General features: G+C 43.8%; 3 protein-coding genes, 3 long non-coding RNA genes and 3 pseudogenes across 29 annotated transcripts; 4 read left to right on the top strand and 5 right to left on the bottom strand.

Annotated features, from left to right (window-relative positions):
* Window positions 1-16857: 16857 nt before the first annotated feature.
* LOC112912510 (aldo-keto reductase family 1 member D1) lies at window positions 16858-76368 on the bottom strand. Of its 2 annotated transcripts, XM_072762785.1 has the most exons (10): window positions 76134-76368; window positions 62484-62659; window positions 50833-51000; window positions 48829-48945; window positions 41661-41738; window positions 36992-37114; window positions 30731-30840; window positions 29849-30014; window positions 20795-20877; window positions 16858-18864 (listed from the first exon to the last, which is right to left on the bottom strand). In XM_072762785.1, exons 2-10 carry the CDS (start codon window positions 62574-62576, stop codon window positions 18822-18824), a joined length of 981 nt encoding a protein of 326 aa, XP_072618886.1. In that variant the 5' UTR covers window positions 62577-62659; window positions 76134-76368; the 3' UTR covers window positions 16858-18821. The 2 variants fall into 2 exon arrangements, with proteins under 2 accessions (XP_072618886.1, XP_072618887.1); XM_072762786.1 differs by lacking the exon at window positions 76134-76368 and having other exon boundaries at window positions 62484-62673.
* Window positions 54341-56846, bottom strand: LOC112907015 (synaptotagmin-17 pseudogene; annotated as a pseudogene).
* LOC112912506 (protein FAM32A-like) lies at window positions 71520-76138 on the bottom strand. Its single transcript, XM_072764939.1, has 2 exons — window positions 76134-76138; window positions 71520-72009 (listed from the first exon to the last, which is right to left on the bottom strand). Exons 1-2 carry the CDS (start codon window positions 76136-76138, stop codon window positions 71613-71615), a joined length of 402 nt encoding a protein of 133 aa, XP_072621040.1. The 3' UTR covers window positions 71520-71612.
* A 33688-nt stretch (window positions 76369-110056) lies between the features above and the next one.
* On the top strand, window positions 110057-112798 carry LOC112912507 (sal-like protein 4 pseudogene; annotated as a pseudogene).
* Window positions 112799-132165: 19367 nt separating this feature from the next.
* LOC140599768 (ubiquitin carboxyl-terminal hydrolase 17-like protein 6) lies at window positions 132166-133754 on the top strand (annotated as a pseudogene).
* Window positions 133755-156026: 22272 nt separating this feature from the next.
* LOC140599591 (uncharacterized) lies at window positions 156027-272930 on the bottom strand. Of its 5 annotated transcripts, XR_012002420.1 has the most exons (6): window positions 271730-272930; window positions 263754-263799; window positions 160503-160675; window positions 160206-160340; window positions 158143-158355; window positions 156257-157952 (listed from the first exon to the last, which is right to left on the bottom strand). It is a non-coding gene; the product is annotated as an uncharacterized lncRNA (long non-coding RNA). The 5 variants fall into 5 exon arrangements; XR_012002417.1 differs by lacking the exons at window positions 158143-158355; window positions 160206-160340 and adding an exon at window positions 156027-156250 and having other exon boundaries at window positions 157382-157952; XR_012002419.1 differs by lacking the exon at window positions 158143-158355.
* On the bottom strand, window positions 181365-187438 carry LOC140599592 (uncharacterized). The gene is made up of 2 exons (XR_012002421.1): window positions 186895-187438; window positions 181365-183112 (listed from the first exon to the last, which is right to left on the bottom strand). It is a non-coding gene; the product is annotated as an uncharacterized lncRNA (long non-coding RNA).
* On the top strand, window positions 190375-234672 carry LOC140599590 (uncharacterized). Of its 19 annotated transcripts, XM_072762783.1 has the most exons (7): window positions 190375-191062; window positions 209987-210192; window positions 228564-228736; window positions 231331-231390; window positions 233042-233141; window positions 233274-233377; window positions 234260-234672. In XM_072762783.1, exons 2-7 carry the CDS (start codon window positions 210143-210145, stop codon window positions 234274-234276), a joined length of 504 nt encoding a protein of 167 aa, XP_072618884.1. In that variant the 5' UTR covers window positions 190375-191062; window positions 209987-210142; the 3' UTR covers window positions 234277-234672. The 19 variants fall into 19 exon arrangements, 1 of the variants encoding a protein (XP_072618884.1); XR_012002412.1 differs by lacking the exon at window positions 209987-210192 and adding an exon at window positions 197307-197352 and having other exon boundaries at window positions 231331-233141; XR_012002409.1 differs by lacking the exon at window positions 209987-210192 and having other exon boundaries at window positions 190380-191062; window positions 214465-228736.
* A 205-nt stretch (window positions 272931-273135) lies between the features above and the next one.
* LOC112912930 (uncharacterized) lies at window positions 273136-281370 on the top strand. Its single transcript, XR_003233603.2, has 2 exons — window positions 273136-280622; window positions 280868-281370. It is a non-coding gene; the product is annotated as an uncharacterized lncRNA (long non-coding RNA).
* Window positions 281371-288358: the final 6988 nt, after the last annotated feature.

Below are 288358 nucleotides of genomic sequence, written 5' to 3'. Positions count from 1 at the left end.
ACTCTTCAGAGTGTAGGGATAGAGGGAACGTTCCTCGACATCTTAAAAGTCGTCTACGAAAAGCCCACAGCAAATATCATTCTCACTGGGGAAGCACTGGGAGCCTTTCCCCTAAGATGAGGAACAAGACAGGGATGTCCACTCTCACCACTGCTATTCAACATAGTACTGGAAGTCCTAGCCTCAGCAATCAGACAACAAAAAGACATTAAAGGCATTCAAATTGGCAAAGAAGAAGTCAAACTCTCCCTCTTCGCAGATGACATGATACTCTACATAGAAAACCCAAAAGCCTCCACCCCAAGATTGCTAGAACTCATACAGCAATTTGGCAGCATGGCAGGATACAAAATCAATGCCCAGAAATCAATGGCATTTCTATACACTAACAATGAGACTGAAGAAAGAGAAATTAAGGAGTCAATCCCATTTACAATTGTACCCAAAAGCATAAGATACCTAGGAATAAACCTAACCAAAGAGGTGAAGGATCTATACCCTAAAAACTATAGAACACTTCTGGAAGAAATTGAGGAAGACACAAAGAGATGGAAAAATATTCCATGCTCATGGATTGGCAGAATTAATATTGTGAAAATGTCAATGTTACCTAGGGCAATGTACATGTTTAATGCAATCCCTATCAAAATACCATGGACTTTCTTCAGAGAGTTGGAACAAATTATTTTAAGATTTGTGTGGAATCAGAAAAGACCCCGAATAGCCAGGGGAGTTTTAAAAAAGAAAACCATAGCTGGGGGCATCACAATGCCAGATTTCAGGTTGTGCTACAAAGCTGTGGTCATCAAGACAGTGTGGTACTGGCACAAAAACAGACACATAGATCAATGGAACAGAATAGAGAACCCAGAAGTGGTTCTCATCAAAATCCTAGAGGAGAACACAGGCAACACCCTTTTTGAATGTGGCCACAGTAACTTCTTGCAAGATACATCCACGAAGCAAAAGAAACAAAAGCAAAAATGAACTATTGGGACTTCATCAAGATAAGAAGCGTTTGCACAGCAAACGATACAGTCAACAGAACTAACAGACAACCTACAGAATGGGAGAAGATATTTGCAAATGACGTATCAGATAAAGGGCTCGGTTCCCAGATCTGTAAAGAACTTATTAAACTCAACAGCAAAGAAACAAACAATCCAATCATGAAATGGGCAAAAGACATGAAGAGAAATCTCACAGAGGAAGACATGGACATGGCCAACATGCACATGAGAAAATGCTCCGCATCACTTGCCACCAGGGAAATACAAATCAAAACCACAATGAGATCCCACCTCACACCAGTGAGAATGGGGAACATTAACAAGGCAGGAAACCACAAATGTTGGAGAGGATGTGGAGAAAGGGGAACCCTCTTGCACTGTTGGTGGGAATGTGAACTGGTGCAGCCACTCTGGAAAACTGTGTGGAGGTTCCTCAAAGAGTTAAAAATAGACCTGCCCTACGACCCAGCAAGTGCACTGCTGGGGATTTACCCCAAAGATTCAGATGCAGTGAAACACTGGGACACCTGCACCCCGATGTTTCTAGCAGCAATGTCCACAATAGCCAAACTGTGGAAGGGGCCTCGGTGTCCATCGAAAGATGATGGATAAAGAAGATGTGGTCTATGTATACAATGGAATATTCCTCAGCAATTAGAAACGACAAATACCCACCATTTGCTTCAACGTGGATGGAACCGGAGGGTATTATGCTGAGTGAAATGAGTCCAATCGGAGAAGGACAAACAGTGTATGTTCTCATTCATTTGGGGAATATAAATAATAGTGAAAGGGAATAGAAGGGAAGGGAGAAGAAATGTGTGGGAAATATCAGAAAGGGAGACAGAACATAAAGACTCCTAACTCTGGGAAATGAACTAGGGATGATGGGAGGGGAGGAGGGCGGGGATGGGGTGAATGGGTGACGGGCACTGAGGAGGGCACTTGACGGGATGAACACTGGGTGTTATTCTGTATGTTGGTAAATTGAACAGCAATAAAAAATAAATTTATTATTAAAAACAGAAAAACAAACAAACAAACAAAAAAAAACAACAAAAACCAAAGTCCAAATTAAAAAAAAAAAAAAAAAAAAGAAAAGAAAGACAACAGGACTCAGAATTGCCCTCGGCAGAGAATCCCATATCACAAAGACAACAGAGCCCAAGACCATGGTAGAAAATCCCGGAGACCAGCCTAATTCTTCCATCCCTTCTGGAAATCCCCTAGACCAGCCTATAAAAAACCTAGCTGTAACTCACTTCGGGATCCAAGTCCCTGCTCCGCTGTGTCAGGTACACTTGGACCCAAGCTTGAGCTTGTGAATAAACCCTCGTGTGTTTGCATCCGTGTTGGCTCCTTGGTGGTTTCTCGGATTCGCAATCTTGGGCACAACAATTTTCAGAAGGGGTGGAGGAATTTCTCAAGTTCTGTTTACATTCTGATATGGGGCTTTCAAGGGCATTGAGCTCTGTTCTCATTCTAATATGGGACTTTCTGCCACTGGTTGGGCTCTGTTCTCATTCTGATATGGGATTCCCTGCCGAGGACATTCTGCAGTTTTTCCCTTTCAAGTTCAGCTCTTATTCACAGGGGCCTACGATGGCTGTACTTGTGCTAATGCTAAACTTGAGGTGGGATGGCCTTGATTTTTCTCGGCCTCCATACTCTCCTCCTTCTTCTTCTCCTTCTTCTTCTTTTTAATGATTATCCCTGGCAGGTCAATATCATTTAGCCAACTCCTTTCATTTACACTGTGCTGCCAACCCAGCATTTCAGATTTCACCAAGCTTATTAAATATAACTGTAACTTATACCTATTATTATTGTCAGTCTAAGGAAATCAAAGCTAATACTTTCTGATTTCTGCAGACCTCTGTCATTATCTGGTGTTTCCTGAAGCCTACAGCTCTTCTTTTATAATATATCTGATGGTTGCATGTGAGGGAAACAGGAGAGTTTTCAGGTAAAGTTGGCTCTGTTATTAGGTGCTAGATGAAGGGGCTAAGGAACCTCATAAATTCTTCAGTAGAAAGCTGCAGGCTGAGTCCCTGCTGCCTTTGGAATTTAAAACTATTCCCAAGGTATGTGTGAGCATTGGTCTCTGTTCACAACCCCTCCCCCATAACATGGTGATCTCTCCAATCCATTATCTATTTGCTTTTGATAGAATGGTTGTGTGTGTGTGTGTGTGTGTGTGTGTGTGTGCACGCGCGCGTGTGTGTGTTATTACTTTGATTTTGCTTCTGCTCTATTTGTTCTGATTTCGTTGGTAACTGCCTGCTTTTCTTTCACCTTTATCAATTCTTTATTTTACATTTTTATTTCAGCTCCTGTGTGTTTTGTTATATTATTTCTCTCACGAAAGTCTATTCTGGCTTAGTAAAGGAAGGTATTGCTTTCCTTTACCTCACTGAGAATAAACTGCATCTATTTTATTAAGAAATCTTGTGCTGTATGAAGGAACTCTGTTGGAGGTGGAATTGCATGAGATTTTCACTCAGCCTTTGTTATCTTGCTCTTCTATTACTTGTACTACTGTGCTAATTTTGTAATATTAGATTAATTTGTTTTTCATCCTATGCTTTTATTTGTTTATTTTTATTGAAATTATCTGGATTCTTTTTCCAGGGAAGAGGGAGTGCTGGTTTAAGGCTGGTAACTTAAGGTTTGTTTGACGTAGAGTCATCCAGAGACAATATTAGAAAAAATTTGGCATTGAAAATTTTGCTTTAGGGTTTCCATTCAGTTTTGAGCTCTCTTCGTTCTAAAGAGATGAGATTATCATAAAGAGCACCTCCTCAGCGTCTTGATAGGACTAGTAGCCATTCAGTATTTCTTAGTTCCCTTTGTAGATGCAAATTATCAGTTCAAATCATCTAAGCAAAGAAAAAAGACCTCTTCAAGTTTCATCTGAGAAGAAAATCTCCTTGGGAGTGAAGTCCCAGTTCAAAGAACAAAGGAAGAATAGACCAGAGGCTTATTTACCTTTCACTGCTTCAGGGATTCCGAGGCCAGCAAGCATACGGATGCAAAAGAAAGTTTAGGGCTAGACTTTCTTTTTCGACTCTTTTTTTCTTTTGTGAGATGCAATAGGCAGACCTGCCCAGAGGCAAGGGAGCTAAGGAGTTTCTAAACCTGGGTTGAGGGCAATGTGATTGTAGTACTGCAAAGGCCTTTGTTATTAAGGTCAAGGGGATGATAAAATATAGAATGCAGAGAGTAATCCCATGGATGTGTAGTCTAAGAGGGTGGAGCTTGGGAAAATGATAACAGTTTCCCCTCCTGGGGTGATTACCAGGATTGAGAGATCTTTTCTTTAGGATTTCAGACAAACCAAACTTGGCAGGGATCCTTACCCAATATCCTACCTCCTTTTGAGAATCGTGGACTATATTGAGAAGAGGGTGTTGTTTATAAGACAAAAAAGGACTTGGACTCCCTATTGATCCCCAGCCCTTAAATAGATGTCCTTCTTAAAGGCAGGTGATGTGTCTCATCTTCTGAAGTGACCCAAAATATTTGTGTTGCTTTAAGTCAGACTGGAAAATATAAAACGAATGAGAGAAAAATGAGCATTTGTGATTAGATTATCTTTACATTTAAAGAAAGGGCTGAAGGGGTTCAGGATGGGTCTTCCCAGAATATGCCATTTTGGCAAAGGTTATTTTGAGTTAAAAACAAAAATCCAACAGGTTGAGTGGAAACTTTACCTCTCCCTTAGCTGCCTAAATTTACACTGAAAACAGGGTCTGTACCACGATGAGAGCTATTACCAGAGCTTCCTTTATACCTAAGAAACTTCTCTGTGTAACAGTGCAGTCTTCAGCATCTCCTCTCCTTCCTAGGAATGGTCTTCCTTCCCTTTGGATCCCTGACCTCTACACCTCTTCGTAAATTTCACTTTGCCTCTCTCTGGAATCTTTCATGTTTCTGTGGATTAGCCATAGTATGTAATTAAGCTTTTGTTTGGGTTTCTCCTTTTAACTTTTCACATGTCAATTTAATTTTTAAAACAGCCAGAAGAACCTAAAAGGGTAACAGGAAAATTTTTCCTTCCCAACACTAGTATGATGCGTCTCATTCAGTTTTATTCTCTTCTTAGGAATGGTTACTTGATGTTTGAAGATTCCTAATTGGGATAACACATTGCGGGCACTGCAGGTTAGTATTTGAAATTTTTATTTCAGAAGCCGCATTCCAAAGGGGTTATGTTATGGCTTCAGCCATCTTTATCTTATATCTATCCCAAGGGCTTTGGCAATTAGCATAATGAGATTAGAAAGGATTTCTCATTGGTGAAATGAGTTTTAATTTATGTGGATTGGAAAAAAAAATGTTTTACAGATACTCTTGTATAATGGAGGTAAAGAAAAATTGAGCCAGACTAACAGTTTATACACTTTGGAGGGGATCCCTGGGTGGCGCAGTGGTTTGGCGCCTGCCTTTGGCCCAGGGCGCGATCCTGGAGACCCGGGATTGAATCCCACATTGGGCTCCCGGTGCATGGAGCCTGCTTCTCCCTCTGCCTGTCTCTCTCTCTCTCTCTCTCTCTCTCTGTGACTATCATAAGTAAATAAAAATTTAAAAAAAATTATACACTTTGGATTATCTCTCTATGCTTGAAATGCTATAATGTATCTAAGGCTGTAATGAGAGGATTTTTTATTCTGACTTGAAAATTAGCTCACTCCTGCCCCAAAGCTGGAACATTGTTCTTCCTCCCTCTAATGCCTTTAGGGTACAGTTGGGGCATCTTAAAGCCGAAAAGCCAAGACTTCGTCAAACTTACTAAACCATTTGATTGTTTGGGGGCCTGATTATTAAATATTTATACATGTGTCAGAGTGAGATTTGAAACTGCTTTCATTATAATATACTATCTGAAAGTGAGGACCCTGTATTTGTCACCTGCCTTTAATTATTGGAAGCCATGGACACCTATCAAAAGGCACCTGATCGCTGTGCATGACCAAACTGGCTTGAGTGCTTTGAAACAGCACCGCGGCTCCTTCATTATATAGTTTATGGTGTTTGGCCACAAATGCATGCAGATAACTAGATTAATATCTACAATATTTGCATTTGTTTTAAAGGTAATTTCTTCTTTCTCGTATTATTCCTTCATGGCATCAACTAGAATTTAAATGTATGTATCTAGGCAGCCCTGGTGGCGCAGCGGTTTAGTGGCGCCTGCAGCCCAGGACGGGCGTGATCCTGGAGACCCGGATCGAGTCCTGCATCGGGCTCCCTGCATGGTGCCTGCTTCTCCCTCTGCCTGTGTCTCTGCCTCTCTCCCTCTAGCTGTGTCTCTATGAATAAATAAATAAAATCTTTTAAAATAAATAAATAAATATATGTATCTGATTCATGGAATCTGATAGAATTAGAGAAAGATCAAAATCCAGAGAAGGACTAATACAATAATAATTATTATTATAATGATGGCATAGGGGATTGACATAAAACAGATTACCAGGAGAAAAATAAATCTAATTACATATGTATGTATAAAAGCCATACAAAGATAAGAAACTACAAAAGTGGCCAGAGGATTTTTATACCTTCCTTAGCCAAGTAAGGAAAGGGATAAGAGTTGGAGGCTGGAGGGAGTGTAAAATTCATGGAAGGGTGAGAGGAGGGAATATATGGTAAACAAAGGTTACCCTGTCATGCATTTCAGCCTCCCAGGTGAAAAAAAGGTATTTCTGATGGTAGCTCTTTTTCTGGTACAGGTTCTTTTTCAAATGGAAGTTTTCTTTATTAATGTAGATTTCCTCTACAAATGGGAAATATTTTTAGGCAATTAAAGGGTAGGTAAGAGCTTCTTTTGTCATGCTGCTTCTTGATTGCTTTTAGCTCAAAATAATTCACTTGCCAAAGTTGCATATTTTGGGGTGGCATGTTCTGTACCTCTTCATCAGTAATAATAGCTTTTTCCTTATTGCAAAATTAACTCTACTTCTTAGCATATACAAAAATACATTCTCCATGTATTGAAGGAATAGACATAAATAATTTAAAAAGTTGTAAAGGAAACTAGTAGTATTTTAATAATCTTGGGGGCAGGAAAGCCTTCTGAAATATGACATAAAACCCAGGATAAAAAAAACAAAACAAAACAGAAGATTGGGACGCCTGGGTGGCTCAGGGGTTGAGTGTTTGCCTTTGGCTCAGGGCATGATCCTGGAGTCCCGGGATCGAGTCCCACATCGGGCTCCCTGCATGGAGCCTGCTTCTCCCCCTGCCTGTGTCTCTGCCCCTCTCTCTCTGTGTGTCTCTCATGAATAAATAAATAAAATCTTAAAAAAAAAAAAGACAGAAGATTGAGAGACTTGATTAGATAAAAGCAAAACACTGAGGTATGACAAAAGGTATTAGGAAAAATGTTAAAAAGCAACAATCTGGCAGAAAATATTTGCAACATGTAAAAAAAATCAGAAAATAATTAATTACTTGCAATTGTACTAATTAAATGATGACAGATGATGGTTATTAATCACTTGGAGGGTGGGTCTCTCTGTCATCTATTTCAATATTGTAATTTTTCCTCACTTAATGACATAATTTGAATATATTTCCATATTATTAAGTATGCTTCTAGAACATAATTGTTAACAGCCCATCAGAATTCCACTGTTCTGTGTGTGGTATAGAATTTGCAGCTACTGCAATAGCACTGCTCTAAGAGGAGACTAAGTTGAGCTGTCATCAAAGACCCTCCTCCATCCTTCTCCCAGTCAGAGATACACACAGGCTTCTTTAGATAAATGCTAGACAAATATTGAGGCTGCATGGTGTGCCTGTGTCTCATGAGCTAGTATTGCCTACTTCCCATGGTTCAGATTCAATAAATCCTTTCTTCTTTTTTTCCTTTTAAGCAGAAGGTGAAAAAATATGAAATAGCGTGAAACCAGTAAATGTGTGAAAACTCCATGATAAATTTTCTCAAATTATAACCAGCTTTCTCAATAAATGCAGATATCATCCTTCTTGTCAATAGATATTTCTGTAAAATAACAAGAAACTGAGTTTTACATACAAATATAATAACTCCTTTCTCCTGATACCCTTAAATAATCCTTTAATTCAGAGAGATCTCAGATAAGACTCATTTTAAGAATAGTTTTATTGATAGATTTTTGTAAACATTCTTTTTCTTTTAGAGCAAACATAATTTATAATTTATAATAATTTAATTAAAATGAATTAAAATTTTATTTGGGAAATTCAAATGATTTTTCAAATAATTTTTTTCAAAATGTTAAAAGCTTTGCATTTGACATGTTATATTCACGTAACAAGTGAAATAAAGCAGTGAGATTGCTTTACCGAAATTAAAATGCATTCTAAAATACAGAATTTTAATGTTTTTATAAATTGATGACATAGTAATGAATTCTCCCGATTAAAGTAAATTCTCCTGATTAAAAGGCAAAAAAGCATAAATGTGGAAAAGAGGGAAAAATCCATTCAAAATCTCACAACTGGTAATATTTATTCCATTTCTTTTCATTTTCTAAGCAGAGGTCCTTCTCCTTTATCCTCCATGAATATTATTACGTTACTTGTACAATGTGAATTCTTCATTTTTCATGTGATATACATTTTTAACAGAACTTTAGTTCTATGAAAAGGATCTTTTATCCAAATAGTGCACATTTGAGATACGACCCTTCTATCTAACAGCCAGAAAGAACACCATGCTAAAATAGATGTGTCCATAAGTGAGTCTCTGTTCTGTCCAGAACCTTTTTGGAATTTACGGAAGATACTTGGATAACATCACTCATTTCAGCTTTCTTCCCAATGGCAAAGAGAATGGATTTTGGCAGCTCAGCTTGTGATATGCTGCCAATCACCAGAGGCAATGCCTGACAATTAACTTAGAGAATCTTATTGCTTTTGACTGATAGAAAAGGAAAGGGATGGTTTCCAATTTATAAATATTTGGTTTATTATTGCATGGCAAACACAAAACACATTTTGTAAAAAGATACTGTGTGTGTCAAATATATTCTCCCAATAGGTTGGCAGACAGACATCTTCCATCTACAGGTCAGTGATAGTTATAGCAGACATCCCTTAGGCACAGGCAGCTCTGAGGGTCATTGTACCTACTACTGTCTCCAGGATTGAGCTGGAATTTACATTTGTTCTTAACCTTGGTCCAGTGAGGGGACACTCACTCCATTATGCATTTCCCTCCAATGAAGTCTAGCCTTCCTAGAGAAAGCCTGCTGTGGAAGGCGTGGTCTTCTCAAATATCACTTACATAGACTGTTTTATGTAGAGGAAATAAATAATGCGCAGAAAATAAAATTAATGCAACTGCCCCGAGGTATTTTATCTATCTCTGACACCGGAATTCCCATCTTAGAAGTGGAAACCCTGACTGTATGAAGAATGAAAAGCACACAGTACAACTATTTCAAAGCAAAACCCCCAGTGTGCACAAAACACTGCTTTGGATAAAAGATGGCAGCTGCAGAGCTGGAATGGTAGCTGATTGCCATGGTTACCAAGCCACCATATTCCACCTGGTGTTCTTAGCCTGAAAAAGCAGGTCTGTGGTGTCCTTGATTGGAGATGGAGCTAGGATGGCCATAGTTCTTGAGAGAAACAGCACTGGCCTTGTGTTTGTGTTATTTTACTCATCGACAGGAGATTTGGGGGCTTAAGAATTATCATTTAAGGCAGGGGTTCAGTTGGGGAAAACACAAACACATGCCCTTTAAGAGGAATTATTCTCACATGGAAACACATGTGAGAATGTGAATTCTCACATTCTCACATGTACATTCATTCTCAAAGATTAATCTTTGTCCCTTTTCAGAGCAAATTTTCTACCCAAATCTGCTAGGTCATATAATATTGCAATAGCAACAAACTCAAAATGTTGGGTACAATGATTGCCAAATATTAGAGTATACCAATTCTCAGGCATCCAGAATCTTTAGTACTCTTATCTCCTTCTAGAAGTACTGTATGGCAAAGAATAGCTCTTTGGCTTTATTTTAAGTTGAATTGTGTCCCAATTTTATTTATATAAAATATAGAATTTTATATAGTTATTTCATATAACATATTTTAACATTTAAATATAAATTATACATAAATTGTATTTATATAGGATATATTTATATATAAATTTAAAATTTATATATATTTAAGTATAGAATATTTTATATATTTATATATAAACTTTTATATTGTTTCACAATGGAAGATAGAGATTTTGGGCACTTGTCTTGGGATTCCTTGAGAATGTTCACAGTCAGGTTGTTGTTATGCAACAGTAAGGATAACATTTAGTATCCTTTTAAATTTTGGTGTTTATCAAAACAGCCACATTGTTTTAATTAATTGTCTTTATTATAATAAGTTTTGAATTTATAATATTTATAAATTTGAATTTGTAAACTGCATTATGCCAATTGAAAATAGGTTTTATTTCTCTTATATATTGGAGTCCCAAAATACAATTTTTTTTCCAAAATGGAATACTGTTAAAAAGAAGTCTGAAAATCACTAGAATTGACCTAAGGACCATAAATTACCTTTTTTGAGGCAATTTGACCCAGTCTCAGTAGACAAACCATTTGAGGGAATTTCAGAGAATTTTTTTTTATTTTTTTATTTTTTTAAAGATTTTATTTATTTATTCATGATAGACACAGAGAGAGAGAGAGAGGCAGAGACACAGGCAGAGGGAGAAGCAGGCTCCATGCCAGGAGCCGACGTGGGACTCGATCCCAGGATCCCAGGATTGCGCCCTGGGCCAAAGGCAGGCGCTAAACCGCTGAGCCACCCAGGGATCCCCAATTTCAGAGAATTTTGCTTCTACTCTGGTCCAGATAGAAGTAGGAGTCATTTTAATCACCCCTAAAAGAAACTCTGTTAGTGGCCACTCCTTTTTTCCCTCCTAAATCTCCCAACTCTAGGCAACCACTAATCTACTTTATGTTTTTATGGATTTGCCTACTTGGAACTTTTCATATAAATGGAATTATATATGATTTTTGGTACCTAGATTATTAGTTTTTAAATTTTATTTATTTATTTTTAATTATTTTTTTTAAAAAGATTTATTTATTTCTAAGAGAGAGAGAGAGGACATGTGAGTTGGGGGGGAGGGGCAAAGGAACAGAGAGAGAATCTCAAGGAGACTTCCTGCTGAGCATGGAGCCTGTCATACTCTTGATCTTACAACCTTGAGCCAAAACCAAGAGTCGGGTGCTCAACCAACTGAGCCAACCCAGGTACTCCAATGCCTAGATTATTAAATACCATTTTCCATGTTATAGCATGAATCAATACTTCATTCGTTCTCATGGCCACATAATATTCCATTGATATATTTATCAATTCATCTGTTGATGGATAGTCAGGTTGTGTGATGGTCAGTTGTGTGGGGTTTCTCTGAGGAAGAAGTTCTTCTGGTTTTCCAATGCTAGCTTCTGCCTGAGAGTTTCTAGCCTGTCCTTCCTCACAGCCTCCCCAGTGACTTTGTACTTTCCCAGCCAGCCCCACTATTGAGTAAGCCAGTTCCTTGCTATAAATCTTTTCATAAACATACATGTATACATACTAGTTGTTTCTCTAGTGGAATTCTGACCTACACAGATTTCTCTTTTTTGGCTTTTGTAATGGTTGTTATGAACATTCATGTATGAGTTTTCCTGTAGATACTTGTTTTCATTTGTCTTATCTAAATAGTTAGGAATATAAATAAATAAAAATTAAAAAAAAACAAAATAACATTTAAAAAAAATTCTCCCTCTGCCTCTCTCTCTCTCTCTTTCTCTCTCTCTGTGACTATGATAAATAAATAAAAATTAAAAAAAAAACAAAATAACATTAAAAAAAAAAAAAAAGGGATCCCTGGGTGGCGCAGCGGTTTAGTGCCTGCCTTTGGCCCAGGGCGCGATCCTGGAGACCCGGGATCGAATTCCACGTCGGGCTCCTGGTGCATGGAGCCTGCTTCTCCCTCTGCCTCTCTCTCTCTCTCTTTCTCTCTCTCTGTGACTATGATAAATAAATAAAAATTAAAAAAAAAACCAAAATAACATTTAAAAAAAAAATAGGAATAGAATTGCTGGGTCCTATAGTAAGTCTGTTTGACATTTTGAGGAACTGCTAAACTGTTTCCAAAATAATTACATTTTAATTCTCATTAGCAGTGTATGAGGGGTCTATTTTCTTCATATCTTTGTCAACAATTATTATTTTCTATCTTTTGGAGAAAGCCATTTTGGTGGGTATGAAGTGGTATCTTGTAGTTTTGATTTGCATTTCCCTGATCACTATTGACGTTGAGAATCTTTTCATGAACTTCTTGGCAATTTGTATATCTTTTTGGGGGGATTGTTTGTTCAGATGATTCACCCATTAAAAATCGGATTATTTGTCTTTTTTTCATTGGCTTATAATAGTTTTCTACATTCGAGATACAAGTCCCTTATTGGATGTGATGGGCAAAGGCTTTTCCCCATTTCTGTAACTTTTCACTTTCTTGATGATGTCTTTTGAAGCAAAATAATTGTGAATTTTGATGATGTCCAAATGATTAATCTTTTATTGCTTATGCCTTAGGTTTCATGTCAAAAAACTATTGCCTTTTCTGACTTCCTGCTGTATGGATTTTGGACTTGTATAGCCAACCAATCCCCATAATCCAAGCCAACCCCTGAACACAAGATAATGAAGATTTATGCCTGTGTTTTCTTCCATGTGTTTAATAGATTTTGCCCTTTCATTTAATCTTTGATCCATTTTGAGTTAATTTTTGTGGCTAATATGGAGTAGGGTCCAGATTCATTCTTTTGCATGTGGATTTTTAGTTGTCTTATCACTGTGTTGAAAATGTTCCTCTTCCATTTAATTGACTTGACATTTTGTTGAAGATCAACTGGCCATAAATGTATAGGTTTCCTTCTCAACTCTCAATTCTATCCCACTGATCTGCTTGTCAGTCTTTTTCTTTTTCTTTTTTTTTTTTTTTTTTAAGATTTTATTTATTTATTCACGAGAGATACAGAGAGAGAGAAAAAGCCAGAGACACAGGCAGAGGGAGAAGCAGGCTCCATGCAGGAAGCCTGACGGGGTGCTCCATCCTGGGTCTTCAGGATCATGCCCTGGGCCGAAGGTGGCGCTAAACCGCTGAGCCACCCAGGCTGCCCTGCTTGTCAGTCTTTAGGCCAGTACCACACACATGATTATTGTAGCTTTGCAGTAAGTCTTGAAATCAGGAATTATAAGCCCTCCAACTTTGTTCTTTTTTGATTGTTTTGGCTACTCTGAGTCCTTTGTATTTCCATATGAATTTTAAAATCAGCTTGTCAATTTCTTCAAAGAAATTATAATAAGATTTTTTAAAAGATTTTATTTATTTATTCACAAGAGACACACACAGAGAGAGGCAGAGACACAGGCAGAGGGAGAACCAGGCTCCATACAGGGAGCCCGATGTGGGACTCAAACCCAGGACTCCAAGATCATGCCCTGGGCCTAAGGCAGGCCCTAAACCTCTGAGCCACCCAAGGATCCCCTACAATAAGATTTTTTAAAAAAGATTTATTTATTTATGATAGACATAGAGAGAGAGAGAGAGAGAGAGAGAGAGAGAGGCAGAGACACAGGAGGAGGGAGAAGCAGGGTCCATACAGGGAGCCCGATGTGGGACTCGATCTTGGGACTCCAGGACTGTGCCCTGGGCCAAAGGCAGATGCCAAACTGCTGAGCCACCCAGGGATCCCCTGCAATAAGATTTTTAAGCAGATTTACTGAGGCTCCATGGATTTGAACTTCCCTGAGTCTGTTTAACACTCTGGGAATGTACTTTGATAGAAAAACATGAATGGATATAGGTATCCTGGCTGTCTTTTCTTTGTTTGGTTCTGAAATGTACAAATTTCATTTACTACAGGTTAGCTAGCACCAGCACCCAACAACATGGCCCAAATTTCAGGTAATACAATAAACCGTGAATGATTGCATAAAGTATAAACTTCACTGCTAGTTCTTCAGTCCACAAATCATTACACTGATAGCAGATGTGTATCATAATCAATAATTATTATCAGCCAGTGATGGGTTGTATTCTTGAGAGACAGAGAGAGAGAAAGAAGCAGAGACACAGGCAGAGGGAGAAGCAGGCTCCATGCAGGGATCCCGATGTGGGACTCGATCCAGGTCTCCAGGATCCCACTCTGGGCCGAAGGCAGGTGCCAAACCACTGAGCCACTTGGGTTGCCCTTTGTTGAGGGTTTTTATCAAAAATGGATGCTGTACTTTGTCAAATGCTTTTTCTGCATCTATTGAGAGAATCATATGGTTCTTATCCTTTCTCTTATTAATGAAGTGTGTCATGTGATTGATTTATGAATATTGAACTACCTTGCAGCCCAGGAATAAATCCCACTCAGTTATGGTGAATTATTCTTTTAATGTACTATTGGATTTGATTTGCTAATATATTTTTTAGTATTTTGTTTATTTGAGAGAGAGGATGAGCAAGAGTAAGCGAGAGCAGAAGCCTCCCTGCTGAGCAGGGAGTGTGACATGGCTCTGGATCCTGGGGCTCTGGGATTATGACCCAAGCCAAAGGCAGACGCTTAACTGACTGAGCCACCCAGGCACCCCATCAATTTGCTAATACTTCACTGAGAATTTTTGCATCCACGTTCATTAGAGATATTGGCTTGTAGTTCTCTTTTTTAGTGGAGTCTTTGTCTGGTTTTGGAATCAGGATAATGCTGGCCACATAGAAGAGTTTGGAAGTTTTCCTTACATTTCTATTTTTTTGGAATGGTTTGAAGAGAATAGGTATTAACTCTTTAAATGTTTAGTAGAATCCTCCTGTGAAGCCATCTGGTCCTGGACTTTTTTTGGGAGATGTTTGATTACTGATTCAGTTTCTTTGCTGGTTATCAGTCTGTTCAAGTTTTCTATTTGCTCCTGTTTCAGTTTTGGTAGTTTATATGTTTCTAGGAATTTACCCATTTTTTTCCAGGTTGTCTAATTTGTTAGCAGATAGTTTTCATAATATTTTCTTGTTATTGTTTGTACTTCTGTGGTGTTGGTTGTTACTTCTCCTTTGTCATTTGTGATTTTATTTATTTAGGTCCTTTCTCTTTTCTTATTGATTAGTCTGGCTAGGAGTTTACAAATTTTACTAATTTTTTCAAAGAACCAGCTCTTGATTTCATTGATCTGTTCTACTTTTGTTTGTTTCTATATCATTTATTTATGCTCAAAACTTTATTATTTCCCTTCTGCTGGTTGGTTGTTCTTTTTCTAGATCCTTTAGGTGTGTAAAGTTAGGTTGTTTATCTGAGGTTTTTCTTGCTTCCTGAAGTAGGCCTGTATTGCTATGCACTTCCCTCTTAGGACATCTTTTGCTGCATCCCAAAGTTTTTGGACCATGATGTTCCCGTTTTTGTTTGCTTCCATGTATTTTTTTTTTAATTTCTTCTTTAATTTCCCAGTTGATGCATTCATTCTTTAGTAGGATGTTCTTTAACCTCCATATATTTGTGGTCTTTACAGATTTTTTCTGTGATTGACTTCAAGTTTGATAGTGTTGTGGTCAGAAAATATGCATGGTATGATGATCTCAATCTTTGTACTTGTTGAGACCTGATTTGTGGCCTAGTATGTGATCTATTCTGGAGAATGTCCTATGTGCACTTTGAAAGTATGTGTATTTTGCTGCTTTAGGACGGGATGCTCTCAACATATCTGTTAAGTCCATCTGGTCCAGTATGTCATTCAAAGCCCTTGTTTCCTTGTTGATCGTCTGCTTAGATGATCTGTCCATTGATGTAGGTTGATTGTCTGCTTAGATGATCTGTTCAATAATGCACGTATAGATCTAGTATCATTGTATTATTATCAAAGAGTTCCTTTCTGTTTGTTATTGTTTTATATAAGGAACAAATAATTTATTTATATTTTTAAAATATTTTATTTATTTATTCATCAAACACACATACATACACACATACATAGGCAGAGACATAGGCAGAGAGAGAAGCAGGTTCCCTGCAGGAAGCCCAATGTGAGACTTGATCCCAGGACATCGGGATCATGACCTGAGCCAAAGGCAGATGCTCAACTAGTAAGCCACACAGGTACCCCAGGAACAAATAATTTAAAGCATCACTCTGATCTCTGTCTTGTTATGTACATGGTGTTCTCCCTGTATGTTATCTGTGTCCAAATTTCCCCTCTATAAGGTACCAGTTTTATTGCATCAGGGGTCACCCTTTTCCATTATGGCCTCATCTTAACGAATTACATATGCAATGACCATATTTCCAAATAAGGTCACATTTTGAGGTGCTAGGGGCTAGGACTCTAAGTTTTGAATTTGGGGAGGCGGGAACACAATGTATCCCAAAATAGATGGGAAGCTTGCGAGGGGTGAGAGTGGTGGGAGAGGTGACATGCAGAAGCTCATATCAGATTGTCACTATTTCCTGACCTTCCCGTTTTCTGTCTTCAACCCTTTCTCCTCATCTCTGTGTAACTAAGGTAGAGTTCCCCTCCTCTAACTTTCGGAAATATTTTTCCCCCTGTGAAGTGGTAAAACTCTTTCCCAATACTTGTCTTTTAAATGTGGTTTCAACAATATGAACTCTCCTTCACACCAGCCTCCCCCCAAATATTTTGAAGACATTTGATAACAGGGAACAGGGCTTAAGTTTCTGTCCTTGCACTATGATACTCTTTTTTTCCTCCCATTTCCCAGTGCTAAATGTAGAGTAAGAACTTCAAAGTCTTTCAATTGAATTGAATTCAGATGATTTCTCCCCTCCCTCTGTCATTAGCAACAAAGTGGAGATTTGTGTGGTTCAATAAATCATCACATTTTATTATTTGTTGTAAGGAAAATACTTTCCAGAGAACAGCATTACATTAGAATCAGTAGATACAGAGAATAGAGATCAAATTTTCTTCAAGTGCTGATTTTTCAGAAGTGTGTTTTCAGGTCACTGAAGATCATCTGTAAGCAATTGGTCTTGAAAAAAACATAATTTTTGAAAAACTCTCTTACCCTATGAGAGTGACTTAATATGAATGAAAAAATACAATGCTCTAGTTGAATTGAAAATTGGTACAGCTCTATTACAGAATTCTAATAATCTTCATACTCAAAAATTAAAAATTTACATGCAGTAAAATTACCAGTGTTTGGGCAGCCCCCGTGGCGCAGCGGTTTAGCGCCACCTGCAGCCTAGGGCGTGATCCTGGAGACCCTGGATCGAGTCCCACGTCAGGCTCCCTGCATGGAGCCTGCTTCTCCCTCTGCCTGTGTCTCTGTCTCTCTCTCTCTCTCTCTGTCTCTATGAATGAATAAATAAATGATCTTTAAAAAAATTACCAATGTTCTTTTGAGAACTTGCTACTTCTTGAAATTCACATAGTTATTCTAATAATACTTTCAAAGTCCTAAGTATAATATCTTTTTTTTTTTAAGATTTATTTATTTATTCATGAGAGACGCTGAGAGAGAGAGAGAGAGAGAGAGTTGTGGAGATATAGACAGAGGGAGAAGCAGGCTCTTCACAGGGAGCCCGATGTGGGACTTGATCCCAGGACTCCAGGATCACGCCCTGGGCCGAAGGCAGTGGCCCAACTGCTGAGCCACCCAGGCATCCCCTAAGTATAATATCTTATGAAGCCTCCTTTTTATTTTTATTTTATTTTTTTTAAAAGATGTTATTTTTAAGTAATCTATGTATCCAGCATGGGGCTTGAACTCACAACCCTGAGATTAAAAGTCACATGCTCCACCAAGTGAGCCAGCCAGGCACCCCTAATGCCTCCTTTTAAAATTCCTTTAAAATAGTTATCTTTGGGGGCACCTGGGTGCCTCAGTCAGTTAAATGTCTGACTCTTGATGTCAGCTCAGGTCTTGACCTTAGAGTTGTGAGTTCAAGCCCTGTATTGGGCTCCACACTGACCATGGAGCCTACTTAAAAAAATAGTCATCTTTGGATTATTTTATGATTCAGAGTTTTATTTGTGTATGTTGATTGTCTCAAGCTACTTCATATAATAGTGGTTGTATGATGAGTAAGGCAAGAGTGATAGGCAGTGTAAGTATGGATCACCAGTTATGTTTATGCTCAGGCCCTTGAAAGCATGCAAGAGAGAGCCAGCCATTAACCTTCCCTTAGAATGGATAGAAGCTAAATGAACACACATGGGATGGAAACAAACAACAACCAAGTCATTATGTCCTTGCTGACCACTGTGATTGTTGAATTAGCTCTATTTTAAGACTTTTCTATGCTTAGCTCTTTCTCATTACACAATGTCCTTGTTAATAATGCAAGTGTGGATCTTATCTTGGCTGTGTCTGTGTTACAGTCAATGGTCCGAATCATCAAGGTCACTGCTAGCACAGGCATGCACTACTTCACCACCCTCTTTGTTGCCCAGTTTACTGCTTAAAGTAAGGAACTCAGACTACCAATGGCAGTGCTCACATTCAAGAGTTATTTATCGTCACACATTGCCTCTAAAGTCTTTTCTAAAGCCTAATATTTTTCTATCTGGAACCCAGAAGGCCTTGATCCAAGCTTATAGTTTCCAAATAATTATTTCAACAGATTTAAACATATCTTTTTCTTCACATACGTAAGCCAAAGTCATTTACATGGCACAAAACTTAAGCATGTTAACGTCATCATTTTATCTAAAGAGAGTAAAACTTTTTAAATTTCTCCATCTGGAGGAACCACCCAACCCAAGGTTCTGGCATGCATGGGAGGGAAAAATCAATTCAGGAGCGTTCTGAAGTCAGTATTCATCATGAAATGGGTACTCAGGATGATCACACCACCTGTCAAAACAAATTCCCGAAAGGGAAACAGTTCACTTGCAAACATGGCACAGCTGTGTGCGTGACCAGCCCCTTTGACAATTTCACTGGCCCTTCCCTTTCTCCCCTGGTCCTCCCTCTCTGTTTCTCACCCAGTCTCCTCTGTTTTCCCACAAGCCAACGTGTTTTACTGAAACTCTGGACAGTAGTGTAAGTACTTGAGTAAGTGTGTGTGTGTGATGGAAGGCTGGCTGCCTCCACATCAACATTTTGCTCAGAACAAAAGCACAGGAAGTGAGAAATGACTGCCCAGGGTTGTTTGTGCCCCTTCTCAATTCCTTCCTTCCCTCTGCTGTTTTGACACAGGCTGCCTTCCATGCCAATGATCCACATGTGTGTTTCTCTTCAACATTCTATTACCCATCAGTATCACTTTCTTTCCAGAGTTTTTACCTGTCCTTCTCACTGGACCTCTTCAGAATTGAAAGTTTGAAATCTAGAAATGTGAATTTAAGTTTCCATGATAATGATGATGATCATGAACCTATCAAATAAGTGATGGAATAGTCAATAAAAAAGGACGAGTGTGTGTTGTGCCTTCCATGGACCATGTTTAAAATTCAGTTCTCTGCAAGTACTATGAGCTTTAATTAAAATAGAAAACAAATTAAGGTTCTTCAGTGTTAGAGATCAACTGGATGAAAAACAGAGAAGAATCATAGCCTAACATCCCTAAGTGGTACATTTTCTTTGATCAATGAGGCCTAATGTTTGTTTCTCCTTGCTGATTTATCTAGTTATTTCTTATGAGTTATTTTCCCATTGTTGTGGGAATTAGGTATTAAATATGTCAAATGTCAAACTGAATAATTCACCAATTAACCATAAAAAAATCAGTACATTGGTAGCTTGTCTCTTACTATCTCTTTTGAATTTAATGATATTTATTCAATTGAAATAATTTATCTTCAAGAGCTATTAATTAACCATTAAGTGTTGGTGTGTTTGTGTTTGTGTTTACCTTTCAGTTCCCGAGGCTTAGTGGTACGTTTTAATGTTGAATAATGTTTTACTCTAGAAAATTAACATTAGGCAGCTGTTGTATTAATTCAGAAATTTGGTATTAGCATTGTCAGTGTGCTTTCTGACTCATGAGAAATAGTGGGACCAATAAGGTAAGTGTTCAAGCTGTATGAATTAACCTAATGAGCATTTTCCAAATGCTCCCTTAAAGAGGAGATTACAAACAGATTACTGTCCAGGTGATTTCAAAAACTGGATATACTAATGAATAAAGAGAAAGAAAAGTGTATACACCAATATATGTATGTATGTATGTATCTATATATATTTATGAGAACCGTATTATTTTAAAGGCCCTATACTATTTAGAGAATAAAGGGCTAATTCAGTTGATTAGCTGAATTTACAACATTTTGAAGGAGCGTAAGGAATTTTGCTTGTGGGAAGTCAGCTAATAGGTGGAATTAGAAGCTCCACATCTTACAGGCAGGCATTTGCCTAAAACCCTAGGTTCTTCACTTCTAATGTGGCACTCTTTCTACTCTACTCCCATGTCTCTTTCATTTTTGTTGATAACTTTGCTCTAAATTGTGCATCACTTTGATTTTTAGGAAAAAATAAATAGGTTCGAGTATTCGTGTTGCTGTTATATTAAAATATATACACTATGACTTAATTCTCATCAAGGTACCTGCCATGCCTTAACCTAAGTCAAGGGATGTCATGAATACCAGAAATCTTTTTTTTTTTTAATACCAGAAATCTTTTAAATAAAACTGTGGCATGTAGGAAATTCCTAGAGTAAAAGTAATTTACCCAGACCTGTTTAATATTCAAAACATGCTGCCCACTGGCTTTACCCTTGTGATTTCTATGGGCCTATCCAGTACCACTGGGTAGTATTTGATGAATGGTCCCCTGAACTCACATGAGCATCTCCACAAAGCGAACATTTTTATTCAAGGCCTCAATGTCCTTCATTTCTTCTTCAGTGAGAGAAAAGTCAAAGATCTGAAATAACAGAAATAAGACATTTTTGAAGGTAGGAAATGGGTCAAGCTTGGGATCAGGGAATGAGGCCAGTAGTAAGATCCCCTCAAAAATTTATGAGCATCTTTTTTTTTCTTATGAACATGTTTAAGATAATTATTCACCATGACCAAGTGGGGATTTATTCTTAGGCTACAAGAGTAATTCAATATTTACAAGTCAATCGATGTGATACACCACATTGATAAAAGAAAGGATAAGAACCTTATGAACTTCTCAATAGATGCAGAAAAAGCATTTGACAAAGTACAGCATCCATTCAGGATAAAAACCCTCAACAAAGTAGAGATTGAGAGAACATACATCGATATCATAAAGGCCATAAACGAAAACCCACAGCTAATATCATCCTCAATGGGAAAAACTGAGAGCTTTCCCTCTATAGTCAGGAACAAAACCTATGTCCACTCTCACTATTGTTATTTAACATAGTAGTGGAAGTTTTAGCTTCAGCCATCAGTCAATAAAAAGAAATAGAAGGCATCGAAACTGGCAAGGAAGATGTTAAACTTTCACTGTTTGCAGACAACATTATACTCTGTAGAAAAACCAAAAGACTCCACTAAAAAATTGTTAGAATTGATACATGAAAAAAGTGGGAGGAGCAGAGGAAGAGAGACAAGCAAACTCTGCATTGGGCGAGGAGCCCAATGCAGGGCTCAGTCTCAGAACCCTCAGGTCACAACCTGAGCTAAAACCAAGAATTAGACACTTAACCAATTGAGCCATCCAGGTGCCCCAGAAATCTGTTGCATTTCTATACACCAATAATGAAGCAGTAGAAAGAGAAATAAAGGAACCAATCCCATTTACAATTGCACCAAAAACTGTCAAATACCTAGGAATAAACCTAACCAAAGTGAGGGACAATCTGTATTCTGAGAACCAGAGAACACTTAGGAAAGAAATTAAAGATGACACAAAGAAATGGGAAAACATTCCATGCTCATAGATTGGAAGAAAAGTATTGTCAAAATGTTTAATACACCCAAAGCAATCTATATATTCAATGTAATCCCTATCAGCAAAAGATTTTCCACAGAGCTAGAACAAATAATCCTTAAATTTGTATGGAAGCACAAAAGACCCCAAATTAAAAGAAAGACCCTGAGTAACCAAAGCAATCTTGAAAAAGCAAAGCAGAGCTGGGGGCATCATAATTCCAGACTTCAAGCTATATTACAAAGCTGTACTCATCAAGACAATATGGTACTGGCACAAAAACAAGCACATAGATCAATGGAACAGAAGAGAAAAACCCAGAAATAAACCCAAAACTATACGGTCAATTATTCTTCAACAAAGCAGGAAAGAATATCCAATGGAAAAAAATTTGTCTCTTCAACAAATGGTATTTTGTTGAACTACTTTCTTACACCATACATAAAAATAAATTCAAAATGGGGGAAAGACCTGGGGCACCTGGGTAGCTCAGTGGTTAAGCATCCACCTTTGGCTCAAGTTGTGATCCTGGGGTCCTGGGATCAAGTCCTGCATCAGGCTCCCTGTGCCTATGTCTCTGCCTCTTTCTATGTGTCTCTCATGAATAAATAAATAAAATCTTTATAAAAAATGGATGAAAGACCTAAGTGTGAGACAGGAAACCATCAAAACCATAGAACACAGGCAGTAACCTTTCTGATATTGGCCATAGCAACTTCTTACTAGACACATTGCCAGAGGCAAGGGAAACAAAAGCAAAAGATGAGCTATTGCGACTTTATCAAGATAAAAAGCTTCTGCACATCAAAGGAAACAATCACTAAAACTAAAAGGCAGCCTATGAAATGGGAGAAGGTATTTTCAAATGACGTGTCTGGTAAAGGGTTAGTATCTAAAATATATAAAGAGCTTGTAAGACCTGATACCTAAAAAAGAAAAAAAAAATCCAGTTAAAAAGTGGGCAGAAGACATGAGTAGACATTTATCCAAAGAAGACACACAGATGGCCAACAGACACATGAAAAAATGCTCAACATCACTTATCATCAGGGAAATACAAATCAAAACCACGATGAGATACTACTTCATACCTGTCAGAATGGCTAAAATTAACGACACAGGAAACAACAGGTGTAGGTGAAAATGTGGAGAAGAAGGAACCTTGTTACATTGTTGGTGGGATTGCAAACTGGTGCAGCCACTCAACCCAGCCACTGGAAGGCAGTATGGAGGTTCCTCACAAAGTTAAAAATAGAATTACCCTATGATCCAGCATTGCTGGATATTTACCCAAAGGATAAAAACATACTGACTTGAAGGGATACGTGCACTTTGATATTTACTGCAGCATTATCAACAATAGCCAAATTATGGAAAGTGCCCAAATGCTCCTAAGTGACGAATGGAAAAAGAAGATGTGGTATCTGTATATTGGAATATTACCCAACCATAAAAAGAATAAAATCTCTCCATTTGCAATAATGTGGATAGAGCTAGAGTGCATTATGCTAAGTGAAACAAGTCAGTCAGAGAAATACAAAGACCATACGACATTCCACTCATATGTGGAATTTAAAAAACAAAATGAACAAGGGCATGGAAAAGAAAAAGAGGGAGACAGTGAACCATAAGAGACTCTTAACCAGGGCAGCCCGGGTGGCTCAGTGGTTTAGTGCCGCCTTCAGCCCAGGGCATGATCCTGGAGACACGGGATCGAGTCCCACGTTGGGCTCCCTGCCCGGAGGCTGCTTCTTTCTCTACCTGTCTCTGCCTCTCTCTCTGTGTGTGTCTCTCATGAATAAAATATAAATAAAATCTTAAAAAAAAAAGAGAGACTCTTAATGATAGAGGACAAACTGAGGGTTGCTGGAGGGGAGGTGGGTGGAAGATGGGCTAAATGGGTGATGGGCACTAAGGAGGGCACCTGTTGTAATGAACACTGGGTGTTATATGAATCACTAAATTCTACTCTTGAAACCAAAATTATACTATGTGTTAATTAACTGGAATGTAAATAAAATTGATACAAAAATAATTGTTAATATCTTTGTTTCAGTTCTGTCAGGTATTTCCTTTTAGTCCTTCATATATGTTGAAGCTCTGTTATTAGTGACATACACATAAAAGATTACTTCAAATTTATGTCAAAAATTTACATCAAAAATTTATGAATATCTGCAAATGTGAAAGAAGTTGGGCTGGTGCTGGGGGGCCACATCCTCATGCAGAGCTGGGGATGGTCTTTGTCTTTGAGACACTTCTGCTGGGGCCATCTTGCAGGACATTCCAAATACTCTGCAATAACATATATTCAGGACATCTAAAATTTCAAGAGTGAAGAACTTTTTATTGTTTCTGGATGAGATGCTGAACTTCTGATTCTGGACTATGGCTTTTGTGCACTTGTTTTTAAAAAATATTCCCTAGTCTCTAAATTTGCTTATGTATTTTTAACTTTTAATTTGCTTTATCTTTTTAAAAAATATTTTATTTATTTATTTATGATAGACATAGAAAGAGAGAGAGGGGGGCAGAGACACAGGCAGAAGGAGAAGCAGGCTCCATGCCGGGAGCCCGACGCGGAACTCGATCCCGGGGCTCCAGGATCACACCCTGGGCCAAAGGCAGGCGCTAAACTGCTGAGCCACCCAGGGATCCCCCTTGCTTTATCTTCTTAATCATTTTCCCTATCATTTTTAATAGGTCTTCTACTTTTTAAATCTATTACATTTTCATTGATTTATTTTTTCTTAGCTTGTAAATTTTATACTCTTGTTCTTTATTAACATTTTAATATTTTATTTTAGCTTATTTATGTTTTTAATATTTGCTTTGTTAATAATTATCTCCTCTTTATTGCCTTATCTTGTTATCCTTTCATTTTTATTTTAGTAATTTATATTGATAAATTTTAATTATATAAGTAATACATAAATACATGCCTTTTTAATGAGAAATTACTACAGAAGTATATTGGCATGCATGGAATAATAAATGAAATGTCCTCTTGTTACCCACCAACCCTAGTCCTATTCTTCCTAAAAATTCCTTCCAAACATTCAACATACAAGTAATATGCAATAATTTATTCCGCTTTTTTTCATGCATGTAATGTGACCTTTTCTGTCAAAATAGACTGATTTAAATTTAATTACTGCATCCTAACACAATTTACCTAATCATTCCCCCATGGATTGCTTCCAAGTGCTCTTTTCAGGGAATGATTTTCTTTGATTATTATCCAAATATTGAGTTTATGAGATTATATAGGGAATCAAAAGTTTGCATTACATAGAAACAGTCATGAATGAACTAATCACTTATAAAATAAATCCTTACTCAAACCTTCTTTTTCAGTGTTGGTGAGTCATTTTCTGATTTCAATGAATATATAATGTAGAATGAAATTGAAAATCTTGCCAAAGATGCAAGATTTCATGAAGTCAATGAAAGTGATCTTGGTTTAGGGATGCCTGGGTGGCTCAGCGGTTGAGCATCTGTCTTTGGCTGAGGGTGTGATCCGAGGGTCCAGTATCCAGTCCTGCAACAGGCTCCCTGTGAAGAACCTGCTTTTCCCTCCGCCTATGTCTCTGCCTCTCTCTGTCTCTCATGAATAAATATAGAAAATCTTAAAAAAAAAAAGATCTTGGTTTGCTTTAATTACAGGTAAAATATTTTCAAATAGGAATCTGATGCAGTTAAAATCTACTTTAGTAGATGTATCAGAAGAGTGTGATTTGAAAAAAAAAAATCAAAGGATTTACAATATTCAGATGAAGCCCTGTGAAATTTTACCAGAATTATTCTTTTTATGATCACTTAGCAAAAACCTTTGTGAAATAGAGAACATCACATTGTTATTATGTAATTTCATCTAGCATGTTTTTAAGAATGAATACTGATTCATTCAGGTTCTTTTAAGATTTAAGACACATATACAATTGTAACCTAAATTTTGTTGAATCTAAAATAAAATGATTTCATGATTTTCAATTCTAATTTTTTTTAAGTAGGCTCTACACCCAGCATAGAGCCCAATGTGGGGCTTAAAATCCTTGCCCTGAGATCAAGACCTGAGCTGAGATCAAGAGTTGGACGCTCAAGTTACAAGCCAATCAGGCACCCTTTAATTTTAATTTTAAGGTAAACTTCCAAATTCTTCCTCTCCATTCTTTCTATGCAATGTTTTTCTTTATTTTATATGAATTTTCTTTAAAAAAATATTTTATTTACTTATTCATGAGAGACACAGAGAGAGGCAGAGACACAGGTAGAAGGAGAAGCAGGCTCCATGCAGGGAGCCCGATGTGGGACTCGATCCCAGGATCCTGGGATCACACCCTGAGCCAAAAGCAGATGCTCAACTGCTGAGCCACCCAGGTGTCATTTTATTTTATATGAATTCATTTTATATGAATTTTCATTTTTTTAATGACACAAATTATCCTAAATTATTCACTTATTTAAGATTATATATAACTGAATACCTGATATTCTTTCACGACCCCAATCTACTTCTCTTATAGTAAAGATTTCTAGAAACAAAAAGTATTAACTATATTAAATGCTGTTGAAAAATCTACCAGGACAAGGACAGAGAAGTGATTATTGGATCTAGCAAGGTGGAGGCCATTGGTGACCTCGACAAGAGCTGTGTCAGGTTTCAATGGGTTTAACAAAAAGTAGGGGAAAGGGACTTGGAGACAGTGAGAATAGAATTCTCTTTTTAAGGGGTTTGCCATAAACAGAAAGAAATGGATAATAGCTGGGGGGGGGGCAGGAAAGAGTCTATATTGGATTCTACCTTTTAAGACTGGAGGTCACAACATGTTTGTATGTTGATAGGAGTTATGCAGTAGAGAGATAATGCAGGAGAGAGGGGGATTTTTGAGGGGTGTGGAGGAGTTATTAGGTAATAGTAAGGGAAGTTTCAAAGGAATAACAGTGGGAATTAGTGGCTGAAATATATAGGATAAGATCATTGTGGGGGAGGAGGTTAAAGAACTATTAGGCCAGGTTATTGGAAGGATCATCCATATTTATGTTGAATTTACTAAGAATTGTGACAGGAGTAGTTTTGGAGAGAAGGAAAGTGAGTCAAGAGATAAAACCTTCGGGGATCCCTGGGTGGCTCAGCAGTTTAACGCTGCCTTTGGCCCAGGATGTTATCCTGGAGTCCCAGGATCGAGTCCCGGGATTGAGTCCCACATCGGGCTCCCTGTGTGGAGCCTGCTTCTCCCTCTGCCTGTCTCTGCCCCCTCTCTATCATGAATGGGTAAATAAAATCTTTTTTTTTTTTTTTTTTTTTTTTAAAGAGAGATTAAACCTTCAAGGAATGGGGGTCAGTGGATGATGGCAACAAGGCAGATAGTGGGTGTTAAAATTTGATTTTTTGTTATTTTAATGTTAACAATATACCATTTTTAAATTTTCTTCATTCTTTTAATTTAATATAGTTTTTTGTTTTTAACTTTTTATTATATAATTTTTATTTGTATGACTTTTTCTTCTCATTGTAAACATATTTAATTTTCTCTTTATCCTTTACATTTTGTGGTTATTTCCCATTATTTTATTTCATTTATTTTATTTTTAAATTTCTCATTATTTTAAAATATTTTTAAAGGTTTACCTCAGTTCTAAAAGAGAATAAATTTCTATTTTGTCAATTTTGGGTTTTAATAACCATCAAAATCTGTGGTTACAGGACAAGTATAAACCCTATAGAGTGGCATTGGCTGTCATTTCCACTGTCATTTTCCTTGTAGATTGGTATCTCCTTCATAGTTTTTTGTGGTATGTGAACCTCTGGACTCAATTTCCATATTATCAGGGCTATGGAAATATATGGAATAGAACAAATAGTTGCAAAAAATTTTTAAGGAGAATGATAGTATCTCTAGTACAAAATTGTGATTCACTAAATGACATAAAGTGCAAAGGCTTTAGACTTCCATTGCACAGACCACTAGTAACCACTCTCATTTTATTGATTGATTGATTGATTATTTTATTTATTTATTCATGAGAGACACAGAGAAAGAGAGAGGCAGAGACACAGGCAGAGGGAGAAGCAGACTCCATGCAGGGAGCCTGATGTGGGACTCGATCCCGGTACTCCAGGATCATGCCCTGCGCCAAAAGCAGATGCTCAACCACTGAGCCACCCAGGCATCCCACCACTCTCAGTTTCTGAACAGTAAAATTTTGAGTCCATGAAAACATTTGTTGCAGGTACATTAAACTTGTTTGTTTTAATTTTTGATGAACTAACACATTAGCCATCTAGATAGCTTATTTTTTTAAGATGACTGAAAACAGTGTCAACTACCTTTAGCAAGAAGGATTTTGTTAAGTGTTAAAATACTGTCAGTAGTGGCATAACTGTTTATCATTCTTTCCTCTTTTTGCTAATAACAGTATCCCCTTTTTCCTTTTATGAATTTCTTCTCCACCACCTAGTAGGGCTATTTGTCATGAATTCATTTCCAGCACAGGAATAGAGGTGTAGCCCAGGGGGCCAATCAAAGTATCTTATTCACTGGATATAGTCATTAATATGGGAGTGGTCCATGACCCAGAAAAGGACAATCAGGGGTTGATAGAGATCCTCACAGAAGCCTTTATCTGTGATCATCTTCACTGAGTATGAGTCATAGATTAGCCTGGAGCTGTCAGGGACTGTTGGTGCCATCATGTAGATACAGAGAAGGTTGGGAGAGGCGTGGAGAGTGTGGAGGGAGGAAAAGAGCTCAGTCCTTTTATAAATCATTTGAATACCTGTGCCTGGTCATGCCCAATTTATCCATGGACTTTCCAGTTATGTGACCCAATAAATCATGTCTCTCTCTTTGGTAAGTTTGAGTTGCTTTCTGTCATACAGTAGCAAAAAAGCTCTGAAGATAAATTGTCTAATATCATGAATATCTTCCCATGACAGTACTTATGTTTTCACTCTATTATTTAAAAAAAAGGGTATATAATATTTCATTGTATAATTATAATTTGTTTTATAAGGTTCTACTGAAGATTGTTTTCAGTTTTTTAAAGTGATAAATCATGCTGTAGTAAACATCCATATATGTGTGGTTAAATATAGGACCAAGATTGTTTGGGTCAAATAGATATGTGGGTTGGAAAGGTGACATCCTGCTCCTTCAAATCTTATATAAGTTAATGTTTCTAACAGGAGTATATGAAGGTGCCTGTTTTCCTACATATTCAACATTCTGATTATTTTCCTAACTGTGTGGATAAATCTGGTCTTATTTTTATCAACTTACTTTTTGAGATTATTAAACTTATTAAACTACTTATTTTATTTAGTAAAAACTTATTAAACTACTGAGATTATTAAATTTATAAACTACTTATTGAAACAAAAACAACTTAGCTTTTGAGATTATTAACTGATCAGTCATTAATTAATTTTGCATGATATTTTTCTATGGCTGTATTTACCTAGCAGTTTAGTCTTGAGTAGTAGTAAACTAATCATGCCTTTGTCTAGCGGCCTCTTCTCACCTGTAAGTTATGAGGCTGATTCCAAATTATTTATAGAGGAGATAAAGGCAATTAGCATTCATGAAGTCTAATGATCCTCTTCAGTAATGTCCAAATTTGTCCCCAGCAAATAAAAAAAGAAGATAGAAAGTTTCCTATTACGAATTTCAAATTTTATACCTTCTATTTCTGCTGTGCTGGTGAAGTGAGTAGGTAGTGCCAAGAGTCAATAGGTTAAGGAAACGGAAGAAAATAAGGGAGCTAGGTAAAGTACAAGCAGTAAAGCAATCCCCGAAGTGCTGGGAACTGTCTCAAATTCACCTAAGGTTAAATTCAGATATAAAGAATGTGGGTTGGAGAGCAGGTATACAATAAAATATGAAGGCATTACAAGTTTCTTATTAATCTGAACAGAAAATTCTCCAAAAAATAAACAAACAAAACAAAACAACTCTACTTTCTACATTTCCAGAAGCAGTTCTCTTACTTGAAAGTTTTCCTTGATCCTTTCAGGGTTAAAGCTTTTAGGAATAACAACCACTCCTCTCTGGATGTTGAAACGCAAAACGATTTGAGCTGCTGTCTTCTTGTACTTTTTTCCCAGTGCGTTAAGAAATTCATCCTTTAGCAAAGGTGGGGAAGATATGTTCACCCTTAAAAAAAAAAAATCAAAACCTGCATCATATTTAGCTCAAGCAATGAGAACAGATGGTTAGTCAATCACCTCCCTCCTCTGGCTCCCTATCCCCCTGGCCACCTACCACTTCAGGTCACCTGTAACCAATTTCTCAGAGAGCAGAGCACTCAGTGAAGAGTTGCTTTTAACATGAAAAGATCAAGAGAGGCAAATTTATAGAGCTGCCTCTTTCGGAGGGTAAATGGTATTTCTTTGATGGGTCTTACAGAGAGAACTGGGTTGGAAGTAGGCATATGGGGAAAGCAGGAAGACCAAAGTGGAAGAAATAGAGGCACAACTATTAGAGTCATCTTCACGTAGAAAAATTTCTACTTAAGCCTATGGAACACATCACAGCAGAAGTGCTATACTGGAATACAGAAATCAAAAAATTCTAAAATTTCAGGATATGGTCATGGAGACTGTCAGATAATACCTAAACATTTGTGGGGGTATATCCCATGTTTCAGGCATTGTTAGGTAATTTCATACATACAGTGTAATAAATTCTTATACCACCTTTGTGAGGAAGGTTTTATTAGCTCCAATTTGTGTATATAGCGAATGACTCAAAGACTTTGTTACTTTCTTAAAATCACAGACCCATATAATCTTGCCAACCAAGTAATTCACATCAGTTTCATACTCTACACCAAAGGAAACACTGCTGAAGAGATATACAGCATCGCTTACCAGGTTGGATTCCTAGAAGTCCCCAAAGGGCTGTATGCAATAATGACAATGTCATGCTGTTGGCAAAATTTCAAGAGTTTTGGCTGGGTGAAATATGGATGGCACTCAACCTACATGGTTGCATTAGAGAGCAGAGCACAGAATTAAAGCCTTGGAGTGAATGCAGTTTTACACAGTTTTTAAAAATTTCTTCAATAAAACCCATTTAAAAGTATTATGGATAATGAGGCAAATGCTAAATATTATTCCTAACAAGGAAGTTGGCATTGTTTATTGGTGAGATTAATTAAAACATGGTTAGTGAGGTCACCATCTGTAGAATAATCCTAAAATCAGTGGGGAGCAAATTCAGTTTTGTCAAGTTAGCATAGTTTAAAACTTTGAAGGAACAGACCTAACTATCTAGTCACCATTCTAGCAAATACATTTTTTTTTTCAAATACAATTTTCTGTAACAAAAAAGCCATCTCAAGGTTCAGATTACAGCCTGGTAAGTAGAAGTGACATGTTGCAAAAGCCCTCTCTCTGTAGCTATCAGGCATCTAAGAATATTTTCACAAGGGGTAGAACATGTATAAAATGAAATTTAAAGATGAATTTTGTCGTCTTGGCCAAGAGTTCTTTACACTCTCCAGTGCAGGCCTGCATTCATCTTCAGTATCTTACTGGCAAGATTCCTGCATTAAAAAGTGCTTGTGTCATAAAGTTCTTCTCAACATGTCTTCTTAACCACTATGGTAACATTTGACCTATGCTTTTCTTTCCTTTTTGGTTTAAAATCAACCAATGCTGAATTAAAATAATTGAAGTATATACTTATCTTGATTGTCTGGAATAGTATTTGGTGAGTTTTATTTCTAGAAGGCACAAGGAGATGCTACTGATGAAGTGGCAAAGGTAAACTGGGCCTCTTTGTAGTGGGTCGTCTTTCTTCTTTCTGTTCTCTAATTTGATACACTTTTTTTTTTTTCTGACATAATCTTGTTCCTTTATCCTAAGAGACACTTGTGGGCTTTCCACCCCTTGGAACATTTCTTAAATAATTCTAGAAAGTAACACAAACTAAAAAAAGGCAGGAATCACACTCTTTAGTGTTTCCTTCCTTTATCTCTCTGACTTCCAACATCGCTCTCTACTTTTTCATTTCCAATCTTGTCTATTATTGGTAGACCAGTCTCTCCAAGACATGTGTTTTTATCACATCACTCCACTGCTTAGAAATTAAGTATGAATTCCTTAATTTAATGCCCACCTGCTCATTCCAAATACAAAATTTAAAGACTCCTTTCTAATCAGACTGGTGTGCTGTTGCATGTCTCTGGCCTTAGTAAATATGTAGAAGTATGTAGGTATACATCCATATGTATATGTGCATGTGTGTGTTCATAAACACATTGAACATTTTATAACCTACTCTTTGAAAAAGGACTTCATATGGCTTATGCCAACATGTGTGCATGATAAGGCTATCACAATTAGAAATAGAACAAATAGATAAGTGCATATCGAATCTATGACTGAAAAATCTGTGAACTGCAATCTGGGAGATTAGAGAGAGTTGCATTGGGCAACATACTAGAAACATCCGCTCAATGGGAACTTTTGAGTTAACATATAAACTCAAATAACAGCATAACAATATAATATAAATCTTTGCATAGAGAGTTGTTAGGTAAAAATCCTAGGGCATATCACTAAAGAGACACCCAGTGAGGGAAATTCTGGGGGTGGGAGTAGATAAGTTAATAAGATCCAAGTGCATACGAACTCACAGAGAACCATATTCCTTTTTTTCAGAGGATTTATCTAAGTTTCTAATTACCAATAACTTTTGTGATTGATTCATATCTGCTCCCCACTAGGCGGCTAGTGCCCTAAGAGGAAGGGCTGTATCTGTCGTTGGTCTCTTATGCATGCCTAAAGCATAGCAAAGTGCCTGGCATAAGGCAGGTGCTCAATGACTGTTGAATGGAAACAGTAACAATACAGAGAGGACCAAGTCAGCATCTTAGGAAGGGGCTTCCTCAGGGCTGCAGCTTGGTGGGTCATTTCAGGCCAGTGGATGATCCTTGTTTGGTATGCTGGCACTGGATGCTCAGTTTCAGGTAGAGGGTAGTGATAGTTTCTGTTGTCACTTGATGTCATCATTGCCCTGAACTAGCTCATTTCCAAGGTGAAGCATATCTAAGCACACTTGCTTCCGTCTTTCTTAGGGGCTGGTTATAGCCCTTTGTCGATGGGCTAGTGGAGATTCAGTCTTTACTTTTTCATGTTTATTCTGTAAAATTGAGGTCACTTGTCAGTGTGTTGACATGTCTGGGGCTTTTACAACACTCTTTGATAGTGCAGAACTTCAGATATCAAGAATCTCACAAGGTGAAGTTAAGCTGGCTCTTACGACAGATGAGTTCTTTGACTTGACTTTTTTTTTTTTTTTACTTGACTTTCTTAAAGATGGTGGTGCCAGAAAGTGGACTATTAATTTGCATTACTATTTTCCCCTTTATAGCTTACTTTCTGAAAATTGGAACTGCTGATAATGAATGATGGTTATGACCTGTTCCTCCTACCCTTCTCTCTTAGACAGACTCTGTGAAGGAAGACAGTAACCTCATTCTGTGTCTTTCTTAGAAGAAGTGTGTCGAATTTTCATTTAAGTTACTAAAAAATATATATATAGATTCCGAAGTCAGGACACCTGTGATTTAGGCATAGTGAATAGGGTTAGGAAAAACTGAAGATTTTGGAGATCTTGCCTTTCTCCCCACCTCTCTCCCTTTATTTGTTACTGGAGTTAGGTATTTGAGATTAAATGGCCTGAGGTAGAGCCACAGTCTCCGTTGAATTAGGCTGGGAAAACACTGCATGACAAATGACCCCTAGGAAGGCTTTCAGAGAGATTAAGTGAGGGATGGAGCCTGGAGACACCTTTGTGTAGACAGGCAGCAGAGGTAGTCCTAAGGAATGCTCAGGCTCTGAGAATGAGTACAGAGTGAGATAATATTCTATGTGCCCTTGTTCATAAAATATAAAGTCTTTGAAGAAATATAAACATTGGGATCCCTGGGTGGCGCAGCGGTTTGGCTCCTGCCTTTGGCCCAGGGCGCAATCCTGGAGACCCGGGATCAAATCCCACGTTGGGCTCCCGGTGCATGGAGCCTGCTTCTCCCTCTGCCTGTGTCTCTGCCTCTCTCTCTCTCTCTCTCTCTCTCTGTGACTATCATAAATAAATAAAAAATTAAAAAAAAAAGAAATATAAACATTTTGCAAATTATGCTTTTGATTTATTCTAATGGGAAAATTAGTTTTTAAATATGTGAATTATGAATTACACAAGGTCTTCAGGTATGTATCCCTTATATATAAGTTGTGACCACCCTGTATTATGCCCACAATATGTCATCATGTTTCTGGGCTGAAAGCTGTTTGAACTAAATGTGTGTTTCTGGAGTGTAGGTGGTCATACCCCAGGCATAGGGTAATGGCAGGTGGCCACTACACCTGCACTTTGATCTGTACCATCTCAAGAGTATTGATATACTCTGCTGTCCATATCATGAAGCAAACGAACAAGCCTGGGATATGATCTTCCCACATGTCTTGTTTCCTTTGCAGGGTACATTTGTGAAGCTGTTCATGATTCTTGTGCCAACATATCAGGGTATTTCTTCCTTGGCATGAGAAGACACACTGTCAAATTCTTACTCCATTTTTCCTTCTGAGGTCAAAAAGCATCATCTTTCTTTGTACATTTGTAAGAAAAAGTGTGTCATTTTAGCCTTTTATAACAAAATATTGTCCTTGGGGGTGCAGGAGGGAGATGAGCTGGTGCGAGTTAGGGTAGGAATAAAGAGAGAGATTGAGATCAATTAGGAAGTCAAGCGTTGTTGCTCTCTGCTCCTTAGAGCATATGGTATAGTGTTGGCTTAGGTGTCAATTAGGAAGTGATCCTTCTAAATATAGCAACACTTCTATTTTAGCTGTGGGCTGTCATGATAGGTAATAATTCATTCTTTCTGTTATGAACTCAAACAAGACTGTTTTGAGTTACTAAATATGATGAATCAAGCAAACAAGTCAACCATAACTCCAGTACATGAATCTTTACCCTAAGGGCATTTTTAAATGTAGCCTCTTAGTGTTTTATGAAGTAGAGTGAAGAGAGTATCATTATCCCCATTTAACAATATTTTGTTGTGATTATAGAAATAACATATGCTCCTTACAGAAAATTTGGAAAATATAGAAAAGCATAAAGAAGAAAACAGAATTCACTTGTAAAATTCACAGGCAGAGTTAACCACAGTTAGTATTTTGATATATTTCTTTCCAATATTTTTCCTATGGATGTTTTTATTTTATCTTTATTTATTTTTATTTTTTTAAGATTTATTTATTTATTCAGAGAGAGAGAGAGAGAGACAGAAACACAGGCAGAAGGAGAAGCAGGCTCCATGCAGGGCTCCCGACGTGGGACTCGATCCTGGGTCTCCAGGATCACGCCCGGGGCTGCAGGCAGCGCTAAACCGCTGCACCACCGGGGCTGTCCCCTATGCATGTTTTTAAATAATGTATTCACATCAATACTCTATTACATTTTGTATCCTGGTTTTTCCCTTTAATATTATGGCCACTGCTCTTTTGCTCAAAAATGATTCAAGAACTTCTTTTATTAAGATTTTATATTATATGAGAGTTATAATTTATTTAAATATCCCCCCAATTTTTCATATTTGTGTTTCCTTTTTTTTCCCTCTTGGCCTTTATAAACAGTGCTGTGACAAACACACTTGAAAGCTTTCAGATTTTTTTCACAAGGATAAATTCTTTTCTTTTTTAAAAGATTTGTTTATTTATTTATTTATTCATGAGAGACACACAGAGAGAGGCAGAGACACAGGAAGACAGAGAAGCAGACCCCCCACAGGGATCCCCACCCTCCCCACCAGGGATCACGTCCTGAGCCTAATGCAGAGGCTCAAACGCTGAGCTACCCACGCATTACCACAAGGATAAATTCTTAGGAATATAAGACTGTGAACAATTTTTAAGGTTCTTGACACTTATTGCCAAATTACTTCCCAGTAAGGCTGAACAAATTTGCTCTCGCTAGCAATTCATCACTTGCTTATATGGAACGTTATGTTAAAAAACAAAACAAAAGCCTAGCTGTTTTGACGCAATATAAAATAATACTTTAAATTTCTGTAATTATCAGTGCAGTTGAACATTTTTCATATGTTTACTAGTCTTGCAATTTGTCTTGAATTTCTGTTCATAGTCTTTTACTCACTTTTCTGTTGAGCTTTAGTGTTTTATCTTTGATTTTTTTTCATTAATTTTTATTAGGCTCTTAATTCATAAGGATATGATCCCCTTTTCTATTGTATTCAAAAATATAATTTTCCATTTTACTTGCTTTTTGTTTCTTATTTATTTATTTATTTATTTATTTATTTATTTATTTATTTATTTGAGAGGGAGCAAGCAAGAGCAGGGGGGAGGTAGAAGCAGACCCCCTGCTGAGCAGAGCCTAGTCCCCCACCCCCTACCCCATCTGGGCTCTATCTCAGGATCCTGGGATCATGATCTGAGCCCAAGGCAGATGCTTATCTAACTGAGCCACTCGGGTGCCCCTGTTTCTAATATTTTTAGAGTTTGATGTTTTTATACTATAAATATGTCAATTTCTTTTATAATTTTCCCATGGCTTCATTTTCTATCTATAGATCTATAAAACTAAAATTGTTTTGTAGCACTCACAAATGATTTCCTCTTTCTCCTTTAACTTCTGATCAAAGAGATACTAGGAGTAGGACATGAGGCAAAGATCTGTATTGGCTTCTACATAACTAACCATTTCCTCCACACTATTTACTGAAAAATCACCTCTTTTCCACTCGTTTGTGTTATTGTCTCTATATTAAGTTTTTATCATACTTGGGCCTGTTTCTAAGATATTTCTTATTTTCTATTAATTTAAACTCTGTATATCCTAATGTCTGGCAGATCTAGTTCCTCCTCATGATTTTTCTTCAAAAAAATTCTTTGGATTATTTTTGCCTGGATTTGAACTTGCAAATCTTTTTGTAAGAGACATAAATTGAGAGAAGTCAAAAGACTTGCTCTCATGGTCCTATGATGAGATATGTGTAATGACCACAAGACTCCTACTCCAGCATTCTCCTGTTAAGTAAATATTGGAATCTCCCTCTACTCCTCACATTCCCCTCTCCCCTCCCACCTCCTGTCAAACTGTACCTGGTTGCTGACTGGCTTATGTTTGAGTCCTGGTTTGTTCAAGATGAGCTCCAGCTGCCTGCGGTTAAAATTGGAAACTCCAAGGGATTTCACCAAGCCAGCATCTTTGCAAGCTTCCAAAGCCTGTTGAGTAAAGGCCAAAGGGTTAAGACAAAAGCCTCAAAACAAATGAGAATGTTTACGGGGGTGACAATGAATTCTTTAAAAGGAAAGTCCCTGGGTATGTTAACAGACATTCTGTGAAGATTTTAAAAAAGTGGGAGAGATAGGCAGGAATTCTGTATTTGAATTAGTTTGGGAAACATTGTACAGCATATCTTCCCCTTGCATTTTCACAATATATACCAGTACATTAAAAATGATCTTATTTCTTGAAATCTGTTGAGGTTTGCTTTATAGCATGGCATCTGATCCATTTTTATAAATGTCTGGTGTGTGTGAAAAGGTATATTCTCCTTTTATTAGATACAAATTTCTCTCTCCTCTTGCTCTGTGTCTCATACACACACACACACATTATATACAAAGCTGGGTCTAGCTTTTCCTGGCTTCTCAATAATTTAAAGGAATATGTTAGAAATTTCCCACTATATTAGAAGAATTTATCAGTGTCTTCTTATAGTTTATTGACTTTTGCTTTATATATATTTGAAGATATTTTATATGGTATGCATGTGTTTAAAATTGGTATATTTTCTTGGTAAATTGACTCTTTTATCATTATGCTATTTGCACTTCCCTATAAATTTTTTTAAAGATTTATTTATTTATTCATGAGAGACAGAGAGAGAGAGAGAGAGAGAGAGAGAAAGAGAGAGAGAAAGAGGCAGAGGGAGAAGCAGGATCCATGCAGGGAACCTGATGTGGGACTTGATCCTGGGTTTCTGAGATCACAACCTCAGCCAAAGGCAGAAGCTCAACAGTTAAGCCACCCAGGCATCCCCCCTATAAATTTTAGAATCAGCTTTTCAATTTCTTTTGGTATTTTGACTGGGATTGCATTGAATCTATCAGTTTGTGGAAAATTAACATCTTAATATATTCGGTCTTTCTATCAAAGAACATGATGTATCTCTCACCTTAGAGTTTTAAAAATTGCTCTCAATAGTGGTACATGGCTGGCTGAATTGGTAGAGCATGTAACTCTTCATCTTGAGGTTGTGAGTTCAAGCCCACATTGGGCATAGTAGATTACTTAAAAATAAATTGCTCTTAGTAATATATTTTAGTTTTTACTGTTTAACTCTTGCACTGATTTTGTTGGATTTATCTCTAAAACTTAATATCATTTTAAAAGATTTAATTTCCAATTATGTGTTGCTAACATATACATTATGTATAAATACAGATCTTATTTCTTGTCCTATGGGTTATTTACATGTATGTTTTCAGTTTCCAAATATCCGATGGTTTTTCAGATATATTGTTGTTCATGACTTTGCATAAAGAATATAATTAAATGTGTTGAGATTTGTTTCATGTCTCAGTGGACTATTTTGTTAAATGTTCTATGTGTACTTGAAAAATAGCATTTTGCCATATTTTGGTGAAATATTCAATAAATGTCAATTAGGTTAAGCTAGTCGATAATGTTTATTTTTAATTTTTTTAAAGATTTATTTATTTATTTATTCATGATAGAGAGAGGCAGAGACACAGGCAGAGGGAGAAGCAGGCTCCATGCAGGGAGCCCAACGTGGGACTCGATTCTGGGACTCCAGGATCACGCCCTGGGCCAAAGGCCGGCGTCAAACCGCTGAACCACCCAGGGATCCCCGGTTGATAATGTTTAAATCTCTTTTATAGATTTTATGTCTACTTATTATCTCAATTATTGAGATAGAGGTTTTGAAATCTTTGACTATAATTGTAGATTATTTTCCTCTTCAGTTCTCTTCATTTAAGATTCATGTATTTTGGAGTTCTGTTACGAGGTTCTGTTATTAGGATAAACACACTTCTTTATCGTTGGTAATACTTTTTGTTCTGAAACCTTTGCTAACATTAAAATAGCTACTCCAACTTTCTTTTGAAGGAAATAAAAAGCCTAGTATATCTTTTTCTATCCTTTTACTTTTTTTCTTAATCTTTTACTTCTAACCTATTTGTGTCTTTTTATTTAAAACAGGTTTCTTCGACAAATACCCACCATTTGCTTCAACGTGGATGGAACTGGAGGGTATTATGCTGAGTGAAGTAAGTCAATCAGAGAAGGACAAACATTATATGGTCTCATTCATTTGGGGAATATAAATGATAGTGAAAGGGAATATAAGGGAAGGGAGAAGAAATGTGTGGGAAATATCAGAAAGGGAGACAGAACATAAAGACTCCTAACTCTGGGAAAGGAACTAAGGGTGGTGGAAGGGGAGGAGGGTGGGGGGGGTGGGGGTGAATGGGTGACGGGTACTGAGGGGGGCACTTGATGGGATGAGCACAGGGTGTTATTCTGTATGTTGGTAAATTGAACACCAATAAAAAATAAATTTTTATAAAAGATAAAACGGGTTTCTTATAAATAATATATACAGTGGGGTTTTGCTTTCTATCTATTCTGATAACCTCTGCCTTTTAACTGAGTTGTTTAGACCATTTACATATACTGTGATTATTAATATAAGTGAGTTTATTTTATTTATTTTTTTATAAGTGAGTTTAAATCTCTCATCTTGCTCTTTGCTTTCTATTTTTACCATCTATTCATTTTTCCCCTTCTTTTCCTGTCTTCTTGATTTATTATTGTTTCTTCCATTTTTTTTCTTTATTGGCTTGTTTGCTATACTTGGGAAGTTTTATCATTTTCTCTGTATATTTGATATTCTGAAATTTCACTGTAATGTACTTAGGTAAGGTTTTTCTTCCCTTTTCTCTTTGGTGATCCACACCTTATCGTTTTTTTTCCTTCAAATATTACCTCCTTTTCTTTTTTTCTTTCTTTTTTCCTGAGACTCCTATTGTATGGATGCTAGAAATTCTAATTTTATCCTTTACAACTCTTAGCCTTTCTTTCATACTTAAAACATTTTCTTGTCCTTTCCTTCTTCACGTTTGGGGGGAGGATAGTTTCCTCATTCTGATCTTTCAATCTCATAATTTTTTCTTTGTTTATATCCATTCTATTTTTAATCCCATTTATTGCATTGTTTTACACTTTACTAAGTATTATTTTCACTTTTTTTAAAAAAAGTATATTCTTGTTCTTGTTTCATATTGCTAGCATCTTTTCTTATCTCCTTTGTTATATTAATTGGCTAAAAAAGCTAAAAGTTCTTGGTCATCTGTTTATGTTTGGATCTCTAATTGAGATGTGTGGTTTCTTTATAAAATAAATGCCTTGTAATTGGGAGTTTTAACACATTTTTTTCCTGAGGATACTGGCTATGGTATCAGGCAGTCCTTTGGAAGGGAACACGTGACTCCAAACCTAGCCGTCTACAATGAGGTCAGGAATGAGTGTACGGTCTCTTGGGTGGAGATCCCCAGGCATCAGAAAACCCAATCAATGGCTTCTCACCCCTCAAAATAACTCTGCAATTCAGATAATCATCTATTACCTACGGAGGGTGGAGGGGAAGTCCATTAGAAAGAGGTACATGTTAGGGGCGCCTGGGTGGCACAGTCAGTTGAACTTCTGCCTTTGGCTCGGGTCATGATCCCAGGGTCCTGGGATCAAGCCCCATGTTGGGCTCCCAGCTCACTGGGGAGCCTGCTTCTCCCTCCCCCCCCGCCGTTTGTGCTGGTGTGCTCTCCTTGCTCTCTCTGTCTCTCTCAAATAAATAAATAAAATCTTAAAAAAAAAAAAAAAAAGAAAGAAAAAGGTACTTGTTAGAGTGTAATTTCCCAGCCTTTGGAGTTTTGAATGGGAGAAGGAGGGAAATGATGGCCAGAGGTCAGATAGTAACTTATGTTTTTCTCAGCCTCTCACAAGTGCGGGATTTCAGTGCTATTCTTATTGATTCCTGAAGACATCTGAACATGAGTCTTAAGTTTCTATAGGTGTGGAGCAGATAATATTTGTTCCAAGGCTACAGCAGGAGAGAAGGAAGAGCAAAAAGAACTCTAAGGTCCTTTCCTATGTTATCCTCTTGCAGCTTGTTGGGCTGCCTTCTACTCTAGGTAAAAGCTGCCATATTACCTCATAAACAAACCAGTTGAAAGATCTGCACCCCTCACCCCCAACATGTATCCATATAGGTTTCCTTAATTACTTTCCCCAGTTTTCCTACTCTTATGATTTTGGGGAAGGAGCCATCAACTTGTTCAGAACTGGAACCAGAATTATTTCTCAGTTTTTCATGTATCACTTTACGTTTGTTTCTTTTAAACATCATATTATTGATTTTCATAAATTCAATTTGAGAAATTTCAAAAATTTGTGATTTTATCTCATTGATATAGTCTTATTTATGGTTACATTAGAACTTTACTTTCTTTTTCCTTCTACACTTCTCTCTTCTTTGGCATTCTTCTTTTCCATCAAAACAAAATCAAGAGTTTTTCAGTGTGCAGAAATGGGGATTTTACACATCTTTGCTTATGATTAGAAATACCTGTTCCAATTATTACTATACATTAGGAGTAAAGGCTGCATCTCTCTATAAATTGAACAGAAATAATCAGATCAGTTTAAAAATGTAGTCTTCAAGAAAAGAGGCCCATTTGAACTTACCTCCCAAGTGGCACACAGATTTGACTTGTGATATAACCATTTGCCATTCTCATCTTTAGGGTAGATTTCATCTCCAGGCTATAAAAAGAATGAGTATAACTTATTTCATTTATATCTGGGAATTAAAATTATGGCATTTGAGTTGTCATTATACCATATACCCTGGGCCTGGGAAAGCAATTCAATTTTAATTATTTATGTATAATAAATATGACATATTAGTCTCATCTCACTCTGGCATTCATTTTCCTTTATTTATTGCCAGATTATTATTGTTCTTTATTTTTTTTTAAAGATTTTATTTATTTATTCATGAGAGAGAGAGAGAGGCAGGAACACAGGCAGAGGGAGAAGCAGGCTCCATGCAGGGAGCCAAGCGTGGGACTCTTTCCCGGGTCTCCAGGATCACACCCTGGGCTGAAGGTGGCGCTAAACCACTGAGCCACCTGGGCTGCCCCCTTATTATTGTTCTTAAACCATGAAGTTCTCTCATAATGAAAGGAATCTGTTCAACTACCCCCTCCCACCTCACCCCAATGACACAGACAAAACTAACAGGTGTCTGCATTTGGCCCTAACTCTGTTTTTTTTTTTTTTTTTTCCTAACTCTGTTTTTCTAGGGCATGGTGCCCTACATTCTTGAGAAATAAACTTCAACCACAAAATATATTCTTCTCTAGCCTGACCACGATCCACGTCTCAGACAACTCCTGGACAGAGCCAGTATACCTGCCATTTCTTGCTCTACCTGGCTAAGAGTTGATCCCCTCTCTACACACCAATTCCCCCATGGGTACAGCTACAATCCTCTCACATCCTTCAAAACTCCTTTAAAGGCCCAGCTTGACATAAACTTGGGGCCAACACTTTTCTAGATGTCTGGTTCCTCTCCTCCCTTGGAGAGTGAATAAACTCTCCTCTTTATTGCTCCACTCTTTGTGCAATTCTTTGCCACCCTCATTACCAGCCACTCTAACACTTAATAACAAAATTACTCATAAATAAAGAGTAGAAGTTGAGAATTAGGATATTTAGGCTCAGCGTTTTGATTTAACCCTAAGCCCAAAGTTGAGAACAGCAAATTCTTTTTAAAGATTTTATTTATTCATGAGAGACACACAGAGAGAGGCAGAGACATAGGCAGAGGGAGAAGCAGCTCCTTGGAGGGAGCCTGATACTGGACTCGATCCCCAGACTGAGGATCATGCCCTGAGCCAAAGGCAGAAACTCAACCACTGAGCCACCCACGCATCCTGAGAACAGCAAATTTTTCACTCTAATAAGAAAACAAGGATCATCCTTAAGGGTGAAAAGAAGTTTTTCAGCTAAGAAAAGTGTAGCTAATGAATGGAACACTCCCTAATCATACGGAAAAACTTAGCACATTCCTTCTTGGTTCTGAATAATCTGCCCAGTGGCTCTTTCTTTCCCTTTCCGGGACCTCCAGGAGTTTAGCATCTGTTTTCTACTTCACAAATTATCTCAGTATCAAACCTAGGTTTTTGGTGATCCTTTTCCAACTAAGACTGACTGTTGGCTTTCAGATTTTTCCTCTTTCACTATATCTAAAAATGGAAACCATCTCTTATGGGCTTGGAAATAGGGTAGAGAGAAATAAAAGATGATTTCTAGGCTGCTCGGTTGGCTAGTGGTGATCATTCCCTGAGTTTAGGCTAGCAATCAAGAGTTTTATTTTGGATATTTTGAGTTGGAAATGGCAATTTCCACATTCAGTGGGTATTTGAGGAGGTAATTGAACAGAGAAGTCTGAGAGAGGCTCAGAGAGAAGTGTTGGCTGCAGACAAATTTGGGAGGGATCAGCACATAAAGTGGTATTCAATCCATGGGATCACCTGTAGAGAAAGTGTGGCTCAGTAAGGCAATATTGAGGAGAGAGTACTGGGCATAATGGCGTTTGGACGTTGGCAGGGAAGATGCAGTCAAAGCACCTGGAGAGGGTGATACAATAGAACCATAAGCTGAAAATGTTTAAAGAAAAAGGTAGTAGTCATCTGTATTGAAACAGATCAAATAACATGGGACAAAGTGTCTTTCAGATGTGGATGATAGCATGGAAGTCTGTAGACCATGATAATTTTTTTTTGTTGAAAATCAAGCATTTGGACAAAGTCAATTATATTCTTAAATATTTAAAAAATTTTCCTTCTGCCATTTCACCTGAATGAAACTTCCCCCTGGTGATAACATTTTCTTCATTGTCCTCTTTAGTGAAAATAATTTCTTCTCAATTCTGCCTGTCTCAATGAGTGAGAGCGGGAAAAGGGTTCCTCTCCCCTTGATGTCCCATAATCACTCATGTTAATTGCCCTTTCTATCTCTGATTTCTAAGCTTTTTAACCTCTCAACACTTATGACCCACATTTTCACTCCAGTCTTTCTCCATATTTCTTGCCTTTTGCATATCCTAGTTTTACCTCTGTTCAGAAATGGCTTTATGCCTCAATTCTGAACTCTGCTAAATAATTTTTACCTCTCCAGATTTTAATTAAGTCCTTATCAAGCCTGCACCCATATTAAATATTTCCATGATGCCTCCCTTAGGCTTCTGCTGTGTCTACTTTACTAGTCCATTCATCCTGCTAAAACCATTGTCTTTGTCCTCTGTTCTTGCTCTTTAGTGTAGGCCATTGCTGGAATAATCCAACCCTCTAAAAACTCATGATATTGACTCTCATTCCTGCTCAGCAGGATGAACTTCATTCATCTTTCAAAAATGTTTTATTGTGGGGTGCCTGGGTGGTGGAATCAGTCAAGCGTCATGCTCATTTTCAGCTCAGGTTATGATCATAGGATTCTGGAACGGAGGCCTGCGTCTGTCTCTGTGCTCAGCATGGAGTCTGCTTGAAATTTTCTTTCCTTCTCCCTCTGCCCCCCAACGCTTGTGCTTTCTTCTCTAAAATAAAATCTTTAAAAAAAAATCCTTAAAAATGTCTTGTGATTTTCTGGTATTTTGTTGTTCTGAAATTGTGTCTGCTTGTTAAATTGACATTCAAAAAATAATAAAGTGCTAAAATGTTTTAGCAAGAAAGGTTTCTTGTTAAAAAAAAAATCAGGAGAGGGCAGCCTGGGTGGCTCAGCAGTTGAGTGCCACCTTCAGGCCAGGTTGTGATCCTGAAGACCCCAGGTTGAGTCCCACGTCGGGCTCCCTGCATGGAGCCTGCTTCTCCCTCTGCCTGTGTCTCTGTCTCTCTCTTTCTGTGTATCTCTCATGAATAAATAAATAAAATATTTTAAAAAAAGCATGTGATATTTTGGCTTTGAAGATTGATTTCTCAATTATAGGAATTACAGGTTCATTTGGGAAGTAATGTCATTATACTGTGTCATTTTTCACTGTTAAAAATTTTACCTTCTCTCTGTATCCTTGAGCCTTGACCCCATCTAAGAATAGGAGTGGAAATTTTCTGTTTACCTTTCCCGAAAAGATTTTACACATCATCGGTCAGCCACAGGAAAGTAAATTTCATTTTCTCACTTTTAGACATAGGCTTTTTCCAAATCTTTAAGAGTTAAGTGTAGAAATCTACTCTTTGAATATGAGTGAAGTTAGTTGTGTGAGGATGAGGTCTGAGGTTATAACTCCCAAGAACGTGAAATTAAAAAATCACTGTAGTCCACAGGGTATTGGGATTGCTAGGTTCATGAGGACAAAACAGAGGGGCAGTGTTATGGGGTTGGCATCAGGGAGCCCACCTTGTGGTCCTGTTCTAATGGACTAAACCTGAGTGAGTTACTTCCTTGTTTGGGGCCTCAACTTTCTCTTCTGTGAAATTAGGTTGTTGGGATATCTTATACTAAGGTTCCCTTCTACCTAAACATTTCAGAATATTATCTATAAAATGTCAGATATTGTGCCTGTAATTTCACATATATAATCTTAATGACTCCTCGCAACATTTGTCAAGTTAGTTGCCATTGTCTCCGTTTTACTGATAATGAAATTGAAGTTCAGAAAGAACCAAAAAAAAAAAAAAAAGAAAAAGAAAGATCAAAGTGATTATTGCTAGTAAGTAGTAAAGCTGAAAATAAGTCCCTCATCTGTGTGACTCCAAAGCCCATACAGACTTTGTCCACTCTACTATGTTAAGACTATATGGAAAAGATCAGATAACCAAGTCATCTGGCTTGTACGTGACAGAGCTGGGATTCAAACTAGGCAGCCTGCTTCTGGAACCCATGATCTTTTTTTTTTTTAAGAAATTTATTTTTTTTTAATTTATTTTATTTATGATAGTCACACACAGAGAGAGAGGCAGAGACACAGGCAGAGGGAGAAGCAGGCTCCATGCACCGGGAGCCCGACGTGGGATTCGATCCCAGGTCTCCAGGATCGCGCCCTGGGCCAAAGGCAGGCGCCAAACCGCTGCGCCACCCAGGGATCCCCCTGGAACCCATGATCTTTATCACTATGCTAAGTGGCCTCTAATTAATTACAGTAGAAATCTGTTATTTTGTTTTCTATCATACTTGTGCTGTCTCCTCTGGAGGAGCCCTTTCCATGTTTTTTGGATGGGTTGACCCAGCTCTTATTCTCGGTCAAAGATGTCAGTCAGTCCCCAATTTGGCCTTTTGCAAAGGTTAGTCGGTAACAGATACATGACCTAAGGAAGGCTAGTCAGTATTTCTCTGTGAGGTTTAATGTGTGGTCTCTCTTTCTCTGAATTGTCATGTTGTGTTGACAATGTAGGCTTGGCATGTAAATGGCCATTTTGTCATCAAGCAGAAAAGGATTTTTGAGGACGAAGCCAACCAAACCAGAGATAAAGGGCCAGATACATAGTTTGAATTTCTGGATCCAGCTGTGCCTGAATTAGATATCCCTTGGAATTCCTGGCTCCCTTTTTAGCTAACATCAACTTGAGTTGGATTTCTGCCATTTATAAAAACAAGTTCTGACTAATTCAAAGATTTTGGGGTATGGCAAGTAATGAGAAGTTGGTTAGGTCAACATGGCATAGTGGACAGTGAGAAGTATCCCCCCTCCAGCTAAGAATTGGCAATCCTTGCTCTGTAAGAGCATAGAATCTGTTAAATTGTTGTCTTGAGTCTCAGACAAATAGGCCTACTAATGGTGGAGCTTTAGGGGACGTAGTAGAAAACCACTAGGTATTAGAATTTTCTGGCCATTTTGTAGTCTTCAGGCATGTGTTGAAAGAGGTTTGTTGCTACTGGGCTTGTAAGACAAGAGGTAAGATGACATTTTATTTTATTTTATTTATTTTTTTTAAAGATTTTATTTATTTATTCACGAGAGACAGAGAGAGAGAGAGAGGCAGAGACACAGGCAGAAGGAGAAGCAGGCTCCATGCGGGAGTCCGACGTGGGACTCGATCCCGGGTCTCCAGGATCACACCCTGGGCTGCAGGTGGTGCTTAATCACTGCGCCACCGGGGCTGCCCATGACATTTTATTAAAATGGGTACTTCGTACTTCTGGATGTCATCCAAAATGACAGAAGTTCATATCTGAGCCTTCCGGAGATAGATAAATTAGTGACAGCCAAGAAAGGAAGGTAAGAATCCTAGAGGGAAGTAGTATTGGACTTTGTGAGAATGCTGGTTGTCTTTGAAGATAAGATCTCAGGCCACAGATGCCCTACTAGACAAAGGGGCATCCAGTGAATTGCAGACTGGGTATAAGGAACACATTAACTGTGCCTGCCTGTTTTATAGTATTTCTTTCTTTTCTTTTCTTTCTTTCTTTCCTTCCTTCCTTCCTTTTTCTTTCTCTTTTCTTTCTTTCTTCTTCTTCTTCTTCTTTTTCTTTCTTTCTTTCTTTCTTTCTTCTTTCTTTTTCTTAAGATTTTATTTATGTATTTGACAAAGAGAGAAAGAGAACAAGCAGGGGGAGTTGTAGGCAGAGGGAGAGGAAGGAGCAAACTCCTTGCTGAGCAGAGAGCCCAATGTGGGGCTCGATACCAGGACACTGGGATCATGACCTGAGCCAAAGGCAGATGCTTAACCGACTGAGCTACCAGGTGCCCCCGTTTTATAGTATTTCCAATCAGATGGAGGTCAGTAAGCTAAACGTGAGGCAGATGAATAAAACAAGAAGCTTCTTTACTAAGAGACAGAAACCATAGGCCACGGATTAGATATAAGAAATGTGACCCTATTAGATTTTTAGTTTTAATTACTCATTCATGGACCTGACTGAATGTAAATTTACTGAAAGGTTATTACATTTTAAGGGATATTGCCTTGTCCATTAAATCTCAACCTGACCAGTAAAAGCCTATGATTACCAAGGCCATTGTGAAGTCTCCAAACTTCTATCTTCATAAAGTAGGATGCAAAAGGGCAATCTTTCCCAAAGCCCATCTTGGATGTGACTACAGAGGAAAGCCAACAAGGAAAGTATTTCCAGAGAAAAGAATAGGGGCAGCCAGGTTGGTCACATAAAGGAATTCTGGCCACTGTAATGGCAGAGTCTTTGTTCTTTCTGACTAGCAGCAGAATCTGATTTACCTTGTGAACAAGTAGCCAATTTCATTGTTCAATTTCTCCTGCCCTCAATGAAATTTTAAAGCAGTGACTGCTCTTTAGCAGTGTATATATACATATAGGTGTGTTGTTTGTTGCTGGTTAAATAAACAAGTCCATAGATTGAAAAAGTTCAAAGAAGTAGTGAATTTGAACTAGAGGAATAGATATTACATAGATACCCTGCCCTTGGATCTAGCTCCAAGAACCTGACTATTCTTTGGGTTATTTCTTTTTTGGAGGGGGTGGAGGATGAGTAAGTTTTCGGTTGCATATATTATGTTGCATTATGTACTGCAGGGACATTTTCATGACTTTGTAAACAGGAAGAAGGATGTGTCTGAATGCCAGGTAACTAAAATGTAGAGTATAGTTGGGGGACTACACGTTGGTTTGGTGGGGAGAGTTTAAACTATAGTTAAAGACAAGATATAATAGCAAGTACATTGGATTATGAATCAAAAACTAGGGCTCCAGGTCTGAGCCTGTTATATATAATCTCTATAGGCATTTGTTGGAATTGGCCAGTACTATCTGATTTATAATGACAGAACACCTTAACACTCTATGGTGATAAATAATGAACTAGCTTCATAGCTTCACACACAGCTGCTGGCTCATGGTTGCCTAAGAGCAGAGACCTATCTTTAGGCATCTGAGCTCACCTTGAAAGCCATGGGTATTTCAATGATGTAAAGATCCACATAATCTAGCTGGAGGACGCTAAGTGTCTTCTCCAGGGTTGGGCGGACCATCTCTGGGTCATGCTTTGTAGCCCACAGCTGAAAGAATAAAAGGTGATAGTTAACTAACATCTGCACTTTTTTTTTTTACAGTAATACAACCCTTAACAAAGCACTCATATACATTATTAATTCATTTCATTTTACAAAAATATGCTTATGCTGCAGTATCATCTGAGTATAGGATGAGCTCATACAACTCCTGACACCCAGAGTATACTTTATCCAAATATAGTACCAGAGACTGGAAGATCCATCTGAAGTATAGAGTACCTAGTTTGGTGACAGAGTCTTGCCCTGCTCCCTGCTAATTTCTGAATTGACCCTCAGCACTTTCACTTTTCCTTATTGTGTAGGTGGGAACATTATCTGACTAGCTGGCTTCAGCATTGTGTTTTCAGGACAGTCTGATAAAAGGTGTGCTTTAGCGGGACAAGAAATATGGTTAGGTGAGTGACTTCACTGGATCCTTCACCTTGTGACAGGTGGTGCAGAAGCTGGTAAAACTTTAATTATTGCAAATGTTTAGATTTCCTTTTTTTGCTGCTTTGTTCTCATTTGGTCCTACTGAGACCCCAGGGAAACTGTGCCAATTCCTACTAAGAAATTACTGGCTCTCTGGCTAAACTGATAATGTCACCAAAATGGTGGTGTGGGAGACTCCAGCCTCATCTTCCAATAAAGGTCAATAATTAGCTATCCACAGATGAAAATGGGGAGATATTGGTCAAACAGTACCAATTTCCAGTTATAAGGTGAATAAATTCTGGGGATCTAATATGAAGCATAGTGATTATAATTAATCCTATTGTATTATATACTTGAAAGTTGCTGAGGGAATAGATCTTAAATGTCCTCACCACCAAAAGGAAATGGCAATTTTGTGATATGATAGAGATGTTAGCTAATACTATGGTGGTAATCATTTTGCAATACATTAGTGTATCAAGTCAACATGGTGTACACCTTAAGCTTGCAAAATATCATATGTTGATGATATCTCAATAAAGCTGGAAAAAATAAAAGAAATTTAGTTTAATGAAAAAAAATGAAATTAGTCAATCTCTAAAGTGTTAGGTAATGAAAGATTAAGGTTTACATTGTCAAACTGAAGCACGTGTACCCTTGAAGTCTATTAAGCACAGGGTACTGAGGGATCCTCAGAGCCTTGGGATAAAGTAATACAATTCCTTGGAGCATCAAATTTATTCAAAGTGTTTTTGGGAACAAATCTTGAATTTCTGAACCCTTTTTGTCACAAGTTAGGGCAAGTAAAATTGATAAAATTTGATTTTTCTGTACATTGGACAATAATTTTTTCTTGCCTTCAATGCATAAAAAGAGAAAACACAGTGAAAAGAGTAGTGGAAAAATATGTTTTTATCATTACTGTAGGCCCCCTTGGTGAGTTATTGCTGCCATCCCATCTAGCTGAAAATTGTTTTACACATTTTAATTTATTTTTATTCAACAAACACATATCGTCCTAGCTCTGTGCCAGGTACTACGTTTAAGTGCTTTGTAAATGTTAACTCATAGCAACTTTATGAACTAGATGACTTAATTTGGTTCAAATTTTCCAACATGATAGATATCGCAATAGCTTCAACTGTTTACCAGAGTAGATGAGAAGAAAAGGTTTTTGACTCGATCCCGGATCTCCAGGATCACGCCCTGGGCGGAAGGTGGGGCTAAACCACTGAGCCACCTGGGCTGCCCCCCATATTGTTTTAAATCAATACCCATGTATGAAGAAGGAGATTTGCCGTAACCTTCAATGGGCTAATTAATCAATCCCTAAATTCTGGGCAAGAATGAGAAATTTGGGAGTTGAGAACTCACCCTTTTTTGGAGTTCTTTTTGGAGAAAAGTGACACCAGATCCACTATTAATATAAGGAATTGGAGATTGAAGGGAAGATCTTACCTTTCCACAGTAGAAAATATCCTCCCTCCGCACCTTTCCTTCGGCTATCTTCTCCCTGATGGCCTCCCCGACTTCATGCTCATTTTGGTAGATGTAGGCCCCATCAATGTGCCGGTATCCTGTGTCAATGGCAATCTTCACTGACTTTGCACAGGTCCCCTTAGGAGTCTGAAATGGCAAGGGGGTTATGGTGGGGAAGAAGAGAAATGGATCTTTCTTTTCATGATTCTTCATCAGGATACTCAGCACACAGACATTTTTTTTTTACAACAAAAATGACAAATTCCCAATTACATGTTGTGATTGAAAGATGGTGTCTGGAGGCTAAGGACACTGACCTCACAGGAAACTCCCTTCCCACCCCCCATCCCTCTATCTTTCCCAAGTCTGCCCTAGCTTTGTGGCCTCAGAGACGGAATTTGATCAGTTTTACCAGGGACGAGAGATTTCACAACAGCCAAGTTATAAGAGGGCACAAGTTCATTGAAGAAGTCTCCATTATAAATTAAAGTTTGGGATAAACAAACTGAGATATATCCACAGAAGGGAATATCATTCAGTAATAAAAAGGAGTGAAATACTGATAATAGCAACATGAGTGAATATGAAGATAATTATACAAAGTGAAAGAAGCCAGACGAAAAATAAATAATGATTCCATTTGTGTAAAATACCAGAAAATGAAAACTAATGTATAGTTCAGACGCAGATCAGTGATTATCTTGGGGTGGGAGACAAGGGGTGAATCCCACCATGGTTGGCAGGGAGGAATTACGAAAGAACACAAGGAAACTGGGGATCCCTGGGTGGCTCAGTGGTTTGGCACCTGCCTTTGGCCCAGGGCGCGATCCTGGAGTCCCGGGATCGAGTCCCGCTTCGGGCTCCCGGCATGGAGCCTGCTTCTCTCTCCTCCTGTGTCTCTGCCTCTCTCTCTCTCTCTCTCTCTCTCTCTGTGTCTATCATAAATAAATAAATAAATCTTTTAAAAAAAAAGAACAGAAGGAAACTTTTACAGTGCTGGATATGTTTACCATCTGGATTATAGTGATGGCTTCGTGGGTGTACATAGGAGTCAAACGCATCAAATTGAATACTTCAAATATGTATAGTTTATTGTATGTCAATTCTTCCTCAATAAAACTGGGAAAGAAGAGTGTTGGGGGGTGTTAGATTTTTCAAATTTGGTATCCAAATCTTTGTTCATTTTATTAACCTGCATGAAGCATAAGAATATTCTAACCCCTGAACATTGAGAGAACCTAAAGACCTGACAAACTTTTGACACTGGAAACATAAGTTATCCATTCTTCAGATTGCACATAAATTGCTGTTCTTTAGGTCTGGTGACATTTTAAATATACATGAGTATGTCTCATTTTAGTTACATTTTTTCTTAAGGAGAAATGGAAGCCGTGATGGATATTTTCATCAAAGATAAGCATCTAGTCTTGCTGAATAAAATATTCAAATCATCTTTTAGGTTGTGTGTGGAGGAGAGGGTTAATCCTATTTATAGATTTTTAATGACCTCATATTCAGATGGTGATCATTCCAATCTTGTTCACAAATACTGAGAACTCCTTGTGCTTGCTTCTATATCTTCAGTGTTCTGACCAAATTCTTGACAAATCTCAACAGACCTGTGAATTCTGGCCCACAGGAGTTGATTCATTGAGAATGAGTGAGAAAAGAAATCTCTTGCATTTCTAGTGACTTTGTAGTCCTGGCCTGGAAATAAAAAGCACTGGAAGCATAAATTGTATCTTCTTTCCTTACTTCAGTTGAAAGTCATCACTACTGAGAAGATAAGAGGATATGAAAAATGAAAAAATTGGCTACACAGATGGTATTAGGAAATAGGATACATAGTCGCAAATAGCTGGGAAAAGAGACACACTTTCCAGGAATGTCAGAAATATCTCTTTGGTTTATTAATTGACAACATGATTAATAGAGCTTGAATAGAAATTGAGGCAACACCCCCTCCCCCCAAACACCCTGGAAAATGAGATGTTATGGATGACAGCAAGCGTGATAACAAAACACACTGGAAGAGGAGACTTGGGGTAGATTCCAAAAATTCAACGGTCAAAATAAAAATACTACTTCCATTATCGGGTATATACATAGTATTAATGAAAAGAATAAAGCTTCATATGAGATGGTAAATACATCTCAGAAATAGCACTGAGATTTTGTGGCTGGAATTGATAAATGGAAGTACAGAACTCAAAACAGATTTAATACAAGGGGAAAACCCTCTAACAATGCATATTAAAGTATATGCTTATTTTTTCAAAGATCAACCCAAGACAAGAGGCACAGGGGAGAGCATTTAGGATAAAGAAAACAAGAAAGACAAAGGCTAAGTTAGGAGTGTGGTACTGAAGCAATATACAAACGATGCTTTACTTCACGAGGGCACAGAAGCAAGTTATAGTAGTTAGAGTCTTCCATTATTCAGCTACCATTAAAGAGCCTTTTCTAAAAGCTGAATATCTGGTACAGTCTTTGCTTGCTAAAAATATTTTCCTTCAGATGGCAGAAGCAGCAATGAGGTGAATTACTATTTTGGACTTAATTTTAATCAATATGGAAGAACTAGTTGGAAATGTGGATGTGAGAAAAATGCTTCTTTTTAATTCTTAAGTGTAGCATAAGAGAACTTGTATGTAGATTCTGACAGATTCTTTAAGAAAATTCACTTTAAGGAAAACTCAGAAAGATCAAATAGAATACTATATTTGGAGACTCAAATAAATGACACGACAGTAGAATCTTAAATGCAAAATTTTGACTCCACGCATTAAGGATGGTATCAGTGAAATAAAGATTTCAGTTTCCTAAAATGGTCAACAGCACCTTCCTTCACGCAAGAAAGGGGAGAGTCCTATAAGGATGCAGTGCCACCGTCCAGGCGGGAACATATATCCTGGGTCAACATCCATTATATAGTCCTGTGTCTCCATTAAGTGGAATACACAGATCTGAAAATGCAGCAGGAGTGGTTCAGCTTCGCATTATTCCCTTTGACTCACTTAGCAAATGTGTGCTTCTCGTCCCTGAATTTGAGGCTCTGTGGATTCTAGGTCCTAGTTCCCAGGGGAACCCAGGGTGCTTATTTCAAGAGTTCAGTATTTGAGGAAAGATGTTGCCATACCGGCAGGGGTAAGTGACCTTCTCACAGGAGGAGATAGGGCTTCTCCGCTGTTACATGATGAGCCAAGGAGGAAAATGTTGGGTACGTAGGGCATCCAGTGACACACCCCTTCCCAATTCTGATAGTTAACAGCTAAGAGCAGCACCATAATCTGAGAAGGACTGGTTGACCAGGGACTCTTACAACTCAGAGATGAGCATCTAGCTTCATAAGCCACCTAGACCAGAAGAGATGTTGGATAAGGATGCAAGAAACCTAGAATGGGTAGTTCAGGAAGGAGATTAAGTTGTAACTTGAAGACAGCTTTCGTGGCAGGAGTTATTCCCTCCCCGCCCTTTTTTTTTTTTTTTTTTTTGCATGGCACAAATAAATCATCTTTAATTTCAATAAATAGCTCCCCATTCCACCAGACAATAGGCTGTGGGAACGATACAGATGCATCCAACAGGGAAAGATCATTCTAATTACACTAATTCCTTAGCACGAGAAAAATGACTTTGGGTCACACACAAACACAGAGAGATGCTCAGAGTATGACAAAGGAAGGAGTCATCTTGGATGGGAGTGTGGTGGCCATTCTAATCCATGCAGCTGTCCTTTGCAGGCCTTCTGGGTGCCACAATCACCACGAATCAGTCAAATAAGGTTACTTTTGCTCCGTCATATTCTGTTTACTTGATATACGCACAGGCTGTTCCTGAAGGTGGGGTCTTGACAGACAGGAGGACACTGGGTGAGATTTCACTGGGAGAGGCAGAGAGGAGGGAGGGCTGAGGACTGAGGTCCCGCCGAGCGCCTTGCTCACCAGGAGGACACACAGGGACACACGCGTGTTCACCTGCGAGGGCACACACCTGAGAACGTTCACATACCACCCACAGGGGGTCCTTAGGAGTAGGCTAACATGAGGACAAGTTCAGTTAAGCCAGGGGAGTTTCTTACACCGGCATAGTTTTGGATGCCACTTGCTTTCTCCAGAGTCTAATCTACCACGTCTACTAAAGAGAAGACAAAGTGCTTACATTTTGGGAGAAAGGTATCAGGTTTGAAGAACCCCAGGGAACAGGAGGCTGTTCAGAAGCCACGCAGTCAGCAGCTGTGCATTCTGGGTGTGGGGGTCGGGCCTCCCGCACACTGGCCAAGCCCTTAGAGAATTTCATCTCAGTGGAGGCTGGCACCCTTGGGGAGGCCCTTTCTCTGGCCTGAGGGTTGAAAGTGCATTTGGGGTATCAACAGGAGCAAGCACTGCCAGTAAGTCTCACAGCAGAGCCCACTCCGCTCGGGACATACAGATGGGGTTTCCAGAAAGTTCTCAGGCTTTGCTCATTGAGGGCAACCATTTGTGTTCAATAGTCAGCCTCCTCTCAGTTCTGGGAGGATCTGTGTACGTGTGTTTGCGTTGTGGATATAACAGGCCCGTGACACATTTTTTTCTGTCTTTAATTTTCTTCCTTTTTTTTTTTTTCCTCCAGCAAATGAAAGCTGCTTTCCCTGCAGCCCTCAGGTCACCTCCAGCGAGGCGGGAGACACACGGTCACACTCAGCCGGGGACCTCGGGCTGTGCCACTGCTCCAGGGTGGTGCGGTGAGTGTTGAGCACCCGCTGCCAGTGGTTGGATTCAGAGGGGCCCGAGGGGTACTGGCCCATGACAATTCTTCCGACGAAGTCATTGCTGCTTGGCACGTTGTGGCCAAACACTGTAAACACTGAGCTGGCATTTTCAAGTTCTTCTTGGGGAACTTTGAAGCTGAAGGATTCATTGTAAAAAGGATCCAGTGTGCCTCTTAAGGAGGATGTCTTCTTTGATTCCACAAGCCTGAGTCCATGTACCCCCTGGATTGTCACAAAGGTCTGAACCTTGGGTCACATCGGTTTGAAGAAGCTGCTTGGCTCGAATGACATCCACACTCAGGGTCCCAGCACCGGGGAGATGATCCAGTGCCAGAGCAGCTCCCCCAGCTCCACTTCATTCTGAGAGCTGGGCCCAGCGCCTTCCACCACTGCCCGCCTTGCATCAGGTCAGCCTGGCACAGAGGCACGACACCTTCCCAGTGACACAGTGGCGGGAAAACTTCTCAAAACCCCCCGCGGCCGGCAGCAGGGTCCTCCTCTGAGCTTGGGGGGGGATCTCGAAGGTGTAAGGCTCCTCACAGGCTTCTGGGTCTTGCGTTTGACCCCGTGTGCCCAGAGCTCCTCCGGCCTGGCAGGGGACGGGTCTGGGCACAGGGGCTCGGCGGGCCATGTCCTGGCGCGAGCGTCCGGGGATGGGCGGGGGCGGGTCCCTGGCCTCCGTGGCCGTCAGGGCGCTGCGGCAGGTCCTACCGGAGCTGTCCTGGGCCGGGACCTCCTGGCCTGTCCCCGGCCGCCTGGAGTGGGGGGAGTGAGCTGGGGCTGAGCGTGCGGAGGTCGTCGGGGGCCTGGGCCGCCTGAGCACCGGGGCTGGACGGGCTCCTTTTTGGCACTGAGAACAGCAGACTCGGTGGGTTCATACCAGTAAGTGGGGAGCCGGGTCGTCCGGATTGGAGACTCGGAGTCCTCCGGGTCAGGCTGTGTAGACGGAGATGTGTCTGAGCACGAGCATCTGCGTGCGATCTGGCAGCTGGTCCGAGGGGTCCGAGGGGCTTTCCCGGCTGTGTGGACGGGGTCCCCGTCCCTGCCCCGCCCCGGGCTGGCCTCCTGGAGGTCCGCCCGCCACCGCTCGCGCTCACTCCGCCCGCAGGGGCCGGGCCGGGGAGCCCAGGGGGAAGGATGCACGAGGCAGCCGGGCGGCCCCAGACGGGAGCGGCGTGGCTCGGAGCGGCGCCCGCCCCTCCGCCGCCCCGGGTCCGGGCCCTTCCCCGCGCTCCGGCTCCCAGGTTCGGGGCTCGGAGCCCCCGGAGCGCGGGGCTGGAGGCGGCGGGGGCGGGGCCGGAGGGGCGGGGGCGGGGCCACGGGCGGGGCCACGGGCGGGGCTGGAGGCGGCGGGGCGGGGCCGGAAGGGGCGGGGGCGGGGCCATGGGCGGGGCTGGAGGCGGCGGGGGCGGGGCCGGAGGGGGCGGGGCCGGGGCTGGGGCCGGAGGCGGCGGGGGCGGGGCCGGGGGCGGGGCCGGGGGCGGGGCTGCGGCACCCACCGAGCAGGAGCTATTTCCTTTTAGACGAGATCGGGCGCGTTCAGGGTGGTATGGCCGTAGACTGCTATTTCCTTTTAACCTACGTCTTTATTTTTTATTTTTTTTTAAATTTTTATTTATTTATGATAGTCACAGAGAGAGAGAGAGGCAGAGACACAGGCGGAGGGAGAAGCAGGCTCCATGCACCGGGAGCCTGATGTGGGATTCGATCCCGGGTCTCCAGGATCGCGCCCTGGGCCAAAGGCAGGCGCCAAACCGCTGCGCCACCCAGGGATCCCTAACCTACGTCTTTAAAGACCTTTCCAGGAGCGAGACCAAACCACACCGCGGGAGCTCTTCCCGGGGGTGAAGGTAGCGCAAAGCGCGCAGGTCCAGGGGACTCCGGGCAGACGTGGGGCTGTCACGGGGCGCGCAGGGCAGGCGCCCTCCTTGCTTGGCCGCCAGCAGTGCTGGGTGCTGGGTGCTGGGTGCTCCGCCTGACTCCCTGGGTGCGATCCAGGGTGGAACAGGCTGGCCCTCTCACCCCAACCAGCACAGCTCCGTGGCCCCTCCAGAGCACCCCGTGGCACCAAGGAGCGGCCGGAGCCCAGGGCTCTCCTCCCACTGTGCGGAACCGCCTCTCCCCTCTGCGGGCCTGACTCCTGAGCCTGTTCTCCACTAAGCCGCCCGCACGCGAGTCTCCTTCTCAGACGCTGTTCTCCAGAGGACCCAACCCAAGAAGACACTAGGGAGAGAAGGATTTCTTGAGCCACAGAGAGCACTAAGGGTACATACATTAAGAGCGATAAACGGGACTATGAAAACAGACTCTGTTCATCGAGACACCATTAAAAGTGTAAAAAGACAAATAGGAAGGGGTATTTTCGCATAGATGTAACTGACAAAGGTCTCATACCAGCTATTTCACAAATCCACTATCAAGAAGAAAAGAGAAAATCCAAAAAAGAAAAATGCACAGAAGGCACACTTCGTGAAAGATATCAAAGATGTTTAAGAAAAATAGGAAAAACTGGCCAATGTCATCTAGAGTAAAGGAAAGGCAAATTAAACCACAATAAGAGTTTATTCTACACTTATGAAATGACATTAATTAAAAAGACACCGAATGTTGATGAGAATGAGGAGCAGAGCCACCCTCATACATTGCTGGAAGAAGTGCAAGTTATACGAATACCTTGGAAATTATTTATATTGACATCATCTCCTAAAATTGAAGACACTGTACTCCACGGGACAGCAGTTCCACTCTTACATGCATGTCTTAGCGAAACTCATACATGTGTGCAATAAGACCTGTGTAGGACTCTTTCTAGAAATAGTGTCTGCAAAGCCCCAAACTGGAAGCAATTCAAATGCCCATCAACAGTAAAATGGATACTGACGTATTCTTATGATTAAGCAGTCATGCAGCAATAAAAATGGCCAAAGACCGTGATTAATTACATGGGTGAGTTTTACAAGATTATATTTAGAAAAAGAAGCAGAAAAAAATAGGGCAACCAATGTTTCTATTCATGTGAAGATCAAAAATTGTATAGAAATGTATGTTACAGTTGTGTAACTCTTAGAAAACTCTTACAAAAAAAAAAAAAGCAAGAAAAGTCATCACCGTAAGACTTTAGAAGAGCAATCCCCTTTTGAGGGAGGAAGGCTTTCAGGTTGGGAAGGGCACACACAGTTTCTGGGGTCTGGTATGTTCTAATTTTGGATCTTATAGCTAAGGAGCCACAAAAAGCATTTGTCCCGCCTTAAGTCCATGGTATTTCAAAATTTTAAATGTTAAAAAAAGAAAAGGAGGTAGATCAAAAATAAGGGAGTAAGTGACTCAGTAAGTTTCAAAGCCTTAGATTTGGGCCTAAAACATCATTTTTGGCCTAGGATTTACCATCTGCTCTCCTTAGCCTACATCCAATTGGTTGCCAAGCTTTGTAGAGCTTCCCTCAATGATGTGTGGCCTTCGGCCAAGTTCCTTCCTTCCTAGGCTCCAGCCAAATTAGTTTCCTCACAGCTACCAACCACGTTCAAGTCTTTGTTCTTTTTTGCCTGATTTATTGTAGAAGCCTTCTCACCTGATCTCTATGTGTTCCATCTCTTCTCATTTTAATTCATTGTAATTTGGACAGGTTAATATTTTTGTTTTGTTTTTTTTTTTAAGATTTTGTTTTTATTTATTCATAGAGACAGAGAGAGAGAGAGAGGCAGAGACACAGGCAGAGGGAGAAGCAGGCTCCATGCAGGGAGCCTGACGTGGGACTCGATTCAGGGTCTCCAGGATCATGCCCTGGGCTGCAGGTGGCGCTAAACCGCTGCGCCACTGGGGCTGCCCAGGTTAATATTTTTGAAAAAGAAACCCATTCTTTGCTCCCTGGTATTTTGTTGTTGTTGTTACCCTGCCCAAACTATTTTTTGCAGCTTGATGTGTAGCACTAATTGCCTCTGGAGAGGAATGATGTGTGTGTGTGTGTGTGTGTGTGTAAAACAAAACGCAGAGGTCATTTCTTGGTGTTTGATTTTTAAAAGCCAAGGCTTCTGTGGCAGGTGTGTGAGTATAAGGGGATCACAGGTATTGGAAAGAACTCAGGATATACACTGCACTAAAGTAAAAACAAACACCAACTGAATTCTTGACCCTCAGAATATCAGCCCACAGAACATTTTACAAAACCATAAATGAGTTGCCATTACCTAAAAATTCATAATTACTTTATAATGTTTTCCGAAAATTGTTAGAAAGTCAGGCCATGCTGCACCCTTGCTTGTGCATACAACTGACTGTAGTGGAGAAGGTGCTATCCTTGGACTGGTCAGTGGGGTCTCCAGTTTTGCTGATTCTTGCCCTCATGCCTGCTATCAGAATGGGAAAGCAGAACAAAACACAGAAATAGACTTACCTCCTCAGGACACTTATTTGTGCTTGCTGTCTGGTTCCTGGTCTCTTTAGGTGGAGGTTATCGAACCACTCTGACCACTGACAAAGATTCTTTTGTTTTTGCATCAACCAACTTCAGCAAGAATCCTGATAAGTCAGTTATCAACAACTCCTTGTCCTCCATGTATGATCCCTCTCCCTGTCTAATCAGGAACCCTCAGCTGCCACCATCGCCCAGGCAATGTCATAGCAAGAATCCTGTTAGATTGATTTAGCCAGTCAACCAATTTAGCCCTTATCCCTGATGTTTTCTCTGAGCATTTTTCCAGCCACTGACCCCCACCCCGCTCCTTTGCTGTAAATTCCCATGCTGTATTTGGAGTGGGAGCTCAACCTCTCTGCTCCCCCACTCCTGCAAAATCCCATTGCAGTGGTTCTTAGACCTATCACAACAGCACCTGCCCTTGAATCAAGTTCTTTTGCCGTGCTTTCACAAGTGTCATTGCATTATTCTTTTCCTTTAGCATGTTGCCCCCAGGATATAATAAAAATGCCTGGTATAATGTGAAATAAGGTTCCCTGGGTTGAGAGGAGGGGATTCGATGGGCATTGAAGAGAAAGCGAGGAATATTTAAAGGATGGCAAAAGCCTGGAAGGAGTCCTAAGCATATTCCCCCCCATCCCCTTCCAGCTCAGGGGCAGAACAGACTTGATTTTTCAGGCTTTCCCTTACTACTCATCAAGGGTTTGGACTTCACCTTTCCCTTGTCCCAGATACAAAGTCCTTGGCTCACTCTCCAGACTGTGAAACCTGCTTTCAGCTACCGGAATCTCAACAAGGGCCACCCAGGAAAGAATACAGGATCATTTATGACTCCCAATCTACTGCCCAGACCACCACTCCTTCCCCATAACTTGATGTTTCTTGATCTACCTCATAACTGGATTTGCTCATTGCTACTTTAACATTGAACCAGTGTTCTCTCTCTTAAAGCACTTCAGCTTTTTCTTACATTTTAGTTATATGTGTGTGTGTGTGTTTTTATCCTCAGTCACTCCACTTAAATCCCTTGTTTCTAAACCATTGTTTCAATCCCTATGCTACCTAGAAAAATGCCCTGCATTTGGTAGGCACACAATAAATATCTGTCAAACTAAATTATTGTCCATTTTCCAAAATATTTACCATTGGTCCTGGATTTGTGTCATTTGCACATCTGGTAACATTCTTGAGTTTTTCTTAAAGTTTTTGATAAATAAGGATTATTAACCCCATGGGCTGATGTTCATAAAAACAGGATTAATTTCTATCAAAACTGAAAAAAGGAGTAAGACCCAAACTCTCACCTGTTGGGACCTTCCCAGATGGAGCTGTAGGGAGGTTATTATAGATTATTGCATCCCTGTATGAAAACATTCTGAGAAGCTTTCAAAAGGAGAAAGTCACATGGATAATTTGTAGGTGTTACTTTTCATTAGTCATCATGAGGTGGCATAATGCACAGAGTGCTTAGTGATACTAAGTGTTGGTTCCATCTCAAATTCCCTGAGTCCATAGGCATGAAACACTTTTACAAGAAATTTGGGTTCACTCAGTGTCCATCCAAAGATGAGTGGATCAAGAAGATGTGGTCTCTGTATACAATAGAATATTCCTCAGCCATTAGAAACGACAAATACCCACCATTTGCTTCGACGTGGATGGACCTGGAGGGTATGATGCTGAGTGAAATGAGTCAGAGGACAAACATTGTATGGTCTCATTCATTTGGGGAATATAAAAAATAGTGAAAGGGAATAAAGGGGAAAGGAGAAAAAATGAGTGGGAAATATCAGGGAGGGAGACAGAACATGAGAGACTCCTAACTCTGGGAAACGAACTGGTGGGGGGGGGAGTGGAAGGGGAGGTGGGTGGGGGGTGGGGGTGTTCACATAGCCCCTTTGACTTGACTCTACTGTCAAGGGGGTGAAGGTCAAATTAACGATTTTCTTTTCTGTATTTTCAGAGAGATAGTTTATAGTTCTAGGATAGCATTTACTGTTATTTTCATTGTTCTACAATTAGCTATTAAAGAGTCTGCTTCCTCTATTTGATTTTTAATCCCTAGGCAGCACAGACACTGTTCTCCTCACAGCTGAAGCTCCTAAAGACTAGGTCTCCACACCTGGTAGGTTTTTACCAAGTATTTCTTAGACTAAAGTAGAAAGTCTCAAATATAAGTTTCTAAAACCCCACAAGTAATAAATTCAGAAATTTCATGTGCCTCAGTTGGTTCTAATGATCAGCATTCAGCTAAATTTCAGCAAAGGAAGAAGAAAGGTCTCATTTTCTAATTCAAGATAATTTTAAATTATAAACTGGTATAGTTTTAACCTCTGGTTCAATACTCAGGGATGCCAAATAGTACTCCTTGAAGATTACTTTCATTATTATGAAAAGTAAATCAATGAGATCAACACAATTAATTAAACATTATGCTCTAGGAAAGTTAAAAAAAAGAGAGAAATTTACCAGTTTAGGTTCTGAGTAGGTCCCAAGACCGATGATAGGAATGCTGTTTCCATCACTTAGGGGTATGCGGTGATTTGCAGCACTGAGGTACATCCTGGAGGGAGTTTGGGTTTCAAGTTTTTAGGAGTGATTCTGGATGCCTCTAGAGAAGTCTTTTAGAAAAGATGTTCTAGGGCCTAGTTAATTAAAGAAAGGAGAGCCAGAGGGAGGAGAAGTGGGAGGGAAGAGAGATTAGCAGATGTATTTCTCAATCTGGTTTTTTTTTTTAGGTTGTTTTGAAAATCCTGAGCTTGTCCTTTGAACTTTATCAGAGGCATGTAAATAACATAACCCACTGAGAGTTGATTCTTACTTCTCTACAAAGAAAAGAGGGAAAACAAAACAAAAAAAGAAGTAAAAAAAAAAAAAAGTCCAGTTGGTTTCTACCAGTGAGGATGCTTTCATTGCCAAATAACAGGCCGGTCTCAAATTCTCTTAAATTATAAAGGACATTTATTGGTTCATATGTTTGAAAGCTTCAATCTTAGGGCTAGCTTCAGGTGAGACTACAACAGTTTCCCAGGATTTGCCTTTTTTGCCATAATCTCCCCCCCCCCCCCCTTGAATGAGCCTGGGGATTCTAATGCAGCAGGACTAGGAAGGGGTTTAGGATTTTATTACCTAGTTAAGTTTGGGAAACACTGTGCCAGAGAAATAAGTAATATGGCCAGGAACCAGTTTCTCATCCCCCAGTCCATGTCTCTGTTTCCTTCCCCCTCAGCCGACTTCCCCCTTATTGTTAAAAGATGATGCCTGGCCCAAGGAGTGATGTGATTCCAGATACAGACTCCAGAAAAAAGACATTTTTATTTACCTCATTGCTCACACAGCAACCTAGGCATGGTTTTTTTGGTCTGCACTGCCAATCATGATGGTCAAAGGAAATAAAAGATTAATCACCTGCAGATAATTAGAAGCCATTTCTAAGTTTAGAGTTAGGGTTAATCTTATCTGGGCAGAATTTGGAGATTGTTAAGGAAAAGGAAAGAAGTAGCAAGTAGAGAAACAACTAACCAATGTTTATTATGCCCTTTCTCCAAAGGATTGTGCTGTGTGTAAAATGTGAGCTTTGGACTCTGTGACCTCAAAGATAAGCGTGTTCAGGATGGTGAGAATGTGCTGAAGTTTGCCTATAATTCACTTGCTCTCTGGGACCATCATTCTTGCTTACAGATACATAAGCAGCCGGGGGATATAACGATTTCAAGTAGGTTGGGGAGCGTGGAACATGGGCCATAGTGGTCTTCAACATTGCAAATTGATCCAACAAATACTTATTGTACACCTTTGTGTGCTAAGATGCTGGCTAGTATATGTTTCTCTATTTTTATTACTTTTGACTTTTTTGGTGTGTAGCTAAATGAACTTCTTGGATATTTAGATTCATGATTTTCGTCCAATTTGGGAAGTTTGGGGTATTATTTCTTCAAACATTCTTTTAGTTTCTTCCTCTCCTCTCCTTCTGGGACTCTTGTTTTATATATGTTGGTGTATCAATGGTGTCTCTCATAGGTGTCTTGAGTTTGGTTATTTATTTATTTATTTATTTATTTATTTTCATTCTTTTCTTGAACTGGTTGATCTCAATGGATCTATCTTCAAGTTCCTGGATTCTTCTGCAGGCTCAAATCTATAGTTGAAACCCTCCAGTTATTTTTTCATTTCAATGATTATATTTTTAATCTCCAGAATTTCTGTGTGATTCATTTTTATAATTTCTGTCTCTTTAGTAATGTTCTGTATCTGGTGAGATGGTGTTTTCCTGGTTCCTTTAGTTCTTTCCCTGTGACTTTATTTAGCTCTTTGAGCATATTTAAGAGAGTTGATTTCATGTCTTTGTCTAGTAAGTCCAATGCCCTGGTGTCCTCATGGACATTCATAATTTCCTTTTTTCCTCCCTGTGAATGAGCCACATTTTCTTGTTTCTTTGCACATTCTGTAATTTTTTGATTGAAAACTGGAGATAAAAAAAAACTGGAGACTTTGAATATTACAGTGTGACTGTTCTAGAAATCAGATATTACCTCTTCCTTGGGGTTTGTTTCTGCTGCTTGTTTGTGAGTTGTTATTGTTTGCTTTTTTTATTGACTCCTCTAAACTTTTTTTGGCAAGTCTATACTGTTTGTCATGTGAAAGCTGTGTTTGGCTATCTAAGTGATCATGGTCACTTGGTGTTTTGACAGTTTCCTTTAATGCTTGCCTCAAAAAACCCTACAAATTCTCTTAGTGTTGCAGATTGGCTCCTTTGGAGGCACCACTTTGCTTTCCCACACTGCTTACCATGTTGCCTTAGTCTGTGCTTCCAGCTTGCATAGAGCCTGAAGGCCAGTCAGAGATGAAAGCTGAGGGTGTTCTCAGGCCTTTCTGACCTTTTTCACCAGCCCTGAGAATATGTGTGGCTTTCATGATTAAAGTGTCCCACCCCCACCGTCACGTATCCCCTTTCCCAATTTTTTCTTTCTCAGGCTTTTCAGTCTTTTGGTTGTTCCAACTAACTTCTGGCTGCCAGAGGCAAAATTTCTATCTTTTTTCTTCAAGTTTATTTATTTAAATACTCTCTACGCCTAACACGGGCCTCAAACTCATGACCAAGATCAAGATCCGCATGCTCCACGGACTGAGCCAGCCAGGTACCCCTACAATTTCTGTCTTTAAGTACACACAGCAAAAGCCTCCTAGGCAGCTGCCTTTGTCCCCCAGGAATGCTTGAGTTAGGCAAAATAAAAGCAAGCCCTTTCGTGTTCCTTCACGGTGCCACCAGACAGGCTGGGACCTACAATGATGATTCTTTAAGAGTAACATCTCCATTGGTTCCTATGGCCCTAGCATCCTGTACCAGGAGTATGGGCTTAGTCCTCCTGACTGCCACAGATCAGGGTTATGGGGGATGGTCAGCACCATCACAGCCACCACAGTCCTCTCTCTTAATGCAAAGCAGCAGCTTCTTTCTTCACTATGCTTATTCCTGGTTGTTTTAGACTCTTGACTATACTCCAAAGTTCTGCAAAAAATGAGGCTGACAGCTTTACCAACTCATTAGTTGTTGTTGTTGTTGTTGTTTTTTTTAATAAAAGGACAGAGCCCTAGAGCTCCCTACTCTGCTACTTTCCTCTTTTCCTTTTTAAAAAGATTTATTTATTTAGGAAGTGGGGGAGGGGCAGGGAGAGAGAGAAAATCTTAAGCAGGCTCCACTCCCAGCATGGAGTCCAACAGGGGGCTCCATCTCATGACCTTGAGATCACCACCTGAGTTGAAACCAAGAGTCGGACACTTAGCCCACTGTGCCTCCCAGGTGCCCCTTCTCATTTTTAAAAAATATGCTTAATTTCTGTTTTGAGATTGGATTACTTACTACTGACATCTATTCAGGTTCACTAACTCTTTCCTCTGTCTTCTTTCCTCCATTCTGCTACTGAGACCATCCAATGAGTTCTTTTTTCTTAGACTTTATTTTTTAGGGAAGTTTTAGATTCACAGCAAATTTGAATAGTAAGTACAGAGGGTTCCCATCTGCTGCCCTCACACATGCTCTGATTTCTCCCACTACCAATATCCCCCACCAGAGTGGTACATTTGTTACAACTGAGGTAGTTGTTTGACATATTACTATCCACCAAGGTCCTTAGTTTACTTTAGGATTCACTGTTAACATTGTACATCTATGGATTTTGAAAGATGTATAATGTCAGGTATCTACCGTACTAGTATCATACAGAATAGTTTGATTGCCCTGAAAATCCTCTGTGTTCTGCTTTATTCATCCCTCTCTCCTTCCTAATCCCTGGCAGCCACAGATCTTATTACTGTCTCCAAAGTGTTTTTTTTTCAGAATGCCATACAGATCTCCAAATTGGCTTCTTTCACTTAGTAATATGCACATAGGCTTGCTCCATGTCTTTTCATGGCTTGGTAGCTTGTTTGCTTTTAGTGGTGAATTATATTCTATTGTCTGGATATACCACAGTTCTCTCTTCTGCCACCCTCTTGCTCACCTTCAGATTGGTGGGAGGGATACTGAGAGGCTCCAGTGGTACATGAGTTCTGCTGTCTCTTTCCACATCTACCTGCTACTATTTATTTTTCAGATTCCTGAAATAACTTTCACATATATATTTCACATTTTGTCACTGTATTCAGTGGGAGAGCCATCTTACCTGGAACTAGAACCCTCACATATTTCTTAAAATAATTTTTAAAAGATTTTATTTATTTATTCATGACACACACAGAGAGAGAGGCAGAGACATAGGCAGAGGCAGAAGCAGGCTCCCTGTGGGGAGCTCCATGTGAGGCTTGATCCTGGAATCCCAGGATCACACCCTGAGCTGAAGGCAGATGCTCAACCATTGAGCCACCCATGTGTCCCCTTAAAATAATTTTTAATTTATTACACATCTTGATTAAATTGAGGTGAATTTAAATATTGGATTGTTTTTTGAGTGTGAGAAATGGCTGAAATTACTCTTTATATATTGATATTGTCAAAATAAATTGACTTAACCTATTTTTATTCAATAAAAGAATTGCTTGTAGATTATTACTCTCTTTTCTGCTCTAAATTCACAAATGATTTTAATGATAATGCAGATTATTTTTGAGTATCTAGTATGTCTCTTACATGTAATTTCTCATTTAATTTTCACAACAAATTTATGTGGTTTTGGAGCTGTGTAGCATCCTCCCAAAGCTCATGTTCACCCCAAATCTCAGCATGTGACCTTATTTGGAAATGGGGTCATTGAAGATGTAATTAGTTAAAATGAGGCCAGCATGGATTAGGGTGGACTCTAATCCAGTGACTGATGACTTGAGAAAACAGAGATATGGATACATAAGGAAGAGTCTTTTGTGATGACAGAGGTAGAGATTGGAGCGATGTATCTACAAACTGAAGAATGCCAAATATAGCTCTCACATAAGATAGGAAGAGGCAAAGAAACATTCTTTGCCAGAGCCTTCAGAAGGAGTCTGGCCCTACTGATACCTTGATTATGGAGTAGAGCTTCCAGAGCTGTGAGAGAATAACTTTCTGTTGTTTTAAGCAACTCAGTTTGTGGCAATTTGTTATCACAGCCTATGAAAATGAACACAGTGAGTAATATACTATTATAGAGAGGGCGTTGAGGTCAAGAGAAGTTACTTACCAAAAATTGCATGATCACTGGCAGGATCATTAGTCTGTCTGACCACAGAATCATTTTAACTACTCCCCTCTAGTACCCTTAATGAAACTCTAGCAGAGTTGACATCAATGAGCCACAAAAACTATTTTTAAGGAATTTATGCAAGTGACTAACTCAAACAAGTCATAATTACATGAGAATAAATCGAGACCTCCATATATAATGTGCTCACAATGCCAACTAGATACTATTATCTCTGTAGATCTGATAATAGAAAAATCCTTACTTTTGACAGTATCAGAGATAAAGGTTGATTTCATTTGCTTCCTGGATAGCTGTTAATGATAATTATAACAACCAGTAAAAATGTATCAGGTATATCCTACGTCAGGAACTTTACTTGGCCACATTTCATCAATCACTTGGTGGTGCTAACCAGTCAAGGACCAGTAGGAACATACTATTAAGAAATGGAGTTAGTTTTGTAAGCTCCCTGCAGCAAGAAGACTTGCAGTCTGTGGGGAAGCATTGGATGCCTTGTTAAGAGAAAGAGAGAGACGGCATATGGTAGAAATTATGCTTACATTAGGTGATTTGGGGGGAAGGCTTGAGGATGCAGGTGTGTGTGTGTACACTTCATAAAGTAGGAACAATACTATGATTGGGGTAACTTTTACTTAGGAGATAGAAGGAACAGAGTGTGATTACAGTTGCCATTAGAGAAAACGTAGCAGTCCTCCTGTTAGCTGAAGATGGGATAGTTAGTCATTTTTGAGGTGGCATAGTGTCTCCACTCAGGCATAATTATGGAGTAGACTTAGTTCTTATCCCATCATGGTCACAAAGAGTCCTCTGGATTCTGATATTCTGTGAAATTATTTATGGTTAACAGGGGAACACTATAGTTTACTAGCAGAAACTAGGCCAGCTACTAGGTAATGGGTCCAAAGGTCGCTTTTTTCCTTTCTAATCCCCATATTTGGCCAAGGACAGACAAATCAGGCCATGGGATACTAGTCTTTGACAAGATTTTTCCCATTGTCTGGATTATTCTGGTTAGATTATTTGGGGGATATTGCATCTAAGTCAGACAAAAGTTAGTCCTTTCTGATCCTTCCCTTGTAGAATGAATTGTTCAATCATCTGATGTGAAAGTGGCTGTACAGTAGCAGAATGCACTGAGCCACCAAAATATAGGCAATTACCAGAAAAAAATATTGTTAGTTTTGTAAAAATCTGTTCATTAATAGGACTGGATAACTAACCCCAGGTGTCAAACATGTGCTTAAACAACCAGCTGGGTCTATTCTAGTATTTATGTATTTGCACCAAGGTGTGTTCTCTTAGTTAAGAAGAATTCAAAGGCTATGTGATTGTCCATGAATACTCTGGCTGATATATGCAAGCTGGTAAAATGGGCCTCTAGAGGTAATATCCACACAAGAAATGGTACTTTAGAGGGGCACAGACTCTATGGAGAGTATAAATATTGCTTGTCTTAACAGGAGTGTACTAATCATTGGATCCTACGGGCAGACATATTTTCTAAGTGACACAAAACAATTCCTGCTGCAAATCAGGAGACAGTAACTCTGAAGACAGCAAACTGACCATTGCAATGGCAGGTGGTTTCTGCTCTACAATAAACTGACTTTAGTTGGCAGGACTTAACCATCTCACAAGAAGCATTTTGTTGATGTGGAGGCAAAATCTAATTTTTTTAAATAAATTTATTTTTTATTGGTGTTCAATTTGTCAACATACAGAGTAACACCCAGTGCTCATCCCATCAAGTGCCCACCTCAGTGCCCGCCACCCAGTCACCCCCACCCCCCACCCACCTCCCCTTCTACCACCCCTAGTTCATTTCCCAGAGTTAGGAGTCTTTATGTTCTGTCTCCCTTTCTGATATTTCCCACTTAGCAAAATCTAATTTTTACAAGGTTGAAGATTGGGATTCATAACATGAGAGAAATTTTAGTACTGGAAGAAATCTGTACAAGGAAATCTATCTTGAAGATACTTAAAAAAAACTATTAATTTTTTTCAGTGGGTCAGGTGGGGTGTTAATCTACCAGTCAGATTTTAACAGTGACTATGGTCTGAGAAAAATGCACAAGAATGTTTGTCTCTCCTTAATTGACATATAATGACTGTCCTGTAAAATTCTTATGACTAATCTAAACATAATTACTAAGAACAAGTAAATTAAGTAGATGTAAGTGAAATTTTAAAAATTTAGGTGAACTTTTAAAAGTCTTCCGAAACCTTTTTGGTAACTTAAAACCTTAGAGTTTTGCTAAGTTAAATAATGACATTTCAGTAAAGACCTAGGTCATTTTCTAAACAGGACAAAAATACTACAACATTAAGTACTAAACATACATTTATCTACTTTTGGCTTATTATTACAGAGAAACTAAAAGATATTTGGATGTGTTAGTCTACGTTGGAAAATTTAAAAAGGCAATGCTTCTAGAAATTATGAAATTTATTAATAAGTTTGCAATGCTAAAGAATAATGATATAAAGACAGTTATAGACAGATCACAATTGCTTCTTAGTTTTCACTAGAGACTAAGGTTTCTAAGGATTAAAGATTCTAGTTAATATATGTAATCAAAGCTACTAGAAATAATAAGGGAAACATCTCTGTATGCCAGGAAAGTAGGATGTGTTTTTAGGAAGGGAAGTTATGAGAAATGGAGATAACATTTTTTTTGTTGAAAATATTGTCCTAAAGTGAGGCTGGTTGTTTAAAGAGGAAAAACAGAGGATAAAATTGTAATGTAAGAAAGAGAAAGTTGGGGGTGCCAGGGTGTCTCAGATGGTTAAGACTCTGTCTTCAGCTCAGGTCATGATCTTTGGGTCCTGAGATTGAGCCCTGCAAGGGGCTTCTGGCTCAGCATGGAGTCCCCTTCTTTCTCTCCCTCTTTTTCTCCCTCTGCTTCTCCCCCAGCCTTGTGCCTTTCTCTCTCTCAAATGAATAAATAAGATCTTAAGAAAAAAGTTGTAGGAGGTTTGTGGAAAAGGAAAGAAATTTTATATGTTATCAAACTGGCTAAGATTAAAATAAATTGATTGAAAAATGAGTTTTAATATAAAAACTATACTGATCCAACTAGTTTGGTTTTTTTCTCTATTAAAACAAATTTTCTTAGATAATAGATCTACTCTTAGATAATAGGTCTGTTCTTAACAAGAAATTATAAATAGAGTTTCTTTACTGTCAGTGCAATCTGTCTAAGAAAGATTCTGCATTTTTGTCTTTATTACATTTTGACTACTCAGAAAAACTAAATCTTTATTCAAAAAGAGCTAAGGAGGGATCCCTGGGTGGCGCAGCGGTTCGGCGCCTGCCTTTGGCCCAGGGCGCGATCCTGGAGACCCGGGATCGAATCCCACATCAGGCTCCCGGTGCATGGAGCCTGCTTCTCCCTCTGCCTGTGTCTCTGCCTCTCTCTCTCTCTCTCTGTGACTATCATAAGTAAATAAATAATAATAAAAAATTAAAAAAAAAACAAAAAGAGCTAAGGATTGGGGTGCCTGGGTAGCGTAGCTGGGCATCTGACTCTTGATCTTATCTCAGGTCTTAATCTCAGGGTTGGGTTAGAGTCCCACATTGGGTTCCACGCTGGATATGAAGCCTACTTTAAGAAAAAGCTAAGGTTTTTGCAGGTGTGATCTTCTATAATTGTCCTTAAAAACCTTGTCACTTATGTTAATAGATAATTAAGTATTCTTTTAATTTTTTGTGATCTTTTTTTTGGGGGGGGGGTAGTAAAACAGTCTTACTTTAATCAAGTTCCAGCAAGAGGGCACACTGCTTTGGAAAGCATTGGTCTCAGCAGAAAACACAAGGGTATGTGTAAAAGAATGTTTCTAGAAAATACCAAAGGCACCAAACAGAACCTTAACTTTGCCTTCCAATTCCCCTCGATGCCACTGCATACCCTGGATGGGGAGGCTACTTCGTCCAGCTGACTTTAGGAATGTCATAGTGCTCTGTAAGGGTGTCCAAGTGTCTGTTGAAGTCCTCTACTCTCTGCTTGTGGGTTTTGGATGCTTTCTTTAGGATCCTTTCCATTTGCTGTTTCTCCTGCATCTTCTCGAAGGCCGCCTGGGCCGGGGTTCGCTTGTCCAGGCCGTGCCGCTTCTCCTCCTTGTTCTTTTTGCTTGTTCCCATCGCTTCCAGGAGTTTCGCCTTGTCCTTGTCCTTGTCCTTCTTTATCTTCTTCCGCTTGGTCACACCGAGCTCTGCGACGCCTTTTAGTTTCAGGAGCCCCTTCTGAACCTGCTCGTAGGCCGCCTTGATGCTGCTTGCTTTTTCTTGTGATCTTATTTTAACCAAATATCCAGACCTTCTATATTTATGACAAATTTCCCCAAATTGAATTCAAAATGAAGTATTTTTTACCTGGGATATTTTAAAGGATTGGTTAAATTAATCAGGCTTATTTGATATATAAATTACATGGGAGGCATTGTCAGATAAGTAAAATTTTGCCTTCTTTCTATTGTCTTTGCAATATAAAGATGCATGGCACATGTGGATGAAGTCCAAATTCTGCTTCTGTAAAAAATGGCCCCTTGTTGCCAGACTTTTGCCATCCTTATGTCCTTGTAACATGGCAACAGTCTGCTCCTGAATAAGAAGTTAAGATGAATAAACAGTGGCTGTAAAGTGAAGAACAGCTGGGGTGATGAGAAACCCAAGATAGCCACTTGGGTCTTTGTGGCTCACTGACAAACCCCATTTTTCAGTTTTTGCATTCCTTCACCTGCAAGATGACTCAGACTATAAATAAACATTGATGGGGAGACTTTTACAATATTGCAGGAACAGTGTACCAGCAGTCAGGTCATAATCTTGGAATCCTGTATTCTATAATTCTGGAAAAGCTATTTTTGTTCCCACAAGCCTCAGACCTCCTTCTTCTGAACCCTTTGAACCCCTTGCAGCTGGACTTCAACTATCTCTTTGTGTGTGTGTGTGTTTAAAGACTTTATTTATTCATGAGAGAGAGAGAGAGAGAGAGAGAGAGGCAGAGAGAGGCAGAGAGAGAACACCTAAGCAGGGCCATAGGGGCAGAGGGAGAAGGAGAAGCAGACTCAATGCTGAGCAGGGAGCCCAGGACCCTGAGATCATGACCTGAGCCAAAGGCAGATGCTTAACTGACTGAACCACCCAGAGACCCCCTCTTAGTGTGCATTATCATGATGTTCTTGTTATGGTTTGTATGTTTTCTGGATGGGTTGAAGCTTTCCCCTGCTGATGTCCTTCCCATGGTTTAGAGAATGTGTATCTCACCTGGGATACAGTTTCCACAATCTCCAGTCATGGAGGCTCACTCTCACTTCACTGGACAAATCATACAAATCATAACAAAACCTTGCAAACCCCTTGGAGTTCTCTCAGCTACAATCTTCTGCATACAGGAAGAGAAGTAGGGGACATTGAGGTAGACTGGGTCTGCTCAAGATGATACATCATGACTTCACACTTCAACTAAACATGAAAGCCTTTCTTCTTGCTTTCCTTTACTCTGACATTGGCCTGCGAAGATAACACCCTCATCTTTATCTCCTAGGTCATTCCTAAGCAGTGGTGACCTCTGGAATTTAGAACAACCTTTTATCTCAGGCTAGGAGAAAAAAATCTAATTTTGCCCCTAACTTTCAAAAGCAAAATAAGAGATCTAATTGGTAAACTTCCTTCCCTGAATTTATACTGTCAGGTTAGAAAGATCGAGCAGGAGGTTTTCATGATTCAGGGCTTGCTCCTTTGGCAAGTCCCTACTTCCCTGGTTAGGTATAAATGTAATTGAGGTTATAATGTCATCTTCTCCTTATTTCTTGAAATTATTGCGGAATCTGTCGCTAAAGCAATAGCAGCCCAACAAAGACCCTTAGACTCTCTGGCCAAAGTTGTGCTTGGTAATTAGATAGTCCCTGATTATCTTCTAGCTGAGAAGACGGAGTATTCATCTGCCCTACACTCTGACAATAGAAAATGGCACTTCAATTGATATAGCTCAAACCCTCTTTCCCTTAAAGGTCTACTTGTCACTCAAATGTAGTCTTAGACTTAAAGACAGATGAGGATATAAGACTCCCCACTCTGAGGGACATGATAGACCCAGAGCAGGTACTAATCACTCTGGCAATGTAATGGAACTGAAACCAAAAGATTGATCATTGATGCTTTCTTATCAAGAAAGATCTAGATCGAAGGGAGAAAATGTAAAAGGAGATATCACAATGGAACAAGCAAATTTGGTTACAAGAGTCTCTTTTAAAATAGAGTCAGGTGACGATAAGGGAGGAGGAGTTTATGCATGGCCTTATCAGAAGAACCACGAACTATTTGCCAACTGCAAGCCCTCAGCCTGGACTTAACTCCTTCCTCACCATGATACCTGAATTGTCCCCATGCTTCGATTGCAAGGAGCCAACACAATTTGACAAATTTCAATCTATTCATGTATCACCTCAACCGACCCAATTAACCTAGTTTTAATTCCTCTTTTGTATAATGACCGAGAACTACTCTTATCACCTGTCACTTTTATAACCCTGCCCTCTCTTTGTCTTCTTAGTAACAAAATTTAGGTTTCTACCTGAATCCATGTTTTCCGAATTGCAATTCTATTTGCCCAAATAAAATTGTCTGCTTTAATTTTTCGTTCTTACTTGGTTGACAACATTTTGCTCAAGATTTTATGAGCGACTCCTAGAAAAAAGAAGATGGTGATGGCAGTATAGTGTTTAAAACTTTCCCAAAGCCCTCAGACTGGAGAGAGAGCAACTAGGAGAGAAAAAGAAAAAAGACAACAGACACCTTCAGTAAAATTGGTGACAATGGAAACTCCACGAAACCCAGAACACCAGTGGGTGGGGCTTTATGCCCTAAAAAAAGTAGGATTCTGTGTAACTCAGATTTAGTCTATACAGAAGTTGTATATGAAACAGTCAGAGAAGTACTGATAGCTAAAGAATGTCCCCAGAAATTCTCGCAAAACTCTTGAGTCATCAAAGAGAGCACCTACATCTGAGTGGAAGCCTCAGAAAGCAAATCTGAAAATAATCACTGTAACTGACAAGTGGAGCATCTAATATGTGGGTAAACACAAAAAGCCCATGAGTACTCCCTAAGGGCTGCAGGAAAATCAGCAAGTCTTGTAGTGTAATTCTTTAAAGACCTCAGCAATATCCAGGAAAAATTCACTGCAATAAAAACAGAAACATATTTTGAGGAAAAGGCTGCTGGGAGTAGAGTAAAAGACTGAGAACAAGGGAGAAAAGTGCTCCAGCTGCTGGCAGAATGGACCAAGAGAAAGCAGATCTCAAAATCATGGACATAGCTTCATGGGGAGGTCATACTTTTGGATTTTAATTTATTCATGAGAGACACACACAGAGAGAGGCAGAGACATAGGCAGAGGGAGAAGCAGGCTCCATGCAAGGAGCCTGATGTGTGACTCGATCCTGGGTCTCCAGGATCAGGCCCTGGGCTGAAGTTGGCGCTAAACCACTGAGCCACCCAGGCTGCCCCATACTTTTGGATTCTTGATGGTAACAACAGAGGCCTCCCCCAGTAGTGAGGATAGGAAAACTACTCTGGTTTACTCCCATCCTCTACAAAAATACTAAATACAGAATCCTTCTAAGACAAAAAATACAAGAAAACACATCTTACTTAAATATGCATGACAGAAAAGGGTTGCAATCAAACCGCATAGAGAGATGTTGAAAGGAAAACATGATGAAAATGAAGTGCCTAATATCAACATACACAATAAAATCACACCAGAAAAAAAAATATGATCATTCAACATTTGAAAACTGCAAACTAATATTATAAAACATGCTAGAAATTACATCTTTTTTTACCCTAAGTTATTTTATATGTTTAGTATACTCATAACAAAAATGTATTTTTTTTCCTGTAGCTGGACAAATGGATTATAAAAACCATATAGAAAAATATCTGAGTAGCTAAGGAAACCACTGCAAGAACAGAAATGAGGGGAGCTAGTCTTAAAAGGTTAAAAAAAAGTGAATGACTTACAAATTTAGAAGAAAACTCTCCTATATCCAAACTCTAAAGACAATAATAATAAAAATATGTTTACACACACATTTAGGACATTTAAATTGGATCAGTATTCCTAATTAATGAACAGTGTTTAAAAACTGGAGAAGAGTAGCAACATAATAAGTTACTTAAAAAACTGAATGTTCAGATTAAAAGAAATTAAAATGGCCCTTAAACATGTTAAAAGTTATTCAACCTCTCTCATAAGGGAAATGAAAATTGAAACTAAACTGGGACATTATTTTTCACATTTTAGACTGTAAAAAAAATCTCTCCTATTGGAGATATGAGGAAGCAGAGATTTTCATGCTTTGATGATGGGAATGCAAGATGGTAAACGCCTGTTAAGGGAAATTTGGCACTACCTAGTGAAATCAAATATGCACTTACCTCATTGATCCAGAAATCCCTGTTCCAGGAATCTATCCATAGTTAAATTGGCATTGCAAAAGCATAAGATTATGTGTTCACTGTATAAATTATTCATATTTGCAAAATACGAGGAAAAATCCAAAAGAACCGCTTGACAAAGACTATCTTGCTGGCCCCAGAGCTGAGTCTTGGTTAGTCCGTTCCATAGTTTTATGAAGCCAGCTGCTTTGGGTTGATGGTTAGACCATGACTTGTGTGGACACGAGCCTACTGCCATACTTAATTTGCCAATAAATGTGACCTCTGGACAGAGGTATTGTTGTTTGGTAAATAACTGCAATAGATAAAGTCTTCTGTAAATCTTCATTTTCCAGGAGAAATGTTGTGAGCAAGGAAGGCAAACTTGTGTCATAAATGTCCATTTCTTTTTTTTTTTTTAAGATTTTATTTATTTATTCATGAGAGGCACAGAGAGAGAGAGGCAGAGACATGGGCAGAGGGAGGAACAGGCGTCTCATAAATGTCCATTTCATGGTCAGTTTTGATATCTGGAAGTATGAGTCTTCCTTATTTGTTCTTCTTTTCCAAGATGGTTTTGGCTATTCAATGTCCCTTGTGATTCCAAACAACTGGTGTCCAGTTGTATCATTTGTTGCAAAGATTTTCCTTTGGCCACTGATTTGCCTTTGCTCCTTTGTCAAGGATCAGCTGACCCTGTCTGTGCAAGTGTTATTTCTGGGCTATCGATTCTGTCCTACTGATCTGTTGTTTCATCAATATTACACCGTTTAGTTACCCATAGGTTAATTAATTACCTATAGATTTTTTTTATATGTAGCACTCTTTTCATTTGTGGGTTATGTAGTATTGGGACCAAAGGATTTTTATTCTTATTTGCAAGCTTGGACTTTATTTATTAACTATAGCTCAGGAAAGAATTGAGCATCAGAATAAACCTGGATTAACTCTACCTTAGATTTTTATAACATATAGGTAGTTTAGAAAAATCAGATAAAAGTTGTATTGTGAATTAATAAGATTTTATAAACAATTGGAAATATGCAGATTAATTGGCTAAAACTTTTTTCAATTGACAGATTGATTTTTAGAGCATTTTTATGTTTACAGAAAAATGAGCATAAAGTACAGATTTCCCATGTACCCTCTTAAGCTTCTGCCCTGGTGTTCCCAATGCACTTGTTTTAACTGCTCCAATATTGATACATTATTATTAACTAAGTCCATCGTTTATGTGAAGGTTCACTGTGAGTTGTATATTCTATAGATTTTGATAAATGCATGATGATATGTATCCACCAATGCAGTATCCCACAGATTACTTCAGTGCCCTAAAAACGCTCTATGCTCCAACTGTGTTCATTCCTTCTTCAATGCTCTGTGCGAACTCCCGGTAACCACTGATCTTTCACCGACTTTTTACTATCACTGGTTTTCCCATTTCCAAAATTCTATATTGTTGGAATCATATATAGTCCGATTGATTTCTTTAGCAATGTGCTTATTTTTTCATGGCTTGATGACTCATTTCTCTTTCAGTCATTGGATAATATGCCACTATATACCACTTTGTTTATCCATCCCCTTATTGAACATCTTGGTTGTTTCTGAGTTTTAGTGATTAAGAATAACGCTATTATCAACATTCATGTGCAGGATTTTGTGTGGCTATAAGCCTTGTCAGCATGTAGTATTGGTGTTTTGCATGTTAGCCTTTCTAACGTGTAATGTTATCTCATTGGTCTGTTAATGTGAAATTCCCTAAGGACGTTGGGCATCTTTGTGCATGTTTATGTGCCATCTGTGTACTTTCTTTGATAAGGTATCTGTTCAGATATTTTGCTCAGTTTTAAATTGCATTTATTGATGAATTTGAGTTCTTTGTATTATTTTAGATTGGATACCAGTTCTTTATCAGGTATGCATTGTGCAAAAATTTTCTCCCAGTCTGTGGCTTGTCTTTTCTTTCTCTTAACTGTGTCTCTTTCTTGCAGCAGAAGTTTTTAAATTTTCATGAAGTCCCCCTTAATCCATTTTTTCATTCATGGGTCGTACTTTTGGTGTTGTTTGAAAAAACTCATCGCCAAACCCAGGGCCATCTAAGCTTTCTCTTATGCCGTAACCTGGAAATCTTATAGTTGTGCAGTTACATTTAGGTCTATGACCCATTCTGAGTTGATTTTTGTGAATGGCATAAGACCTGTGTATTTATTTATTTATTTATTTATTTATTTATTTATTTATTTATTATTTATTTATTTATACATAGCTGTCTAGTTCCAGCACCATTTGTTGACAAAAGTATCCTTTATTGATTGCCTTTGTTCCTTATCAAAGGTCAGAGATTAATTCCATTGATCTATTTGTTTATTCTTTTGTGATTATCTCACCATCATGATTACTGTCACTTTAGAATAACTTCTGAAGTCAGGTAATATCAATCTTCTGACTTTGCTTTTCTTCAATAGAAAAGCTATTCTGGCTTTTGGCTATTCTGGGTCTTTTGCTTAGCATATAAACTTTATAATTAGTTTGTTCATATCCACAACATAACTTGCTGGGATTTTGATTAGGATTGTGTTGAATCTACAGGTCAAGTTGGGAAGAATTGATATCTTGATAATTTTGAGTTTTCCTGTCTATGTACATGGAATACTCTTCATTTATTTATATCTTTGACTTCATTCATCAGTTTTGTAATTTTCCTTATATAGATCTTGTACATATTATTCTTGTATATATGTATATTTAAATATTTCAATTTTATGTGCTAATGTAAATATTACTGTTTTAAAAATCAAATTCCAAGTGTTCATTGCTGGTATATAGGAAAGCATTTGACTTCTGTGCCTTAACATTCCATCCTACAACCTTGCCATAATTGCTTATTAGTTCTGGGATGCTTTTATTTGATTCTTTGGGATTTTCTAAATAGTTATGTCATTTGCAAACAAAGTTTCCTTCACAATTGTATGTCTATTATTTCCTTTTCTTTTTTTTTTTTTTATTATTTCCTTTTCTTGTTCTTATTGTATGACCAAGGAGTTCCAGTAAGATGTTGAATAGGAGTCATAAAAGACATTCTTGCCTGATTCTGGATTGAATTAGGGAAGCCTCTAGTTTCTTACCATTAAGTGTTTGTTAGCTGTAGGCTTTTGAAGAGGAGCTTCCTCTACTCCTACTTTGCTGAGGGTTTTTACCATTAATGGGTGTCATAAATGCTTTCTCTGTATCTATATAATACTTTTTCCTCTCTGGCCTGTTTATGTGATAAATTACATTAATTGATTTTTGAATTTTGAACAAGTCTCACATACCTGGAATAAATTCCACTTGGTCATCGTATATAATTTCTTACACATTATTGAATTCAAACTGTTAATATTTTTGCATTAAAATTTGTGAGATATATTGATCTGTATTTTCCTTTCCTTTATTTTTTTTAATAGATTTTATTTATTCATGAGAGACACAGAGAGAGAGGCAGAGACATAGGCAGAGGGAGAAGTAGGCTCCATACAAGAAGCCTGATGAGGGCCTCAATCCCAGGACCTTGGGATCACAATCTGAGCCAAAGGCAGTCCCTCAACTGCTGAGCCCCACCCCCCAGGCATCCCTGTATTTTTTCTTTCTTGTAATGGCTTTGGTTTTGGTATTATGGTAATGCTGACCTCATAGAATATATTAGGAAGTATTTGTTCTGCTTCTATCTTCTGTAAGAGATTGTAGAGAATCAGTACAATTTCTTCAATAAATGTTTGATAGAATTCGCAACTGAAATCATCTAGGTCTAGTGTACCTACTCCAATGGCATCAGCAGTGATGGTCCCTCTTCTGAGATTGGCAATTTGTGTCTTCTCTCTTTTTTTTCTGAGTAAACCATGCTAGGGGTTTATCACTTTCACTGACTTTATTTTAAAGAATCAGCATTTGGTTTCATTGTTTTTCTCTACTGATTTCTTGTCTTCAATTTCATTGATTTCTGCTGTAATTTTTATTATTTCTTTTATTCTATTGATTTTGAATTTAGTTTGCTCTTCTTAAAATTTATTTATTCTATTATTATTATTATTAGTTAATATAATCTCTACTCCCCAACATGAGCCTCAAACTCATGACCCCAAGATCAACAGCTGCATCCTCCAACTGTGTCAGCCAGGTGCCCCAAATCTAATTTGTTCCTTATTCTCTAGTTTCCTAAAGTGGAAGCTTAGATTATTGATTTCAGGTCATTCTTCTTTTCTAACATTTGTGTTCAATGCTATAAATTTCCCTTGAAACACTGCTCTTGCTACATCTCACAAGTTTCAATAAGCTGCATTTTCCTTTTCATTTACTTCGAAGTATCTAAAAATTTCTCTTAAGATTTCTTTGATTTATGTGTTATTTAGAAATGTATTGTTTAATCTCCAAGTACTTGAGAGGTTTTCCAGCTATCTTTCTGTTATTAGTTTCTAGTTTAATTCCATTGTGGTCAGAGAGCATACTTTGTGTAATTTCTATTCATTTAAGATTGTTAAGGTATGTTTTATGGCCCAGAATGTGATTTTTTTTTTTTTAGATTTTAGTTATTTATTTGAGAGAAAGATTGTGAGTGCACAAAAGAGAGAGTATGAGCAGAGAGAGGGGCAGAGGGGGAGAGAGAAGTAAATTCACTACTGGGCAGGGAGTCCAACACAGAACTCAATCCCAGGACCCTAGAATCCTGACCTGAGCTGAAGGCAGATGCTTAACCAACTGAGCCACCCAGGTGCCCCTAGAATGTGATTTCTCTGGGTGAATATTCCATGTGAGCTTGTAAAGTATGTGTACTCTTTTATTTTTAGATTACATAGTCTATAGACATTAATTAGATCCAGGTGTTTGATGATACTGTTCAGATTAATTATATCCTTACTGATTTTCTATCTTCTCCATCTGCTCCATGTTGAAGTCTCCAAATATAATAATGGATTCATATATTTCTCCTTGCAGCTCTATCAGCTTTTACATCATGTATTTTGTGGCTTTTTTTGGTTAAAAACTTTAGTCTAACTGTTGTTAGGTACACACATATCAGGAATTAAGTTTTCTTAAAAAATTGACCCTTCTACCATTATAAAATGCTTTCTTTGCTCTGAAGTCCACTTTGACTGATATAGAATATTTGTGAGAGTATATACATATTAGAAAAAAAATCCAGAAACAACCAAATGCCATTGACAGAAGGATAAATGATTTGTAGTGTATTTACCCAATGGAACAGTACAGCTAAATGAAAATGAGTGAATAACAGCTATACAAAACAACTTGCACAAATCTCATAATAGAATATTGACTGACCAAAACAGTCCTAGAAAACAACAAATAGGGATCCCTGGGTGGCTCAGTGGTTTAGCACCTGCCTTCGGCCCAGGGCATGATCCTGGAGACCTGGGACCAAGTCCCACATCAGGCTCCCTGCGTGGAGCCTGCTTCTCCTTCAGCCTGTCTCTGCTTCTCTCTCTCTCTCTCTCTCTCTCATAAATAAATAAAATCTTAAAAAAAACCAAGTAATAAGATATCTTTTCTATGAAGTTCAAAAGCCATCAGAACTAAAATGTATATTGCTTGGCACAGATATTCTACATTTCATGGATTGTAAAATGCAAGCTGAGGAAAATTTTTTGAAGGAGAAACATTGGAATGACAAACCAGAAATGAATAAAAATAGTTCCCTCTAGTGGAGATGGTGGTAGTTTGGAATCCTGGTGAAAGGTTTTGGAATAAAAGCAAATCCATGAGGATATATTTTTTACATAATTGCCACCTTGAAAATACGTGTTTTTCATGTTTGAAAAAAATAGATCATAAAAGGAAAAAGGGAAACCTTAAAAATAGAAAAAAGGAAACAAATGACTTGAACATATGTCCACTTGATAACATAATCTCAGAGAAAAAAAGAATTATTCCAAGTGAGCTTTGAACACAGAACTCTGTTCATCTTTAATGAGATATAGATTAAGGATTTTTAAGAAATAATGAATTTGGGAACTACAATGAAACTTTTTCCTCTGTTAATAGTTTTATTTTTAGGAGTGATACTGGTATTGTAATTTTGAAAGTATTTTATGTTTATTTTAAGATAAAGCAAATCAGTAAATGTCTTAAAGTTATTAGGAACCAAGATTTTTAGTGTTGAAGAGCTATAGATACAAAATCATGCCAAATCATGTTAAATCTGAGTTGGATATTACCAATATAAATTCAAGTTAAAAATATATACATATATTCTGCACACTGAAAGAATTTAAAAGCAAGACATTCCAGCAGTGAACCTTGCTGGAGCTCAGATTTATGTATTTACGTACTTTTCTCCACTCTAGGGAATTAGGGCTCTTTGGAGAAATGGTTGAATATGGACTGGGGCTGGGAAAGGATAAGGTGGGCTCATCATTTCTGGATGTACCAAAGAGAAGCAAGCATCAAAGACTACTGGGGTGATATCAAAGACACAGAGGGGGGCAGCCCGGGTGGCCCAGCAGTTTAGCACCGCCTTCAGTCCAGGGCGTGATCCTGGAGACCCGGGATCGAGTCCCACGTCGGGCTCCCTGCATGGAGCCTGCTTCTCCCTCTGCCTGTGTCTCTGCCTCTCTCTCTCTCTCTCTCTCTCTCATGAATAAATAAATAAAATCTTAAAACAAAAAAAAAGACACAGAAGTCAGCTTGCTCAAGCTGTCACTGGTAAAATTTGGGGCAATTTGATTATCAAAAAGATTAGTGATTATAAAAACTTTAAAGAAATACAACTTTACAAGTCCAAAGTTACAAAGTTATTAGAAAAAAAAGAGTAGAGGGCGGGGGTGGGTGGGGGTGACTGGGTGATGGGCACTGAGAGGGGCACTTGATGGGATGAGCACTGGGTGTTATATGTTGACAAATTGAACACCAATAAAAAATAAATTTATATAAAAAATAAAAACCACCAAAAAAAAAAAAAAAAAGAAAAAAGAAAAAAAGAGCAGAAAAGATTTACAGATGACCAAGACAATTATTATATAAGATACAACAGAAATTGGTAGTTAAAGAAAGATAATTAAATTCTCATTCTGCCTTTGGCAAGGAGCGACAGTTTATGTCCACTTAATGAGAGATGACTCTTCTTGATGGAGGATGCAGGTGATTCATGTAAGAATTACAATATAACTATTTTGAAACTCCCATTAAATAATCAATTTGGGTGAATATCACAGTGCTTGTGAAACCTCTACTTCCAAATATATTGGGCAACAAGATAATTTGCACTGTGCCAAAATATCACCCCAGGGAGAAGTTTATATCAATGTGATCTAGGAACTACCATTTTTAAAAAAAATATTTTATTTATTTATTTTAGAGACATAGGAGAGAGAGCACAAGTGTGTAAAGGGCAGAGGGGGAGGGAGAGAGACAAGTAGACTCTTCATTGAGCACAGGGCCCGACGTGGGGCTTGATCTCAAGACCCTGAGATCATGACCTGAGCCAAAATCAAGAGTCAGATGCTTAACTGACTGAGCCACCCAGGCACCCCTAGGAACTACCTACCATCTTAATGAAATAATCAAACTTGGCATGTACTAATACATGTTTTGTTTTGTTTAATTTTTTATTTTATATATAGAGAGAGCACAAGCAGGGGAAAAGGGAGATGGAGAAGCAGACTCCCCATTGAGCAGGGAGCCCAATGCAGGGCTCCATCCTAGGACTCCCGGATTATGACCTCAGCTGAAGGCAGACTCTTAACTGGCTAAGCCACCCAGGTGCCCCTCTCATTGTTAAGCAAGGATAAGGGAGAAGTTGTATAATATAATCCCATCTTTTCAGAAAAAAAAATACCCCGTATATACATGTTTACAAATATGAGCATGTGTGTGTGGGGGTATGTGTGTTTGTGTGCATGTGATTGTGTTTGGATAAGCGAGTGTGAACCTGAATAAAGAAATTTACACACAGGTTGTTAATAAGGATACCTGAAAGGCAAGAGAAGGTGATGTTAGTGAGGGAGGAGAAAAAAGAGAAGGGAAAATGATGTATTTTCTAGAAAAGTATAAAATTTTATTATATAAGCTAAACAAAATCTCTAGATCAATGAGATAATGGCAATAATCTAAATTAATTAATTTACCCAATGCCTTGGCTGTTAAATAATTTTAAAATTTAATTTTTCTCAATGTTACATTAAGATTAAATAGAGGCTTGGGAGATATACAAAAGACTCAAATCAGCCTTCCAGATGTCTGAGATGAAGAATTCACTGGATGAAGTTAATAATAGATTAGACATTTCAGAAGAAAAAGTTAGTAAATTCAAAGCCATAGAGGAAGAAACTGTTGAATGTGAAACAGAAAAAAAAAAAGGAATTTTAAAAATAAAAATAAGACTGGTGAGCTGTGGGACATCAGTCACCCTAATATATGGGTAACTGGATTTGTTGATGGAGGGGAGAGAAATGAAACAATAAATAGTTGAAGAAGTAATGGCCAAGCTGTTACAAATTTAAATAAAACTGTGAATCTATATATCCAAGAAGTTTAACAAACTCTAAGCACAATGATAATGAAAGAAAGTATTAACTGGGAGGACATAACAACCCTAAATATTTGTGCATCTACTAAGAGAGCTTCAAAATACATGAGGCAAAAAACTGATAGTCAGCAAAGATAAACTGACAAATCCACAGTTACAGTCTTGGTCTCAAAACCCTTCACTCAGTAATCGACAGAACACTTAGAAAATTGCCAAGGATGATGGCAGACTTGAACAACACTATCGATCAGCCAACTTGACCTAATTAATGTTTACAACAAAAAAGAATGTACATGCTTCTCAAATACACATGGAACATTCACCAAGATGCTATTCATTAAGTGGAGATGAGGCCATACTATGTAGAGTGGATCCTTAATCCATTATGACCGGTGTTCACAGAGAAGAGAAGACACATAGACACATATGATGAAAGAGGAGGAAACCAAGTTGACAAAAATCATGAAGGGCTTTGAATATTTGATTATAAACTCTAACTGACATTTATAGAATACAACATCCAACTATTGCAGAACAGGTGCTTTTCGCGTGTACATGGAACATTCACCAAAATAAGCCATGTCTCAAAAAATCTCAAAAGATTGAAAAACTACACAATATGTTCTCTGACTGCAATGGAATTAAACTAAAAATCAACAACTAAAAGATACCCAGAAATTTCCAACATATTTGGAAATGAAGAGTAACCTGTAGGTAAAAGGAAAATTTACAATGGATCTTAGATGGTATTTGAACTAAACAGTGAACACAAAACATATCAAAATATATAGGATGCTGTTAAAGCAGTATTAATAGGAGAATGTATAACTCTAAGACATTTATTGAAAAGAAGAAAGATCTCAAATTAATGATGCAAGTTTCTTCTCAAGAAGGAGGGTTTTCAGTATTAGAGCAATTGGATGACTGTATGGACAAAGACAACCTTGATCTTTGCCTCACATCATACAGAAAAATTTATTTTGAGATGGATTATAGACCTATAGGTAGAAGGTAGAATTATAAAGCTTTTAGGAATAATAGGACACAAAAAGCACTAACCCTAAATAAAACATTTACAGAATGGACTTAATTGAAACATAAAATTTCTACTTATCACAAGTCACCATTAAGTACATGAAAAGGGAAACCACACAGTAGGAGAAAATAGAAACATTACTTGTTACAATACAATTAATGTATTTGACAAAGGGTTTATACGCAGAATATGAGGATTCCCATATATCAGTAATAAGAAAGATAAACATCCCAATTAAAAATGGACAAAAACTTGAAAAGGAACTTCATAAAGAAATATCCAGATGGTCAGTAAATGTATAAAAAGGTGTGCAACATCACTAATCATTGGGAAATACAAATGAAAACCACCAGTGCACACCCACCAGAACAAATACAATTCAGAAGACTATCAGTGGCGGGGGTGAAGACGTGGAATGCCTGAAACTCTCATATTGCTGATGAGAGTATAAAATGGTAAATTACCTTGGAAAGCTGTTTAAGGATTTCTAATCAAGCTGAACATGTACAGTAATTTCACTCCTCCAAGAGAAATGTGTGCATTTTCACAAAATAGCTTGTACGGGAATGTTTATAGAGCCTTACTTCATAGTAGCCTTCAACAGGAAACAACCCCAAATTCCATCTATAGGTGAATGGATAAACAAATAGTGCTATATACATACAGTGGAATATTACTTAGCACTAAAAGGAACCAAGAATAGATACAATCAATCCTTATTATCTATGGATTCTATGTTTGAGCATTTCCCTATTTGCTGAAATGTATGTGTAAGCCTAAAAGCAATGTGGCACTCATGACCATTCATGGACATGCACAGAGTAGCAAAACCTTTGAATTGCCTGGTATGCAGGTTTCCAGTGAGGATGAATAAAGTCATGCTATCTCTTTCGGTCTCAGCCCTCATGCTATAATCACGTAGTATTTTTGTGGTCTATTTAGTTCTATGTTTGTCATATTTTATGCTTTTTGATGATGATTTCACTGTTCAAAATGGCCCAAGAGTAGTGCTGAAGGTTCCTAAGTGCTTCTAAGTGCAAGAAGACTGGTGTTCCTTTTGTTTTTTAAATATTTTATTTATTTATTCATGAGAGACAGAGAGAGAGAGAGAGACAGAGACAGGCAGAGGGAGAAGCAGGCTCCATGCAGGGAGACTGACGTGGGACTCGATCCCGGGTCTCCAGGATCACACCCTGGGCTGCAGGCTGCGCTCAACCGCTGCGCCACCAGGGCTACCAAGACTGGTGTTCCTTACAGAGAAAATACATGTGTTGGATCAACTTCTTTCAGACACATGGCTCATATAGTGCTGTGGGCAGTGAGTTCAAAGCTAATGAATCAACAATATGTAGTAAATAAGGCATCTTTAAATAGAAACACACATAAGGCAAAGTATTTGTTTTGATTTTGCTTGTTAACCTGTATTAATCAGTTGACATACAGATATAAATATCGGTATGTTTGTTTCTATGTATCGATGAGGTGAGTTAAGGCTGAGACTCACAGGAATCTACTGCTGTATTTCCCCTATAAGCGATTTCCCCCAGAAGCAGTGGCCCAGTATTCACTAATTCAGTGTTTGTGGAGAATTTATAAAACACCATTACTGGGAACAACTAAGGATTAACTACATGCAACAACACGGGTGACACTTATAGACACTGTGAACCATACACAAAAGGGTATGTACTATAGGATTCCATTTATATGATGTGTAAGAATAGCGAATCTAGTGGAAGTTGGAAAAATGATGGTGGAGAAGTACTGATTGGAAATAGTATAAGGACGTTCTTTGGGTTGATGGAAATGTTCATATCCTGACGTGGGAGGTGCAAATTAAGATAGAATGCGAGAACCGGTTCTATTTAATAACTGCTTCCGACCCATCACTTCTAGCTTTGCTAGCTGCCATGTCCTACAGCCACATGGTGGCAGTGTTGTAGAACTGACCAAAATTCTTTTTTTTTTTTTTTTTTTTCTGACCAAAATTCTCCCTGAAACTTAAGTTCCTGTTCTCTCTAGTTCAGATCTTTAGTTTCAGGTTGTCTTCCACTCTCCTTTAAGTGATTTATGGGCTCTTTTGTGACACAGCGTGAACAATATCCTAAGGTGAAGACCTCACATTGGTCAGAGGCAAAGCTGTGGTATGGCAAAAAATATCCTTATAGCCCGTGTTCCTTCCCTGGTCCTTCATGCCACGTCAGCTCCCTTCCTAAGGTCTACTTCTTGGGCACCTGAGGCTCTTAGGCTGTCAGATTCAATGACCTGAGCCTAATTTGCCTTTACTGGGAAAAGGGCACTTACAGGAAAATTCAAAAGATAAAGGCGTATCATTCCCCTGTTATGTAATTTATGTTTCCAGAAGTAAAGTTTGGAAATGGGTTAAATGCTTGTCAATTGGAAATAAAAAGTGCCTTATTCTGTTTAAGCCAGGACAATAGGTACAAAATGGAGTTGCTTATGCTAAGCTCCATATCACCCAAACCAAGATGTAATGTAAGTAGAGTTTTAGGGCTCCCAGAAATGGAACCAGTCAGGAATCAGCTGGCCAGCACTGGTTAGGTAATTTGTCTGATAGACCCCTGCCGTCTCCCAAAGGACAGCAAGCTTGCATAATTAATGGGCTTTTTTGCTTTGTACAACTTCCTTGTTCCTGCTCCATTCTGCCTATGCAAATCTTTCACTTTCTGTTGCCACTTGGAGTTCTTTTGTATTTGCTAAATTGGATGCTGCCCAATTCAATCAGTGTTTGCTTAAATAAAGTCTTAAAGTGTTTAATATGTCTCAGTTTATTTTTTAATGATCCTTTTTCAGTCATCATTAACAAGAATGCACTAGATCTCTGTTGGAGGACTTGGGGGATTTTCAAGGTCTGTTGTTACATAAGAAAAGCAAAATGCAGGGAAGTGTACATAATGCCACAATGATTGAACTCCCCTGTAGGTGTATTTGTATAGGATTATACAGACATAAAGAAAAGTGGGGGCAGCCCGGGTGGCTCAGCGGATTAGCCCCGCCTTCATCCCGGGGCCTGATCCTAGAGACCCAGGATTGAGTCCCACATTGGGCTCCCTGCGTGGAGCCTGCTTCTCCCTCTGCCTGTGTCTCTGCCTCTCTCTCTCTCTCTCTGTGTGTGTGTGTCTCTATGAATAAATAAATAAAATCTTAAAAAGAAAAGAAAAGCGTGGAAAGGTACATACCAGGCTGTTAATACTGTTTACTTGGGATGAGATGGGACTACCAGGAAAATCAGTTAAAAAGACCTTTACCAAAAAGACTCAGGTTAACAACAGCATGGATAATACTTTAATTCTATTTACTTAAATTATATATTCTGTGTGGATGTGTGTGTGTACACACATGTATATATACATCAATCTATGTATAAATAAATCTAGTTTTTCTTTTCTTTTTTTTAAAGATTTTATTTTTATTTATTCATGAGAATACACAGAGAGGAGAGAGAGGCAGAGACACAGGCAGAGGGAGAAGCAGGCTCCACGCAGGAAGCCCGATGTGGGACTCGATCCAGGGTCCCCAGGATCATGCCCTGGGCTGAAGGTGGCGCTAAACTGCTGAGCCACCCGGGCTGCTCAAATCTAGCTTTTCTTATGTTTTCTGCCTTTTATACTATGTCTAGACCTTGCCCACACTAAAATTATAAAAGTATTTTATTACTATTTCTTCTAGATAGCTTTGCTTTATTTTATACTTTTGTTCTTAGTCCATCTGAAATTTATTTCCATATAAGTTGTGTGGTAGGGATTGAATAAAATTTTATTTTCTCAGTCAGTTGCCTGAGAATATATCCTCTAACTTTTTTTTTTTAAGATTTATTTATTTATTCATGAGAGACACAGGCTGAGAGAGAGAGAGAGAGAGAGAGAGAGAGAGAGGCAGGGACAGAGGCAGAGGGAGAAGCAGGCTCCTCACAGGGAGCCTGATGTGGAACTTGACCCTGGATCCCAGGATCACGAGCTGAGCTGAAGGCAGACGCCCAACTGCTGAGCCACCCAGGCGTCCCTATCCTCTAACTTTCTAAAAGGAGCAGTAGTGTATTGGCAGGCTGAGTCTCAGTGGCAAAGCAGTGTTGAGTATGGATTCAGAACATGATTGTGAAGCTGCCTTATGGCACTGGAAGGGTAGGGATCAAGATCTCTGGAGATAGCAATTGTAGGGCAGGGCCAGTGTGACATGTGGCTGTAGCTGCTCGCACCTGTGCGACCCCTATTGTTCATGGAGGCTCCTACCATCTCTGATCTTCCCAAGATGGGAAGAGGTTAACAGATCTTTTTTTTATTATATTTTCAATATTATTTTTACTAGCTTGCTCTCTAGGTCTTTATAGTCCCTTTTCTCAGAAATTGAGAGACAGTGACATGTTTCCTTGGCTTTAGGCAGAGTGGCCCACTTCAGTGGCTATTCTCTATTAGCAAGCAATCATATCTATAGCCAAGGCTCTTATGACTTCCAGCCCTTTCCATCTCACTATCTGGCCAAGGCACACTTCTCAGAAGTCAGAAACAGTAATGCTTACCTCCTCCTTTTGTTTGATTCTTTATCTCAGTGCTCAGAGTTCTCATTACCATTTATTTCAGGATCCCCCAGGGCTGAAAGGACTCCAAAGTCTACCTTATAACATTGGATCTCCTAGAGAGAGATTGCAGATTCTCCCAGATATCTTCTATCCCTCTTTGCTCTACAGGTAAGAGAGAAAAATGACTGTGATACCATTTCTGGCTAAATAACAATAATTTAAAGAAATTCCTGGGAATGTCTTTTGTTATGCCAAAAAGCTGGGACTCTCCTTTGTTATACCAAAGACAGAACAAGAAAAATTAAAAGAAGGAATGTCAAGTGATAGTAAAGATTTGATTTCAGTCCAAACTAGAATCAGAATATAAAACATGTTAAAAAAAAGTGACATCTCAGTGGCTCAGTGGTTGAGCATCTGCCTTCAGCTCAGGGTGTGATCCTAGGGTCCTGGGATCAAGGCCTGCATCAGGCTCCTTGCATGAAGCCTGCTTCTCCCTCTGCCTACGTCTCTACCTCTCTCTGTGTGTCTCTCATGAAAAAAAAATTTAAAAATTAAAGAAACATTAAAATAGAAAGAAAACTCTCAACGGATGATAGAAAGCCATTTTTGTTGTTATAGAACAAAACAGACAGGTGCATCTTTAGAATCCATTAAAACAATGTTGAGACAGGATAGATGGGATCACATGGTTGGTTATAATGAGAGGAAACTGTTCAAAAGGAATGAGAAGTTATCAAAAATGCAAATCTGATCATGTAATCACAAATGGTTCAATACAGAAAGCAAGAGGGTACTTGGAGAACTTGGTGTTTTTTGGGGAAGTACTAGGATAAGTTCTTGAATGAACATGTATGAAAAGAAGACAGAAGAGGGGTACAAGGGCATGGCATACATCTTGAAGAGTAACAACAGGGATGCTAAATTCTAAATGTAATGAAGTTTTTTTTTTTTTTTTTTAAGGCTGTGGTGGTTTTACCAAAGAATCAAAGACATGTTTACGGGTATTAAAATGATCAAGAAAGGGATGAGGGATGTGCTTGCACTAGAAACTCATGGATTAATGTTCATGGCTTTATGGGTGTTATGGGTTGAAATGTGTCCCCCCCAAATATATGTCGAAGTCCTTCCTAATTGCCAATAATTTAAAATAAAAATCCTATTTGGAAATATGATCATTGCAGATCTACTTAGTTAAGCTAAGTTCATACTATGTAGAATGGTCCCTTAATCCAGTATGATTGGTGTTCTTAAAAGAAGAGATGAGAGAGATGTTTAGGAAGGAGAATTCCACATGAAGACACTGACACATGAGGGGAGGATGCCATGTGAAAATGGAAACAAGGATCAGAAATGAAAGAGGAAATAGTATAACTGATACCACAGGAATATAAAAGATCATAAGAGACTGCTATGAACAGTTATATGCTAACAAATGGGACAACCTAGAAGAAATGGATAAATTCTTAGACACATACAACCTGCCAAGACTAAATCATGAAAAAAGAAAAATACGAACAAATTACTAGTACAGAGATTGAATCAGTTATCAAAAATCTCCCAACAGACCAAAGTCCAGGACCAGATGGCTTCATTGCTGAATTCTATCAAACATTTAAATAAAAATTAGTATCAATCCTTCTCAAACTTTTCCAAAAAATAGAAGAGGAGGGAACACTTCCAAACTCATTTTATGAAGCCAGCATTACCCTGATTCCAAAACCAGATAAGGACAGCACAAAGAAAAGAAAACGACAGGCCAATATCCCTGATAAACACAGATGCATAAATCTTCAACAAAACGTTAGTAAGCCAAATCCAACAATACATTAAAGGGATGATATACACCATAATCAGATGGGATTTATTCCAAGGATGGTTTAACATTCATAAATCAATGTGATGTGGCACATTAACAAAATGAAGGATAAAAATCATAAGATCATCTTAATAGATCAGAAAAAGCATTTGACAAAATTTAACACCTATTTATGAAAAAGTCTCAACAAAGTAGCTATAAAGGGGACATATCTCAACGTAATAAAGTCCATATATAACATAGCCGACATCATATTCAGTGGGGGAAATCTCTAGAATCAGAAACAAGACAAGGATGCCCCCTCTTACCACTTATATTCAAAATAGTACTAGAAATTCTATCCCAGGCAATTAGGCAGGAAAACGAAAAGGCATCCAGATGAGAAAGGAAGAAGTAAAATTATTGCCATTTGTAGATGACACAGTATTTTATATAGACAATCCTGAAGACTTCATTGAAAAACTGTTAAAACTAACACACAGGTTAGGGAGGGGGCACGATGGTGGAGGAGTAGGGTCCCCAAGTCACCCGGCCCCACCAACTCACCTAGATAACTTTCAGATCATCCTGAAAACCTATGCATTCAGCCTGAGATCTAAAGAGAGAACAGCTGGAATGCTGCAGTGAGAAGAGTTCGGGCTTCTATCAAGATAGGAAGGCGGAAAAATAAACAAATAAAAAAGCCTCCAAGGGGGAGGGGCCCCCGCGAGGATCAGGGCTAAGGCCACAGCGAGAGCTCCCAGGAACAGGAGAGCCCAGGCATGGAAAAACAGGAACTTTACCAACCTTCCTGGATGGACAGGCACTCGCAGGGAGCTGGGGCAGGATCCCGGGAGGGGCGGGGATGCCCCCAGGCTCCTGGGTCACTAACAGAGGAGGGGCATCTGGGGGAGAGCGCGCCGCACCCTGCCAAGCTCCCTAAGGGGCTGGAGCGGGCCCCTGGGAGCAGCTTGGGCCGTGCAGGCCCCGGAGCCCAGGGCGCTGGGAGACACTGCCCAGGATGTCGTGCTCCCCCTGGGACAGGCAGAGGCGGGGAGGACACAGGGCAGCCAGGACGCTCCTGCCACCAGGCACCCTGAGCTGTGCAGATCAGTGCCCCGCCCCCAGAGCATCCAGGCCCCTGCACATTGGGAGCTTCGGTAGTTACTGCGGGAGCTGACTCCAGGGCTGGACAGCTGGCCACCGCCACTGTTGTTCCTCCTCCTGGTGTCACCTTGTACTTGAGACTGAGCAGGGGCCTCACAGCTTAAACAGCTCCCACTGAGCTGTGCACCTGGTGGGGGCGGGGCAGCTCCCCAGGGGCACACACCTGAGAATCAGCACAGTAGGCCCCTCCCCCAGAAGACCAGCTGGAAGGGGAAGAGCAATTTCTTGACCAAGCAGTGCTGGAAAGCTCCAGGGGAAGTCGAGGGACTTACAGTATATAGAATCAGAGGATATCCCTCCTTTTTTTGTTGTTTTTTGTTTGTTTCCCCCCACTTTCCCCTTTTTCCTTCCTCTGTCCAGTACAACTTGCTTTTAGCCACTCTGCACTGAGTAAAATGACTAGAAGGAAGAACTCATCACAAAAGAAAGAATCAGAAACAGTACTTTCTGCCACAGAGTTACAGAATTTGGATTACAATTCAATGTCAGAGAGCCAATTCAGAAGCACAATTATAAAGCTACCGGTGACTCTGGAAAAAAAGCATAAAGGAATCAAGAGACTTCATGACTGCAGAATTTAGATCTAATCAGGCCGAAATTAAAAATCAAGTAAATGAGATGCAATCCGAATTGGAGGTCCTAACGATGAGGGTTAATGAGGTAGAAGAAAGAGTGTGTGACATAGAAGACAAGTTGATGGCAAGGAAGGAAGCTGAGGAAAAAAGAGAGAAACAATTAAAAGATCATGAGGAAAGGTTAAGGGAAATAAATGACAGCCTCAGAAAGAAAAATCTACCTTTAATTGGAGTTCCAGAGGGCGCTGAAGACACAGAGGACCAGAAAGTGTATTTGAACAAATCAAAGCTGAGAACTTCCCTAACTTGGGGAGGGAAACAGGCATTCAGATCCAGGAGATAGAGAGATCCCCCCCAAAATCAATAAAAATTGCTCAACACCCCAAAATTTAATAGTGAAACTTGCAAATTCCAAGGATAAAGAGAAGATCCTTAAAGCAGCAAGAGACAAGAGATCCCTAACTTTATAGGAAGAAGTATTAGGGTAACAGCAGACCTCTCCACAGAGACCTGGCAGGCCAGAAAGGACTGGCAGGATATATTCAGGGTCCTAAATGAGAAGAACATGCAACCAAGAATACTTTATCCAGCAAGGCTCTCATTCAGAATGGAAGGAGAGATAAAGAGCTTCCAAGACAGGCAGGAACTGAAAGAATATGTGACCTCCAAACCAGCTCTGCAAGAAATATTAAGGGGGACTCTGTAAGACAAAGAGGATGCCCAAAGAAATAATCCACAAAAACAGGGACTGAATCGGTATCATGATGACACTAAATTCATAGCTTTCAATAGTAACCCTGAATGTGAATAGGCTAAATGACCCCATCAAAAGATGCAGGGTGTCAGACTGGAGAAAAAAGCAAGACCCATCTATTTGCTGTCTACAGGAAACTCATAAGGACACCTACAGCCTGAAAATAAAATGTTGGAGAACCATTTACCATTCGAATGGTCCTCAAAACAAAGCAGGGGTAGCCATCCTTATATCATTAGATAAATAAGTTTATCCCAAAGACTGTAGTAAGAGATGAAGAGGGACACTATATCACACTTAAAGGGTCTATCCAACAAGAGGACCTAACAATCATGAATATTTATGCCCCGAATGTGGGAGCTGCCAAGGATATCAATCAATTAATAACCAAAGTTAAGACATACTTAGATAATAATACACTTATACTGGGTGACTTGAACATAGCGCTTTCTAAAATCCATAGATCTTCTAAGCACAACATCTCCAAAGAAACAAGAGCTTTAAATGATACACTGGACCAGATGGATTTCACAGATATTCACAGAACTTCACGTCTGAACGCAACTGAATACACATTCTTCTGAAGTGCACATGGAACTTTCTCCAGAATAGGCCACATACTGGGTCACAAATCAGGTCGTAACCGATACCAAAAGATTGGGACCGTGCCCTGTATATTTTCAGACCATAATGATTTGAAATTAGAACTAAATCACAAGAAGAAGTTTGGAAGGATTTCAAACACATGCAGGTTAAGGACCATCCTGCTAAAAGATGAAAGGGTCAACCAGGAAATTAGAGAAGAATTAAAAAGATTCACAGAAACCAATGAGAATGAAGATACAACCATTTAAAATCTTTGGGACACAGCAAAAGCGGTCCCAAGGGGGAAAGACATCACAATACAAGCGTCCATCCAAACACTGGAAAGAACTCAAATACAAAAGCTAACCTCGAACCTAAAGGAGCTGGAGAAGGAACAGCAAAGGAAACCTTCACCCACCAGAAGACGACGGTTAATAAAAATTCGAGCAGAACTCAATGAAATAGAGAGCAGAAGAGCTGTGGAACAGATCAACAAAACCAGGAGGTGGTTCTTTGAAAGAATTAAGAAGAGAGAGAAACCATGAGCCAGCCTTATTAAAAAGAAGAGAGAAAAGACTCCAATTAATAAAAATCATGAATGAGAAAGGAGAGATCACCACCAACACCAAGGAAATACAAACGATTTTAAAAACATTATTCTATTTTAATTACTCCATTTTCTCCATTCAAGATTCAGCTTTATTTCTTTTTTATTTAATTATCTTCAATGATGTTACTTCTCCTCTGCTAACTTCCTAGTTCTGCATATGTGTCTACATTTATATCCGTTTCTCTGTTTCTCTGTCAGTGCGCGTGGATCCACAACACGATTTCAGTTCAGGTGGTCAAGCTGGAGAGTCAGTGCCTCCTGTCTACTTACAGTTCTGTGGCTGACAGCAGGTTTCCTACTTGTAAACACTCAGTCTGAAGACTCACTAGATTGACTCATCACGCTGCCTTTTTATGATCACCCACATATGTTTCAATTCTACATGCCTGCAACCACATTAATTCTTATTTTTAACAGTCAATGTTCATTCCCCCTTTTTACAGCATTATTTCATATATATGTGTATATATGTGTGTGTGTATATATTTATATGTATATATATATACACACAGACACACACAATTCTTGCTCTCATTTCACTCATACGGTCTGTACTTCAAGTAGAAAATTTTCATTCAGCTTGAGGAGATGCCTTTTGTTTGTTTTGTGGAGCAGATCTGGCGATGCGTTTTCTCTGTTTTGTGGGATATGATTCAGAATTCCTGGGTTTGTGCCTCCCTGCTCACGGGACACCTGCTTCTCCCTCTCCCTCTGCCTGTCTCCACTGATCGTGCTCGCTCTCTCTCTCTCTCTCTCGAACAAATAAATAAAATCCTAAAAATTAATACTACTTCTAATAAACAACACACAGAGTGAGCATAAAGGTGGACATGCAGGCCTGCTAGACCTGGCTGGAGACCCCCTCCCTCGTGCCTCTGTTTGTCGTCTTCCCCTTGTGCTGCTGGCTGCAGAGGTGCATGACCTCCCGGGGAGGGAGGAGGCCCATGGAGGAGCCACCCTGGCTCCTGAAAGACCCCGTGAACGAGTTCAGTCTCCAATCTGAACAGCCACTCAGTGCTGTCAGGTGGGGCAATCTGTGCTGACGCGGTACTGACATTGGGGGAGTCACTTGGTAATTCAGCATAATGCGACAGACCTACAAAATGTGGATCACCAAATTAACTGAAATAGTTATCAGTCTACTAGTTTTCAAATGACCAATGCACGCCTGCCTGGCTCAGCATGAAGGGCGTGTGGTTATTGATCTCGGGGTCCTGAGTTTGAGTCCCACATCGGGCACAGAGTTTCCTTAAAAAAAAAAAAAAAAGAAAGAAAAGCACAAGTATTTAAAAATGCTCCAAATCAGGGATCCCTGGGTGGCGCAGCAGTTTAGCGCCTGCCTTTGGCCCAGGGCACGATCCTGGAGACCCGGGATCGGGTCCCACGTTCGGGCTCCTGGTGCATGGAGCCTGCTTCTCCCTCTGCCTGTGTCTCTGCCTCTCTCTCTCTCTCTCACTGTGTGCCTATCATAAATAAGTAAAATAAAAAAAATTAAAAAAAAATAAAAATGCTCCAAATCAATAAGGCTCCCACCGCTGAGCTGGCCCATGGTGAGATGGGTCCTCCCACCTGCTCCTTCAGCTGCTGAGCCCTGAACACACAGATAGTGCCCGAGCTGATAAACAGACCAGATCCTCCCTCTCAGAGCTCATGCTCCAGGGGGGAAGATGGACAAAATATGGAACAATATCAGGAATGGAAAGAGCGATTGCTCCCTAGAAAGAGAGCCTGGTGCTTCCCTGGGTCCTGAGCTCCGCAGGTGACACTGTGACCAACTGTGGGGCTTTGACAAATGCAGCAGCTGGGGCTCCAGAGGGCCACTGAGGGGAGGAGGTGAAGACCCCAGCAGGGCCACTGCCTCGCCAGGATCACAGCCTGGGAAGGAGGCTGAAGGGGGCATGAAGTCAGCTCTGTGTCCTCCGTTGGGGGCCAAGGCTGCCCCTCCCTTCCTGAGGGGGCTGGGAAAAGGTTGCGTGGATGGAACCGGCTACAGACATGGAGATGTGACGGGGTGGGGGTGGGCACTTACAGCCCAGACGGGAGGCATTCCAGCAGGTTCCAGTCTGAGGAAGAGCCCAGGTCAGGGCGACCCACCGGGTGCACCGTTGTCCACAGCTCACCCAGTGGAAACAAGGGAATGGCCCATAACACCCGACAGGCAGGGTTTTGGGATAAGGATGGCCTCACACCTTCTATGCCAAGACCCCGACACCTTCTGTAGGGTTTGCCTTGGATTCAGGAGCCTAGGATCATGGGAAGCTATTGCCCATCCCTGCCCTGGTGGGACTGTCATCTTCTGGGCCTCCAGAATGAGGGTACCGGTGCCCACGTGTGTGCACACAGGGACCTTGTGGGCCTGGACGCATGTACACACCAAGGAGGAACATGTGGTTGGAGGTATTTCCTGCATGGGACACCCGCCTCCAATGTCATAGATATGATGCCACAGGGACGTCTGGAGGAAGCACCTGCTAGGATAATCCCTGTCCTACAGGCAAGAGGCAGAGACCATCCCCGACGGGCACAATGGCTTCCCCGGGGTGAAAACCAGGGAAGAATGGAAAGTTGTGTCTGAACCCAGGTGTGTTTCCAGGCTGGGGCCCTGGCTGCACACAGCCCTTCCCTGGGGCCTGTGGAGAGGGGTGCGGTTGTGTCACTGTGTGCACACAGGCCATTGCCTGCGGGGGGGGGGGGGTTCGGCAGCCCCGAGCGCTGCTCCTGAAGCTTCCTCCAGGCGTGGGTCAGGGAAGGGGTCCCAGGCAGTGAGGTCACTTCTTTCACAACAGAGGCCAACAGAACTTGGAACCCCTGCACCCGGGCCCCCACATTCCAGTGCAGCCCCACCTCAGGCTCACTTGGCTGGAGACATCTGCTACTGGAAGATGTTCTCTTGCTGCTTGCCCAGGTCCCGGGACTTTGGCTCCCAGCAACCCCAGGGACGCGGCTTTTACAGGCTGCAGAGTGTGGCTCAGCCGGCAAACCCAACGCCTCGGCAATACAGAGCAGCCCAGGCCAGGCCAGGCCACCTGTGCCAGCCATCCTGGGCAGCCCCATCCCCTCCTCTTCAGGGAACCAGGGATGTGTGGGCAGGTCGCATCCAGGCTGGGGGACCTTGCAGGGCAGCAGGGTCCCCGGTGATCCCTTCAGGGTCACCCTGATGTCACGGTGGGCAGGGTGGAAACAGGATTCCTGAGGCACCTCTTACCCGCCCCAGAGTTACCCTGAGGCCCTGCAGCAGCACCCCTTTGCTCTCCTGGGGGAGGTGTGTGCCGGCTGTGCTCTGGTGTGTCTGGACGGAGTCAGCTGGGTGTGCGGCCCGGCCGAGGCGGCCAGACCGGGCGCTGAGGCCTCCTGCCTGGCTGCCCCGCACTGTCTTTACAGAGCTCCACATGGGACAATGGGTGGCGGCGGAGGCGGGAGGAAGAGGACATCCCCCACACCCCGGTGGTGATCAGGAAGGAGCCTGCAGCTCCACAGCTAACGGAGGCCTGCAAGGGTTCAAGGTGAGTGCAGGGGCTGGGGCCACCCGACACCCGGGGCCGCGATGCAGCAGGAAGGGCCCCGGGTCCCAGAAGCCAGCCTGCTGCTCCCCTGGGCTCCCCGCTAGACTTCTGCTGCTACAGGAGTCTGGATTCCCCTCCTCCCCAAACTTGCCCCCATGGCCCTGCCCCTGCCTGGGCCAGATGCAGAGTCCCTGTGCGCAGATTTGTAGGAATATCAGAATAGAGCCTTCAGGGGATGCCTGGTCGCCCAGTGGTTTAGCGCCTGCCTTCTGCCCAGGCCCTGATCCTGGAGACCCGGGATCGAGTCCCGCCTCGGGCTCTCTGCATGGGGACTGCTTCTACCTCTGTCTGTGGGTCTTCCCCCCCCCCCCCGTGTCTCGAGAATAAATAATAACTTTTTTATAATGCTTTCTTTTTAAAGATTTTATTTATTTATTCACAAGAGACAGAGAGAGAGAGGCAGAGACACAAGCAGAGGGAGAAGCAGGCTCCATGCATGGAGCCTGATGTGGGACTGGATCCTGGGTCCCCAGGATCATGCCCTGGGCTGAAGGCAGTGCTAAACCCTGAGCCACCCGGGCTGCCCATAAAAACTTTTGTAAAAGAGACACATCGTGTCTCATCGCACGTGGTCTCCAGTAGTTTGCACTGTGCTATGCTTTCTCCTAACTGGTGCTCCCAGGAGGCCCCATTGGCCTGATGTCCTTCCCCTCTTTCTCCAAGGCTTGAGCATGGTCCTGGTGAGTTGGGAGACTTTTCCCCAAAGGGACACGGGGCTCACTGTACTATGTCTATCGCTCTGCAGTTAGGTTTTGAAGAAGCGCATCCCTGCCCCCCCGTCCCGGGGTCAGGCACAGGGGCCTCGTGTGCTGCACAACGTGTCAGAAGGCCAGTTGGTTCCCACAGCCACTGAGCCCTTCACTGATGCAGGACTTCGATGCGATTCCCTTCTGTTGCCAAATCACAGGGCGGCGCTGAACATCCTGCAGCCCTCAGGCCCTGGGCCCTCCCACCCAAGGAAAGGTCTCCGTGTGGGCACCTCGAGAGAGGGACATGTGGTCAAATACAAGGGGTGAAGCTGTTAATGCAGGGAGGTGCTGCGAAAACTCAGCTGACAAGCAGCTCTGGGGTACTGACCCCTCCCACTTGAGATCCTTGTATTGATCCAATTTTTTTTGAAAATTTATTCTCTAATATTATTTCCTTATTGGATAGATTGTCTGTTTGTTTAAGAGACAGGCAGAGAAGCAGGGAGCGGAAGAGGGAGACACAGGCTCCTCAAGCACACTCTGCCCCAAGCGCAGAGACTGCTGGGGGTGGGATCTCAGGATGCTGAGACCATGACCTGAGCCACAACCCAGAGTCAGATGCTAAGTGACTGAGCCGCAGGCGTCAAGCCCCGAGTTCCTGCTGTGGGCACTCCTGCCCCCCCCCCCCCGCCCCCCACAGCCACTGAGCTCGGGCTTTGGCCTGCGCTCCAACTCCCAGGGGGTCTGGAGGCTACAGTGCAGGCTGCATGTCCCCTCTGTCCCACCTCAGGCTGAAAGGGCCTCAGCCCTGAGAAGGAATCGGATCTGCCCGACCACCCCCAGCCGGAGGGAGCTGCTGGAGCAGCAGGTAGAAGAACTGGTGCCTGCCTTGCTGCGCTTGGACAATCTGTCCCTATTTGAATTTCTAAATGTTTTGGAAGACTATGGCACCCCTGAGGAGGTGCTGGACGTGCTGTTTGCAAAGTGAGCTCCCTGACCCTCCACAGCCCAGGGGGATGGGCTACCTACTGGTTGGGAGTCTTGGGGAATGTGGCTGAACTTCCTGGCCCCTCGGGCTGCTCCTCCGACTGGAGTAGAGTCACACAGGGCCTAGTCGGGTCCTGTAGGGCAGCCCCCGGGGCCTGGCCTGTGGCAGGTCGGCTAGAGGGGCTGTGCTTGTGCTCAGCAGTCACCGTTCTCTCCCCATGACGAAGCGTGTGCCGCCTCCCCACCGTCACCAGGGTCTTGAGCTGGCCTGTTTTGCCATTGAAAGGGAGTCCACCTGGGGTCTGTATCCTGGGGCATTCGGAGTAGGGGTCCCCGGGGACACCTGGGCGCCCCGGCCCACCCGGATATCGGCCACGGGCCTGGCTGGAGCCCTTTCACTCCTCAAGCATTCAGAAAGTGCCAGCAGGTGCAGGTACTTCTCCAGGAGCTGCCCGTGGCCCAATGCACAGAGCGGACGGCCCCCCAGGGTTCTGGACTAGTCGGAGGTCAGAGGGTGACAGCAGCTATGAGGAGAGGTCGGGTCCACAGGATGATTCATGTGATGCCCCCCACCCTCCTCTAGATATCGATGCATCGTAGCTTCCTGCAAGAAGGAAGGAATCAGGGACCAGTGGGAAATGGGAGTGAGCTCTGGCTCATGCAGGGGAGCCTTCCCTCTCCAGGAGGGCCACGAGGGGGCTGTGGGTCAGAGGGGCTGCTGGACCCCTCACCCCACACATCTGCAATTCCTGTGACAGGGTAAAGGTCTGAGGCCCCTTCAGGAAAACAGCAAAGGAGAGCCGTGGGTGGGGTGCGGGCTTTGTGGGAGAGCACTGGGACGCCAAAGGGACCTCCTCCATGCCCATTCCCCCAACCCTCTGTCTGCCCCACACCTGGGACCCAGAGCAGAGGGTGTGAGGAGCATCGCACTCACCAATCTGGTGGCACCTGGACCCGGGTGCACGGCAGGTGCTCAGGAGAGCCAGTGAGGGCTCACGGACCAGATGGCCCCCGCCTGTGGGAGATTAGAGTCAGTGGAAGGACACCCCCTGGGGGCCCCTCGTGAGTGAGGCTGGGCAGACCCACAGGAGGGAAGGTTCCCAGGGAAAGACAGTGATGGTCACGTCGCTGGTCATGGGCTCCCACGCACAGAGGCTTCGTGCCAGCCCCTCCTCAGTGAGCAGGGCTGTGGCAGGCAGGACCGCCAGGTGGCAGGTGGACAAGGAGCAGCACTGGCCTCCGACAGCCCCGCACGGGAGGCCGAGGGCCCTGGTTCCTGCAGGGCTTCCCCGGGACACCTCTGTGTGAGGGAGCCCTGTCTTCTGACGCCTCCGCCCACCTGTCCCTCCCCAGCGCCATGTCCTCCTTCCTGACCATCTGGCTGGAGTACTATGAGGAGGACTTCCATGATCCCCCAGAATTTCCTGCCCTGACAAAGCTGCTCAAATTCACAGGGCAGTACGTGCCAGGCTCAGTGCTCGACTGTCGTGCGGAGTGTTACCTTTGGCGTTTCATAAACCTCCATCAAGTGGAGTTTGAGGGTGGAGGTGAGGAGGACTGGGGTGGCCGAGTTGGGGACAGGGTGGGCCACACAGATCAAGCCTCTGTGCAGCTGGGCTGGGAGCACTGGGTAGGCTCACACCCCATCCCCACGGGCTGCAGTCTGGGGAGACCTCCCAGGGCTCCTGCACTCACATGCGTTGAGCGGTGGTAAGAGTGTCATTGATTTGAGAGGGACGTGGAAAGTCCGTCCTGGTGATGATGCTTTGTCTTCTTGGGGCTACAGCTTTGGCCCCCAAGCAACACCCTGACCCACCTCAGGAGCCTGCCCCAGCCCCAACTGTGGGGTCTGCTGCACCTTCAGGGCCTGAGGTGACCGAGCCGGTCCTGGCTGCTGGAGGTGAGGGCTTGGCCCGAGCTGAGATGCTGGCTGCTGAGTCCAAGTCAATGAATGTGGTTTTGGCACCTATGATTCCCCGCCCTGATGAGGAGCCACCTGCACCCTCGGCCACCCAGTGGAGGAGTAGGCCCCGACGCCTGCAGTCGGGGTCCCCAAAGTGCCAGAGCTGCCACCTGCCTCTGGAGCAACTGGCTTCGACCCCTGAGCAACCCCCTGAACCACCTCGGGAGCCGCCCCAGCTCCTACCGCGGGGCTCATGATAGCTGCAGCCCAACGGAGGCTTCCCTCCTCGGCATTGTGCTGTTTCTATATTTTGTTTTTCTTTAACCTCTTTAATGGCTTATGAATTTTATTTGTAATAAAAGATAAATTAAAGGCACAAAATTGACTCTGATGCTTTTCAATTGTACATCGTGGTACTTTAGGTCCATTCACAGTGTCACAGGCCCTGGAGCCCCGGACGCTGGGGGACACTGCCCAAGATCCCGTGCTCCTCTCAGGACAGGTGGAGGCTGGGAGGCCACAGGACAGCAAGGACGCCCCTACCACCGGGCGGCCCCGAGCTAGGCGGATAGGCGTCCCCCCACCCCCGGAGCACCCAGGCCCCTGCAGACTGGGAGCTGTGGTAGTTACGGCAGGAGCTGACTCCAGGGCTGGATAGCTGGCGGCCACCAGTGTGGCTGTTCCTCCTGGTGTCACCCTGTGCCTGGGACTGAGCAGGGGCCTCACAGGATAAACAGCTCCCACTGAGCAGGGCACCTGGCAGGGGGTGGGGCAGCTCCCCCAGAAGCACACACCTGAGAATCAGCACAGCAGGCCCCTCCCAGAGAAGACCAGCTGGAAGGACAGGGGAAAAGCAAGTTATTGACCAAGCAGCACTGGAAAGTTCTAGGGGAAGTTGAGGGATTTACAGTATATAGAATCAGAGGATACTCCCCCTTGTTTTTTCTTTTCTGTTTGTTTCTGTTGTTTCCCCATCCCCTTTTTATTTTTTGTTTCTTCTTTTTTTTCTCTTTTGTTCCTTTTTCCAGTATAACTTGTTTTTGTCCACTCTGCACTGAGCCTAATGACTAGAAGGAACAACTCACCTCAAAAGAAAGAATCAGAAACAGTCCTCTCTCCCACAGAGTTACAAAATCTGGATTACAATTCAATGTCAGAAAGCCAATACAGAAGCACTATTATAAAGCTACTGGTGACTCTAGAGAAAAGCATAAAGGACTCAAATTAATAAAATCATGAATGAGAAAAGAGAGATCACCACCAACACCAAGGAAATACAAACGATTTTTAAAAATTTATATTATGAACAGCTATATGCCAATAAATTAGGCAATCTAGAAGAAACGGACACATTTCTGGAAAACCACAAACTACCAAAACTGGAACAGGAAGAAATAGAAAACCAGAACAGGCCGATAACCCGGGAGGAAATTGAAGCAGTCATCATCAGAAACCTCCCAAGACACAAAAGTCCAGGGCCAGGTGGCTTCTCTGGGGAATGCTATCAAATGTTTAAAGAAGAAACCGTACCTATTCTACTAAAGCTGTCCCGAAAGACAGAAAGAGAGGGAAGGCTTCCAAACTCGTTCTATGAGGCCAGCATCACCTTAAGTCCAAAACCAAAGAACCCATCAGAAAGGAGAATTATAGACCGATGTCCCCGATGAACATGGATGCAAACATTCTCCACAAAATACGAGCCAATAGGATCCAAAAGTACATTGAGAAGTTACTCACCATGACCAGGTGGCAATTATCCCTGGGACGCAAGGCTGGTTCAACACTCATCAAACACTCCGTGTGACTGATCAGATCTGCAAGAGAAAAAACAAGCAATGTCCACAAGAGCCAAACTGTGAAAGGAGCCTCGGTGTCCATCAAAAGATGATGGATAAAGAAGATGTGGTTTATGTGTACAATGGAATATTCCTCAGCCATTGGAAATGACAAATACCCACCATCTGCTTCAACGTGGATGGACCTGGAGGGTATGATGCTGAGTGAAGTAAGTCAGTCGGAGAAGGACAAACATTATATGGTGTCATTCATTTGGGGAATATAAAAGATAGTGAAAGGAAATAAAGGGGAAAGAGAAAATGAGTGGGAAATATCAGAAAGGGAGACAGAACATGAGAGACACCTAACTGGGAAACGAACAAGGGGTGGTGGAAGGGGAGGTAGGCAGGCGGTGACAGGACGACGGGGTGACGGGCACTGAGGGGGGCACTTGATGGGATGAGCACTGGGTGTTATGCTATATGTTGGCAAATTGAACTCCAACAAAAAATAAATTAATTAAAAATAAATAAGATCTAACTGTTGGGGTGCCTGGCTGGCTCCTGTGGTGGTGCATGGGATTCTTGATCTCAGGGTTGTGGCTTCGAGCCCCACCTTGGGTGTGGGGATTACTTAGAAATAAAACCTTTAAAAAAATAAAGCACTTTTTAGCACTTATGCAGAAGATAACCTTTGGTCCTTTAGTTTATGAAAAATGTGGCAAAAATATAGGAATGTGAAATGATCTGGTAATATTAAAAGTAACATTTTTTTAAGAAGTTTAACTTTTACTATAGATCAACACCGAAAAATATTTGAAAAATAAAACCTCTTGCTAAAGAAGCTACATGTTGGTATTCTAGTTTTCTCTTTGTAGATCCAGGTCTGTACTTCCAGGCATGTGGGTTAGAGACTCATCAGGACTCTGAGTCTCCCCTTTCTCCAACGGCCCCTTCCATACAACTCAGCTCCACTTAGTCCAACTTCCCATCACCATGGTCTGTCTGCCTTAATGCCCTGGCGGTGGCACAATGGTGACCTTCAGCCCCACTTGCCAGGTTTCTCAGAAGGTCATGGCCCTGGTCAGATGGGGTCAGACGGGCACTATCAAAGATATCCAGTAAAGATTTTCGGTGGCCCTCAGGCTATGTCTCTGCTACTGGAAGCAACCTGGTGCCAGAGAGACAGGCAGCTTTTCTCTCTCCATCTCCAGAAATCTCTTTGTATTTTGTCTCCAAACTTCTGAATTGAGCTAAGAGTAGGAGAAACAGTTTATTCTGTGACCACAGTCTATATATTATCATTAAGGTAATTCCTGGGTTATGCATCCTCCAGTCACTTAGATAGCACCATGGCTGTTCACCACCCCACCCCCACAGACCAGAAAACAGGGCTCCAGTAGGATAAAATACCTCAACCTATCAGCCATCACGTAAGCGGTTTTGTTTTGTTTAAATAATTAGTGCAAAGTACTTTCCCCCTGAGTGAAAGCCACATTGTCATAGAGAGGATTTCCCTAGGGATTCCTGTGCTGTGGCCCCAAGGCTTGGAAATGTTTTCCCTCAACCAAAACCAGTACTGAACTTAAACATCAAGGGGAAATACTCCAAGGAGTCCTGAGCTGACCTGTGCTCTTGCCAAACTAGCAAAATCCTAAAATCATGGGCTAGAGACCAAGTAAATGAGCACATCCCTGGTTGAAACTGATACATCATTTAAAAAAAATCTCCTCCGATGATTCTATGGTACAGTTAGGGTAGAGACACACTGTCAAGTCATGTGTGAGGATGATGAGCAACCAATTCTATTGTCTGACTAAGGCAATACATGTCCTACTCCCAAGCTCTAGCTGTATTGAACTGAAATTCTGGGAAACCACTTTATTAGAGACCCATCTGGTGGCTCAGCCAGGAATCGCACGGGGTGTCTCCAGGAAGGAAGGGGCCAGTCCTGGGGCCTCTGCTGGTGCTAGGACCCCTAAGATTTCTGCACACACTCCCTTCTCAGAGGAGGCCCGGTTCTGGTAGGATTATCTCCACTGACCCATGGATGTGTGTTGGGCAGTTGTACTGAGATCAAGGGACTTCAGCATAGGGCTGATAATGTATAATGATATAATCACACAACGAGACTTATTTGGATGGCACGCTGACAGCTTAATTGAATGGAGAGGTCCCTCACGGGACATCTTTCAGTGGCAACAGTATTGGGCCACCACCCAGAAAGCGAGGATAGAAAAGAAACTCCCCAGAGGAGAGGGATTGAAGAAGGGCTTACTTAGGGAGATGATGTCTCTCATCGGGATATGGAGTCTCTGAGCCAAGGAATTATGAATGGATGACCAGATCTTGGAGATACTAATATTCATGATTTATCTTATCTACTGTTAGTAGATGTCAGGTGGTGATTCAAGGGATATGCCCAGAAGATATGGCTAAGCTATAAATGGCTTAACCTCTACCAATCTGGGCTATGCTTAAATCAATTCAGTGTGTAAAAATTTGAGGTTGGTAACAGTGGTTTTTTGAGTTAAAGGTCTCTGCCTGCTGTGAAAAAATAAACAGAGGTCTGCTATGCAAAGATCATCTTTGGCTCATCCATAAATCTTGACTGATCATTTCAATTGATTTGTCTTTATGTTCATGGATTAGTTTTCCTCTTGATCAAATCCAATGCTAGAACCCTTTTTTTATGTAGACTTTTTTCATTTCAACTATTCTACTTTTCAACTCCAGAATTTTTAACTCCATTTAAAAATCTATCACGATGTATTGAAACTCTTGATTTGGTAAAAATGAATCTTTTCTGGTTTCATTTTTTGGGAGGGAGAGAAGGAAAAGAGGAAGAGAGAGTCTTAAGCAGGCTCCACACTAAGCATGGAGCCCATGACTTGAGCCAAAATCAAGAGTCAGACAATTTACCAACTGAGCCACCCCCAGGTTTCATTTCTTAGGCATCATTGAAATAGATAGTTCTTTTAAAGCCACTTCCTTAGTAGCATGGTCCTCAGTTCCATTACCAATCTCTGCCCACTCCCATGAATGGTACTTCCTTTCTTTGAGTGACTGTCATCTTCTGTCGTTGACTATTGACATTTTGAACATCACAGCGTGATAATTTGGGAAACGGCACTCTTCTGCCGTTTCTGGGTTTTTTTGTTTACAACTTGTGTGGATGGTGTTACTTGTTTAATGCTTTTCTCAACTTTTTGTAAAGGGTCTTTGTTATGAGTGCCCTGAAGTCCCTTCCGTTAGCCTAGTGGTCACCTTGTGACTGAGAGCGAGCCCCTTCAATGCCGGGAGCCAAGCCACCACGAAGCACTCTGCTAGTCACTGCAGAGGCCCCTGCGCTGCGCTCCACCCCACAGGGCGCAGGCAGGGAGTTAACTCTGTCTTCCCTTCCCTTGCTGTTGCCCTGGTGCTGAAGGCAAACTCATGTGGTCCTCTCAAGGGTTTTCTAAGAATATGTCCAGCCACGGGCATCAGCATGGCCCTTGGGTTGCCTGGCACACAGCAGATTTTTGGTGTCCTTCGTCCCTTGATAATCCCCAGCATCTTCCTTCCCAGGTGTTTCGGTCTGCCTGCCTCTGGCCCAGACAGGTGTGGCTAGTATGTTCACTGACATGCTCTTGGCAGTGTCACCCAGGAGCTCCTAAAAGCTCTGAGGCAGTTTGAAACTGCCTCAAACAATGAAAGACCCTGAGTCAGTGCTTCTTGGATTCCCCAAGGAGGTCAGAATACACAACCACAATTCTCTGAGAATAATCAGTCTTGCTGGCATGAACACACTGTCCCAGGAAAGTAGACCACTGTCCTCATGGTGACCACAGAGCTGGGGAGTGTGGCATGGTAGGTGGTTAAGTTAAAATGTCATAAAGACTGTTTTACTGAAATTCAGTACCTTTTTCTTTTTTTCTTTTAAGCCCTTCCCCAGGTTTTGTGTTTTTTAGAAGTCAGAAAAAGTTGATTCCAATAGTTTTTGTCAGCTTGATCATTGCCTTCATGACGGGATGGTGTGTCGGAGTTACTTACACTAGCATTTTAGGTGACATCATTCAACCTATTTTATTTATTTTATTTTATTTTATCTTATTTTATGATTTTATTTATTTATGAGAGACAGAGAGAGAGAGAAATGGGGGTCAGAGACACAGGCAGAGGGAGAAGCAAGCCCCATTCAGGGAACCCAATGCGGGACTGAATCCCGGGTCTCCAGGATCATGCCCTGGGCTGAAGGCAGCGCTAAACCACTGAGCCACCCGGGCTGCCCCATTCAGCCTATTTTAATTGTACATTCCTTTTCAAAGGTGATACTAGTAGATCTCACCTGAGCATTCATACATTTTCAATTTCTTTATTTTTTTCCTTTTGTTTAATTTCAAATTTGGAAAACATATGTATACATCTTGTTCAAGTTTTGTGTTCATCAGCATATTATCAAAGATAGATACTTGCTCTTGTTTGTAATAACCAAAGAGTCAGCTTTATAATAAGCATGCAGCTTTATAAAATATCAAGATGTTTTACTCGAGAGCTTTAACTTACTTCATATTGTTCAAAATGTCACACCACAGTGATAAGTTGAAAAAACATTGTGATCCATTTGTATGAATATGCTTTTGATTTATACATATACTTTGATTTTGTCATAGAATTGCTTTCTGTAATCTATCTCTTAATCCTCAAAAGGACCTCATAAAGACAATGTTATTCTGGTGGAGTTTAGGCTCTAAGTAGGCCCCAAAGACAGTTAATACTGGAGGTTGAGGCAGTAGGGTTCAAAGAAGAGAATCCAGAGAAGGTACAGTATGTTTACAGAGTACGCAGCTTATTTTCATCGGGGTGAAGTAAACTTAGACAAACCATGTAAATTCCCAGAACCAAATTAAATTTTCTAAACGTCTAGAATATTTATTCACATGGTTGTAAAAAGCTCCTACATTCCAAGGTAAAAAACGATCCTTACTTCAGCTCATGAACTTGAATGTATGACATTGAAGGTAGGCCCACTAGTCACTAATCAGTCACTTAAACATGCATGCAGCAGCTCATTGTGGATCTCATGTTGCTTGCTTTCTTCTTTATAATTTTATTTAAATTCAATTAATTAACATATAGCATACTATTAATTTCAGGGGTAGAGATCAGTGATTCATCAGGTGCATGTAACACCCAATGCTCATTACATCAGGAGCCCTCCTTGATGCCCGTCACCCAGTTACCCCATCCCCCACCCACCTCCCCTCCAGCAGACTCAGTTTTTTCCCTAGAGTTAAGAGTCGCTTATGTTTTCTTTTCCCTCTCTGATTTCTTCTTGTTTTATTTTCCCTCCCTTCCCCATTACCCTGTTCTGTTTATTAAAATATGAGCAGAGAACTCCAGGAATTTGCGGGAGTGGGCAAATAGCCGAGGCCCTCCGGGGGATGCTCCCGCGCCAAGGCGGAGGAGGAGGGGCCCAGTGGCCCCCGGACGGTGAAGCCGACGGGGAAGGACTGCACGCAGGACCGGTCGGGAGGGGCCTCGCAGCTGTGAAAGGTCCGTGCAGAGCTCTCCAGCTTCCCGGGTTCCTAGGACACGCGACACGCCGCCCGCCCCCGGCTGTGCGCACAGGACCCGCGGGTCCCAGGGAGGGGGCGGCCGCCGGGGGGCTCAAGGACGAGCCGGCGAGTGTGTCGGGGAGACACACTCCCCGCGGGCACAGGAGCAGACCCTGCGCCCGCAGCAGCCGCACCTGCAGCACATCCCGCTCCCGAGGCCCCCGCGGCCGGGCAGCACGTGGGCCTGCGCGCCCTCCGGGGCGGGGGGGGGACCCTGCACACCCTGGGCCGCCCAGGGCCCCGCAGCTCTCCGCTCCCCAAGCCGGCAGCCGGGGCCTGCCCTGTCTCCCCGTCTCCGGACGCCCGACACCCCTTCCCCGCAGCTCCCGGGGCTGCGCCCTTGCCCTGGAGCCCAGCCCGACGGACGAGGGCGCGGCCAACGTCAGGCGGCGCCTTCCCGGTGCTTTGCTACCTCGGCCGGGGTTCTGTGCTCCTCCAGAGCCCTTCCTCCACCGAGGCGTCAGGCCCGTCCAGGAAAGGGAAGGGGAAGCCCCCAATGTGTCCCCAGGGCAGGCCAAACCCAGACAGGCCCGCCCCTGCAAGCACGAGCCTCAGTACCGTAGCAGGGCGTGGTGGGCCCATAGCTCCCTGCAGATCCCCGCCGCTCCCATATGGGAGAGACACCCTTCTGGGCTCTGTCTGGCCACCGGTTCACCACCCAGGACAACCTCAAGTGCACTTGCACCCACATCCCCAGGTGAAGGCCCACCCCAGCTCTTTGCCGAGTTCCACCAAAGCCTCCGCAGGCCATGGCATTCCCTGTGCACTCTCTGCAGCCGTCCCCGTAGGTGAATTGAGTCTCTCTTTAGACAGCAAAACTGTCCTTGTAACAGGGACCCCGGCCTAGGGCTACCTCAGAATCTCTCTTCAGGGACTAACCCCAAGGACCTCCTGGGTGGCCCGCTGCCCAAGGACCTGCAGCCCAGGCCTTCCCCGGAAAGTGAGGACGGGTCCCTACTGTCTGGGGGGTGGGGGCAAACCACACTTCTCCAAGGGTTGGTGGCTTCCAAGGGAGTGGGACCCCCGAGCCGGGTTGGAGACCCTGAAATTACAGCAGCTGGTTGGGAACATTGACAAGGCCACCAGTGACCCCAACGAATGTCTCATTTGCCACTGGGTCTTGAGCTGCCAAAGCTCCCTGGAGATGCATTGCAGCCCCCACCATGCAACGGGGAGAGGCCGTTTTAGGGCAACATCTGGGGTCAGGTCTTGTCCACCTCGGGCAACCTGAATATGCACCTCGGGGTTCCCCGGACCAACATGTCCATAGAGACGCGGCACTCTTGCCCCATCTGCCAGAAGAGGTTCCCGAACGCGGCCCTGCTGCAGCAGCGCATCGGGATGCACTTGGGCGGCCAGATTCCCCACACGCCTCTGGCCCAGATCCCCTGTGACTTCCCGGGTCCCAAGGCCGCGATGGTCAGTGAACACGGCAGCGCAGGTGCCACCTGTCATGATGATGTCATCAGAGCATTGACATGGACGAGGGGGCCCCCAGGATGCTTCGGGCTGCTCCCTGAAGGTTCCCGGGTGGCTTCCCAGCACCCACTTGGCATCCCCCATGCTCGGGGTCGCCTTGCTGGCCGCCCTGGGCCCCGGGGTAGGGGGTCCTGCTCCTCTAGTCCTGCCGTGGCAGAGCCCAGAACAGCTTGGTGGAGCGAGGCTTGACCAACAACTCGTCGTCCTCGGTGACGGGGTCCAGGAGGACCCGGTCAGAGTCCAGGTGTGCTGCAGCCCGCGTCCTTCCAGTCCCCGCCCAGCCGGCAGCCAGCAGAGCGTCAAGGCCGGTCCCCCGACACTGGGGGCACAGCAGACACTGCGAGGATGGCCGGGGGGGGGGGGGGTTGGCGGGACAGCTGCCCGCAGCACGTGCCCAAGCCCAGCCAACCTGTGTCAAAGAGGAGGCCCTGGTGCGTTGTTGGGCCCGCGGCCACGTCCCCAGGCCTGACACCTCCGCTAGCGGCCCGGACTCGGCAACAGGCCAAACCCCACGGCTGCACACGGTGTGGGGAGGATTTCTCCTCCGAGCGCTCTTCAAATTCACGAGTGGACTCACCTGGGGACAGGCCTTTCGTGTGCAACATACGTGGGCGAGCTGTTACCACCAAAGGCAACTTGCAGGTCTGCTCTATGGTGCACGGGGCGACCAGTAGCTCAGCTGCCTGGGAGGAAGCTGGCCAGCGAGCACCAGGGCTCTGTTAGGAGCCGGTGGCAAGGGAGCCCCTGAGATGTCTCCAAAGGGAATCCTGGCCCCTTCGGGGACCGTGGACCCTGCCGTGTGGAACCAGTACACCACTGTGCTCAGTGGAGGTCTGTCCATGAAGACCAATGAGATCTCTGTGGTGCAGAGTGGGGGGACGCCTACCCTCCCAGTGCCCCTGGGGCCAGCTCCACTGTGGACACCACCACTAGCTCCAGGATGGATGGCTCCAGTCTGCCAGCAGTGCTGAAGTGGAAAAACCAGGTGCTGCCCACAGCGTCCCCAAACACCAATTCCCTCACTTCCTCGAAGAAAATAGACTGCAGTCAGCTGAGCTCTTTGTCGAGGGAGAAATGCAGGCAGAATAACCTCTAGAACTCTACTTTTCTTCCTTATTAAAAAAACCCATCTCCTCCAGTTTTTCTTACTGATGTGCAAATGTTTACAGGTGTGATCACAACCTCAGGCAAGTCTTACAATCAGATGTTGTTATGCTGCTTTGCAAAAAAAAAAAAAAAAAATAGAGATTTTGAAAAAAATTGAAAAAAATTAAAAAAGAGAAAAGAAATTGAAAAAAATTGAAAAAGAAAAAAAAAACAAAAAATACTAAAACATATACAGACCAGAATTTTTTTTCTTTAATTTTGGAAAGAAGTGGGTCCTGCAAAGTAGCTTTGTTACTTGGGACAAACTGTATACATAAAACCTTTGTACAACCGAGAGTAACTATTTCCAAGGACTATCCTCCTATTTCAAGTTGGAACTTACTGAACTACAACGGACAAGACAACTCTTAGCCTAAGTGGGGGAGGGGGTACTGTATACTTCCCTGGTGACTGCGGGTACGTGGACAAGATCTGACATCTGTTTAGGGACCTGTTTCGTATGACGCCTCCCCCCCCCCCCCATCCCCGTACCCATCCTTCCCTTTTTTTTTTTTTTTCTGAATATACTTTTTTTTTTCTTTAAACTAAGGTTGTAGAATTACAAAATTCCTTCAACCTTGGGACCTTAGGTAGGATACCCTCAAATGGGCTGGTTTAGTCCTTAGGGAGTCAATGTGTGTTGCTGCTTATTTAAGTAGAGTTCATTCGGAGCCACAAGAGTGCCAATGTACTCCCTATGCTTTCCAGATGCCTCCTTCCTGAGCCACCAGGAGGGCTAGGCACCTAAGCAGGGACACTCAGGTGACTTAATTTGGTTCGCCAGTGCCTACTCGATCAAAGACCTGGGTTTTCCTTCTTGAAGAAACTCATGGAAAGGGCATATTTCTTACAGGTTCACATACTATTTTGTACAAAAAAAATGTCCTTGGTGCAGCTTATGCCAAGTTAGTATGAAGATTGTTCTTGAGTATTGCATGAAGGCTACGATGTTCAAATGGCAAGTCATGGGTGTGAAAGCTTTAATTTATCTACCTCATTTCTTTTTTATTTTTGTAGCCATAGTGTCTATTTTCCTATTTTATGACCGCCGAAGTGTTCTGACACCCTGGCTTAAACCTGAGTTGATGTGTGGTGGGAGCAGCTGGACATTGAAGATATTTTCATGATTCTTTTTTTTTAAATCGAGCCCCCCCCCCTTTTGTATATGTAATGATGAAACATGCTCTGATGGATGAACAAGGAAGGAGAAAGAAAGACCTTAATTTCCGAGTGGAGAATCTCCTTCTTTGTGGAAAAGTAGATCAAGACTGTTAACAAAAGTTGGTCTGTGTTATTGCGCCTGACTTTAGGATCCAAATTTTTTATTGCCACGTTTTGCCTTTCCTTCTGGAATTGTGAGTTGAGAACACAATGCTAGTACCTGTTTACACTGTGAAGTGGATATTGTTACAGAGAACATACCAGAGCCTTTCTCCCTGTTAAGCAAATCATGCCCGTGTGAATGTATGACCTGTGGAGAAACCCCTGTAGGTTTTACCTGCTGCTGCTGTCTGTCTTGTTGGAGAATAAATTTTGGATTTTTTTTTGCTTTCCCCCACAAAAAATGAGCAAAATCATGTGATAATCATCTTTCTCTAATCGACTTATTTTGCTTAGCATAATAACTCCTAGTTCCAACAACATCGTGGCAAATCCTAAGATTCCACTTTTTTGCTGTCTGAGTAATATTCCATAGTGTATATATATACACTGTGTTGCTTTCAAAACCCCTGCTCAGGCTGCTTCACCTCCTGTGAAGGAATTCCAGCTCCACTCAACTCCACCCAGCAAACATCCCTTTGGGAGATACTCATTTTTCCTTCTCTTCAACACTCTCCTGTCTATTCCTTGGGACCAAGGTCTCCCACTTTTGTACTCAGAGGCCTTTTCCTGATGCTTCCATTATGAGTGATGACAAGATTTGTGACATTAAAAATACATGTCTCTCTCAGACATGACATCTTAATTTCATGAATTAAGGATATGTTTTTTTCCTAGGTTTTTCCTAGGTTATGGAGCCTAGAATATGGCCAATGTCCAATATATATTAGCAGAGCTGCTGTTTCTGGCTTTCTATGAATGCCTCTTTTCTTGTCTATAAAGTACACCTGCTGTGGGGTTCAGAATGGAGAGATGACATACAGCCTGTGATGTATCCTAAGGGACTTGAGGAAAATTGCCATGGCTTCGGGCAAGTTTACCCTTACATTACAGATCACTGCAATATCAACTATTTTGTATTATATGCAACCGATGAATTAATGAACACTACATCTGAAACTAATGATGTCCTGCATGCTGGCTAATTGAATCAAAATAGGAAATGAATGAAGTAAAAGATGAATAAGCTTGACAAGTACTGTTTAGTGCTTGTATTGTTCCTATATTCATACCAAATGGAATAGGTGGGGGAAGTAGAAAGCATTTGAATTGCCATCAACATGGAGGTTACAGACTAGGAGCCAAAAATTACTTCAGAAGGACTTCTATGGGGTAACATACTGACAATTATGGGAAAAAAAATGGCAAGTCCTCTTTCATTCATAGAGACCTACAGACCAGAAGTTAGAATTTCTTTTTTTAAAGATTTTATTTGTTTATTCACAAGAGACATGCACAGAGGCAGAGACCCAGGCAGAGGGAGAAGCAGGCTCCATGTAGGGAGTCAGACATGGGGCTCGATCCCAGGACTCCAGGATCACACCCTGGGCCAAAGGCCATGCTAAACCACTGAACCACCCAGGGATTCCCCCAGAAGTTAAAATTTAGAAATATTTGGATATGACAGACAAAAGCACCAATATGAAAGAAAACTGAAATCAAATGAAGTAATGATCAGTGTCTTGGTGCCTTCCCCTTTAACAGTTTTCAAAGGAAGAGCATCAGTTCCAGAGAAAATGCCACCTCTCCCACTTAGTTCCACCAGAAGCTTAGAGCAGTTGACAGATACTATAAGGATAAAGTACCACCACTAAACATGTCACTGTCTATATCTGCAAATGTGAGCAAAACCAAGGAGGATGTCCTGCCGCATTAAGACAGGTCATCCATGGGTGGCTCAGTGGTTTAGCGCCTGCCTTTGGCTCAGGGTGTGATCCTGGAGGCCTGGACCGAGTCCCACATCAGGCTGCCTGCATGGGGCCTGCTTCTCCCTCTGCCTGGGTCTCTGCCTCTCTCTCTCTCTCTCTCTCTCTCTCTCTGAGTCTCCCATGAATAAATAAATAAATCTTAAAAAAAAGAGGTCATCCCAGGGCAGCCCGGGTGGCTCAGCGGTTTAGCACTGCCTTCATGATCCTGGGGACCCAGCATCGAATCCCACATTGGGCTCCCTGCATGGAGCCTGCTTCTCCCTCTGCCTGTGTCTCTGCAGCTCTATGTGTGTGTCTCTCATGAATAAATAAATAAAATAATAAAAAAAGAGAGGTCATCCCAAACTAATCAAGAATTCACAGCCAGACTGATATGAGGCATTTCTCTGAACATGTCCATCCCTTCCTTCACCATGAACTCTACTAGTTCATTATTAAGACATTAAGAACACAGTGACTGAGGTAAAATGGAAGTTCTTTTCTGTGCATGTAAAAATAGTGAAATTTTGGAAACCTTGTTCAGAACTTTTCTGCTCCTTGACTTTCAGAATTGTACAAATATAACATTACACCCATCCTGCTCTAAATGTGAGGTAACAGAGGCTCGGGGAAAAATTGGATAATCTACCCAGGATCACACAACTTGTTAAGAGCAAAACTTGATGTGTGTGCCTGCAACACTTGGTTCATTTCCTCTTTGCTTCCCTCCCTGACAAAGAGATCTTCCATCCCTGGAGATGCTGAGCTTGAACACAAAGATTTTTCTCATAGAAATGCATAGTTCTGGAATCCTGTGGAAGAACTTGGAAATGACTTTCTGATAGGAAAAATATTACATATAGGAGTTGTTTTAGGCAGAGCTAACTAATGGAGAGAGATTTACTTTTCAAAAATGCATGATACTGTAAAAATACCAAAGAGTGCAGAAATAAAAGATGAGACCAGGAGAGGTGATCTACAAAAATGTAGGTCTCCTGACATAATCAGTTACATGGAAAATAATCAAATATCAATCTTGCCCTCCTGTCCTATGTTTACTTGGGAATAGATTCCCAAGCTGCTGTTCTTCAAAGGAGTTGTACCAAGTTCTGGATCTTATAAAGGCCAAAGAATTTATGGATACTTATTCTGACTTGTGTATTCTGCACAGAAGAATAAAAAATCTTGCTTCTCTTTCCTCCTTACATTCTTTATCACACTCAGCGGCAGACAGCTTCTGAGATGCCTCTGTTGACCCTTGAGGATGAAATAGAGGTCAATCTCTTGACCCTTCAGCAAGACACTACAGAGGTCTAGCTGTAGGTCAGATGTTCTCTTAATGAACCAACCAGTTATGGGCAACTCAGAGTACCAATTAGCGGGAACTTGGTACTAAAAAAGGGGGGGCCTCCAAGACACTTACAATATAAGTGTATAATATAAGAAATTATATTTCTTACAGTATAAGAAAAGGTTTATAATGAAAATAAGAACTGCCTTGCAGAGAAAATTAAGACCAATAAGTTATACACATTAACAGCCCTGGTCCCATAGTTCAAGCCACAAGGGGATTTTTTAAACATTTAATCTGGACTCCAATTTCCAAATAGGTAATACATAAACAGTTATACTTAGATATGTTATAAACAAGATTGCAATAATGAAATATGGAAACCACTATGGAAATTAATAGTTTAAGACATACCTTAAACATTAAAGAGAAATACACAGAAATTTATTAGTAAAGGACTATATTCACAATAAAAATGTAAACTAAACAGAATAAATAAATATCCAGGACCAAAAGAATAAGTAAATGCTTGCTATCTAAAAGCAAATTTTGTAGTAGAATATCTACCAAGACAGGGTTGCTTGGCTGGCTCAGTCGGTTAAGCATCAGATTCTTGACTCTTGATTTCAGCTCAGGTCATGGTCTTATGGTCCTGGGATCAAGTCTCACATCAGCTCTGTGCTCAGAGGGGTGTCTGCTGGAGATTCTCTCTCCCTCCCCTTCTGCCCCTCCATGTTTGCTTTCTCTCAAATAAACAAATAAATCTTTAGATAATGATAATAATAATATTAAAAGAATATCCACCAAGAAAATCAAGGAATAATCTTTTCTATTCTGGATGCACAGGCCACTTTTAAATATTATTTGCATTAGATTCTCAAGAGAGAGAGAAATTGATTTTCCTCCTGCCCCAGAAGGACTCAATTCAAATGTGTTTTCTCATCCTTTCTTAGGAATGCATATAGTTACAAATGAAAGCAAAGGAAGAGATAACTTCCTGTAAAGAACAAAATAAGTATTATAGCAAATTCTCAAAGAAATAAAATAAAAGTCAATGAATTATCAGTAAGGTGCTCAAAAAAGATAATTATATCTCAGAATTCTAAAGTTAATGAAAAGTCCTTTAAAAACAGAATTAAATACATTTTCATTTAAGAACAAACATAATGCTTTCTACAGAAAAGCATTATCTTCAGATAAATGATAGTGATCCCAGGTGCAGGAAGCCTAAAGAATCAGGAAAGGAGAAAGAAAACAAAAGAAAAAAAAAGAGCAAATTTTCAGGTGATTAAAAATTAAGCAAGTAGTGTGAAGCAATGCTAATTTTATAAAAAGTCATGTATGGCATATAAACACATACACGCACTAATATATATATATATATAGGCAGAGCTAACTAATGGAGAAAGTATATTATATATATATAGAGATAAATTATATTATATATATAATTTATATATTTAAATACATATATTTATATATTTAATTTATATATTTAGATACATATATTTATATATTTAAATACATATATTTAAATAAACTAAATACACTAGTATCATAGTACACAAGCCATAAAGGTAAAAATTAGTTAAAGCCCAAAGACACATAAAATACTAGTTCATTCTTGACATTAGTCTTTAGTAAGTCAAGGTTGTAAGTTTTCCTTTTTGAATATTACTTTAAATATAAATGAATTAAACTCCCCAACATAAACACATAGAATGGCAGCATGGATTAAAAATTTTAAACAAAGCTGCAAACAAAAGAATCATGATCCAATTACATAATGTCTACAAGAGACTCCCTTTGCATCTAAAGATACACATAGATGAAAAGTTAAAGGAAAGAAAAAATATGCCATGCAAATAGGCACCAAAGAGAGCAAGGGTGGCTATTTTAATATCAGACAAAATAGGCATTAAGTCCAAAACTGTTCCAAGGACAAACGAGGACAGTGTATATTGTTAAAGAATCTATACAGTAAGAAGATACAGTACTTATAATCATATGCATGACAAATATTAGAACTCCCATATGTATGAATAGAACACTGACAAAATCAAAGGGAGAAAAGGAAATAGTTCTACAGTAATTGATGCAAATATCAATATCTACTTTCAATAATGGGTAAAATAACCAGATAGGCCATATAGAAGATCTGTATAGAAATAAAGTGACTGTGTGGAGGTTCCTCAAAGAGTTAAAAATAGACCTGCCCTACGACCCAGCAATTGCACTGTTGGGGATTTACCCCAAAGACACAGATGCAATGAAATGCCGGGACACCTGCACCCTGATGTTTCTAGCAGCAATGTCCACAATAGCCAAACTGTGGAAGGAGCTTTGGTGTCCATCGAAAGATGATGGATAAAGAAGATGTGGTTCTTGTATACAATGGAATATTCCTCAGCCATTAGAAATGACAAATACCCACCATTTGCTTCAACATGGGTGGAACTGGAGGGTATTAGGCTGAGTGAAATAAGTCAATTGGAGAAGGACAAACATATGTTCTCATTTATTTGGGGAATATAAATAATAGTGAAAGGGAATAGAACGGAAGGGAGAAGAAATGGGTAGGAAATATCAGAAAAGGAGACAGAACATAAAGACTCCTAACTCTGGGAAACGAACTAGGGGTGGTGGAGGGGGAGGAGGGTAGGGGGTGGGGGTGATTGGGTGACGGGCACTGAGGGGAGCACTTGACAGGATGAGCACTGGGTGTTATTCTGTATGTTGGCAAATTGAACACCAATAAAAATAAATTTATTATTAAAAAATAAATAAATAAAATAAAATCATATATCCACACAAAAAAGAAATAAAGTGACTTAAAAAAAAGAAATAAAGTGACTTAAAAGGTAGCATATCAATTAGTCCTAGTGGATAATTCAGTAAACTCCACCCAACAACAACATAAAAATCAAGTGCATGTAAAACATTCTCAAAAAGACCATATGTTTGGTACAAAAAAATTCTTAGTAAATTTAAAAAGATTGAAATCATACAATGTATCATTTCTGTTCACAATGGAATAAAGGTAGAAATCAATGACAGAAATCTATGACCAATGAAACCTGGAAAGTATGCAAATGTGTGGAAATAAAACAACATCTTCTTAAACAGTCAACAAGTAAAAGAGAAAAACACAAGAAAAATTAGAAAATACCTCAGGACAAATGGAAACAAAAATACAGTATTCTGAAACCTGTGGAATGTAGTGAAGGCAGTTCTAAGAGGGAAGTTCTTATATGTAAACACATAAAAAAGAAATCTTCTCTAAATATAATAACTCAACTTTACACCTTATAAATTAATAAAGGAAGAGCAACCTGAACCTAAAGATAGAAGAATGAAGAAAGTAAAGATTAGAGAAAAAGTAGAGTATGGAAAAAATATAGAAAATATCTTAGAAAGTTAGTTCTTTGAAGAGAAAAACAAAATAGGCAAACTTTTAGCTACATTGCCTATGGAGAAAAATGAGTAAAGTTAGAAGTTAAAGTGGGGATATGATTAGTGTAGTGATGGAAATATAAAAAGTATTATAAGGATGCTTTGAATATTTGTATGTAAACAAATTAGATAACTTAGATGAAATGGACATCATAGAAACACACAATCCACCAAAACTAAGCGAAGGAAGAGAAAACCTAATGAACGAATAACTAGTAGGAGATTGAATTGGTTTTGTTGACTGTTTCTTTTGCTCTGCAGAAGCTTTTTAGCTTAAGTCCCAATAGATAAAGGGCTGGTATCCAAGATCTATAAAGACCTTATTAAAATCAACAGCAAGCAAACAAACAATCCAGTCATGAAATGGGCCAAAGACATGAACAGAAATTTCACCAAGAAGACATAGACGTGGCCAACAAGCACATGAGACAACGCTCCACATCACTGGCCATCAGGGAAATACAGATCAAAACCACAATGAGATCCCACCTCACACCGGTGAGAAAGGGGAACATTAACAAGGCAGGAAACCACAAATGTTGGAGAGGATGCGGAGAAAGGGGAACCCTCCTGCACTGTGGGAATGTGAACTGGTGCAGCCACTCTGGAAAACCGTGTGGAGGTTCCTAAAGAATTAACAATGGATCTGCCCTACGATCCAGTAATTGCACTGCTGGGGATTTACCCCAAAGATACAGATGCAGGGAAACGCCAGGACACTGGCACCCTGATGTTTCTAGCAGCAATGTCCACAGTAGTCAAACTGTGGAAGGAGCCTCGGTATCCATCTGTGGTCTCTTTACATTATGGAATACTCCTCAGCCATTAGATAGGACAAATACCCACCATTTGCTTTGATGTGGATGGACCTGGAGGGTATTATGCTGAGTGAAAGAAGGCAGTCGGAGAAAGACAATCATTATATGGTCTCATTCATACGGGGAATATAAAAATTAGTGAAAGGGACTATAGGGGAAAGGAGAGAAAATAAGTGGGAAATATCAGAAAGGGAGACAGAACATGAGAATCTCCTAACTCTGGGAAACGAACAAAGGGTAGTGCAAGGGGAGGTGGGCAGGGGGACTGGGTGACTGGTTGACACGCACTAAGGGGGGCACTTGATGAGATGAATACTGGGTGTTATACTATATGCTGGCAAATAGAACTCCAATTAAAAAAAATATATATGTAATAAAATTCAAAATGTGCACTTTCAACTAAAAAAAAAAAAAGAGAGAGGTTGAATTGGTAATCAAAAATCCCCAACGAAGGAAAGTCCTAAACAAGATGGCTCCACTTGTGAATTCTACCAAATATTTAAAGGAGAATTAACAACAGTACTTCTCAAACAATTTCTAAGTATTGAACTAACTCATTGTATAAGGCTAGCAGTACCCTGATACCAAAGCCTAACAGAGACACTACAAGAAAAGAAAGTACAGACCAAGATGCCTTATAAACATTGATATAAAAATCTTCAACAAAGTACAAGCACAATTAATTCAAAAGCATATTGAAAGGATTATACACCACCATGGCCAACCAGGATTTTATTACTCGAATGCAAGCATTGTTCAACATCGGCAAAGCAATCAATGTAGTAGAGTGCATGAATAAAATAACAATAAACAGAGATCTCAATGGTGCAGAAAAAGCATCTATAAGGTTCACCAGCTTTCTTAACAAAAGCCTTCAAGAAACTACTAATAAAAAGAAATTTCCTCAGCATATTAATCAAAATCATATTAATCATTTTAATCAATAAAAATCTACAGCTAACATCAGACTCAATGTTGAGAAACTGGAAGGTTTTTTTTTTTTTTTAAGGTACAAAGCAAAGAGGTCAGAGTTCATTACTTCTATTTCACTTAGTAGTGAAAACACTACTTTGAGCAATTAATCAAGAAAAAGCATCCAAATCTGAAAAGAAGTAAAATTATCAATCTCTCTACACAAGTCACTTGATCATATATATAGAAAACCCTAAAGGGTACACAGACACACAGACTGCTAACGAAACTTTTTTTCAAATTGCAACCTGCCAAATTGACACGCAAAAAGCAGTAGCATTTCTAAACAATAAAAGTGAACACCAATAAATATAAATTAAGAACCAGTTCAATCATGGAGACACTGATCGTGTATGGGACGTAAACGAAGAATACTGATCTATACGGTCAGGTCAATTCATCTCCAAAATGATGGGCAATAGGTTTTAAAAGGGATTTTTGGGGAGTGTTGGACCTGAACATTTTGTTTTATAGAATTTTTTTTAAATTGATTTATGATAGTCACAGAGAGAGAGAGAGAGGCAGAGACATAGGCAGAGGGAGAAGCAGGCTCCATGCACCGGGAGCCCGAAGCAGGATTTGATCCCAGGTCTCCAGGATCACACCCTGGGCCAAAGGCAGGCGCCAAACTGCTGTGCCACCCAGGGATCCCTGAACATTTTTTTTAATACAACCGACTCAGCTGACAATTAGGTGGGGAAGACAAGAATCTGGAGTGGGATCATGAATTATACTTTTATGAACTAAATCAACCTGAATTTGACCAAATAAAATAATCATCTGCTGAAAAATAAAGGCTAAAATCAGAATAGAAAAGTATCAAATGACAAGTCCACTGCCCAATTTGCATGCACCAAGGTTGGACCTGTTTCTTCCTCAATTCAAGGATCCATGGGGATTTCCTCTTTCCCTATACAATCCACCAGGGGGTCCGATGGATAGTTTGAGATGCTATGAACTCTGACCTCCTGGACTTAGCGGAGCAGAATGTCCTCCTTGGTGTAGTGACCTCAGCCAGTCAAGCCCAGGCCTTCCTGGAGCACACAGCTCGCCTATGTCCCAGGACGAGAACCCTGCCCCTGTGGGACAGCATTGGCAGTGACACAGTGGTCGTTCCCAGGTCTCCAGCCTGCCAGCTTTCACACTGGAAAGACAGCACGGGTTCTCCTGGTCCCTGGCACTCAGACCCGGCCAGGGTATTCCCAGTGGGGATGGAGGGCTGTGCATTGGCCCCAAAAGAACACTTTTACCCCCTATTTCTCTGTCCTCCATCCTCTATCTGACATCCATTCCTGCATATGTCACCTTTGGGAAATGTCTCCATCTTCTAGTATCTACCTGGGGATTTCTCTCATCCTTTCTGTGGTACCCCTTTGATTCAGTCCTGGAGATGGTTTGGCAAGTCGAATGCCTTGGACATACACGAGGATGACAGGCCATATTGCTTCTTTGACATCCAGACAGTTGGATTCCCATCATTCATGGACATTTGCAGTGGACTCTTTGAGAGACCTTTTTCATCGGCAACTAGGAGGCAGTTTTGCCTCTCTCCTTCTGAAAAGATGGTCTCCACTCTGGGCAAGGAAGCAGGTCCCATAAGTACATGGCAGCTAGGAAGTGAATCTATCAGAAGTACACAAAGTTGGATCATTTCAGCCGCTTCGGAAGGGGATGCTTGTTTTCTCACATCCACTTGCAAAAATGGAGTCCAACTGCATTGCCCATTGTCAATCCCCATCACGAATTTGAGTGAATAGTATGGGAGTTGGTCTTTCTAAGAATTTTGGATGTCCGTGCTGATGGATTGTGGCCAATACCACTCCTACTGTCTCTGCTCCAGAAATTGCTCCTGGGTTGATTCCAAGTGAGGGCACACTCCTGGTATATCCAAAACCTATACCAGTTTGTCCAGAATTTAACTCTTCTTCCATTTCTGGATGAGAGTGGATTTTCCTTTGGGAAGATAGCTTTGCTTTGGTTTGGTTTTTTGTTGGCGGAGAAGCAAAAGACACGAGAGGGGACTACAGGGGGAGACCAGGCCTGCCCAGGATTTCTTCAGCTAGCCTTTCTCACTGGTCTCCCTGGGCACATGGGTGGAATCCCCTCAACTGCACATGCAGTCCTGATTCTGCTGGAGGGCCCAGCATTAAGGCTCTTTCATCAAGCCTGCCTGCCTCCTCACCCCTGTACCCTATATACCTACAGGTCCAAGAATCCTTATGCTACTTCACTAGCTCCAATCCTAAGATCCCCCATGAGGATAGGCCTTTCTACTCTTGGGCCTCTGGGATCTTCATAGGCTTCCAGAAGGTAGGGAATGTTTGTTTCTCCACCTATACATTGAGTGGCCAGAAATCAAGAGCCAGGAAGCTGGGTTTTCCTCAGAGGCCATGAGATAGCAATAGGGCAGCATTCATGGGATGAGACAGGGGCCTGAGGCTTAAGGGGCCAGACTCTGACCCGGGTCACATAATGACTGCATGGATGGGCATTACGGAGGGCTTGGGGGCAGGAGATAGGATCCCACACTGTGGCTTCTGTACTGTCCCCTGCCTCTTAAAAACCTAGTGTACTCATCGAGGAGCTCCTCCAACCTTCACCTACAGGCATCTGCAGAGAAAGAGGGAGCACTCTTAAATAGGTGCTCTGGAGTGAGGAAAGAGCAGTCAGTTGCTCTTCCTAAGAAAGGAATCCTCTCAACACGACTGTGGCTTTGTTTGCTTTGGTTTGGTGTGGTATTGTTTTGTTTCCATGGGTTCTCATCAGAGATTTCCTGGAGACACAGAGAGAGAACTGGAGCCTGGATCTCATGCTATTTGGATCAACACGGACCCAGTTGTCAAACATTGCTTCCTAAAGAAATCATCTTGAGGGTGAAAAATCTCCATGCCGAGGCCTCAGAAAGGAGGCATCATGATCCAACAGTGAAGTGGGTTCCAGAGTATGGATAGAGGGAAACCATGAACTCATCCCTTTATAGACCAACGTGTGACCCTGGCCCCTTGCGGTGCACATGGCACCCACACAGGATGCAGGGGATCAATGTTCCCTGTACAGCCCTTCATGCAGGAGAGCTGGGTGTGCCCTAGACCCTCAATGTCTAAGAATCCCCTGGTCATAACATGCTGCTGTCTCTTCTCAGGTAATTAAGGCTGGAGGAATTAAAATAACTATAGGGAGGTTCAGAAATGATGAGAAAAAACAAACAGAAAAAACCCCACGGAACAAAATCAAAGGAAAGACATGCATACTATTCATCGGTGCTAACATTTTATTAAGGGAAATAAAACACTACACACAGTTCTACGATAACATTCAAGGACAAAAATGAACTACACGGGTGAAATATTGCCCATCGCAATTCCCACAAACTACCACCACAGAGTCAAGAAAAACTCATCTCAGGAGAAAATACGGCATCTGTTTGCAGAGCACACGGTGGGTACCCCATGCCGAATCCCCAAATGCAGACCTGCGTAAACCAAAGAGAGCTCAACATCGTAGATTTTATTTCCATTGTGGTGACAAGTGCTCACTCAAACCTCCCTCCACTTCATAGGTAACGTAGCTCCAGAAGAACAACTTGACATTCCACAGGGAAGAGTAGCCTTTGCCACAGTGCGTGGATTTCCCGAAAGAAGAGTACAGTGTGTCTGTAGAGGGGTGGGCGTCCGAGCACGGGCCCCAGGAACACGAGCCAGGATGCTGTGGGCCTGAGATTTTCCATGCGGTGCAGCTGAGCAAGTGCGGATTCCCCACATGAGTCCAGGAGTGGGCCATCTCTTCAGGTCCACAGACACTTGTCGGTGTCCTGTGGGGTGGAGGACAAGTGACCGAGGCCAGGAGCTGGCTCATTCCCTCTCAGCGTCTTCTGGGGATGAGGACAGCTGCAGGTCATCGTGGACACTCCAGGGGACGCAGACACAGGCTCCGCCCAGCATGTGGGCGGCAGGAGGGCCCTGAGCAGGGCCCGGCTTCTCCGGAGGAAGGAATGAGGGAGCTGCTAGGAACCGGGAGCTCCAGCAGCCCCTGTCCAATCTGGTGAGGACCATTCTCAGGGGCTGAGTGGGGGCCCGCACAGAGGACGGCTGTGGGGGCACGGTGCATGGCAGCGGTGTTTCCAGGTGAGGTGTGGCAGGTGTGGGCTGGGGTCATTCTTGGCAGGAGAGCAGGTGTCTTCCTGGTCTGCGGGGGCACAGCTGTGCATCCACGTGCACATCTGCTTGCTGGAGGACACACCTTCTCCAAAAACCCACAGGGGCTCCCTGGATGATCTTGGGGGTGTATTGGGAGGGGCTCCATCCTGCTTTCTTTCGGGGGTTCAGGAACATGTCTAGGGGCATCTGGACATAGTTCTTGCCTGGAGTCTGGAGGGGCATTTGGGAATTCTCTGCCAAAGGGTTGCTGACAGCAGGACGGGAGTTCCCCTCGGGGAACTATCCACCCAGGATACTTGGGTGGTGCCTGGGTGTCTCCCAGCCCATGGACCGTGGGGTTTGAGGCAGACTCGTCAGGGCCTTGTTTATTTTTATCTCTGCTGCACAACCAGGCTATGAGCCCTGACGAAAGGCTGGCGTGCGGCTGAGGTATGCCAGTGGTCGGCACTTCCTGGACATCAGGAGGTCCACCAGGTGGGCAGAGGCTAACTTTAGGGCTACTGAGAGGAGATGTGGAATGGGACCGGACTCTCACGTCAGGGTTCTCAGTACGTGGTTCCATCAGCAGGGCAGGCCCAGGGATAGAAGTCCTCCTGGTGGTGTAGACGGGCATCGGCATGTGTGGACGCTGTGGGAAAAGAGAACACACGGGACTCCATGAGTTTGGCCTCGCACCAAGGCAAAATGAACATTCAGGAAAGAAAGAAACCAACAAATGCCTAAGACCTTATTAACCGCCCCGTCCCCCGGAACAGGGAAAGACAGAAAACGGATCTGTTGACCTAGGAGTAGGGAATCCGGCTGCAGGGCTGGTCCGGAGCAAAGGCATGGCAGGATGTTGTTGATGCACTTTTGACATCAGGGAGGAGCACACAAAGGTCCTGCCTCACATCCATGCTTCCTCCATTGGACCGGCTCTTCCATCCCCTCTGCTCATGAGGACAGTCACGAAGGACAGTCACCTGTTCTTCTCTGAGGATGGTATGGGCTCCAGGAGTGTCCGCCAACGACCTTCACACGCCAACCAGCCCACCGTTCCCACACATACAAGCATAAGGCAACATCATGCGCACCAAGGGAAAAATGGGTGCAAAGACCGCGCCCCTCAACTGCACTGGCCAGAGTGGAAGTGGAGCCCCTCCTCCCCCAGGAGGCCCATGGAGCCCAGCGAGTCCCCACAGGGCACAGCATGGGGAAGCAGCGCACACTCACCCTCACATACTCACAAGATTCTGTGCCTTCCTTCCAGGTGCCCCTCCCGGGGTCTCCTGGGGAACCTGTGGAGCAGGGCCTTCCCCTGCTTGGCTTCTTGCCTGCACAGAAATCAAAGCATTGAGAGGAGAGGAACTCCCTTCCCCGTCTTCCAGCCAGATGCCAGCCCTGGGTTTGGGCCAACATGGTCCTTTCCCTCATCAGCCATTCTACGCCCACCTCTGCCCCCACCCTGACTACAGTGACCCACCACGTCATCCAGGCAGTTTCTAACATGCAGGGCCTGTGACAAGCTCTGCCTTGGCATGTGCCAAGCTCCACACATTCACTGGTGTAGGGACACTTGTCCAGCCACAAACCCCACACCAAATCAGCAAGGACAGCACCATCACCCAAATGTGGACCCTGTTAGCCTGGGAGCTCCTCTGCCTGCCTCGCCCAGCCTGGCTCTGCCCGCACGCCGCACTGCACACACTGTACACACTGTGGATGCACACGGACGTGGGGTCTGTCATATCAGCCCTGGCATTTGGTTCACCAAGCCCCATTCCTCACCTTCATCTCTCTACCTTCTCCCTCTCAGCCTGGTTCAACAGCCCAGCCTGGTCCTGCTGGTCCCACTGACTCCATGGCTCCACTTTCTCCTTCAGCCTCCTGGAGCCCGAGGCCACGGGGATGAGGGTCACACCACAGTGTTTTTTGGGACATCTGGTGCTTGATGCCTTGTATTCAAAGGCCCCACTGTCCCTGCACTTTACCTGGTGGATGACGTCCACTCAAATGCCAGGGAACCTGCCAAGCACACGAATGTGAGGCCACCCTCAGGGAGTGGCACATGGGAGGAGGACAGGGGACATCGTATCTGGTTAGTGACGTGCCAGCATAGTGATGACCTCTGGATGCTTCCTCCCCCAGCCCGTGGAAGGGAGGAGAGGGGAGGTGGGTTTGCAAGTGTCAAGTTGAAGACAGGGGGAAACATCATTAAGATTCAGGACAAACACAAGCCTGGATCTGATCCTATGGTGCCTGGGGCTGATGCTCTGAGCCTCTGAGTGTCCCAGTGTGTAGCCTTATGGGATTCCAGCCAATGTCAGGATGGACAACTGAGTCCGGATGATGATCAGCCAGGACACTAGCCTGTCTCAAGACTCCTGGGAGAGCTACTGCTTCAAAACCCATGCCAGCCTCCCCACTTACCCTGGGATCCTCCTCCTCCGGTCTGGGAACTCTGAGGGCCAGTCCTGCTGTCTGTGGCCTCTTGCCTTTCTGGGCTCTCAAGGGTCTGTCGGGCCCAAGCTGGGCCTGATGGGCCACCATCTGTCCCACGTCCTGAAGGGACAAGTCAGTCGGCATCTGGGATGGGATTCGGGTAGCCTGAGGGAAAAGAAACTAGGGAGTCCTATTCACCATGACCTAGGCCTGCTCCCTGTACCATCTTCCCAAGGGGGAGTTAGCGAGTGTCAGGACATTTGTGGCAAACACACGTTTCCCCCTGTCACTTCTCTTTCCTCCTTCTTGCCTATGCTCTCCTGGCCAAGCCACATCCCTGCCTTGAGGAGGGCCACCCATAAGCAAGGTTGTTGAGTCTGCCTAGAAGGACTCTTGCTGACACTATCATTAAGTCTCTCCAAATCCCCTGTAGAAGCAAAACCAGGGACGAGAGCTCTCCCGATGGAGGTCCAGAGGAACCTCTGAGATCCACCATGAAGGACTCAAAGGGCACAAGCTTCAGGAATGGAGGCTTCCCACTCTAATATCTGAATGCCCCAGGTGACACCCCAGGAAGCCATGGTTAAGTCAAACTCACTTGGGAAAATGCATTCTCCTCTACTCGATGGGAAGCTGCCCATATGAGCTTATGAACACGTGCATTCCATGTGTTCTTGGCAGTGCCCCCAATTAACTGCCATCCAGAATTTGGGATATGAATTTCTTTTCACCTTGTGCAACCAGCTAATTCTTCTATTGAAAAAAATATCAGTTATTTACGGGAGAGAGAGAGTGTGTGTGTGTATAAGGGAGAGTGATCACCTGAGCTGTAGGAAGGACAGAGGGAGAAGCAGACACTCCATGGGCAGGAACCCAGTGAGGGCCTGGATTCATCTCCAGAGCCTGAGATCATGACCCGACACAAGTCAGACCCTGAAACAATGGAGCTGCCCAGGTGCCCTGATCCTGTATCTTCTCTAGGTCTGCAGTGCTCACTGAGACATTTATGGGCCTTCTGTCCCTGTTTATCCACCACCCCCACACCAATGTGACACCTGAGGCCCCATTCCATTGGCATTGGAACCTCCAGGTGTCCAGGGCTTTCACAGCCATGCCTTGGCTAAGTCTCTGTTCTCAGAACATGTTAGACCAGAAAGAGTCCTTAACCCTCAGAGGAAGGGCCGATCCCTCCATCATTTCCTCACTGTCCCATTTCTTGGTCAGGGAAGGTGGGACCAGTGGTCCGGAAACTCACCTGAAGTGCAATTGTGGTCCTCCCGTCTGTCAGGAGAGGCTGAGAAAGGTCCTGGACAGACTCCACTGCAGGTGACTGTGTGTCCCATGGGGGAGAGGGATGGTCAGGAATGGCCACTTCCGTTCCTCCCTGACTTTTATACTGCCCCAAGGTCACGTGACGATTCAGCCACTTGTAGGACATCCATCTAATCCTCTTAGCTGCAGCAGGGATTGAGCCAGTCGGCAGCTGCAAGGAGGCTAATGATGCCCTCATGAGAATGATTTCAATGACTTTGTGTGTGTGCCTGGGTGTGTGTATGTCTCTGAATGGAGATGTCAGTCCATGCGGATTTGGTGGATACCAAAATTTCTGCAAGTGAAAATATATTGGTATATTTCAGCATGGGAATTAACCTCAGGACTCATGTTTCCTGAACTACTGGTATTTTACCAACACTTCTGCTCAATTTAGAGCTAATGGCAACAAAAATGGCATCAAAGTTTGAGGATATTCATGATGTAACATCCTGTTTTGTTAATTAAAACTTTCTGTTAAAAACTGAAATATCCTAAAGAGCATCCCACACAAGTTTTTTATTGGACTCCTTGGACACAGAATCAATATGCTATAACATGGTGGCTTCAGAGAGGACACATTTATTCTCTTAGTGTCCAGGGATGACAAGAGCATCAAGAATTCAGCAGGGCCCCAGGGCTTGTGAAGCCCAGTCACTGACCAAGGCCTGGTAAAATGTTCCTGTTTCTCTTGGCCTCTGTTTAGTAAAGAAGACAAATGGACTTAGGTTTCCACCTTTCCTAAGACTTCTCCAATTTCCTAAACTTCATTATTCCTATAGTCCTATCCTGCACAAGGATGCCTCCTCTTCCAATGCAAAGAATCATGGTCACAGGGAGGAATATATTGTTGTGTCGACTCAAAAATCTTTCAGCAGACACTACCAATTCTGTAGGCGGAATTGGCCGTAATGACACGCTCACACCACAAGCTAACCCAGTGCCCTCCTCCCTGCATCTACAACTGCCAAGCCCATAATGTAGAAAAAGGCACAAGCCTACAACATACACCAACTGAATCAAGAGAATATAAAGGACGTTGGTGTAGAATTCCCTGAGGAACAGTTAAAATTAGGCATATGAACACTGCATTTAGGATATAGACTCTTGTAGGAAAGGGAGTTACAAAGCAATGTTTCCAAAAATCACAAAACCAGCCAGAGGATTTCTCTTGTGGTGGACCCAGGCCACACCTAGGCAGAAAATGATATTTATCAAAACCTTCATAATCTTTGTAGATCGGAATCCTAGTCGAGATAGATGGAAGTGTAGAAGCAAAGCAATGGACGCCATATTCCATTGTAGCTGTAATTGGTTACAGCTACAAACCTTCTGGCTGGTGAGGAGAACGTGTTCCTATGTGATACCTGAGCTCCTTTGGGAGAGTGATCTTCCCTGTCCTAGAGGACTAACGTCTAACACTCCTGGGCTTGCTTGAGGTTACTCAAAAAGAAAAAGGACATTCGTTAAGATTTCCACTGAAAATAGAAACTCAACAAATTCTGTTCAGAAATGGGCAGGGGCAGTTAGGGAGGTTGAGAAAGATTTAAAGGTGCTGTCTGTTGTGGGAGGCATGATTAGGAGGTGGGCTGACCTGAATGGTCTCTATGAGAAAGGGACCACACCCAAACCCCTTAATCCAATCAAGCTATTAGAGCATATTAGAGGATTTTGTGCCTAATACGAGGGCTGAGTAAGCCATAAAAGATGGAGGTGAGGGTCACTCTCTGCCATTTGGGACTGACTCAGTGAGAGAAGCATCCCTCTGGGATCTGAGGCTCCTGGTTGAATTTATCTTGTGGCCACTGTTTCTGGAGACATGGAGGCCACCTACCTCCACGGCTCAGAGGAGTCTCAGTTCAACGAATCTCCCAAACTCCAATCATGCTGGTCAAAGAGAGGTGGTGCTGAAGTCCACGGAGGACACTCTCTGCGTGAGAGGACATCCCCTGCATCAAAGACACTCTCCTCCCTGACTGATCCTTTGGCTCCCGCATCAGCAGGGCTCCCTCCCACCAAGACGCCTCTGAGTTGGAAAAGCCTTTCCCAGGTGGGAGCTGGGCCTCAGAACATGGGGGACACTTGCTATGTGAATGCGACCCTACAGTGTCTGACCTCCACAGAGCCCCTCGCCAGCTACATGCTGTCCCAGAAGCACGGGACAACCTGTAGGAAGCAGACATCCTGCATGCTGTGTACTCTGCAGGCTCACATGACTCGGGTTCTCCGCCATCCTGGATGTGTGCTCCGGTCCCCGCCACCCCTGCTCACCACCTCCCACAGACACAAGCAGGAAGATGCCCATGAGTAGTCAATGTTCATTCTGGATGCAATGCAGCAAGCATGCTTGCCTGAGGACAAGCCCTCAGACCCTCAGCAACCCCAGGACAGCACCCTCATCCAGCAAATCTTTGGGGGGTACTGGAGGTCTCAAATCCAGTGTCTCCACAGCCAAGGCATTTCCAGCACTCTGGAACCTTACCTGGACATCAGCCTGCACATCGGGGCTGCTCAGAGTGTCAGCCAAGCTTTGGAGCAGTTGGTGAAGCCCAAAATGCTCAAAGGTGAAAATGCCTCCCATTGTAGTAAGTGTCTAGGGAAGGTGCCTGCGTCCAAGGTGTTGACTTTGCACACTTCCCCGAAGGTCCTCGTCCTGGTCTTGAAACGATTCTCAGATTTCACAGGCAACAAAATGACTAAGGAGGTGCAATATCCTGAGCGCCTTGACATGCAACACTACCTGTCTGAGCAGAGGGCAGGACCCTTGGTTTATGTGCTCTATGCCGTGCTGGTGCATGCTGGGAGGAGTTGCCAGAGGGGACATTATTTCTGTTTCATAAATGGCCAGTGGTATAAAATGGATGATGCTAAGGTCAGCGCCTGTGATGTGACTTGTGCACTGTGCCAACCTGCCTATGTCCTCTTTTACATGCAGAAGACCGATCTGGAAAGACACCTTGTGAGAGAGTCAGTCGAGGGAGGAATTGCATCTCCCGAGGCAGACCCCACGGTCGTGGGTGAGGCCTCAGGAGAGCCAGCAATGGATCCCTCCGTCAACCTTCCTGATTTGGAGGAGCGTGGGGAAGAGACCTCAAGGCAACAAATCACACTAGACCAGTGGAGATGCCTCCAAGAATGCAACCGACCTAAGCCTGAGCTTCATGAGAGAAGAGAAATTGCTCTTCCTGAGAACGCAGTCATCCTTCCCACTCAAAATACAGACCTGAGATGCCGAAGAATCATCCTCAACAGACCGTCGACCTGCTCAACACTGCAGCTGGGATGATCGCACCTCAGGTGGCCAGGGGTGTGGCCAAAGTCCCGCGTGTGCCAGGGAAAGCCAGACCTACCAAAAGGACAAGTAACAAGGGACACAGGACTGGGGAAGCAGTCCAGGGGTGTGTCTAGTAACTTTGTTGCACATGGGCACACACACCCACAAACACAGTGTCACTTACTCATGGAACCCAAACACAGTCCCATACTGGAAATATTTTGTGTTGTGTGGAGTGTGTGTTCTGTAGGTATGGAAGAACCATCCATCTGGGTGTGTTAATGGGATACGGTCTTCAACTGAAACTAGAGGACATTGATATTTAAACCTGGTTTATTGTCATGATCTTATATCGGAATAGTGTGGCTTTCATATGGGGTCTATCCAGGAACCTGCCTCTCCTTCAGCCTTGGGGAGAGTGGGGGCCACTTGCAGGTGAGAAGCAGTCAGGATTGAGAGTGGATATGATGCTGAGGACCTGGAGTTGAAATGAGTATGTTTGACCCTCTGGTCATGCTCCCCTCTTCCCATTGCTTCTCTTCTATTTATATTGAAAGAACATTTGCCTGAATAGAAGTGTGCGTGGGGTCTGCTAGCGATGTGTTTTGGTCATTGCTTGGAAATTGTAAGAAGGGAATTAAATGCTTATTTTGGGGGAGATAACTGCATCCAGCCTGACTGAACCACGGTGATTATATTATGTTCCCTTCACTCTCTCCCACATTAAGACTGAAGAGAAGCAAACTGACAAGGACTCTTAGTCCAAAGGGAAATGCCCAGCCTCCCACCGAACATAAGTTTTTAGGAATATTTTGCTACTATCTGCTATGTGGCACCTCCTGACACAGAAGAAGTGGACTCTGGATTTCAGACCAGTTCAAATTCAAATTTGGACCTGGGTGGATACCTCAGGAAAACAGTGCCAAGTTCACGAATCTAGCAAAATGGTTTTTGAGGTCGAGTTATAGGTGCTCTGCATTATCATTTTATTTCTTACAGAAGAGATTGACAGATTCATCGTAGAATGGAAATCATTGCATGACCACCAAATGCCTCTGAGTGTGACCGTAGATGTGCAGTTGTAACATCTCATCATAATGTATTTTCACTCTGTATTCAAACTTGGACATGCCACCCTTACTGGAGAGTAAGGGACAATAGGATCTGTGCAGAAGAAATCACACTTTTCTGTAGATTTTCATGTATCAAAGGCAGATTAGAGATATGAAGTGTCAGGGTTTCTTTCATGTGTGGGAATAGTGTTTCTTTTGACCAATACAGTTTATTGTGTCGTAAGGAGTGAGGGAACCTGTGTGCACGTCTTGCTGAGAGTTCCCTAAGAAGACCTGCAGGTATCCCCGTCCTCTGATGACTGTCATAGGGAATGAGACAGCTCATGGAATCGGGAACTTGTCCTCCACAGCAGAGGACCCTGAGGAGGTGTCTGTTTTAATGAGGACATGTCCCCCTCCTGGACTGATGTGGTGAACCAGCAATTTCTCCACTGAACTGGATGGAAATGGTCAAGTCCACAATGTGAGGGGTGTCATGCTTTAGGGCGCCTACACATACTCTCCCCCCACTACACAGATGCTGCAGTTTTTCTTTAGGTAAAGCTTTGAGAATCTCAAAGGGTGCTTGCCAATCCAGAATGTCAAGTTTGTCTTATTGAAATACATTTTCTAACAAATGGAGGGAAATCATCCTGGCAATTTGTAAATTGGTTGTAAAGAGAAATTAACAAGTTAATCTGAAATTGTTCTATAAATGCCTGAATTTCTGATTTAGAAAAGGATCCCATCCAGAGTTCTGCAAATTACACCATGCTTTCTCCTAGAAGACATTTTCTGTACTTGTTGATATTATTTTTCTGGAATTGTTATGGGGAAATATTGCACCTGCTTTGTTCATTTTCTACCTAAAATGATATTAGGAAGTTGAGTGTTTTTTTATTCTTAATAAAAGATTCCCACATATGATTTGGTGTGTATGCTTTTACTCCCCAGTATTTCAGATCCTTGAAATAGTTATTTTATTTCCAGTCTGGCTCCTCACAGAGTCTTCTTTGCCTGTTTCCCCTTAGCGGAATTCCCACAGCCACCTCTAGGTCACCTGCAGCTCAAATTCATATCGTCCCCCTATGGGAATGTTTCACTCCTACTCACTGGCTCAATATAGGGGAAGTGCCAGAAGCCATTTAAGAGAAAATGCAATGGGACATAGGGACATTACTCTTCAGGGTCTCTTCAGTTATGAGGACTCTGACCAGGAAGAAGGGCATGTGAGAAATTAGGGGGGGGAGTAGATTTGAACCAGGAGCACCCCGTCTCTGGCCAAGGCTAGCAGAGACCCCTAGGAGGGATGACCTGGAGATGGTTGGATAGCACATTGTGGGGACTGTGGAGGTTGGACAGTCAGCAGATGAATTATCTGGGTAGGCGTCTGGAGGTCAATGCTCATCCTGTCCAGGTATGCGATAGTTACTCGAGGGGTATCTCTCTATATCAAGATCTATTAGTCATGAGGATGGACCGAAGAATCTGCATAGCCTCCCACAGAACAGATTCCCCAGTCCTTTCCTGGGAACCCGGAATTGCCAATCCTGGATGGAATTCTAGGGAGACCTCCTACCTATTTCCAGGTTACAATATGTTGAGTCCTGGCTCCATCAACCTGTGGCAAGATGTCAGGCTGGAAATATTTTCACAATAGGGATCTGGGCTGAAACTGGGTTTTGGGGACAGCCCCAAGGCTAGATTCCATGGCGGTATGAGGAGGTTTAACCTGGGAGGCCACATCCAATCAATGATCTGTGAGCCTGACAACGAGGGTAGGTTCCTGGCCAGGGTGGGTGAATGTAAGCTGAAGAATTACCTGACTTCCCTTCCTGAGCTTTTGTGTTGTCCAGCAGGAGAAAACAAAGTCAGGACTTTTGACAGGAGATATCCTAGGGCATGTGTGCCTCGTGGCAGGTTTGAGCTCATGCAAGAGACTTGTGGAAACAGCTTCTAGGTTTATGTATACAATGGAATATTCCTCACCCATTAGAAACGACAAAGACCCACCATTTGCTTCGATGTGGATGGAACTGGGGGTATTATGCTGAGTGAAATAAGTCAATCGGAGAAGGACAAACATTATATGGTCTCATTCATTTGGGGAATATAAAAAATAGTGAAAAGGAATAAAGGGGAAAGGAGAAAACATGAGTGGGACATATCAGGGAGGGAGACAGAACATGAGAGACTCCTAACTCTGGGAAACGAACTAGGGGTGGTGGAAGGGGAGGTGGGCGGGGGGTGGGGGTGACTGGGTGATGGGCACTGAGGGGGGCACTTGATGGGATGAGCACTGGGTGTTATTCTATATGTTGGCAAATTGAACACCAATAAAAAATAAATTTATTAAAAAAATGGAACATAGTATAAATATTAAATATTCCAAAAAAAAAAAAAAAAAAGGAAACAGCTTCTAGGAAGATTGCCTCCTCACGTGGGAAATGCATCATCCCATTACCAACTGCTCTAATAGAAGATACCGCAGATGGACCACATCTTACCTCTGCCTCTCCACTTGGTAAGCAACCACAGTAAAGGCATGGAGATAAGAACAATCCATTTCCCAGTAATATTATTAAAAGTGCTCATTTTAATGGGAAAAAAAACCCAACTGAGTGGTGATAAGGGAACATAAAATACATGAGCCTCCTGTTACCAGAGGGTGAGATGAGAAGGTTTCAATACAGTGTTTTAGTTTCTTTAGAAGAAGCCATTGCAGTCGCTCTTCTGGCAGTGGACAGAGCTAATCTTGTCTTTAAAATTTTTGGTGATAGTGTGTGTGATGCACAACTTGGAAATGTATGGAATCAATACATTGTGTTGCATTAGGGATTTTTCCATTTGGAGACATCTAAGTAAATCAGTTCCATGTGGCGGCTCTAGCATGTTGGGTCTCACATGCCAGTGATCATACAGAAGCAAAGAATCAAAGGAAAGATGGTACCTGCAGACTCCATAAGCAAGGAAGGGAACTCAGGGAGAGAATGGAATTTTAAGAAATCCCTCACAGAGTAGGAGCATGGGAGTGAAGACACTCTGGTTACAGAGAAGTGAAACAGTAGTGGATAAGGAAAAGCACCACCACCACGAAGGATTCAGACGCTGCCAATTCCTTCCAATGTGGCTGATTTTGCACTTCAAGTGTCCTAGATAATGTCTGGTGGAGCACCTTGCTGTCCTATGCTTCTTAACTGCAAATGAAAAATAATGCCAGACACGTTGGTCTCAGGAATGAGTTTACTTCAATGACTATATTTTTCATTCTGGCGTTGGTTTTGTTGTTTGTTTTGGCATCTGTTCTGTAGTATCTTGTGCTTTTTAACAGAATTTCAAGTTTTTGTTCTATGGCTTTAATTACATGAAAGTGTTGGTGAAGTGTTTGTGTAAATATGCCCTTCTTTACACCTGCTGACCATCCCTCACACGGATTGTTTGCTCATATGTTTTCTAATATTGGATTGTGAGCTCCTCTTCAGCAGGGCTTTCCTTGTGACCTGGACCATGGTGGTGTTCCTACAGAGCGAAGACTTTGTATCTAACACCTCAGAGGTAACACTGACCTAAAAACAGTTTAATTTTAATTAAGCTAGATTCCTACGACATAAGCACACTCAAAACTCCACTTCAGGTGAAAAATACATCTAAATGTGAAAGAGCCAAAACAAATGGGGTAGGATCGCTCTGGTCATCAATGGCTATTGAGATGCGCTGTAAGGTATAAAATTTGCACTGGATTTTAAAGTAGGGAGTGACAGGCACGCGTGGGCTTGGCAGCCCCAGCTCTTTCAGGAGGGAGGATGTGGCCTCTTACAACCCCCCCCCCCCGCACTCCGTTATGGCCACATTGGCCCCGCTTGCTCCTGCCTCAGTGCCTTGGCTCTTGCTTCCTGTCCGGTGCTTCTGTCTGCCTCTGCCTGAGGCTGGCTGCTGCTTGGCATCGGGAGAGGCCTCCCCTCCCGGTCCCGGTCTAGAGTTGCCAGCCCTGCCTGTACCTCACCATTGGGTTCGCTTGTCCCCTTGTGTAGTGTGTTCTCTGTCCCCCCAGCCAGACCACCAGCTCCAGGAGAGCAGGGACCGTGCCTGCCACGCTCTGCTCTACTTGTGGGGTCCAGGAGAGAGCCTGGCACAGAGACTGTGCTCAACAGGTATGTGTTGCGAGATGAGGGTCGCAGGGCCTTGGCAGGCCCCTGAGGCCAGCTGCTGAGGCCGGGCCAAAGGACCCAGGAATTCTCGGCCCCAAAGCCTGCTTCCCTCATGACTCATGCCTCTTCTCCCAGCCAGGTCCCTAAGTCTTATCCACCAGGCCGCTCAGGGGCCATGGAAGAGATACCCAGACACGCAAACACAAAGCCCAGAAACTGGACGGGACTCTGAGGCCTAGGTGAGCGTGGCTCCTTGCCTTGGGGAGGCCCAGGGGCAACAGAGGCTGTGGCTAAGAGAACGGTAGAGAAGGCCAGACCGCCTGGCTTTGAACCCTGGCTACCCCTTACTAGCTGTGTGACCTTGGGGGAGTCATCGAAGGTCTTTAGTGATCGCGTTTCCGCAGTGGAGCAAAAATGGAGACAGTACAGCATGAGGTGGTGTGTGCACGGTGCCCAGAGCAGGCCTAACCCACAGCAAAACGCACCCCCTTTGATGGGAGAGGCCCCAGAGGCGGTGAGGAGCCCGGGAAACGCAATCGTCAGCACAGTCCCTCCCGAGATGACATGGGGCTTCTGGTGCTCAGACGTTCCCAAGAACTTCCTGCCACACTTGTCTCTCGTGTTGCTCCCGTCCTCGTCACACGGAAGGTTTCCGTTTTGAAGCAGTCAGATGTGCCGGGCTTTTCCATCCCGGGGTCTGGGCGCTGGGCCTTGCTTAGCAAAGCCGGCAACGTCCAGAGGAGCAACACGACTGGCTTTCCTCTTGGGCTTCTCCTCAAGTCGTCGTGTCTTCTGAACACGTGGCTTTTAGGCCATCCGGGCCTTCTGCCCCTGAGGTGAAGCTGGAGACGCTGATGCTCAGCTGGCTCAGAACTTCCTTCCCTCCCTCCAAGGCACCGAGTTCTGGCACGCACACGCACCCCCCCCCCATCTCCTTGGCCTTCCTGCTCCTCAGCCTCCTCCTGACGCCCAGCCTCTACTCCTCGGGGAGGTCCTGCTCATCCTTCGGGAGCAGCCAGGAGTCCCCTGCTTATAAGGTCCCGTTAAGGAACGTGTGCCCCGTGCCCTCCACCCGGCAGATTAGGGCACCTTGCCCGTGTTCCTCTGGGTCATTGCGTGCCTCCTGCCCCCCACCATTCAGCCCGATTCCATCATCAATGGAACATGGTGGCTCTGGAGCCAGACAGCTTGAGTTCAGATCCCAGCGACCGCCCTTTCGGGCTGTGGGGCCTGAGGAGGAATGGAAAGGAGAGCTCAGAGCCCGGCCACAGACCAGTCACGGGCTTGTCCCGGCCCCTTGGCTTGATCCCAGTTGTCTTCCTCTGCTGTGGGTGCAGCCTTCCCAAGGACGGCCACATCCTCAGCTCTTGCCTTTCTGCCTTTCTACCGCGTGGCCCGGCCTTCCTACCCCTTTCTACAGCTCCTGTCTAGGGCAGGTGTCTCTGCCACAGGGCGGCTGCAGGGGGATTGGGGTGAATAGCTCAGTTCTAATGAAGGAAGGGAGGGAGGGAGGGAGGGGGTTCGAAGGGCAGGCAAGAGAAAGGAAGGGTGGAGGAAGAAGGGAGGGCAGGAAGGGAGGAGGGAGGCAGGGAAGGAAGGAGGAGAGAGGGAGGAAGGAAGCGCGTAGGAAACAGCTGCTCATTTGCTCCAGCTTCTCTTTGTCTGTGGGCCGGCACCCCGGGGAGGGCAGACTGGGAGACCCAAGGGTCCAGCAGGGAAGCCCCACCCCCACAAGGGTTGCTGAGCCTGAGAGAGCTCCATCAGCCCCAGTGGAGCTTTGGGCTCCGTGCCCCCCGGCTCAGAGCTGACCTCCCCGGGACACGCAGACAACCCCAGTCCCAGCGTGGGGACACTGGGGAAGCCACACTCAAAACCTCCAACTTCTGCCCTCCTGGTAAATTTGAGGAAAAAATGTATCCTTTCAGGCAATTGTGAAGGTTGATCTTACAACTTCTCTAAGTCGTACGTGTCAGCGGTCGCTGTTGCTTCTCCGTGTAACCACGTCGACCACGTCCATCCTTTCATCCCAGCAACGTGTGCGAGCCCCTGGGGTGCGCTGGCCCAGGCCCCGCGGACTCTGAACCCAGGTCGCCCTCCCTCCCGGGGGCTGCCTTCTGATGCCCCCGATCTCCTCTCTGGGTCAGCCTGGAACGTGACGAGCGCAGGCTGAACCGTGTCGGGGTGCACAGTGACATCGCGCCCCACAAGGCTACAGTGTGGAGCTGGCGAGAAGATGATCGCCACGCGTCGTATTCAGCGCCCACCTCGGCCTCGTCCCTGAAACCCAGCCTGTGGGCTGTGTGGATAAATAAAGATGACTTTCCAGCGTCAGTCTGACCTTTCCGTTGTGGAGTCTCACATTCTTCTGCCCGCACGCCCTGGCTCAGGTCCTTCATCTTGGGAATCCCTGGGTGGCCCAGCGGTTCAGCACCTGCCTTCGGCCCGGGGCATGCATGATCCTGGAGTCCCAGGGTCGAACCCCACATCGGGCTCCCTGCATGGAGCCTGCTTCTCCCCCTGCCCCTGTCTCTCCCTGTCTCTCTGTGTGTCTCTCATGACTCAATATATAAAATCTTTCAAAAGTACGTAGTGTCCATCTGAAGTGCATTGCATACTTCCCACTGAGTTCTTTATTTCAGTGACTCTATTTCTCACTCTGGGGTTGGTTTTGTTGTTTGTTTGTTTTGGCATCTGTTCTGCAGTATCTTGTATTTTTAATAGAATTTCAATTTCTTGTTCTATGCCTTTAATTACATGAAAGTGTTGGTGAAGTGTCTGTGTAAATATGCCCTTTTTTATACCTGTTGACCATCCCTCACATGGATTGTTTGCTCGTGTGTTTTCTAATTTTGGATTGTGAACTCATCTTCAGCAGGGCTTTCCTTGTGACCTGGACCATGGTGGTGTTCCTACAGCATGACAGATTTTGTATCTAACATCTCAGAGGTAACACTGACCTAAAACCAGTTTCATTCTTGGCTGTGGATTTCTATATAACACAGTTCACATTTTGGACTCAAAACTGGGGCAAGCGGTAGGCACAGGATTTCTCTGATTTTGTTTTAAGATTTTATTTCCCCACGAGAGACACAGAGAAAGGCAGTGACACAGGGAGGGAGAAGCAGACTCCTTGCAGGGAGCCCGATGCGGGACTCAATCCCAGGTCCCCAGGATCAACCCCTGATCCAAAGGCAGATGCACAGGTGTTGAGCCACCCAGGCATCCCAGGCACAGGATTTTAACATCTCAAGGGAAACTTCTGTTAACTCAGATCCCAGTGAGAGACCTTTCCAATTCTTTGTGATGATAGTTGTTTTGTCCCAGATAAGCAGCAAAACCCAAGCCCCTAGCCAAATTTAATAATCTGCACACCACCCCATCCTAGACTGCCATTAACATCACCTCAAGTGCTTATTATCTCGCCTTATTTTTTACATCTGGACATTTCCTTTTCATTATCTAGGATTGGCTGCACCATAATTTGCCTGAATCCTCATTTTTGTGCATTAAGGTTGTCTTGCATATTTCTCTAACTCTCATAAAAAACATCACCACGAATAGTCTTCCAGGTATTGAGAATTATGGGTATTGTTTTGTATCTTCCTGGTTGCATGAAATTGTTTTTTCAGCAGCATTCATCAACATCAGAAAGTCAAATTGTTGGAATCTCTCATACTGGGGACTTTCCGTCCAGGAAAACAGAATAAAAAGATCTGGCAAGAGAGCATAGACAATGGTAAGAAATTCAATGAAATTATGAATCATAGATTCTGAAGTGGGTGAGGAGAGAAAACAAGATAACAGGAATCAGAATTAATCAGAAGAAAGAGTCAGTGGTTTGTAGGCCCCAGTGAAGTAGGAACAATTCAGTGATTACAGTGTAAGTTCAGGAAGTAGTAGCCAGAAAATGCAATGTATGAATACATGATTTCAGACGTGGGATAATTCTTGGGTCCTGGAAAAGACCAGGTAGGCCACAAGCAGCTGAAGTCGAATGGATGGGTGGATATTATTGATAAAGAAATCAAAGGAGAAGCCAAAGCATTGAATCTACATGGACACTATGGATCCGATGGGACCATCTACATGGACACTGACGTCACTCAAGATGAAGGACTCAAGGGGTCCCTGGGTTGCTCAGTGTATTGAGCATCTGCCTTTGCTCCAGATCCTGATCCTGGAGTCCTGGTATCTAGCCCCATGTCAGACTCCACAACTAGTGGGAAATCGGCTTCTACTTCTCCCTCTGTCCCTCCTGCAGCTGTTTCTTTCTTTTCTTTTTTCTTTCTAATATCTTCTTTCTTCTTTTTCTTCTTTCTTCTTTGTTCTTCCTTCTTCCTCCTCCTCCTTCTTCCTCCTCCTTCTTCTTCCTCCTTCTTCTTCTTCTTCCTTCCTCTTCCTCCTTCTTATTCTTCCTCTTCCTCCTCCTTCTCCTCCTCCTCCTTCTTCTTCTTCATCTTCTTCTTCCTCCTTCTTCTTCTTCCTCTTCCTCCTCCTTCTCCTCCTCCTCCTTCTTCTTCTTCTTCTTCTTCTTCTTCTTCTTCTTCTTCTTCTTCTTTCTTCTTCTTCTTCTTCTTCTTCTTCTTCTTCGTCTTCATCTTTGTCATCTCCTTCTTCTTCTTCTTTCTTCTTGTTCTTCCTCTCCCTCCCTCCTTCCCTCTCTCTCTCTTTCAATCTCTCTCTCTTGCTAACTTTCTCAAATCAATAAAAATTTTTTTAAAACAATGATGGACTCAAGACTAAGACTTTGAGATTAGCACAAATTATTCACAGAAAAAAATGTATCCATATCAGAAGTGTCAGGAAAATGCTGAGTAGCAAAGCTTCTATGGGACAAGAGATTTTCTAATTGGAGGACAGGAAAAATGGTTTCAAGGAGTCAGAAGAAAGAAGGAAAATACTCTACATCCCCACCTCAAAGAACTGTAGAGTCTGGGAGAAATGGTCCCTATTTAAGACATATGCAAAGGAAGAAGTATTTTCATGGAAAATCCAGGTTACAGTTCAAGCCAGGAGATTCAAGAAACAGGAAATGAAGAAACCATATAAGGAAACAGGAAGTTTTCCAGGCATGCAGCTGGACCTCTTAAGGAATGTAAAGGATGGTTGGGTGAAGTACGCAAGGATATGGATATTGGGCCAAGGAAGCACAAGCAGAATATGATGGGGATAAGAGTACAGGAGAGAATACAGGACCAAAGGGGCTGATGATTTGGGTGATGGTGAAAAAACCGAAGAATAATAAGCAGAGAGAACTGCTACATCACACAAGGGGAAGGGCAAGGACACAAGAATCTCCTAACTCACCTGACATGCAGTTGGGCATCTCAGGTAGTGAGCGAGGAAGGAAGCCCAAATGTAGGTACTGAGCACTCGGGAGCTGTTGGCTTCAGTCCTATTTCTGGCTCCAGTAGAGGGTCAGGCAACACATCAAGGGAGCCCGGGAACCAAGAAGAAAGCTACACTGTCAAGTCCTGTTCCAAAGCTTCCCTACAAATCCTTTCCAGAAACATGGGAGAGGCTCAGCTACAGTACTCAGTGCATTCTAGATGGCGGGGGCTGAGCAGCCCTGGGAGCAGCTGGGGTTGGCTCCGGCACAGGCTGTGCGTGGAGTGGGCTCCAGGGGCAGGAGTGTGATTCTAGCAGCAGACGCCTGGGAGCGCTGGGTGCCAGGGACACAGCCCAAGGTTCATCGGCTCCCCCCAGGACTGGTAGAAGCCAGGAGGGCACAGGACAGGAAGGACACTCCTGCATACAGGCGGAAAAAAAAATATTGACCAAGCAGCACTGGAAATTTCCAGGGGAAGTCAAGGGATTTACAGTATACAGAATCACAGGATACTCCTCCTTGTTTTTTGATTTCTGTTGCTTCCCCCCTTTTTTCTTTTCTTCTCTTTTTTCCTTTTTTCCCCTTTGTTTTCCTTTTTCTTTTCTTCTTTATCTTCTCTCTTTCTCTCCTTTTCCCAATACAACTTTTTTTTTGGCCACTGTGTACTGAGCAAAATGACTTGAAGGAAAAACTCACTTCAAAAGAAAGAATCAGAAACAGTACTTTCTGCCACAGAGTTACAGAATTTGGATTACAATTCAATGTCAGAAAGCCAATTCAGAAGCACTATTATACAGCTACTGGTGGCTCTAGAAAAAAGCATAAAGACTCAAGAGACTTCATGACTGCAGAATTTAGATCTAATCAGGCAGAAATTAAAAATCAATTAAATGAGATGCAATCCAAACCAGAGGTCCTAACAACGAGGTTTAATGAGGTGGAAGAACGAGTGAGTGATATAGAAGAAAAGTTGATGCCAAAGAGGGAAACTGAGGAAAAAGTGACAAACAATTAAAAGATCATGAGGATAGATTAAGGGAAATAAATGACAGTCTGAGGAAGAAAAATCTACATACAATTGGGGTTCCTGAGGGCCTGAAAGGGCTAGAGGTCCAGAATATGTATTTGAACAAATCATAGCTGAAAACTTTCCTAATCTGGGAAGGGAAACAGGTATTCAGATCCAGAAAATAGAGAGATCTGCCCCCAAAAATAAATAAAAGCAGTCAACACCTCAACAATTAATAGTGCAGCATGCAAATTTGAAAGATAAAGAGAAGATCCTTTAAGCAGCAAGAGATAAGAAATCTCTAACTTTTATGGGGAGAAATATTAGATTAACAGCAGACCTTTCCACAGAGACCTGGCAGGCCAGAAAGGGCTGACAGGATATATTCAGGGTCCTGAATAAGAAGAACATGCAGCCAAGAATACTTTATCCAGCAATGCTCTCATTCAAAATGGAAGGAAAGATAAAGAGCTTCCAAGACAGGCAGGAACTGAAAGAATATGTGACCACCAAACCAGCTCTGCAAGAAATTTTAAGGGAGACTCATAAAATTCCTCTTTAAGAGGAAGTCCAATGGAACAATCCACAAAACAGGGACTGAATAGGTATCATGATGACACTAAAATCATATCTTTCATTAGTAACTCTGAATGTGAATGGGCTTAATGACCCCATCAAAGGCGCAGGGTTTCAGACTGGATAAAAAAGCAGGACCCATCTATTTGCTGTCTACAAGAGACTCATTTTAGACAGAAGGACACCTACAGCCTGGAAATAAAAGGTTGGAGAACCATGTACCATTCAAATGGTCCTCAAAGAAAGCAGAGGTGGCCATCCTTATATAGAGAAACTAAAGTTTATCCCGAAGACTGTAGTGAGCGAGGGACACTATATCATACTTAAAGGACCTATCCAAGAAGATCACTTAACAATCATCAATATATATGCCCCGAATGTGGGAGCTGCCAAATATAATAATCAATTAATAACAAAGTTAAGACATACTTAGATAACAATACACTTATACTTGATGACTTCAATGTAGCACTTTCTACACTCGATAGGTCGTCTAAGCACATCTCCAAAGAAACGAGAGCTGTAAATGATACACTGGGCCAGATGGATTTCACAGATATCTACAGAACTTTACATCCAAACGCAACTGAATACACATTCTTCTCAAGTGCACATGGAACTTTCTCCAGAAAAGACCACATTCTGGGTCACAAATCAGGTCTTAACTGATACCAAAAGATTGGGATCATCCCCCGCATATTCTCAGACCATAATGCCTTGAAATTAGAACTAAATCACAAGAAGAAGTTTGGAAGGATTTCAAACACGTGGAGGTTAAGAACCATCCTGCTAAAAGGTGAAAGGGTCAACCAGGAAATTAAGGAAGAATTAAAAGGATTCATGGAAACTAATGAAGATACAACCATTCAAAATATTTGGGATAAAGCAAAAGCAGTTCTGAGGGGGAAATACATCACAATACAAGCAGCCATCCAAAAACTGGAAAGAACTCAAATACAAAAGCTAACCTTGCACCTAAGGGAGCTAGAGAAAAAACAGCAAACAGATCCTATTCCAAGCAGAAGAAGTTAATAACGATTCAAGCAGAACTCAATGAATATAGAGACCAGAAAAACTGTGGAACAGATCAACAAAACCAGGAATTGGTTCTCTGAAAGAATTAATAAGATCGATAAACCATGAGCCAGCCTTATTAAAAAGAAGAGAGAGTAGACTCAAGTTAATAAAATCATGAATGAGACAGGAGAGATCACTACCAACACGAAGGAGATTCAAATGATTTTAAAAACATATTATGAGCAGCTATACGCCAATAAATTAGGCAATCTACAAGAAATGGACACATTTCTGGAAAACCACAAACTACCAAAACTGGAACAGGAAGAAATACAAAACCTGAACAGGCCAATAACAAGGGAGGAAATTGAAGCAGTCATCAAAAACCTCCCAAGACACAAAAGTCCAGGGCCAGATGGCTTCCCTGGGGAATGCCATCAAACGTTTAAAGAAGAAATCATACCTCTTCTACTATGGCTGTTCGGAAAGATAGGAAGAGTGGAGTACTTCCAAACTCGTTCTTGGAGGCCAGCATCACCTTAATTCCAAAACCAGACAAAGACCCCCCCCCCAAAAAAAAGAGAATTATATAGACCAATATTTCTGATGAACATAGATGCAAAAATTCTCAGCAAGGTACTAGCCAATAGGATACAACAATACATTAAGAAGATTATTCACCATGACCAAGTAGGATTTATCCCCGGGACACAAGGCTGGATCAACACTCGAAAAAAAGTCAATGTGATTGGTCATATCAGCAAGAGAAAAAACAAGAACCAGATGATCCTCTCAAGAGATGCAGAGAAAGCCTTTGACAAAATACAGCATCATTCCTGATCAAAACTCTTCAGAGTGTAGGGATAGAGGGAACATTCCTCAGCATCTTAAATGCCATCTACAAAAAGCCCACAGCAAATATCATTCTCAATGGGGAAGCACTGGGGGCCTTTCCCCTAAGATCAGGAACAAGACAGGAACAAGTACAACATAGTACTTGAAGTCCTAGCCTCAGGAATCAGACAACAAAAAGACATTAAAGACATTCAGATTGGCAAAGAAGAAGTCAAACTCTCCCTCTTCGCCGATGACATGATACTCTACATAGAAAACCCAGAAGACTCCACCCCAAGATTGCTAGAACTCATACCGCAATTTGGCAGTGTGGCAGGGTAGAAAATCAATGCACAGAAATCAGTGGCCTTTTTAAACGCTAATGATGAGACTGAAGAAAGAGAAATTAAGGAGTAAACCCCATTTACTATGGCACCCCAAAGCATGCGCTACCTAGGAATAAACCTAACCAAAGAGGTAAAGGATCTCTACCCAAAAAATGACAGAACACGTCTGAAAGAGACTGAGGAAGACACAAAGATATGGAAAAATATTCCATGCTCATGGATCCGAAGAATGAATATTGGGAAAATATAAACTTGACCCAGAGCAATTTACACGTTTAATGAAATCCCTCTCAAAATACCAAGGAGTTTCTTCAGAGAGTTGGAACAAATTTTTTTAAGATTTGTGTGGAATCAGAAAAGACCGTGAATGGCCAGGGGAATATTAGAAAAGAAAACGACAGCTGGGGGCAATACAATGCCGGATTTCAGGTTGCGCAACAAAGCTGTGCTCACCAAGCCAGTGTGGTACAGGCACAAAAAGAGACACATAGTTCAATGGAACAGAATAGAGAATCCAAAAGTGGACCCTCAACTCGATGGTCAACTAATATTCAACAGAGAAGGAAAGACTATCCACTGGAAGAAAGACAGTCTCTTCAATAAATGGTGCTGGGAACATTGGACAGCCACATGCAGAATAATGAAACTGGACCACTCTCTCACACCATACACAAAGATAAACTCAAAATGGATGAAAGATCTAAATGTGAGACAAGAGTCCATCCAAATCCTAGAGGAGAACACAGGCAACACCCTTCTTGAACTCAGCCACAGTAACTTCTTGCAAGATACATCCACGAAGGCAAAAGAAACAAAAGCAAAAATGAACTATTGGGACTTCATCAAGATAAGAAGCTTTTGCACAGCAAAGGATACAGTCAACAGAACTAAAAGACAACCTACAGAATGGGAGAAGATATTTGCAAATGACCTATCAGATAAAAGGCTAGTTTCCAAGATCTATAAAGAACTTATTAAACTCAACACCAAAGAAACAAATAATCCAATGATGAAAAGGGCAAAAGACATGAAGAGAAATCTCACAGAGGAAGACATCGACATGGCCAACACACACATGAGAAAATGCTCCGCATCACTTGCCATCAGGGAAATACAAATCAAAACCACAATGAGATCCCACCTCCCACCAGTGAGAATGGGGAACATTAACAAGGCAGGAAACCACAAATGTTGGAGAGGATGTGGAGAAAGGGGAACCCTCCGGCACTGTTGGTGGGAATGTGAATTGGTGCAGCCACTCTGGAAAACTGTGTGGAGGTTCCTCAAAGAGTTAAAAATAGACCTGCCCTACGACCCAGCAATTGCACTGTTGGGGATTTACCCCAAAGATGCAGATGCAATGAAAAGCCAGGACACCTGCACCCCGATGTTTCTAGCAGCAATGTCCACAATAGCCAAACTGTGGAAGGAGCCTCGGTGTCCATCGAAAGATGATGGATAAAGAAGATGTGGTTTATGTATACAATGGAATATTCCTAAAAAAAAAAAAAAAGGAATATTCCTCAGCCATTAGAAATGACAAATACCCACCATTTGCTTCAACGTGGATGGAACTGGAGGGTATGATGCTGAGTGAAGTAAGTCAATCAGAGAAGGACAAACATATGTTCTCATTCATTTGGGGAATATAAATAATAGTGAAAGGGAATATAAGGGAAGGGAGAAGAAATGTGTGGGAAATATCAGAAAGGGAGAGAGAACATAAAGACTCCTAACTCTGGGAAATGAACTAGGGGTGATGGAAGGGGAGGAGGGTGGGGGGTGGGGGTGAATGGGTGACGGGCACTGAGGGGGGCACTTGACGGGATGAGCACAGGGTGTTATTCTGTATGTTGGTAAATTGAACATCAATAAAAAATAAATTTACTGTTAAACAAAAAAGAAAAAAAAGAAAAAATCTATCCTTAAATTATAGCATCAGAGTCACGTGTCTGAATGGCCCAATTGGACCCATTCACCCTCTTCAAACTATACTTTGATTTAATACTATTCTTTGAATCTGAAGGACAAAAAACTTACTCATTACTTTTGTTTATTCATCCATCCATCCATCCATGATTCATTCACATTTTTATTGAGCCAGAAATATGGTTGGTACAGGGACAATGATTATTAACAAAACCAAACAAGGAACCCAGTCTCCTGAAGCTTATGGTGCAGAGACAGACATTGATCAAGCAATCAGACAGGGAGGCACACGGCAAGAGACTCTTATCTCTGGGGAACAAACTGAGAGTTGCTCAGGGGAGGTGCGGAGGTGGGTGGGGTAAATGAATGATGGGCATTAAATTAAGAAGGGCACGTCATGTAATGAACACTCTGGGTGTTCTATGCAAGTGAAAAATCACTAAATTCTACCCCTGAAACTAACTACACTAATTGGTAATTAACTTGAGTTCAAATCAAATCTTGAAAGAAAAAAAAATCACATGAATGAATTACAGAGAGTTACAAAGTGAGATAACTGTCCCGCAGCAGAGATAACTGGGTCTCAGAGGGCCCATGAAGGAGGAGCATGACTTTAATGGACTCCACTGAGGTGCAGTTTAGAGAGCATTCCGGGGCCAGAATATGTAGGACCCTGATTGTAACCTTTGGACTTTGATTTTTACTCTGAAAGTCTATGGCCATACCACCCATACCTCATACTTTGTTCAATTATTCAATAAGCTATTATCTTATGTAAAGCACTGTCTTCACCTCGTTGGGTAGAGCAGAGACGGAGAGATACAAAAGTTCCTGCTCTGGTGAAGCTCCTAGAGTGGGAAGCCGGTAATTAGAATACAAAGCATCATACTGCGTTTTAGAAAGAGACGTGTAGCAACGAAAAAATGGAGCAGGACAACGGAAATGAGGCGTGCCACGGAGATGGGATTTACTGTTTGAATAAATGATCAATGTAGGCCTTCATGAACAGGTTACCCCCGGAAACAGACTTGAAGCAAGAGACAGCTTTCTAAGAGAAATTCTAGACAAATAATTTTCTAGGCAAGGGAATGAGCTAGAATGAGTCCAAGAGTGGGCACTTGTATGGGTTTCTGAGAAACAGTAAAGGAAGATACAGAGTAGTCAGGAAGGCAGACATAGAGGTTGTGATAAAAGAGACCAGGAAGGGCAGACAGATCACGTATTGACCACCATCCTCACTTTGGCTTCTACAGTGACTGAACTGGGTGAGCCTTCAAATGGTTTCAGAAGACTTATAGGATCTTACTTTAGTTTAAGTGGATCCAGATGGCTGCTCCGTGTAGAATCTTACAACGGGGCATGAGGAAAGGAAGGAAAACCCCACAAGTCTTCTGAAGAATTCAGGCAAGAGAATCTCTTGTCCCATAGAAAATTTGCTACTCACCATTTCCCTGACACTTCTGATGTGGATACCTTTTTTTTTTCTGTGAATAATTTGTGCTTATCTCAAAGTCTTAGTCTTGAGTCCATAATAGTTTTTTAAATTTTTTTAATTATTAGAGAAAGTTAGCCAGAGAGAGAGGGAGACAGAAAGAAGAAAAAGAAGAAGAAGAAGAAGAAGAAGAAGAAGAAGAAGAAGAAGAAGAAGAAGAAGCAGCAGCAGCTGGAGTAGGGGCAGAGGGAGAAGTAGAAGCCGATTTCCCACTAGTTGTGGAGTCTGACATGGGGCTAGATACCAGGACTCCAGGATCAGGATCTGGAGCAAAGGCAGATGCTCAATACACTGAGCAACCCAGGGACCCCTTGAGTCCTTCATCTTGAGTGACGTCAGTGTCCATGTAGATGATCCCATTGAATCCACAGTGTCCATGTAGTTTCAATGCTTTGGCTTCTCCTCTGATTTATTTATCAATAATATCCACCCATCCATTGAACTTCAGCTGCTTTTGGCCTACCTGGTCTTTTCCTGGACTGAAGAATTATCCCTCCCCTGAAATCATGTATTCATACATTGCATTTTCTGACTACTACTTCCTGAACTTACACTGTAGTCACTGAATTCTTCCTACTTCACTGGGACCTACAACCACTGACTCTTACTTTCTTCTGATTAATTCTGATTCCTGTTATCTTGTTTTCTCTTCTCACCCACTTCAGAAACTATTATTCATAATTTCATTGATTTTCTTACCATTGTCTATGCTCTCTTGCCAGATCTTTTTATTCTGCTTTCCTGGACGGAAAGTCCCCAGTATGAGAGATTCCAACAATTTGACTTTCTGATGTTGATAAATGCTGCTGAAAAAACAATTTCATGCAACCAGGAAGATACAAAACAATACCCATAATTCTCAATACCTGGAAGACTATTCATGGTGATATTTTTTATGAGAGTTAGAGAAATATGTGAGACAACCTTAATGCATAAAAATGAGGATTCAGGCAAATTATGGTGCAGCCAATCCTAGATAATGAAAAGGAAATGTCCAGATGTAAAAAATAAGGTGAGATAATAAGCACTTGAGGTGATGTTAATGGCAGTCTAGGATGGGGTGGTGTGCAGAGTATTAAATTTGGCTAGGGGCTTGGGTTTTGCTGCTTATCTGGGACAAAACAACTATCATCACAAAGAGTTGGAAAGGTCTCTGACTGGGATCTGAGTTAACAGAAGTTTCCCTTGAGATGTCAAAATCCTGTGCCTGGGATGCCTGGGTGGCTCAACACCTGTGCATCTGCCTTTGGATCAGGGGTTGATCCTGGGGACATGGGATTGAGTCCCGCATCGGGCTCCCTCCCTGCAAGGAGTCTGCTTCTCCCTCCCTGTGTCACTGCCTTTCTCTGTGTCTCTCGTGGGGAAATCAATAAAATCTTCAAACAAAATCAGAGAAATCCTGTGCCTACCACTTGCCCTGGTTTTGAGTCCAAAATGTGAACTGTGTTATATAGAAATCCACAGCCAAGAATGAAACTGGTTTTAGGTCAGTGTTACCTCTGAGATGTTAGATACAAAATCTGTCATGCTGTAGGAACACCACCATGGTCCAGGTCACAAGGAAAGCCCTGCTGAAGATGAGTTCACAATCCAAAATTAGAAAACACACGAGCAAACAATCCATGTGAGGGATGGTCAACAGGTATAAAAAAGGGAATATTTACACAGACACTTCACCAACACTTTCATGTAATTCAAGGCATAGAACAAGAAATTGAAATTCTATTAAAAAGTACAAGATACTGAAGAACAGATGCCAAAGCAAACAAAGAACAAAACCAACCCCAGAAGGAAAAATAGAGTCACTGAAATAAAGAACTCAGTGGGAAGTATGCACTTCAGATGGACACTATGTACTTTTGAAAGATTTTTTATATTTTTCTATATTTTCTATGTATTGTGTCATGAGAGACACAGAGAGAGATAGGGAGAGACAGGGGCAGGGGGAGAAGCAGGCTCCATGCGGGGAGCCTGATGTGGGGTTTGTCACGTATGCAGGGGGTGACAACTGTCCAGGGATGAGGGTAAGAGAATGAGGAAAAGAAAAGAGACATAAACAGAGTGGGAGCAGGAGGGACATATGGCCGGATTCAGCCACAATGCCAACTTTATTGTGTTATTCACTCTTTTATAGAGCAGGGTTGTATATCAAGCAGGATGTCTTAAGCTTAGTTCTCCAAACATGTCTTTTCACAATATATAGCAATGGTATGCGTCCTTGAGCCACAAGCCTTTAACAACAAGGATGAGACAGGTGGGCCGCGGTTGGAAGAGTCAACAGACAGCCCTTGCTCGATTCATTAACCCCTTCATGGCATGTGGCTCCCAACAAGGGTTTGAACCTGGGACTCCAGGATGATGCCCTGGGCCGAAGGCAGGTGCTAAACCGCTGGGCCACCCAGGGATTCCCAAGATGAAGGACCTGAGCCAGGGCGTGCGGGCAGAAGAATGTGAGACTCCACAACGGAAAGGTCAGGCTGACGCTGGAAAGTCATCTTTATTTATCCACACAGCCCACAGGCTGGGTTTCAGGGACGAGGCCGAGGTGGGCGCTGAATACGACGCGTGGCGATCATCTTCTCGCCAGCTCCACACTGTAGCCTTGTGGGGCGCGATGTCACTGTGCACCCCGACACGGTTCAGCCTGCGCTCGTCACGTTCCGGGCTGACCCAGAGAGGAGATCGGGGGCATCAGAAGGCAGCCCCCGGGGAGGGAGGGCGACCTGGGTTCAGAGTCCGCGGGGCCTGGGCCAGCGCACCCCAGGGGCTCGCACACGTTCCTGGGATGAAAGGATGGACGTGGTCGACGTGGTTACACGGAGAAGCAACAGCGACCGCTGACACGTGCGACTTAGAGAAGTTGTAAGATCAACCTTCACAATTGCCTGAAAGGATACATTTTTTCCTCAAATTTACCAGGAGGGCAGAAGTTGGAGGTATTTGAGTGTGGCTTCCCCAGTGTCCCCACGCTGGGACTGGGGTTGTCTGCGTGTCCCGGGGAGGTCAGCTCTGGGCCGGGGGGCACGGAGCCCAAAGCTCCACTGGGGCTGATGGAGCTCTCTCAGGCTCAGCAACCCTTGTGGGGGTGGGGCTTCCCTGCTGGACCCTTGGGTCTCCCAGTCTGCCCTCCCCGGGGTGCCGGCCCACAGACAAAGAGAAGCTGGAGCAAATGAGCAGCTGTTTCCTACGTGCTTCCTTCCTCCCTCTCTCCTCCTTCCTTCCCTGCCTCCCTCCTCCCTTCCTGCCCTCCCGTCTTCCTCCACCCTTCCTTTCTCTTGCCTGCCCTTCGAACCCCCTCCCTCCCTCCCTTCCTTCATTAGAACTGAGCTATTCACCCCAACCCCCCTGCAGCCGCCCTGTGGCAGAGACACATGCCCTAGACAGGAGCTGTAGAAAGGGGTAGGAAGGCCGGGCCACACGGTAGAAAGGCAGAAAGGCAAGAGCTGAGGATGTGGCCGTCCTTGGGAAGGCTGCACCCACAGCAGAGGAAGACAACTGGGATCAAGCCAAGGGGCCGGGACAAGCCCGTGACTGGTCTGTGGCCGGGCTCTGAGCTCTCCTTTCCATTCCTCCTCAGGCCCCACAGCCCGAAAGGGCGGTCGCTGGGATCTGAACTCAAGCTGTCTGGCTCCAGAGCCACCATGTTCCATTGATGATGGAATCGGGCTGAATGGTGGGGGGCAGGAGGCACGCAATGACCCAGAGAAACACGGGCAAGGTGCCCTAATCTGCCGGGTGGAGGGCACGGGGTGCACGTTCCTTAACGGGACCTTATAAGCAGGGGACTCCTGGCTGCTCCCGAAGGATGAGCAGGACCTCCCCGAGGAGTAGAGGCTGGGCGTCAGGAGGAGGCTGAGGAGCAGGAAGCCCAAGGAGATGGGGGGGGGTGCGTGCCAGAACTCAGTGCCTTGGAGGGAGGGAAGGAAGTTCTGAGCCAGCTGAGCATCAGCGTCTCCAGCTTCACCTCAGGGGCAGAAGGCCCGGATGGCCTAAAAGCCACGTGTTCAGAAGACACGACGACTTGAGGAGAAGCCCAAGAGGAAAGCCAGTCGTGTTGCTCCTCTGGACGTTGCCGGCTTTGCTAAGCAAGGCACAGCGCCCAGACCCCGGGATGGAAAAGCCCGGCACATCTGACTGCTTCAAAACGGAAACCTTCCGTGTGACGAGGACGGGAGCAACACGAGAGACAAGTGTGGCAGGAAGTTCTTGGGAACGTCTGAGCACCAGAAGCCCCATGTCATCTCGGGAGGGACTGTGCTGACGATTGCGTTTCCCGGGCTCCTCACCGCCTCTGGGGCCTCTCCCATCAAAGGGGGTGCGTTTTGCTGTGGGCTAGGCCTGCTCTGGGCACCGTGCACACACCACCTCATGCTGTACTGTCTCCACTTTTGCTCCACTGCGGAAACGCGATCACTAAAGACCTTCGATGACTCCCCCAAGGTCACACAGCTAGTAAGGGGTAGCCAGGGTTCAAAGCCAGGCGGTCTGGCCTCCTCCACCGTTCTCTTAGCCACAGCCTCTGTTGCCCCTGGGCCTCCCCAAGGCAAGGAGCCACGCTCACCTAGGCCTCGGAGTCCCGTCCAGTGTCTGGGCTTTCTGTTTGCGTGTCTGGGTATCTCTTCCATGGCCCCTGAGCGGCCTGGTGGGTAAGACTTAGGAACCTGGCTGGGAGAAGAGGCATGAGTCATGAGGGAAGCAGGCTTTGGGGCCGAGAATTCCTGGGTCCTCTGGCCCGGCCTCAGCAGCTGGCCTCAGGGGCCTGCCAAGGCCCTGCGACCCTCATCTCGCAACACATATCTGTTGAGCACAGTCTCTGTGCCAGGCTCTCTCCTGGACCCCGCAAGTAGAGCAGAGCGTGGCAGGCACGGTCCCTGCTCTCCTGGAGCTGGTGGTCTGGCTGGGGGGACAGAGAACACACTACACAAGGGGACAAGCGAACCCGATGGTGAGGTACAGGCAGGGCTGGCAACTCTAGACCGGGACCGGGAGGGGAGGCCTCTCCCGATGCCAAGCAGCAGCCAGCCTCAGGCAGAGGCAGACAGAAGCACCGGACAGGAAGCAAGAGCCAAGGCACTGAGGCAGGGGCAAGCGGGGCCAATGTGGCCATGACGGAGTGCGGGGGAGGGTTGTAAGAGGACACATCCTCCCTCTGCAAGAGCTGGGGCTGCCAAGCCCACGCGTGCCTGTCACTCCCTAGCTTGAGGACTTGCCCAGGATTCAGTTTTCGTTTTCAGCTTCCCCCCTACCAAGTCTCAATTTGTGGGTGGCAGCCTGGCAATGGCAGGAACCTGTGCTTCATGGTCAGCCCTTCCTGGCCCTTCCATTACTAGCCTAACAGGTGGTTTAACTTCTCCAGGCCTCACTTTGCTCATCTGTAAATTGGGGCCAATATCCACCTGAGCGAGATGGCCGAGAACGAAGGACATGGCACCCGGCTGAGTGCGTCCTTAGGATAAGCCGTTAGCAGGGCCATCCTGGCCAGCGGTCAGGTCCCTCGCTGCCTGTTCATTTAGTGCTGCAAGGCCCCACCTCCTCTCCCTTCCTCGAGCTGGGCTCGCCTCTTCAGGACAGATAGCACCCTCACCTCCTCTGCCGACGCTCTACTGCCCTATTCACTTGTCTGTCTCCACTCTGCTATGGAGTCCTCCCTCCTCCTGCCCACCCCACCTGCCTACCCCCCATGCTCCTATATCGACCTCGTATCTTTCCTCCATCAAATTCTACTCCAAGGAGGGAGGTAGGAGAGCCCGCCAGGAAGGATGGTGCCCTCCACCAAAGACCTCTCTTCCATTGCTTCTGAGCGCTGCCCCGTGCACCTGTATACTCCAGCCAGGCCAAGCCACCGCCGTATCTTGGGCCATGCTGGCATCTCTCATTCCTCTGTCTTTCCATAGAACTCACAATGTCCTCCTGGTCTTTGATCCCTGAGCTTCTCCACCTCCACCTCCAGGAAGCCTTCCCAGAATCCACACTGTCTAACAGGGGCATGCGTGTGTTCTGTTGTTGCCGTTCCCATTTTACTCCTTACCTACTTGTCTGTCTCCTTCGGCATGGTGTGAGGTCGCCACTCCCGGCCCCATCTGAGGGACTGTCACATGGTATTAACGAACAACAGTCGCATTTCCAGATGGGCAAGACAATACTATTCTAGGCCCTGAGTACTGACGTGATGTTGTCTAATCCTCACCACTATGTGAAGGTAGGTTCAGAGACATTTAAAATTACTGGCTCACATGGGTAGTGAGTGGCAGAACCAGGCTTGGAAGTCCGTTACAATGACTTCAGGACCTCGGCTGGGAACAGCTCCACGTTTGACCAATGACTACATGAATGCCCTGGGAAGGCCATTAGGAGGATTTTTCTGGCCTTGACAGTTCATGGGATGGCCCTATGCTTGACGGTCCTGTGAGCTTCGTGAGTGTGAGTCCAGCTTTCTGAGGCTCAGAGTGCTGCCCAAGGTAACACCACCCTGAAAGGTCTGTGCAGCCAGCTGCCTGTCTGTGCTGTACCTCCGTGTTGTTCCCAAACCGCGGACGTACCGTCTGCAGCTTCCTCCAGGTTTCTGTCCCAAGACACGGGCTTTCTGGTGATTGTGTGACCTGTAGAAAAACACCGGCATAGGTTCACATCACAACGTTGATGTCCCGCCCTCTTGAAGACTCACCCTGGGCCAGACAGCTGCTGAGCATTATCCGGGGGTAACTAGGAGCTCAGCTCCTGAGGACCTCACAATCCAGAGTGGTAAAACCGAGGATAGCAGCCACTGGCCGTGTGGAGCTACCTCCTCACCCCGTCCTTCCAGAAGGGATTCTCCTGCCTCGCTTCTTTCCGAAGCCTGAAGCCCGCGACTCCCCTTCCCTCGGCTTCTCGGCTTCTCTTCTCAGCTTCTCGAGGTCTGGCCTGGTTCCTGGGGCGGCTCCTGCAGGAGCCCAGATGGGACCCGCGGGTGGCAGGCCCAGCAGGTTAGGGACCTGATTGCACCGCCCCTTCGGCAGTCATTGGCTAAAAGAGATTTGGGGAGGAGTCAGAGACCTGCCCCATTTCAAGCCCTTGCCTGGATCAAAACGTTCCCGTCTAGCTCGCGAAACGGAGGAGGTTTCAAGTCTGAAAAAGTTTCCCTGTCCCTGATTACAGGAGGGACAATAGAGACTCGAGAACCTAATGTATGTAACATTTCACTTCACAGTTTTTTATTTTAGAAAATGTCTTGTGGTAAAGTTCACATAAGATTTACCATTAGAAACATTTCTGAGGATGTGATTCAGGAATTTTAAGCATATTTGCCTCGTGTGAAACAAATTTCCAGAATTGCTTCGTCCCCACGGAACGACTTCCCATGGCCCCCTGCGCTCTGTGTCCTCTGGCAAGGACCATTTTCCTTTCTCGAGGAATTTGACTACTCTAGATACTTCTCATATTACACTTTGACTGCAGAGCCCGTGCTCTCTCGCACTCAATATTGCATCTATTCATCTATGTGTTCATTCATTCAAGACACAGCATCGCCCAGGACATGTGTCGTGTGAGACACAGTTGTGAACACATCTGTCCAGACAGCTGTCCAGACCCCTGGGCAGTTTCCTGAACCCGCTACCTACTGAGTGGCTCCTTGTTTTAATTCTTGCTGCTCCTTGTCCTTAGCCTGCATGGCTCTTTCCCCTGTTTCTGTCTGGGGAAACCAAGTTACAATGAGCCCACGTGTAATCTTGCAAAACCCGTCTGGACCCTGTAGCTCCTCGCCCAAGTTTTCTCTGTGGCATGGTCTACTCCACATCTATAGTTCCCAGAACACTTTGCTGAATTGTTTTCTTTACATGAAAGTCACTTGAGAGCAAGAAATATATCTGGTCCATCTCTCCGTTGCAGCACATCTCCAGTGCTCAATAGCCATTGATGACCAGAGCGATCCTACCCCATTTGTTTTTGCTCTTTCACATTTAGATGTATTGTCCACCTGAAGTGGAGTTTTGAGTGTGCTTATGTCGTAGGAATCTACCTTAATTTTTTTCCCTACAAGTATCCAATTGACCAAGAACCAATGTGTTGCAAACACAGTCCATCCGCATCGTTCTGCTATGATACTTTTGTCTTCAGTCAAGTGTCCACGTAGGTGTGAACCTGGGTCTGGACTCTTCTTGCCACTTGTCTATTTGTTTATGCTGGCACTACTACTATGCGATCTTAATCACTACAATTTTTGGGGTAAGTCCTGGTGTCTGGCAGGAAAATTACTCCTACCAGTTCTTAAGGGAGTCTTGGATATTCTTGGGTCTTTGGCCTGTCCATGCAAATGATAATCAGCTTGTCAAGTTTCCAAATATATGCGTTAGAATTTTGATTGAGATTCCATTGAATCTGTATATTGGTTTAAGAGAACTTTAAATATATATAATAGATACATATATATTATATTAAATATCATGTTAATTATGTTAATTTATTATATTGAACACACACACACACACACACACACACACACATACACACACGCCATAAGTTTATCTGATGCTATCACCTGGAGAGGATATGGATGTGTCCTTGCCTTCTAGGTTTGGTACCTGCCATTTTCTGGGATCCAGAGGTTCAACCCTCAGAGCTTTGATGACAAGATAATGGCAGGTGCCCCCCCGCACCCCGCACCTTTTTGCAGGAGGCATTTCTCAGAGACAGAAAATCCCTAGTACGCTTCTACAAGTCCTAGGGTACATGACAATAGAGTCTTGGGGGAAGCAGACCAAGGAACCTTGAATCCTTGTATGCCTACAATAGGGGTCTTGTGCTCTGTGTGTGAGTTCCTAGGGGTCACCCATTCTCACATTCACTTTCATCCAGGGCAGATGAATAGGACTCACCCGTGTAGAGATCAGGTGAGATGTTTTCCACTCACTCTTCTCTACCTTGTGTCCCTGGTCTTGGTGTTTGCTCTGTGGTCACAGACCAAATTCCATGGAGAAACCAGTTATAAATGTAGAATTCATTCAGGCTGGCTAATTGGGAAAGAGAGGAAAGAAACAGGTTTTTTGGGAAAAAAGGATCTTGCTAAAGGTATCTCTGGCATCTGAAGGCGATTTCCAAGGATGAAGGTACCATACAGAGAATAGTACGATAACCGTGTTATGGGTGAAAACGCCATCATGGAAAAGGCTTACCCTCCGAGCTAAATGTTGACTGGCATTGTCTTGAGTTCCCAGCCTTCACCAAGTCAAGCTCCTGGGGATCGACTGTTCTGGCAATTCCGGATGATATGAGGACCGTCCCCCTCACAGGGAAATCATCTCTCCAGGATAGGATTTGTGAATTACGGAAGTCTGGTTGGAGTTGGCTGGAAGGTTGGGGAGGATAAGACTTTAAAGTCTACAAGGGGCTGGGAGGGGGAGTAGGCGGATAGCTGACAGTGGGGAAACAGGGAACAGGAGCGAGACAAAAATAGCGGGGACTGGACCTTTTGGAAGGAATAGAGCAAGGATTGCGTGGGGAAACCTGTAGGTTAGCGCGGCAAGAAAGGAAAGCACTAGGAACAGGAGGGAAAGAGGTAGGCCTGTGAGTTGAGAGAGGTGGACAACGCTGGGGAGTGTTGAGGGCGTAAAGGGACACAAGAGGAAGCGACTTTGGACAACGAGATGAGGAAGGACAATGAGAGGAGGGAGGAATAGAATAGATAGGTGGAGCGCGGGGTCCAGAGGAGGAAGGAATAGAGCAGGCAGGTGGAGCGCGGGGTCCAGAGGAAGAAGGAATAGAGCAGGCAGGTGGAGCGCGGCGTCCAGAGGAGGAAGGAATAGAGCAGGCAGGTGGACCGCGGCGTCCAGAGGAGGAAGGAATAGAGTAGGCAGTTGGAATGCGGGGTCCAGAGGAGGAAGGAATAGAGTAGGCAGTTGGAACACGGGGTCCAGAGGAGGAAGGAATAGAGTAGGTAGGTGGAGCCTGGGGTCGAGAACAAGAAATCCGAGGCAGCTTTTTGGTCATTCTCCAAACGACGTTTGGCTAGTTACTCATCTGGAACAAATGAGTAACTGGACTAAAGCTCAGACTTACCCCAGTCTTTATGTCCCACGCCAGCCCCGCATCATCCCCTGGCTCAATGCCCATTATGAAATGTGTGTGCCCCTCCCTCCGGGCGTGTCAGCGGGCTCACCAGCCAGGGACAGGCCCCGGGTGCGAGGTTGGAGAGTGATCCCAGGAAATAGCAGACAGAAGAAATGTCACAGGAGTCCCTAGGCCTTGGGATAACCTGTAGTTTTGCCCCTTACTAGGCAAAGATCGGTCAAAGGGCTGTGCTGCAGTCAGGGGCTGCGCACCAAGATGATGGATCTGAAGCAGGTGTGGGCAAAGTGGGAAGTGCATGCCTCCGGCTGGTTCACTTACTACACTCTCCAAAGCCCTTGTGCATCACTTAGGTCCCTCCATGAACATGGAGTGGTCAGTGATATTATGTCTATTTTTCCCGTAAGGATACTGTAGGCCAGACAGGGAAGTAGATAGGCAGGCGGCGGGTTCCACACCGGTGTGACTGACAGTTGAGCCAAAACTTGGGGTGTCGCAGGCAGGCCTGCAGGACGGTGCACAGAATGCACAGAGTACTGTCGGCTGAGCCTCTCCCATGTTTCTGGACAGGATCTTGTGGGGATGCTTTGGAACAGGACTTGATGGTGTAGCTTTCTTCTTGGTTCCCGGGGTCCCTTGGTGTGTTGCCTGACCCTCCCCTGGAGCCAAAAATAGGACTGAAGCCAACAGCTCCCGAGTGCTCAGTCCCTACATTTGGGCTTCCTTCCTCGCTCACTACCTGAGATGCCCAACTGCATGTCAGGTGAGTTAGGAGACTCTTGTGTCCTTGCCCTTCCCCTTGTGTGATGTAGCAGTTCTCTCTGCTTATTATTCTTGGGTTTTTTCACCATCACCCAAATCATCAGCCCCTTTGGTCCTGTATTCTCTCCTGTACTCTTATCCCCATCATATTCTGCTTGTGCTTCCTTGGCCCAATATCCATATCCTTGCGTACTTCACCCAACCATCCATTGCATTCCTTAAGAGGTCCAGCTGCATGCCTGGAAAACTTCCTGTTTCCTTAGACGGTTTCTTGATTTCCTGTTTCTTGAATCTCCTGGCTTGAACTGTCACCTGGATTTTCTATGAAAATACTGCTTCCTTTGTATATATCTTAAAGAGGGACCGTTCCTGCCAAACTGTACCGTTCTCCTTCGAGGTGGGGATGTAGAGTATTTTCCTTGTTTCTTCTGACTGCTTCATACTACTTTTCCTGTCCTCCAATTAGAAAATCTCTTGTCCCATAGGAACCTTGCTACTCACAATTTCTCTGACACTTCTGTTATGGATACCGTTTTTTTTTCTGTGAATAATTTGTGCTTATCTCAAAGTCTTAGTCTTGAGTCCATCATTGTTTTCTAAAAATCTTTTTTATTCATTTGAATAAGTTAGCCAGAGAGAGAGAGAGAGAGAGAGAGAGAAGAATACAAAGAATATGAAGAAGAAGAAGAAGAAGAAGAAGAAGAAGAAGAAGAAGAAGAAGCAGCTGGGCTAGGGGTAGAGGGAGAAGTAGAAGCCGATTTCCCACTAGTTGTGGAGTCTGACATGGGGCTAGATACCAGGACTCCAGGATCAGGATCTAGAGCAAAGGCAGAAGCTCAATACACTGAGCAACCCAGGGACCCTTTGAGTCCTTCATCTTGAGTGACGTCAGTGTCCATGTAGATGATCCCATTGAATCCACAGTGTCCATGTAGTTTCAATGCTTTGGCTTCTCCTCTGATTTCTTTATCAATAATATCCACCCATCCGTTGAACTTCAGCTGCTTTTGGCCTACCTGGTCTTTTCCTGGACTGAAGAATTATCCCTCCCCTGAAATCATGTATTCATACATTGCATTTTCTGACTACTACTTCCTGTACTTACACTGTAGTCACTGAATTCTTCCTACTTCACTGGGACCTACAACCACTGACTCTTACTTTCTTCTGATTAATTCTGATTCCTGTTATCTTGTTTTCTCTTCTCACCCACTTCAGAAACTATTATTCATAATTTCATTGATTTTCTTACCATTGTCTATGCTCTCTTGCCAGATCTTTTTATTCTGCTTTCCTGGACGGAAAGTCGCCGTATGAGAGATTCCAACAATTTGACTTTCTGGTGTTGATGAATGCTGCTGAAAAAACAATTTCATGCAACCAGGAAGATACAAAACAATACCCATAATTCTCAATACCTGGAAGACTATTCATGGTGATATTTTTTATGAGAGTTAGAGAAATATGTGAGACAACCTTAATGTACAAAAATGAGGATTCAGGCAAATTATGGTGCAGCCAATCCTAGATAATGAAAAGGAAATGTCCAGATGTAAAAAATAAGGTGAGATAATAAGCACTTGAGGTGATGTTAATGGCAGTCTAGGATGGGGTGGTGTGCAGAGTATTAAATTTGGCTAGGGGCTTGGGTTTTGCTGCTTATCTGGGACAAAACAACTATCATCACAAAGAATTGGAAAGGTCTCTGACTGGGATCTGAGTTAACAGAAGTTTCCCTTGAGATGTCAAAATCCTGTGCCTGGGATGCCTGGGTGGCTCAACACCTGTGCATCTGCCTTTGGATCAGGGGTTGATCCTGGGGACATGGGATTGAGTCCCGCATCGGGCTCCCTCCCTGCAAGGAGTCTGCTTCTCTGTCTCCCTGTGTCACTGCCTTTCTCTGTGTCTCTCGTGGGGAAATCAATAAAATCTTCAAACAAAATCAGAGAAATCCTGTGCCTACCACTTGCCCTGGTTTTGAGTCCAAAATGTGAACTGTGTTATATAGAAATCCACAGCCAAGAATGAAACTGGTTTTAGGTCAGTGTTACCTCTGAGATGTTAGATACAAAATCTGTCATGCTGTAGGAACACCACCATGGTCCAGGTCACAAGGAAAGCCCTGCTGAAGATGAGTTCACAATCCAAAATTAGAAAACACACGAGCAAACAATCCATGTGAGGGATGGTCAACAGGTATAAAAAAGGGCATATTTACACAGACACTTCACCAACACTTTCATGTAATTCAAGGCATAGAACAAGAAATTGAAATTCTATTAAAAAGTACAAGATACTGAAGAACAGATGCCAAAGCAAACAAAGAACAAAACCAACCCCAGAAGGAAAAATAGAGTCACTGAAATAAAGAACTCAGTGGGAAATATGCACTTCAGATGGACACTATGTACTTTTGAAAGATTTTCTATTTGAGTCATGAGAGACACATAGAGAGACAGGGAGAGACTGGGGCAGGGGGAGAAGCAGGCTCCATGTGGGTAGCCCTATGTGGGGATCAACCCTGGGACTCCAGGATCATGCCCTGGGCTGAGGGCAGGCGGTAAACCACTGGGCCACCGAGGGATTCCCAAATGAAGGACTTGAACCAGGGCTTGGGGACAGAAAAATGTGAGACTCCACAACGGAAAGGTCAGACTGACGCTGGAAAGTCATCTTTATTTATCCACACCGCCCACAGGCTGGGTTTCAGGGATGAGGCCTGAATGCCTCCCGTCTGGGCTGTCAATGCCCACCCTTACCCCCATCACATCTCCATGTCTTTTGCCAGTTCCATCCACACACCTTTTCCCAGCCCCCTCAGGGAGGGAGGGGCAGCCTTGATTCCCAATGGAGGACACAGATAGTGGAAGGGGAGGTGGCATTGGGGAAGAGGTGGCTGTTTGTCGGGCACTGAGAGGGGCACTGGATGGGATGAGCACAGGTTGTTAAAGTATATGTTGGCAAATCGAAGTCAAAAAAAGAAAGTAGTTGCTTTCCTAATTGTAGCATTCCAGCAATTCTTATCTTACAGGAGAGCTTGGATTCATGGGCATTCATCATGATTTGAGAGGTATCTACCTAAGTTCCAGTGACGAGATGATATGGGGTCCCCTATCTTCTAACAGCTAGCCTCTTCTTTATAATATTTGTTTTGTAAATGTATTTTGTTATTGTTTTACATACTTAACTCCACTCAATTTTAGAATACATTTATTCTTGAGATGACAATAATCAACTTTAAAAGGTTCCTTGGGGAGTTGATACATAGAAAATGCCTAATGTCTACTGTAAGTTACTATGAAAGATCGACTATTGTGCACAAGATATTTTGAGTTTATTATGTACATAGACACATTATTAGAGGATTTTAATATCTAGGTTCTTAGCAAACATTAATAATAGATGCATTCAGGCAATGTTTAAAGCACATTGGGTGAAACCTCCCCTCCCTCAGCCTTGGGGAAAAAAGGGGCAAGTTGCAGGTGAAAGGATTAGAAGAAGTGAGCAGCCAGCACTGAGTGTGGAAATGATGCTGAGGACCTGGAGTTGGTGTGAGCATGTCTGACCGTGTCCTCATGCATCCCTCATCCCATTGTTTATCTTCTCTTTATATGGAAAGACTGTTTGTCCAAATAAACATGGGTGAAGTCTTGGTAGCAATGCGTTTGGTCGTATCCAGGCTGAGGAGGCCCCCCCAAGACCAAGCACAGTCTGAAAACCCTCAGAGGGGGCAGAGGTCCACGCCCCTGGCCAGCTCCTCCAACTCCGGCAAGGCGGGCGCATCGTGGGACATGGCCTAAGGTCATCAGTCCTGCCCATGGCCAGTCCTAGGAAGTGAGTGGACTCTGCCTCCGGAAAAGAAGCCAGCAACACGGGGACCGGGCGGGATCCAGGCAGTGGGGGTAAGGGGGTCCTGGGCAGGAAACAGCCTGTTTCTCCCAGATTGATTTAATCCAAAGAAGCGAGGGGGAAGGACCTTGCAGACGGGGACGTTTGCAGGAGCCTGACACGGTGGCGAGAAGCGTCAGGAACGGAGACATCAGGCCCCCCTCCGCTTTGAGGTCTGGGTGCTGTGAACTCGTTCTACAAAAATTACCCCAAACCACGAAGAAGCCCACGACTCATGACTCCTAGGCAGCGGCACCGGGAATCCTTCAGGTGCCCACGGAGGAGGGCGACGGGCGGCCGTCCAGCCACACGATGGCCAGCGACCGGAGGTGGTGCCCGATGGCTGCGCGGGGATATCGAAGGCTTCACGCCGTGGCCACGGGCGGAGTCCCCACGCTCGCGGACTGTGTCCAATGTGCACCTGCCCTGGGGAGGCTGGAGCGGGACAAAGGGATGTGCCACGCACCTGAGCCCGGAGCTCGGCACATGGGCCGCTGCTCAATCGCTGCTCGGCCAGGAACCTGGTCTTCGGAAACCCCAGGGCGCGTGGCTGACGCGTCTGTGGCCGCTCGTGGGAGTGTCCCCCACGGAAGGTGGCCCTGGGGCGATGGCGCTCGGGGGCGTGTGGGATTCCTTACCTGTGGCCCCGACTTAATGGACAATACGAAGTGTTGGTTGTGTGGACATCCGGTCCCATTATTTGCAGTGGTAATTTGGGTCCACAGTAGCTATTCCAAAGCTCTGCGGTGTGAGATTAAGTTTGTTGGTTAATTAATTGGAAGAACGTAGAGACTTCATTCTGCTGAGAGATTGTGCCTTTGAGATGAGTGATCTGTAAAGTCACAGAACAGCAGCGTCGGAACAACAGGAGAGATAAGCCAGCGGCTGAGCGGGCAGCGGCCCGGAGCTCCTTGCAAGCCGGCGACCAGAGAACCACGCGCGCCGAGTTCCTGAGAGGACGCTCGCGTTTCAATAGCCACGTCCTCACTCATCGCCTCGGGTCCCCATTTTCCGCCTGGACAATTTATCTTATTTTTGGCGAAACACCGAGCTGGAGAGCTTCCCCCTAATGACCACTCAGGGCGGAGAGCTGCGTTCTCGCCAAGGTTGGTGACGTTACATCAATATTTTCCGTTAGCTTGTTAAAACTCCCCAAATTATAAAATGGAATCCTCTGGAACGGGGACATTTTAAACGGTGGCCTCCAGAAGATAGTCCCCACCGTATGTCTGACCTTCCGTTGTGGGCCTGAGGCCCTCCCGGTTACAGTAATGAGATGCTACCGCTTTCACCGCGGAATTGGGGAGGATTAAAAGCGAGGATAATCCCAGTGCGAGAGCAGCTGATGGGCGCTGTGAGGAGCGGAACTGATACAACATTCATGGCAGCAATTTGATCTCAAAATTGTGTCAGGAAAGTACCAGGAGTCTTTGTACAGCAGCTCCGAAGAGAGTCCGTATCTGGAAAGGTGTCCTCGGGGCAACCGTGGGTAGTTTGGAAGTGGGCACCGAAGATTTCCGGCAGACGAGGAAACAGCCCACGGGAAGACGTTCTCGTCGATTCTGAACAATACGGTGCTGATGAGAGGACGATGTGCAATGGCCACTCGACGGGATGATGCTGCATAAATTGGAAACAACACGCTTGGAGCCACGCAGAGTGCAGTCCCCACATTGGGCTGTCCTCTGGCCTGGGACCAACGTGTCCTGCTGGCCTGGCACCCGGGGAGCCCTCATCTCCTGGGGAGCCCCTTTCAGAGGGAGCCTCGGACCCTGTGCCTTAAAGTAAGGGGTAGACCAGATGTCGGAGGAGCTGTCTGTGAAAATAAAAACTGATGAATCTTTTACAGAGTTTGACAAAAACGGTTGAATTTATGAAGGAAGCTTTTAACACAAGCAGGCAGAGGAATAAATCTCTCTCTCAGAGAGTGTCCAAGCGAAAAGATTTGCTCTCAATATGTGAAGAAGGAAACCAAAGACCAAAAAATCTGCTGTGTCGGCTGGTGTCACAGAAGGACTCAGTTTAAAGAAGACCTTTCTGGAAAGCCGGGCCCCCCCGATGCCACACGAGACGGAGGGGGCGATACGCCAGGCAGAGGTGCTCCCGCCTGGAGGGGCAGGGGGAGGCGCTTTGAGAACAGGCCAAGCAGTGGGGTCAGAGGCAGGCCCAGATCCGCAAGCTAGGGAGCTTCTCCAGCACCAAGCTCGCTGGAAGCTTCTGCGTTCCGGGCAATGTCTTCAAAGGGGTGACGTCCCCATAAGTACCCACCCAGGAGGGCATGGAAGGGAGCTGAGGTGGAGTGGGGGTCACCCCACGGAATGAGTTTCGGGATTTACATGAGTTTTAAATAAATAATTTAAAATTTAAAAAATCTGGCATGGGGTCACCATAGACCCTGCCCCAAGGGCCAGCCCAGGGGATGACAGGACCCAGGGGACAAACCTCTTGGTGCAGGGCGCTGGGCAGAGACAGTATCCTCTGGACCCCATGCAAGTGCAGGAACTTCGGGGGTGGCTTCCCACCCTACCCCCCGTTATGTCCACCGCTGACCACAGAGGTGCTGGGGACAGAGGCAGAAGCTGGGGGGGGGGGCAGGAAACTCAACCAGGGGCTGCACCTGCATTAGGACCAGGCAGTCTCATCACCAACTTGAGACCCAGTGCGTGGCTGCACAGACCCCGGGGAGGGCCACCCTGCCAGCCCTGCCCAGTGGTGCAGGAAAGGGACGCCTGAGTGTGGCTGCTGGAACCAGGCAGGCGCCGTGAGGCCCCCGGCATGAGGACACACTGAGTCTGGGCATTCATAGCCCAGGGGTGTGAGCCCCTGAACTAAGGCACAGAAGCAGATAGAATGCTTTTCGCCTGGGCCTTCTTTTTACTTGAGGAAAATTAAAATAGGGCTTGTTGACTGCAGCTATTCCACAAAAAGCTTGAATTTAAATGGGTTTGTACAAGAGCAGAGCAGAGAAGATCCCAGTGGGGGAGGGAGCTTAAGGCAGAGAGGCTGCAGAGCCCGGCACTGGTGCCTGTGGGGCCTGGCCATGGGTTCCCAGGCCCAGGGGCGCTGGGTGTGGCCTGGGGTGGCCTTCGTCCCCTGCTGACAGGGACACTCCCGGGAGGCTCTGGCTTCCTTGGTCCTTAGCTCCGCTGTCTGTGGAGGAGAGAGGAGCGCACGGCCCAGTGCTCCCAGCAGCATCCCGGGGGTGGCTGTGATGGCCCTGCCATGGGTCACGGTTCATCCCTCCGCCGGTCGCTGTGGCCAAGGAGCCTGGTACTCTCACTGGCCAGCCCCAAGGCGTGTGCCCAACTCCAGGCTGACATCGGCAAACGGAGCACATGTTGGGGTGGGGAGGGACGGTGACCCCAAAGAAATGATGGCCAGGCAATAGAAGAAGTGACTAATGAAGGCGCTTAGCCCCCGGGCCGCAGGGCTGCTGCCTCCCTCCAGAGTCCGGGGTGAAGGAGGACACGATGCAGAGCGATGGGGACAGAGTCCATAAACGCACACCAGTTTCCGTGATTTGACAAGAATCAACCGTGGCCTAATCAGGAGCCCAGTTCCGGCCGGTCGGATGGGGTGGGCACTGGATGGCCCAGCCTGCAGCTCGAGAGGGCCCCTCCCGACCGGGTCCACCTTCCCGGCTTCTGAGCACCCAGGGACATGGGTGAGACGTTGGGCGCAGTAGACTTGGGGGAGCCCCATAAAGCTGCCTCTGCTGGGCCACACCCCCACAGCCAGGAAAGGCCCAGAGTGGGAACAGCCCGGAGCGTCTTGAAGCATGAAGGGTGTGACTCCCCGATGGACACGCAGAGAGGGGCCGCCAACTCCAGCAGGTCCAGGCAGTGGGGGCGAGACCCCGACAGGCCCACGAGGGGGCTGCGCCCGGGTAGGCCCCCGCCGGGTGGGGCTAGGCAGGAGGATAAATTCACACCCAAAGTGGAAGGGACGGTGGAGGGCCAGGGAGGGAAGAGGATCCGGTGGGGGCCCAGACCCGGGGGAAGCCCCCGGGCACACCCCCATCTAGTTCTCTGTTCCGAGCCCCTCCTTTTGGGAAATCTTGAAAATCTTCCAGGACTTTGTCCTCTCCTCTTGGAACTGAGCAAGCCCAGGGAGTGCGGGGCCCGCCTCCCCATCTGCCTGAACCCCCAGTGAAGACCCCCTCGGCCTCCCACGGCATTCTCAGTCCTTGTGAAAGGTCTGTATTCCCTGAGCCATTAGGACCTGCGGGCGGAGAGCACCCCCATCTGTGCCCCCCAGGAGCAGCCCCGCCGCGGCCGGTGAGTCCGCACCAGATACAGGATGGAACACGGGGAAGGGGGGGCTGGACGTCCTGGGGCCCCAGCACCATCGGGGGGTTCTGGATGTAGGCGGGTGTTCTGTCGCGCAGCTCTGCACCTGGGGACCACACGGCACACGTTGTTCATTTACTTGGAGACTTGGACGCGGTGGCTTGTCCTGCCCACTCCCCGTGCCACCGCCCAGACGCTTTTCCTCCTCAAGCGCCATCCGTGTCCCGATGCGAACCAGAGGACTTCTTGTTTCCCTGCCCGGCCGATGCCACCTCCGACCCCACAGGCCCTCTCTCCTCGCCCGTCGAGCTCTGCCTTCCTCCAGCACAGGCCTGTGGTGACTGTCCCCAGAAGCCCTTCTGCCCCCACCGAACCTGATCATTTTACAAAAGCACCTGTGTTCCCTGGAGAACCTCAGAAGGCCGCCGCCCCCGCCCACCGGGGATCAGTCCCGTCTCTGGGGCAGGCCCCCGCGTAGACTCAAAGACACGCAGGAAACACAGATTCCCTGTTGCCTGCTGTTCTCACCGGGATTGTGCCGGCAAACACGGCCCCCCGTCCTCACCCCTGAGGATCACAGGACTTTGGCTTGTTTGGCATTTTCATGATTTAACCCGCCTTCCCTTGAGAGCTCATGCTTTCCGAACTGCAGACAACGCTGCAGTGAACATCCTCCCGCGGTCGAGTTCCTCCAGTCTCGCTGGGAATCCCCAGGATAATTTCCTAGTGGTGAGATTGCTGCATCCAGGAGAATGCAGTCCTAAGGGATCTGTAGGAACAGCCAAGTAGAGGAGCAGGGGAGGGGGAGGAGAAGGAGAGAGGGGAGTGGAAGAGGTAAAGAGGGGGAGAGGGAGAGAGGGGGAGAGACCAGAGGAGGGGAGGGGGGGAGGGAGGGAGAGGGAAGGAAGAGTAGTGGGGAGGAGGGAAGGGAGGAGGGAAGGGGAGGGGGAGGAGCAAGGAGGAGGAGGATGAGGAGGAGGGGAGGGAGGAAGGAGGAGGGGAGGAAGGAGTGGGGAGGGATGGCAGAAAACAAGAGAAGGGAGGGGGAGGAAAGTCTGGGCAGGTGGTTCATCCAGGCTTTGGGAGGGCTGTGGAGCCTGCCCAGTGGGAGGGTGAAACTGGGCCACTCACAAAACTTAACTTGAAACGGATTAAAGACTTAAACATAACACTTAAACCTGTAAAATGCCTAAAAGAAAAATATAGGGGGAAAGTTCCTTGGCATTGGTCTTGGCAATGATTGTTTGCATATGACACTAAAAACACAAGCAATGAGAGCAAAATTCACTAAGTGGGAGGACATCGAATTAAAGGGCCCCACCCAGCAGAGAAACCATGGACGCAGCGAAAAGGCAAATACAGCAAAGGAAAAAGATTTCAAGCCACAAACATGGTAAGGGGTTGGTATTCAAAATATATAAGGAACTCACACAGCTCAAGAGCAAGAAAACTAATAAAAATCCAATTAAAAAGTGGATGTTTTTTTAAAAATGACATTGTCCCAAAGAAGACCTACAAATAATTAACAGGTGCATGAAAGGATGTCCACATCACTAGTCATCGGGGAAATGCAAATCAAAGTCACGATGAGATGTCACCTCACCTGTGTTAGAAAGGCTGTTATCAGGACAGCAGAGAACAAACGTCAGTGAGGACTGGGAGAGAGGGGAGCCCTCGCGCACAGTTGGTGGGACTGTAAGTTGGTGCAACCACTATAGGAAACACTACAGAGGGTTCCCAAAAAATCAGAAGTAGAAATAGCATTTTTGCAGCCACCCCACTTCTGGGTGTATATCCAATTTAAGCAGGCTCCCGGCCCAGCATGCAGCCTAATGCAGGGCTCGAACTCATGACCCTGAGATCAAAACCTGAGCTGAGATCAAGAGTCAGGCACTCAACCAACTGAGCCATCCAGACACCCCTGAAATCACTATCGTGAAGACATACTGACACCTCCATGTTTACTGCAGCATTATTACAGCAGCCAAGACACGGAAACAACCCAAGTGTCTTCCGGTGGAAGAATGGATTAAAAAAGTGTAATACATACACACTCGGACTAAAATATTGTTCAGCCATTAAAAAGAAGAGAATCCTACCTTTCTGACAGCCTGGATGGACCTTAGGGACATGATGCTCAGTGAGAGAAGTTTACTGCTTCCTTTCCAATTTGGATGCTGTTTTTTCCTTTTCTTGCCTGATTGCTGTGGCCACGGCTGCCAGTACTCTGCTGAACAGAAGCAGCAAGAGTGGGCATCCTCGTCCTGTTCCTGACCTTAGAGGAAAAGCTTTCAGCCTCTCACCAGTGAGTATAATATTGACGGTGAGCTTGTCATTATGTCTTTACTAAGTTGAGGAATGTTCCCTCTAAACCCCGTTCACTGAGTTTCTAACATGACTGGAATTACGTTTTGTCAAACGCCTTTTCTACATCTACTGAGATCACATTGACTGATTTGCAGAAGTTGAACCATCCCTGGAATAGATCTCATTTGATCATGGTGTATGATTCCTTTAATGTGCCATAAAAATATGTCTGTTTTGATACGTGACAGCTGGAAGCACGTTTAACCCGCTGGCATCTCATGTGTGGAGGAAGCAGATACACTATGATTAGTGCCTCTACAGGGCTGGGCATATGTAAGTGTGCAGACCCCACGGGGGCACACCTGGGTGCCCTTTCCACGTCTGCAAGAGCCACGCCGAGTCTAGGGCTGTGTGAGGATCCAGTGAGCTTGCTTAGGCCGAGCCCCTAGAACAGGCAGGCACGTACCGGGGCGTGGTTCACATCACCTCGGAGCTCTCAAATATGTGGGACAGTCCAAGTCAAGCATTTACACTTTTGAAGACTGGGTAACCTGCCCCTGAGGCCAGATGGACTTCCGGACACAACCGGACAAAGCAAGGACAACCCACGCAAGTGATCTTCCAGCAGTCGCCAGACAAGCAGGGAGCCCGACTTCCACAATCCATTTGGTGAAAACCCTCCCACTGAGGGCGAAAGAGAAGAAAGTGCGAGGAAACCGGGTAGGACAGAGGCAGAGGGTTAAAGACCACAGAGTGCAGCCACCTCGCTGTCCATGAGGTGGAGAGTCCCCGGGCGCTCCCAGGAGACCAGGCAGAGTGAGAAGAGGCTGGCAGAGGGCGACAGCCGTGCGCAGAGACACGGGCGCAGTTTGTCGCAGCTCCGAGCCGCACACACTTGTTTTCAGAGCGCTGAGCTTCGGGTTTTAATTTTCTAATTAAGAAGGGAAAAAACTGCCAGAATGCTTGGCATTCAAATGGGAAATAAAATGTGTGCAAAATCAAGATTTTAAAGGATCAATTTGCTTTTTAGCTCCAGCTCTTCCTTCTTTTCTATTTACTTTTATTGTAAAAAACCACTCATAAGGCAAACCCAAGAACTTGCCCTGATTTATCAGATGGGAGGTGGTGAATCTGGAATTACTCAGTGACCTAACAGAAATAGAAGGAATTAAAAACCATCTAGGGATCAACCACTTTGTGTGTTTTACTAAGCTCGAACACAAAATACTTTAGAGAGAGGGGACCCAGAGGCATTAAGCAATGCGATATTAACATTCCCCAAGAGGTCATGATAATTATACTTTTCTCCAGATGTGACATTGTGCCAAAACTCCCTGAGTGTTTAGTGGAGACAATGTTTCCTCACACACGCAATATAAATAAGAGGTTGTAACTATTCACAAATAGAAAGCCCCTATTGATTTGGGGCCCCTTTAAACCTTTTTAAACTGCTGAAACCTTAATTCCCACCAATCAAAATAATCCTTAGGGATTCACCATGTTCATTTATAAAACAAGAGCCTAAAATCTCCTCCTCATCAGGTAATCACTGAGTCCTTTGGAGGTTACAAAAAGCGATTTGATTTCAATTGATTCACTAAAAATAGGAAGTTAAAGGAGCAATCTATACCTGTATTGTGGTCTTGTAAGCAAACATTCATTTCTCTCCATTCAGTGAAACGTGGATTACTAATATTGAATAACAAGCGAGACTGATTTGCTTAATCTAATAATCTGAGTGGTTTCTATTTTTGGAGACTTATTACAAAAGGAGATCATTTCTAAACAAACTTTTTATGTGTGAAGATGGCACAGTTCTCACATACCCTACAGCACATGCAATAACGATTATATTATTTATTGACCTATATGTGGTGTGTATTATTGAATTAGAGCCCACACCTTTTTGATTTTTGTATAATAAATTTATTTTTTATTGGTGTTCAATTTACCAACATACAGAACAACACCCAGTGCTCATCCTGTCACGTGCCCCCCTCAGTGCCCCTCACCCATTCACCCCCACCCCCCGCCCTCCTCCCCTTCCACTTCCCCTAGTTCGTTTCCCAGAGTTAGGAGTCTTCATGTTCTGTCTCCCTTCCTGATACTTCCTACCCATTTCTTCTCCCTTCCCTTCGATTCCCTTTCACTATTATTTATATTCCCCAAATGAATGAGACCATATAATGTTTGTCCTTCTCCGACTGACTCATTTCACTCAGCATAATACCCTCCAGCTCCATCCAGGTCGAAGCAAATGGTGGGTATTTGTCATTTCTAATGGGTGAGGAATATCCCATTGTATACAGGGACCAAGCTTCTTGATCCATCATCTGTCGATGGACACCGAGGCTCCTTCCAGAGTGTGGCGATTGTGGCCATTGCTGCTAGAAACCTCGGGATGCAGGTGTCCCGGTGTTTCATGGCATCTGAACTTTGGGGTAAATCCCCAACAGTGCAATTGCTGGGTCGCAGGGCAGCTCTATTTTTAACTCTTTGAGGACCCTCCACACAGTTCTCCAGAGTTAGAGCCCACAACATACCTTAGTATGGTTCCGCTGATCAATCAATATGGACAGATCATTATCAACTAACGTGGACAAAGTTTTGTATTCCTGTCCTTTCTATTCCAGGTCCCCTCTTCCCCCCCACCCCGACACTATATAACATTCAGTTGCCACGTGGCCCTAGACTCTCCTTGGCTGTAACCATTTCTCAAACTTTTTCTTGTTTTGGATGATTTTTACAGTTCCGAGAAATCTTGGTCAGGTGTTTTGCATAATTTCTGCAAACTTGCGAGTGTTTGATGTTCTCCCGCAATTACACTGGGCTTATGGGCTCTCAGGAGGAAGACCACAGAGACCTGTGCTTTGCTGCCATCCCTACCTCCTTGTCAAGACACCGACTGCCGTCTCTGCCCATTTTGTGATTGGATCGCTCATTACTGTTAACTTGCAAGGTTTTATCTATTCTAGATACTGGTTCTCTTTGGAACATATGGTTTGCAAATTTTTTCTCCCAGCCTGTAATCTTTTCAGCCTGGTCACGTGGTACTGCACAGAGCAGGAGTTTGAGTTTTTGATTCCGCTGAGGTCCAATTTATCCATCTTCCTTTTATGGATCGTGCTTTTGGGGTCAAGAATAAGGACTCTGGCTCTAGACCCTGAAGAGCTTCCCTTTTTCCCCAAAAGCTGTGGTTCTACACTCTACACTTAAGTGCAGGACCTACATAGAGTTCATTTCAAGGTGTAAAGTGTAGGTCAGGTTTCGTTTTCCGAGTGTGCCTGTGGATGTCCAATGGCTCCAGCACAACTTGTTTTTAGACCTGCCTTCCTTCACTTAAGTGCCATTGAGTGCACGTTTGTTGAAAGTCGCTTGGGCTCCTTTGTGTGGGTCCATGGCCAGATTCTCTGTTTTGTTCATCAGTCTGTGTCTATCGTCCCCCGATACCACACTGTCCTGGTTGCAGTAGCTACCTAGGGCTTACCACAGCCTCCAGTTTGCAGAGCAAGACACACTCCCCAGTGTCGCCGAGACAAGGAAAGGAACCTCAATCCCACCATGACAACATGTGACCCAGGGCAGGACTCTTTCTACCAGAGCCAGCCAGCTGGTGGGTGTCTAGGGTGGGGAAGGAGTCTAGGATCTAGCAGGAAAGGGACGACCTCACCACCAGCCACTCGTCACTGAATGGGGCCCCTGGTCAGTCCCTCTTGTGGATGTTTCTTTCCACAGCTTTGATGGACAGACTCCCTTGTCCCCTGTTGCCAGCCTCAGGGCCTGGACCAACGCCATCTGTTGGGTCGGGGAGTGTAAGATCCCCACCGCTGAATTGCTTTTCGTCCCTCGGGTCCCACGGTAGCCTACCCTCCTCCTCCTTCTCGCTGCCTCTTGCTTTATTTCCAGGGCAAAGAGGAATATGGAGAGGCAGGTCTACTCTACTATGTCCAGGCTGGCGGCCTCACTGTATTATTTTTATGTAGCAGATCTTTGGTTCAAACTCACGTCTTTCACCCTAATTCTCCCTCTGCATCTTTTGTGCTATAATGACTCTCAAAGACAAGTTTTCAAGCAAATGAACAGCATGACAATTCAGATCCTTAAGGGACTCCAACACCATCAGCCCCGGGTGTTGTTTCAGGGCTTCCAGATGCGATAGGTGATATGCGAATGAGCTTCAATCCTCCCAACATACCAATTGTCCATGTAGACCAGCCCACATTGTTGCAAAATTCAAAAAACATCAAAAATATGTCTTCTTTCGAGAAATGATGGAAGCCTAGAAAAGCTATGACTTGAAACCCTTGACACATATTCATTATGTAAATCTATTGTCACACCAAGTGTAGAAATGAAATAAAAAAAAAGAACTCAAGTAAATCCCACATAGACCAGAATCGTAACCATGACTCCAGTGCTCCAGGCTCCCCCAGAGAGCACTATAATTAGTGTTCTAATCCTGCTACACCCCCACAACCAAATGCTCAGTTTTCATGGTGTGGTTAGAGAGGCAGCACTTTGTAGATGGGACACCAGGAGTATGGAGCTGGTGGCAGCACATCATGAAACCCCTAGTGGTGTGTGAACAGCTATTGAACACCTCAACCCCCAGGTCCCTCCTTCCAGACACATTCCCCAGAAAGTCTGGCACCTTGCTTTCCTCAAAATCTCCTGGAACAGAGTTTCTAAATGGTCAGAGACTTGGGGTTAGTAGGACCTGAAGCTATGGACGAAATGATAAACTGAAGACTTGCATGGTGAGGAACAGCAGTACACAGCTCATTCACCTGGTCCTTCTCTCACTAATTCAGTAATCCTTGAGTAGCGACTTTGAGCCACACAGAATGTCAGAGGCTCTCATGGAGCCTTAGGATCCACAGAAAGACCCAAACTGAAGAAGTACTAAACATAATTAAACAATAGAAAACACTAGAGGGACAACTTCCCAGTGCAAAGGAAACCTATGTGAGGGTCCCATATTGGCCTGGGGAGTTAGAGAAACCCACACTAGGAAGGGGAATCTGGACAAGGCAGAGTCTGAGAGCGATAGGCTGCCCTAAAGCACCTGTGACTTCCCTGCTCTCAGCCATGGCGCCATCTGAGACAGCCACCCAGAGCCAACCTTCTCAAAGTTCCTCCAGGACTGTCCAGAGCAGCCTTCCCAAACCCAGTCCTCCCATAACCATCCAGACTCACTTTCCTAAAAGTTATATTACAAAAGTATAATCCCACATATTAAAGAGGCTCATTGAACCCCAATCACGAGAATCATGACAAAAACTACATGTTGTACCATTTTGCCCAAAACCACGAACAAAGAGAAAATCTTAAAAGCAGCAGAGAAATAAAACAACTACATAGAGAAGGATGAAGGTAAGGGCGAGTGCTAACTTCTGATGAAGTCTTCTCATTGAAGACAATGAAGAAACTTCTTTACCATTTGAAGAAAAATAACTGTAAACCTAGAATTCTTTACCCAAAAAGAATATCTTTCAAAAAAATGAAAGTAAAATAAAATATTTTCCATCCATACTATAGCCAGAAGAACTCACCTCCAGCAAACAGAAGAAAAATTACACCAGATGGAAATCTGGACCAACGTAAAGGAATGCAGAGCATCGGAAATGATAACTAGATGGGAAATTATGAAGACTTAAAAATGAATTAACCTTTATAAAACATAGCTGAATGTTTAGAGCAATAATGGCAAAACCATATTGTGGAATGTATAACATATGTAAAAGTAAAATACATTACAATAATAGCACAAACAACAGAAAGGACAAGTAGGAGCATGTTGTAAGTTGCATTTACTATATGGGAAGGGGTACGGTCTTGCTCAAGGCAGATCAATTAAAGATGTATATCATAAACTCCAAAAAACTAAATAAGCCACTAAAGTATCACAACAAAAAAATAGCCAATAATGTAGCAACATAAACGATATGGAATTATAAAAAAGAAATAGTCAGTGAATCCAAGAGAAAGTAGAGAAACAAGAAAAAGAGAACAAACAAACGGGACAGTAGCAAACAAGTAGCAAGTGGATAGAATTAGACTCAACCATGTCCACAATCAGACTCAGTGTAAATGTTCCAAAACCCACTTAAAAGATAGAGATTGTAAGATCCAACGAAAAACCACAGCCCAAGCACATAATACCCACCAGAAAAATGACTTTATTGTTTTTAAGGTTTTATTTATTTATTTGAGAGAGAGAGAGAGAGAGAGAGAGAACAAGCAGGGGGAGCAGCAGAGGGAGAAGGAGAAGCTGAGCAGGGGGCCTGACTTGGGACTCTATCCCGGGACTGACTCCAAGCCCATGGCCCAAGGCAAAGGCAGACACCCATCCTCCTGAGCCACCCAGGCACCCCGAGAAAGTGACTTTAAATGCAAAGACACAAATAAGTTAAATGTAAAGGATGCAGAAAGATATTCCATACTAATCAAAAGCAAGTGGTCGCACGTTAATGTCTGACAAGGTTGATTTCAGAGCCAGACTGTTACGGGGGAGCAACAGAGCTATGTCATGAAGAAATAGATGTCCCATCATCAGAAGGACATGACAAAGGTCCTCAGTGCTTATGGACCTAACAGAGCTTCAGGATACATGACGCAAACATGATAAAGACAAGGAGGTAGAAACGGTAGAGTCACGGATTTCAATATCCCTCCAGGAAATTGATGGCAGATGTAGAGGACCTGACATGAGGGACATTCCAGAAGAACATGATACTCGGCAGCAGCAGAACATACGTTTTTTCCAAGTGCAAATGGAATATTTGCCAAGATAATCCACAGTCCGGGCCATGAAACAAATGTTAACAAATTGTGAAGGATTTCAGTCATAAAGATATGTTCTCCGATCACAAAATGAAATTAGGTTGTAAATCAATACTAGAAACATGTCTAGAAAATCTTTGAATGTTTAGTAACTAAATAAAATGTTTCCAAATAAGACCTTGACCAAAGAAGAAACTTTAAGAAGAAAGTAGAAAGGGTTTTGAACTGAATGACAATGAAATGCAGTGTATGAGCACGCGCAGGCTGCCGCTGGAGCAGTGTCTGGGGGGAAAAAGCAAATAAAAATCAACATAGTACGAGAACGAAAAAAAATCATACGGATGAGAATGGAAATCCATGAAAAAAAAAAAAGCAAAACAACAGCAAAAATCAATGAAACAGAAAGCTGGTTCCTTCAGAAAATTGATGTAGTGAACAAGTCTTTGGCTAGATCGACCAAGAAAAGCAAGAGAACAAAAAAGTCACGGGCAGCAGGAGGAGAAGGGGCAGCCCTTCAGGTGATACAGATATTAAGAGCATAATAAGGCTCTATTGCAGGCAGACACATACCAATAATTCTGACAACTACGACGAAGTGGGCAAGGTCCTTGGATGACAAACTACCGAAGCTCACTCAAGAAAAGAAGACAAACAGCCTTATGTCTGTTAACAAAATTGAATTTGTGATAAAAACCAAGGTACAGATCAAATTCCAGGCCCAGGGAGCTCCACTGGGGGAATACACCAAATATTTAAGAAATAAAATGGGGCACCTGGATACCTCACTCAGTGATGCAACTACCATCAGCTCAGGTCATGATCTCAGGGTCCTGGATTGGACCCTCACATTGGGCTCCCTGCTCAGCGGGGAGTCTGCTTCTCCATCTGCCCCTGCACCTCCCCCCACTCATGCGTGCACTCGCTCTTGCTCTCTCTCACTCACTCAAATAAATAAAAAAAATCAAGGAAAAAAAAAAGAAATCAAAACAATTCTAGACAAACTGTGCAGAGAAGTGGACGAGGGCCTGCCCACAAGTGGCTGGAAGTCTCTGCTACCAAAACCAGACACAGACATTCCCCCAAAATAAAATAAAATAATATATAATATCTTTCACAAGCATGGGTGTAAACATTCTCAACATAATGTTAATAAATTGAAGCTAACAATATTTAAAAAGATAAATCACAATGAACTGGGGTTCAATGCAAGGTTGGTTTAAAATTAAACTATTGGAGACGCCTGGGTGGCTCAGTGGTTGAGCATCTGCCTTCAGCTCAGGTCATGATCCCAGGGTCTCAGGATCCAGTCCTGCATTGTGGTCCCTTCAGGAAGCCTGCTTCTCCCTCTGCCTCTGTCTCTGCCTCTCTGCATGTGTGTCTTTCATGAATAAATGAATAAAATCTTTTTTAAATAATCAAATTAAATTAAAATATCAGCTAGTATAATCCACCATATTAATAGGCAGAAAGGAAAATGCACGTCACCTCAATGCAGAAAAAGCAGCATCCATTCCCAGCAAATTAAAAACAGAAGGGAACTTTTTCAAACTGATTAAAGTCGTGTACAAAAACGCCATCGCTAACATCACACTGACAGAAGAGCAGCAGACACTTTCCCTCTGAGGTCAGTGACAGGACAAGGCCTCCACTTTTCACTGTTCTGTGTGACATTCATATGCGGTTCCAGCCACTTCAGTAAGACAGGAAAAAGAAATAAAAGGGAGCAGAGAAAGAAAAGCCTTTTCAGCAAATCTGTGCTGAAACAGCTAGAGATAGATAAATACCAAAAAAGGAACGAGAAGAAGAAAGAAAGAAAGAAAGAAAGAAAGAAAGAAAGAAAGAAAGAGAAAGAAAGAAAGAAAGAAATGGCATCATATACAAAAATAAAGTTAACCACGGTCCTAAATGTACAGCCTGAAACATCACACTTCCACAAGAAAATATAAGAAAATGTCTTTTTATTTTATGTTGGGCTAAGATTTCTCAGATACAACATAAGTATGATCCATAAACACAAAAAATGATGAATTAATCTTCATGAAACTGTACAACTTCTGCTCTTATAAAGAATAAAAAGACAAGCCCCAGATGGAAAGACAATATTTTCAAAATACGTCTCAGCAAACCACCAAAACTGAGGAAGCAAACCAAGAAAGAAAGGAAAGGACAGGAGTTCCGCCGGTCAGAGAGCAGCCAGGAGAGGGGTGAGGAATTTCCCAAGACCCTGAAAGGGGCTTGTCTGTCCGCCGAGCAGGAGGGAGGCCTGCGAGACCCACAGTGTTCGCCACAACAGCTGCTGTGTGTTGAGTGTATTAAGAGGAGATTTTTCCACTCAAGGATGAACTTCTGATGGTGAGATGGTTAATCCGATGTGTCAGGTCGCCTGGAGTGTGGTCTCAGAGAGCCGGGCAAACACTTCTCTGGCTGTTCCTCTGAGGGTGGCTCTGGATGAGATTAACATTTAGATCAGGCAATTTTGAGCAAAGCAAGTCACCCTCCGTAAGGTGGGTGGGCCCCATCCAATCAGGTGAAGGCCTGCCCAGAGCAAAGGCTGACTCCCCTGAGCAAGGGCGAAGTCTGCTCTTCCTGGGCCTCCAGCTGCCGGCCTCCCCCCGGCAGATGTTGGAGTCACCAAGTCTCCACCCTCGGGCGAGCCAAGCCCTTACAGTAGATCCACTCACACACTTACCTCCAGTTGGCTCTGTGTCTCCCTGACTCACACGGCGGCTCTCCAGACCGCGAGGGGTCTGTTGGCCACCAACACCCGGACTGGTAAGGCAGAGTCAGGCGCGGACCATGTTGATTAGGCCTCATCCTGCTTCACGAACCATGATTTCCAGAAATGAAAACTTGTGCGCGCCTGGACATGGCAAGAGAGCCGGCCAGGTTCCCGAGCTGCCCCTGGGCTTACATGCTAGGCAACACCCTCGCTGGCCATCGGTCTGCTTCTGCGGCAGAGCCGTGTCTGCACCGCGGGTGGGAGGAGGCGTGAGTTTGTGCGTGGGGAGGCATGCGGGGGGGCGGCCAAATCTGTCCCTTCCACGCAGGAACGCGGACAGCACCCGAGCCTGGAAACCAAGAAGTTGCAGCAGATACTCATTCTTCAGATACAAGGACGCGGAGAACAGACAAGCATCTCCAAGGGTCCAGGGTGGCTGCAGCTGGGGACTAAGAGTTTGGGGCGGGCAGGGACCGAGCAGTGATCACGGCTTCCCTTCAAAGTCCAGAGCTTTTGTCCTACAAATTATAAAGTTACAGCTTATCACCTCTTCGAGTCAGTTTATTAAAAAAAAAAAAAATCAGTCGACCGGACATCTGAAACCGCCACATGGAAGACACTGTGCTGGGCTCAGCGGTGGACAGGCAGAGGGAAGAAGAGAATTAATGTCCTCAAAAAGCTTCAGAAGATTTAGGCATTTTCAACCAGAGCAGTCAAATATCTGAACCATGTAATAAACAGTATCAAACAACTGAAAACAATAAAAGTGATACCAAAAAAAAAAAAAAAAAAAAGAATGTGTAACTGGATTGTCTCTGGTCTTCCCAAGACACCACAAAATTAACTAATGCATTTAGGTTTTACTAAAAACCAAAGCAAAATCACCGAAGTCCAGAAAACACTTTTCGTTTCATTCCTTTTCTTTTCTTTCTTTTCTGTTGTCTTCATCAATTTGCAGGAACCAAATCCACTGTGAAATGAGAGTAGCAAGTATCTCAGAGGAAATAGTTGCTTAACTGTTAGAGGTTAATGTGTGTGAAATTACTGTGGACCTGAATTTTGATGTGATGTTTGTATGGAAAGGAGAGATATCTTTTAAGGTGTTGGAGCCTAGAGCTGTACTGGGTAAACTATCATATGAATAAAATGAAAGCATATATATACCCGCTGGAAAAAAAACAATACAAAAAACCCAAACGTGCATTCTTTGTTAGAATTTTAGGCTCATTAGGAGAAAAGATAACAATGCTTCAGCCTGGAACGTTCCCCTCCATTTGGCATCCATCCACAGGACTACCTGAACGCAGCTACTGCCTCGTGTGACACGTCTCTGCTAGAGAGGAAAATGTAGCTTGGTATCTCGGGCACACAGACAGTAAAACAAGTGCATTTTCCTCTCCTTAAACTGATGATGACCTACGGCTAATCCCCAAGCCTATTTCACTGGGTGACAAAACCGAACACCCTATCAGTCATGCATGAACAGCTACTTATTTTGTTTAAAGCCAGTCAAGTATTCAAGATAGGAGCCACAACAATACATCTAGATGTCTTCAGTCTAGAAAAATATGTCACCATTTGGATGACAGTTCTAGCATACTCGGTACTGCACAAAGGCTTTCTCTAGAATGGATAAAATTAACAACAACCATAAGGAAATTAAGATTATTTTCAAAAAGAAAATAACACAGAGCAGTAAACAGAAAGAGGGAAACTCCCTTAGGTAGAAGATGTGCTGCTACTTAAGACCAAAATGACAACTTGTTTCAGAAAAGCACAACCTTTCCTGGAATTAAGACCAGGGAGAAACCGGCCCCGGATCTCACAGGAAGATCTGACCTATTTTCCGAGCGCCAACCTGCGCCCTCCCTTAATAATACAGATCCGCGTTTTATAAGCCGCTTCTTGGAGCATCCTTCAGTGCACATCACTACCACAGACACTGGGAAGTCCACGCCGCCTTCGAAAACAAAAGCAAGGCAGGGAGGGCAAGGGGCGCTCCTGCGTGGGGCTAAGGCAAGGGGGGTGGACGCACGGAGGAAGGGAAGGCCAGGACCGGGCGCTCAGGCCGCGGGGCAACCGCTGCAGAGGCCCAGAGGCCCAGAGGCCCAGCCGCCCTGCAGCTCCTGAGCACTGGGCCGCAGGAGGAGCAGGGCGGCCACTGCTCCAGGGAGGCCGCGGGGCCAGAGGCAGGCGAGGCCGGAGAGGGGGATCCCCATCCCCTTGCGGAGGAGCCCCGAGAAGGAAGTCTAAGGAGGTCCAAATCCCTTGCCAAGAAAGTAAGGTGGACGCTTCAGCCAACACAGGAGGGTCTGAGAACCCGACCTTCTGGACCACTGACACCTCTGTTCACTTCCACCAGGAACGTCCATCAAGTCGCGTTAGAAAACACCCATTTCAGCAAGAAAACACTTGTCAGGAAGCAACCAAAGAACATTGAAATTACCCACTTCATGGAGAGATATTTCCTAGGCACTGACAAGATAGCTTTCGTGGAAGATCTATACTTATCTCGGTGGGCACCTTAATAAGTTGTGAGTTTAAATCAGTAACATATAAAAGGAAATTTTCTAGAAATAATAAATGACCTTGGTTTTAGATGACTTGACGTGACTTCTATCTTCCACAGAGAAGTGATCGCTTAGCAGGGCTATATGTCTGTTTGATCCTACTTGTTCACAATTAAACCGTGGCAAATGATCACAAGATATTAATTCTATTCTACCCTGGATACTGTCTTCAGATGGAGAAATGGGAAAAGACAGAAGAAGCAGAGTCCTGAGCTCGTGCAACACTGAGGCAATAACATAGGACAACCTCTCACTCCTTAACATAAGCAAGCCGAGGTGTAAAGAAGATATGTTTTCCTCCATTTTGGCTCAAGAGTTATTTCTGGTATAAATATATATGTATATATATTTTTTATTTTATATGTATATATATATATTTTTTTTTTTACAACAGAAAAGAGCCTATAAACATTTTTCTTAAAATGGGCCATCATTTAAAAAAAAGATAGAAAGGGAAAAAATACTGCTAACCATTGGGGTAAGAGAAGAAATGAGAGGGGAAGACCAAGAAGCAGTGGGCGAGTCATGGTGACAGGGAGCCTGAGGCCAGCAGGAATAAAGTGACCCACAAGTTTTACCAAGAACACTCCACAGACATCACACGATGGTCACTCAACACAGAGGAAAATATCTCAATGCATCCATGAGAATAAGGTACCCATTTCAGTGGTAGAACAGAAAACGGTATTTACCCTACAGACATTCATTAGGAATAAACACTGAGGAAGATGACGAACCTTTTTTTTTTTTTTAAGTAGACTCCATGTCCAGCACCCAGCATGGAGCCCAATGTGGGGCTTGAACTCAAGACCCTGAGATCAAGAGCAGAAAGCAAGAGTCTGAGGCTTAATCCAGTGAGCCCCCCAGACACCCTGATCATGATCTTTTAATACAGAAAATGAAAGTAATGATGACAACTTAGCCAAAGGAACACAGTTCTTTCAAACAGACAATCAAGTGACAATTCCAGGAGTTAAGCTCATACTCTTCTGATAGGAAAATTCTGGATCTCTTTAGATAGATGTAATTCAGAATATTTATAAACTGTATTATCCTCTCATTTAAAGGTAACCTAAGGTTTTGGGGTGCCTGGCTCAGTCGGAGAAGTGTCTCCCTTCAGCCCAGGTCATGATCCCAGGGTCCTGGGATCCAGCCCCACTTCGAGCTCCCTGCTCAGCGGGGAGCCCGCTTCTCCCTCTCCCTCTCTCTCTGCCCCTCTTCCCTGGTACACTCTCTCTCTCTGATTAACAAAGTCTGTCAATAAACAAAAGTCAGTGAAGTTTCAGATCAACCCAAATTACTGTTAGCAAACTTGCAAAGACAACTGCATGTGCACATTGGTATGCTTTTTTTCTAGGAATGTTGAGGTTTGGGATACTTTCCTGTTTTCAGAAAAAGAGTTATGTTTCTATCTAAACCAAAAAGCAGGGAACAATGATGCTTTCATAAAATTTTAACATCGCAATACAAGCATTTCTGAAAAAGGAGAGAAAGGAAAGGAGACAAGCAAGACCCCGAAACCCTATAGGGTATCACGTCTGGTCGTCTGGGCCTAACGGTTTACAGCAAACCAGAACCAAGTAGCAGCGCTGCCAGTACTTCTATTGCACAGGGGGTCTAGGTAACACCTGGTGTGGATAAAAATGGGGGGGGGGCAAGCTTTTCCTTATCAATAAGATCAAAGATACTATGACAAGGAAGATGATGAATCACAAATCCCAAGTGTCTGGTAAAAAGGAGACAGAGCCAGCATCCATGAAAAGAGCTCGGGGATCTGAAACAGGCCTAGGGAAAACCCATTCAGCTGAACAAAAGCCCCGAGCAATCCTGGGCTCGCCCTGGGGCCTAAAGACTCCCCTTGTCACAAGCACCACACACTCTCTGAGTTTTACAACCTGAGTCGATGCCTTCCAAATTGCTTCACTAAGGAAATACTAAGGTTTTTATCGAGGTTGTTATTCATTAATTAACAACCTGAAAGAAACAGGTACATTTCCCGTGTTATGAAATTATTTAGGTCTTAGACTCTCTGACCAATTGGATCCAATTTAAAATCTTCTAGTGGAAAAAGGGGTTGGGGCGTAAAAGACCCCTGAGACGCTGACAGGGCAGAGAACTTTGCTGGCCCCTGGACACCACAAACTCGGATTCCCAGTGAGCCTTTTCCCCTCCTGCTACTCACAGGCACTCAGAGCCCAGCTGACCTCCACACGGGGAACCAGGAGTCCACCTCCTTCTATTAGAATATGCGCCTGACTCCCGCACGAGAAAAACAGAAAAACTCCAACACGAGAAAAACAGAAAAACTCCAACACGAGAAAAACAGAAAAACGTAGCAGGGCTGTTTCCGCGGTGGTCATTGTGCGGAGGCTCATTTTCTCGATTCCTGTGAGCGAACTCAGGCATAAAGACGCTTTGGCTTACTGTATGACAAACAGAATTACTCCTTGAAAATAAGAAAGACTTTAGAATGAACCTGCAAATTAATTGGAGTCTGTTATTTTGGAATGTGAATTGACTGTGGTTATATGTAGTTCTTTATATTTAAGTGTACAAGACTTCAGAAATACAGCAGTGTACTTAGTACCTTACAGTCAGTTCATACAAATTTAGGGACAAAAACAAAAAAAACCCAAAACATGTTCTTACACGAGCCGTCATTTCAGGTGTTCTTGAAGTCAAACATATGTATTTGAAATGATCTAACTTCCTGTCTAATGACGGTCATGCAGACAAAATTTACCGGTTCATCAAACTATAGTGCAAGTATATGAATTTATTTGTAATAAATGATCATTTTTGCATATGTCAGTCAAAGCACAAGGCCTAAACACTTGCAACCAAAATGAATTATTAATTTAATTGTCACAAAACATGAGAGACACCTAAGTCTGGGAAATGAACAAGGGGTAGTGGAAGGGGAGGTGCGTGGGGGGTTGGGGTGACTGGGTGATGGGCACTGAGGGGGGCACTTGGTGGGATGAGCACTGGGTGTTATGCTCTATGTGGGCAAATTGAACTCCAATAAGAAAAATCTAATTGTCACAGCCTATCTGGCTAAGTTCTATCACTATTTGCTATAATATGCAATGCATAAGAGGGGAGAATCAAATTGAAAAGCTAAAAAAGGAAGCCGATTATTTTTTCCTGGAGAAATTAAAATACAGCAAGCTGACAAAATTAAAGCCAAGGCATTCACGTTTTAAATAGGTAAAAAAAGAAAACAATGTTTACCTGAACTTACAGAACAGTTGTGCCCAAAGGGAAGGTCCAACCTGCTGATAAAGAGTTCCTTTGTTTCCAGAAACCAAGAAAAGGCCTCAGTTCCCTCTCCGAGGTAGGAAGGAGGGTGGAATGGGAGCCCTTTGGCACTGGCTTTGCTTACTTGACTGTGACTCTCCCCAGCTAAGCAGGTCTCCTGGGAGAGGACACTGCTGTGGGGCTCCGGGCCTTCTGACTTGGTATTTTTGGGCAGAGAGGGAGCGCCCAGAAACAGGTGTCCTAAACCAGAAGGCTTCTGAAACACAGAGGTCTTTGAAATAACAATTCAATGGAAGATGCTCAGTGGAGAGGAACTCACAGCCTGGACTACATGGGGGTCAGGACCCAGAAGACGGTGTATTTTCCCTCTTGAGGTTCCTTTCCTGATTTAGAAGCAAAACCGGATTAATGCCAGAGAAAAAGCTTAGCACCCCTCAAAGGGTAAAAAGACGTGCTGTGTTTCTCTTGCCTCAGTGTGGCCTCCCTCTGCGTGTCAAGGGAGGAAATGAGCGGACACCAGCAAGTGTCCCTGGGGGATACAGAAAAGGTCATGGGAACCAAACAGTACATGTGGGCTCTTCCCCCTCCTGTCATAATACACAAGAGGTGTCTACTGTATTTAAGTCCTTGGAGGATAAAAATATGTATCAGGTAATGAATTTTTCATCGTACGAAATGATGTGAAAACTTATTTAACCTTTTTAAATTCCTAAATAAAAAGCAAAACGATACATTTGAGTTCAAAACACACACTAGTTACACAGGAGGGGAAGGGTTTTCTTTTCAGTAATCATCTGATCTGTTTTCATTCAAAATTTATTTGGGGAACAAAATATACGAAGTACCTATATGTAAAGATTCTCAAGGGGAGATCATTAGTACAAGAAAGGACAATGGGATTAGAGTCAGAAAAATAACAATTCTAATATTCATTAATTAAAAACACTGAGTAATAAAAAAAAAAACACTGAGTAAGTTACTACACATTCCTCGATCTCAGTCCTTAGATCTAAAACCCTGGAATAACGCTGCACCGCTAACAACAACCCAGAGTGATCACTGAGATCATGCGTGCGAAAGCAACAGAAACACAGCATCACAAATGTTCTGCTTCCACTTCCTTACAGACTCATGGAAGAAAACTTTGACAAGTTCCAAATTAGAATTTAAGTGATAAAGAATTTGTTGAACTTGAAGAATAATGCGTTCAGGATATGTTAAATACATAGAGTTTGGCTCCAATTAAATATAATGCTGCAAAGAGAAGTACCAGACACCAAAATTTAAGGAGCAGGCATCCCTAACGCTCGGTACTTTGACAAATAGCCACGTCCAAACTAACGTGCTAAAGAAAATACTAGGCCTGCAATAGGAGAGTCAAGCTAAACTGCTCGTAAACACAGAAAAATATTGGTAAGAGCATTTTACATTTTTTAAAAAGGCAATGAAACATTGGTAAATAAGGAAGAGGTGCTTGGAGGTCCTAAGCTGCAGACTTGTACAACAAACTGCATCATTACCGACAACTTAAGAAAGTACTAAAAACCTAAAGTTTCCAGGAGTGTCTACAGAGTGTCAGATACCATCCCAGAGGATCCGGGGGCAAATACCCTCCGTCTCTGAAGGAAAGAGAGAGGAGTTTTCACTAGCTCTGAGTTGTACGTTTTGCAGATTCAAAAAGTGTAGACGTAGCCATACTCACCTGAGAGCTGGCATTGCTCTATCTCTGCTCAGCTGATGGAATTAAGTCCATGTGGTGAAGCTAATTATGATTCGGTAGCAGGAGAGAGAGAGAGAGAGAGAGAGAGAGAGAGAGAGCCGGGCAGTTGAGGACATAATCACTGTGGTGTTATTTCTCATGACACGGCAGCCACAGTATTATTTGGCGGAAGACACAAGATGTATTTCTCTTTTAGTATGAGCAACGTTTATTCTACACGGAGAATCTGAGGACACTGTTTAAAAACTCAAGAATACAGGAAGAAATAGACAAAGTTCACTTTTACATCGTTATTTTAACTCAAACACGTGTGCAGAGGTCAATCCCCTCCGAAAAAACTTTTCTACTGTTTCAACTTTATTTCACAATTTCAAAGTCCTTCAAATGTTGCAAATATTTTTAGATCAGGATTTTCAGAATTAAAAGGACATTAAATGTCTGTGGAAGAGCGTATGAAATGTCCTATTCAAGGACGGAGCACCAGGGACTCAAAACGTGATGAACCGGGCAGCTCCGGCGGCTCAGGGGTTTAGCGCCACCTGCAGCCCAGGGCGCGATCCTGGAGCCCCGGGATGGAGGCCCGCGTGGGGCTCCCTGCAGGGAGCCCGCTTCTCCCTCTGCCTGGGTCTCCGCCTCTCTCTCTGTGTCTATCATGAATAAATAAGTAAAATTAAAAAACACGAAGAACTGATTTGATAAACATTCTAGAAGTCACATCATTAAACGAGGCCTAAAATGCAAATATAAGTGTATTTGTTACATTCTTAAAAATGAGCGAAAATCCCCTTTCTTTTGAGGTGCCAACTCCATGATTGCCTAGTGCAGGTGCAGGTGCTGATCCATTACAAGGCGACCCTCAAGAAAGAAAGAAGCATCATCCCAGACCTGAAGCGCGACTCTCTGCTAAACACCTGCCGTGAGGTATTTAAAAACAGGCGTTGTCCGTGGCCAGGACCCGAAGATGCACCCTGCAGGGCTGCTCCCGGCGAGCCAGAGCTGGTCCGCAGACCCAAGGCCCTGTCACACTAAGACCAGGGCAGTCGTGGCAGCGGCGTCAGCCCGCCCCAGGCCGGCTCCCCTGCACTCCTCGAGGTTCCTGCGCTGAAAGCCCCACAGCCCGGGGGAGCAGCGAAGGTGAAAGCGCAAAGTGGCCCAGCGGCAGCGCGCGCCCCCGCCGCCCCGCCCAGGCCAGGCCCCCGCGGCCGCGCGCTCGGCTCCAACGGCCCTAACGGAGGAGCGCGGGGGGCAGAGGCGCATCAGTGCGCCTGGGGGGACCCGAGCGGGCGGGCTGGGGAAGCCGCGGCCTGGACCGGGACCCACAGCGGCGGCTCCACGCTGGGCCAGGGCTCGGCCCCGCACTCGGCCTGCGGTAAGCGGCGCCCCACTGCGCGATGGGGGGCTGAGGGCGGGCGGGGTCGCGGGGGGCGGGCAGGGGCCCGGGAGGCTGGGGGTCGGGCGGGGCCCGGCGCGGGGAGGGCGGGACCTGAGGCGGTGGGGGGCCGGGAGGGGTGCGTGGGCCTGGGATGCTGGGGGGTCGGGAGGGGTCTGGGCCTGGGATGCTTGGGGTCGGGGGGCACCCCGGGCGGGGAGGGCGGGACCTGAGGCGGTGGGGTGGCCGAGGGGTGCGTGGGCCTGGGATGCTGGGGGGTCGGGAGGGGTCTGGGCCTGGGATGCTGGGGGTCGGGAGGGACCCCCGTGGGGAGGGCGGGACCTGAGGCGGTGGGGGGGCCGGGAGGGGTGCGTGGGCCTGGGATGCTGGGGGGTCGGGAGGGACCCCGCGCGGGGAGGGCGCGACCTGAGGTGGTGGGGGGGGGCGGCGGGGGCGTGGGCCTGGGATGCTGGGGGGTCGGGAGGGGTCTGGGCCTGGGATGCTGGGGGTCGGGGGGCACCCCGGGCGGGAAGGGCGGGACCTGAGGCGGTGTGGGGTCTGGGGGTTGCGTGGGCCTGGGGTGCTGGGGGGTTGGGGGAGACCCCGCGCGGGGAGGGCGGGACCTGAGGCAGTGGGGGCCCCGGGGGAGTGCGTGGGCCTGGGATGCTGGGGCGTCGGGAGGGACCCCGCGCGGGGAGGGCGCGACCTGAGGTGGTGGGGGGGACGGCGGGGGCGTGGGCTTGGGATGCTGGGGGGTCGGGGGGACCCCGCGCGGGGAGGGCTGGACCTGAGGCCGGTGGGTGCCGGGGGCGGGTGCGGCGGGGGATGCCGCGGGTCGCCCCTGGGCTGCAGCGGGACTTGGCCAGGCCTGGCTGCCTGCTCGCCCCCCGCTGCCCCGCGCCCCGCTGTCCAGGTCCCGAGGTACCGCCCTAAGGAACCTGCTAAGGCCCCTGTTATTACCGGAACCCTCATGGACTTTATGATTCTGGCCGCAAAATTAAAGTTCTTTCCATTTTCTAAATTTCTACAAGTTTAGCAGACAATGGCGAGAATTTTTATAAGACATACGAATTGTAGATTTAAAAAGATGTGAGTATAACCTGGATTATTTATAGGATAAGTTATAATTTGCGTAATTTCATCTGAATAAGTTCTGAGGAATTAACTTACATAATTTTAAAGACACTTGCTTTAATATTTGTCATATTGAATATAATGGTTTTGAGCTTGTACCTTGTGAAAGATTTAAGAATTAAGCATAAACTCTTATCACTTGCGTATTGTTATTTTCAAAGTGCATTGATCAGCGACTGAACCACAAAATAATAGGTTGAAATAACTGGTTTATCCTCCCGAGGTAACCTATCTGAACATCGTAGTTGATAATGTTTTCTTATTAGCATGGTGTTAGGCAAGATAATGCTTTGAGGGTCCTTGTAGCTGGAAGAACAGGTAATCTGCTCTGTGCATTCTTACTGTCTATATAGTAAGGAAGAATTATATTTGTTTTTAAGTTATCACTGGTATTAAAATATGGATTTTTTGGACAAACAAATCAAAATAGAATTTTATTTTTTTAAATAATAAACTTATTTTTATTGGTGTTCAATTTGCCAACGTACAGAATAACACCCAGTGCTCATCCCGTCAAGTGCCCCCCTCAGTGCCCGTCACCCAGTCACCCCCACCCCCCGCCCTCCTCCCCTTCCACCACCCCTAGTTCGTTTCCCAGAGTTAGGAGTCTCTCATGTTCTGTCTCCCTTTCTGATATTTCCTACCCACTTCTTCTCCCTTCCCCTCTATTCCCTTTCACTATTGTTCATAGTCCCCAAAAGAATGAGCCCATATAATGTTTGTCCTTCTCCAATTGACTTACTTCACTCAGCATCATACCCTCCAGGTCCATCCACGTGGAAGCAAATGGGTATTTGTCATTTCTAATGGCTGAGGAATATCCCATTGTACACATAGACCACAGCTTCTTTATCCATCATCTTTCCATGGACACCGAGGCCCCTTCCACAGTGTGGCTACTGTGGACATTGCTGCTAGAAACATCGGGGTGCGGGTGTCCCGGCGTTTCATTGCATCTGAATCTTTGGGGTGAATCCCCGGCAGTGCAGTTGCTGGGTCGTAGGGCAGATCTCAAAGTAGAATTTTAAGTCTTCCGGTGGAATTTATGTAACATATTCAAATAAAATAAAACCACAGGTTCTGGGGAGTGTTTTTCATCCCTCTAAACCTCAGTCCCCTAACTCTGTTCCTTCACTTCTGGCTTCTGGTTCTGGAACATACCAAGCTAGCATAATTGGTAGGGTGGGGAAAAGAGACAAATACTCTTTTTGTGAATCAGAGGTGGCTCATAGAAACATGCCGTCCTTACAACTGCTTATGGGCAGTGACTACTGAAACGGTTTATAGTAATCTCAATCTTAGTTAAAAGTTACAAGAGAAAAAGTCTCAACACTGAAATGGCTCTCAAAGCCTTCTCATCTCTTGCATATACAGAGACTAAGAGACTTGTGCACACACAAATGTCATCTCATAAATTTTCTCAAGTGATATTTTTGCTTCTCATTTTTATCGTAAACAACCATTCCCTTTCCTACTCCTGATTAGTTATAAATACCTACTTACACCATGTAGCTCAAATGCTATTATAACTTCTTATCGCCTCCAGGGTAAATCCAAAATTAATAGCATAGATATCAAGTCCTTGCTGACAAGGACTGTGAGGAATACCAATAAATTGCAACCTTATTTCCTACATAAATTCTTAAAAAATGGAAAATTGAAAAGATGTTAGTGGCAGCAGGCTAAAGTAGTACTTTTACTAAAGATAAAGATTAAATTGTAAGACAGGTTACTCAGTATGAGAACCAAATGGTTAACCGATTTAGAGAATCAAGCAGACCGACCAGATGTGACGTGGGATGTTTGGGAAGAACATATCCCGTACCTATTCAAAATAAATACATAAGGAAATAAGTATGTAAATTAATAAGTAAATCTTTTTTTAAGCCTTAGAACACACACAGATCATGTCTTGTGTTTCTTGTCACTCTAAGAAGTCCTGATTTTCACAGGAAATTGCCATGTTACACATATTTTCAAATTAATGATCAGTTATTATTTCAGTGAAGGTTTAAGTGTTCACTCCCTTCAAAGCATTATATATACTAGGCCTTATGGAGAAACTTGGTATAGGTTTTGGTATTCTCGTAAAGCATTTTCCCAAAGTTCAGAAGCTAGTGGGCCAGATGGATGAACACATAAACAAAAGCAAACAATAACACAAAACCTTTGGGATGACACTAAACAAGAGAAATACTGTTATAGGTGAATGATGTGCTATGATGGTAGGAGGGAAGAAAAGTTAATTTTCTATCCAGCAACTGATTCTAGTTAAAAGAAAATATTAAAAATAAATCAGAATTAAGAAAATGCTTGTTTCTGTATTCATCTTGATAAACCTTACATGAAAGATAATGTACACTGTACAGTAACATTATAAAATTACTGAACTTATCTCCAGAAATATTCTGACATTTGAGCCTTTAGTACTCATTCCATGAAGACTCTTCCCTCTCACATAATGCAGTGCTCCTAGCCTTCATTAAATATGGCTAATGCAATAAGTACTAGGCTCTGAAAATTTCTTCAGAATTACATTTCTGTTAAGAAAAGATTTAAGGATCTTAGCAAAATTAGGTGTTTTTTTTTGACACTTACAAGAAAATTGGATAGGATCACAAAAGTCTGTTTGGGTTAGTATAGAGAATCTAGTCAGTACTGTTTTACACAACTCTTTGCTGTGATGGATATGCTGTAAACTCCTCACTGTCCAATGCAGTGGCCATTAGCCCCATGTGAATCTTGAGTCCTTGAAGTGTGGCTGTTGCAACTGAGGAACTAAATTTTTATTTCAATGAATTTAAATTAAAATCACCACATGTGGCTAGTGGCTGCCACATTGTATAACCAGCTCTAGAATGAATATATGAAAATCGGTTGGGGCATTCTTGGTTAATTGATGGGGTAAGGAAACCAGAGCTGACAAACCAAGGTAACCGTGGAGCCTCTGCTAGTCCCCGAAGCCCACGCAGTCCTCATTTATCTCTTCAGTGCGTACAACTAATGTGGCAGGTCTGCTGCTTGATGCTAACGGAGCAAGTGATCCTGACCATAAACGTATGATGAATGATGCATCTAAGAGGTGGCAAAGTGCAGCCACCTCCTCCTTCAGGAGAGCTACATCGAATGAATTTCATCATTTCCTTTCCAAGGTGTGCATGTCTAATAGGAGACAACCAATGATTCCCTGCTGCATAGGTCGTCAAAGTGAATAAGCTATACAATTGGAAAGGAGTAGATCAATAGAAAAGATCGCAAATGAGGAATGTATAGTATTTGAGAGTTTGATTGAATTTGTTTTGAACTTATAGATCAAGTTGGGAATAATTGGTATTTTACCAGTATTGAGTCTATGAATCCATAAAAAAAGAGTATTTCCTATTCTTTTACGTCCAATTTGTTTCATCCAAGTTTTATAATTTTCCACATATAGGTTTCATACATATTGGTTTTTAGTTTTGTTACATTGTGGTCTGAAAACGTACCTGTGTGTTTTTTATTATCTTAAATTTTTAATGCTGTGTTCTGTGTCTCTGAATATGGTATCTTGTGGAGTCCGCCGAGTGAGCTCGCAAAGGCTGTGCATTTTTCTCCCATTAGGAGTATTCGCCACCTCCTGTCAATGTCAGTTAGATCCAGTTGATTCGTAGGGTTCTATATTCTACCGATTTCAGGTTCAGCTCGTCTATATCCGTACTGATTTTCAGCCTGCTAGGTCAACCAGTGCTTGAAAGAGAGGTGTTGCTATTTCTAATCATACATACAGTTTAAACTAAGGTCAGTATACTTTGAAATGATGCTATACCACTTCACATAGAGCACAGGTATCTTTTCATAGAGTATTACCAATTCGTCCCTCGTAAGCCTTAGGAAAATTCTTTCATTCATTTCACTTGGCTATATGCTATATCAGCTAGTAACGTCATTATTATTGCTTTAGATAAACAGCTATTGGTCAACTGATTTTATTTTTATTTTGAAAAAGTTTTTAAAATTTATTTTAATAGAGAGCAGTGGGAGAGAGAATGTACTCAATGCGCTCATACCTGATTTAACATAGCCAGGGAAAGAAATAGCAAACTTGAACATAGGGTAGCAATAATTACCCAAACTGAAACGCAAGGATACAAAAGTATAGTATAAATCACATTCCTACCATCAGTGCCTGACAGACCCAGTTGCTCTCCGTCTGTGCACTGCTAGATAATGTCATCCATTCTGATTTGGTCCTAAAGATGATATGTAGTAATAGCTCATTACAGCCTTTTTTGAAGGATAAAAATATTTTGATAGTTTTCTATACATTTGTACCTTGTAAATATTTAGACATAGGAGATAGTACCTACCCTTCTCATCTTGATCTCCATCTGACAGATGTTTGGAGGCGAGCCTGTGCTGAGGCATTGTAGGGCAGTATCAGGGAAACAGTCACTTTCGATCCCCGGCACCATTCTGGAGTGGACTTTACAGAAACACACCATGGGCTGCCTGGGTGCCTCACGTCATCATCTCATGGGGTGTGATATGAAGCCAGGGTCGGGCTCCACGCTCAGCATGGAGTCTGCTTGAGGAGTCCCTTCCACTGCCCCGCCACTGCCTGCTAACGTGCTCTCTCTCTCACACACACACACAGAAATAAATCTTTTTTAAAAAAGAAATAAACTCTATGTTAACACAGCAGGAATTCTGTCTCTAGGTTGACAGTATAGATGCTGACCTAGGTATTTCCATGTGTCAGTTAATCATGCTCCCATTTCTAATCTATTTTTTATCTCAGAAGTTTCTAAGGATGTCCCATCTATTTCTCTTGGTCCTTACTCATAACAACAGATCTTTTCTTGTAGAAAAATATCAAATACTGATATGCATTTTTTTCCGGTACACTTTATTTCTTTATGTAAATCCAAGTTTTTGACATGTTATCTTGCTCCTTTAAAAGAACTTTCAAAATGTCTTCTAGTACAGTCTGCAAACAATAAATTTTTCTTAATTTTTAAGAAAATGTTTATTTCATTAATTGAACAGTTTCATCTGATGTAGAATTCTTCGCTGGTAGTCTTTTTTCTTTTTAATACTTTAATAGTTTGACTACTCTCTCTTCTCTTTGCAGAGATTCTGATGAGCAGCTGGCTCTAATTATTGTCATTCCTTTTTAGGTAAGGTTCCTCCTCTCTGGCTGCCTTAAAGGTTTCTATTTGTCTTTTGTTTTCTGAAATTTCAATATGAATTGCCTAGGTGTGTGCTTTTGATATTTATCCCACTTGTGTTTCCTGAGCTCCTGGGATCTGTGATTTGAGGAAATAAATCATTGTGTCTTCAAATATTTCATCTGCTCATTTCCTATTCTTCTCCTTCTGTTATCCCAATGACGTATATGTTGTACTTTTTACTTTGTCCCAGGCTTGGGTGTTGTGTTTTGTTTGCCTGTTACTGCCCTACAATGCCTCAGCACAGGCTTGCCTCCAAACATTTGTCAGATAGAGATCAAGATAGGAAGGGTAGGTACTATCTCCTATGTCTAAATATTTACAAGGTATAAATGTTTAGGAAACCATTAAATAAAATATTTTTATCCTTCAAAAAAGGCTGTAATGAGCTATTACTACATATCCTCTTTAGGACCAAATCAGAATGGATGACATTATCTAGCAGTGCACAGATGGAGAGCAACTGGGTCTGTCAGGCATTGATGATAGGAATGTGATTTAGAGGAAAATTTGCAATCTCTCATGAAGTTAAAAATATACTTCCCATACCATCCAGCAATTACTTCCTAGGTATTTTACTCAGGGGAAATGACTACTGATATATTCAATAGTGTGGATGATGATAATAAACAGTGTCCACCCCGTATACTTGTTATGCAGATTAAATGACTTAATATATGTAAAAAGTTGAGAACAGTGCATAACACATGAACACAATTTAAGTACTACCTGTTTGCTTTTTTTATTGTTTTTATTGGACATTAGCACAAGTTTTCACTGGAAACTTTCTAGTAGTACTTATAAGAATGAATAACATGGGAGGAAATGGAAACTTTTGGTGGGCAGAGCAGAACTAGAGAATGTATATTATAAGATGTAAGAAGCACTAGAGTAAGAATTTTTTTCTCTCTTGTTCACTGATATAGGCCAAGTATCCCAAATAGAGTCTGGCATAGAGAAGTCAATAGATGCTTGTTGAGTTGAATCAGCATGGACATGAAGATACAATTCCCGCATGTCCAACACTTATGAAAATTAAACATTCCATTACATGTGAACATCTACAGCTCAACATGTAATGCACATGGGAATAGAATTTGAAATTGTTTCATGAACTACTGTCCCAAACATGAAAAATGAAATCTGCATGAAGTAGATAATTCGCAGGTAGGAAAAAAGGCTATACAAAAGGCCTTGGTGATAAGTCAAAGGCATCTGATAGGACTAAAAGAAGATGGCAATCATTTAATTAGCTGAGGAAAAAATGGGAGGAAATGGAAAAACTCTAAGGAAATACGTTTTTGTTGATCAGGGAATTCCTTAGTTCTACTCTCTGAGGAACATATCACACTGAACCTTGCACAGTTAAACTTGACAAAATTTGGTTTCATCTTCCTCCCTTCCTTTTTGCTAGCCTATATGGTTAAAAGATGACCAATATGAATGGAAGTTCACAAAATGATTATCATGAAAACTAAACTTTTAATTCTGCCTTGCACGTCCATATACAGCTTGCTTTAAAGTCTTAGGAACACCTTTTTACATGAGCAGAATGGCTTTACGTAATGGCCCCAGATGCTTCATTACAAAAGAGATAATGTACCTTCTTCAACACCTCAAGCTGAGCATCCCTGACTGCTCCTCAGTGAGTGAGCCCATTATGTCAGTTATTCGGCAAGGGACTAGAGCAAGTTGCTACTATCATGTGATTCTGTTTACTTTCCTGTGATACTTCCTATGAAAAGGAACTTTACAGCATTGTTCTACCTTTTCTCTTCTCCCATTAGTCTGTTTTGCCTGAGACACATATTCTTACTCTTTAGGTTATCATGAACTGTTGGTGAGACCATGGCTGATTTGCAAGACTGACTTGCACACTGAACTCAACTTGATTTTGTAAACAGCTAATGCAAAGAGAGATACTCTGGGTCTAAGCAATTCTCTATTCAAAACTCTTGTGCACTCAGGCAAAACTGAATTCCCAATCTTGATATGTTGTGAGTCTATAATTTTAGAAGAGATGCAGGGGTGTGGGTCTTGATGAATGCAAGTTAATATGGCCATGCATATTACCTGTCTTTTCACCCAACTGATCTCTCATTGGAGAGTTCATGAAATAGGACAGTACATGGGAAAAACGGGGCCAGGGTGAAGAAACGGAGCTGAAGGAAACAATGTCTAAGAGTGAAACGTGAAATCTCTAAAAAGTGAAATGCTTTCGCTATGCTGTAATGGAAGATGAACTAAAATTTGATCAATAAGCAATCTTAAAGGCCACTTCTAAAAGAACACTCCTCTTATATTAGTTCAGTGATACAGAAGAGTAAATATAAAATAACTGTGAAAATATAAGAACATAATGATAGATACTAAATTAGTTGTCCCTTCCCAGTAGCATGAATAAAGAGCCATTAACCATAAATTGCAATGGAATTACCTATTGGATGACAAAACCCCTAATATAAAGAGATTTTAGATCCGTTTCCTAAACTGACTACTAGTAATTATTGCTATAGAAAAACAGATTTATTCCTAAACATTGGCAGTGAACTATGTCAGAGTAAACTACTTTTTTCTTCAGGTTAAAATAAATTTTAAAAAATACCTCAAAAGGTTCATAGTTATCTGGAAAATCCAATTTAAGTGCATAATCTCGATATCAATAAATTTAACCTGTTGTGATAGGTTTATGTAGTACACAATTTAAATTAGCAATGCATACTTAATTAAACTGTTTCATATGTAGTTATAAAAAGGTGAAGATGAAATCATCAAATATGAAAGAAAATAGTGGTATCAATAAAGATATTTTATTTTATTTTTATTTTTTAAAGATATTTTAAATATTACACAAAAAGTCTACATATTGGTATGTGTACGTGTGTGTTTATATAATTTTTTGCATAAGCATAAGCATACATATGTGATATATGTGCACACATATACTTATTATATAAACAGGTAGAATGTGAAGGATTTTAAGAGGAAACTATAAAGAAGAAGAAAGAGAGTATTGCTTATCCTCAGACTCGAAAGACTGTTATTTTACATGGGTTCACTAATTTAATCTGTAGCTCGTCTAGGTGAGTAAGGATCCACAATATGCCTTTAACCTTATGATGTAACCAAAAGTCCCTTTAAAAAACAAATAAAACCAAGGCTTAGATAATAAAAGCCAGGTTCTACTTGACAATATTTCATGTAGTTCTGATGAATTTTTAAAAAGATTATGTTCATTTAGATATGTACCTTGCTAAAAGTTGAGCATCTTGATTTTTATGACATTTAAATATTAGAATTATCATGTATATTTGGCACAGACGGTAAATGCTTACTAAGTGAGTATTGACTTGGGTCTTGGGTATTTTGAATGGTTGAGTTTCTGAGTTGATAAGTTGGACAACTGAGTTGATAAGTTGTCCTTATTAAAAAGGACAAAGGTGTGTGTGTGTGTGTGTGTGTGTATATATATATATATATATATATATATATATATATATATATATATATTACGGGTTTCTGAAATTTTAATGGCATATTTACACTATTCAGCTAACATTCCATTTATTTTTTTGACTATTAATATGAAATCTTCCTTTATTATAGCACATTATTTATATCCTGGTTGCTCTTATTATTGCCCAAAGGTAGTAGAAAATAAAAATTCAGTTAAATTAATGTTAAGCAATAAAATTTATAATAACTATGAATAAATACAAAGATCAGCAGCTGGTTTACACAGATGGGCAATAAAATGTTGAATGTCCAAAACATATGAACATAAGGGGTGGCAGTAGGAGGCAGGTAGTGATTAAATATGGGATGGCTGAGGTTAGCTTTTAGTTTGTGTAGAACATTGGACCATTTTTTCTTCCGGTAGAAATTTCCTCTATGAATAGAGTGATTATCAAAATGATACATTTCACATGATGGGGCCCCTTGTAGTAAATTTACATTATTTAATTTTGATGTGCTGAAATTATTGCTAGAGCTTCTGAAAAGGATCTGATTTAAAGATGAAGGAACAAGTTAGGAAATAGGAAATCTGGGTCCATTACTGGACAGCTAAATTGAAGAACTGATATAATTTCATTTTTATAAGTTTACTGATGAATCATATAAGCTTTCTTTCAGGATAATATCTGATCATTCAGAACTGTAAACCTTACAAACCTTCATTAACCTAATGAAGCTTTTAGTATCATAGAAACTTGCAGTATTTTAACCTGACTTGAAGGAATACATTCTGATTAATATTTAGAATAAAACAAATTGTGCTTTCATGATTCCACTCTATGTGTCTCACTATTCTAAACTTCCTTTTCCAGATTCTGTATTCCGCCCAACCCCACTTACTACACCTCATCAGAATTCAAATATATGTACAGTTCACACATATATATCTTAACATACCTTTTCCATGAAATGTGACAATGTTATGATCACAATGCACATCTACCACTTGAACCTAATCCTTATTTTTGACCTAAGAAATCCTATCCATTAACTTTTCCTTTTTCTTGATATTATACCATTAAGAATAATCAGTAAGAGAGTCAACCCCATGTTCAGCACTGTGAGGTGAATACCAAAATGAAATAGTATCTGTATAACAGCCAATCAACCAGCAATGTCAACGAACAACCATTTTTGACAGCAAGAAGAAATGCATGTTATGATTTATTTATTGGCAATGGTTTCCAGAATGTACTATATCCACCTCAAGGATGCATAAGTTACTTTACTGGGGTAGAAAAAGAGAGTATTAGAATTATTTTATTATTTTTTACCTTTAAGTTTTCTACTTTTGGTTTCCTGTAATACCTTTATTAATCATGAACAGAGAATCATGATATATTACAGATATATCGTCATATATTTTTAAACTGGTTAAAGAATATGACACCAAAAAATGTTGAAGACTTTTAGGAAAGCATGTTAGGGAGTTTAACTGAAAAGTAGAATTGAATATAGAGAAAATGTTGGGTTAAGTGCTTATCAGAGTGGTTTAACTATCAACTTTATCGTGTAAGTGGGGTATCTGCTACAGTTCTCACTTACATTTCTAAAAATTTGCATCGGCAGGAAACAGATGTACACTTCAGGAGGTAGCCAAGGAAAATGTAATACGAGAACTACTTATACAGGAGTCAATAGAGTTTAGATAAAACAAGGAATAGTTGGTTGTACACTGGGCTAGTAATCAGCGGTTAAGTCATCACTACTCCTAGACCTTAAATAGAAAGGGAGAAGGCAATTATATGAGCTCATAAAAAAAATACCTTTTTGCAGAGGGTCACCTGACAGAGACTGTGGCCTTTGGTTTGGGGACAGATGATGTCTACTCTCCAAGGAAGAACCAAGGGAGTAGATATCTTGACTTTACTTTTTGCCAACCTCCAAACTCTTCCTGGTTCCTCCCACTGGCCGGATCCAATCTGAAGCCAGAGAAGGAAGTGCACAGATGTAGTCCATACAGGACAGCCTCCTTGGCATTGAGAAAGAGAGCGGAGTGTGGCTATGCAAGAAAACACTGAAAATTTCCTGCATTCCACTCCTCTTTATTCTTGGCATCTTTTCTTTTCCAGACGAAAAAAAGGTGTCTCTAATACAAGGGATACATGAATCCCATCACCTACTATAACCTTATGACCTGATGTCCGTTCAGTCATATTCCCAAATAAAATCTATAATGTTGGCAAACCTCAGTATGCCAGCTTTATGTAAGATAATCTAGGGGGAAAAGTGAGAGAAGAAATTCTCAATTAACATAGAATATAGCTGCCATAGTCCCGTAACTTGTGTAACCTCTCACAGGACCTTAAATGGCAATTCTGTATTCTTCTAGCTACACCCATTCAATGTGTGTTCTAAGCTCTGTCAGTGACTGGGCTATAGTGTTCTTTATCTGGCGATATGATCTTGTGGTATAAGCCTTTGATTGCTTCTGCCTTGATTGGATTGCTTCATTGTTCTGTTACCTGACCTTTATAGAAGTGAGGCAATCCAGAGAAACCTCTAGGTTCTAGAAAGGGTTCTTGCCTCCATTGTGCGGCAGCAACCTGATTTCCTATTGTTAAATAACATCAATCACCTCAACCATGATTGTAGTCCCTTTCTCTGCCAGTAAGTTTAAGAGCTTGAGGGGTCTACGGTGGCCCGAGGGCATACTTACTTTCCAATTTAACAAGGTTGTGTTGTCTAGGGGAAGCATTTCTTCTGTGTAAACTAGGGCACTTCTACCTATTTGCTGAAAGAAGCTACTCTCACTACCTTCCTTGGTTTCTGGATTTGTGCATTTTGACAGCAGGAGAGATGGCATGTGTTGGATAATGGTGTAAGGTCTGTAACATCTGGTGGGACGCCATCCCAGATCCACAAGATGTTGTCTCTCGAAAGATGCTACAGCAGTCTTTAGCAGATTATTCCATTCTATCAGATCTGCTCCTTGTAGATGTTGAGACCAGCGGATTTTGGGGTAAGCCCATGGACACATTTCTTTTGTTGCAAACTACTTCCCTTTGTCTGAGGTAAGATTACGTCAGATCCAAAGAAAATAAGGATTTTGTAAGCCTACATACAAGTCATGATGCTGACAGAATTGTGACCAAAGAAGAAAGATTCCGTATATGTCTCTTCCTGCAAGAAAACATATTTCCCCATAGTGATAAAAGGAGTCACGTAGAAACAGTGTCATACCAGTTAGACAGAAGGTGCCGCATGAAATGCTTTGTGTTGTCTTCTGCTATCAGCACACTGGTTGGCCATAACTGTATCAACTGTAAAGAGAATTTGTGTGTGTGTGTGTGTGTGTGTGTGTGTGAAGAGAATTTCATGTTGTCAAACCTGGCCCCTTGTGTTATCCTGGCCTACTAGTATCTTTCCCATTGAGAAAACACTTGGATTAATGAAAATGAAGACTAGTAGCTATAGAATAGGTAATTTTGTGCGTCTGATTATTGAGGTCCCTCTGCAGCGTCAGCCTTCTCTAAAAGATTAAATGGGACATGAATATCCATATTTTATGCTCTTTCGAAGGGGACCACTCCTATACTTTATCAGAACTTCTTGTCATCAACTTTTTTTTTTTTTTCAATTGGGTCTTATAAGTCCCTTACCAGTGGTGCAACTTGTGAGCTACTGCTCGAGGATTACTGTAGATCACGACCTCAAGCTCTCTCTCCCTTTATGCTGGGTGGGCTGTAGGGCATGGGTAAAATGGGTATATTTTCACAAACTTGGTGAATCACAGGTGTGATGATAGATCAAATGCTGGGAGTTTATCATTTTGTATCTTAGGAACAATTTATATTAAGTATTAGGCTATGTAAGGGGCTTCTTTAAAATGACCATTGTTATGGTGCCTGGGTGACTCAGCTGATTAAACATCTGACTTCTGCTCAGGTCATGATCTCAGGGTCCTGGGATAGAGCCCTGTGCCAGGTCACACTCAGTGGGGAGTCTCCTTCTCCCTCTCCTCTCTCTCTCTGCCCCTCCCCTCGCTCATGCTCTGTCTCTCAAATAAGTAAAATCCTAAAATAAAATAAATAAAATGACCATTTTTCTACTTGAAATGTGCCTTTACAGAGGGCTTCCCAAAGCAGCTGACAGCCTAAATTGTTGCTTTTGCTTCCGAAGTGTTTTGTTGTTGTTGTTGTTGTTTTGTTTTTGTTTTTGTTTTTGTTTTTTGGCAGTGTAGGCAGAGGTTGGAGATGGGATTTCCTACTTAAAGCTCAAACTAAGGCTATTACTAGAGCTATTGCCAGTTGAGGGTCTTTTAAATAATTTTAATGAGGAAGCTCATTCTTAATGTAGAAGGAAGTAATTTCATATTTCAGCATTATTTATTACCTCAGCGAACACTTTAAACGCTGGGCCAGTTGTTTCCAGGAAACATTTATGACTCTACCATGTGCCAAACAACCTCTTACTGTACGTAAGAGTAGCCCCAGCTTAATAGATGTGTACAATGTTTTTGAAGGACGATTAATGAAAACAAAGTCAAACACTTTATACTAATATAAGAATTTGCTTTTTCCTGAAAAGAAACCAAGGACTTTGCTACTTGTCTTTGCTCAGCTACTAAATGTTTTCCTTATCTGTAAGTTGTACTGAAGCTCCTGGAAAGAACTTTCCAGCTGGGGGAAAAAAAAAACAAAACATAATTCTTTATGGGTGATCTACCTGTTTTTCATCTTATGTACCGTGAGAAGCTTTCCTTCCTTCAGGAACTCCACCCAACACTGATCCTTCTTTTTTCATGCCACCAGCATCCTACTGACCTTACCTTGTACCTGTCACTGTCACAGCAAGTTGTGTCTCTCTTCACTGAAGCCACATTTCTGATTAATATGGGCTGAAATCATCTTATGTGGCAAGGGACTGATTGAGAAAATACAGATAATTCTAAAGAAAGGATGTAAAAGCTCTTCTAATCTAATGAATCGCTACTAATCTTCACTGATGACAAGGGCATGTACATCATGGAACTTAATTTTTCATAGAAATGGGCTATTTTGGAACATTCTTCCATGATCTCTTTTTCTCATTTGATAATAATATGAACATCCTCCATATCATTAAATACTTTTGTATAGGAAATTTTTAATTATTGTATGGTTTCATTAAATATAATATAGTTTATAGTATTTACTGCGTGTGCATATGTGTATATTCAGAGAGAGAGAATATATATTTATTTTCACCTACATCTACAGACACATAATACGACTTTAATCAGCTATGTTGGGAAAACTTTGGACATACTGTATTTATAGTTCCTGAGAATATATTTTTTTAAAAAAAGAATTCTTGAGTTAAAGGTTATAAGCTGTGTTTCATTTTCTTGTATAGAGCATTATAGGAAGGTGTGATACGGGCACCCACTATAGTACTTATGTGCATTGACATATAACATTCATTCATTCATTCATTCATTCATTCATTTTGTTTCTAAGTTAACTGGGGTATAATTGAAAAATAAAAATCATTTAGATTGATGATGTACAAGGTGGTATTTGGGTTTTTTGTTGTATTTTTTTTTTTTTTTTAGGATTTATTTATTCATTCATGAGAGACACAGAGAGAGAGAGAGAGAGAGGCAGAGACCCAGGCAGAGGGAGAAGCAGGCTCCTCCAGGAGCCCGATACAGGATTTGATCTTGGGATCCCGGGGTCATGACCTAAGTCGAAGGCAGCTGCCCACCCAGGCGTCCCTACAATGTGGTATTTGGATATATGTGTCTCCCATCCAAGTACTATAACCAGGCCCGAACCTGTTTAGCTTCCAAGATCAGATGACATTGGGCATGTTCAGGGTGGTATGGCCTTAGGCTTGATATATTTTGTATCAAGTGTGTATTCTGTAATGATTGTCACAGTGAACTAATTAACATATCTATCACCTCATGTAGTTCTGCTTTTGTTTTGTTTTGTTTTTTCCCTTATGGTGAGAACATTGGATCTACTCTCCACAAATTTCAATTATACAAAATAGTATTCTTTTTTAAAGTTTTTATTTAAATTCTAGTTAGTAAACTGGAGGTTTTTCATTTTTAAATACCACAATCTCTTCTACATATCTCTCAGATGGGAAAAACCTCTATTTTCATTCCTCTGTTCATCAGTCTTTCCATAGAACTAGGCTGTCTGAAAGTTTTCTTCTACCTTTTTCAATTTGTTCACTAATGAATGAATAGTACCGGGCACTGGGACTCAAAGCTAGCAGTGTTCTCTTCAGCCTGCTGCTCCTCTGGTACTTACATTGGCTTCTCTTGATCTCCCACACTGAATTCTTTCTGGTTATAAAACCTAGTGTCATGGGATGCCTGGGTGGCTCAGTGATTGAGCCTCATCTGCCTTTGGCCCAAAGCATGATCCTCAGGTCCTAGGATCAAGTCCAGCATCCAGCTCCCAGTGGGGAACCCGCTTCTCTCTCTGCCTCTCTCTGTGTGTCTCTCACGAATAGATAAATAAAATCTAATTAAAAAAAAAAAACAATCAAAAAACAGTACCAGCACCGATTTGAGGTAAAATGCATTGGTGAGTCTTCATAGACTAAAGGGGAAAGAGCAATTTGCATTAATAAAAGTAACATTATTACATATAATAGGTCTAGAAATCCCAACAGTTTAGCAAAATATAGTTGTTTTTCTGTCATGTAAATTATGCAACATATGTTCCTTATCAGTCAGGGGCTCTCCTCCAAGTGGTGATTCACACCCCCATGTTCTGTCTTCTTATTTTGGCTCTACTGTTTTCCTTACTTTTCTTTCTTTCTTTTTTGGCATGGGAGGATAGAGGGAAAGAGAGAATCTTAAGCAGGTTCCATATCCTGCATGGACCCTGATGCAGGGCTTGATCTTACAACCCTGAGATCTGAGCTGAAATCCACACTTAACAGACTGAGCCACCCAAGTGCCCCAGCCCTGCTGTTTTCAACGTAGCTTCCAGAATTGCTGTATTGAGGGAAAGAACATGGAGGATCACTAGGCCTGGGTTTGGATCATATCGTGTCTATTCTCAGTTACAAGACACATTTTGCTGCAGAGGAGGCTGGGGAATGCTGTATGGGCTATGTGTCTGGGTAGCAGAGAAAATGGACTCAAGAGTTAGACTCTCTGCCATAACATGTGAACAGGTAGTGGTAATTTACTATTATAATAGGATAATGGAGTAAAGTAAACAAGCTCAGTGTGTTCAGCGTCCAGCTCTTGATTTCTGCTCAGGTCATGATCTCCGGTCCTGGGATTGAGCAGCAGAACAGGCTCTGTGCTCAGCAAGGATTCCACATGGCATCCTCCCTCCCTCTCCCTCTGTTCACCAACTCCCATCGCTCATGCTCTCTCTCTCTCTCTCTGAAATAAATAATAAATAAATAAGTCAGATATATAAAAAATAAAATAAATTTTTTCTCACTCATTTTTTTTCTAGCTACAGATTGTCTAATCTCTCTTTTTTCAAATAAACAATGCTCATTGTAAAGGAGACATTTCTGCAATTGAAAAAACATGTTCATAATACAACGTACATAACCAATAATGAAATTAATATGTAGTATTCCTTTGATAGGTTGGTCAATTTGTTTTTTTTTTAGGTAGTTATCCTCCTTATCAATAGGAATTCTAAGATAAAAGTCAATCTCCTTAAAATCTTTGCGGTATGAATCATGATAAAAAAAATGAAATATAGGGGGATCCCTGGGTGGCGCAGTGGTTTGGCGCCTGCCTTTGGCCCAGGGCGCCATCCTGGAGACCCGGGATCGAATCCCACATCAGGCTCCCGGTGCATGGAGCCTGCTTCTCCCTCTGCCTGTGTTTCTGCCTCTCTCTCTCTCTCTCTCTCTCTCTCTCTCTCTCACTATCATAAATGAATAATAATAAAAAAAAATTTAAAAAAGGAGGTAAAAAAATGAAATATATGTATATATATATATATACATGCACATATATGTAAAGATTCTGCTTTAAGCTTTACAATGTCATTTTGAGTGAACTTAATCATTATTTTTAATGATTTCACCATATAATTAGGGAAAAAATGACTTACAACACAGTATATTACTTTTGCAGTTCAAAGGAGCTTTGGAATCGGGCATTGCCATTCATATTCAAATTAATAATCATGAAATCATAATGTAGATTTTGTTGCCTTTTGTGTTACATTTGCCTGTTAGAGCAGAAAAGTTAAATATTTTACTGATGCTTCCTTTTTTTTTAAGTTTGGCTTTGGGGGACATGATATTGTGTGGATGTAGGTGGTCTTTTTTTCTTTTTTAAGCTATGTAGAGGAGAGAAATGAACAGGTTAGAAAGGAAATAGTTGCTTTTTAAACAAATTACAGACCAGAGTTAAACCACATACCCAATCCCTTAATCTGTCCCATTTCTTATTTATATTAATTGAAGAAAAAATACTGGCTTTGTAGCAAGATGCATTCTTCCAAGCAACACTCAGAAAAAGAAAAAGGCTACTTCCACATTGTAATTACTTAGCATTCTTTTTCATTTTTGCTTGAACAAGGTGAAAAACGTCAGTAGGTCTGCTCATGCAAAAGAAAAGAAGTATAAAACATCAAACATGCATTCATTAGAGATTTTTATAGAAAAAAGTATTTAACTTTAGGGATGAAACGCTTAACCTGATACACATTAAGTTCTCCTCTCTTCTCCTCTAAGAAAATGAGAATAATTAAGGAGAATGAATACAGGTGCTGCTAATTGGTTCCAAGTTTAAGGACACCACTTATGACACTTTTGCTTTTAATTGATGATAATTCTATAACATACTCATACTTACTCTTATTACCATTGACAAAACTATCGTCTTGAGAATGCTAAGCACAGCAAATGGCTGTACCTTTGAATATATTACAAAAAACAAGTGCTTTTGTGTGCCTTAGTTGATCTTCATGCCATTAGATGTAGCTGAGTGCCACGTTTTTCCACTTGGAATAAACGTTAACCCTGACTGCTTCCTAGACTTGGTAGCATTTGGTGGACTCCGGTGCATTTTTCTGCAATGTGATATGCACTTGTTGGAGTGTATAGAGGGAATTTATTTTTTTATTTTTATGTTTTTTTAAAGACTTTGTTTATTTATTCCTGAGACACAGAGACAGAGAGGGAGAGACACGGGCAGAGGGAGAAGCAGGCTCCCTATGGGGAGGCCCATCCAGAACTCGATCCCAGGCCCTGGGATCACAGGGTCACGACCTGAGCCAAAAGCAGCAGATGGTCATCCATGAGCCACTCAGGTGCTCCTATAGAGGGACTCAAAAAGAAATGTAAATGGTGAGTTGATTTCTTAATTTCTAAGAACTCTTGACCTCAAATTCTTTAATCACTTTTTATTTTCTGAAGGACTTTTAAAAGTTAAGATAATTTTTGAGCAGCTCTTATTTTAATGTTATTTTTCCCTTGAACTCTTCGCTCTTTTAAAAGAACACGTACATATGCATGTGTGTATACATGTATTAATTCATATCACGTTAGTTTTCAAAAAGTTTTTCTTCTCTCTTTCCATAACTACCATCATTTTTATGAGAAAAAAAAAGCAACTTTAAACGGTGTGCTCCTATTCTCTAGTCAGTTACCTTGCCCAAGTCCTGAAACCTTAACTGAGGGATCCCTGGGTGGCTCAGCGGTTGGGTGGCTGCCTTTGGACCAGGGAGTGATCCTAGGGTCCTGGGATCGAGTCCCGTGTCGGACTCCCTGGGGGAGCCTGCTTCTCCCTCTGCCTGTGTCTCTGCCTCTCTCTCTCTCTGTGTCTCTCATGAATAAATCAATAAAATCCTAAAAAAAAAAAAAAAAAAAAAAAAACCTTAACTGATTGTTGAATTGAATAATGGGAACTTGCTGGTAGCATGGCAACTGGCTGTGCTTAACCCAGAAACAAATTCCAAAGGACAGAAAAAAAAAAAGAAAAAAAAAAACCCAAGGAATTTGGATACATGTGGTGACACAGAGAATGAATAATGTACTGCACACACACACACACACACACACACACAAACAAATGCACAAAAAAAAACTTTCTTGAGAATTTTATGCCACTTCTCCAAAACAGAGATGATAGGCATATGAGGTATAATGCAACAGCTGATGACAAGAATGATATTTAAATATATACATCTTATTACTAAAACAGTAAATTATTAAAGAAATGAAAATTGAAACAGCACTAATAACACTAATTATTTTGCCTATCATATGGGGGTGGGGAGATAAATACTACACAATGCTGGCAAGAGTATGGAGAAAGTAGTGCTCTGATTTTCTGCAATAGTCCTAATCGGTAAAACTTTTTGGAAATTACTTTGAAAATACATCTTGAGGTTCAAATATTGCATAACCTTGGACTCAGCGATACTATGTTTATAAATGTACCATGTGTGTACTAACACAAGTCATACAAAAATGTATGCAGAGAAGTATTTGCTGAGTGAGTGTTGAGCTTTAGCTCTAGAATCAGACAGACCTGAATTGCAATTACCACTTCATTACTCTCTTTTTTAAATATATATATATATTTTTTATTGGAGTTCGATTTGCCAACATGTAGTATGACACCCAGTGCTCCTCCCATCAAGTGCCCCCCTCAGTGCCCATCACCCCATCACCCCATGCCCCCCGCCCACCTCCCCTTCCACTTTCCCTTGTTCCTTTCCAGAGTTAGGAGTCTCTCATGTTCTGTCTCCCTCTCTGATATTTCCCACTCATTTTCTCTCCTTTCCCCTTTATTCCCTTTCACTATTTTTTTATATTCCCCAAATGAATTAGACCATATAATATTTGTTCTTCACCGACTGACTTATTTCACTCAGCATAATGCCCTCCAGGTCCATCCATGTCGAGGCAAATGGGGGGGTATTTGTCGTTTCTAATGGCATTACTTTCTAGATATGTGAGCTTAGGCAACCTACATAGCATGTCTAGATTTCACTATCCTTTGAGAATTAATGAAATGATGTCTATAAAGTGTGTAAGAAAGTGTTTGGCACCTCATAAGTACTTGAGAGATGTTTATTAGTCTTTGTAATGAAGATAATGTTGTTATAAATATTATGCAGCATCATTTATAATAAAGGTCTCAAAACAAGCCCCTTATTCAAATGGGATATCGGATAAATAAACTTAGGTTCATGGAATAGAATACAACAGAGTCACTCAAAAGAATAAGATCAATCTATGTGGAAGTAGAGGCAAGAAATACTTTGAAAAACATGGTTTTAGTATTAATAGTATTATTCCATGTGTGTGAAAAGACACTAATATATTTTGACTAGTCTATTGTCAACAGAAAGAGGGAAAAGAATATGAACCAACATATTAATAGTGGTTATCTCTGGGAAGTGGAATAATGAGCCATTTTTATTTTTCTCCATTATGTTTTTTGACATATTTAATGTTTTTTAAGGTCATTCTTTATTGTCTGCCAAAGTCAAACAATTTATCGGAAAAAATTAATCCTGATTTTCTGGCATTAAGGATATAGACCAGAATATGTCATCTATCTCTACGTATGGAGATATAGATATAGATATGGATATGTAGATATAGACATAGCTGCATACCGTATCTATAGATAGAGATAGATGACATATACTGGTCTATAGATAGATATAGTGTATGAATGTATCTTTATATCTCCATGCATAGAGATAGATGACATATTCTGGTCTGTAACTTTAATAAAAAAAAATAAGATGCGCATATAAAATATTAAGTAAGTAGGTATCATGTAGCCTGATATGTTCTTTATTTGAAAGTTAGAGAGAACTATGGAAATTCGTTAACACTTTTTGTGGTATCAGTACTTAAAAAAGAAACCCTAGAAATGGAAGGAACCTCAATACTTCTCTGAGTCCAGCATCTCACCAAGAGCACAGATTCACTGAAAGCCAACTCCACTAACTTCATCTGATTTGGGGGATAATAAGCTACTAACTCCAAAAGTAAAATATTGCTGTTAGAATGTTATTTCTTAGATTGATCAGAATGTGCTTTCTCATAAAATCCCTGCCATCATTTCTATTTTTGTTTCATAAACTGAATGAGGCTCTTTATAAACTTTCTTTAGATGAGAGCTTTTTAAACATTTTTTTTTAAATTTATTTATGATAGTCACAGAGAGAGAGAGAGAGGCAGAGACACAGGCGGAGGGAGAAGCAGGCTCCATGCACCGGGAGCCTGATGTGGGATTCGATCCCGGGTCTCCAGGATCGCGCCCTGGGCCAAAGGCAGGCGCCAAACCGCTGCGCCACCCAGGGATCCCAGATGAGAGCTTTTTAAATAGTTTCAGGTTGGATACACATAATTTTTTCATTTAAGATTTTCCCCAATTCTTATTACTTTTCTGTGTATCAGAGGATTTCCAGGCTCATTACCTTCTTGGTGCTCATATCTGAACGTCCTCAGAGACACTTATTCTCCTTTAGAGTCTGACTCATGCCATTCCAAAGTCAGGATAACCTTTCAAAGGGAATAGTCAGCTTGGTGATCCAGCTGTTTGTTAGTCCTAGCAATATCAGGCTTGATGTTCTCTAACTATAAGTATCAAGGCAGACAAAAGTTTCTTTACTATTTTCTAGTTTCAAGCCTATTTTATTATTTTGGAATTTGTATTTTTATGAAATATAATAATTTACAAATTATTTTAACAAGCTTTATATATCCTTTATAAATTTTGCAGATTTTTAAGGTAATCTGGATCCAAATATTTGCCCTCTTAAGTAATGTGGGAAGCTCATTTCAGTACAGTTAATGTGTTAGGAACTATGAAATAGCAACACATTGAAAGAGTCAAGACCAGACCACATTCCTTTCATTTTAACTTAATTTAACATCATCATGAAGAGTAAATTAAGGGTTCACTGTATTTTTAAAATTATATATTAACATACATTCACACATATGCATGCACACACACACGCACACACACACACACACACACACACACGCACACGCACGCACAACCATTGAAATGTACTTTGGAGCAAAAAGGGACATTAGTGTAGTCATGACTTGTAGGGCAATGACCAGAACATTAGCCTTATATGGGATTCTAAGTTCTCTTAATAAATAATCAAGCCTAGAATATTGTTGTGAAGTTCCACTTACGAGGCACATAGTGTTCAAATTCAACTTGACATTTGATATTCTATGTCACCACTATGAAAGTTCTTGTATTTTTTGAAGATGCTTTGACAGGGAGTCAATTTGCAATTGAAATGAAGGATTATCAATGTTGCTTGCTTTTGCAAAGATGTAGTGAGAGGAGACATGTAAAATATCAAAACATTTAGTTGGATGTGAGAAGAAACTTATCTTGGTGTATTTTCAAAACTTTTATTTTAAAATACTTTTAAAAATATGACAGAGAAGTTTTAAGATTTGGGGTTTGACAAGGGGTGAAGCCGTTAATGCAGGGAGGTGCTGCCAAAACTCAGCTGACAAGCAGACCTGGGACACTCACCTTTCCCACTAGGTCCTTGTATTGATCCAAATTTTTTTGAAAATGTATCCTCTAAGATTATTTCTTTATTGGATTTTTTTGTTTAACAGGCAGAGAGCAGGGAGCAGGAGAGGGAGACACAGGCTCCTCAAGCACACTCTGCCCCAAGCACAGAGCCTGCCTGGCGCGGGATCTCAGGATGCTGAGACCATGACCTGAGCCACAACCTAGAGTCTGATGCTAAGTGACAGAGCTGCAGGCGTCAAGCCCCGCCCCGAGTTCCTGCTGTGGGCACTCCTGCCCCCCCCTGCCCCCCACAGCCACTGAGCTCCAACTCCCAGGTGCTCTGGAGGCTACAGTGCAGGCTGCACGTCCCCTCTGTCCCACCTCAGGCTGAAAGGGCCTCAGCCCTGAGAAGGAATCGGATCTGCCCGACCACCCCCAGCCGGAGGGAGCTGCTGGAGCAGCAGGTCGAAGAACTGGTGCCCGCCTTGCTGAGCATTGACTACTTGTCCATATTTGAGTTCCTAAATGTTTTGGAGGAATATGGCACCCCTGAGGAGGTGCTGGACCTGCTGTTTGCAAAGTGAGCTCCCTGACCCTCCACAGCCCAGGGGGATGGGCCACCTACTGGTTGGGAGTCTTGGGGAATGTTCCTGAACTTCCCGGCCCCTCAGGTGGCTGCTCCAACTGGAGTAGAGTCACACAGGGCCTGGTCGGGTCCTGTAGGGCAGCCCCCGGGGCCTGGCCTGTGGCAGGTCAGCTAGAGGGGCCGTGCTTGTGCTCAGCAGTCACCGTTCTCTCCCCATGACAAAGCGTGTGCCGCCTCCCCACCGTCGCCAGGGTCTTGAGCTGGGCTGTTTTGCCACTGAAAGGGAGTTTTGAGTCGACCTGGCGTCTGTATCCTGGGACATTCGGAGTAGGGGTCCCCGGGGACACCTGGGCGCCCAGGCCCACCCGGATATCGGCCACGGGCCTGGCCGGAGCCCTTTCACTCCTCAAGCATTCAGGAAGCGCCGCAGGTGCAGGCGCTTCTCCAGGAGCTGCCCGTGGCCCCACGCACAGAGCGGACGGCCCCCCAGGGCTCCGGACTCGTCGGAGGTCAGAGGGTGACAGCAGCTATGAGGAGAGGTCGCGTCCACTGGATGATTCAAGTGATGCCCCCCCGCCCTCCTCTAGATATCGATGCATCGTAGCTTCCTGCAAGAAGGAAGGAGTCCGGGACCAGTGGGAAATGGGAGTGAGCTCTGGCTCATGCAGGGGAGCTGTGTGCTGGAGGGGCTGCTGGACCCTCACCCCACACATCTGCAATTCCTGTGACAGGGTGAAGGTCTAATGGGTCCTTTGAGAAAAGAGGAAAGGAGAGCTGTGGATGGGATATGGGCTTTGTGGGAGAGCACTGGGACCCCTAATGGAGTCCTTCTCCACACCTGCCCCCCTCAAAGCCCTCTGTCTCCCGCCACCTGGGACCCAGAGCAGAGGGTGTGGGGAGCATCGCACTCACCAATCTGGTGGCACCTGGACCCGGGTGCACGGCAGGTGCTCAGGAGGGCCAGTGAGGGCTCACGGACCAGACGGCCCCCGCCCTGTCAGATTAGGGTCAGTGGAAGGACACCCCCTGGGGGCCCCTCATGAGTGAGGCAGCGCAGAGCCACAGGAGGGAAGGCGGTGGTACCGGGCGGTTCCCGGCAAGGCCTGGCAGGACACAGAGCCCACACCCTCCCCACTTGGACATTCCCAGAGGGACAGTGTGTGCAGTGAGGGCGATGACAGGCTGACGCCCCCTTCCCCGGACACCTGCCGGTGGATTCAAGGGGCCAGTGGGCAGGGAGCCAGGCTGAGGAGTGAGTCCCACTTCCCCAGGAAAGACAGTGATGGTCACGCCACTGGTCATGGGCTCCCACGCACAGAGGCTTCGTGCCAGCCCCTCCTCAGTGAGCAGGGCTGTGGCAGGCAGGACCGCCAGGTGGCAGGTGGACAAGGAGCACCACTGGCCTCCGACAGCCCCGAGCGGGAGTCCGGGGGCCCGTTCCTGCAGGGCTTCCCCGGGACACCTTGGTGTGAGGGAGCCCTGTCATCCAATGCCTCTGCCCATCCGTACCTCCAGCTCCAGCTCCTGCATCCTGGACATCCGGCTGGACTACTGTCAGGAGGATTTTCATCAGCCACCGGAATTTCTCTCCCTGAGGAAGCTGCTGGCATTCATGGGGCTCAACATGCCAGGCTCAGACCTGGAAAACCGGGCCCAGCGTTACCTGGAACGATTCAGCTACCTGGAGCTCGTGGAATTAGACGATGAGGATGAGGAGGACTGGGGTGGCCGAGCTGGGGACAGGGTGGGCCACACAGACCCAGCCTCCGTGCAGCTGGGCCGGGAGCACTGGGTAGGCTCACACCCCATCCCCACGGGCTGCAGTCTGGGGAGACCTCCCAGGGCTCTTGCCCTCACACACGTTGAGTGGTGGGAAGAGTGTCCTTGATTTGAGAGGGACGTGGAAAGTGCGTCCTGATGATGATACTTTGTCTTCTTGGGGCTATAGCTTCGGACCCCGAGCAACACCCTGACCCACCTCAGGAGCCCACCCCAGCTCTGACTGTGGGGCCTGCTGAAGCTTCCGGGCCTGATCTGTTCGAGCCGGGCACGGCTGCTGGAGCTGAGTGTTTCGCCCGAGTCAAGATGCAAGCTGCTGAGTCAAAGCCAATGCACGTGGTGGTCAGACCTCGACTCAGTGTCCCGACCTGGAGGAGCCACCTGCACCCTTGGCTGACCTGGAGGAGGAGCAGGCCCCAGAGCCTGCAATCAAGCTCCCGGAAGTGCCGGAGCAGCCACCTGCCTCAGTGGAGCCACCAGCCTCGGCCCTGGAGCAGCAGCTCGTGATGGCTGCAGCCCGACGGAGGGCTTCCCCTGCCCCCCCACTGCACGGTTCCTATTTTTGTGGTTGTCATAAACCTCTATGATTGCGTCATGAGTTTTGTTTGTAATAAAGGATGTTACCTTCGTACAAAGATTTCCTCTGATGCTTTTAAATTATACCTCGTGGTACTTGAGGTCCATTCCCAGTGTCGCACGGGCGAGGCCAGAAGGCACCGGGGCCACATTTCCACCACAGAGACAGCCGACCACTGACCGTCGTGCCCACGCCCTCCCTGCTGTCCCTGCAGCCCCTGCCTTTCTCTCTGTCTCTGCGGCCTTTCCTCCTCTGGGACGTGCGTGTACCTGGTGTCCTCGGTGTGGCCTCCCGTCTCTGCCGCAGACACGAGAGCGACTCCTCGTTTTCCCAGTAGTTAAGAAACGTGTCGTTTTGAGGCTGAGGGAACAAAGATCATGTGAAGCCCCAAATGAAATGTTTCCATTATCCAGGATAGGTTCCCCGGTGTAATGTGTCAGGTAAAAAAGTAAATGGTTCCTTAAGGTTTCAGACAGACGGTATTTACTTAATAAAATGAGGATTCCCATAGAGAGGAAAGAGGACATTTGCCTTCTACCTAGGAATAACGGCCCGTTGCCCGCGGTTGGGTCCGCCAGGCCTGAAACTGGTCACTCACAACGATACACCCGCGCGCCCGTTCTCATCGCCACAGGCTTCATGATAGCCAACGGGGGCACGTAGGGCACGTGAATCCGAGAGAGACAAGACAAGCATCGCATGAGTACACGTATATGTGGAATCTAAAACACAGAACCCCCCCCCCCCCCCCCCCCCGGCAAACAAGCTACAAGACAACACAAACACAATGGCCTGAACTCTGATACAGAAAACATATACGTGGTTGCCAAGGTAAGGGGTGGGGCGTGGAGCGAATACGTAAGACGCCAGAAACTGACGACGATTCAAAAAAAGACAGAGAATATCAGGAAGGAAGCTGGAGAGTAAATATCTCTTCAATATGTTAACTTCTAGCTTCCTACTACCCCGGGTCCCTTAGGTAATAATTCATGCTGCAGCATCCAGCTCTCCGGGCCTCGCGGGCACCCTCGTGTGGACACGGTAGTACCGCTGGAGGATTTCGTAGCAGTAATTACAGAGGCCTTGGCTCCTGGGTGTGTGCGTCTCTAGGTGTTCTTCCGGGTTCCAAGTGTAACTATGTAATCACAACTTCCCTGGATCAAAGTGCACGGTTTCCCGAGTCTTGGTAGAAGTGCACGTCACAAAACAATCGCTGCAGGCGAGGAAATGCACAGGTACCCACCAGCCCGAATGATGTGTCCTGCTTGTTTTGCAGCCCAAGGTTAGCTCCAGGTGTGATTTTTTTAAAGGTTTATTTATTTATTTATTTATGATAGACAGAGAGAGAGAGAGAGAGAGGCAGAGACACAGGAGGAGGGAGAAGCAGGCTCCATGCCGGGAGCCCGACATGGGATTTGATCCCGGGACTCCAGGATCACGCCCTGGGCCAAAGGCAGGCGCTAAACCGCTGCGCCGCCCAGGGATCCCCCAGGTGTGACTTCTCTTGGTCCCTAGAGAATCACACTTTCCTCAGGGTCACGCTCCCCGCCAGGCCCCGGGGGAGTGTCCACAGACAGGCCCGCCCTCCACGGAGCCTAGAGGGGACCCGAGAGGGCCTCCACCCGCTAGTCTAGTTGGGGCGTCGGGGCACCCAGGCTCAGTCCCGAGGGGCGCAGACGCCCCCATCGCTTCTGGAGGCACGAAGCTTCTCTCTGGCTCTGTGTCTCCCTCCCTGTCTCCACGTCCCCGTCTCTCTCTCTCCCTCCCAGTCTCTGTGTCCCTCCCAGTCTTTCTTCCCTCAATCCCTACACCTCGGCCTGTCCCTCGCTGTCTCTCTCCCTGTCTCTGTGTCTACCTTCCTGTCTCTCGGTCTCTCACTCGTCTCCCTCCCTGTCTCATTCTCTCTCTCCATCCTGTGTCTGTCTCGGTCTCTCCCTCCCTGTCAAAGAGAAGAGGCTGAGATAAGAACGCACTAAGTCCATTCAAATGAAGTGAACACAGTCATCAAATATAGCCTGCACAGGAGACAGTAGCTGGAACAGAAGACCCTGCACAAAAATTTAAATATTTGTAGAATACAAATACAGGGGAAAGGAAAGAAAATTATGATTACAGAATGAAGGTGAGTTGCAAAGATCCAACCTGCGAGTATTAAAGAATTTCCAAAGAAGGAAATGGTAAGTGGATCAGAGGCAATATCCCAAAGTACAAGAGACCTTTCTGAATCTCAAAAAGAAATGCTCTGAAGATCAAAATGCCCCAAAATATTCTAGGGAAAACTAATGAAAGAGGTCTACACCGGCACGTATCCCCTTGCAAATGTGTTCTCCTCATTGTAGCCAGGACGAACCATTCAAAATAGGAGTCTCAGAAGATGGTTCCAAGCTTTAAATTGTTTAATGTGTTTCCAGTTTGGCTCCGCACCTCTCCACACACTTCTCCCTGGCTTTCGGCCTAACTGGCCTTCTTTCTGGTGCTTGCATGTGCCTTGCACCTGCTGGCATTAGGAAGCTGGTATAAGGTGTTCTCTCCCCCTCGAAATGCTGTCAACCCTCCCCCCCCAGGGTTCCTCTGGTTAACTCTTACTTTGGGATCTCATATATCACTTCCTCAAGGAAAGCTTCCCAGATCTCTCTAACTAGACAGATGTACCTATTAAATGCTCTTGTAGCACCATGTACCTTCTACGTTAGTACTTCTGACAACTAGATTTATATTTATGCATGTGAGTCTTTGACCACTGTCTGCCCTTAGAGTATAGCATCCATGAACGCAGAGACCAAGGAGCAAAGTCCAGTTTCATAGCACCAGCCAAATTGGGAGGATGCACGTGCAGCATCCAGCTAGCCCATGCCACACACATCCTTGCAACACCAAACGGAAGTGCAGGCATTGCTGCTGCCGGCTCCTCTCCCTGCCTTCAGGGGCCTCTTGTCAGCCTCCTGCCTTAAGTACTGCCCGGGTGGGAAGGAGGCGCCAATGTTACTCATCCCCAAAACTCCAGGGACACATGTCGGTCTCCCAGTCGCTCATGGTGCCCCGTCTGACTGCATTCTCGGGCCAGGCTGGAGAGGAGACCTACATTTGCTACAGCTTCAGCACAAATCTCTCTCTGCCGGCTTCTCTGACCATTCGCTCTCTTAGAGCTTCCCCCACTTGATGGGTGAGGGACCACGGAGTACCATTCCTCTCCCTCGCCGGAAGGGGAGGAGAAGAGGACCTTAGGGTCCCTTAGCACAAAGCCGACACACACTCTCCTATGTAATGAAACTCCCTTTCCCGTTTCAAGTCTTTTCATGCAGTCTACCCGTGCACGATGATGGGCGACGATCACAGGACCGCTTTGCGACTAGCACTCATTGAGCCTCTTCGAGAAAGTGGATACAACAGGGAAAGCCCCAGTCAGCATCGTGTTAGGACTGCATCCTGAACGTCGGGGAGATAGAGGATCCCACTTCTCTAAAACCAATGGCACCTCTTTTTCGTGTTTTCTCTTCCACTATCTTATCAAGTATTCATTGCATGTGGCTCCTTCTGATTTTAGGGGGCGGATCTCTCTAGTTCCTGGATCTGAATGCCTGTTTCCCTTCCCAGATTAGGAAAGTTTTCAGCAACGACTTGTTCAAATACATATTCTGGCCGTCTGGCCCTTTTGCGCCCTCGGGAACCCCAATTAAACGTAGGTTTTGCTACCTCAGGCTGTCGTGTATTTCCCTTAATCTGTCTTCATGGTCTTTTAATTGTCTGTCTCTTTTTTTCCTCAGTTTCCCTCTTTGCCATCAACTTGTCTTCTATGTCACTCACTCATTCTTCCACCTTGTTAACCCTCGTCGTTAGGACTTCTAGTCTGGATTGCATCTCATTTAATTGATTTTTAATTTCTGCCTGATTAGATCTAAATTCTGCAGTCATGAAGTCTCTTGAGTCCTTTATGCTTTTTTCTACAGTCACCAGTAGCTGTGTAATAGTGCTTCTGAATTGGCTTCATGACACTGAATTGTAGTCCAGATTTTGTCACTCTGTGGGAGAGAGGACTCTTTCTGATTCTTTCTTTTGAAGTGAGTTTTACCTTCCAGTCATTTTGCTCAGTGCCAGAGTGGCCAAAAACAAGTTGTATTGGGAAAAGGAGAAAAAGAGAGAAGATAAGGAAGAACAGAAAAGGAAAAGAAAAAAAGGAAAAAAGAAAGACAAAAAAAGAGAAGAAAAGCAAAAAAGGGGGGAGAAGCAACAGAAATCGAAAAACAAAAAACAAGGGGGAGTATCTTCTGGTTGTGTATACTGTAAATCCCTCGACTTCCCTTGGAACTTTCCAGTGCTGCTTGGTCAATTGTTTTTCCCCCTGTCCGTCTAGCTGGTCTTCTGGGGGCAGGGGTCTGCTGTGCTGATTCTCAGGTGTGAGCACTTGGGGGAGCTGCTCAGCGCCCTGCCTGGTGCGGGGCTCAGTGAAGGTTGTTTAACCTGTTCATCCTGTGAGGACACAGTGAGGCTCAGTGGGGGTTGTTTACCCCGTGAGGCCCCAGGAGGAACAGCCACAGTGGCGGGGCCAGCTCTGCAGCCCTGGAGTCAGCACCTGCAGTAACTGCGGAGCTCCCAGCCTGCAGGGGCCTGGATGCTCCCGCAGGGGGCCGCTGATCTGCTCAGCTCGGGGCCACCCGGCTGCAGGAGTGTCCTTGCTGTCCTGGGCCCTCCTGGCCTCTGCCTGTCCCGGGGGGGAGCACCGGTTCCTGGGCTGTGTCCCTGGCACCCTGTGCTCCCGGGTCCAGCCGTGTGTGCTGCAGCCCTTTAGGGAGCTCGGCCACGGGGTGTGGGCACTCTCCCCGGGGCACAGCTCCTGTTGGTGCCCCCGGGAGCCGGAGCGCATCCCCGCCCTCCTGGGGTCCTGCTCCACCTCCCTGCGAGCGCCTTTCCGCCCGGGAAGGTTGGGGAAGCTCCTGCTCCTCCGGGCCGGGCTCTCCTGTCCTGGGGGCTCTCGCCGCGGCCCTAGCCCGGCTCCTCGCGCCCCCCCCCCCCACTCGGAGGCCTTTTTTCTCTTGTTTATTCATGAGAGACACAGAGAGAGGCAGAGACACAGGCAGAGGGAGAAGCAGGCTCCCTGTGGAGAGCCTGATGAGAACTCAATCCCAGGACCCTGGGATCATGACCTGAGCCAAAAGCAGATGCTCAACCACTGAGCCACCCAGGTGCCCCTCTCTTACTGCGTTTAAGGTCTCTTTAATCCTTAATGTTCACAGTTTCTCTCTGTTAGAGCTAGCTGTGGATTTCTTGTTTCTGTGAGATTTCATAATGTGTCCTGATTCTGAGGATTAATGTGTTTTATCATTTCTGGAACAAATTCAGTTATTATCACTTGAATATTTCCTCTTCCTTATTTTCTCTAGTTTCTGCATCTTATACTTTTACCAGACATATGTTGCACTCTTTTAAAAAAATTTTTTTTTTGGAGTTCAATTTGCCAACATACAGCATAACACCCGGTGCTCACCCCATCAAGTGCCCCCCTCAGATGTTGCACTCTTAAATTCTATTTTACATTCTTCTTAACCTTACTTTCACATTAAATGGGTTTGATCACCAAATTCCAATGTGTGCGTTTGTGTGTGGGGTGGTTTCCCCATACCACCAAGCAGTTCTTCAACATTAACTGGGTATGCGACCGTTCAACTCCATTCTGACACTCCTCACCGAGAGATAGCTTCAGATTCCACACGTTGAGGGTTCAGTACCACAAGACTGCCCCCCACTTCAGATACCAGTCACAGTCTGGTTGACTTGTGATTCTGACTGACTGACTATGAATCAGAGGTTCCCAGGGCCCCTTCCTTGGGTGGGATTGATTTGATAGAGCCGGTCATAGAACTCAGAGAAACTTAGATTACTGGTTTATTATAAAAGGATATAATTCAAGAACAGCCAGATGGAAGATATGCACAGGGCAAGTTATGTGGCAAGAGACACGGGGCTTCCACGACCTCTCTGGCAGGCCACTCTCCCAGCACCGGCCATGTGTCCACCAACCCAGAAGCTTCCTCAGTGCTATCCTTTGGGGGTTTTATGGAAGCCTCATTAGGTAAGCATGATTGATTAAATCGTCGGCCATTGGTGATTCATTCAAACCTCCAGCCCCTCTCCCTTCCTCAGAGGTCAGGGGGTGGGACTAGAAGTTCCCACCCTTTATTCTTGGTCGGTTCCCCCGACAACCAGCCCCATCCTTAGGTGCTATCCAAGTCACCTCACTACCATAAACGCAGTTGTGGTGGTAGTGGGAAGGGGCTTGTTGTAAGTAATAAGACACTCAGTAACCTTTATGGCTCTGAGGTGATTTCAGGAACTGAGAACAAGAGACCAAGTGTTATGACAAAGGATGCTCCCCTTGCTCTTATTGCTCAGAAAATTCCCAGGGTATCGGGAGCTATGAGCCAGGAGCTGTGACAAGGGCCAAATAAATGAGAAATATATTTTGGTCATCTGAATGGCCAAATATATATTTCATATAAATAAAAATATCACAGATTGTTTCCTTCTTTCATCTCTTTGTGCTGTCTCTTGATAATTCCCTCACATCATCCTTTCTCTCTTCAGTGCCATCTAATGTCAAGTTTATCTTGTTCACTGACATTATTATTTCAATGATCATATTTTTCAAGCTGCTATTAGAAAATGGTGTCCAGGGACACCTGGGGGGCTCAGCAGTTGAGCGCCTGCCTTTGGCCCAGGGCATGATCCCGGAGTCCTGGTCCCGGGATCGAATTTCACTTTGGACTCCCTGCATGGAGCCTGCTTCTCTGCCTCTCTCTCTCTCTCTTTCTCTCTCTTTCTCTGTCTCTCATGAATCAATAAATAAAATCTTAAAAAAAGAAAACAGTGTCCAATCTGAAGTGTATACTACCCACTGAGTTTACTTCAATGACTCTATTTTTCATTCTGGTGTTGGTTTTGTTGTTTGTTTGTTTTGGCATCTGTTCTGCAGTATCTTGTGCTTTTTAACAGAATTTCAAGTTTTTGTTCTATGGCTTTAATTACATGACATTATTGGTGAAGTGTTGGTGTAAATATGCCCTTCTTTACACCTGCTGACCATCCCTCACACGGATTGTTTGCTCATATGTTTTCTAATTTTGGATTGTGAGCTCCTCTTCAGCAGGGCTTTCCTTGTGACTCGGACCATGGTGGTGTTCCTACAGAGCGAAGACTTTGTATCTAACACCTCAGAGGTAACACTGACCTAAAAACAGTTTAATTTTTGGCTGTGGATTTCTGTATCACATAGTTCACATTTTGGACTCAAAACAGGGGCAAGAGGCAGGCACAGAATTCTTTTTTTTTAATATTTTATTTATTTACCCATGAGAGACACACACACACACGCAGACAGAGAGAGAGAGAGAGAGAGAGAGAGGCAGTGAAGCAGGCAAAGGGAGAAGCAGGTTCCCTGCAGGGAGCTCGACACAGGACTCAATCCCAGGATGCCAGGATCACCCTCTGAGACTAAGACAGATGCTCAGCTCTTGAGCCACCCTGGCATTCCAGGCACAGGATTTTAATATCTCAGGAGAAATTTTTCTTTTTAAACTCAGATCTCAATAGGAGGCCTTGCCATTTCTTTGTGATAACAGTTGTTTTAGATCCATATAGAAAAGCAGCAAAACCTAAGCTCCTAGCAGTTAACAAATTTAACAGTCTGCACACCAACTGATCCTAGAGTGCCATGAACATCACCTCAAGTGCTTATCTCTCCTTATTTTCTTCAACTGGACATTTCCTTTTCATTATCTAGGATTGGCTGACCATAATTTGCCTGAATCCTTATTTACGTGCATTAAAGTTGTCTCGCATATTTCTCTAACTCTCATAAAAAATATCACCACGAATAGGCCTACAGGTATTGAGAATTGTGGGTATTGTTTTGTATCTTCCTGGTGTATGAATTTTTTTTCAGCAGCATTCATCAACATCAGAAAGTCAAATTGTTGGAATCTCTCATACTGGGGATTTAACGCCCAGGAAAGCAGAATAAAAAGATCTGGCAAGAGAGCATAGACTATGGTAAGAACAGCAATATAATTATGAATCCTAGATTCTGTAGTGGGTGAGGAGAGAAAACAAGATAAGAGGAATCAGAATTAATAAGAAGAAAGAAAGAGTCAGTGGTTGTAGGCCCCAGTGAAGTAGGAACTTCAGTGATTACAGTGTAAGTTCAGGAAGTAGTAGCCAGAAAATGCAATGTATGAATACATGATTTCAGGGGAGGGATAATTCTTCAGTCCTGGAAAAGACCAGGTAGGCCACAAGCAGCTGAAGTCGAATGGATGGGTGGATATTATTGATAAGGAAATCAAAGGAGAAGCCAAAGCATTGAATCTACATGGACACTATGGATCCGATGGGATCATCTACATGGACACTGACGTCACTCAAGATGAAGGACTCAAGGGGTCCCTGGGTTGCTCAGTGTATTGAGCATCTGCCTTTGCTCCAGATCATGATCCTGGAGTCCTGGTATCTAGCCCCACGTCAGCCTCCACAACTAGTGGGAAATCTGCTTCTACTTCTCCCTCTGCCCGTCCTGCAGCTGTTTCTTTCTTTTCTTTTTTCTTTCTAATATCATATTTCTTCTTTTTCTTCTTTCTTCTTTGTTCTTCCTTCTTCTTCCTCCTCCTCCTTCCTTCCTCCTCCTCCTCCTCCTCCTCCTCCTCCTCCTCCTTCTTCTTCTTCTTCTTCTTCTTCTTCTTCTTCTTCTTCTTCTTCTTCTTCTTTTTCTTCTTCTTCCTCTCCCTCCCTCCTTCCCTCTCTCTCTCTCTCTCGCTTTCAATCTCTCTCTCTTGCTAACTTTCTCAAATAAATAATTTTTTTAAAACGATGATGGACTCAAGACTAAGACTTTGACATAAGTGCAAGTAATTCACAGAAAGAAAAAAGTATCCATATCAGAAGTGTCAGGAAAATGCTGAGGAGCAAAATTTCTATGGGACAAGAGATTTTCTAATTGGAGGACAGGAAAAATGGTTTCAAGGAGTGAGAAGAAAGAAGGAAAATACTCTACACCCCGACCTTAAAGAACTGTAGAGTCTGGGAGAAATGGTCCCTATTTAAGACATATGCAAAGGAAGCAATATTTTCACGGAAAATTCAGGTTACAGTTTAAGCCAGGAGATTCAAGAAACAGGAAATGAAGAAACCATCTAAGGAAACAGGAAGTTTTCCAGGCATGCAGCTGGACCTCTTAAGGAATGCAAAGGATGGTTGTGTGAAGTACGCAAGGATATGGATATTGGGCCAAGGAAGCACAAGCAGAATATGATGGGGATAAGAGTACAGGAGAGAATACAGGACGAAAGGGGCTGATGATTTGGGTGATGGTGAAAAAAACCCAAGAATAATAAGCAGAGAGAACTGCTACATCAGACAAGGGGAAGGGCAAGGACACAAGAGTCTCCTAACTCACCTGACATGCAGTTGGGCATCTCAGGTAGTGAGCGAGGAAGGAAGCCCAAATGTAGGTACTGAGCACTCGGGAGCTATTGGCTTCAGCCCTATTTCTGGCTCCAGGGGAGGGTCAGGCAACACACTAAGGAACCCCGGGAACCAAGAAGAAAGCTACACCGTCAAGTCCTGTTCCAAAGCATCCCCACAAGATCCTGTCCAGAAACATGGGGGAGGCTCAGCCAACAGTACTCTGTGCATTCTGTGCACCGTCCTGCAGGCCTGCCTGCGACACCCCAAGTTTGGGCTCAAGTGTCAGTCACACCGGTGTGGAACCCGCTGCCTGCCTGTCTACTTCCCGTCTGGCCTACAGTATCCTTACGGGAAAAATAGACATAATATCACTGACCACTCCATGTTCATGGAGGGACCTAAGTGATGCACAAGGGCTTTGGAGAGTGTAGTAAGTGAACCAGCCGGAGGCATGCACTTCCCACTTTGCCCACACCTGCTTCAGATCCATCCTCTTGGTGCGCAGCCCCTGACTGCAGCACAGCCCTTTGACCGATCTTTGCCTAGTAAGGGGCAAAACTACAGGTTATCCCAAGGCCTAGGGACTCCTGTGACATTTCTTCTGTCTGCTATTTCCTGGGATCACTCTCCAACCTCGCACCCGGGGCCCTGTCCCTGGCTGGTGAACCTGCTGACACGCCCGGAGGGAGGGGCACACACATTTCATAATGGGCATTGAGCCAGGGGATGATGCGCGGCTGGCAAGGGACATAAAGACTGGGGTAAGTCTGAGCTTTTGTCCAGTTACTCATTTGGTCAAGATGAGTAACTAGCCAAACGCCCTTTGGAGAAATGACCAAAAAGCTGCCTCGGATTTCTTGTTCTCGACCCCAGGCTCCACCTACCTACTCTATTCCTTCCTCCTCTGGACCCCGCGCTCCACCTGCCTGCTCTATTCCTTCCTCCTCTGGACCCCGTGCTCCACCTGCCTGCTCTATTCCTCCCTCCTCTGGACCCCGCGCTCCACCTGCCTACTCTATTCCTTCCTCCTCTGGACCCCGCGCTCCACCTGTCCGCTCTATTCCTCCCTCCTCTGGACCCCGCGCTCCACCTGCCTACTCTATTCCTTCCTCCTCTGGACCCCGCGCTCCACCTGTCCGCTCTATTCCTCCCTCCTCTGGACCCCGCGCTCCACCTGCCTACTCTATTCCTTCCTCCTCTGGACCCCGCGCTCCACCTGCCTACTCTATTCCTTCCTCCTCTGGACCCCGCGCTCCACCTGTCCGCTCTATTCCTCCCTCCTCTGGACCCCGCGCTCCACCTGCCTACTCTATTCCTTCCTCCTCTGGACCTCGCGCTCCACCTGCCCGCTCTATTCCTTCCTCCTCTGGACCTCGCGCTCCACCTGCCTGTTGTATTCCTTCCTCCTCTGGACCTCGCGCTCCACCTGCCTGCTCTATTCCTTCCTCCTCTGGACCTCGCGCTCCACCTGCCTACCTTATTCCTCCCTCCGCTCGTTTTCCTTCCTCATCTCGTCGTCCAAAGCCGCTTCCTCTTGTGTCCCTTTACGCCCTCAACACTCCCCAGCGTTGTCCACCTCTCTCAACTCACCGGCCTACCTCTTTCCCTCCTGTTCCTAGTGCTTTCCTTTCTTGCCGCGCTAACCTACAGGTTTCCCCACGCAATCCTTGCTCTATTCCTTCCAAAAGGTCCAGTCCCCGCTGTTTTTGTCTCGCTCCTGTTCCCTGTTTCCCCACTGTCTACTTTCCTCCTACCCCCCCTCTCAGCCCCTCGTAGACTTTAAAGTCTTATCCTCCCCAACCTTCCAGCCAACTCCAACCAGACTTCCGTGATTCACAAATCCTATCCTGGAGAGATGATTTCCCTGTGAGGGGGACGGTCCTCATATCATCCGGAATTGCCAGAACAGTCGATCCCCAGGAGCTTGACTTGGTGAAGGCTGGGAACTCAAGACAATGCCAGTCAACATTTAGCTCGGAGGGTAAGCCTTTTCCATGATGGCGTTTTCACCCATAACACGGTTATCGTACTATTCTCTGTATGGTACCTTCATCCTTGGAAATCGCCTTCAGAGATACCTTTAGCAAGATCCTTTTTTCCCAGAAAACCTGTTTCTTTCCTCTCTTTCCCAATTAGCCAGCCTGAATGAATTCTACATTTATAACTGGTTTCTCCATGGAATTTGGTCTGTGACCACAGAGCAAACACCAAGACCAGGGACACAAGGTAGAGAAGAGTGAGTGGAAAACATCTCACCTGATCTCTACACGGTTGAGTCCTATTGATCTGCCCTAGATGAAAGTGAATGTGAGAATGGGTGACCCCTAAGAACTCACACACAGAGCACAAGACCCCTATTGTAGGCATACAAGGATTCAAGGTTCCTTGGTCTGCTTCCCCCAAGACTCTATTGTCATGTACCCTAGGACTTGTAGAAGCGTACTAGGGATTTTTTGTCTCTGAGAAATGCCTCCTGCAAAAAGGTGCGGGGTGGGGGAGGGGGCACCTCCCATTATCTTGTCATCAAAGCTCTGAGGGTTGAACCTCTGGATCCCAGAAAATGGCAGGTACCGAACCTAGAAGGCAAGGACACATCCATATCCTCTCCAGATGATAGCATCAGATAAACTTATGATATATATATATGTATATTTATATATTATGTTCATTATAATGTATTAACATAATTCACATAATAATTAATAAAATATATATTTATTATATATATATATATATATTTAAAGTTCTCTTAAACCAATATACAGATTCAGTGGAATCTCAATCAAAATTCTAACGCATATATTTGGAAACTTGACAAGCTGATTATCATTTGCATGAACAGGCCAAAGACCCAAGAATATCCAAGACTCCCTTAAGAACTGGTAGGAGTAATTTTCCTGCCAGACACCAGGACTTACCCCAAAAATTGTTGTGATTAAGATCGCATAGTAGTAGTGCCAGCATAAACAAATAGACAAGTGGCAAGAAGAGTCCAGACCCAGGTTCACACCTACGTGGACACTTGACTGAAGACAAAAGTATCATAGCAGAACGATGTCGGGGGTATAGCTCAGGGGTACAGCATTTGACTGCATAGCAGAACGATGCGGATGGACTGTGTTTGCAACACATTGGTTCTTGGTCAATTGGATACTTGTAGGGAAAAAAATTAAGGTAGATTCCTACAACATAAGCACACTCAAAACTCCAGTTCAGGTGGACAATACATCTAAATGTGAAAGAGCCAAAACAAATGGGGTAGGATCGCTCTGGTCATCAATGGCTATTGAGCACTGGAGATGTGCTGCAACGGAGAGATGGACCAGATATATTTCTTGCTCTCAAGTGACTTTCATGTAAAGAAAACAATTCAGCAAAGTGTTCTGGGAACTATAGATGTGGAGTAGACCATGCCACAGAGAAAACCTGGGCGAGGAGCTACAGGGTCCAGACGGGTTTTGCAAGATTACACGTGGGCTCATTGTAACTCGGTTTCCCCAGACAGACACAGGGGAAAGAGCCGTGCAGGCTAAGGACAAGGAGCAGCAAGAATTAAAACAAGGAGCCACTCAGCAGGTAGCGGGGTTCAGGAAACTGCCCAGGGGTCTGGACAGCTGTCTGGACAGATGTGTTCACAACTGTGTCTCACACGACACACGTCCTGGGCTATGCCGTGTCTTGAATGAATGAACACATAGATGAATAGATGCAATATTGAGTGCGAGAGAGCACGGGCTCTGCAGTCAAAGTGTAATATGAGAAGTATCTAGAGTAGTCAAATTCCTCGAGAAAGGAAAATGGTCCTTGCCAGAGGACACAGAGCGCAGGGGGCCATGGGAAGTCGTTCCGTGGGGACGAAACAATTCTGGAAATTTGTTTCACACGAGGCAAATATGCTTAAAATTCCTGAATCACATCCTCAGAAATGTTTCTAATGGTAAATCTTATGTGAACTTGACCACAATGACATTTTCTAAAATCAAAAACTGTGAAGTCCCCACGTTACATACATTAGGTTCTCGAGTCTCTATTGTCCCTCCTGTAATCAGGGACAGGGAAACATTTTCAGACTTGAAACCTCCTCCGTTTCGCGAGCTAGACGGGGAGAGTTTTGATCCAGGCAAGGGCTTGAAATGGGGCAGGTCTCTGACTCCTCCCCAAATCTCTTTTAGCCAATGACTGCCGAAGGGGCGGTGCAATCAGGTCCCTAACCTGCTGGGCCTGCCACCCGCGGGTCCCATCTGGGCTCCTGCAGGAGCCGCCCCAGGAACCAGGCCAGACCTCGAGAAGCTGAGAAGAGAAGCCGAGAAGCCAAGGGAAGGGGAGTCGCGGGCTTCAGGCTTCGGAAAGAAGCGAGGCAGGAGAATCCCTTCTGGAAGGACGGGGTGAGGAGGTAGCTCCACACGGCCAGTGGCTGCTATCCTCGGTTTTACCACTCTGGATTGTGAGGTCCTCATGAGCTGAGCTCCTAGTTACCCCCGGATAATGCTCAGCAGCTGTCTGGCCCAGGGTGAGTCTTCAAGAGGGCGGGACATCAACGTTGTGATGTGAACCTATGCCGGTGTTTTTCTACAGGTCACACAATCACCAGAAAGCCCGTGTCTTGGGACAGAAACCTGGAGGAAGCTGCAGACGGTACGTCCGCGGTTTGGGAACAACACGGAGGTACAGCACAGACAGGCAGCTGGCTGCACAGACCTTTCAGGGTGGTGTTACCTTGGGCAGCACTCTGAGCCTCAGAAAGCTGGACTCACACTCACGAAGCTCACAGGACCGTCAAGCATAGGGCCATCCCATGAACTGTCAAGGCCAGAAAAATCCTCCTAATGGCCTTCCCAGGGCATTCATGTAGTCATTCGTCAAACGTGGAGCTGTTCCCAGCCGAGATCCTGAAGTCATTGTAACGGACTTCCAAGCCTGGTTCTGCCACTCACTACCCATGTGACTTTGAGCCAGTAATTTTAAATGTCTCTGAACCTACCTTCACATAGTGGTGAGGATTAGACAACATCACGTCAGTACTCAGGGCCTAGAATAGTATTGTCTTGCCCATCTGGAAATGCGACTGTTGTTCGTTAATACCATGTGACAGTCCCTCAGATGGGGCCGGGAGTGGCGACCTCACACCATGCCGAAGGAGACAGACAAGTAGGTAAGGAGTAAAATGGGAACGGCAACAACAGAGCACACACATGCCCCTGGTCAGACAGTGTGGATTCTGGGAAGGCTTCCTGGAGGTGGAGGTGGAGAAGCTCAGGGATCAAAGACCAGGAGGACATTGTGAGTTCTATGGAAAGACAGAGGAATGAGAGATGCCAGCATGGCCCAAGATACGGCGGTGGCTTGGCCTGGCTGGAGTATACAGGTGCACGGGGCAGCGCTCAGAAGCAATGGAAGAGAGGTCTTTGGTGGAGGGCACCATCCTTCCTGGCGGGCTCTCCTCCCTCCCTCCTTGGAGTAGAATTTGATGGAGGAAAGATACGAGGTCGATATAGGAGCATGGGGGGTAGGCAGGTGGGGTGGGCAGGAGGAGGGAGGACTCCATAGCAGAGTGGAGACAGACAAGTGAATAGGGCAGTAGAGCGTCGGCAGAGGAGGTGAGGGTGCTATCTGTCCTGAAGAGGCGAGCCCAGCTCGAGGAAGGGAGAGGAGGTGGGGCCTTGCAGCACTAAGATGAACAGGCAACGAGGGACCTGACCGCTAGCCAGGATGGCCCTGCTAACGGCTTATCCTAAGGACGCACTCACCCGGGTGCCATGTCCTTCGTTCCCGGCCATCTCGCTCAGGTGGATATTGGCCCCAATTTACAGATGAGCAAAGTGAGGTCTGGAGAAGTTAAACCACCTGTTAGGCTAGTAGTGGAAGGGCCAGGAAGGGCTGACCATGAAGTACAGGTTCCTGCCATTGTCAGGCTGCCACCCATAAATTGAGACTTGGTAGGGGGGAAGCTGAAAACGAAAACTGAATCCTGCACAAGTCCTCAAGCTAGGGAGTGACAGGCACGCGTGGGCTTGGCAGCCCCAGCTCTTGCAGGAGGGAGGATGTGGCCTCTTAAAACCGTCCCCCGCACTCCGTCACGGCCACATTGGCCCCGCTTGCCCCTGCCTCAGTGCCTTGGCTCTTGCTTCCTGTCTGGTGCTTCTGCCTGCCTCTACCTGAGGCTGGCTGCTGCTTGGCATCGGGAGAGGCCTCCCCTCCCGGTCCCGGTCCAGAGTTGCCAGCCCTGCCTGTACCTCACCATTGGGTTCGCTTGTCCCCTTGTGTAGTGTGTTCTCTGTCCCCCCAGCCAGACCACCAGCTCCAGGAGAGCAGGGACCGTGCCTGCCACGCTCTGCTCTACTTGCGGGGTCCAGGAGAGAGCCTGGCACAGAGACTGTGCTCAACAGGTATGTGTTGCGAGATGAGGGTCGCAGGGCCTTGGCAGGCCCCTGAGGCCAGCTGCTGAGGCCGGGCCAAAGGACCCAGGAATTCTCAGCCCCAAAGCCTGCTTCCCTCATGACTCATGCCTCTTCTCCCAGCCAGGTCCCTAAGTCTTATCCACCAGGCCGCTCAGGGGCCACGGAAGAGACACCCAGACACGCAAACAGAAAGCCCAGACACTGGACGAGACTCCGAGGCCTAGGTGAGCGTGGCTCCTTGCCTTGGGGAGGCCCAGGGGCAACAGAGGCTGTGGCTAAGAGAACGGTATCGGAGGCCAGACCGCCTGGCTTTGAACCCTGGCTACCCCTTACTAGCTGTGTGACCTTGGGGGAGTCATCGAAGGTCTTTAGTGATTGCGTTCCCGCAGTGGAGCAAAAATGGAGACAGTACAGCATGAGGTGGTGTGTGCACGGTGCCCAGAGCAGGCCTAGCCCACAGCAAAACGCACCCCCTTTGATTGGAGAGGCCCTGTTGTCTTCCTCTGCTGTGGGTGCAGCCTTCCCAAGGACGGCCCACATCCTCCGCTCTTGCCTTTCTGCCTTTCTACCGTGTGGCCCGGCCTTCCTACCCCTTTCTACAGCTCCTGTCTAGGGCATGTGTCTCTGCCACAGGGCGGCTGCAGGGGGATTGGGGTGAATAGCTCAGTGCTAATGAAGGAAGGGAGGGAGGGAGGGGGTTCGAAGGGCAGGCAAGAGAAAGGAAGGGTGGAGGAAGAAGGGAGGGCAGGAAGGGAGGAGGGAGGCAGGGAAGGAAGGAGGAGAGAGGGAGGAAGGAAGCGCGTAGGAAACAGCTGCTCATTTGCTCCAGCTTCTCTTTGTCTGTGGGCCGGCACCCCGGGGAGGGCAGACTGGGAGACCCAAGGGTCCAGCAGGGAAGCCCCACCCCCACAAGGGTTGCTGAGCCTGAGAGAGCTCCATCAGCCCCAGTGGAGCTCTGGGCTCCGTGCCCCCCCGGCCCAGAGCTGACCTCGCCCGGGACACGCAGACAACCCCAGTCCCAGCGTGGGGACACTGGGGAAGCCACACTCAAATACCTCCAACTTCTGCCCTCCTGGTAAATTTGAGGAAAAAATGTATCCTTTCAGGCAATTGTGAAGGTTGATCTTACAACTTCTCTAAGTCGTACGTGTCAGCGGTCGCTGTTGCTTCTCCGTGTAACCACGTCGACCACGTCCATCCTTTCATCCCAGGAACGTGTGCGAGCCCCTGGGGTGCGCTGGCCCAGGCCCCGCGGACTCTGAACCCAGGTCGCCCTCCCTCCCCGGGGGCTGCCTTCTGATGCCCCCGATCTCCTCTCTGGGTCAGCCCGGAACGTGACGAGCGCAGGCTGAACCGTGTCGGGGTGCACAGTGACATCGCGCCCCACAAGGCTACAGTGTGGAGCTGGCGAGAAGATGATCGCCACGCGTCGTATTCAGCGCCCACCTCGGCCTCGTCCCTGAAACCCAGCCTGTGGGCGGTGTGGATAAATAAAGATGACTTTCCAGCGTCAGTCTGACCTTTCCGTTGTGGAGTCTCACATTCTTCTGCCCGCACGCCCTGGGTCAGGTCCTTCATCTTGGGAATCCCTGGGTGGCCCAGCGGTTCAGCACCTGCCTTCGGCCCAGGGCATGCATGATCCTGGAGTCCCAGGGTCGAACCCCATATAGGGCTCCCCGCATGGAGCCTGCTTCTCCCCCTGCCCCTGTCTCTCCCTGTCTCTCTCTGTGTCTCTCATGACTCAATATAGAAAATCTTTCAAAAGTACGTAGTGTCCATCTGAAGTGCATACTTCCCACTGAGTTATTTCAGTGACTCTATTTTTCCTTCAGGGGTTGGTTTTGTTGTTTGTTTTGGCATCTGTTCTGCAGTATCTTGTACTTTTTAATAGAATTTCAAGGTTTTGTTCTATGCCTTTAATTACATGAAAGTGTTGGTGAAGAAGAAGAAGAAGAGGAGGAGGAGGAAGAAGAAGAAGAAGAAGAAGAAGAAGAAGAAGAAGAAGAAGAAGAAGAAGAAGAAGAAGAAGAAGAAGAAGAAGAAGAAGAAGAAGAAGAAGAAGAAGAAGAAGAAGAAGAAGAGGAAGAAGAAGAAGAAGGAGAAAGAAGAAGAAGCACCAGCTGGGGGAGGGGCAGAGGGACAACTAGAAGCCGATTTCCCACTAGTTGTGGAGGCTGACGTGGGGCTAGATACCAGGACTCCAGGATCATGATCTGGAGCAAAGGCAGATGCTCAATACACTGAGCAACCCAGGGACCCCTTGAGTCCTTCATCTTGAGTGACGTCAGTGTCCATGTAGATGATCCCATCGGATCCATAGTGTCCATGTAGATTCAATGCTTTGGCTTCTCCTTTGATTTCCTTATCAATAATATCCACCCATCCATTCGACTTCAGCTGCTTGTGGCCTACCTGGTCTTTTCCAGGACTGAAGAATTATCCCTCCCCTGAAATCATGTATTCATACATTGCATTTTCTGGCTACTACTTCCTGAACTTACACTGTAATCACTGAAGTTCCTACTTCACTGGGGCCTACAACCACTGACTCTTTCTTTCTTCTTATTAATTCTGATTCCTCTTATCTTGTTTTCTCTCCTCACCCACTACAGAATCTAGGATTCATAATTATATTGCTGTTCTTACCATAGTCTATGCTCTCTTGCCAGATCTTTTTATTCTGCTTTCCTGGGCGTTAAATCCCCAGTATGAGAGATTCCAACAATTTGACTTTCTGATGTTGATGAATGCTGCTGAAAAAAAATTCATACACCAGGAAGATACAAAACAATACCCACAATTCTCAATACCTGTAGGCCTATTCGTGGTGATATTTTTTATGAGAGTTAGAGAAATATGCGAGACAACTTTAATGCACGTAAATAAGGATTCAGGCAAATTATGGTCAGCCAATCCTAGATAATGAAAAGGAAATGTCCAGTTGAAGAAAATAAGGAGAGATAAGCACTTGAGGTGATGTTCATGGCACTCTAGGATCAGTTGGTGTGCAGACTGTTAAATTTGTTAACTGCTAGGAGCTTAGGTTTTGCTGCTTTTCTATATGGATCTAAAACAACTGTTATCACAAAGAAATGGCAAGGCCTCCTATTGAGATCTGAGTTTAAAAAGAAAAATTTCTCCTGAGATATTAAAATCCTGTGCCTGGAATGCCAGGGTGGCTCAAGAGCTGAGCATCTGTCTTAGTCTCAGAGGGTGATCCTGGCATCCTGGGATTGAGTCCTGTGTCGAGCTCCCTGCAGGGAACCTGCTTCTCCCTTTGCCTGCTTCACTGCCTCTCTCTCTCTCTCTCTCTCTCTCTGTCTGCGTGTGTGTGTGTGTCTCTCATGGGTAAATAAATAAAATATTAAAAAAAAAGAATTCTGTGCCTGCCTCTTGCCCCTGTTTTGAGTCCAAAATGTGAACTATGTGATACAGAAATCCACAGCCAAAAATTAAACTGTTTTTAGGTCAGTGTTACCTCTGAGGTGTTAGATACAAAGTCTTCGCTCTGTAGGAACACCACCATGGTCCGAGTCACAAGGAAAGCCCTGCTGAAGAGGAGCTCACAATCCAAAATTAGAAAACATATGAGCAAACAATCCGTGTGAGGGATGGTCAGCAGGTGTAAAGAAGGGCATATTTACACCAACACTTCACCAATAATGTCATGTAATTAAAGCCATAGAACAAAAACTTGAAATTCTGTTAAAAAGCACAAGATACTGCAGAACAGATGCCAAAACAAACAAACAACAAAACCAACACCAGAATGAAAAATAGAGTCATTGAAGTAAACTCAGTGGGTAGTATACACTTCAGATTGGACACTGTTTTCTTTTTTTAAGATTTTATTTATTGATTCATGAGAGACAGAGAAAGAGAGAGAAAGAGAGAGAGAGAGAGGCAGAGAAGCAGGCTCCATGCAGGGAGTCCAAAGTGAAATTCGATCCCGGGACCAGGACTCCGGGATCATGCCCTGGGCCAAAGGCAGGCGCTCAACTGCTGAGCCCCCCAGGTGTCCCTGGACACCATTTTCTAATAGCAGCTTGAAAAATATGATCATTGAAATAATAATGTCAGTGAACAAGATAAACTTGACATTAGATGGCACTGAAGAGAGAAAGGATGATGTGAGGGAATTATCAAGAGACAGCACAAAGAGATGAAAGAAGGAAACAATCTGTGATATTTTTATTTATATGAAATATATATTTGGCCATTCAGATGACCAAAATATATTTCTCATTTATTTGGCCCTTGTCACAGCTCCTGGCTCATAGCTCCCGATACCCTGGGAATTTTCTGAGCAATAAGAGCAAGGGGAGCATCCTTTGTCATAACACTTGGTCTCTTGTTCTCAGTTCCTGAAATCACCTCAGAGCCATAAAGGTTACTGAGTGTCTTATTACTTACAACAAGCCCCTTCCCACTACCACCACAACTGCGTTTATGGTAGTGAGGTGACTTGGATAGCACCTAAGGATGGGGCTGGTTGTCGGGGGAACCGACCAAGAATAAAGGGTGGGAACTTCTAGTCCCACCCCCTGACCTCTGAGGAAGGGAGAGGGGCTGGAGGTTTGAATGAATCACCAATGGCCGACGATTTAATCAATCATGCTTACCTAATGAGGCTTCCATAAAACCCCCAAAGGATAGCACTGAGGAAGCTTCTGGGTTGGTGGACACATGGCCGGTGCTGGGAGAGTGGCCTGCCAGAGAGGTCGTGGAAGCCCCGTGTCTCTTGCCACATAACTTGCCCTGTGCATATCTTCCATCTGGCTGTTCTTGAATTATATCCTTTTATAATAAACCAGTAATCTAAGTTTCTCTGAGTTCTATGACCGGCTCTATCAAATCAATCCCACCCAAGGAAGGGGCCCTGGGAACCTCTGATTCATAGTCAGTCAGTCAGAATCACAAGTCAACCAGACTGTGACTGGTATCTGAAGTGGGGGGCAGTCTTGTGGTACTGAACCCTCAACGTGTGGAATCTGAAGCTATCTCTCGGTGAGGAGTGTCAGAATGGAGTTGAACGGTCGCATACCCAGTTAATGTTGAAGAACTGCTTGGTGGTATGGGGAAACCACCCCACACACAAACGCACACATTGGAATTTGGTGATCAAACCCATTTAATGTGAAAGTAAGGTTAAGAAGAATGTAAAATAGAATTTAAGAGTGCAACATCTGAGGGGGGCACTTGATGGGGTGAGCACCGGGTGTTATGCTGTATGTTGGCAAATTGAACTCCAAAAAAAAAATTTTTTTAAAAGAGTGCAACATATGTCTGGTAAAAGTATAAGATGCAGAAACTAGAGAAAATAAGGAAGAGGAAATATTCAAGTGATAATAACTGAATTTGTTCCAGAAATGATAAAACACATTAATCCTCAGAATCAGGACACATTATGAAATCTCACAGAAACAAGAAATCCACAGCTAGCTCTAACAGAGAGAAACTGTGAACATTAAGGATTAAAGAGACCTTAAACGCAGTAAGAGAGGGGCACCTGGGTGGCTCAGTGGTTGAGCATCTGCTTTTGGCTCAGGTCATGATCCCAGGGTCCTGGGATTGAGTTCTCATCAGGCTCTCCACAGGGAGCCTGCTTCTCCCTCTGCCTGTGTCTCTGCCTCTCTCTGTGTCTCTCATGAATAAACAAGAGAAAAAAGGCCTCCGAGTGGGGGGGGGGGGCGCGAGGAGCCGGGCTAGGGCCGCGGCGAGAGCCCCCAGGACAGGAGAGCCCGGCCCGGAGGAGCAGGAGCTTCCCCAACCTTCCCGGGCGGAAAGGCGCTCGCAGGGAGGTGGAGCAGGACCCCAGGAGGGCGGGGATGCGCTCCGGCTCCCGGGGGCACCAACAGGAGCTGTGCCCCGGGGAGAGTGCCCACACCCCGTGGCCGAGCTCCCTAAAGGGCTGCAGCACACACGGCTGGACCCGGGAGCACAGGGTGCCAGGGACACAGCCCAGGAACCGGTGCTCCCCCCCGGGACAGGCAGAGGCCAGGAGGGCCCAGGACAGCAAGGACACTCCTGCAGCCGGGTGGCCCCGAGCTGAGCAGATCAGCGGCCCCCTGCGGGAGCATCCAGGCCCCTGCAGGCTGGGAGCTCCGCAGTTACTGCAGGTGCTGACTCCAGGGCTGCAGAGCTGGCCCCGCCACTGTGGCTGTTCCTCCTGGGGCCTCACGGGGTAAACAACCCCCACTGAGCCTCACTGTGTCCTCACAGGATGAACAGGTTAAACAACCTTCACTGAGCCCCGCACCAGGCAGGGCGCTGAGCAGCTCCCCCAAGTGCTCACACCTGAGAATCAGCACAGCAGACCCCTGCCCCCAGAAGACCAGCTAGACGGACAGGGGGAAAAACAATTGACCAAGCAGCACTGGAAAGTTCCAAGGGAAGTCGAGGGATTTACAGTATACACAACCAGAAGATACTCCCCCTTGTTTTTTGTTTTTCGATTTCTGTTGCTTCTCCCCCCTTTTTTGCTTTTCTTCTCTTTTTTTGTCTTTCTTTTTTCCTTTTTTTCTTTTCCTTTTCTGTTCTTCCTTATCTTCTCTCTTTTTCTCCTTTTCCCAATACAACTTGTTTTTGGCCACTCTGGCACTGAGCAAAATGACTGGAAGGTAAAACTCACTTCAAAAGAAAGAATCAGAAAGAGTCCTCTCTCCCACAGAGTGACAAAATCTGGACTACAATTCAGTGTCATGAAGCCAATTCAGAAGCACTATTACACAGCTACTGGTGACTGTAGAAAAAAGCATAAAGGACTCAAGAGACTTCATGACTGCAGAATTTAGATCTAATCAGGCAGAAATTAAAAATCAATTAAATGAGATGCAATCCAGACTAGAAGTCCTAACGACGAGGGTTAACAAGGTGGAAGAATGAGTGAGTGACATAGAAGACAAGTTGATGGCAAAGAGGGAAACTGAGGAAAAAAAGAGACAGACAATTAAAAGACCATGAAGACAGATTAAGGGAAATACACGACAGCCTGAGGTAGCAAAACCTACGTTTAATTGGGGTTCCCGAGGGCGCAAAAGGGCCAGACGGCCAGAATATGTATTTGAACAAGTCGTTGCTGAAAACTTTCCTAATCTGGGAAGGGAAACAGGCATTCAGATCCAGGAACTAGAGAGATCCGCCCCCTAAAATCAGAAGGAGCCACATGCAATGAATACTTGATAAGATAGTGGAAGAGAAAACACGAAAAAGAGGTGCCATTGGTTTTAGAGAAGTGGGATCCTCTATCTCCCCGACGTTCAGGATGCAGTCCTAACACGATGCTGACTGGGGCTTTCCCTGTTGTATCCACTTTCTCGAAGAGGCTCAATGAGTGCTAGTCGCAAAGCGGTCCTGTGATCGTCGCCCATCATCGTGCACGGGTAGACTGCATGAAAAGACTTGAAACGGGAAAGGGAGTTTCATTACATAGGAGAGTGTGTGTCGGCTTTGTGCTAAGGGACCCTAAGGTCCTCTTCTCCTCCCCTTCCGGCGAGGGAGAGGAATGGTACTCCGTGGTCCCTCACCCATCAAGTGGGGGAAGCTCTAAGAGAGCGAATGGTCAGAGAAGCCGGCAGAGAGAGATTTGTGCTGAAGCTGTAGCAAATGTAGGTCTCCTCTCCAGCCTGGCCCGAGAATGCAGTCAGACGGGGCACCATGAGCGACTGGGAGACCGACATGTGTCCCTGGAGTTTTGGGGATGAGTAACATTGGCGCCTCCTTCCCACCCGGGCAGTACTTAAGGCAGGAGGCTGACAAGAGGCCCCTGAAGGCAGGGAGAGGAGCCGGCAGCAGCAATGCCTGCACTTCCGTTTGGTGTTGCAAGGATGTGTGTGGCATGGGCTAGCTGGATGCTGCACGTGCATCCTCCCAATTTGGCTGGTGCTATGAAACTGGACTTTGCTCCTTGGTCTCTGCGTTCATGGATGCTATACTCTAAGGGCAGACAGTGGTCAAAGACTCACATGCATAAATATAAATCTAGTTGTCAGAAGTACTAACGTAGAAGGTACATGGTGCTACAAGAGCATTTAATAGGTACATCTGTCTAGTTAGAGAGATCTGGGAAGCTTTCCTTGAGGAAGTGATATATGAGATCCCAAAGTAAGAGTTAACCAGAGGAACCCTGGGGGGGGAGGGTTGACAGCATTTCGAGGGGGAGAGAACACCTTATACCAGCTTCCTAATGCCAGCAGGTGCAAGGCACATGCAAGCACCAGAAAGAAGGCCAGTTAGGCCGAAAGCCAGGGAGAAGTGTGTGGAGAGGTGCGGAGCCAAACTGGAAACACATTAAACAATTTAAAGCTTGGAACCATCTTCTGAGACTCCTATTTTGAATGGTTCGTCCTGGCTACAATGAGGAGAACACATTTGCAAGGGGATACGTGCCGGTGTAGACCTCTTTCATTAGTTTTCCCTAGAATATTTTGGGGCATTTTGATCTTCAGAGCATTTCTTTTTGAGATTCAGAAAGGTCTCTTGTACTTTGGGATATTGCCTCTGATCCACTTACCATTTCCTTCTTTGGAAATTCTTTAATACTCGCAGGTTGGATCTTTGCAACTCACCTTCATTCTGTAATCATAATTTTCTTTCCTTTCCCCTGTATTTGTATTCTACAAATATTTAAATTTTTGTGCAGGGTCTTCTGTTCCAGCTACTGTCTCCTGTGCAGGCTATATTTGATGACTGTGTTCACTTCATTTGAATGGACTTAGTGCGTTCTTATCTCAGCCTCTTCTCTTTGACAGGGAGGGAGAGACCGAGACAGACACAGGATGGAGAGAGAGAATGAGACAGGGAGGGAGACGAGTGAGAGACCGAGAGACAGGAAGGTAGACACAGAGACAGGGAGAGAGACAGCGAGGGACAGGCCGAGGTGTAGGGATTGAGGGAAGAAAGACTGGGAGGGACACAGAGACTGGGAGGGAGAGAGAGAGACGGGGACGTGGAGACAGGGAGGGAGACACAGAGCCAGAGAGAAGCTTCGTGCCTCCAGAAGCGATGGGGGCGTCTGCGCCCCTCGGGACTGAGCCTGGGTGCCCCGACGCCCCAACTAGACTAGCGGGTGGAGGCCCTCTCGGGTCCCCTCTAGGCTCCGTGGAGGGCGGGCCTGTCTGTGGACACTCCCCCGGGGCCTGGCGGGGAGCGTGACCCTGAGGAAAGTGTGATTCTCTAGGGACCAAGAGAAGTCACACCTGGGGGATCCCTGGGCGGCGCAGCGGTTTAGCGCCTGCCTTTGGCCCAGGGCGTGATCCTGGAGTCCCGGGATCAAATCCCATGTCGGGCTCCCGGCATGGAGCCTGCTTCTCCCTCCTCCTGTGTCTCTGCCTCTCTCTCTCTCTCTCTCTGTCTATCATAAATAAATAAATAAATAAACCTTTAAAAAAATCACACCTGGAGCTAACCTTGGGCTGCAAAACAAGCAGGACACATCATTCGGGCTGGTGGGTACCTGTGCATTTCCTCGCCTGCAGCGATTGTTTTGTGACGTGCACTTCTACCAAGACTCGGGAAACCGTGCACTTTGATCCAGGGAAGTTGTGATTACATAGTTACACTTGGAACCCGGAAGAACACCTAGAGACGCACACACCCAGGAGCCAAGGCCTCTGTAATTACTGCTACGAAATCCTCCAGCGGTACTACCGTGTCCACACGAGGGTGCCCGCGAGGCCCGGAGAGCTGGATGCTGCAGCATGAATTATTACCTAAGGGACCCGGGGTAGTAGGAAGCTAGAAGTTAACATATTGAAGAGATATTTACTCTCCAGCTTCCTTCCTGATATTCTCTGTCTTTTTTTGAATCGTCGTCAGTTTCTGGCGTCTTACGTATTCGCTCCACGCCCCACCCCTTACCTTGGCAACCACGTATATGTTTTCTGTATCAGAGTTCAGGCCATTGTGTTTGTGTTGTCTTGTAGCTTGTTTGCCGGGGGGGGGGGGGGGGGGGGGTTCTGTGTTTTAGATTCCACATATACGTGTACTCATGCGATGCTTGTCTTGTCTCTCTCGGATTCACGTGCCCTACGTGCCCCCGTTGGCTATCATGAAGCCTGTGGCGATGAGAACGGGCGCGCGGGTGTATCGTTGTGAGTGACCAGTTTCAGGCCTGGCGGACCCAACCGCGGGCAACGGGCCGTTATTCCTAGGTAGAAGGCAAATGTCCTCTTTCCTCTCTATGGGAATCCTCATTTTATTAAGTAAATACCGTCTGTCTGAAACCTTAAGGAACCATTTACTTTTTTACCTGACACATTACACCGGGGAACCTATCCTGGATAATGGAAACATTTCATTTGGGGCTTCACATGATCTTTGTTCCCTCAGCCTCAAAACGACACGTTTCTTAACTACTGGGAAAACGAGGAGTCGCTCTCGTGTCTGCGGCAGAGACGGGAGGCCACACCGAGGACACCAGGTACACGCACGTCCCAGAGGAGGAAAGGCCGCAGAGACAGAGAGAAAGGCAGGGGCTGCAGGGACAGCAGGGAGGGCGTGGGCACGACGGTCAGTGGTCGGCTGTCTCTGTGGTGGAAATGTGGCCCCGGTGCCTTCTGGCCTCGCCCGTGCGACACTGGGAATGGACCTCAAGTACCACGAGGTATAATTTAAAAGCATCAGAGGAAATCTTTGTACGAAGGTAACATCCTTTATTACAAACAAAACTCATGACGCAATCATAGAGGTTTATGACAACCACAAAAATAGGAACCGTGCAGTGGGGGGGCAGGGGAAGCCCTCCGTCGGGCTGCAGCCATCACGAGCTGCTGCTCCAGGGCCGAGGCTGGTGGCTCCACTGAGGCAGGTGGCTGCTCCGGCACTTCCGGGAGCTTGATTGCAGGCTCTGGGGCCTGCTCCTCCTCCAGGTCAGCCAAGGGTGCAGGTGGCTCCTCCAGGTCGGGACACTGAGTCGAGGTCTGACCACCACGTGCATTGGCTTTGACTCAGCAGCTTGCATCTTGACTCGGGCGAAACACTCAGCTCCAGCAGCCGTGCCCGGCTCGAACAGATCAGGCCCGGAAGCTTCAGCAGGCCCCACAGTCAGAGCTGGGGTGGGCTCCTGAGGTGGGTCAGGGTGTTGCTCGGGGTCCGAAGCTATAGCCCCAAGAAGACAAAGTATCATCATCAGGACGCACTTTCCACGTCCCTCTCAAATCAAGGACACTCTTCCCACCACTCAACGTGTGTGAGGGCAAGAGCCCTGGGAGGTCTCCCCAGACTGCAGCCCGTGGGGATGGGGTGTGAGCCTACCCAGTGCTCCCGGCCCAGCTGCACGGAGGCTGGGTCTGTGTGGCCCACCCTGTCCCCAGCTCGGCCACCCCAGTCCTCCTCATCCTCATCGTCTAATTCCACGAGCTCCAGGTAGCTGAATCGTTCCAGGTAACGCTGGGCCCGGTTTTCCAGGTCTGAGCCTGGCATGTTGAGCCCCATGAATGCCAGCAGCTTCCTCAGGGAGAGAAATTCCGGTGGCTGATGAAAATCCTCCTGACAGTAGTCCAGCCGGATGTCCAGGATGCAGGAGCTGGAGCTGGAGGTACGGATGGGCAGAGGCATTGGATGACAGGGCTCCCTCACACCAAGGTGTCCCGGGGAAGCCCTGCAGGAACGGGCCCCCGGACTCCCGCTCGGGGCTGTCGGAGGCCAGTGGTGCTCCTTGTCCACCTGCCACCTGGCGGTCCTGCCTGCCACAGCCCTGCTCACTGAGGAGGGGCTGGCACGAAGCCTCTGTGCGTGGGAGCCCATGACCAGTGGCGTGACCATCACTGTCTTTCCTGGGGAAGTGGGACTCACTCCTCAGCCTGGCTCCCTGCCCACTGGCCCCTTGAATCCACCGGCAGGTGTCCGGGGAAGGGGGCGTCAGCCTGTCATCGCCCTCACTGCACACACTGTCCCTCTGGGAATGTCCAAGTGGGGAGGGTGTGGGCTCTGTGTCCTGCCAGGCCTTGCCGGGAACCGCCCGGTACCACCGCCTTCCCTCCTGTGGCTCTGCGCTGCCTCACTCATGAGGGGCCCCCAGGGGGTGTCCTTCCACTGACCCTAATCTGACAGGGCGGGGGCCGTCTGGTCCGTGAGCCCTCACTGGCCCTCCTGAGCACCTGCCGTGCACCCGGGTCCAGGTGCCACCAGATTGGTGAGTGCGATGCTCCCCACACCCTCTGCTCTGGGTCCCAGGTGGCGGGAGACAGAGGGCTTTGAGGGGGGCAGGTGTGGAGAAGGACTCCATTAGGGGTCCCAGTGCTCTCCCACAAAGCCCATATCCCATCCACAGCTCTCCTTTCCTCTTTTCTCAAAGGACCCATTAGACCTTCACCCTGTCACAGGAATTGCAGATGTGTGGGGTGAGGGTCCAGCAGCCCCTCCAGCACACAGCTCCCCTGCATGAGCCAGAGCTCACTCCCATTTCCCACTGGTCCCGGACTCCTTCCTTCTTGCAGGAAGCTACGATGCATCGATATCTAGAGGAGGGCGGGGGGGCATCACTTGAATCATCCAGTGGACGCGACCTCTCCTCATAGCTGCTGTCACCCTCTGACCTCCGACGAGTCCGGAGCCCTGGGGGGCCGTCCGCTCTGTGCGTGGGGCCACGGGCAGCTCCTGGAGAAGCGCCTGCACCTGCGGCGCTTCCTGAATGCTTGAGGAGTGAAAGGGCTCCGGCCAGGCCCGTGGCCGATATCCGGGTGGGCCTGGGCGCCCAGGTGTCCCCGGGGACCCCTACTCCGAATGTCCCAGGATACAGACGCCAGGTCGACTCAAAACTCCCTTTCAGTGGCAAAACAGCCCAGCTCAAGACCCTGGCGACGGTGGGGAGGCGGCACACGCTTTGTCATGGGGAGAGAACGGTGACTGCTGAGCACAAGCACGGCCCCTCTAGCTGACCTGCCACAGGCCAGGCCCCGGGGGCTGCCCTACAGGACCCGACCAGGCCCTGTGTGACTCTACTCCAGTTGGAGCAGCCACCTGAGGGGCCGGGAAGTTCAGGAACATTCCCCAAGACTCCCAACCAGTAGGTGGCCCATCCCCCTGGGCTGTGGAGGGTCAGGGAGCTCACTTTGCAAACAGCAGGTCCAGCACCTCCTCAGGGGTGCCATATTCCTCCAAAACATTTAGGAACTCAAATATGGACAAGTAGTCAATGCTCAGCAAGGCGGGCACCAGTTCTTCGACCTGCTGCTCCAGCAGCTCCCTCCGGCTGGGGGTGGTCGGGCAGATCCGATTCCTTCTCAGGGCTGAGGCCCTTTCAGCCTGAGGTGGGACAGAGGGGACGTGCAGCCTGCACTGTAGCCTCCAGAGCACCTGGGAGTTGGAGCTCAGTGGCTGTGGGGGGCAGGGGGGGGCAGGAGTGCCCACAGCAGGAACTCGGGGCGGGGCTTGACGCCTGCAGCTCTGTCACTTAGCATCAGACTCTAGGTTGTGGCTCAGGTCATGGTCTCAGCATCCTGAGATCCCGCGCCAGGCAGGCTCTGTGCTTGGGGCAGAGTGTGCTTGAGGAGCCTGTGTCTCCCTCTCCTGCTCCCTGCTCTCTGCCTGTTAAACAAAAAAATCCAATAAAGAAATAATCTTAGAGGATACATTTTCAAAAAAATTTGGATCAATACAAGGACCTAGTGGGAAAGGTGAGTGTCCCAGGTCTGCTTGTCAGCTGAGTTTTGGCAGCACCTCCCTGCATTAACGGCTTCACCCCTTGTCAAACCCCAAATCTTAAAACTTCTCTGTCATATTTTTAAAAGTATTTTAAAATAAAAGTTTTGAAAATACACCAAGATAAGTTTCTTCTCACATCCAACTAAATGTTTTGATATTTTACATGTCTCCTCTCACTACATCTTTGCAAAAGCAAGCAACATTGATAATCCTTCATTTCAATTGCAAATTGACTCCCTGTCAAAGCATCTTCAAAAAATACAAGAACTTTCATAGTGGTGACATAGAATATCAAATGTCAAGTTGAATTTGAACACTATGTGCCTCGTAAGTGGAACTTCACAACAATATTCTAGGCTTGATTATTTATTAAGAGAACTTAGAATCCCATATAAGGCTAATGTTCTGGTCATTGCCCTACAAGTCATGACTACACTAATGTCCCTTTTTGCTCCAAAGTACATTTCAATGGTTGTGCGTGCGTGTGCGTGTGTGTGTGTGTGTGTGTGTGTGTGCGTGTGTGTGTGCATGCATATGTGTGAATGTATGTTAATATATAATTTTAAAAATACAGTGAACCCTTAATTTACTCTTCATGATGATGTTAAATTAAGTTAAAATGAAAGGAATGTGGTCTGGTCTTGACTCTTTCAATGTGTTGCTATTTCATAGTTCCTAACACATTAACTGTACTGAAATGAGCTTCCCACATTACTTAAGAGGGCAAATATTTGGATCCAGATTACCTTAAAAATCTGCAAAATTTATAAAGGATATATAAAGCTTGTTAAAATAATTTGTAAATTATTATATTTCATAAAAATACAAATTCCAAAATAATAAAATAGGCTTGAAACTAGAAAATAGTAAAGAAACTTTTGTCTGCCTTGATACTTATAGTTAGAGAACATCAAGCCTGATATTGCTAGGACTAACAAACAGCTGGATCACCAAGCTGACTATTCCCTTTGAAAGGTTATCCTGACTTTGGAATGGCATGAGTCAGACTCTAAAGGAGAATAAGTGTCTCTGAGGACGTTCAGATATGAGCACCAAGAAGGTAATGAGCCTGGAAATCCTCTGATACACAGAAAAGTAATAAGAATTGGGGAAAATCTTAAATGAAAAAATTATGTGTATCCAACCTGAAACTATTTAAAAAGCTCTCATCTGGGATCCCTGGGTGGCGCAGCGGTTTGGCGCCTGCCTTTGGCCCAGGGCGCGATCCTGGAGACCCGGGATCGAATCCCACATCAGGCTCCCGGTGCATGGAGCCTGCTTCTCCCTCCGCCTGTGTCTCTGCCTCTCTCTCTCTCTCTGTGACTATCATAAATAAATTTAAAAAAAAATGTTTAAAAAGCTCTCATCTAAAGAAAGTTTATAAAGAGCCTCATTCAGTTTATGAAACAAAAATAGAAATGATGGCAGGGATTTTATGAGAAAGCACATTCTGATCAATCTAAGAAATAACATTCTAACAGCAATATTTTACTTTTGGAGTTAGTAGCTTATTATCCCCCAAATCAGATGAAGTTAGTGGAGTTGGCTTTCAGTGAATCTGTGCTCTTGGTGAGATGCTGGACTCAGAGAAGTATTGAGGTTCCTTCCATTTCTAGGGTTTCTTTTTTAAGTACTGATACCACAAAAAGTGTTAACGAATTTCCATAGTTCTCTCTAACTTTCAAATAAAGAACATATCAGGCTACATGATACCTACTTACTTAATATTTTATATGCGCATCTTATTTTTTTTTATTAAAGTTACAGACCAGAATATGTCATCTATCTCTATGCATGGAGATATAAAGATACATTCATACACTATATCTATCTATAGACCAGTATATGTCATCTATCTCTATCTATAGATACGGTATGCAGCTATGTCTATATCTACATATCCATATCTATATCTATATCTCCATACGTAGAGATAGATGACATATTCTGGTCTATATCCTTAATGCCAGAAAATCAGGATTAATTTTTTCCGATAAATTGTTTGACTTTGGCAGACAATAAAGAATGACCTTAAAAAACATTAAATATGTCAAAAAACATAATGGAGAAAAATAAAAATGGCTCATTATTCCACTTCCCAGAGATAACCACTATTAATATGTTGGTTCATATTCTTTTCCCTCTTTCTGTTGACAATAGACTAGTCAAAATATATTAGTGTCTTTTCACACACATGGAATAATACTATTAATACTAAAACCATGTTTTTCAAAGTATTTCTTGCCTCTACTTCCACATAGATTGATCTTATTCTTTTGAGTGACTCTGTTGTATTCTATTCCATGAACCTAAGTTTATTTATCCGATATCCCATTTGAATAAGGGGCTTGTTTTGAGACCTTTATTATAAATGATGCTGCATAATATTTATAACAACATTATCTTCATTACAAAGACTAATAAACATCTCTCAAGTACTTATGAGGTGCCAAACACTTTCTTACACACTTTATAGACATCATTTCATTAATTCTCAAAGGATAGTGAAATCTAGACATGCTATGTAGGTTGCCTAAGCTCACATATCTAGAAAGTAATGCCATTAGAAACGACAAATACCCCCCCATTTGCCTCGACATGGATGGACCTGGAGGGCATTATGCTGAGTGAAATAAGTCAGTCGGTGAAGAACAAATATTATATGGTCTAATTCATTTGGGGAATATAAAAAAATAGTGAAAGGGAATAAAGGGGAAAGGAGAGAAAATGAGTGGGAAATATCAGAGAGGGAGACAGAACATGAGAGACTCCTAACTCTGGAAAGGAACAAGGGAAAGTGGAAGGGGAGGTGGGCGGGGGGCATGGGGTGATGGGGTGATGGGCACTGAGGGGGGCACTTGATGGGAGGAGCACTGGGTGTCATACTACATGTTGGCAAATCGAACTCCAATAAAAAATATATATATATATTTAAAAAAGAGAGTAATGAAGTGGTAATTGCAATTCAGGTCTGTCTGATTCTAGAGCTAAAGCTCAACACTCACTCAGCAAATACTTCTCTGCATACATTTTTGTATGACTTGTGTTAGTACACACATGGTACATTTATAAACATAGTATCGCTGAGTCCAAGGTTATGCAATATTTGAACCTCAAGATGTATTTTCAAAGTAATTTCCAAAAAGTTTTACCGATTAGGACTATTGCAGAAAATCAGAGCACTACTTTCTCCATACTCTTGCCAGCATTGTGTAGTATTTATCTCCCCACCCCCATATGATAGGCAAAATAATTAGTGTTATTAGTGCTGTTTCAATTTTCATTTCTTTAATAATTTACTGTTTTAGTAATAAGATGTATATATTTAAATATCATTCTTGTCATCAGCTGTTGCATTATACCTCATATGCCTATCATCTCTGTTTTGGAGAAGTGGCATAAAATTCTCAAGAAAGTTTTTTTTTGTGCATTTGTTTGTGTGTGTGTGTGTGTGTGTGTGTGTGCAGTACATTATTCATTCTCTGTGTCACCACATGTATCCAAATTCCTTGGGTTTTTTTTTTTCTTTTTTTTTTTCTGTCCTTTGGAATTTGTTTCTGGGTTAAGCACAGCCAGTTGCCATGCTACCAGCAAGTTCCCATTATTCAATTCAACAATCAGTTAAGGTTTTTTTTTTTTTTTTTTTTTTTTTTAGGATTTTATTGATTTATTCATGAGAGACACAGAGAGAGAGAGAGGCAGAGACACAGGCAGAGGGAGAAGCAGGCTCCCCCAGGGAGTCCGACACGGGACTCGATCCCAGGACCCTAGGATCACTCCCTGGTCCAAAGGCAGCCACCCAACCGCTGAGCCACCCAGGGATCCCTCAGTTAAGGTTTCAGGACTTGGGCAAGGTAACTGACTAGAGAATAGGAGCACACCGTTTAAAGTTGCTTTTTTTTTCTCATAAAAATGATGGTAGTTATGGAAAGAGAGAAGAAAAACTTTTTGAAAACTAACGTGATATGAATTAATACATGTATACACACATGCATATGTACGTGTTCTTTTAAAAGAGCGAAGAGTTCAAGGGAAAAATAACATTAAAATAAGAGCTGCTCAAAAATTATCTTAACTTTTAAAAGTCCTTCAGAAAATAAAAAGTGATTAAAGAATTTGAGGTCAAGAGTTCTTAGAAATTAAGAAATCAACTCACCATTTACATTTCTTTTTGAGTCCCTCTATAGGAGCACCTGAGTGGCTCATGGATGACCATCTGCTGCTTTTGGCTCAGGTCGTGACCCTGTGATCCCAGGGCCTGGGATCGAGTTCTGGATGGGCCTCCCCATAGGGAGCCTGCTTCTCCCTCTGCCCGTGTCTCTCCCTCTCTGTCTCTGTGTCTCAGGAATAAATAAACAAAGTCTTTAAAAAAACATAAAAATAAAAAAATAAATTCCCTCTATACACTCCAACAAGTGCATATCACATTGCAGAAAAATGCACCGGAGTCCACCAAATGCTACCAAGTCTAGGAAGCAGTCAGGGTTAACGTTTATTCCAAGTGGAAAAACGTGGCACTCAGCTACATCTAATGGCATGAAGATCAACTAAGGCACACAAAAGCACTTGTTTTTTGTAATATATTCAAAGGTACAGCCATTTGCTGTGCTTAGCATTCTCAAGACGATAGTTTTGTCAATGGTAATAAGAGTAAGTATGAGTATGTTATAGAATTATCATCAATTAAAAGCAAAAGTGTCATAAGTGGTGTCCTTAAACTTGGAACCAATTAGCAGCACCTGTATTCATTCTCCTTAATTATTCTCATTTTCTTAGAGGAGAAGAGAGGAGAACTTAATGTGTATCAGGTTAAGCGTTTCATCCCTAAAGTTAAATACTTTTTTCTATAAAAATCTCTAATGAATGCATGTTTGATGTTTTATACTTCTTTTCTTTTGCATGAGCAGACCTACTGACGTTTTTCACCTTGTTCAAGCAAAAATGAAAAAGAATGCTAAGTAATTACAATGTGGAAGTAGCCTTTTTCTTTTTCTGAGTGTTGCTTGGAAGAATGCATCTTGCTACAAAGCCAGTATTTTTTCTTCAATTAATATAAATAAGAAATGGGACAGATTAAGGGATTGGGTATGTGGTTTAACTCTGGTCTGTAATTTGTTTAAAAAGCAACTATTTCCTTTCTAACCTGTTCATTTCTCTCCTCTACATAGCTTAAAAAAGAAAAAAAGACCACCTACATCCACACAATATCATGTCCCCCAAAGCCAAACTTAAAAAAAAAGGAAGCATCAGTAAAATATTTAACTTTTCTGCTCTAACAGGCAAATGTAACACAAAAGGCAACAAAATCTACATTATGATTTCATGATTATTAATTTGAATATGAATGGCAATGCCCGATTCCAAAGCTCCTTTGAACTGCAAAAGTAATATACTGTGTTGTAAGTCATTTTTTCCCTAATTATATGGTGAAATCATTAAAAATAATGATTAAGTTCACTCAAAATGACATTGTAAAGCTTAAAGCAGAATCTTTACATATATGTGCATGTATATATATATATATACATATATTTCATTTTTTTACCTCCTTTTTTAAATTTTTTTTTATTATTATTCATTTATGATAGTGAGAGAGAGAGAGAGAGAGAGAGAGAGAGAGAGGCAGAAACACAGGCAGAGGGAGAAGCAGGCTCCATGCACCGGGAGCCTGATGTGGGATTCGATCCCGGGTCTCCAGGATGGCGCCCTGGGCCAAAGGCAGGCGCCAAACCACTGCGCCACCCAGGGATCCCCCTATATTTCATTTTTTTTATCATGATTCATACCGCAAAGATTTTAAGGAGATTGACTTTTATCTTAGAATTCCTATTGATAAGGAGGATAACTACCTAAAAAAAAACAAATTGACCAACCTATCAAAGGAATACTACATATTAATTTCATTATTGGTTATGTACGTTGTATTATGAACATGTTTTTTCAATTGCAGAAATGTCTCCTTTACAATGAGCATTGTTTATTTGAAAAAAGAGAGATTAGACAATCTGTAGCTAGAAAAAAAATGAGTGAGAAAAAATTTATTTTATTTTTTATATATCTGACTTATTTATTTATTATTTATTTCAGAGAGAGAGAGAGAGCATGAGCGATGGGAGTTGGTGAACAGAGGGAGAGGGAGGGAGGATGCCATGTGGAATCCTTGCTGAGCACAGAGCCTGTTCTGCAGCTCAATCCCAGGACCAGAGATCATGACCTGAGCAGAAATCAAGAGCTGGACGCTGAACACACTGAGCTTGTTTACTTTACTCCATTATCCTATTATAATAGTAAATTACCACTACCTGTTCACATGTTATGGCAGAGAGTCTAACTCTTGAGTCCATTTTCTCTGCTACCCAGACACATAGCCCATACAGCATTCCCCAGCCTCCTCTGCAGCAAAATGTGTCTTGTAACTGAGAATAGACACGATATGATCCAAACCCAGGCCTAGTGATCCTCCATGTTCTTTCCCTCAATACAGCAATTCTGGAAGCTACGTTGAAAACAGCAGGGCTGGGGCACTTGGGTGGCTCAGTCTGTTAAGTGTGGATTTCAGCTCAGATCTCAGGGTTGTAAGATCAAGCCCTGCATCAGGGTCCATGCAGGGTATGGAACCTGCTTAAGATTCTCTCTTTCCCTCTATCCTCCCATGCCAAAAAAGAAAGAAAGAAAAGTAAGGAAAACAGTAGAGCCAAAATAAGAAGACAGAACATGGGGGTGTGAATCACCACTTGGAGGAGAGCCCCTGACTGATAAGGAACATATGTTGCATAATTTACATGACAGAAAAACAACTATATTTTGCTAAACTGTTGGGATTTCTAGACCTATTATATGTAATAATGTTACTTTTATTAATGCAAATTGCTCTTTCCCCTTTAGTCTATGAAGACTCACCAATGCATTTTACCTCAAATCGGTGCTGGTACTGTTTTTTGATTGTTTTTTTTTTTTTTAATTAGATTTTATTTATCTATTCGTGAGAGACACACAGAGAGAGGCAGAGAGAGAAGCGGGTTCCCCACTGGGAGCTGGATGCTGGACTTGATCCTAGGACCTAAGGATCATGCTTTGGGCCAAAGGCAGATGAGGCTCAATCACTGAGCCACCCAGGCATCCCATGACACTAGGTTTTATAACCAGAAAGAATTCAGTGTGGGAGATCAAGAGAAGCCAATGTAAGTACCAGAGGAGCAGCAGGCTGAAGAGAACACTGCTAGCTTTGAGTCCCAGTGCCCGGTACTATTCATTCATTAGTGAACAAATTGAAAAAGGTAGAAGAAAACTTTCAGACAGCCTAGTTCTATGGAAAGACTGATGAACAGAGGAATGAAAATAGAGGTTTTTCCCATCTGAGAGATATGTAGAAGAGATTGTGGTATTTAAAAATGAAAAACCTCCAGTTTACTAACTAGAATTTAAATAAAAACTTTAAAAAAGAATACTATTTTGTATAATTGAAATTTGTGGAGAGTAGATCCAATGTTCTCACCATAAGGGAAAAAACAAAACAAAACAAAAGCAGAACTACATGAGGTGATAGATATGTTAATTAGTTCACTGTGACAATCATTACAGAATACACACTTGATACAAAATATATCAAGCCTAAGGCCATACCACCCTGAACATGCCCAATGTCATCTGATCTTGGAAGCTAAACAGGTTCGGGCCTGGTTATAGTACTTGGATGGGAGACACATATATCCAAATACCACATTGTAGGGACGCCTGGGTGGGCAGCTGCCTTCGACTTAGGTCATGACCCCGGGATCCCAAGATCAAATCCTGTATCGGGCTCCTGGAGGAGCCTGCTTCTCCCTCTGCCTGGGTCTCTGCCTCTCTCTCTCTCTCTCTCTGTGTCTCTCATGAATGAATAAATAAATCCTAAAAAAAAAAAAACAACAAAAAACCCAAATATCACATTGTACATCATCAATCTAAATGATTTTTATTTTTCAATTATACCCCAGTTAACTTAGAAACAAAATGAATGAATGAATGAATGAATGAATGTTATATGTCAATGCACATAAGTACTATAGTGGGTGCCCGTATCACACCTTCCTATAATGCTCTATACAAGAAAATGAAACACAGCTTATAACCTTTAACTCAAGAATTCTTTTTTTAAAAAAATATATTCTCAGGAACTATAAATACAGTATGTCCAAAGTTTTACCAACATAGCTGATTAAAGTCGTATTATGTGTCTGTAGATGTAGGTGAAAATAAATATATATTCTCTCTCTCTGAATATACACATATGCACACGCAGTAAATACTATAAACTATATTATATTTAATGAAACCATACAATAATTAAAAATTTCCTATACAAAAGTATTTAACGATATGGAGGATGTTCATATTATTATCAAATGAGAAAAAGAGATCATGGAAGAATGTTCCAAAATAGCCCATTTCTATGAAAAATTAAGTTCCATGATGTACATGCCCTTGTCATCAGTGAAGATTAGTAGCGATTCATTAGATTAGAAGAGCTTTTACATCCTTTCTTTAGAATTATCTGTATTTTCTCAATCAGTCCCTTGCCACATAAGATGATTTCAGCCCATATTAATCAGAAATGTGGCTTCAGTGAAGAGAGACACAACTTGCTGTGACAGTGACAGGTACAAGATAAGGTCAGTAGGATGCTGGTGGCATGAAAAAAGAAGGATCAGTGTTGGGTGGAGTTCCTGAAGGAAGGAAAGCTTCTCACGGTACATAAGATGAAAAACAGGTAGATCACCCATAAAGAATTATGTTTTGTTTTTTTTTTTTTTCCCCCAGCTGGAAAGTTCTTTCCAGGAGCTTCAGTACAACTTACAGATAAGGAAAACATTTAGTAGCTGAGCAAAGACAAGTAGCAAAGTCCTTGGTTTCTTTTCAGGAAAAAGCAAATTCTTATATTAGTATAAAGTGTTTGACTTTGTTTTCATTAATCGCCCTTCAAAAACATTGTACACATCCATTAAGCTGGGGCTACTCTTACGTACAGTAAGAGGTTGTTTGGCACATGGTAGAGTCATAAATGTTTCCTGGAAACAACTGGCCCAGCGTTTAAAGTGTTCGCTGAGGTAATAAATAATGCTGAAATATGAAATTACTTCCTTCTACATTAAGAATGAGCTTCCTCATTAAAATTATTTAAAAGACCCTCAACTTGCAATAGCTCTAGTAATAGCCTTAGTTTGAGCTTTAAGTAGGAAATCCCATCTCCAACCTCTGCCTACACTGCCAAAAAAAAACAAAAACAAAAACAAAACAACAACAACAACAAAACACTTCGGAAACAAAAGCAACAATTTAGGCTGTCAGCTGCTTTGGGAAGCCCTCTGTAAAGGCACATTTCAAGTAGAAAAATGGTCATTTTATTTATTTTATTTTAGGATTTTACTTATTTGAGAGACAGAGCATGAGCGAGGGGAGGGGCAGAGAGAGAGAGGAGAGGGAGAAGGAGACTCCCACTGAGTGTGACCTGGCACAGGGCTCTATCCCAGGACCCTGAGATCATGACCTGAGCAGAAGTCAGATGTTTAATCAGCTGAGTCACCCAGGTGCCATAACAATGGTCATTTTAAAGAAGCCCCTTACATAGCCTAATACTTAATATAAATTGTTCCTAAGATACAAAATGATAAACTCCCAGCATTTGATCTATCATCACACCTGTGATTCACCAAGTTTGTGAAAATATACCCATTTTACCCATGCCCTACAGCCCACCCAGCATAAAGGGAGAGAGAGCTTGAGGTCGTGATCTACAGTAATCCTCGAGCAGTAGCTCACAAGTTGCACCACTGGTAAGGGAGTTATAAGAACCCAATTGAAAAAAAAAAAAAAAGTTGATGACAAGAAGTTCTGATAAAGTATAGGAGTGGTCCCCTTCGAAAGAGCATAAAATATGGATATTCATGTCCCATTTAATCTTTTAGAGAAGGCTGACGCTGCAGAGGGACCTCAATAATCAGACGCACAAAATTACCTATTCTATAGCTACTAGTCTTCATTTTCATTAATCCAAGTGTTTTCTCAATGGGAAAGATACTAGTAGGCCAGGATAACACAAGGGGCCAGGTTTGACAACATGAAATTCTCTTCACACACACACACACACACACACACACAAATTCTCTTTACAGTTGATACAGTTATGGCCAACCAGTGTGCTGATAGCAGAAGACAACACAAAGCATTTCATGCGGCACCTTCTGTCTAACTGGTATGACACTGTTTCTACGTGACTCCTTTTATCACTATGGGGAAATATGTTTTCTTGCAGGAAGAGACATATACGGAATCTTTCTTCTTTGGTCACAATTCTGTCAGCATCATGACTTGTATGTAGGCTTACAAAATCCTTATTTTCTTTGGATCTGACGTAATCTTACCTCAGACAAAGGGAAGTAGTTTGCAACAAAAGAAATGTGTCCATGGGCTTACCCCAAAATCCGCTGGTCTCAACATCTACAAGGAGCAGATCTGATAGAATGGAATAATCTGCTAAAGACTGCTGTAGCATCTTTCGAGAGACAACATCTTGTGGATCTGGGATGGCGTCCCACCAGATGTTACAGACCTTACACCATTATCCAACACATGCCATCTCTCCTGCTGTCAAAATGCACAAATCCAGAAACCAAGGAAGGTAGTGAGAGTAGCTTCTTTCAGCAAATAGGTAGAAGTGCCCTAGTTTACACAGAAGAAATGCTTCCCCTAGACAACACAACCTTGTTAAATTGGAAAGTAAGTATGCCCTCGGGCCACCGTAGACCCCTCAAGCTCTTAAACTTACTGGCAGAGAAAGGGACTACAATCATGGTTGAGGTGATTGATGTTATTTAACAATAGGAAATCAGGTTGCTGCCGCACAATGGAGGCAAGAACCCTTTCTAGAACCTAGAGGTTTCTCTGGATTGCCTCACTTCTATACAAGGTCGGGTAACAGAACAATGAAGCAATCCAATCAAGGCAGGAGCAATCAAAGGCTTATACCACAAGATCATATCGCCAGATAAAGAACACTATAGCCCAGTCACTGACAGAGCTTAGAACACACATTGAATGGGTGTAGCTAGAAGAATACAGAATTGCCATTTAAGGTCCTGTGAGAGGTTACACAAGTTACGGGACTATGGCAGCTATATTCTATGTTAATTGAGAATTTCTTCTCTCACTTTTCCCCCTAGATTATCTTACATAAAGCTGGCATACTGAGGTTTGCCAACATTATAGATTTTATTTGGGAATATGACTGAACGGACATCAGGTCATAAGGTTATAGTAGGTGATGGGATTCATGTATCCCTTGTATTAGAGACACCTTTTTTTCGTCTGGAAAAGAAAAGATGCCAAGAATAAAGAGGAGCGGAATGCAGGAAATTTTCAATGTTTTCTTGCATAGCCACACTCCGCTCTCTTTCTCAATGCCAAGGAGGCTGTCCTGTATGGACTACATCTGTGCACTTCCTTCTCTGGCTTCAGATTGGATCCGGCCAGTGGGAGGAACCAGGAAGAGTTTGGAGGTTGGCAAAAAGTAAAGTCAAGATATCTACTCCCTTGGTTCTTCCTTGGAGAGTAGACATCATCTGTCCCCAAACCAAAGGCCACAGTCTCTGTCAGGTGACCCTCTGCAAAAAGGTATTTTTTTTATGAGCTCATATAATTGCCTTCTCCCTTTCTATTTAAGGTCTAGGAGTAGTGATGACTTAACCGCTGATTACTAGCCCAGTGTACAACCAACTATTCCTTGTTTTATCTAAACTCTATTGACTCCTGTATAAGTAGTTCTCGTATTACATTTTCCTTGGCTACCTCCTGAAGTGTACATCTGTTTCCTGCCGATGCAAATTTTTAGAAATGTAAGTGAGAACTGTAGCAGATACCCCACTTACACGATAAAGTTGATAGTTAAACCACTCTGATAAGCACTTAACCCAACATTTTCTCTATATTCAATTCTACTTTTCAGTTAAACTCCCTAACATGCTTTCCTAAAAGTCTTCAACATTTTTTTTGGTGTCATATTCTTCAACCAGTTAAAAAATATATGACGATATATCTGTAATATATCATGATTCTCTGTTCATGATTAATAAAGGTATTACAGGAAACCAAAAGTAGAAAACTTAAAGGTAAAAAATAATAAAATAATTCTAATACTCTCTTTTTCTACCCCAGTAAAGTAACTTATGCATCCTTGAGGTGGATATAGTACATTCTGGAAACCATTGCCAATAAATAAATCATAGCATGCATTTCTTCTTGCTGTCAAAAATGGTTGTTCGTTGACATTGCTGGTTGATTGGCTGTTATACAGATACTATTTCATTTTGGTATTCACCTCACAGTGCTGAACATGGGGTTGACTCTCTTACTGATTATTCTTAATGGTATAATATCAAGAAAAAGGAAAAGTTAATGGATAGGATTTCTTAGGTCAAAAATACGGATTAGGTTCAAGTGGTAGATGTGCATTGTGATCATAACATTGTCACATTTCATGGAAAAAGGTATGTTAAGATATATATGTGTGAACTGTACATATATTTGAATTCTGATGAGGTGTAGTAAGTGGGGTTGGGTGGAATACAGAATCTGGAAAAGGAAGTTTAGAATAGTGAGACACATAGAGTGGAATCATGAAAGCACAATTTGTTTTATTCTAAATATTAATCAGAATGTATTCCTTCAAGTCAGGTTAAAATACTGCAAGTTTCTATGATACCAAAAGCTTCATTAGGTTAATGAAGGTTTGTAAGGTTTACAGTTCTGAATGATCAGATATTATCCTGAAAGAAAGCTTATATGATTCATCAGTAAACTTATAAAAATGAAATTATATCAGTTCTTCAATTTAGCTGTCCAGTAATGGACCCAGATTTCCTATTTCCTAACTTGTTCCTTCATCTTTAAATCAGATCCTTTTCAGAAGCTCTAGCAATAATTTCAGCACATCAAAATTAAATAATGTAAATTTGCTACAAGGGGCCCCATCATGTGAAATGTATCATTTTGATAATCACTCTATTCATAGAGGAAATTTCTACCGGAAGAAAAAATGGTCCAATGTTCTACACAAACTAAAAGCTAACCTCAGCCATCCCATATTTAATCACTACCTGCCTCCTACTGCCACCCCTTATGTTCATATGTTTTGGACATTCAACATTTTATTGCCCATCTGTGTAAACCAGCTGCTGATCTTTGTATTTATTCATAGTTATTATAAATTTTATTGCTTAACATTAATTTAACTGAATTTTTATTTTCTACTACCTTTGGGCAATAATAAGAGCAACCAGGATATAAATAATGTGCTATAATAAAGGAAGATTTCATATTAATAGTCAAAAAAATAAATGGAATGTTAGCTGAATAGTGTAAATATGCCATTAAAATTTCAGAAACCCGTAATATATATATATATATATATATATACACACACACACACACACACCTTTGTCCTTTTTAATAAGGACAACTTATCAACTCAGTTGTCCAACTTATCAACTCAGAAACTCAACCATTCAAAATACCCAAGACCCAAGTCAATACTCACTTAGTAAGCATTTACCGTCTGTGCCAAATATACATGATAATTCTAATATTTAAATGTCATAAAAATCAAGATGCTCAACTTTTAGCAAGGTACATATCTAAATGAACATAATCTTTTTAAAAATTCATCAGAACTACATGAAATATTGTCAAGTAGAACCTGGCTTTTATTATCTAAGCCTTGGTTTTATTTGTTTTTTAAAGGGACTTTTGGTTACATCATAAGGTTAAAGGCATATTGTGGATCCTTACTCACCTAGACGAGCTACAGATTAAATTAGTGAACCCATGTAAAATAACAGTCTTTCGAGTCTGAGGATAAGCAATACTCTCTTTCTTCTTCTTTATAGTTTCCTCTTAAAATCCTTCACATTCTACCTGTTTATATAATAAGTATATGTGTGCACATATATCACATATGTATGCTTATGCTTATGCAAAAAATTATATAAACACACACGTACACATACCAATATGTAGACTTTTTGTGTAATATTTAAAATATCTTTAAAAAATAAAAATAAAATAAAATATCTTTATTGATACCACTATTTTCTTTCATATTTGATGATTTCATCTTCACCTTTTTATAACTACATATGAAACAGTTTAATTAAGTATGCATTGCTAATTTAAATTGTGTACTACATAAACCTATCACAACAGGTTAAATTTATTGATATCGAGATTATGCACTTAAATTGGATTTTCCAGATAACTATGAACCTTTTGAGGTATTTTTTAAAATTTATTTTAACCTGAAGAAAAAAGTAGTTTACTCTGACATAGTTCACTGCCAATGTTTAGGAATAAATCTGTTTTTCTATAGCAATAATTACTAGTAGTCAGTTTAGGAAACGGATCTAAAATCTCTTTATATTAGGGGTTTTGTCATCCAATAGGTAATTCCATTGCAATTTATGGTTAATGGCTCTTTATTCATGCTACTGGGAAGGGACAACTAATTTAGTACCTATCATTATGTTCTTATATTTTCACAGTTATTTTATATTTACTCTTCTGTATCACTGAACTAATATGAGAGGAGTGTTCTTTTAGAAGTGGCCTTTAAGATTGCTTATTGATCAAATTTTAGTTCATCTTCCATTACAGCATAGCGAAAGCATTTCACTTTTTAGAGATTTCACGTTTCACTCTTAGACATTGTTTCCTTCAGCTCCGTTTCTTCACCCTGGCCCCGTTTTTCCCATGTACTGTCCTATTTCATGAACTCTCCAATGAGAGATCAGTTAGGTGAAAAGACAGGTAATATGCATGGCCATATTAACTTGCATTCATCAAGACCCACACCCCTGCATCTCTTCTAAAATTATAGACTCACAACATATCAAGATTGGGAATTCAGTTTTGCCTGAGTGCACAAGAGTTTTGAATAGAGAATTGCTTAGACCCAGAGTATCTCTCTTTGCATTAGCTGTTTACAAAATCAAGTTGAGTTCAGTGTGCAAGTCAGTCTTGCAAATCAGCCATGGTCTCACCAACAGTTCATGATAACCTTAGAGTAAGAATATGTGTCTCAGGCAAAACAGACTAATGGGAGAATAGAAAAGGTAGAACAATGCTGTAAAGTTCCTTTTCATAGGAAGTATCACAGGAAAGTAAACAGAATCACATGATAGTAGCAACTTGCTCTAGTCCCTTGCCGAATAACTGACATAATGGGCTCACTCACTGAGGAGCGGTCAGGGATGCTCAGCTTGAGGTGTTGAAGAAGGTACATTATCTCTTTTGTAATGAAGCATCTGGGGCCATTACGTAAAGCCATTCTGCTCATGTAAAAAGGTGTTCCTAAGACTTTAAAGCAAGCTGTATATGGATGTCCAAGGCAGAATTAAAAGTTTAGTTTTCATGATAATCATTTTGTGAACTTCCATTCATATTGGTCATCTTTTAACCATATAGGCTAGCAAAAAGGAAGGGAGGAAGATGAAACCAAATTTTGTCAAGTTTAACTGTGCAAGGTTCAGTGTGATATGTTCCTCAGAGAGTAGAACTAAGGAATTCCCTGATCAACAAAAACGTATTTCCTTAGAGTTTTTCCATTTCCTCCCATTTTTTCCTCAGCTAATTAAATGATTGCCATCTTCTTTTAGTCCTATCAGATGCCTTTGACTTATCACCAAGGCCTTTTGTAGCCTTTTTTCCTACCTGCGAATTATCTACTTCATGCAGATTTCATTTTTCATGTTTGGGACAGTAGTTCATGAAACAATTTCAAATTCTATTCCCATGTGCATTACATGTTGAGCTGTAGATGTTCACATGTAATGGAATGTTTAATTTTCATAAGTGTTGGACATGTGGGAATTGTATCTTCATGTCCATGCTGATTCAACTCAACAAGCATCTATTGACTTCTCTATGCCAGACTCTATTTGGGATACTTGGCCTATATCAGTGAACAAGAGAGAAAAAAATTCTTACTCTAGTGCTTCTTACATCTTATAATATACATTCTCTAGTTCTGCTCTGCCCACCAAAAGTTTCCATTTCCTTCCATGTTATTCATTCTTATAAGTACTACTAGAAAGTTTCCAGTGAAAACTTGTGCTAATGTCCAATAAAAACAATAAAAAAAGCAAACAGGTAGTACTTAAATTGTGTTCATGTGTTATGCACTGTTCTCAACTTTTTACATATACTAAGTCATTTAATCTGCATAACAAGTATACGGGGTAGACACTGTTTATTATCATCATCCACACTATTGAATATATCAGTAGTCATTTCCCCTGAGTAAAATACCTAGGAAGTAATTGCTGGATGGTATGGGAAGTATATTTTTAACTTCATGAGAGATTGCAAATTTTCCTCTAAATCACATTCCTATCATCAATGCCTGACAGACCCAGTTGCTCTCCATCTGTGCACTGCTAGATAATGTCATCCATTCTGATTTGGTCCTAAAGATGATATGTAGTAATAGCTCATTACAGCCTTTTTTGAAGGATAAAAATATTTTATTTAATGGTTTCCTAAACATTTATACCTTGTAAATATTTAGACATAGGAGATAGTACCTACCCTTCCTATCTTGATCTCTATCTGACAAATGTTTGGAGGCAAGCCTGTGCTGAGGCATTGTAGGGCAGTAACAGGCAAACAAGACACAACACCCAAGCCTGGGACAAAGTAAAAAGTACAACATTTACGTCATTGGGATAACAGAAGGAGAAGAATAGGAAATGAGCAGATGAAATATTTGAAGACACAATGATTTATTTCCTCAAATCACAGATCCCAGGAGCTCAGGAAACACAAGTGGGATAAATATCAAAAGCACACACCTAGGCAATTCGTATTGAAATTGCAGAAAACAAAAGACAAATAGAAACCTTTAAGGCAGCCAGAGGGGAGGAACCTTACCTAAAAAGGAATGACAATAATTAGAGCCAGCTGCTCATCAGAATCTCTGCAAAGAGAAGAGAGAGTAGTCAAACTATTAAAGTATTAAAAAGAAAAAAGACTACCAGCGAAGAATTCTACATCAGATGAAACTGTTCAATTAATGAAATAAACATTTTCTTAAAAATTAAGAAAAATTTATTGTTTGCAGACTGTACTGGAAGACATTTTGAAAGTTCTTTTAAAGGAGCAAGATAACATGTCAAAAACTTGGATTTACATAAAGAAATAAAGTGTACCGGAAAAAAATGCATATCAGTATTTGATATTTTTCTACAAGAAAAGATCTGTTGTTATGAGTAAGGACCAAGAGAAATAGATGGGACATCCTTAGAAACTTCTGAGATAAAAAATAGATTAGAAATGGGAGCATGATTAACTGACACACGGAAATACCTAGGTCAGCATCTATACTGTCAACCTAGAGACAGAATTCCTGCTGTGTTAACATAGAGTTTATTTCTTTTTTAAAAAAGATTTATTTCTGTGTGTGTGTGAGAGAGAGAGAGCACGTTAGCAGGCAGTGGCGGGGCAGTGGAAGGGACTCCTCAAGCAGACTCCATGCTGAGCGTGGAGCCCGACCCTGGCTTCATATCACACCCCATGAGATGATGACGTGAGGCACCCAGGCAGCCCATGGTGTGTTTCTGTAAAGTCCACTCCAGAATGGTGCCGGGGATCGAAAGTGACTGTTTCCCTGATACTGCCCTACAATGCCTCAGCACAGGCTCGCCTCCAAACATCTGTCAGATGGAGATCAAGATGAGAAGGGTAGGTACTATCTCCTATGTCTAAATATTTACAAGGTACAAATGTATAGAAAACTATCAAAATATTTTTATCCTTCAAAAAAGGCTGTAATGAGCTATTACTACATATCATCTTTAGGACCAAATCAGAATGGATGACATTATCTAGCAGTGCACAGACGGAGAGCAACTGGGTCTGTCAGGCACTGATGGTAGGAATGTGATTTATACTATACTTTTGTATCCTTGCGTTTCAGTTTGGGTAATTATTGCTACCCTATGTTCAAGTTTGCTATTTCTTTCCCTGGCTATGTTAAATCAGGTATGAGCGCACTGAGTACATTCTCTCTCCCACTGCTCTCTATTAAAATAAATTTTAAAAACTTTTTCAAAATAAAAATAAAATCAGTTGACCAATAGCTGTTTATCTAAAGCAATAATAATGACGTTACTAGCTGATATAGCATATAGCCAAGTGAAATGAATGAAAGAATTTTCCTAAGGCTTACGAGGGACGAATTGGTAATACTCTATGAAAAGATACCTGTGCTCTATGTGAAGTGGTATAGCATCATTTCAAAGTATACTGACCTTAGTTTAAACTGTATGTATGATTAGAAATAGCAACACCTCTCTTTCAAGCACTGGTTGACCTAGCAGGCTGAAAATCAGTACGGATATAGACGAGCTGAACCTGAAATCGGTAGAATATAGAACCCTACGAATCAACTGGATCTAACTGACATTGACAGGAGGTGGCGAACACTCCTAATGGGAGAAAAATGCACAGCCTTTGCGAGCTCACTCGGCGGACTCCACAAGATACCATATTCAGAGACACAGAACACAGCATTAAAAATTTAAGATAATAAAAAACACACAGGTACGTTTTCAGACCACAATGTAACAAAACTAAAAACCAATATGTATGAAACCTATATGTGGAAAATTATAAAACTTGGATGAAACAAATTGGACGTAAAAGAATAGGAAATACTCTTTTTTTATGGATTCATAGACTCAATCCTGGTAAAATACCAATTATTCCCAACTTGAACTATAAGTTCAAAACAAATTCAATCAAACTCTCAAATACTATACATTCCACATTTGCGATCTTTTCTATTGATCTACTCCTTTCCAATTGTATAGCTTATTCACTTTGACGACCTACGCAGCAGGGAATCATTGGTTGTCTCCTATTAGACATGCACACCTTGGAAAGGAAATGATGAAATTCATTCGATGTAGCTCTCCTGAAGGAGGAGGAGGCTGCACTTTGCCACCTCTTAGATGCATCATTCATCATACGTTTATGGTCAGGATCACTTGCTCCGTTAGCATCAAGCAGCAGACCTGCCACATTAGTTGTACGCACTGAAGAGGTAAATGAGGACTGCATGGGCTTCGGGGACTAGCAGAGGCTCCACTGGTTACCTTGGTTTGTCAGCTCTGGTTTCCTTACCCCATCAATTAACCAAGAATGCCCCAACCGATTTTCATATATTCATTCTAGAGCTGGTTATACAATATGGCAGCCACTAGCCACATGTGGTGATTTTAATTTAAATTCATTGAAATAAAAATTTAGTTCCTCAGTTGCAACAGCCACACCTCAAGGACTCAAGATTCACATGGGGCTAATGGCCACTGCATTGGACAGTGAGGAGTTTACAGCATATCCATCACAGCAAAGAGTTGTGTAAAACAGTACTGACTAGATTCTCTATACTAACCCAAACAGACTTTTGTGATCCTATCCAATTTTCTTGTAAGTGTCAAAAAAAAACACCTAATTTTGCTAAGATCCTTAAATCTTTTCTTAACAGAAATGTAATTCTGAAGAAATTTTCAGAGCCTAGTACTTATTGCATTAGCCATATTTAATGAAGGCTAGGAGCACTGCATTATGTGAGAGGGAAGAGTCTTCATGGAATGAGTACTAAAGGCTCAAATGTCAGAATATTTCTGGAGATAAGTTCAGTAATTTTATAATGTTACTGTACAGTGTACATTATCTTTCATGTAAGGTTTATCAAGATGAATACAGAAACAAGCATTTTCTTAATTCTGATTTATTTTTAATATTTTCTTTTAACTAGAATCAGTTGCTGGATAGAAAATTAACTTTTCTTCCCTCCTACCATCATAGCACATCATTCACCTATAACAGTATTTCTCTTATTTAGTGTCATCCCAAAGGTTTTGTGTTATTGTTTGCTTTTGTTTATGTGTTCATCCATCTGGCCCACTAGCTTCTGAACTTTGGGAAAATGCTTTACGAGAATACCAAAACCTATACCAAGTTTCTCCATAAGGCCTAGTATATATAATGCTTTGAAGGGAGTGAACACTTAAACCTTCACTGAAATAATAACTGATCATTAATTTGAAAATATGTGTAACATGGCAATTTCCTGTGAAAATCAGGACTTCTTAGAGTGACAAGAAACACAAGACATGATCTGTGTGTGTTCTAAGGCTTAAAAAAAGATTTACTTATTAATTTACATACTTATTTCCTTATGTATTTATTTTGAATAGGTACGGGATATGTTCTTCCCAAACATCCCACGTCACATCTGGTCGGTCTGCTTGATTCTCTAAATCGGTTAACCATTTGGTTCTCATACTGAGTAACCTGTCTTACAATTTAATCTTTATCTTTAGTAAAAGTACTACTTTAGCCTGCTGCCACTAACATCTTTTCAATTTTCCATTTTTTAAGAATTTATGTAGGAAATAAGGTTGCAATTTATTGGTATTCCTCACAGTCCTTGTCAGCAAGGACTTGATATCTATGCTATTAATTTTGGATTTACCCTGGAGGCGATAAGAAGTTATAATAGCATTTGAGCTACATGGTGTAAGTAGGTATTTATAACTAATCAGGAGTAGGAAAGGGAATGGTTGTTTACGATAAAAATGAGAAGCAAAAATATCACTTGAGAAAATTTATGAGATGACATTTGTGTGTGCACAAGTCTCTTAGTCTCTGTATATGCAAGAGATGAGAAGGCTTTGAGAGCCATTTCAGTGTTGAGACTTTTTCTCTTGTAACTTTTAACTAAGATTGAGATTACTATAAACCGTTTCAGTAGTCACTGCCCATAAGCAGTTGTAAGGACGGCATGTTTCTATGAGCCACCTCTGATTCACAAAAAGAGTATTTGTCTCTTTTCCCCACCCTACCAATTATGCTAGCTTGGTATGTTCCAGAACCAGAAGCCAGAAGTGAAGGAACAGAGTTAGGGGACTGAGGTTTAGAGGGATGAAAAACACTCCCCAGAACCTGTGGTTTTATTTTATTTGAATATGTTACATAAATTCCACCGGAAGACTTAAAATTCTACTTTGAGATCTGCCCTACGACCCAGCAACTGCACTGCCGGGGATTCACCCCAAAGATTCAGATGCAATGAAACGCCGGGACACCCGCACCCCGATGTTTCTAGCAGCAATGTCCACAACAGCCACACTGTGGAAGGGGCCTCGGTGTCCATGGAAAGATGATGGATAAAGAAGCTGTGGTCTATGTGTACAATGGGATATTCCTCAGCCATTAGAAATGACAAATACCCATTTGCTTCCACGTGGATGGACCTGGAGGGTATGATGCTGAGTGAAGTAAGTCAATTGGAGAAGGACAAACATTATATGGGCTCATTCTTTTGGGGACTATGAACAATAGTGAAAGGGAATAGAGGGGAAGGGAGAAGAAGTGGGTAGGAAATATCAGAAAGGGAGACAGAACATGGGAGACTCGTAACTCTGGGAAACGAACTAGGGGTGGTGGAAGGGGAGGAGGGCGTGGGGGTGGGGGTGACTGGGTGGCGGGCACTGAGGGGGGCACTTGACGGGATGAGCACTGGGTGTTATTCTGTACGTTGGCAAATTGAACACCAATAAAAATAAGTTTATTATTTAAAAAAATAAAATTCTATTTTGATTTGTTTGTCCAAAAAATCCATATTTTAATACCAGTGATAACTTAAAAACAAATATAATTCTTCCTTACTATATAGACAGTAAGAATGCACAGAGCAGATTACCTGTTCTTCCAGCTACAAGGACCCTCAAAGCATTATCTTGCCTAACACCATGCTAATAAGAAAACATTATCAACTACGATGTTCAGATAGGTTACCTCGGGAGGATAAACCAGTTATTTCAACCTATTATTTTGTGGTTCAGTCGCTGATCAATGCACTTTGAAAATAACAATACGCAAGTGATAAGAGTTTATGCTTAATTCTTAAATCTTTCACAAGGTACAAGCTCAAAACCATTATATTCAATATGACAAATATTAAAGCAAGTGTCTTTAAAATTATGTAAGTTAATTCCTCAGAACTTATTCAGATGAAATTACGCAAATTATAACTTATCCTATAAATAATCCAGGTTATACTCACATCTTTTTAAATCTACAATTCGTATGTCTTATAAAAATTCTCGCCATTGTCTGCTAAACTTGTAGAAATTTAGAAAATGGAAAGAACTTTAATTTTGTGGCCACAATAATAAAGTCCATGAGGGTTCGGGTAATAACAGGGGCCTTAGCAGGTTCCTTAGGGCGGTACCTCGGGACCTGGACAGCGGGGCGCGGGGCAGCGGGGGGCGAGCAGGGAGCCAGGCCTGGCCAAGTCCCGCTGCAGCCCAGGGGCGACCCGCGGCCTCCCCCGCCGCACCCGCCCCCGGCACCCACCGGCCTCAGGTCCCGCCCTCCCCGCGCGGGGTCCCTCCAGACCCCCAGCCTCCCGGGCCCCTGCCCGCCCTCGCAGCAGCCACCGCCTCAGGTCCCGCCCTCCCCACGGGGGTCCCTCCCGACCCCCCAACATCCCAGGCCCACGCGCCCCTCCCGACCCCCCCACCGCCTCAGGTCCCGCCCTCCCCACGGGGGTCCCTCCCGACCACCAGCATCCCAGGCCCACGCACCCCCCCGCACCCCCCATTGCCTCAGGTCCCGCCCTCCCCGCGCGGGGTCCCTCCCGACGCCCCAGCATCCCAGGCCCACGCCGCCCCTGCCCCCCAACCGCCTCAGGTCCCGCCCTCCCCACGGGGGTCCCTCCTGACCCCCAGCATCCGAGGCCCAGACCCCTCCCGACCCCACAGCATCGCAGGCCCACGCACCGCTTGGCCCCCCCCACCGCCTCAGGTCCCGCCCTCCCCGCGCGGGGTCCCCCCCGACCCCCAGCATCCCAGGCCCACGCACCCCCCCGGGGCACCCACCGCCTCAGGTCCCGCCCTCCCGGCGCGGGGGCCTCCCGACCCCCAGCATCCCAGGCCCACGCACCGCCTGGCCCCCCCACCGCCTCAGATCTCGCCCTCCCCGTGCGGGGTCCCTCCCGACCCCCAGCATCCCAGTCCCAGACCCCTCCCAACCCCCCAGCATCCCAGGCCCACGCCCCCGCCCCCCACCACCGCCTTAGGTCCCGCCCTCCCCGCGCGGGGTCCCTCCCGACCCCCCAGCATCCCAGGCCCACGCACCCCCCCGACCCCCCCACCGCCTCAGGTCCCGCCCTCCCCGCGCGGGGTCCCCCCGACCCCCCAGCATCCCAGGCCCACGCCCCCGCCGCCCCCCCACCACCTCAGGTCGCGCCCTCCCCGCGCGGGGTCTCCCCCAACCCCCCAGTACCCCAGGCCCACGCAACCCCTAGACCCCACACCGCCTCAGGTACCGCCCTCCCCGCCCGGGGTGCCCCCCGACCCCCAGCATCCCAGGCCCACGCACCCCCCGGCCGCCCCCACCGCCTCAGGTCCCGCCCTCCCCACGTGGGTCCCTCCCGACCCCCAGCATCCCAGGCCCAGACCACTCCCGACCCCCCAGCATCCCAGGCCCACGCACCCCCCCGGCCCCCCACACCGCCTCAGGTCCCGCCCTCCCCGCGCGGGGTCCCTCCCGACCCCCAGCATCCCAGGCCCACGCACCCCACCTGACCCCACACAGCCTCAGGTCCCGCCCTCCCCACGGGGGTCCCTCCCGACACCCAGCATCCCAGGCCCACGCACCCCTTCCGGCCCCCCAACCGCCTCAGGTCCCTCCCTCCCCGCGCGGGGTCCCTCCCGACCCCCAGCATCCCAGGCCCACGCACCCCCCGGCCCCCCCCACCGCCTCAGGTCCCGCCCTCCCCACGGGGGTCCCTCCGGACCCCCAGCATCCCAGGCCCAGACCCCTCCCGATCCCCCAGCATCCCAGGCCCACGCCCCCGCCGCCCCCCCCACCGCCTCAGGTCCCGCCCTCCCGCGCGGGGTCCCCCCGACCCCCCAGCATCCCAGGCCCACGCGCCCCCCCGGGGCCCCCACCGCCTCAGGTCCCGCCCTCCCGCGGGGGGTCTTCCCCGACCCCCCAGCATCCCAGACCCACGCCCCCGCCGCCCCCCCCACCACCTCAGGTCCCGCCCTCCCCGCGCGTGGTCTTCCCGACCCCCCAGCATCCCAGGCCCACGCGCCCCCCCGGGGCCCCCACCGCCTCAGGTCCCGCCCTCCCGCGGGGGGTCCTCCCCGACCCCCCAGCATCCCAGACCCACGCCCCCGCCGCCCCCCCCACCACCTCATGTCCCGCCCTCCCCGCGCGTGGTCTTCCCCGACCCCCCCAGCATCCCAGGCCCACGCACCCCCCCGGGGCACCCACCGCCTCAGATCCCGCCCTCCCCGCGCGGGGTCCCTCCCGAACCCCAGCATCCCAGGCCCACGCCCCCCCCGGCCCCCCCCACCGCCTCAGGTCCCGCCCTCCCCACGGGGGTCCCTCCCGACCCCCAGCATCCCAGGCCCAGACCCCTCCCGACCCCCCAACCGCCTCAGGTCCCGCCCTCCCCACGGGGGTCCCTCCCAACCCCCAGCATCCCAGGCCCACGCGCCCCCCCCCCACCGCCTCAGGTCCGCCCTCCCCACGGGGGTCCCTCCCGACCCCCAGCATCCCAGGCCCACGCGGCCCCTCCGACACCCCCAACGCCTCAGGTCCTGCCCTCCCCACGGGGGTCCCTCCCGACCCCCAGCATCCCAGGCCCAGACCCCTCCCGACCCCCCAGCATCCCAGGCCCACGCACCCCTCCCGGCCCCCCACCGCCTCAGGTCCCGCCCTCCCCGCGCCGGGCCCCCCCCGACCCCCAGCCTCCCGGGCCCCTGCCCGCCCCCCGCGACCCCGCCCGCCCTCAGCCCCCCATCGCGCAGTGGGGCGCCGCTTACCGCAGGCCGAGTGCGGGGCCGAGCCCTGGCCCAGCGTGGAGCCGCCGCTGTGGGTCCCGGTCCAGGCCGCGGCTTCCCCAGCCCGCCCGCTCGGGTCCCCCCAGGCGCACTGATGCGCCTCTGCCCCCCGCGCTCCTCCGTTAGGGCCGTTGGAGCCGAGCGCGCGGCCGCGGGGGCCTGGCCTGGGCGGGGCGGCGGGGGCGCGCGCTGCCGCTGGGCCACTTTGCGCTTTCACCTTCGCTGCTCCCCCGGGCTGTGGGGCTTTCAGCGCAGGAACCTCGAGGAGTGCAGGGGAGCCGGCCTGGGGCGGGCTGACGCCGCTGCCACGACTGCCCTGGTCTTAGTGTGACAGGGCCTTGGGTCTGCGGACCAGCTCTGGCTCGCCGGGAGCAGCCCTGCAGGGTGCATCTTCGGGTCCTGGCCACGGACAACGCCTGTTTTTAAATACCTCACGGCAGGTGTTTAGCAGAGAGTCGCGCTTCAGGTCTGGGATGATGCTTCTTTCTTTCTTGAGGGTCGCCTTGTAATGGATCAGCACCTGCACCTGCACTAGGCAATCATGGAGTTGGCACCTCAAAAGAAAGGGGATTTTCGCTCATTTTTAAGAATGTAACAAATACACTTATATTTGCATTTTAGGCCTCGTTTAATGATGTGACTTCTAGAATGTTTATCAAATCAGTTCTTCGTGTTTTTTAATTTTACTTATTTATTCATGATAGACACAGAGAGAGAGAGGCGGAGACCCAGGCAGAGGGAGAAGCAGGCTCCCTGCAGGGAGCCCCACGCGGGCCTCCATCCCGGGGCTCCAGGATCGCGCCCTGGGCTGCAGGTGGCGCTAAACCCCTGAGCCGCCGGAGCTGCCCGGTTCATCACGTTTTGAGTCCCTGGTGCTCCGTCCTTGAATAGGACATTTCATACTCTCTTCCACAGACATTTAATGTCTTTTTAATTCTGAAAATCCTGATCTAAAAATATTTGCAACAATTTGAAGGACTTTGAAATTGTGAAATAAAGTTGAAACAGTAGAAAACTTTTTTTCGGAGGGGATTGACCTCTGCACACGTGTTTGAGTTAAAATAACGATGTAAAAGTGAACTTTGTCTATTTCTTCCTGTATTCTTATCTTGAGTTTTTAAACAGTGTTCTCAGATTCTCCGTGTAGAATAAACACTGCTGATACTAAAAAAGAAATACATCTTGTGTCTTCCCCCAAATAATACTGTGGCTGCCGTGTCATGAGAAATAACACCACAGTGATTATGTCCTCAACTGCCCGGCTCTCTCTCTCTCTCTCTCTCTCTCTCTCTCTCTCTCCTGCTACCGAATCATAATTAGCTTCACCACATGGACTTAATTCCATCAGCTGAGCAGAGATAGAGCAATGCCAGCTCTCAGGTGAGTATGGCTACGTCTACACGTTTTGAATCTGCAAAACGTACAACTCAGAGCTAGTGAAAACTCCTCTCTCTTTCCTTCAGAGACGGAGGGTATTTGCCCCCGGATCCTCTGGGATGGTATCTGACACTCTGTAGACACTCCTGGAAACTTTAGGTTTTTAGTACTTTCTTAAGTTGTCGGTAATGATGCAGTTTGTTGTACAAGTCTGCAGCTTAGGGCCTCCAAGCACCTCTTCCTTATTTACCAATGTTTCATTGCCTTTTTAAAAAATGTAAAATGCTCTTACCAATATTTTTCTGTGTTTACGAGCAGTTTAGCTTGACTCCTCTATTGCAGGCCTAGTATTTTCTTTAGCACGTTAGTTTGGACGTGGCTATTTGTCAAAGTACCGAGCGTTATGGATGCCTGCTCCTTATATTTTGGTGTCTGGTACTTCTCTTTGCAGCCTTATATTTAACTTGAGCCAAACCCTATGTATTTAACATATCCTGAACGCATTATTCTTCAGGTTCAACAAATTCTTTATCACTTAAATTCTAATTTGGAACTTGTCAAAGTTTTCTTCCATGAGTCTGCAAGGAAGTGGAAGCAGAACATTTGTGATGCTGTGTTTCTGTTGCTTTCGCACGCATGATCTCAGTGATCACTCTGGGTTGTTGTTAGCGGTGCAGCGTTATTCCAGGGTTTTAGATCTAAGGACTGAGATCGAGGAATGTGTAGTAACTTACTCAGTGTTTTTTTTTATTACTCAGTGTTTTTAATTAATGAATATTAGAATTGTTATTTTTCTGACTCTAATCCCATTGTCCTTTCTTGTACTAATGATCTCCCCTTGAGAATCTTTACATATAGGTACTTCGTATATTTTGTTCCCCAAATAAATTTTGAATGAAAACAGATCAGATGATTACTGAAAAGAAAACCCTTCCCCTCCTGTGTAACTAGTGTATGTTTTGAACTCAAATGTATCCTTTTGCTTTTTATTTAGGAATTTAAAAAGGTTAAATAAGTTTTCACATCATTTCGTACGATGAAAAATTCATTACCTGATACATATTTTTATCCTCCAAGGACTTACACCTCTTGTGTATTATGACAGGAGGGGGAAGAGCCCACATGTACTGTTTGGTTCCCATGACCTTTTCTGTATCCCCCAGGGACACTTGCTGGTGTCAGCTCATTTCCTCCCTTGACACGCAGAGGGAGGCCACACTGAGGCAAGAGAAACACAGCACGTCTTTCTACCCTTTGAGGGGTGCTAAGCTTTTTCTCTGGCATTAATCCGGTTTTGCTTCTAAATCAGGAAAGGAACCTCAAGAGGGAAAATACACCGTCTTCTGGGTCCTGACCCCCATGTAGTCCAGGCTGTGAGTTCCTCTCCACTGAGCATCTTCCATTGAATTGTTATTTCAAAGACCTCTGTGTTTCAGAAGCCTTCTGGTTTAGGACACCTGTTTCTGGGCGCTCCCTCTCTCTGCGCAAAAATACCAAGTCAGAAGGCCCGGAGCCCCACAGCAGTGTCCTCTCCCAGGAGACCTGCTTACCTGGGGAGAGTCACAGTCAAGTAAGCAAAGCCAGTGCCAAAGGGCTCCCATTCCACCCTCCTTCCTACCTCGGAGAGGGAACTGAGGCCTTTTCTTGGTTTCTGGAAACAAAGGAACTCTTTATCAGCAGGTTGGACCTTCCCTTTGGGCACAACTGTTCTGTAAGTTCAGGTAAACATTGTTTTCTTTTTTTTACCTATTTAAAACGTGAATGCCTTGGCTTTAATTTTGTCAGCTTGCTGTATTTTAATTTCTCCAGGAAAAAATAATCGGCTTCCTTTTTTAGCTTTTCAATTTGATTCTCCCCTCTTATGCATTGCATATTATAGCAAATAGTGATAGAACTTAGCCAGATAGGCTGTGACAATTAGATTTTTCTTATTGGAGTTCAATTTGCCCACATAGAGCATAACACCCAGTGCTCATCCCACCAAGTGCCCCCCTCAGTGCCCATCACCCAGTCACCCCAACCCCCCACGCACCTCCCCTTCCACTACCCCTTGTTCATTTCCCAGACTTCGGTGTCTCTCATGTTTTGTGACAATTAAATTAATAATTCATTTTTTTTTAATAATTCATTTTGGTTGCAAGTGTTTAGGCCTTGTGCTTTGACTGACATATGCAAAAATGATCATTTATTACAAATAAATTCATATACTTGCACTATAGTTTGATGAACCGGTAAATTTTGTCTGCATGACCGTCATTAGACAGAAAGTTAGATCATTTCAAATACATATGTTTGACTTCAAGAACACCTGAAATGACGGCTCGCGTAAGAACATGTTTTGGGGTTTTTTTTGCTTTTGTCCCTAAGTTTGTATGAACTTACTTTAAGGTACTAAGTACACTGCTGTATTTCTGAAGTCTTGTACACTTAAATATAAAGAACTAAATATAACCACAGTCAATTCACATTCCAAAATAACAGACTCCAATTAATTTGCAGGTTCATTCTAAAGTCTTTCTTATTTTCAAGGAGTAATTCTGTTTGTCATATAGTAAGCCAAAGCGTCTTTATGCCTGAGTTCGCTCACAGGAATCGAGAAAATGAGCCTCCGCACAATGACCACCTCGGAAACAGCCCTGCTACGTTTTTCTCGAGCTGGAGTCAGGCGCATATTCTAATAGAAGGAGGTGGACTCCTGGTTCCCCGCGTGGAGGTCAGCTGGGCTCTGAGTGCCTGTGAGTAGCAGGAGGGGAAAAGGCTCACTGGGAATCCAAGTTTGTGGTGTCCAGGGGCCAGCAAAGTTCTCTGCCCTGTCAGCGTCTCAGGGGTCTTTTACGCCCCAACCCCTTTTTCCACTAGAAGATTTTAAATTGGATCCAATTGGTCAGAGAGTCTAAGACCTAAATAATTTCATAACACGGGAAATGTACCTGTTTCTTTCAGGTTGTTAATTAATGAATAACAACCTCGATAAAAACCTTAGTATTTCCTTAGTGAAGCATTTGGGAGGCATCGACTCAGGTTGTAAAACTCAGAGAGTGTGTGGTGCTTGTGACAAGGGGAGTCTTTAGGCCCCAGGGCGAGCCCAGGATTGCTCGGGGCTTTTGTTCAGCTGAATGGGTTTTCCCTAGGCCTGTTTCAGATCCCCGAGCTCTTTTCATGGATGCTGGCTCTGTCTCCTTTTTACCAGACACTCGGGATTTGTGATTCATCATCTTCCTTGTCATAGTATCTTTGATCTTATTGATAAGGAAAAGCTTGCCCCCCCCCCCCATTTTTATCCACACCAGGTGTTACCTAGACCCCCTGTGCAATAGAAGTACTGGCAGCGCTGCTACTTGGTTCTGGTTTGCTGTAAACCGTTAGGCCCAGACGACCAGACGTGATACCCTATAGGGTTTCGGGGTCTTGCTTGTCTCCTTTCCTTTCTCTCCTTTTTCAGAAATGCTTGTATTGCGATGTTAAAATTTTATGAAAGCATCATTGTTCCCTGCTTTTTGGTTTAGATAGAAACATAACTCTTTTTCTGAAAACAGGAAAGTATCCCAAACCTCAACATTCCTAGAAAAAAAGCATACCAATGTGCACATGCAGTTGTCTTTGCAGGTTTGCTAACAGTAATTTGGGTTGATCTGAAACTTCTCTGACATTTGTTTATTGACAGACTTTGTTAATCAGAGAGAGAGAGTGTACCAGGGAAGAGGGGCAGAGAGAGAGGGAGAGGGAGAAGCAGGCTCCCCGCTGAGCAGGGAGCTCGAAGTGGGGCTGGATCCCAGGACCCTGGGATCATGACCTGGGCTGAAGGGAGACACTTCTCCGACTGAGCCACCCAGGCACCCCAAAACCTTAGGTTACCTTTAAATGAGAGGATAATACAGTTTATAAACATTCTGAATTACATCTATCTAAAGAGATCCAGAATTTTCCTATCAGAAGAGTATGAGCTTAACTCCTGGAATTGTCACTTGATTGTCCGTTTGAAAGAACTGTGTTCCTTTGGCTAAGTTGTCATCATTACTTTCATTTTCTGTATTAAAAGATCATGATCAGGGTGTCTGGGGGGCTCACTGGATTAAGCCTCAGACTCTTGCTTTCTGCTCTTGATCTCAGGGTCTTGAGTTCAAACCCCACGTTGGGCTCCATGCTGGGTGCTGGACATGGAGTCTACTTAAAAAAAAAAAAAAGGGTTCGTCATCTTCCTCAGTGTTTATTCCTTATGAATGTCTGTAGGGTAAATACCGTTTTCTGTTCTACCACTGAAATGGGTACCTTATTCTCATGGATGCATTGAGATATTTTCCTCTGTGTTGAGTGACCATCGTGTGATGTCTGTGGAGTGTTCTTGGTAAAACTTGTGGGTCACTTTATTCCTGCTGGCCTCAGGCTCCCTTCACCATGACTCGCCCACTGCTTCTTGGTCTTCCCCTCTCATTTCTTCTCTTACCCCAATGGTTAGCAGTATTTTTTCCCTTTCTATCTTTTTTTTAAATGATGGCCCATTTTAAGAAAAATGTTTATAGGCTCTTTTCTGTTGTAAAAAAAAATACATATATATACATATAAAATAAAATATATATATACATATATATTTATAGCAGAAATAACTCTTGAGCCAAAATGGAGGAAAACATATCTTCTTTACACCTCGGCTTGCTTATGTTAAGGAGTGAGAGGTTGTCCTATGTTATTGCCTCAGTGTTGCACGAGCTCAGGACTCTGCTTCTTCTGTCTTTTCCCATTTGTCCATCTGAAGACAGTATCCAGGGTAGAATAGAATTAATATCTTGTGATCATTTGCCACGGTTTAATTGTGAACAAGTAGGATCAAACAGACATATAGCCCTGCTAAGCGATCACTTCTCTGTGGAAGATAGAAGTCACATCAAGTCATCTAAAACCAAGGTCATTTATTATCTCTAGAAAATTTCCTTTTATATGTTACTGATTTAAACTCACAACTTATTAAGGTGCCCACAGAGATAAGTATAGATCTTCCACGAAAGCTATCTTGTCAGTGCCTAGGAAATATCTCTCCATGAAGTGGGTAATTTCAATGTTCTTTGGTTGCTTCCTGACAAGTGTTTTCTTGCTGAAATGGGTGTTTTCTAACGCGACTTGATGGACGTTCCTGGTGGAAGTGAACAGAGGTGTCAGTGGTCCAGAAGGTCGGGTTCCCAGACCCTCCTGTGTTGGCTGAAGCGTCCACCTTACTTTCTTGGCAAGGGATTTGGACCTCCTTACACTTCCTTCTCGGGGCTCCTCCGCAAGGGGATGGGGATCCCCCTCTCCGGCCTCGCCTGCCTCTGGCCCCGGGGCCTCCCTCCTCCTGCGGCCCAGTGCTCAGGAGCTGCAGGGCGGCTGTGCCTCTGGGCCTCTGGGCCTCTGCAGCGGTTGCCCCCCGGCCTGAGCGCCCGGTCCTGGCCTTCCCTTCCTCGCGTGTGTCCACCCCCCTTGCCTTAGCCCCTCGCAGGAGCGCCCCTTGCCCTCCCTGCCTTGCTTTTGTTTTCGAAGGCGGCGTGGACTTCCCAGTGTCTGTGGTACTGACGTGCACTGAAGGATGCTCCAAGAAGCGGCTTATAAAACGCGGATCTGTATTATTAAGGGAGGGCGCAGGTTGGCGCTCGGAAAATAGGTCAGATCTTCCTGTGAGATCCGGGGCCGGTTTCTCCCTGGTCTTAATTCCAGGAAAGGTTGTGCTTTTCTGAAACAAGTTGTCATTTTGGTCTTCAGTAGCAGCACATCTTCTACCTAAGGGAGTTTCCCTCTTTCTGTTTACTGCTCTGTGTTATTTTCTTTTTGAAAATAATCTTAATTTCCTTATGGTTGTTAATTTTATCCATTCTAGAGAAAGCCTTTGTGCAGTGTCGAGTATGCTAGAACTGTCATCCAAATGGTGACATATTTTTCTAGACTGAAGACATCTAGATGTATTGTTGTGGTTCCTATCTTGAATACTTGACTGGCTTTAAACAAAATAAGTAGCTGTTCATGCATGACTGATAGGGTGTTCGGTTTGGTCACCCACTGAAATAGGCTTGGGGATTAGCCGAAGGTCATCATCAGTTTAAAGAGAGGAAAATGCACTTGTTTTACTGTCTGTGTGCCCGAGATACCAAGCTACATTTTCCTCTCTAGCAGAGACGTGTCACACGAGGCTGTAGCTGCGTTCAGGTAGTCCTGTGGATGGATGCCAAATGGAGGGGAACGTTCCAGGCTGAAGCATTTCAGCCTAATGAGCCTAAATTCTCCTAATGAGCCTAAAATTCTAACAAAGAATGCACTTTTGGGTTTTTTGTATTGTTTTTTTTCCCAGCGGGTATATATATGCTTTCATTTTATTCATATGATAGTTTACCCAGTACAGCTCTAGGCTCCAACACCTTAAAAAATATCTCTCCTTTCCATACAAACATCACATCAAAATTCAGGTCCACAGTAATTTCACACACATTAACCTCTAACAGTTAAGCAACTATTTCCTCTGAGATACTTGCTACTCTCATTTCACAGTGGATTTGGTTCCTACAAATTGATGAAGACAACAGAAAAGAAAGAAAAGTAATGAAACGAAAAGTGTTTTCTGGACTTCGGTGATTTTGCTTTGGTTTTTAGTAAAACCTAAATGCATTAGTTAATTTTGTGGTGTCTTGGGAAGACCAGAGACAATCCAGTTACACATTCTTTTTTTTTTTTTTTTGGTATCACTTTTATTGTTTTTAGTTGTTTGATACTGTTTATTACATGGTTCAGATATTTGACTGCTCTGGTTGAAAATGCCTAAATCTTCTGAAGCTTTTTGAGGACATTAATTCTCTTCTTCCCTCTGCCTGTCCACCGCTGAGCCCAGCACAGTGTCTTCCATGTGGCGGTTTCAGATGTCCGGTCGACTGATTTTTTTTTTTTTTAATAAACTGACTCGAAGAGGTGATAAGCTGTAACTTTATAATTTGTAGGACAAAAGCTCTGGACTTTGAAGGGAAGCCGTGATCACTGCTCGGTCCCTGCCCGCCCCAAACTCGTAGTCCCCAGCTGCAGCCACCCTGGACCCTTGGAGATGCTTGTCTGTTCTCCGCGTCCTCGTATCTGAAGAATGAGTATCTGCTGCAACTTCTTGGCTTCCAGGCTCGGGTGCTGTCCGCGTTCCTGCGTGGAAGGGACAGATTGCCCCCCCCCCGCATGCCTCCCCACGCACAAACTCACGCCTCCTCCCACCCGCGGTGCAGACACGGCCCTGCCGCAGAAGCAGACCGATGGCCAGCGAGGGTGTTGCCTAGCAAGTAAGCCCAGGGGCAGCTCGGGAACCTGGCCGGCTCTCTTGCCATGTCCAGGCGCGCACAAGTTTTCATTTCTGGAAATCATGGTTCGTGAAGCAGGATGAGGCCTAATCAACATGGTCCGCGCCTGACTCTGCCTTACCAGTCCAGGTGTGGTGGCCAACAGACCCCTCGTGGTCTGGAGAGCCGCCGTGTGAGTCAGGGAGACACAGAGCCAACTGGAGGTAAGTGTGTGAGTGGATCTAGTGTAAGGGCTTGGCTCGCCCGAGGGTGGAGACTTGGTGACTCCAACATCTGCCGGGGGGAGGCCGGCAGCTGGAGGCCCAGGAAGAGCAGACTTCGCCCTTGCTCAGGGGAGTCAGCCTTTGCTCTAGGCAGGCCTTCACCTGATTGGATGGGGCCCACCCACATTACGGAGGGTGACTTGCTTTGCTCAAAATTGCCTGATTTAAATGTTAATCTCATCCAGAGCCACCCTCAGAGGAACAGCCAGAGAAGTGTTTGCCCGGCTCTCTGAGACCACACTCCAGGCGACCTGACACATCAGATTAACCATCTCACCATCAGAAGTTCATCCTTGAGTGGAAAAATCTCCTCTTAACACACTCAACACACGGCAGCTGTTGTGGCGAGCACTGTGGGTCTCGCAGGCCTCCCTCCTGCTCGGCGGACAGACAAGCCCCTTTCAGGGTCTTGGGAAATTCCTCACCCCTCTCCTGGCTGCCCTCTGACCGGCGGAACTCCTGTCCTTTCCTTTCTTTCTTGGTTTGCTTCCTCAGTTTTGGTGGTTTGCTGAGACGTATTTTGAAAATATTGTCTTTCCATCTGGGGCTTGTCTTTTTATTCTTTATAAGAGCAGAAGTTGTACAGTTTCATGAAGATTAATTCATCATTTTTTGTGTTTATGGATCATACTTATGTTGTATCTGAGAAATCTTAGCCCAACATAAAATAAAAAGACATTTTCTTATATTTTCTTGTGGAAGTGTGATGTTTCAGGCTGTACATTTAGGACCGTGGTTAACTTTATTTTTGTATATGATGCAATCTATCAATTTCTTTCCTTCTTTCTTCAATTTCTTTCTTTCTTTCTTTCTTTCTTTCTTTCTTTCTTTCTTTCTTCTTTCTTTCTTTCTTTCTTTCTTCTTCTCGTTCCTTTTTTGGTATTTATCTATCTCTAGCTGTTTCAGCACAGATTTGCTGAAAAGGCTTTTCTTTCTCTGCTCCCTTTTATTTCTTTTTCCTGTCTTACTGAAGTGGCTGGAACCGCATATGAATGTCACACAGAACAGTGAAAAGTGGGGGCCTTGTCCTGTCACTGACCTCAGAGGGAAAGTGTCTGCTGCTCTTCTGTCAGTGTGATGTCAGCTATGGCGTTTTTGTACACGACTTTAATCAGTTTGAAAAAGTTCCCTTCTGTTTTTAATTTGCTGGGAATGGATGCTGCTTTTTCTGCATTGAGGTGACGTGCATTTTCCTTTCTGCCTATTAATATGGTGGATTATACTAGCTGATATTTTAATTTAATTTGATTATTTAAAAAAGATTTTATTCATTTATTCATGAAAGACACACATGGAGAGAGGCAGAGACAGAGGCAGAGGGAGAAGCAGGCTTCCTGAAGGGACCACAATGCAGGACTGGATCCTGGGACCCCGGGATCATGACCTGAGCTGAAGGCAGATGCTCAACCACTGAGCCACCCAGGCGCCTCCAATAGTTTAATTTTAAGCCAACCTTGCGTTGAACCCCAGTTCGTTGTGATTTATCTTTTTAAATATTGTTAGCTTCAATTTATTAACATTATGTTGAGAATGTTTACACCCATGCTTGTGAAAGATATTATATATTATTTTATTTTATTTTGGGGGAATGTCTGTGTCTGGTTTTGGTAGCAGAGACTTCCAGCCACTTGTGGGCAGGCCCTCGTCCACTTCTCTGCACAATTTGTCTAGAATTGTTTTGATTTCTTTTTCTTTTTTTTTTCCTTGATTTTTTTTATTTATTTGAGTGAGTGAGAGAGAGCGAGAGCGAGTACACGCATGAGTGGGGGGAGGTGCAGGGGCAGATGGAGAAGCAGACTCCCCGCTGAGCAGGGAGCCCAATGTCAGGGTCGAATCCAGGACCCTGAGATCATGACCTGAGCTGATGGTAGTTGCATCACCGACTGAGGTATCCAGGTGCCCCATTTTATTTCTTAAATATTTGGTGGATTCCCCCAGTGGAGCTCCCTGGGCCTGGAATTTGATCTGTACCTTGGTTTTTACCACAAATTCAATTTTGTTAACAGACATAAGGCTGTTTGTCTTCTTTTCTTGAGGGAGCTTCGGTAGTTTGTCATCCAAGGACCTTGCCCACTTAGTCATAGTTGTCAGAATTATTGGTATGTGTCTGCCTGCAATAGAGCCTTATTATGCTCTTAATATCTATGTCACCTGAAGGGCTGCCCCTTCTCCTCCTGCTGCCCGTGACTTTTTTGTTCTCTTGCTTTTCTTGGTCAATCTAGCCAAAGACTTGTTCACTACATCAATTTTCTGAAGGAACCAGCTTTCTGTTTCATTGATTTTTGCTGTTGTTTTGCTTTTTTTTTTTCATGGATTTCCATTCTCATCCGTATGATTTTTTTTCCTTCTCGTACTATGTTGATTTTTATTTGCTTTTTCCCCCCCAGTTTCCTAAGATGGAAGTTGGAATTGTTGGTTTTAAACAAACTTTTCTAGGGTAGGTGCTAAGTGGTATGTGCTTCCCTCCCGACGCTGCTCCAGCCGCAGCCTGCGCGTGCTCATACACTGCATTTCATTGTCATTCAGTTCAAAACCCTTTCTACTTTCTTCTTAAAGTTTCTTCTTTGGTCAAGGTCTTATTTGGAAACATTTTATTTAGTTACTAAACATTCAAAGATTTTCTAGACATGTTTCTAGTATTGATTTACAACCTAATTTCATTTTGTGATCGGAGAACATATCTTTATGACTGAAATCCTTCACAATTTGTTAAGATTTGTTTCATGGCCCGGACTGTGGATTATCTTGGCAAATATTCCATTTGCACTGGAAAAAATGTATGTTCTGCTGCTGCCGAGTACCATGTTCTTCTGGAATATCCCTCACGTCAGGTCCTCTACATCTGCCATCAATTTCCTGGAGGGATATTGAAATCCGTGACTCTACCGTTTCTACCTCCTTGTCTTTATCATGTTTGCTTCATGTATCCTGAAGCTCTGTTAGGTCCATAAGCACTTAGGACCTTTGTCATGTCCTTCTGATGATGGGACATCTATTTCTTCATGACATAGCTCTGTTGCTCCCCTGTAACAGTCTGGCTCTGAAATCAACCTTGTCAGACATTAACGTGCGACCACTTGCTTTTGATTAGTATGGAATATCTTTCTGCATCCTTTATTTAACTTATTTGTGTCTTTGCATTTAAAGTCACTTTCTCGGGGCGCCTGGGTGGCTCAGGAGGATGGGTGTCTGCCTTTGCCTTGGGCCATGGGCTTGGAGTCAGTCCCGGGATAGAGTCCCAAGTCAGGCCCCCTGCTCAGCTTCTCCTTCTCCCTCTGCTGCTCCCCCTGCTTGTTCTCTCTCTCTCTCTCTCTCTCTCTCTCTCTCTCTCTCTCTCTCAAATAAATAAATAAAACCTTAAAAACAATAAAGTCATTTTTCTGGTGGGTATTATGTGCTTGGGCTGTGGTTTTTCATTGGATCTGACAATCTCTATCTTTTAAGTGGGTTTTGGAACATTTACACTGAGTGTGATTGTGGACATGGTTGAGTCTAATTCTATCCACTTGCTACTTGTTTTCTACTGTCCCGTTTGTTTGTTCTCTTTTTCTTGTTTCTCTACTTTCTCTTGGATTCATTGACTATTTCTTTTTTATAATTCCATATCATTTATGTTACTACATCATTGGCTATTTTTTTTTGTTGTTGTGATACTTTAGTGGTTTATTTAGTTTTTTGGAGTTTATGATATACATCTTTAATTGATCTGCCTTTGAGCAAGACCGTACCCCTTCCCATATAGTAAATGCAACTTACAACATGCTCCTACTTCTTCCTTTCTGTTGTTTGTGCTATTATTGTAACGTATCTTACTTTTACATATGTTATACATTCCACAATATGGTTTTGCCATTATTGCTCTAAACAGTCAGCTATGTTTTATAAAGGTTAATTCATTTTTAAGTCTTCATAATTTCCCATCTAGTTATCATTTCCGATGCTCTGCATTCCTTTACGTTGGTCCAGATTTCCATCTGGTGTAATTTTTCTTCTGTTTGCTGGAGGTGAGTTCTTCTGGCTATAGTATGGATGGAAAATATTTTATTTTACTTTCATTTTTTTGAAAGATATTCTTTTTGGGTAAAGAATTCTAGGTTTACAGTTATTTTTCTTCAAATGGTAAAGAAGTTTCTTCATTGTCTTCAATGAGAAGACTTCATGAGAAGTTAGCACTCGCCCTTACCTTCATCCTTCTCTATGTAGTTGTTTTATTTCTCTGCTGCTTTTAAGATTTTCTCTTTGTTCGTGGTTTTGAGCAAAATGGTACAACATGTAGTTTTTGTCATGATTCTCGTGATTGGGGTTCAATGAGCCTCTTTAATATGTGGGATTATACTTTGTAGTATAACTTTTAGGAAAGTGAGTCTGGATGGTTATGGGAGGACTGGGTTTGGGAAGGCTGCTCTGGACAGTCCTGGAGGAACTTTGAGAAGGTTGGCCCTGGGTGGCTGTCTCAGATGGCGCCATGGCTGAGAGCAGGGAAGTCACAGGTGCTTTAGGGCAGCCTATCGCTCTCAGACTCTGCCTTGTCCAGATTCCCCTTCCTAGTGTGGGTTTCTCTAACTCCCCAGGCCAATATGGGACCCTCACATAGGTTTCCTTTGCACTGGGAAGTTGTCCCTCTAGTGTTTTCTATTGTTTAATTATGTTTAGTACTTCTTCAGTTTGGGTCTTTCTGTGGATCCTAAGGCTCCATGAGAGCCTCTGACATTCTGTGTGGCTCAAAGTCGCTACTCAAGGATTACTGAATTAGTGAGAGAAGGACCAGGTGAATGAGCTGTGTACTGCTGTTCCTCACCATGCAAGTCTTCAGTTTATCATTTCGTCCATAGCTTCAGGTCCTACTAACCCCAAGTCTCTGACCATTTAGAAACTCTGTTCCAGGAGATTTTGAGGAAAGCAAGGTGCCAGACTTTCTGGGGAATGTGTCTGGAAGGAGGGACCTGGGGGTTGAGGTGTTCAATAGCTGTTCACACACCACTAGGGGTTTCATGATGTGCTGCCACCAGCTCCATACTCCTGGTGTCCCGTCTACAAAGTGCTGCCTCTCTAACCACACCATGAAAACTGAGCATTTGGTTGTGGGGGTGTAGCAGGATTAGAACACTAATTATAGTGCTCTCTGGGGGAGCCTGGAGCACTGGAGTCATGGTTACGATTCTGGTCTATGTGGGATTTACTTGAGTTCTTTTTTTTTATTTCATTTCTACACTTGGTGTGACAATAGATTTACATAATGAATATGTGTCAAGGGTTTCAAGTCATAGCTTTTCTAGGCTTCCATCATTTCTCGAAAGAAGACATATTTTTGATGTTTTTTGAATTTTGCAACAATGTGAGCTGGTCTACATGGACAATTGGTATGTTGGGAGGATTGAAGCTCATTCGCATATCACCTATCGCATCTGGAAGCCCTGAAACAACACCCGGGGCTGATGGTGTTGGAGTCCCTTCAGGATCTGAATTGTCATGCTGTTCATTTGCTTGAAAACTTGTCTTTGAGAGTCATTATAGCACAAAAGATGCAGAGGGAGAATTAGGGTGAAAGACTTGAGTTTGAACCAAAGATCTGCTACATAAAAATAATATAGTGAGGCCGCCAGCCTGGACATAGTAGAGTAGACCTGCCTCTCCATATTCCTCTTTGCCCTGGAAATAAAGCAAGAGGCAGCGAGAAGGAAGAGGAGGGTAGGCTACCGTGGGACCCGAGGGACGAACAGCAATTCAGCGGTGGGGATCTTACACTCCCCGACCCAACAGATGGCGTTGGTCCAGGCCCTGAGGCTGGCAACAGGGGACAAGGGAGTCTTTCCGTCAAAGCTGTGGAAAGAAACATCCACGGGAGGGACTGACCAGGGACCCCATTCAGTGACGAGTGGCTGGTGGTGAGGTCGTCCCTTTCCTGCTAGATCCTAGACTCCTTCCCCACCCTAGACACCCACCAGCTGGCTGGCTCTGGTAGAAAGAGTCCTGCCCCGGGTCACATGTTGTCATGGTGGGATTGAGGTTCCTTTCCTTGTCAGGGCGACACTGGGGAGTGTGTCTTGCTCTGCAAACTGGAGGCTGTGGTAAGCCCTAGGTAGCTACTGCAACCAGGACAGTGTGGTATCGGGGGACGATAGACACAGACTGATGAACAAAACAGAGAATCTGGCCATGGACCCACACAAAGGAGCCCAAGCGACTTTCAACAAACGTGCACTCAATGGCACTTAAGTGGAGGAAGGCAGGTCTAAAAACAAGTTGTGCTGGAGCCGTTGGACATCCACAGGCACACTCGGAAAACGAAACCTGACCTACACTTTACACCTTGAAATGAACTCTATGTAGGTCCTGCACTTAAGTGTAAAGTGTAGAACCACAACTTTTGGGGAAAAAGGGAAGCTCTTCAGGGTCTAGGGCCAGAGTCCTTATTCTTGACCCCAAAAGCATGATCTATAAAAGGAAGATGGATAAATTGGACCTCAGCGGAATCAAAAACTCAAACTCCTGCTCTGTGCAGGACCACGTGACCAGGCTGAAAAGATTACAGGCTGGGAGAAAAAATTCGCAAACCATATGTTCCAAAGAGAACCAGTATCTAGAATAGATAAAACCTTGCAAGTTAACAGTAATGAGCGATCCAATCACAAAATGGGCAGAGACGGCAGTCGGTGTCTTGACAAGGAGGTAGGGATGGCAGCGAAGCACAGGAGGAGATGCCCAGCATCACAGCCGTCAGGGACGGGCTATGGAAACCACAGTGGGACCTCACTGCACACCGCTCGGAACGGTAACAAGTGACCTCCCTGTTGCTTGGACATGGGCCCCTGCACTCGCAGAGGGCGGGCAAGATCCAAGACACAGGAGGCCACTCCTGCCTGGTGGGTGGCAGGTTGAATAAGCAAAGGAACGTACTTGCCAGGCTTGTCGTGGGTGGCTGTGTGACCAGTGCGTCTCCGCCCCTGCCCGCTGGAATCTTGCAAGTTAAGGAGGGAGCCTGACGAGTTCCGTCACACGCACCATCCAGGTGGCCCAGCTGCACGCGCTGTCTGGCAGCTGTGCCCCGTGGGAGCAGTGGACAGAGCTGCGACCCGAGGGCGGGAGGAGATGGGCAGCCCCTGCCAGCTGATGGCCTCGTGGGTCCAGCAGCCGTCACCCCTCTCTGAGCTCCTCCTGCAGCCACCAAACGTCGGGGGAACCTGGATCTCTCCCCCACGGCTGGCCGTGGTTAGATGGCACAGGCGCTGGGAGACCAGTCTGCTGGCTTCTTCAAAACTAAACGTACAGGGGACCCCTAGGTGGCTCCGCAGTTAAGCACCCACCTTGGCCCACGGCGTGACCCCGGGGTCCTCGGATTGAGTCCCGCGTCGGGCTCCCTGCATGGAGCCTGCTTCTCCCTCGGCCTGGGTTTCTGCCTCTCTCTCTCTCTCTCTCTCTCTCTCTCTGTCTCTCATGAATAAATAAAATCTTCTTCTTTTTTTTTTTTTTAAACTAAACGTGCAGCTACAGTGTGACCTAGAAACTGCACCTCTGGGCATGCATCCCAGAGAAATGGAATTATTTTCCCTGGAAACCTGTCCATGATTAGTCAAAGCAGTTTTATTGGTAAGAGCCCCTGACCTGGGGGCAGCCCGGGTGCCCTGCAGTGGGCAGTGGTCCCACGGGCTGGGCCCATCTCCGGGAGCAGCTCTCAG

Source organism: Vulpes vulpes, chromosome 7 (genome assembly GCF_048418805.1).
Source record: "Vulpes vulpes isolate BD-2025 chromosome 7, VulVul3, whole genome shotgun sequence".
NCBI classification, from domain to species: Eukaryota; Metazoa; Chordata; class Mammalia; order Carnivora; family Canidae; genus Vulpes; species Vulpes vulpes.
Note: the sequence above shows the minus strand (reverse complement) of the source record. Positions and strands in the feature narration are given on the sequence as shown.

What these genes read in the sequence shown, in the direction of transcription:
- LOC112912510 (XM_072762785.1), bottom strand. Translation starts at nt 62,576, where the DNA reads ATGTACCTCAGTGCTGCAAATCACCGCATACCCCTAAGTGATGGAAAC. An exon ending in ATCTGTGTGCCACTTGGGAG is followed by an intron (nt 37,115 to 41,660) that starts GTAAGTTCAAAT and finishes TTTACTCAACAG; the next exon opens with GCTTTGGAAGCTTGCAAAGA. An exon ending in GGATCAAGGAAAACTTTCAA is followed by an intron (nt 20,878 to 29,848) that starts GTAAGAGAACTG and finishes CTGTTATTTCAG; the next exon opens with ATCTTTGACTTTTCTCTCAC.
- LOC140599590 (XM_072762783.1), top strand. Translation starts at nt 210,143, where the DNA reads ATGAGCCACTCAGGTGCTCCTATAGAGGGACTCAAAAAGAAATGTAAA. An exon ending in CTCAAAAAGAAATGTAAATG is followed by an intron (nt 210,193 to 228,563) that starts GTGAGTTGATTT and finishes CCAACCTTCCAG; the next exon opens with CCAACTCCAACCAGACTTCC. An exon ending in GTCAACATTTAGCTCGGAGG is followed by an intron (nt 228,737 to 231,330) that starts GTAAGCCTTTTC and finishes GTTTTTCTACAG; the next exon opens with GTCACACAATCACCAGAAAG.